General features: G+C 41.6%; 10 protein-coding genes across 24 annotated transcripts; 6 read left to right on the top strand and 4 right to left on the bottom strand.

Annotated features, from left to right (window-relative positions):
- Nucleotides 1–63,037: 63,037 nt before the first annotated feature.
- fam49bb (family with sequence similarity 49 member Bb) lies at nucleotides 63,038–94,601 on the bottom strand. The gene is made up of 12 exons (XM_034108858.2): nucleotides 94,465–94,601; nucleotides 86,679–86,763; nucleotides 77,580–77,657; nucleotides 76,360–76,481; nucleotides 75,152–75,257; nucleotides 71,337–71,476; nucleotides 69,694–69,771; nucleotides 67,371–67,487; nucleotides 67,207–67,286; nucleotides 66,992–67,118; nucleotides 66,301–66,371; nucleotides 63,038–63,797 (listed from the first exon to the last, which is right to left on the bottom strand). The coding sequence occupies exons 3-12, from the start codon at nucleotides 77,650–77,652 to the stop codon at nucleotides 63,734–63,736; spliced, it is 978 nt and encodes a 325-aa protein (XP_033964749.1). The 5' UTR covers nucleotides 77,653–77,657; nucleotides 86,679–86,763; nucleotides 94,465–94,601; the 3' UTR covers nucleotides 63,038–63,733.
- Nucleotides 94,602–95,527: 926 nt separating this feature from the next.
- eef1a1l3 (eukaryotic translation elongation factor 1 alpha 1, like 3) lies at nucleotides 95,528–97,756 on the top strand. Its single transcript, XM_034109121.2, has 7 exons — nucleotides 95,528–95,742; nucleotides 95,823–96,002; nucleotides 96,083–96,379; nucleotides 96,449–96,599; nucleotides 96,809–97,065; nucleotides 97,151–97,385; nucleotides 97,465–97,756. Exons 1-7 carry the CDS (start codon nucleotides 95,599–95,601, stop codon nucleotides 97,554–97,556), a joined length of 1,356 nt encoding a protein of 451 aa, XP_033965012.1. The 5' UTR covers nucleotides 95,528–95,598; the 3' UTR covers nucleotides 97,557–97,756.
- Nucleotides 97,757–110,340: 12,584 nt separating this feature from the next.
- LOC117465995 (elongation factor 1-alpha-like) lies at nucleotides 110,341–114,048 on the top strand. Its single transcript, XM_034109124.1, has 7 exons — nucleotides 110,341–110,565; nucleotides 110,649–110,828; nucleotides 112,418–112,714; nucleotides 112,784–112,934; nucleotides 113,097–113,353; nucleotides 113,438–113,672; nucleotides 113,752–114,048. The coding sequence occupies exons 1-7, from the start codon at nucleotides 110,422–110,424 to the stop codon at nucleotides 113,841–113,843; spliced, it is 1,356 nt and encodes a 451-aa protein (XP_033965015.1). The 5' UTR covers nucleotides 110,341–110,421; the 3' UTR covers nucleotides 113,844–114,048.
- Nucleotides 114,049–114,321: 273 nt separating this feature from the next.
- Nucleotides 114,322–164,696, bottom strand: asap1b (ArfGAP with SH3 domain, ankyrin repeat and PH domain 1b). Of its 3 annotated transcripts, XM_071206958.1 has the most exons (29): nucleotides 163,971–164,696; nucleotides 147,296–147,368; nucleotides 145,274–145,419; nucleotides 143,668–143,742; nucleotides 143,204–143,253; nucleotides 142,893–143,022; nucleotides 138,008–138,093; nucleotides 136,381–136,456; nucleotides 135,590–135,676; nucleotides 134,482–134,582; nucleotides 134,240–134,309; nucleotides 131,852–131,939; nucleotides 131,574–131,622; nucleotides 129,413–129,579; nucleotides 126,924–127,057; nucleotides 126,616–126,707; nucleotides 126,341–126,527; nucleotides 124,581–124,666; nucleotides 123,131–123,246; nucleotides 122,973–123,040; nucleotides 121,962–122,069; nucleotides 120,882–121,110; nucleotides 119,067–119,135; nucleotides 118,310–118,471; nucleotides 117,255–117,333; nucleotides 117,050–117,114; nucleotides 116,423–116,976; nucleotides 115,733–115,855; nucleotides 114,322–115,611 (listed from the first exon to the last, which is right to left on the bottom strand). In XM_071206958.1, the coding sequence occupies exons 1-29, from the start codon at nucleotides 164,094–164,096 to the stop codon at nucleotides 115,537–115,539; spliced, it is 3,471 nt and encodes a 1,156-aa protein (XP_071063059.1). In that variant the 5' UTR covers nucleotides 164,097–164,696; the 3' UTR covers nucleotides 114,322–115,536. The 3 variants fall into 3 exon arrangements, with proteins under 3 accessions (XP_071063059.1, XP_071063058.1, XP_033964217.1); XM_071206957.1 differs by lacking the exon at nucleotides 118,310–118,471; XM_034108326.1 differs by lacking the exon at nucleotides 119,067–119,135.
- A 1,696-nt stretch (nucleotides 164,697–166,392) lies between these two features.
- Nucleotides 166,393–180,328, top strand: nfx1 (nuclear transcription factor, X-box binding 1). Its single transcript, XM_034108697.1, has 23 exons — nucleotides 166,393–166,639; nucleotides 167,385–168,311; nucleotides 170,656–170,817; nucleotides 171,115–171,192; nucleotides 171,365–171,470; nucleotides 171,636–171,707; nucleotides 171,839–171,978; nucleotides 172,083–172,182; nucleotides 172,263–172,480; nucleotides 172,982–173,079; nucleotides 173,178–173,208; nucleotides 173,292–173,374; nucleotides 174,608–174,716; nucleotides 174,896–175,015; nucleotides 175,088–175,167; nucleotides 175,672–175,902; nucleotides 176,348–176,421; nucleotides 176,501–176,602; nucleotides 176,918–177,055; nucleotides 177,170–177,236; nucleotides 178,815–178,960; nucleotides 179,068–179,172; nucleotides 179,381–180,328. The coding sequence occupies exons 1-23, from the start codon at nucleotides 166,621–166,623 to the stop codon at nucleotides 179,454–179,456; spliced, it is 3,282 nt and encodes a 1,093-aa protein (XP_033964588.1). The 5' UTR covers nucleotides 166,393–166,620; the 3' UTR covers nucleotides 179,457–180,328.
- A 722-nt stretch (nucleotides 180,329–181,050) lies between these two features.
- Nucleotides 181,051–216,728, top strand: smarcd3b (SWI/SNF related BAF chromatin remodeling complex subunit D3b). Of its 8 annotated transcripts, none has more exons than XM_034109068.2 (14): nucleotides 181,051–181,304; nucleotides 197,344–197,531; nucleotides 200,348–200,437; nucleotides 202,514–202,556; nucleotides 204,023–204,145; nucleotides 204,432–204,557; nucleotides 205,044–205,139; nucleotides 211,173–211,301; nucleotides 211,395–211,556; nucleotides 211,876–211,973; nucleotides 212,151–212,286; nucleotides 213,016–213,138; nucleotides 213,776–213,877; nucleotides 213,966–216,728. In XM_034109068.2, the coding sequence occupies exons 1-14, from the start codon at nucleotides 181,293–181,295 to the stop codon at nucleotides 214,017–214,019; spliced, it is 1,482 nt and encodes a 493-aa protein (XP_033964959.1). In that variant the 5' UTR covers nucleotides 181,051–181,292; the 3' UTR covers nucleotides 214,020–216,728. The 8 variants fall into 8 exon arrangements, with proteins under 8 accessions (XP_033964959.1, XP_033964958.1, XP_033964956.1 ...); XM_034109067.2 differs by lacking the exon at nucleotides 181,051–181,304 and adding an exon at nucleotides 189,235–189,586 and having other exon boundaries at nucleotides 204,435–204,557; nucleotides 211,200–211,301; XM_034109065.2 differs by lacking the exon at nucleotides 181,051–181,304 and adding an exon at nucleotides 189,235–189,586 and having other exon boundaries at nucleotides 204,435–204,557.
- A 1,417-nt stretch (nucleotides 216,729–218,145) lies between these two features.
- Nucleotides 218,146–223,499, bottom strand: chpf2 (chondroitin polymerizing factor 2). Its single transcript, XM_034108638.1, has 4 exons — nucleotides 221,885–223,499; nucleotides 220,728–221,292; nucleotides 220,407–220,589; nucleotides 218,146–219,957 (listed from the first exon to the last, which is right to left on the bottom strand). The coding sequence occupies exons 1-4, from the start codon at nucleotides 222,154–222,156 to the stop codon at nucleotides 218,683–218,685; spliced, it is 2,295 nt and encodes a 764-aa protein (XP_033964529.1). The 5' UTR covers nucleotides 222,157–223,499; the 3' UTR covers nucleotides 218,146–218,682.
- Nucleotides 223,500–223,573: 74 nt separating this feature from the next.
- abcf2b (ATP-binding cassette, sub-family F (GCN20), member 2b) lies at nucleotides 223,574–229,376 on the top strand. Its single transcript, XM_034108639.2, has 15 exons — nucleotides 223,574–223,673; nucleotides 224,468–224,615; nucleotides 224,743–224,955; nucleotides 225,139–225,321; nucleotides 225,538–225,709; nucleotides 226,256–226,351; nucleotides 226,434–226,536; nucleotides 226,719–226,814; nucleotides 227,045–227,164; nucleotides 227,267–227,356; nucleotides 227,860–227,970; nucleotides 228,056–228,118; nucleotides 228,281–228,409; nucleotides 228,508–228,711; nucleotides 228,800–229,376. Exons 2-15 carry the CDS (start codon nucleotides 224,480–224,482, stop codon nucleotides 228,917–228,919), a joined length of 1,836 nt encoding a protein of 611 aa, XP_033964530.1. The 5' UTR covers nucleotides 223,574–223,673; nucleotides 224,468–224,479; the 3' UTR covers nucleotides 228,920–229,376.
- Nucleotides 229,377–229,378: 2 nt separating this feature from the next.
- Nucleotides 229,379–237,971, bottom strand: LOC117465675 (uncharacterized). The gene is made up of 17 exons (XM_034108637.1): nucleotides 237,619–237,971; nucleotides 236,550–236,656; nucleotides 236,285–236,424; nucleotides 235,965–236,125; nucleotides 235,712–235,870; nucleotides 235,192–235,630; nucleotides 234,917–235,015; nucleotides 234,591–234,681; nucleotides 234,088–234,311; nucleotides 233,741–233,983; nucleotides 233,545–233,643; nucleotides 232,471–232,664; nucleotides 232,207–232,381; nucleotides 231,962–232,118; nucleotides 231,728–231,881; nucleotides 231,200–231,311; nucleotides 229,379–231,097 (listed from the first exon to the last, which is right to left on the bottom strand). The coding sequence occupies exons 1-17, from the start codon at nucleotides 237,637–237,639 to the stop codon at nucleotides 230,922–230,924; spliced, it is 2,751 nt and encodes a 916-aa protein (XP_033964528.1). The 5' UTR covers nucleotides 237,640–237,971; the 3' UTR covers nucleotides 229,379–230,921.
- Nucleotides 237,972–238,907: 936 nt separating this feature from the next.
- slc4a2b (solute carrier family 4 member 2b) lies at nucleotides 238,908–286,252 on the top strand. Of its 6 annotated transcripts, none has more exons than XM_071206950.1 (24): nucleotides 238,908–238,926; nucleotides 251,380–251,455; nucleotides 255,998–256,153; nucleotides 264,717–264,897; nucleotides 264,999–265,219; nucleotides 266,096–266,220; nucleotides 267,065–267,285; nucleotides 269,667–269,803; nucleotides 271,567–271,747; nucleotides 271,849–271,984; nucleotides 272,475–272,667; nucleotides 272,761–272,866; nucleotides 272,955–273,139; nucleotides 273,643–273,856; nucleotides 273,945–274,151; nucleotides 274,283–274,431; nucleotides 274,630–274,824; nucleotides 275,210–275,437; nucleotides 281,501–281,590; nucleotides 281,677–281,843; nucleotides 282,767–283,020; nucleotides 283,120–283,289; nucleotides 283,413–283,586; nucleotides 284,224–286,252. In XM_071206950.1, exons 3-24 carry the CDS (start codon nucleotides 256,103–256,105, stop codon nucleotides 284,302–284,304), a joined length of 3,666 nt encoding a protein of 1,221 aa, XP_071063051.1. In that variant the 5' UTR covers nucleotides 238,908–238,926; nucleotides 251,380–251,455; nucleotides 255,998–256,102; the 3' UTR covers nucleotides 284,305–286,252. The 6 variants fall into 6 exon arrangements, with proteins under 6 accessions (XP_071063051.1, XP_033964264.1, XP_033964263.1 ...); XM_034108373.2 differs by lacking the exon at nucleotides 238,908–238,926 and adding an exon at nucleotides 240,965–240,992; XM_034108372.1 differs by lacking the exon at nucleotides 238,908–238,926 and adding an exon at nucleotides 240,993–241,030.
- Nucleotides 286,253–286,529: the final 277 nt, after the last annotated feature.

Here is a 286,529-nt window from a genome sequence, read left to right as displayed (position 1 = left end):
GAAGCATCAATCTCATTACGCCAATCCTGATTGGCTGGTGATCTTGACGTCAACGTCAGGGGAAATCACCCCCTATAAGTAGCTTGCGCCACGACGCATGCGTCATTCAAAATAAGCACCTCTTCTCGCTTCACCATAGCAAGGAGGGCCGTCTGGTGAGACATCTCACTTCATGTTACTCTGAGTACTGGGGTTACGTAAGTAACCTATAGTTCTCATTCATAACACTCCGTTCGATGTCTCACTATGGGATATTGTAGCTCCCGTATTGCCATACGAGCTTATCTCGAAGACCACCGACCAACCAGAATTTAACAGGTGGAGTCCCGACTCAACAAGGTGCCCAGCACTGCTCGGGCCACGCTTGGAGCGGAGACGTCTAGCCTGTAAAAGCGGACAAAAGTGAGCGGCGAAGACCCGCTTGCCGCTGCACAGATGTCTTGGATGGGAGACATCCTGGACAGAGCCCAGGATGCAGCCAGACCCTGATTTGAAAGAGCTTGCGGACCTGAAGGTGCCTGCAAACTCTGACTCGTAAGGGTCTCAAAGCAATAGCTTCCACACAACAGTGGGAGAGCCGTTGCTTAGTAACCGGCTTGCCCCCTTTAAGGGTTAGCCCAGGACACCAGGAGTTGGTCATTATGACAAGTACCCCTGATCTGTCCATACAGGTGCGTAAGCACGAACTGGACACAGCAAATCCCGCTGCTGTTCCCCGTAGGGACCCAGCGGCTGAGGAAATGTCTCAATATCCATTGGGTACATGTACAGACAATGCATGAAAACATTACTGGCTCGCCTGGCGGAAGCCAGGGTCAGTAACAGCACTATGTTAGAGAGACCTGGTGTAGGAATCTCTCGCACTCTGAATAGTGTTATCACCCTATGAGGGAGTCTCACTATATTCAGGTTGTACAGTGGCGCAGTGCCGTTACGCATTTCACAGTAACCATTACCCTCCGCGCGCCATGACGCGCGGGGTTTAGTTTTAAGGCGGCTACCCAGCGCTGAAACTCCCTCATGTGTAAGCGTCCTAGTCGTACGACCAGGATGGCTGACGCCATGAGCCCCATCAACCGCAGGCATGTTCTGAAGAGAACATGTTTGCGTCGCTGGAATAAAGCGAGACAAGCTCTGAAAGCTTTCACTCTTTCCGCTGACAGGCGAGCTGAAAAGGGCACCGAGTTCAGGTGTAACCCTAGGAAGAGTATAGTCTGCGCGGGGCACAACATGCTCTTCTCTGTGTTTATCATGAACCCCAGGTTGAGCAGGTGCTTTACGAGGACACTTGTCTGTGTAATAGCCTCCTGCTCCGACTGTGCGAGAAGCAGCCAATCGTCCAGGTAGGTCGCCAAGCGAATACCCTGTTGTCTTAACGGGGCTATCGCGGCTTCCGTACATCGTACAAACACTCTTGGACTGAGAGACAGGCCGAAGGGATGTACTCTGTATTCGTAACAGATCCCCTGAAATGCGAATCTCAGATATTTCCTGTGTGGATAATATACTGGGATGTGGAAATACGCATCTTTCAGGTCGACTGATGTAAACCAATCATCTTGTCGCACGAGACGCAGCAGAGATGTGTGAGTGAGCATTCTGAATTTATATCTTTTTAGATATCTGTTCAGAACCCTCAAATCCAGTATTGGCCGGATTCCGTTCCCTCCTCGTTTGGGGACGAGGAAGTACTTGGAATAAAAACCACTCTGACTCTGCTCGGCAGGTACAACAGATATAGCTCTCTTTTCTAGAAGTGAGAGGATCTCTCTCTCTAGAATATGGGCTGACTCTCCCCGGGCTTGTGAATACAAAATGCCCGAGAAACGAGGGGGGGTGACAGCGAATTGGAGTCTGTAACCCCGTGTTACTGTCTTGAAAACCCAAGCAGATGTTGTGAGCGTCTTCCACTGTGTGCTCCTTAGAGCCAGCGGAGATGTCACATCTCTTGCCCTCTGAGACTCTGTTTGTTGTGTTATGGCGCCCTCTAGTGTCTGAACACGGTGGTACCCCATTTCAACAGTCCCCACCGTCACTGCGCACGCACGTGGCGGTGGCTTCACGGACCCGTCAATAATCCGTCCTTTGAGAGATGCCATAGCTGCTCTTGAAAGGGAAAGGATTGACGGGCCGTTCTTTACAGCTCTAGTCGGCACTGCGTATGCACGTGGCGGTAGTGCCCTTAAAGCCCCAACCGGCACTGCGCATGCGCGTGGCGGTGGTGCCTTCACAGACCCGTTTATTATCCGCCTTTTGAGAGAGGTCGTAGCTGCTCTCAGAAGGGGATTTATGGTTAACGGACTGTTTATTGTTTTTCTTTTCATTTTTTTGAGCTGCGCCCTTGGCCGAAGCCTGGATGCGTCAGCGAAAAATGGTTTATTCAAACAATAATGATGTGACATGTGTTTTGTGCGGACTTGAGGATGGCGTTGAGGCTTCTCTCGAGGCAGCGGGAACACAATTCGAGCCGGAGAAGGAACTTCCAGCTCTGTCACAGAGGGGAGAAGGAGGGGCTGTCATGCCGCTCGCTTCTTCCTCCTTGATTGCTGGCCGAAATTCTGGGTTGGCTGCGCCTGGGCTGCAGCCGGGACCGGAGATTTTCTAGACCAACTCGCCCTCGTCTCCTGCCTGGGCTGGGGACTCGGGGCGGGCTGCGACCTCTGCTGATCTGGTACTCTAGATCCAACAGGGTTCGGAGCAGCTTGGGCGAAGGGTCGCTGTTGCGGAGGCAGTGGCTGGACCCTTCGAGGGAGACAGAGGTGGAGGGCCTCGTCTTCCTTCTTTTTCGACTCGCACCTCCTCTGCATGGAAGCGAGAGCGGAGCCGAACATCCCCTCGGGAACGATGGGCATATCCAGCACATCTTCTTTTTCCCGGTCCGGGAGGTTGGTGAGGTTGAGCCATCTAGCTCTTTCCTGCACCACCATGATCCCCATCACTTTGCCCGTGGCCTGGACGGCGCAGCGTTGGACACGGAGACAAATGTCTGTGACCGCGGCTATCTCGTCCAGAGTGGCCGGTCCAGAATCGCTCGACAGATCCTCACAGAGCTCCGCTTGGTACGCGGTTAGCATCGAGGAAACGTTCAGAGCTCTGGCGGACAATGCTGCAGCTTTGTAGGCCCGTTCCGTCATGGTCGACTGGAATCGGTCCGTTTTTGCTGGCAGTGTGGGGTTCCTGCTTGGTGACGGGCCCATCCTCGGTAGGAGGTGGGCTGCCACAAGCGGTTCCATAGGCGGTATGTGGAGCAGGCCGAGCCTCTCCATACCGTCACAGTCAAGGGAGGAGGCACCCTGGATTGGGGCCTTGTTGCTAAAAGGCCGGTCTCTCCACAAGACCGACACCTCATCCAACATCTCCGGGAAGACCGGGAGGAGTTGCCTCTTTGTCCTCGTTGTTTGGAAAAAAAGTTTTCCCTCGTAACGGGACCTGGAGGTCTCCTTGGCCACTTCGGGCCATGGGATGTCTAGTCTGGCCGCAGCACGTTGACACACGGCTTGTAGGTCCATACTGAGACAGGGCGAAGCTGGTGTGCTATCGCCCGAGAGAGCAGCCATCGCTCCAGGCTTTGCAGCCTGAGCTGGTGACACGAAGACGTCGTCTTCTTGCTCGTCCGAATCAGACAGGAGGAACTCAGAGGCATCCTCTTCGTCCTCCATGTAATTCAATTCTAGGACATCCTCCGCGGGTGAAACCATGGTGAGGTCCAGTCGGGAGCCCCAGCTTGGTATAGCGTGGGGTCCCGTTCCCGCGTCCTTTGCCGCCACCGGGTCCCGGCCTGATATGGCGCGGGAAACCGGCTCCGCGGCTGCCGCGGTTGATGAGCCCCAGGCCGTGAAGGTGAGGGACTCAGTCTCTGCGGCGGATGCCCCCGTGTCTTGGTTGCCAGCCGGCCAACCAGTGGACATGAGGGGATCCTGTCCCGACAGGCTAGCTTGTCGTGCTAACCGTCGGCGAAGGCTCTTTATGGTGAGGTGGGCACAATGCCCGCACGAGCCGGGGTCGTCGATAGCCTCCTGGGCGTGTTCCAGCCCGAGGCAGGACGAGCAGACCTGGTGTGAGTCTGTGCCTGCTATCTTCAACCCGCAGCCGCAGAACCGAGCCTTCGAGTCCCTGACTCCTCTGGTGTGAGGGAGAGAGGCGTCCATGGAGAGGACCCGCTCTTAACAGGTATGTCGAGAAAAGTGTCCCAAACTGTCCTTTATCCGGAGAAAAAAGGTAGTGTGGGTCCTTTCCTCTCAAAGAATATTACCTGGTGTGGCAATATTCTTTAAATCCTTTTATCCTCCGGGGAAGAAAAAAGAATAAAACACGTCCTCGCTACCGTGGTGTCGGCAGTGAGGGAAAAAAGCACAAGCTAGCAACTGGTGTGTTGCTAACTTGCAAGTCAAAATCTTACCTTACTTCCGGAGGAAGAATTCGGCGAGGTTGACTATAGTACTCTTCTGTGAGAGAATAGGGTAGCCGGTCGACCGAAAATTAGCTTTGGGTTCAGTCTGTGGACTGTTAAGCTAGCCCGGCTACCGTTCGAGATGTGCTCTGAAGCGAGAAGAGGTGTTTGAATGACGCATGCGTCGTGGCGCAAGCTACTTATAGGGGGTGATTTCCCCTGACGTTGACGTCAAGATCACCAGCCAATCAGGATTGGCGTAATGAGATTGATGCTTCTGTTTGCTCCGCGATGAGGCGCATCCCATAGTGAGACATCGAACGGAGTGTTATGAATGAGAACTGCACCCCTGTCAGACGAGACATATACCACGTGATGACACGTTAGGCTCGTGTTGTGTTCAAGGACCCTGACCTTGGCCAGGAAAAACAGGCACTCGCTTGTTTAATTTTTTTGCGGTCTAGATTTTCTTTTTTGCGTGTGTTTATAAATTACCTAGAGGGCCGTACCAAATGGTCTCGCGGGCTGTATACGGCCCGGGGGCCGGAGGTTCCCCACCCCTGCTATACAGTAACTTCTGAGGGAAATGTCTGTCTCTTAAGCTACTAAATGCTTCAATATGTTCACCAGCTTGTCTGTGCAAGCTCATAACTGTTTCTGTATGCTGTTTGATGCAGACCAGCCAGTGTACTGTGGTTTTTAGAGTGTTTTTGAAGAAAAAAGCTGCTTGCTGGGAGCAAAAAATGTCACCTTTTTATGTTTGCGTTCATATGGTAATATACAAATATTGATTGGTTTTCTTTTAAGTTGCAGAAATCCAAAGGAAAATGTGGGAAATCTGCACCCAAGTTAACTGAAGTTGAATGTTTGTGATCCGGCTGTCAAATGTTCCAACCAAATGGTTATGAAATTAAATAACAGTGGTGAAAGACAACCCCATTTCTAAACACAAAGCGTTTTTTGGCTGAAGCACAGTGGTCTGAACCGACAAAAGGGAATGTGGCCTTTGTTTGGTTATCATCTGTGGCTTTAATGAGGATACCTCACACAGGCAGTATTTTAACAGGCTGTTTTAAGGCCTAATGAAGGCAGCGTTGGGTCAGACTGCGCGGTAATGAGGCGGGCTGCTTAGGGACGCTGCCTTCGATCGTCCATTAATCAGCACATTCCTCTCAGCTTTCTATTTTGTTCCTATCTCTCGCTCTCTCCTCTGTAATTACACAGCAAATTCTCCCCACAGGCAGCTGAGCATAAACTTTTGTAGAATACACACTCACACACACTCTAACCACATGTACACTTTCCCTCATCCTGTCAAGGTGCATCAGGAAGAAGTCATTTCTTCATCACTCTCTAAGTAGTGCCGTTGAGTGAGACGAGGGGGGGGCGAAGACGTCTCGTTCAAACAGACAGCAAAGGCCAGAGGTAGCCATTAGTGGAACATGTTGGTAATAATGAGTCGCAATGCAGAGGGTGTTAGTGTTTGAGTTTCCTTTTCACTCTAATCTCTTTGACTGATAAGTGGCATCTATCTCTCCCGCACAGATGTAAAGTTGTTTGTGTGTTTGGTCATTTCACAGTGTACCCTGCGCAAATAGAGCAACTGTTTAACAGGCTCTGAAACAAAAGAAGTTGCATAATGTGACAGCAGGAACAGTGTGATGGAAACCCTGCATAGCACAGTTGTCAACAAGAAGTGTGGATGCAGTTAGAACAGAGGCAGGAGGCGAAAGCAAATGCAGCAACAGAAAGTTTAAGTCAGACAAATATTAAACAGATTACCCATAGCAACGTTCTCAAACACAGACAATTATTTAATTCTTTTTCTAAGCACACTATAAATCCTTTAAGGACATGAGTTTAGCCTAGTAGGAAATTAAAATACATGTGTACAGCAAACAGAAGCCAAAGTGAAGCTTAGTTGAAGCTTAGGGAACACATTTTGTGGAATATTTCCTCTGTTGACCATGAATGTCTGTACAAATTTGATGGCATCCATCCCAAAGTTGTTACGATATGTTGTATCAGAGATGCGGACCAAAAGCCATGTCGCTATTGTGGATGTAAATCATAGTTGCAATAGTTGTTGTCATGCTAGCATGCTAAAAATAACAAGTTGAACATGTTGATATTTCACAGATCAAGTTAAGCATCTTGGTAACATGCACATGGGAAGACTTTTTACATCCAACCAACTCCACCATATATATAAGCCAAATGCTAAACTAATGTATGCACAAGGCCACTAATGCATTCATAATAATAATGGGCCAGTAGAAACATGAAAAGATACTTTATGGCGTTTAACATGAAAAATGCAAATACACTTTCCGCTAATGATTCATTTGATTAATTACTCCTCCTAGTTAAATCTTTTTTTCAAGGAATAATTTCACATTTTATCATGCAATGTTGTCAGACTAGCACATTTTATGGTAATCTGCCAGCCAGTCAGAAACAAGTATGTAGCAGTTTGCTTTGTTCATGAGCATCTAAGAGTCCTACAATTGTGCTATGTTTGAACCAAAACAATCTGTAAAATCTCATAAAGGCTCAGAGTAAATAGTACCAGCAAAGAAACCAGCATGAAGCACATTTCAATCAAAATGTACAACACACTGTGGAGAGACCCCTTAAGCACAAATCAATGGAACACATTGAGCTGTTATAGAGAGAGAGTAGCAACCATCCTGATCGGACAGATGTACTACATAAAATTCAACACTTTATTTATCAGCGGCACGTAAACCTGTCACGTAACACAGCTATTCACCTCCAACCCACATTTAGCCTGGACATCAAATCAATACCCTTCAGCTCAATTACCCCTGTGAGTGACTGATGCTGATACCTGTATGGAAGCAATAAAGAAGTCATAATCCGGGTTACATCTGACCGCAGTGTTGATATTGTCCTGTTCCTTTGAATCCGTCTCTCTTGGAAATGGAAAAGAGCGCTGACAGCTACTAAAAAGCCGACTCTAATTCTGTATTGTTCCCTGCAAAAGTGTTCCTTAATGGTTTAATTGATTCTATTCTTCTTTTTTGCAGATATTCGACGACTTTCTCGCCTGTTCCACCAACCCAGACTAAAGGCTTCCCCTTTATTGGCGGTCTATGTGAGACAGAAACATTGTAAATGATAGAATAGTTTCAATGGAGGCATTATAAAGACCACTCATCAGTCATTTATTCCCAAACAGGAGAAGGTCACCAGCTTTTGTTTTACCTGTGAAAAGCTGAGATAGCATTGGAGGAAGATCCTGCCGACAAAGAGAGAGATTATTGCAGAATCGCCTTTCCGTGGCTCTCAATTTCCTCCCTTTATGATTTTTACCGTTTCAAAGCACTTACTGGGGCTGTAAATCATTGCTAATGACACAGCCGTCTTTTCTCAATAAAATACGACTTACTCAAGCTTCAGTGGGCTATCAGGAAGTTGGAAAATAATAACCAATCACTGCACATTGTTGGCAGTGGTAGAAAAATACAATTATTTCATCATTATTCATTTTTACTAATGGTTTAGCTGCAGTTAGCATGGCCAGTGTTTACCAAATGCTGCGACAGGTGTGACAGTTGGTATTGATTCATACGTAGAGGCCAGTGAATAGCCAATAGCCAATGGTGGAGCTTAGAAACACCCTCCAGACTGACTGCTGGGAAGCAGGTGGGCGTCAGCTGCCCTCGTACATCACAGCTCAAACAGCCACTTCTGCAGACAGGGGGGGGGGGGGAAGGAGCTTGAGGCTAGAACTGGAAAAAATGTCAATTGAAATAAGACAAAAAGAGAGAAGCAGAACGAGAGGGAACAGCAAGGCCTGAAAGCAGATCAAACTGTCGGAAAAAAAAGAAAGAAAGTGATGTAAGAAGATTAAGCAGACTGTAAGTAAAACAAAGGAGTCAGCTGCTGGAGTCGTGCATGAACAGCTGGTGCCAAAAAAAGAGTCGAGGACAAAGTGTGTTCTGTTTGGACTGGAGCCGGGCCAAACTGGGCCGGGTTAGCAGGCAGGGAGCGCCGCCAACACCAGGAGAGGCCTACGGGAAGATCATTATATAACCGAGAGGGGAAACCTCACAGGCACAACAGAGATGCTCTTGACTCTCTAATGATATGGCTCGGTTTAAACCCATGTCAAATGGAAAGGCAAGGAGACATTAAAAAGAAAGAAAGGCGTCTATAAAAAGACAAGAAGGAGAGGAGGAGAGTGGAGAATGCAGTCCATTGTTCCTCCATTAACCACTGCAGCAGAAACCATTATGCCTATACTTCCAGTTTTCTCCCACTCAAACCACACTGATTCATATGCATTAGCTGTATGGAACCTTTGCCTCGTACAGTACAGGTAACTGGATGGAAAAAGTTACCCGTTTTAGATTTTTTCATTTTCAGGGAGAAATGTGTTTCTGATTTCCTCCTCTGCTTTCCCTCTTGAGAAAAAACTATTTTGTTTCGCACCAAAAGAGATAATCCTCCATTATGTTTGTCACCCAAGAGTCACATGTGGTGTGACATAATGAAATCAGTGTGTCAGATCAAATGAAAATAACAACACCGTTACGGCTTTTTCTTACAATTCAAGACAAGCAATGACTCATTCTGCTGAAAATACACATTTTGAGCTGTTAAAGGAATAGTTGCACTTTCTTGCCTAGAGATACAAATCACATAGACATCCCTCTTAGATGTACTAGGATTACAACACGTTTACATTTTTGTTGAGCACACCATAACTCTTCAGCATCTGCTTTTGCCTATGTGAACTCCATGTGAATATCAAGCTGTGCTTCTTCCTTTTTTATCAGTTATTTGTTATATTCAGACCAGTCTGTAAACTGTACAAAGCACCTCACTTACTGTATCTCTGACCAATACCCTCAGTCTCAATGCATTGGAAATCAAAGGAATTGTTCTTGCTCCTCTGCGTTTTAGGAGCCTATAAGGACTGAGCACTTTTTATATGAAGCTGAATTTCTCTCTAAGCTCTTTAATTTAGTTTTGAGGCACTAGGCCAACTTACAAGCTATAGATGTAAATAAGAGACGGTTTTAAGACACACTGGCTCCTTTGCCTGTGTGTCTTGTTAAAGTTTTATTTTAAAGTTTATATTGATTGATACTTACTGAGTACTGTACAAAGGAGGGTTCAGGCTCATGAATTAAAGGGCTTCATTGTCCATCCTGTCATTGACAGATAATGACCCTATTGGCCCTTGGGCACAGCAATCTAAAGGCGCCCTCCCGTCCTATAGGAGCGTGACCACCATCTGAAAGAGACACACAATGACTACAGCCATCGTTCAAGTCATTGGTGTTTCTGCGTTTTACTGCTACCAAGTCGTTGTTTGTGTCTTTGAGGTCGCTTTAAAGCTTGACTTGTGTGTCTTTGTAGATGAGTGCTTTCTAATAATCTATTATGCTCTGTTTTTAGTTCTGTGACTTTTTAGTGGATTTTGTTGGGACTTTGTGTTTTTTGTTTCCCTTTGTGATCATCTTTGGGCCTCTTGGTTGTCATTTTGCGTGACTGTCGTTTTGTCGTCGATTTTTGTTTCTTTATTCTTGTTTCACGGGTCTTTCTAGTTGTTTTGTGTGCCTTATTGGTCATTTTATTTATCTTTCCAATAAAATATAGACAATAATAGTCAATCCAAAGGTTACAAATAAAAAAAAAGCATAAAAAAAGCATTCAAACCCAGATGCTCTGACCCCCGGTAGGCCCATTCAGTGATCCATGTATGAATGCTTAACAAGAAACTGTCATTTGGAAGCACAGCATGCTTCAAGTTATGGACTATGAATGCATTTGTGCAGCAAGCCTTTTCTTTTTCACCTGTTCTGATTTCGTGGTGTGCTTTTTTGACCAGTTCTGTTGGATCTATCACTAGCTGCATCCCCAGACAGCTGCACGAGGCAGCTGCTGGCCTGGAGAAAGAGTGCAAACCCTCAACAGTCTGTGGATTCATGCTGCACATCATGCCACTGATGGGATGGCAGTGGGGTGCTTCCACACCATGCCTGGACTTGTTCCTCATTGTCCGTTGGGGGGCTCAAATCCTTCTCCCTCATCTGTTTTCTTCTCGGGTGCGTGTAGCTTCTCAGCATAGAGGTGATTGTCTTTGATAAGCTGGCACAAGGTCACCCTTGATGTCATTTTAACACCAAGATAACGGAGGTAATGTCAAGTGTGTTTTGGATGTTTGTGATGTCAAGTGTGTGGCCTGCAGCGAGGTGTTTCTGACCCTCTGCCAGCCCAACACCCACTGACATGCTAACAGCCCTGATTTCCTCACTAGCATTAAAAAGAACTCTGCTAAATATGGACTTACACAGTGTGCTAATCACCGCCTTCATTGTTGGTTATGTTCCCTTTATCTGCTCAGAGCTGCTGGAGTGTGCAGTGAAGTGTTATATGATGAGCTCTGCGAAAAGGGAGGCTTGTTAGCGAGAAGGATATTACTAGACTGGATTGGGAATACTGCAGCGAATCAAGTTAAATCAATGTAATCATCAGGCCCTCCTAAGACTGAGGATGGATGGCTCTGCTGAGAAAAACATATTGTAGGGTGGGATATTTACATTCCAAATGACAATTCATAATTAAATGTATTTTCAATGGATGCCACGTTATTTTATGTCTGTTTTTTCAACAGTAAAGCGATGGGGCAACATTGAGTAATTTGCATGACTGACACTGTGTGGTGGCAATAAACTAAAAGTTATGTTTAAGTAGCCGTTAGCTGTATCTTACACTGGTGTCAGAGACCTAACACATCTGCTGCTGTCCCTCTCATCATCCTGTAAGGATTTCATTAGCACTCAAAGTAGCGATACTCAAAATGATGTCTCTGTCGCTTGTGCTCTTAACTTTTTCGTGATGCCACAATAAAAGTCAGTAAATTGTGACAGCAACAGACATAAAACACTTTAATGAACACCAACTCTCCTGGACACACTTACTTTGAATTTAAATCTCCTGACAGCAGAATGATAAATGTGTTCTGGCACTGTCTGAAAAGTCATAAAAACAGTTGCCTATGCAAAAGCATAGTAAACCAGGAGGGCGTGCATAGCTCAGTGTAACATTATTACATGCTACACTGGCTTGCATTTTGAATTATGTTTTATCAAACACAACAAACAAAACACTTCTTAGTTGAATGTGAGATGCAAACAGCAGCTGCATTGACTCCGTAGTGACAAAAAGTCATTTTGATGTGATGTTTTTCAACTATGTTAAAAAGGTTTTCATGGAAGATTTGTTGTGTCCACACAGTTTGCCTGACATTTATTTATTTTTGTCTCATCACTTAACAATGATGTGGACATACATTTGATTTGTATTAACCTATAAACCTTAAATGTATTCATAATGTTTATTGACAACAGGCTAAGACTGATTTAGCTGAAATAGGACTGCAGTGATGCTCTGTAGTCGTCAACGGTCCTCCTAACTTCATTTTGATTAGATCTTTTACACCAAATAGTAATCCACATAGTAGGTCTCAAAAGAATATCAATAAATATTCTTTATCATCACTTTCAATCAGATTCACCTCAGTGGAACTCATTGAATGGTAGTTATTTACATATTTCTGACTGAAGTTATGACACGTATCAATCTTGCAAATAATGGACAGTGGCCACCAATAAGAGAGACTGATCCATTTCAATGTAAAGAAATGATCTATGTCAGCAGATGTGTTCTGTGTTCACATCAATATATTCAGTATAGTACACCAAATCATGCTCTAGCATTCATTGAATCATAAATTCAACATACTAGGCTAATTGAGTAATAACTTCAGATCGTCAATTGAAATGCGTTCCTCCCTCACAGCACTGAATCACAGCAGGAGGCTGCCTTGTATTCTTTTCCTCAGAAAGCCGGAGCGTCTATTTGATCACTCTCTTTCTGTCTTCAAGCTCCTCACTCCCACTGGTCACCTCCAGCGAGCTGGCAGATCGAGTAGAGAAAAGGTTTCTCCTCCTCTCCGTCCGTGGACTCACTCAGTTGTACAATCCCTCCTTTGTTTTCTTTCACTCTAATGGCTTCTTTATCATTTCTTCCTCTGTTCAAAGAGCATGCAGTACTTGACTGGCTGTAAATCTGTTTGGAGACTAATCTGCCACTACCTACCAGCTGCTCTCTTGGCACTTGCCAGGGCCAACATTCCCATTGCCATGGAGATAACCAGTCATGCCAGTTACACATAAGGCCTGGCGCTTCGCCGAGCAGGCAGTGTGTAGTGAGCGCGTGCGTGCTCGTGTGTGTATCCACGTCGAGTGTGCCTGGATAATGTGCGTCTGTGTTATTAGAAGTCAAACCGTGTGGTCTGTCAACCGCCAATGAGAAAAAAGGTTTTGATTAACTGCCATTACCAGCTGTTTGTCAGTCTGAGCCTGTTAAGTGGATACGCACTGTATTTTTTTCTGTGTTTCTGTCAGCACACAATGTGCCCAAGAGTATTGGCTAAAGTTGTCTTTTGTCTGATTGTTTAATTGTAGAGCACAAAGTCGGTGCAGCCTTTAATCCTGTCTGCAGGTTCAGGACTGGTGGGGGCAAACACGTTGTGGAAATTAAGCTCCTAAATAGTGTTTATTAACAGAAAAGTCATAGCTTCTTCCGATAGATTACATAATTGAGTCTGCAGCTGCTGTTGACATTTGAGTAAATATATGTGTGCTGTAATCAGTTGAGAGGAATTGTAACGGAAAATAGAAGTGAAATGAGCAGATTCATATCATAGTTGTACAGTAATTCCATGCATTACCTGGTTGTGTAATCTGTAAAACTATACCTTTAAAACCTAGAACACTGTACAACATTCTGTCACAACATCAACTGTATTTTGAATCTTCGTTGTATGCTTCCATGTGAGATTTGACTTCAAGAATTGTGTCTGGAAACCATCAAACACTTGATAAATGCTTAGTTGGTTATCATGTTCTACTCAGACCTGAAGGATAGGGCTATCAAGAATTTAAAATGATTTGCATTTCGTTTTGTTTTTACCACCAAGGTTGATGTTTTGAGTGTGCAACAGCCAGCAAAACTGTGTCACTTTCGAGCCTTTGATGTATTTAGAAGCTGTCAGTGAAAGGTGTTGAACCTCTAGCTGCTGTGAGTCCCACAGGCACACACAGGACGCTGGTTTGAGACTAAACGCTGGTTTGAGACTAAAAAAAGTTTATTTGTTGTCCATCACTCTGCACACACATGTAACCTTCCGCACCACTGCTCTTTTGATTCTCCCGTGTTTTCTAGGTATGCAAGAGGCCTTTCACTGAACACATCTTGCAACATGTGAGGGGAGGAAACTGCTGTGGTTTTGGTTGCTGCGGAAACCAGGTGAGAGCATGTGCCGTGTGTGTGCTCTGGCAATGACATCACACATTCCATGACGTTGACGTGGCAACAGCGAAAGGCAGAGGGGGAGAACTGAGACACCACAGTGTTCAATTTATCCTCTTTAAGCCACAAAGATCTGTTTATAGGAAAACCCTGCAGATCCCAATAACATCTAATCATTCTTCACTATCTGAGAAGGTCACACAAACTGCTTGCTCCAGTTATTAACTTAAGTTCTGTCACAATTACATTTAGAGCAATATTTTACATTTGAATATTCAATGTGGAAAAGAAAACATTATTGCAACCCCAGAAAGTGTGTTTTTTATACCTAAATAGTCCGATACACTCACAAAAATGTGTATATATAATGTACTGCACTGAAGGAATACATATCCTCTTTGTTTACCTTTGTATGTTTGAGTCTTTTGGCCATATGCTGCGATGTCTATGCCTTGCATGTCAACAGAAACAACAAACCCAAGCTTTCGAAATGATGTGCGCAAATACAAAAAGGGTTTGCTCCTTTATGACCGTTTGAACTATGCTCTTAAATAGGTTTTAAAAAGTGTGATGATATGGTATTTGACCTGCATGATTCCTTTGTGTCATGTGTTCGTCTCTATGGATGCCATCTGGAAATGTGCTTTGCTTTAGGCATGTGTGGCTTCGACATGAATGTCTTGTGTTGTGATTTGTTGATGAGGCTTGTGTTGAATCATATTGGAATCAATCAGCAGTCTGCTCATTCCTGTAAGTACATATCAACCAATTATGAACTCCACATGCTCTGCTTCAGCTTTGCTGGGATTTCAGTGAGCTTAATGCTATGAATTTGTAAAGCACATTGTTGCATCTGGTTAATGACAAAACAGGAAGAGTAAGTTAAATGTTTTCTTGCTGCTTCTCACAAAAAGAGCAACATATTATTTATTACAAATGGTATGGCTGATTCATTCATTCAGGGTTTGAGTCTTTAAACCCTTCAACCCTCCATCATCACCTGCCTCCATTTGGTTTGGCTGCAGTTGATAATAGGAAGCAGTCTGCAAAAAGAACCAATTCCTACCTGGCACTCGATCATTGATTTACAGTTCCCTGGTCTCCAGATGTGATTACACCTAGATAGGAGGCACCCCTCCTTGACACTGGAAAGACTATTACAGTCTGCTATTCAGGTTCAGCTCCAGCCCTCAGCAGGTATCGCTAGGGATGAACCTCTTAAGCTGCTTGTCACAGGGCTAACACAACAGCAATATGTCCTGTGATGAGCCGATGAATCTCTGCTCAATAGGTCTACAGGAGGATTTGGTGCTCTAATCTCACCACCTTACCACTCGAGAACAGATAGGAAAAGAGTATGATGCATTCTGAAAAGAGCCAAGACAGGAAATTCAATCAATTAGAGCGCACACAAAAACAACATGGCACATACTGTATGGATCTGCCAAGAGTCCAAGAGGGTAATTGGATGAATCTGTGAGTAAATGAGCGAGGCATGACTTTTGTTACAGTCCCTCAAATTAATCCTTGCACCCTGATTTGCATGCATTAAAATGCACATTGTCATCAGAAAGATGCATGGGAATGATTGCCGGTGTCTTCCCAACGCCAGCCCTTCTCTTTACTCTGTATTAATCCAAGGCTCCTGGCCCGGAGCCATGGCGGGAATGTGTACTGGAGGATGGCCGTGTGCCTCCTAATCTCCCCCCCCCCCCCAGCCACAGGCTCTCTCCGACCCCACGGCCCTGCCTGTGCGGTCCAGCCAATCTCCTTCCTCTGGTTCTCTCCTGCCCCCTAAAGCACAACACGTAGTATCATCCTGTGCTGGTCAGTGCTGCTAGATCTCCTGATTCCCTCAGGCATTTCTGAATTTCAGCAGGTGGACAATGCAATGTTCAGCTCCATCCCTTCCTAATGCATTAACTATGCTATATCATGCACTTTACATTACAATAATTGCGTTTGACTGTAATCTTTTTCATTGTTGCATGAAAATGATAGAAGAGGGAGAAATAGCGTTTGGCAATCAAATATTCCCATGTCGTTGGTTTGCTGGCGTGGTTCTTTGAACCTTCTCGATTCACATGCATTCCTCTCCCAATAGGAGCTGTCACTTTGTGTGGAAATTGTCCCTTCAGTGTGTGTGGCTATGGGAGCGTCTGATGTCCACTCCGAGCCACTTGTCTATGATGTGAATGGGAAGACAATGAGACCCCCAGTGGCTCCCTCTCTCCATGACCCGCCTGGGGTCTGATTTGCCTTGGCAAGGGGGACATAGGCCCAAAACAAAGCTGAAGGAGTCTCCAGTGAAGGGGTGCAGAGGTCAGCCCAACGCCCGACTAACAGGCCCGTCCTCTAGTTTGGGTCCTAAATGGGGAAGGGACACAGAGGAGTAGAGACAATGGGATAAAAGGGACCTCCAAAACCATTAAATTCTGAGGAAGTGATGGCCGTGAATGATGACAGAGACTGAATAGAGACTCTTGAGGTGGGAGGTACGCTCCATTAATGACCATGGATGCTCCATTATGGCAGCCCTGGGAGGTGGTGATAAGGTGGTACATTTTCTCCCATTAGGCCTCTCTTCTCCGAACGCGAAGACACTTCCAGATTGATGCAGGAATCCTGGTCGGGCCTGTATAGACCCCCGCTGCGAACCTCAGCACAGGGGGACAACGTGACACTGCCCGGGCCCCTTCAGAGGTAGAATGAGTCAAATTACTGTTTGCGTAACGTCAAGCTTTTCAGGGCTCCCCTAAAGGACACTTTGATTGATGGACCTTCCCTTTCACATTGAGCGTACAAGAGGATGTGATAATACAGTTCATGGCTTCACAGTGTTCATGATACGCTCCTGATTGGCATTGGCAATTCAACTTTGTCTAACTTTTCTAAAGGCTAAAAAGGATCAGTCATGTTAATGATGATTCATCTGTCAACACTAGTACGAAGGATGAACTGTCAAATTAGTTGCTTTGAATAAATCTAAAACATCCTCAATGTCACTCTGCCATTAAAGAAACTTAATTCCCTGGTTAAGCAGATGTATCTATAGTAGGCGTCTATACATTACAATTACATCACCCACACATGTTGGTTGTTTAACCATGAATGCATTAAGTCTACGTACTTACTGTTCATCAGTTCTCTCAGGGGGGGTGTGTTCAGTCTTTTCTTATTTGACCAGATGTATTATATGTGTCTTTAATAGATGTGATGTATGTTGTGGAAGCCTAAGAGGAGGGTCTAAACTTGAGTGATGACAGGTATATTCTTTGAATGTAATAATGTTCAAGTGTACATATTTTTATTAGGTAACAAAATGTATTTATAATCTCCTGTGCTGCAAATTCTCCCTTCACCTCCCTCATTCTTTACTTGGACATGATTCTTAAGCCGTTATGTCACAAATAACCTATTTGACATGACCACTCTGGGAACACTGAGAATATGTGTTGCAGTGACGTGAAAATACCAGTTTTAATGTCTTTTTATGTTTCTAAGCTGTTTTCATTCATAATTACAAGCACATCCTATTGAGTTACGGTAATCAAATCACTGTAATGAGTAGGCGTTTTCAGCAAAATGGCAAGATAAACGTAAATTATGCACATTTGAAAATCACTTCAATAGAAGGATCATAATTATACGCACATCACAGCGAGGTGAAAGGCTGTCGGAAAACAGAGATAAACCTGTTTAAATACTTCATAATGAAATCTTAGTCACTTTAGATGAATGTCTTATCCAGTAATAACAACATACTTGAATTGTTATGTTTCAGCCTTTATGTGTTGTGTGCTTAGCCTCTCCGTCTGGTGGTATGTATATGGTAGTGGTAACTATTTAAAAGATTTAAGTAAAGAAGATTAGACTCTGATAAAGAGTCCATTTAGCGTTCAATTTGTGGTTTTGAGTCAGTGTGCAGGCATCATTTCTGTCTTAGAAAACCTTCAAGAAGTTCACTGAGGACGATATTGTCTTTACATATAATTTATAGTATAGTTGTACAGTACCCTGTAGAGTGGTATCGATCTTCTTTTGGCAAGAAAATGAATAAACTAATATCCCAAAATGTCAAACTTCTCTTTTAATCCTTCAGGTCAAAATCAATCACACCATTGACAAACAGCTTCTCAATTATTTCTACTGCAGCTTTCTATTTACAGCCAATGGGGTTTTCCCTTTTTTCTGCACAAAAAATCTCTGTATGTTATCTGTAGATTCAGATGTAACTCCAGATTCATGTTAAAAAGCAGAAACATGTCTAGACTATAATCACGTAGCCACAAATAGCTTGATTTAAGGAAGGCTGCCACATATTTTACAGTAAGAGTCCTTAAAAGCAACGCTTCACAGCTGGCTGGGACTGCTCAACAGTGCTGTCAGGACGAGTGGACTTTTTTTTCCACATAGAAAAATGCTGCAGTCCAGCCAAAAATAGACATTCCACCCTGAGAGGAATTGCTTGCAGGATGATATTCCATATTCTAAAGCTGCTTGTGTCTCAAACCTTGGACGGCTAACTTTGAACAGAGATAAGGAATGTAACAACCAGCACAACACATTGAGAGCATATTGGAGCATATGCATCAGGGTCAACAAAACAACCAATCACAAGCTCCATACATGCCAAGCCACTTCTACACGCTCCTTCGAGAGAAAGTGCTCTACACTGAAGAGCACTTATACACCGTCTGTGCTTCACATGCCGTCAGTGCTTCACATGTTGTTGCCACTTCTGCACAGAAATGTGATAAAAGAATATATGTATTGTCCTTTTCTAGATTCCCAGATTGGGTGAGTGAGAGGTCGATGGGGAGGAAGGTGTGGTGCATCCATTGGCATAAGGAATTATCTGATCAAAGGAAGTGCACTAAAGCTCTCACCCAGGGAGCGCTCGCTGTCTGCAGATGGAGATCCCTGCTGCTGACTGAGTTAAACAGACTGCAGCAGGGGTAACAGGGGGGATCGCACAGACTGTTAACTAGACGCAAGCATGCTAATATGCTAATATTAATATGCTAATCACAATTCCCACATTGGCGCAGGGATTTAGCCCAGGCAACGAGCTATTTAACAAGGGTCAGGTCTTTCCCCAAGGACAGGCTGGGATGATAAATATGGCTTGAGTTAAAGCCATGTTCATCGACATAAAACCGATGTATGTAAAAATAGATGTTCTTGTACTTCTTCTCATCAAAGTACACAAACAAAAGTCTGTTTTTCGAAATATTTCACTGTGTATGTTGTAACCCCGCTACAGTGCCTGTTTCTTGTTCAATGGTCTTTGTTTGTTAATTAAATTGGGAATTTGCTTTTGTGTCCAGTGCACTGCAGCAGACATAACTCGATTTTCCATCCGTAATAACCCTAACCCCCGCCCATGCCTGGTGTCATGGCCCTGGAACGGGTAAACTAGACTTGCTTTTGAATCGACTGTAATTAAAGTGGACTGATGGACAATTAGTTTGGTCTAATTTCCAGGACGACACTGGTCTTAATCTCACCTTTGAACCGCGGGGCTTGACACCAGTCTGACCTGCTTGAATGAATCTACAGACGGCTGTGTCGGGGTCAGCAGCGGGGGACAGGTCATCCATACTTTGAGAGGCTTTTCACTTCTTAAAGACTTGTTTGCAGTGATTTGACAGATGTCCGTTAATTTGTTGTTTTGTCACTTGAATGTTAATAGTCAGTGACACGGGTGAGGTTATGAAACAATGAAATCACAAGTTCTTTGAGGGACACATGATAAAAGATAAGGAAAAAGGAACAATAAACATTTTATTTTGTACGCCACTTGTGTTTAGAGGCCCAACACATGGAGCTTCAGCCCTATTGGCCAAAGAGAAAAGTGTTAATACTTCACAGCAAGTTATTTCGGAATTGTTCCACCTTCATTTTCTTTTTTAATTATGCAAAGGCTCTGATTAGATCCAGCAGCTGTGTAAACCTCCATACTACAGAGGTTAAATCATTTGCTACGTATATGAGAGCAGCGATTTTCCACAGAAACTTTTAGGGATGTCCCGATCACCTTTTTTTGCTCCCGATCCGATTCCGATCATTTGGTTTTGACAATCTGCCGATACCAATTTTTCCCGATCCGATCTTTATGCAATGCATTAAAAGAAAAAATGGTAACAGATAACGGCTGGTCATCCAACGCGATGAATTCAGCTATCTTGGCTGTTATTTTTTTGGCCTTTTCACTGTTCTGGTGCAGTTTCTCTTTCCTTTTAAAAGTCTCTGAAAGTGTTGGTTGTTTCAGTGCCGTTACCTGAGTGGCCACTGTGTACTCGTCATGTTGTTGTTGGTGTTTGTTTCTCAGGTAGCGTATTAGATTGGTCGTGTTGAGCGTAGCTCTGTTCTTTCCACCACGTGGAACCTCCGCCTTGCAAACATTGCATCTGGCTGTTACACTGCCTTCGCTTTCAATTTTATAATACTTCCAAACTCCTGACATTTTCTCTGTCCCGACTCCCGAGTCACCAGCTGAACGTAGCCTCTCGTTAGCTTACTGCTACTATTAGACACTGCGCCCTCTCTGTTGCCAGATTTGAGAGAAATAAGCAACCAGGTCTATGAAAACAAGCCCAAAGAAAGCAACACATACATGATGTTGTGTAATTTTAAACCAAAACTAAGTCCTCAGGATGACTTTAAGACGTGAACATGGTCATTTTTGTTTTGTAACATTAAATAAAATAATTTAAAAACATTTTTTTTTAAAAATCCCGATCCCAATTTTTTTCTCCCGATTCCGATCTTTTGAAAATCACGTGATCGGCTCCGATCCCCGATCACGTGATCAGATCGGGACATCTCTCGAAACTTCAGCAATGCACTTGCAAAAAGTCGGCAACCAGTCGGTGTCCTTATATCAAAAAGACTGGTGATAAGTAAGGTTAAATGCCAAGTGACATCCTTTTGTTAGCAATGAAAATGCCCTCACTAATAAAGACGGCCCTTAATCTTCATTAGAAAAACTGACCTATTTGTGTACCCATTATTTTGGCCGCCTCATTAAGGTCTTCATGTCAGCTCATCTCCCCCTAAATGTCTCGGGTCTGGAATTGAAGGTCTCCATTCTTGGAAACCTATTGTTCAATTGTTAAGTACTTAAATTGATTACTTCATTAAAATGGTGTAACTCAGTGCAATGTCTTGTTCAGCATTTCTTTCATCCGTGAAAGTGTGTTCTTGAGGTTTTTAGAACATTACCCATTAAAGAGCCTGTGACAGCAACAACTGTTGTGCAATGAAATATTGGGCTACTAGTAATCTCGAACCGTCAGTTTAAAAAAGAAAAAGCGATACCGTTCCGTTAAATATCAATAATTTCGAACATCGCGGGGAAATTCCTTCGACTCATTTTGAAGTTTTGGGGGAAGCCGGAAGTGACGTCAATGTGGGAACGCTTCACTGTGCGGCGAGAGAGCCAAACACGGACAAAGTGTGTTGTTATGCGTAGAAATAGTGAATTACTGAGATTAGGCACGTTAATAACGTTTTAATGAAGTTGACTACAGTATATTCATATATTTGTCAGTGCTTTCATGTCAATTCGGCGAACATAAACATACATGATCGTGGTGAAGATGATGATTACATTAGGATTAAAAATCGGTAGTGAGAGCTGCTGAATTTCCTCCCATCGGATGTGATATAAAAACAAATCGATTATGTTTGTAGTTGTAAACTCAAGTGGATGAAACTACATTTATGTGCTTTCATGTCAATTCGGCGAACATATGATACATTAAATGATCACGAGGATGATGATTAAAAATCGTTTGTTTGTGCCGGTCTGAATTTCCTGATGAGAAAACAAACCGATGCTTTTTGTAGTTGTAGTACACCAACAACATGGATTAAACGTGTGTTTTTTTTTACCACAATGTTGGGGAAATTAATGGATAAAATGCACGGATTATTATTATTATTATTCCCACTCCGATCGGGACACTAGGTCCACCGTTTCCCCGCAGCGAGGCTCCCCCCGTTGACAGTTTACGTGGGCTGGGTGGGTGCAGTGGCGGACTGGCCCTAGCCCCTAACATCCCCCACTCCCCCCGTTGACAATTTCCTAGCGGTACCGAAGTGGGCTGGTCGAGAGTCCCGGGATGATTTTTAGTCCCAGTCCACCACTGGCTACATGACCATATGATCGCCCATATTGACGCACCTCATTCCTAAACTTCTAACAGATACAACATAAACCGATCCTTCAGCCTCATATGAGCTCTCAGATACGTTCAAAAGTAAACTGTCATCGCTGTCTGAGCTTGCTGCTGTGTGCGCCATCGTGCGTTTACATCTGACTGTATATATATAAAGGTTTACATGCAGAAGCTGGGATCCTGGACGGTGCAGCTGGAGCGCTGTGCCCGCAATGACGTCACACATCATTTGGCGGGACTTGAAGAATCCCGAGAAGATCCAGAAAATTGTCAACATTGAAGGGCAGATTAATGGTTATCAAAGTACAAATATCCAAAATCAGTTCAGTAACGGTTTTCAAGGGGACAATATTTACTCAAATTGATGGGTTTGGATGATGGGGGAAACTCGTGTCACAGGCTCTTTAAGTCAAACAAGGTTTTCTGTCCTTTTTTGGCGACATACTGTTGAGAAAAGCTCTGACTCAAGGCTGGTTTTAAGTTATAGCCATTGTTAGTTTTCGCTTGGAAGTTGCGTTTCACTTTGTTTCAAGTTTCCATAAGAGTTTATGTCCTACAACATACATGTTACATATAGTTGTACGTATAGTCTCAAATGAAGTGTACTAACATGCTCAATAGATATTGTACCCCTCCAACATCTTGTGACATCCTTAAAGCCCGCATCACACTGTCCCGAAATGTACACCTGATGGACACGCGATAAAGGAAATGTTCAAATTCGGCTCTGATCGTAACATCGGGCCATTCGTGAGGGCATCTTAAGTCAACGTATGACCGCCGGTGGAGTTTCTCAGGCTCCGGCAGCAACTTCGTGAGGGCATCTTGCCAAATCGTGTCGTCTTCGTGTTATCATCGGTGCCATTCGCCCTCACTCTGATCTGGGGGAAGGCCCGATGGCACCGATGATAACAAGATGCCCTCACGATGGCCTTACGAAGGGCAAAATTGACACACAAATTCAACAGGAAAATGAACCTTCGCAAGGTCCTTCGGCAATTTTTTGGCATGCCAAAGATTTTGCCACCGCTCACGAAGTTGCTGCCGGAGCCTGAGAAAGATGCCCTCACGAATGGCCCGATGTTGCTAAGATCAGAGCCGAATTTGAACATTTCCTTTGGTCCATCTTGTTGTTTTATTGCACAACAAAATCATGTAAACATATTATGTAAATAACCCAATTTGTGTTCTGTGAAACTGAAAAGGATATAATATATTATTTTGAAGGCGAGTTGACAGGAAGTTGTTGTTGCTATGGAAACAACATTACGGAGAAAACTTAATATCTTCTACATATAAAGACGGATAAAGTAAAGAACAAAGTCTGAAAATATCAGTACAGTATCATAGTACTTTAACATAATTGTTTTTGTTACTTTCGTTGCAGTTATGTCTTAGAAATGTAATATAAATCAATCAATCAATCAATCAATCAATCAATCAATCAATCAATCAATCAATCAATCAATCAATGTTTATTTATATAGCCCAATATCACAAATGTTACATTTGTCTCAGTGGTCTTCACAGTGTGTACAGAATATCAGTATGACAATACGACACCCTCTGTCCTTAGACCCTCACATCGTACAAGGAAAAACTTCCGAAGAAAACCCAGTTTAAAGGGAAAAATGGGAGAAACCTCAGGGAGAGCAACAGAGGAGGGATCCATCTCCCAGGACGGACAGACGTGCAACAGATGCCGTGTGTAAATTGAAAAGATAATACATTTGCAACATAAATGTTGCCTTCGTGTGTGGTTCGGGGCCATCTTCGTGCAAAATTCACAATTCCATATTTGTGTGTCCATGTCAGGACAGTGTGACGCAGGCTTTAAGGAAATCATCTCAATTATCTCCAAACTCATCTTAATGACTCTGATGCCATGATACTGTTAATATATGTATGTGCATGTCATCAGATGTTCAGTGTTTACGGTCAGAGCACACAAACACAAAGCAAGTCGCCTGGAATCAAATGAGCATTGAACGGCAATCGAGGTAATCAGCTCCCCATTGTTGAAGGCATTCGTTTTAAACTCTTTTGAGGAGGTAACTTTCAATTAAAAACCGCCCTGAGGAGGAAGAAATGTTTCAGAATCTTAATTAGATATACATTTAATTACAGCGCCAGTCAACAAAGATTTAAATCGACTGCTCCTAGAACGCTACCATAGTAAAATACAGGTATATGTAGAATGATTATACACCTGGTCTGACTCCAGGTTCACAAAGTCCTTGTGCTATATTTAGGTCTGCTGTTGAAAGTTGAATCACCCATTCCTGACATATGGCTTTCTAAGAAGTCAAAGCCTGTCAAATTGTGAGGATGTGTAGTTCTCCCTCCTTCTGTTCTGTGCTATTGTCTGTGGCTGAAGTCGAATAGTCCATTTAGATTAGGAACCTTCCTAACGGAGTGAAATGACCCGGAAGTGGCAGCCATGATAAGTGCCGTTCGAATTCTCTAGATGATAGGAAAGGAGGTTTCAAACTTCCTTTATAACCTCATTTAGCTTAGGAACCACTGGACCTCCCTTGACGAAAGGAGAGGAGAAAGTGCTGTCCCACAATGCCTTGCAGCCGCAGCGTTTGCCGTCACACAACAGTCGGCCGTTCACGGAAACAACCGATTATGACCGAGAAATTATATCATGAAAGTTACGGTGCTTATTAAGCATTTTAAAACGTATGTGGTAAGTTGCCAAAGTGCTTTGTTTTGAACGTTCGTCAGTATTATAATCAAAAAGAGAAATATGAACGTTCAAATAAAGTCAACATCTCACAGTCTTTACTGAGCTGTGTGGAGTTTGTTCAACTTTTAAAAGATGTTTGAATGGTGATATACACAGTGATAGATGTTAAGGACTAACGTTTAATAAATACATTTGTATTTATTTTTAAGATCTTTAGTTCATACAATAATACGTATTGGGATCATTTGTATTAATGTAGACCGGAGGGAGAGGGTGACGAGCATAGGTTTCACTTTCCTTTTTTATTTCAATTCCAACTTTGGTCATGAAGAATATGTTTCTCTGTTGTCCACGTTCATAAAGCAAAAAGCAACAGCATCAGAGCACGGTGCAGAGTCTCTAGATGAGTTTACAGTAGTCCCTCGTTCTCAGTGGCGAGCCGTGACTGCCGAGCCCCCCCCCCCACAGCGTATACTTCAGCGGAATATCAAAACAGCCGCCCGGGGTGCAAAGCGCATCAATAACAGCGACCCTCAACCACACAAAAAACAACACCATCTATATAAACACCTATCATGACAGGGCACCCACAGCCAAGTAACAATTACAAATTAATTAAGTCGGCACGGCGGCCCACATTGAAAATGACTTAGGCCTACCTTTGATGATCAAATCACTTAAACACAAAGTCCATCCTCCTGTCCTTTGGATGAAGCACTTGATGGCGGGGTCATTCAGCTGATCCTTTGCCACTCAAGTTTATCATTGTAACTCAATCTTGAAAATGACTCGGTTAATAATTTGGCAACGATGTCATCACTATCACTGAAGTGAGCCATCATGAATGAACTTATGCTAATCATAAATCTATCGATCATAAATATATCGATTAGATTTATGATTCGAAAATAATAAAAGTAGGGTCGACATGTGGATATTATCCGGCTGAACAAAACGTGCATTTATCTAACAGGTTCGTTTTCCACAGACCTTATTTCAAGCTATTTTCCAAAATCCTATGGAGAAATCCCATTGCTTTCTGTCGAGGGAATCCGAGCGCAGCTTACTTCCGGGTTTTAGGACGCATCACTGCACCACTTGATGATGGTGGATTTGATATTCATTTCATGCATGAATTATGAAAGCCTCAGTCTGGATTTTTTTACCAAGTGTTATTATTGCTCTTGGTGCATGAAAAACAAGATTTGAACTTTTTTTTTCAAGAATAACCAGGGCCAGGGGCCAATTTGAGGCCCCACGCACAGTTATTTGATGAGTGCTATTGGAGTCTCGCAGCGGCGAAACCGTGCCGCGCCACCCTAATTGCGCCACATAAGCGCATAGGTGCGCCTCAGATGAGGCCCCCCTCCGCAAGGTGTGGCCCCCTCCACAAGGTGAGGCCCCACAGTCTGCATGATCTGCCTGTAGGGAGGGACGGCCCTGGGAACAACTGCAGCAGTACCAGTATGAATTGTAGTTGAAATATAGCCAGTGATGCATGACGTCCACTGTAGTGGACAGGTGGTTAATCATGATTTCCTGCAAACATAACATCAATACTTTGATAATTTATGAATTATATGATTCCTTAGTTGTTACTTGATGACACCACCTTTTTTATACCTGCAGGGGACGCTTTCCATAAAAGGATTGGCAGGATATAGATGGGTGACTTCTGACTTGGTCCATGTGGCTTTCTGTCGTCCATCTTGGTTTAGAGACATGTATCATGCACTTACACTGACTTGGCATTGAGTGGCAGTGTATGGGATGATGCAATAGGGTCCTTTGTAGTGGCTGATGGTGCAACTATGCAAAAAAAAACAATGCATATACAAGAAAACACATTTTGAATAGCTGTCCACAGTGCAATAAGCTTCTTACTGCAATAATAAGCTACAGGGACGTTAATCTAACGTCGGTAATATTAACTTTATTTAATACAACATTTACGGTACAAGATTTAATCATACAGCCCATTTAGTATAATATTTTACAAATGATGAATTACAGCAAACATGTGCAATATCCATTATTACAGCTCCGTGGGATGGCAGTAAGGCGATATGGGTCCGTTCTTATTGTGCATCCATGGGTAAAGACAAACGCATGTAGTGCTGAACACGTAACATGAACGTGCCGGGCGGCGCGGTCCCGTGGGTTAGATGCGCGTTCATAATGCAGAGGGAAATAACTCTCAGAATAACGTTATTAGCAAATGTTTACAACTTGAGGAACGAATGTTTTTAATAAGGGCTATACAAGTGTTCATACTGGATAGATGGAGATATTATAGATATTAATTTCATGATGATAATCTTGTGTACTAACCAGAGTTAGGAAAAGGGACCACATTACTCCTGTTCTGGCTGCCTTACACTGGCTCCCTATAGAAACCAGGATAGAATTTAAAATTCTTCTTCTCGCCTACAAAGCCCTTAATGGGCAGGCGCCATCTTACCTTAAAGAACTCATTATACCCTACTGTCCTACTAGGGCATTGCGTTCCAAGAATTCAGGGTTGTTGGTTGTTCCTAGAGTCTCTAAAAGTACAATGGGAGCCAGAGCCTTTTCTTATCAAGCTCCGCATTTGTGGAATCAGCTTCCAGTTTGTGTTCGGGCGGCAGACACCCTATCCGTTTTTAAGAGTGCGCTTAAGACCTTCCTTTTTGATAAAGCTTATAGTTAGGGCTGATTAGATTCAGCCCCTAGTTTTGCTGATATAGGCTTAGTTTGTCGGGGGACATCTTACTTCTTCCTTCTCTCTGTCTGTACCTGTGTACTCTCATGTTCCGATTAACCCAGCTTCCCCACATTTCTTTCTTTTTGGTGTCTATATACGCTGGGATCCGGAGTCATGGATGATCCTGCGGTCCTGTGTCCTGGATCGCGAGCCCTGGATCGCGAGTCGTGGCTGTGGTCCTGGATCATCGGTCCTGGATGGACATCCTCGTGGATTCATCTTCCTATTATACACACATGCATTTCCAAACATTTGGACTACCTATGTTGCAAATGTATTATCTTTTCAATTTACACACGGCATCTATTGCACGTCTGTCCGTCCTGGGAGAGGGATCCCTCCTCTGTTGCTCTCCCTGAGGTTTCTCCCATTTTTCCCTTTAAACTGGGTTTTCTTTGGAAGTTTTTCCTTGTACGATGTGAGGGTCTAAGGACAGAGGGTGTTGTATTGTCATACTGATATTCTGTACACACTGTGAAGACCACTGAGACAAATGTAACATTTGTGATATTGGGCTATATAAATAAACATTGATTGATTGATTGATTGATTGATTGATTGATTGATTGATTGATTGATTGATTGATTGATTGATAAACATTGTGGAACAATGACGAAAAATGGGAATAGATGTGGCGACGTAAAACTGACACAAAACAACAAGCGAGTCGGTCGTTTCCCATCTAAGCATTTCGCTTCCGCAGCCCGTGGAGAGGAACTGCGCCGCCTCGCCGCGCCTCGCTCTCAAGGCTGCGGCCGTCTTTGTCCCGCGAGATTTCAACGTCTCATGTCCAGAGCAAGTCGGACACAATGACTAAGGTTGCGTTCCGATTATCCAAAAATCAGCTCCTAAATTCTAACCCTATCGTCTATTCCTTGACCTCTGAGTGAAACGTCACAGGGTTAAGGGATAGTGTATAGGAGAATTCAAAAGGACTTAGGAGAAGAGACTGCGGTACTTTAGAGAATCCGAATGCACTTTCACTATCCGACGTGTTTATGATGCGCCAGCGGACGTCATGAATGTGCGTCTGCTGCTGTGGGGAAACTATGGAAACTACAGTTTTCTATACATCGGACTACAACATGGATGTTTAATAAGAACGAGGGACTACTGTAAACTCATCTAGAGACTCTGCACCGTGCTCTGATGCTGCTGCTTTGCTTTATGAACGTGGACAACAGAGAAACATATTCTTCATGAGCAAAGTTGGAATTGAAATAAAAAAGGAAAGTGAAACTTATGCTCGTCACCCTCTCCCTCCGGTCCACATTAATAAAAATGATCCCAATACGTATGATTGTATGAACTATGAAAAGATCTTAAAATAAATACAAATGTATTTATTATAAACGTTAGTCCTTAACATCTATCACTGTGTATATCACCATTCAAACATCTTTTAAAAGTTGAACAAACTCCACACAGCTCAGTAAAGACGTTCAAAACAAAGCACTTTGGCAACTTACCACATACGTTTTAAAAAGCTTAATAAGCCCCGTAACTTTCATGATATAATTTCATAATCGGTTGTTTCCGTGAACGGCCGACTGTTGAGTGACGGTAGTGATGTTATGTATTGCGCCGAGGCTTCGGAGCGTGTGTCGAGTAATCCCCGAAGCTTTTTGTGAAGCATGTACCGAGGCTTGTATCGTTTTGGGCCAGTGACATCACCGATGACAAACGAAGCCTCGCTGCCTGTCGATACCACGTGACTGCTTCAGGAAGTGATTCAGATCGGTTGAACCGTTGAACCACAACGCTCATAATACCCATGGATGTATACTAAGAACCATATTACCCTCCTGTACCCGGGCCCGGTGACACGATGGAATCAAGAGAGCTCAGACCCTCACTCATATAGAGGTCGGAACATGTCATAAGTAGGCTATAAATAGATACAAGCATAAATAAATGTAGGAATAAAAACATCAATAAATACAGGAATACATATCTTACAGTGTTTTCAAGCAGATTCAGCGTGTGTGCAGTAGCTCAACCTGAAAGCAGTTGACTCATGACCGTAGTGTCCCTGGTTCAACGACTGAACAATATGTATTTGTTGTTGTTTATAAAAGCTACAGCTAAATGAGATAATGTAGTTAATAAATGTATTCTTTGATATGGTTTAGCCTCTCAGGCTACAACATGGTTAAGTTTACGAATATTATTAAGGAATATAAATCCCTCTTTGCAATGTTTACCAGCCTCCTTAGGATTTTCAATCACAATCATTAAACTGTAATAAATACAATATTGTTAACATGAAAATAGGATTTTATGTTCGTTGTTTAGAGTTATTCTAAGGCTTTACTCATTGGGAACTCGGTATGAGATAGAGCACACTGTTGAGATGTCCAATCTGCCTGTTTTACACACTTTGACCAACAGGGGGGTTTGTGTTCAAATGAAGCCCATGATGAAGCCTCATGAGATGAACCCTTTTGCGAACCAATTGGCTGGAAAGCTTCAAAGCTTCATAAGGCTTCGGAATTTATTTGATAATTTCAGTGAAAACTAACGTTCATATTTCTCTTTTTGATTATAATACTGATGAACGTTCAAAACAAAGCACTTTGGCAACTTACCACCTATGTTTTAAAATGCTTAATAAGCACCGTAACTTTCATGATATCATTTCTCGGTCATAATCGGTTGTTTCCGTGAACGGGCGAGACTCGAGTGACGGCAAATGCTGCGGCTGCAAGGCATTGTGGGGCAGCATTTTCGCTTCTCCTGTCGGTTAGGGAGGTCCAGTGGTTCCTAAGCTAAAGGAGGTTATAAAGGAAGTTTGAAACCTCCTTTCCTATCATTCTCATCATTCTAGAGAATTCGAACGGCACTTATCATGGCTGCCACTGAGGGACTTCCGGGTCATTTCACTCCTTTAGGAAGGTTCCTAAGCTAAATGGACTATTCGACTTCAGCCCAGCCTTCTGTCTTCCTGGCTGGGCGTGGCTGTCCCACTTCTGATTCCCGCCAACTCACCTCCTCAGCTGCTGCTCGTCATCCTGATTACAACTACTCACCTTCACCTGCATATATACCCGGTTCCTTCATCCAGTATTCACCAGTTCGTCGATTCACCACGCTGGTAATTCGACTCGGTATTTCTAATTTGTAGCAAACCCTAAACTCTCTGTGTTCCTGTAATCCTTACCTTGTGTTCTCTCTGTTCAGTATCCGTCTGACTACTCTTCTGCCTGCCACGTCCAGCCACCTACCCCTAGGGGTCTGTGTTCCTCCGTGCTTCCACGCACACCTGCCACAGCCTGCTTACTCTCGCTAACTCGGGATCCCCGGCTTCGGACCTCCGCTCATCCTCTGGTGACAAACCCTGGCCCTGGACTTCGTGGATTATCCAATCCCTCTTCCGTCTCTTGAAAACGGTTTTTGGTTAATAAACCTTTTTGCCTCAAACTTTGTCTCCTCTCCATAGTGTTCAGTATTGTGGGTTCACTCCTGTAGCTCTCGGGGGGGCGTAACACAAATACAAATTCATAAAATGAGACAACATGAGCCGTATCATGGAGGAACAGCTAATGGCCTCCTGACAACATGACCTGCTATCCTAGGGAGAGGCAAGCATAGCGAGGACACAAGAAGAAAAACTGACATATATGCTGTAACGTACAACACTAAAATGTATTCACATCACACTTGAGTTGTGTCGTTTTCTGAGATACTATAGGTACACAAGAGCAGCAGCAACAGCTATCATCTGTGTCTGAAGATTAGCACAAGGGTTAACTGTGCTAGCAGAAAGAATACATTTCTTTGAAATTAGAGAGGAAGAAAGAACCCTCTTGTATGGCCTTGATTTATGAGTAGTCAGCCGCTCTCAATGGCACAGTGATGTAACAGGATGTATATGCACCTAAGGGTCCTGCAGGCTATAGAATGTACAGACACAACACAAACACAGACTGTCCCATCATGAGCACATTGCTTTTTATAACCCAAATGACAAGAAGTTGTAGTGCCTTAATGTATTTCAAAATTAAGAAAGGAATCTTTTCATTTGTTCTGACGTAATATGCCACAGAAATGGTGAAAGATGGCCCAGGCTTGCCAACTTCTCTCCTTGTCGGTAAATTGTTTAAGAATGTTGAATCCAAATCCAAATTGCCTATAAACCTGAACGAAAGATATTTCAAAAATCCCCACACATTTTGTTGGGGGAAACCCTATCTTTTCCATTCATGAACACATCTACCTGACTACGTTACTCTGAGACGTAACGTAGCACATTTAGAGGAAAGTGAGAACAGGTATTATTTGTTTTGACAGAGCCCAGTATCTGCATTTTTAGGTCTTGCAGATTCTAAAGCAGGTATGCAGGTTCTTGAGCCTAAACAGACAAAGGAATTCTTCCCATATGCTACATAGTTTGCTGGCCAGCTTGACAACTTCAAACACTTTAAATAAATGCTATAGTGTCTCCTTTCTATAGTTGCTGCTGAATGCCTTTGTGCATCCGTGTATTCTTCCTTCCACCCCACTATAGTTGTGGATGTGGCCCTCGCGTGTTCAGTTTAAACAGCAGGGCTTAGATCCTATGTGAGTTCTGAGAAGCAGCTAGTGTGTGCGGACTGACAGCTGATTGCGCTATGGTTTAATCTTGTTAGGGATTTTCAAAAGTGCTGCGTCCACTCAGATCTGGAGATAGGAGCGCCGCGCAGCCTTTGTGTGCAAAATTTCAACGCTCCCAAAAAGGGGGACAAAGGGCCCCCCTGGTGATGTCATTCCGCTGTCAGCAAGCAGGGGCCTCGCTGCATGAGGGGGCCAGGACAGGACATACTGTGACCATCACTCCCCCCCCCCCCCCCACAATATAGCTTCAAACATGATTTCTATTCTGTTATTACTCACTGTCATTCAGAAGTGGGCTTTAATTTGTGCTTACAAAATGTTTTGTAGTAATAGTGTTTATAGGAGTAATTAGTACACTATTTTGCGCTCTACCAACACATGTTTACTACTCTGTTTAAACTCCAGCGACCTTTGACTCTACTTAACCTTAACCTAGCAGATGACACAAATTGAGTTTTTGCCCCAACACAGACAGATGTGTCCTAACTTAGCAAACTACATTGCACAGCAACTCCTGTTTCCAAGAAACCGTCGTTGACTTGTCCCCTTTTTCAGAGAGTGATCTGGAGACAGTCAGTTGGTTTATGTTTTAGTACATATCTCGCGCACACACACACACACACACACACACACACACACACACACACACACACACACACACACACACACACACACACACGTGCTCAGTGACAACAATACAGTACAGGGTAAAGCTTGGCCTACATAATAGCAGCAAACATACTCCTGGTTTCATATTTACGGTACACATCCCAGTGATCATGGGTATTTATGAGTAAGTATGTTCATCACTATTCCTACACCCAACATGTCAGCCAGCTCGGTGTCCCATTTAATTGCAAGAGTTTTCTCACTACTGTTAATTCATTTGAGGGGCCACTTCAACATCAGCAGGTCCTACAGAGCGGGAGAGACAGTCACGCAGGAACAGACAAGCAGCCAAAGCCTGCGCAGTGAAAATATGGAGTTGGACAAACATCCCTTGGGGCCACAGGGCTTGAGTTGTGAATGACCCTGGTATGCTCGACAGGCAGCCTCTCCCTATCACCAGGGCACGAACCCACTGGGGCAGACTGTGTGTGTTCAGTTTATATGGCCAGATAAAGTCATTTTTAGTGATGATATTTTGGGGTACACTTGGTGAAGCTGTTGCAATAAAAGGACTGTAACAATCCAATGTACCATTCAATACCTTTTATGAACTAGGTGGCAGTGGAGGTACTGCCAAATAATTTGATTAAATAAAAATGTAATTATTTGTAAATTCACAAAGCTGTTTATGTCAACATTTCAAATCAAAATGCACAGTTTCAATGATCTGTTATATCACCACGCCATGTATGACACATGACAAGGTATTAACAAACATTGTTTGCTAATGTTAGCCAGATAATGCTGTTTTTAGAAATGTGTTTTCTGCTGTTAGTTACAGTAGTTTACCAACAAGCCCTGCAGGTAGTCAATTTTTCATCAAGCTTCTAACACCACATAGTGTGCAACGGCACACAGAGTATTTTTAGTGCATAGAAAGGAAACGTATAGCACTTCTGAAGAGAGAAGCGCATATAGTACAGTGCAGAGTTAGATAGAGAAAGACGTATTCAGGTAGGTAAAGTATTTACATCATTTTCATTTTCTATTAAAGAGTGTTTTAAGACAGGATTTAAAAAGAGAGTGCCAACACATGTTGTACTTCATGGGGTATTACTATTCCATTTAAGCCATAATAGAGAGTACTATATTTGTATTAATTCAAGTAAAAGTAAAAAGACATTACAATGAATCTCCCCCCATGACATCATGATTCTCTCCTACTCTTTGTTCAAACACATGGTTAACCGGGAAGGAAGTCTGGCCAGATGATGATACATCAGAGCCGCCCTCCTCATGGAATCCTGCTCTGCTTGAAATACCGTGACGTGGGGGAACAGTCAACGCTTTGACCACCTGGAATGGAGTGTTGGCGGATGACTTCACGGCAGCTCTCAGAGAGGAAGCCATGTGAAATCCATTGACTGCAGAAAAAGGCTGGCCAGGCCCACCGTTCCGAAACTAAGAAGTCAAAAAGAGCGTCCCTTTACTGAAGCAGCAGAGAGGAAGCAGCGTCTCAGGTTAAGCATAACAAGGAAGTGGTGGGTCTCCGTGGTGGGTGTTTGCACACAGCATTAGCTTAAATCTGGAGGTGCGTTCTAACTTCATAAAAAACAGTTTTCCATGAGGATTTGTCTGGTTTTTAATAAAAAACCATGATCTCTTCGTGCATCTGGACCGAATGAGGATAGCAGGTCATCTAAAGGCCTTTATTCTCTGCAAAGTGACTGATGTATTGAGACAAGCGTAATACAGAGGCTTCTGTTGGCAATAAGTTGCTTTCATTTATATGAGAAGCGAGGGCTTTTGAAGTGGAAAACACAGCACCTCTGCAATGCCGTTCATTAAAAAAAAGTTATTGTACTTTCCCCCCTGAAAGTTCATCATCCGGGTACTGAGTCAAGGCAATTTTAAGCAGGACCCCTGCACCGTACATTTAGCCTCTACAAAGAGCTTCAATAAGGACAAAGCACACGTTTCCCATAAATACCTGAATTTGGCCAGTTAATGATGCCTGCACAAATGGCCCCCAACCAAACTAAATAGCCTCGATTGCTGGTTAATTTATTGGAGACAAGCACCATACTGAGATCAAACAAGTCACTCTAGCTGGTAGCACCTTCATAGCAATGAATGTGCTGACCCCACAACCCCCTACATACTTCTATAAGGGGCATGAGAGGCCGGAAAAGAGTCGCCCTAAGGTAAAAAAAAAAAAAAAAGGGGTTAGTTCACATGCGGTTTGGATTTGCATGATGTTTGTGTAGCCCAATAAATCAGCTAGTTAGGAAATGCTCTGTGCACACACAGAAGCTGAGGAAAAAGCAGCCAGATATCCAGAACAAGTAGCTGCAGGGGAAGAAACACAATGTACACATGACTCTCAGATGCACATATGTCAGGTCTTTCCCGGGTAAACATCAATCCAATGATGCAATCTTCAAATATCTCTACCTGAGATCAAGAATACAACATGCAGATACACACACTCCCACACATTTCAAAGCACGTCCTGCTTGGCTCATTTTACTGGCATTATCCCTGAGTCAAGGTGAGGCTTGAGTTACATTATGAGACAGCTCTAATGACCGGGGTAAGGGCTTGGAATTCCCACAACTTGAACATATGAGGAGGATTTAGTTTGGCTCTTTTGTTCCTCACATGAAACGGCACATTGTTAACCATGGCCTGAAGGCGGAGTGGCCAGAGTTCACAACAACAGGTTAGGATCACTGACTACCACTTGTGCAGTAGTTTATTTGACTGTTTATGTAAAGCATGAAACTGAAATGACAAACTAACTTTAACTTAAGAGAGGACCATGAGCTCATATGCTGCATGTTCTATCTGTATGTCTTTAGGAAAGTCTTCTCTCTCAGAATCAGAAGACCTTTATTCGTCCCACAGAGGGGATATTTGCATTTGTTACAGCAAGAAAAGAGCAAAAGACAGCTTAATATTACCCAAGAAGCATGCATTAAAAAATATCAATGCAAACAATATACACACAATTTACAAAATACACATCCTGAAACAGTTCTGAGATATAGCAGCCACGTATATATTGCACAGTTATTAACGGCATATATTGCACATATTGCACATCATTGGTATTGCACAACAAGGTTTTTTTGTGTGTGTTTGGGGGTCTACCAGGGACCATGATGGTTATATAGTCATGATTTGTCATATTTCATGATGTTCCATATTTAAAAATACCATTATGTTGATTTATTGCAAAACTGTTGAAATTCCCGCGCAATAACTGCCAAAAGCTTTTTACACTTACAAGACTCGTAGCCAACTGGCCTGGTTTACAAATAAGACTGTTGAGAGCAAAGTGCATTAACATCCAAAAAACCTTTAAATGTAACAATTCTTCAGAAAACAAAGAGTAAATATAACACATTTTAGAAAGTTGCATCTAGAACTTCTGTAATGATTTGTTTGACTGTTAATTGGATGTATTGGGAGTGAAAAACAGTTGGACCCATTTCTTAAAATAAATAAATACTCTTTATGGCCTCTAGTCTGTTCCCAGTGTCAACAAAGGCAAACCATCACGTGGACTGGCCTCTTGATAGTTAAAAACAATTCTAAAAGCATCATCTGTAAAGCAACGGCCGCGTGTTTGTCTGTAGTTATTTCATGTGGGTGAATGTGTCAGAGTGCCAGTCAGGAGGTCTCCACCCCGCTAGCAATGGACCCCATTGTTCATGGTAGACCCCCTCTGGGTTATTGAGACATGCTAGTCATCTCCATTATGAAGTGTAATTAGGTTGTTGTGCTTATTAACTCCTATTATCAGAGGAGCCTGATATGTCTCCATGTGACTGGTGCTTCACAGATGGCTGTAAATTCATGTTGGCATGGCGATGTTCGCTGACTGTCAGGACGGAAGACCGACGCACATTGTCTAATATTTTAATATAATGTCTTTCTCCTTAAAGGATGACATGTAGTTGGCTTGTTTTATGCCACAAATCAATTTTCTATAATGTGAGTGTGTAAACCAAATGATAGGCTATCATGAGTTTACATTCATTCATTTAAGTGTGATTTAAAAATGAAAGTGCATAACATTTGGTATTATATCACATTTTATGCATCTTTTGTCAAATGTCATTATTAAGATCGAGACCATTTTCCCTTTTATCCGTAATGATGCTTTTAAGTACACTCCTGGTTGTTAGAAAATGACACAAAAACAGCAAATGAATAAGAAAGGATTTGGAGAATCATTTATTACATAAAATATGTCCAACAGTGCAGCATGACTATATAAAGGACATAAAACAAATAAAACAGATAAAATAGTGCAAGAGAATGTTTTGCGATGTGCAAGTAAATAGAAATAAAATAGAAATAGTGCAAGAAGAGTCTATAAAAGTAAATTGAATATGATAGGATATGTCAACCATAACTGAAAAAATATTAAATCAAAGAAGGTCTAAATGACTGGACCCTACATTTCCCACAATGCAGCGACTACAGGCAGCCTTTAGTTAATAGAATACACCATAAAGAACTGTTTAATCAAGGTCATTGAGTCACACACAGCAGCAATGTATGCTCTTAGTTTAAATGTAGACATCTGACAATCAAGTAAAGCAGAAAATAACTCCGTGCCTGATTTGAGTGGATAACAGTGGTTCATGTTGCAGTCATGATGTAGAGAGATGTTTGTATTCTGCTACATCAGACTAATAATAGGAGCCCTTCATTTCCTGCTGGGATAATTGGAGTGCAGAACGTCCTCCCGGTGTCACTGCTCTGTCCCCTGGTGGTCCAAACATCCCAACATCTGGCCAGCTTACACTGAGTTCACATTTAGTACTTAATGTTCTTACATGTAATTAAATGGACACATTAAGGATAAGAGGGGAAGGGAATGTTATGGATCAAGCTGTGTCGACATTTCTCTTTTCTTTCTTAAGTAGACTGACTCATGCTATCAAATGTCAAACATTCAATGCTGCACCAATGTTTCTATTTCGACAAAACTGTAATCAGGGCGATCATGAGAACACACCGTCTCAAAAAGCTTTACCGAACGAGAGAGTTGGAACTACGTTTGCAAAGAGGACTGAAAAAGATGACAGGACAGATGAAATTCTGTTTTTCTTAGGAAGGACGATTGGATGAAGCGTTCGTTGTTCAGAGCTGTCCCTAAAAAAGAAACGACAAAACCTTTTATTTGATCTTGTTGAGTTTACATTGAACAGATGTGCAGGTTTCTCTCCAAGGCTCAACTCAGTTTTGATGACCTGACAGTCACCATTCTGACCTGGTCCTGTCAGTATTTAATGGAAAATGTCTTTGGTTAATGTCTATGGTTCTTTTGACAAAGCACTTCATAATTTACACTATGAAACACTTCTCAGCTCAGCATTTATTCAGAACAAGCGAACATTTATGTCTTAACATCGACTGATTTGCTAAATTAGCCTTTTTAATTAACTAACTAATAGCTGTATCTAATGAATCCATGGCCCGAATCCTCTCATTAACATAGACTAAAAACATTCATTTTATTTTCTTCTCTTTATAGACATCTTGTACTTGGTATGCGTTTTATAATTAATTTGTTTTACCTTGAATGTTGTGCTAAATCCAACTTGAAATGTAATGTATACAAACTATACCGTGCCTTATTCCCACATAAAATATGATGTTTATTTCTGAAAATATCGACATAGTATACTATGTCATTTTTGTCATTTTTATTAACATACTATACCACGCCTTATTGCGACATACTATAACAAGTCTTATTTCGACAAAATACTATCTAGTTTTTCTGATTTTTTTCGACATACTTTAAAATGGGTTCATGCATCTGCGTACGATTTCTATCATTTGTTCACATTTGGCTGTTTGGAGGATGGTGTAGTGGCAGGAGTACTGGTTTGCTGCTTAATTGATACATATGGATGCTGGTTCAAATCCCATCTGAGACAATTGAACATTTTAACATTCTGATTGATATGCTAAAAACATTGAAACATACATTTTGTATACAAGACGTATTTTAACATGCTTGACTTTCAAAATTTAAATTTGTTTTTGTTATACTTTGCTATGACTATTTTCGACAAACTATACAATTACCTTTTTTTAGTTTTTCAACATACTATTTTTCATATTTTGCTTTCTTTGCCATACTTAACTTAATTATATTTTTAATCTGCGTCATATTTTTCTTTAATTTTTTACATACTAGGACTATTTTTGACATCTATACTTGTATTCCTATACTTAAGACATTTTTCATGATACTTTCAAGATACATAATGTAGCAACATATATAGTTACACACATTGAGGCCGTTTGAAAGTCAACCTTTCAAAGTTACTTTATTTGTGAGCAAAATGTCAATGGGTCAGGGGGTCAGGATTCTTCAGCAGGTGGAAATGCTGTTTGGTTTCCCTCGTCACCATAACTTGACAAAGGTCAGATTAACACCTGTAGGTGACGGTGTGCTCCACTGCTCCACATTCAGGAGCTTCTCATTGACTCAGTGACCCACATAGGATCCAGGGACTGACCTCAATGGAACCTGAGGAATGAAGAGCTGCTCGGCAGGTGAGGATGAATCGTGAATAGAAGGCGGCAGTTCAACTCGGAGTCCGTCCTCTTTGGCACCGGAGCCCATCCTCAAACAGGAATGTGCAACCCTACCATGCCCTGCTAGGAAAGAGTAACCTTAGGCTTTCTCCATATAGACCAATGTAATCAAGAGTGTATTTATCTTTGCTGGAAGGATGATGTGACATCCAATCTAGGAGTGACTTTTTTATTCTACCTTTATTTAACCAGGAACAAATCTATTTACAGTAGCTAAATGCCAATGGAAGGTCATTGGCCTAGAGTAGGTGGATGGTCTTAAAAAAGATAAGGAGACCATTCAAAGTCATGATCTTAGGTCTGAGGATCCCAAGAAATTAGATAAAGATGCCTAAGTTAAGTTACCATACCTTAATCTTAATTTATTTGCCAAAATGATCCCAAAACTCTACACCATGTTGCCTGTAACTCTTAACCCTCAATATAATATTGAAAGGTTATTGTTTATAAAAATGTCCCATAGATATTAAAAATGTCCCATAGATATTATTATTATTATAATGTTAAACCTATTGCAACTCTACATTTGATATCAACCAGCTTTTAGGGCAGCTTCCATACCTATAAAAAACATGTTCTTCCAATGAGGTCTAGAAAGATAGGATCATGATCATTTCAAAAGACAAAAACAATATTCACAACTGATTTTCTAAAACTCCTTTCACCCATCAGAGTTTCTCCAGGTCCTGTTTGTGTTTGTGAATACCAAATGTGATGTTCAGGCTGAATGAGCCTCTTTTTGCGATGTGATTCAAGGTAGCTGCTCAGTGTTTGATTTCTGCCCTGTGAAGAATCCCTGATGGCTGGCAAAGGCAGATTGATTGCGACAATGCAAACCACCAGGGTGCCCTGATGGAAACATTGTTTCGTGTGGAAGAAGTCAAGGTTAAAAGGCTCGTGCCATAGCTGGAGCAGCGAATGTGGGAGGGGCACTCCTCCACAACAAGCCCCTTCAGTGTCTCTCAGACAACAAAGGGACACAGACGCTGTCTTTTGACATTGCTGATCTGTCATTTACCGAGAATCACCCCTGAGGTTCACACCGTGAATGGAAATGTCAAGTGGAATTACTTCTTGGACATGAACTGAATTTCAACACCTTAAATCCACCATAGCTGCTTTCTTTGGACAGTGCTGATATTATTTAATAGAAGACACATAATCATTTTAAATTGATTTCATGATGTAGATTTTATCTATTTTCCCTTCAATGATAAAAGGAAGGATACATGGGTTTACTTGGGAAGAGCTCTTAATGGCTCTGCAAACAGAGGATTCTTAGTCAGATCTCCGCTACCTTTCAACATGAAGGCTGTTGAAAATGTTGTTATTAAAAAAATGCTACTTTGGACACAATTAGTCCATTCACTAATTGCCTTTTAAACCTTACTTGTTGGACATAGTGTTGCAACTGTAGTCAAAAACAGGTCTGAGGAAAGTAAGTTGTGATTTTGAAAAAATAAATGTGCATGTTTAACAAGGTCATAGACCCAGAACCCAGGTCAGCAGTTCTTGGTTTGGCCCTTCAGTGATTTCAATCTGGTTGAAGCGGAGACCTTCTCGATGCTTTAAAGACGTCTCATTCTACGAAGTTTGACATCAAGCCCTCCTCCTAAACATAGCCACTGGTTATGAGGTTATGAGGTAATGGTGTTCTGCAGTCCAGGAAGCTCAGATGCTCAGGGCTCTGTTAATGAATTGCTGTGTGGCTATTAGTTTAACCCAGTTGTGAGAATTGCTCCATGATTCATTGCTTATTCGTAATTAAATACAATTCTGAACCTTTACACCAAGATATTAAGTACTAACCCAGCTAAGAGTTTAATAAATGTAACGTCTTTTGTATTAAGAATAGGATTTCAGCTGTATGTAAATGCGAGTTTATAAGACAGGTGCTTGTTGTGTACTTCTGCATATCTCTATGTAGTCCTACTGCAATACATCTAGCTGAACAACTTTGAACAACTTACTGCAAAATGTATTTATGTGGGATTGCCATGATGAATAATATCTTTTTTCTGCTTATGGATATTGTGTGTCAATTCTCTAGGCCTTAATTTAATTAAAAGCCAAATACAGATATTTCCATAATTGTAGAAGGTTTATCAGTGTCATTGCGATAAACAAGATGATCTATCTTTCTCTCTCTCCACACACACTTGACAAGCAGCCTATTAAAGGGAGAGCCCCCGGAGAGGAGGAGATGGTGGATGAAATATGTCTGACGCTCCAGGCAGTTATCTGTCTTTTACTTTCCCCTGGACCCCTTTGGCCCCACTGAGCAAATACACATTAACAAGACTCCCAACAAGGCACCGGGTTGTTGTTCGCAAAAAACTGGAAAAGTAAATCACCACAGGGCACCAGCACTATCAAACCCCCCCCCCAAATTCATCTGCCCCGTCCCTAGACAGACACATCATAGGAGCTTTCCTTACTGTACTCTCTCCATCCGCCTCACTGAGCTTCTTAAATGGAGCTGCCCATTGACCTGAGTGGGCTCGTAAATCACCATGATGGTTTCCAGAGGTGACTCCTCTGCAAGGTAAAAGGGTCATAAAGTGGACACCCTGTTTTTTTTCCCCAATTTAATAGAAAAAAGGAAATCCTTTTTACCCCTGTCTTTGCTTTGAGTTACCGCATGACACTCCATAGTCTTGGAAATGATACTGACAGTGAAGCTTTGTGAATATTTGATAATTTTAAAGATGTATGTTCATAAAAATGAATGATTTATCAAACTGTAGTTTCAGAGGGGGGGGGGGGGGGGGGGTGTGTGTGTGTGTGTGTGTGTGTGTGTGTGTGTGTGTGTGTGTGTGTGTGTGTGTGTGTGTGTCTTTGAAGCTCAATGTTCTAAACATAAAAAGGGCTTATATGCAACAGAGGCAAGAGAGAGTTCAATTTCTTATTGGAAACAAAAAACTAAATGAAAAAAGGCTATGAACACACAAATGTGAAGTGAGTGGGAAACATACAAATACTAGAAAGGCAATCAGATGGCACAGACAGTTTAATGTGTTTATCCGCCCTTTGATTTGAAACAAAATGCAATAGCTTCTTCCATGGCCCACGCTACACCTTTCACTAGAAACACATACTGTAAAACAATCTGAAAACATTACCTCTTGGTGGAGGTAACACATCAGATCACACTGGAGTGTGTTTTAGGTATTTTCTACACCATCTTATTGGCTGTAAAACACTGAACACATGAAGCTCAACATTACCTGTTCATTTGGAGCTAGTTGGAAAGGTGCTGAAATGTTCCTGAAAATGTTATTACACTGTGTTTTTGGGTGAGCTATTTTCTAAAAGTGTCTGCCGGCAAAGTTCACATTATTATGAGAAACTGTGTCCTTATGTTTGGAGAGAAAAGTTATGCTGAGCTTTCCAAATACAAGACTTTTGTGCTTTGTGATACTTCCAAACCAAAGCAAATCAGACCAACAATTGTTGGATTGATACATTATCAATTGTGTATGTTTTTTCTGGCCTTAAATCCCAATTTGTAATGATTGCTTGGACGGCAACATACATGCAGATATTGTTAAGACACTGGTGTCAACCCAGTCTCATGGAAGTTTGTGAAATGGTTACGTCATTTAATCTATTCGTTCATTTTGGCCAAAGCTGCACCTATATTCACAATAACACTGATATCATTGATTTTCTATGCCTAAATCTCCAGAAAAAGTTCAGGTTCGAACTGAGCATGAAGTAAAATAGAACAAATGGCATCACAAAACATAAGATATAGCTATTTTTAGGGAGCTGTTGCCAATTTAACTTAATTTTAGAAAAATGGAACTTTATAGATCTGTTAACAGGGCCACTAGGTCAGTTACCCTCATCATTATTTATGAAGACAGTGATCATTTTTGCTTGGCAGCTCACACCGGTCCATTTGGAGTTTCCCAGGGTGCCCGGCAGAAGGTCAAAGTCTGCACAGAGGCCAGGTCTGAAATATGCCTGTGTTCAGCCTAATGACCCACAGCACAATTAACACTCTGCAGCTCAGCGGGTCAGCGTGCGGATACGGACGTGTTTATTGGCTGTTAGCTTTGGTTCCCTCGCGTACCCTGTCGCGCCCAGCTGATCATCTTCCAGTCTGGAGCTGGAGGCGCTCCAGTCTGACACATGCACGGTACAGAATGAGGATGACACACTTCGCAGCACCAATGAGACGCCACCATGAAAGTGATGCTCCGGGTCTATTTTTATCCTCACGAGCTGCTTTGTTTCACTTTGCTAAATACTGTCAATGAGGTCTATTTTTTACTAGCCAGGAATACCATCTGAAAAAAGGTGTGAAGGTATTAAAGGTATGCGTGCTGCTATATTTCCCCACATGAAAATGCCTGCAGGGTCACGGCAGGCATCTTGCAGGGTCATGGCAGGCAGCTGTTCGGCCCCAGCTGACTGGTAAACAGTAACGCAACTGAGATTACCCTTAAACCAAACCGCTAGTTATATAATCACACATTATGGGCTTTTAGCACCTCAGCACGCACACGAGAAGTCAGGGAATTATAATGCAACTGACCCATTTTTCACATGGAAAAGTGGAGTCTTTTCCATCTTTATAGACCTAATGGAGATGAGCGGCAGTAAGTGGGTGAGATGATGCTTCACTCCAAAATCACATAAGCCGCCTGATTTTAAATCCTTTTGTCCTTTATTGACTTTTGAGCGCATGCTGCTTTCACTGACTGGCAAAAGACAGACGAAGGACGTTCTGTACTTTTGGGAAAGAGTGGTTTTCTTGCTGTGTACGTTCAGCATGGGCCGGAGAGCAGAAAACACACAAACACACACACTGAAGGTTTTAGCTCAATTATCTAAACTCCAGAAGCAGGAAACTCCCCCAAGATGCAGCTCAGATCACTTCTTCCTCCCATGTGTTGAATGTGCAGACACAGAATGTGCCAGACCCCATAAAGCAGGTGCACCTCATCGAAAGCCAGATTTTTTTAGACCTACTGTCTCCTAGCAACAACACCAGAAGAGGAGAGCGGTACTGGCTCAAAGGGCTACTGCTATTTACCGAAGCGTCCTCTGGCTTTGTTTGCCTGTTTTGGTTTGTAAAAAAGCTAGGCCACCGGTTCTGTTGAGAGACAGAAGAGACAGAGGACAAATTAGAATGGACTTGTTTGTGGTTTGCAGCAGGTGTGAAGTGTAAATTAGGAGAGTGCTTGTTGGTGTTCTTCCAGGTGATGATCAGGTCACAGAGCTGCAGGAAAAGTTTATTTTCTCCTGGTGTGTATCCCGCAGAATGCCTCCAGGCCATTGGCTAATGCAGCTCATTATGCAACCCACAGAAACACGGCTGGAAGTATTCATTTTCCCAGGCAGTTTTACTATCAAGTGACAGACGAGAACAGGGTTTCAATTCATATTAACTAATCTATATACTGTATGCAACACTTGCATCACAACAGTGAATTCAGCATTTTGTCATTTTGCTAAAACATCCACATTTGATGATACTGATAGCTTTTGAACAACTGAACCATTAAATGAAAAGGTGTCTAAGTCCTGAACATTTTGATCAAAGTTTCTAAGAAACAATCAAAATAATTTGTTAATAATTAAAGGAAAAATAGAGACGGTCCACAATTAATTATTTCTAATAACAATAATTGTTAACATGGTAAATAAAGTGTGGTCATCTTTCAAGAGGCAAATACAATAAGAAATACATTAAAACAAATCCCTCCCTTGATAATTACCAAATTACACGTTTTCTTCCAGGAAATGATAATGAAATGCCTGGCCTCTCCAGGCTGGGAAACTCTCCTACTTCTTCAGCTCATAAAACTCTTATGAAACTTGTTTAAAAGGTTAAAATCCAGCTGCTTTTCTAAGTTCCGGAACACACCTAAACTAGACAGGGGCCCACAGATGGTCATTACAAACTAATGCTGTGCAGCTGAGCGTTATTAAAACCCCCACAACTGGTTTTACACATCGCAAATTAGATACCATATATGTCAGATTGAATTTGAGGAATTTGTATAAAATACGGCACAAAACAGAAGAAGAACTTAAACAAGCTGATACAGAACTTTGGAAGTGTTCTAAGGTGATTTGAGTAACGTAGTAAATGGTGGAAACATTTGAAGTTAAGGGATTGTACGAATAAATACACACTGTTTATGACCACTTATTTGTGTTGCAATACTTTCTAAAAAGCATTACTTGACAACACTGTGCGTTGTCATTAGCTTAGTTTGTGTTGAAAAGTAAAACAAATGTGTGCTGTTTAAAACTACTTGTAAATCTGCCAAAAGTGACACATGTGGTGACAATGTATTGTATATGTAATCCAGTGTAATTACTGCTGTGTGACGAAAGAATGTGTTTTTTTAAAGCATGCACGGTATTTGAAGTGTTTTAAAAAGTTTCCAGCAGCACAAACAGATGGGGCATTCCATGTTATACCATCAAATGTAAACTATTGTCACCGTGCCTTCATTACAGAGGCCGGTGCTTGATGTGAGTGCCGGCCTTCCTTTCTCATTGTGGGCCGTCCCAGCAGAGATTAGGGGCCTGGGCAGCTGAAAGGAGACGAGAGGCAGCTCTTTTCTCCCCGTGATGCTTTCACTCATCATGAATGAGTGTGATTCTGGGAAATGTGCCCCATGAACAGCGGAGGAAACCCCTAAATCCTGCAGAGCTCCTGAGGGGATCTGTCTTTGACAAACGACTTCCCCCGCGAGGGGAACGCAGCCCGTGGATCAGTGAGTGCCTCTAATAAAAGGGTGAAGGCGTGATCCTGCTCCCTCTGGCATCATGAAGCTTCTGTCCTGTTTCTTATTTCCAATGTGAAAGGAAAGGTCACTGAGAAGTGCTGCGGTGGGTCATTTATCTGCCTGTGCCACCTCAAATATGATCAATTATATCTACATTAGCTAGTGCACAAAAAAGTGAAATAGAATCTTTACAGCCGTGACGAACCCTAATATCCCTTTGTAACAGAGGAGAATAATGAAAAAACAAACAGTGTTTTCACTTCTAGCACATAAGGTCAAACATCAAAAAGCTGCTGAATGAGTGACACTGACAGATGCTGTCAATCCTAGTGGGGGATATGCTGCCGGTGGTAAGCAGAGGGGGAGGGGCTCAGGACAGGAACAGACAGCTGAGTGGGCCCGATGCTCTCCAGAGCCCGAGCAGCTGACACTGCAAGGGCCCGCGCAGGCAGCAGAGAGCAGAGAGCGGAGAGCGGCCTTCTGGGACTTTTTGATGAGGAAAGCCTGTTGAGGAAAGGAGGTGAAAACTGTCTACACACTTAGAGCTGCTCCTTAAGCTGAGCGGAAGCCATTACCCAAATCTCTGCAGAGTTGACAAAAAGCTGAGAGCAGAAAAAAACTGGCATCCAGGGACTCGGCTAATAGACGGCTGTAAATAGAAGAGAACTGACTGTGTACTGTATCTAGAACAAACAATGCACAACTGCTGCACACGATCACAAACATCATTTTCACCCTGTTACGCTCAGCAACGGTCGGTATCCAGCGGTTACGCTATCTGCAGCAAGAAACATGGTAAGATTAGACCCACTGTGGCTGTGCGGTGCATTTCGGTTCAACAGTCTAACAACATACATTCAATTCAGCAAAAGCGTTCAGCGTGAGGACCTCCTGCTCTCTGAGACAAACAAAATCTTTCCGACTGATTTCCAGAGTCAGGAATGCTAAAAGCTCTAGGACATACTTCATGGTTGGCCATCAAAGGACCTTGGGGTACTCGAATGGTCAAGCTTTCATCTCCACTCTGCTGGTTAAGTAAGCCTTGATTGAACGGTGGGAACACTCGGCACAGGGAGGGGAAAGGAAAGAGCTTGATGAACAGCAGATCCATTTCTTATGAGTTTAGAATGAGAAAAACACAAAATGTGACTTCAGCTGAAGCAAAAAAATGTTTCTCTTTGAAGTTGTCCAACACCCATACGTGTTACACCTAACATAAACCACGCTCCCAGGAGAGTCTCTGGAGCTCCACAGGTAGCGTGGGATGTAAGTGATCTGAGGAGGGCCTCCCTGCAAACCAGACCACCTCCTCACAATAACTCACTAAGGGTCAAGTTGAACGCTCAAGATGTGCTCAGTTACTCTCCCACCACAGAACATGACCTCTGTGGGCCAGGATCGCTCCACTGGGCCCACCGTCCTTCCGCCTGGAATCTATCTGAGTGGGGACATCTGTTTTCAGGCTTTTATTTACTAAACTTAGACAGGAGCAGATTCTCAGAGTCCCAGGAGGCTCCTTGTTGGGTGTAAAGGGCATTTCAGCATCCATAATCCATAAAGTAAGGCATGTTAGACATGAATGAGTGCTTTAAGGGTCTTTACATGTGCTGTCATATGGTGTTTGGTGTTCATTAGGGACCTTCTCCCTTTACAACACTGTCTCATCTTCATAAACAACCTGAAGAAATACATAGCCATGGCAGTATTATGTTAATACTTAAAAGTGTATAGTTAGCAGAGTTTTAATATAGATTGGTACTTCATTAGTTGTAATCTTTTGATAGATACATTTTCTATTGTTTTCAAAGACGAACATTTTTCATTTTTAGATGCCAAATGAGCCAGGTGTCAATCCAAATCAATGGGAGGTAAGTCATTCGTTCACTGCCGTAGAAGAGTAATTTAATATGTATGTTTTGTCAACAACAAGGGGTGTGGACTAAAAGGCCAAAACATGGGTTAGAATGTGCCGTGTTTACCCATATATGTGTGGACTAAGCCTGCACGTATTGAAGGAAGGGACATTTGTAAAGGAGTTGAAAACACTAACTTGACTTTTTGCCTTTGACCCATTCACTGGATGTTAACACATCATGTTTCTGTCATCGAGATCATCATCACACTGTCAACAAACCGAGACGTGTGATGTACGTCTACTTTGCAAATCAAAACAAGTGGTATCTGTATGTGGGTCGGCAAGGAAACAGGAAGGAAAGTAATCAAATAACTCTTTTTATCTGTGATATTCACTTTCAGGTTTGAGATAAATAAAAGGCTTTTGGAGAAATAAAGCAACAGTATCTGTGGTGTTAGCAGCCAATCTTAGCAATTAAGAATGCTTCCAAGGATGAAGAGGCTGCCATGGCCGACCATCTGGACATTTCAGCACTCAGGGGTGACGGATCTTTTTTGGGGGATGCATACTAAGGAGAGACTGGTCGACGAAAGATATAATTGTTGGTGAAGGTTATTTGGACATTGGCTTCGTTCCATACATCTTAGTTCTCGTTGCCTAATCCGTTTCAGCGGTTGAAGATGTAATTTAAAAAACTGTCTTCACTCCGTGTAAAATAAATGTATTTTGACTGTGGGAGAAAATGGGATCAAACCCCACACAGAAAGCGAAGGAATTTAACCTGGGACCCTCCTGCTAATGACTGTGCAGCCCCTGCAGGAACACCTATGAATAATGAATCAAGTACTTCAGAAAGGCGCGGAGAGTCCCATTGGGGAACACATGGTTCATCAAAGTCCTGTCACCCCGCTCTGACGCGGCCATGGAGGATCGGTAAAGCGTGACCAAAGCCACATCTCGGACCGTGCCATAAGATAATGAGCGGAGTTGATGGGGCTGCCAGATAAGGGTGAAAAACTCTGATGTGGCAACACCGTCTGTTGGAGTAAGGGGAGCGTGTTGTTTTCAAAACAGGAACACAGGTGGTTACTCATGTGCAAATGATACACAAAACAGTGTGGGAGCGTCTTGCATCAAGGACAACGGTCCAGGTACACATTGTTGGCTATTCCTTGTCCTAAACCCATAATGAAGCAGCAGTCAGTGGAACAGAATATGAGATTCCGTGCCGAAAAAGAACTTCATTGATTGCCACACCTTGTGAAACCGGTTTGACATCCAAACACACTCCTCTGATGTGTTTTACCCCACAGGCTTCTTCTAATTACAGGTTGAGCGGAGTTCTTGGTTATCAGGCACTAGGCAAACTGCTCAATAAGTTGTCAGTAAAATAATTGTCAGTCCAGATCCTGAGCAACTATTTCCACAAGGTCAAAGGTCACACAGTCTAATTAGTTAAAAGGATTTTCCACAACCATATAACCTGAATTAGCTCCTATTATTGATCCTTTACATAGGTTCCCCTTTAAAAAATGCAAAGGGCAGAATGTCTGATCAGAAAAGTGTTTACAATTATTTTTAAATAATTTGTTGCATACAATAATAGACAATACACGCAGTAACACAGGATAAAACAAAAATAAAAAGTAATTGTAATTGTTCTTCACCATGTTGAAAATCCTGTCAAAATGATACCACCTTGAAAAGCTACAAACAAACAAAGACAAGAAGACAGCTGCTCTAATGGAATGAGAAAGGGACGGCTGAATGAAGCGCAATTTATTTCCAGCAGGATGTCCTGAATTAAATGCAAATATTTACCTCCAGCTCTGTACTTCCATTAAGAGCTGTGGTGGCTCTCCTCTGCAGGGATGAGAAGGTCAAGGAGACAGAGAGAAGACACACTGAGCTGCTGCTGAAGTCTCAGATCTGGGCAGCGGCAGGGCAGATGTGTCTGACTTTGGCGTGAATAAAACATGCCGTGGCATGTTGGTAGGGACGATCGAGGAGGCCCCCTGCATTATTCATCATGCTGAGTAGCGAGAGAGGGTGAGGGTTTGGTGGTGGTGGTGTTGTGAGAGAGAAAGGAGGAGAAAAAGGGGGGTGATACGCTCTGCAGGGGCATCTGAAGGTGTTAGGGTGTTGCCAGGCTGTGAAGACCAGAGAAGGTCGTACGTACACACAGCAACTGGGCTCATCCGTTATCATCACCCTGAGGCTGTCTCACACACTGCCAACACACTCCTCAATACTGAACTAGGATTATTATCTGGGCTTTTAATAATGTCAAATTTACATTTAATTTACGAGGTCTGCACAAAATCCTCAGAAGCTTAAATATTTAGACATATTTAATAGAAAATCAATACCTGTGTTGTATTTAAAAAAATCTTTAAACGGAGATGTGTGAGAGTGATGAGGATAGGATGTGGGTGTCTTCAGCAGCATCAGCCCCACTGACCCTAGAGACAGGGTTCTCCCATAAGAGCTGATTCAGTATTTTCCCTCTGCAGAGTCAGTCAGGGAGAGGCCGGCAGAAAGAGCCACGAGCCAAAGCTGATGCTACTGCACCACCTGCAGGCTCACAGCCACACCAAGTGTGTGTGTGGGGAAGGGAACAAGTCGAAATGATCTTGCCATTGGGAAGTTTTCCACCCAAGGACATCATTATTATATCATAAAAACATATTATGCTAAATGTAAATAGGTAAAGGTAAGATACAATTCTGGTTTATCTTTAGTCTGGGTGCAACCTATATGATATTATAGAGGATGTAGAAAGTAGAGTGCCATGTTAATAAATGTCAAGTTTAATGAAAGAAAAAGGCTTCTTCGTGAGCACAAATGGCTGCAGCTGTATTTGCTGATGTCCAGTGATGCCTCATGTGACACGCCCTGCAGAGTAATGGGTCAGTGATGAGAGTGCTGCTGGTGAGAGCTGAGCACTGCAACAATGTGCATCTTAGTCCTTGAATCCTATCATGAAACCCATCGAGATCACTTGATTCTTGCTTAATCAGGGTGAATTGATCCGATATATTACACAAGACTCTAAACAGCATCTGGCCTGCCCTAGGAACAAGTGCAACGATAATTAATAACCCCACATACAAAGTCTTTTTGTAGCCTGGTCATCATTTACAGCACCCTTTCTAGTAATGTAAGATCATCTTGAAGCATGTACTGGATGTAAGGAGAAACAGTGTCACTGGTGCCAGATCGGCTTCATTACAGTAATGTGAACGCTCAGTAGCAGCTGGAGCTTCTGGGCTAAAGTCAGCAGCAGCACTGCACCGGCTGAGGGACCCCGCCCTTCTCCACACACACACCCACACCCCACCCCCACCCCCACCCCCACCCCCACACACACACACACACACACACACACACACACACACACACACACACACACACACACACACACACACACACACACACACACACACAGGTTTCTAATTCAATATAAATACACTCCCATCAGCCTGTGGAGGGAAACACTGTAGAGCCAAACAAAAAAAGAGTATCATTGACACATTGAGATAGCATCAGTTACATTTTCAAATCAATAGATCTAATTTCAAGTTCTAATAGTTTGCTCATCTGTAATAGTGATACAGTATGTATTACATGTGTTGAAATGTGACCATTGTGTTTATTTAATTAAGGAAGAACAATGCATATTGATTACCAATCCAGGCTAACTCTCTTACTCTCGCTACCTGAACAGTTTCTTCCCCTCCGCTACCGGCCTCTTAAACAAGGCCCGGCCCCCCCCCCACTGACACTTACCTCAGCCATAACGTAGTCTCTATATGCATTACATTAATGCACACAATGTTCATACTGCTTACTGCACATATTTCTTGTTTCATATTTTATATCCTATAATTCATTCATAACATTCTATTTCCATGTAAATTACTGCTTTATTTTATTGCTATTCAACTATATTTTATTACGGTGTCCTTCAAGATTTTTTGTTTTATATTAGATTTCTTGTTTTACATTAGATTTCTTGTTTTATATTTTATGTGTGCACCATGACATCAAGTCAAATTCCTCGTATGTGTGAACCTACCTGGCAATAAACCTGTTTCTGATTCTGATGAGCATTTGTGCTGTTCAAAAATATTTTTATTTTTGGCTTTCCTCTCTCTATTTGTTTTCAGAGTTGAGATTAAAAAAAACAGTTTGTCTTGGAATAGGGCATTAATAACTACTCATTTGTCAAGCGTCAAACTGCATTGTTGTGAACATCAAAGTTTAGTTTTTATCACCTCAACACAGCATCAAAACATTTCGAAATCATGTAAATATCAGAAAACAAATGATGAGGAATTACACACTCCAATTCGTTACATCTCACATGGCATTTTTTACTCAAATAGTATTCCCCTAGAAGTAAAGACTAGATCCTGGTAAAGATTCAAATTATTCACAAATCTCCTAACCCTTAATAGAGCTCCCAAGGTGTACGGCTATTTGGTTTTTATCATTTACCAGAGGTAGTTGTTTTCCAAATGTTCTTAGTTTTTATGATAACCTAAGCTAACCAATATCTTTAAATACATACATTTCCACACTGTCTTACTTAAGACTTCCCGCTACCAGGAGTAAAAAACTGAAAGTATTTCACCATATAGCCTGAACACACGACCACTGGAACACAGTAACCTAGGAAGACCACACCAGCAGATTTCACACACTGCCCGGCCTCTCGTTTTCATTCTGTGCCGTTCTGTCGGATATTAGTCAGTGACAGGATGGCTGGAGACAAACCTCGACTGTGGAGACTGTAACCACAGATGCACAGTCATCAGGACTCAGAGCCATGATTTATGGTCCTACAGAAAGACAGAAAACGGTTGACTCCCTTCAGGACCTCCGTCTGAGGAAATTGCATTAGGCAGGGTGTATCAAAACTGCAAATGGAAGTGAATGCGGCGCACGACAGTTTTGTAAACGCAGACAATACACATCTTGAATTCCAAGACAGGTTTTAATCTGAACCTGAAGCTTTCAGGTTATTCTTAGTTTTGAATCAGAACACAAGATTTGCCTGGCCTGTCAACATTTGAAAACCTAAATGATGAGGAGTGAATGACCAGATGATATTGCAGTGCCATCATTAAACAAGTCATACTATGTAAGCATGTGCTTTAGTTTGTAATAAATAAGGAATTATTAGAAAATGTTAACAGTTATTTTTTTAGGTTCTTTTGAATCCGAGAAATCGTTTTTAGGCATAACAATATTACACAAGGTCCACTTAAGAGCTTTTTCCAGAGCTTTTAACCACAAAATATATCCAAGTGAAGACTGATATGTCCAATAACTCAAGAAAAAAGCTGGTAGGGCATAGACCATTATGTTAAGGTTATTTTTTGCCAAGCATTTATTTATGTTGAATACAGAAGGAGTCATGTCATGAAAATGAACCAGTGTAAATTGAGTATATAAATAAAGTATGAGTCAGTTACCGTCATATTTAGCCTAGATTTATGTTGCGTGCCCTACCATCCAGACAACCTGTTGTTTATAGTTTTGCCATGTGTGAACGGCTTCTGTGGTGCCAGGTTCAAGATGTATAACGGCATTTGTATTGCCAACAAGGAAAATACAACTAGTCACACATACAGCGTCTTCTAAAAGTGTGAAGTGTATAAAAAGTATCCACACTCATCACTCCTCTGCACGCAATGCTACAGTTGGTGCAAACTATTATGTAGTCTTGGTCAACTGGAATAATGCTAACCATGTTCAGCATCCTTAAGCTTCTTTGTAAACTGCTATTTGATAACTATTCACTAGTACTCGATGGGAATGTCTTTGCAGATATTTTTATCAATCCATCCAGTAGATGATAAGATATTTTTCTAGAAAAGTGACAACTTCAACCTGCTGGTGGCGCTACAGAGCACATCAGGGGATCACCAAAGTCACTAGGTTTCATCCTTCTGACACCATTAATGGTGGTACCAGACTTTAAGGCAATCTATAAAATATTTGTTGAGATCTTTCAATCTGGACCAAACTGATGGACGCCACAACACTATCATGGCTTGACATCATCAGGTAATCTTCTACTATAAGGAACATGATTGGTCGACTGCTGTTTTTAATGTTGAGGATTTTGAATCCCACACACACAAAAATAGCTTGAAGTGTTTGGAATATGGAAAAGGAAAATGTACTATCTATTTTCATGAAAACTAAACATAACTTGATACTGAGAAAGCCTGTTGGATATGACTCAAATTTCAAAGAACAGCTACAAAAGAACATGAGCCTGTTGTGCCATCTGCTGTTTCTATGCCAAGAATTATATCAAAATGATCATGTGTTTTAATGTTTTACTGCTTACATTAATGTTTGTTTTCACATTTAATCTGCTTATTAATTCATTTTAGTAGAAGGTCATTATGCCATTGAGAAGGCAATTGAATAACAAATAGTTTAAAACTTTCACTTGATTCATATTTTACCACCTTAAGCTGAATATTTTTACGCTGTTTGTTTATTATTTCAAACATGTAAAAAAGTGTTTGAACCAGAATGTTCCTCCTGTGAGGTTTGTAAGATCACTTTGTACAGACTGTCATCCTGGTGTGTCTGAACTCTCCCTGAAATCTCATTATAGAACAATGATTTGTCAATGTGTTTTGAGGAGTTTGGTAAGACGAAAAGCACTTATTTCTTGGTGTAAAACGTCCACTTTCTTTGACAGTATTTTAGAGGAACTTGTGCCCTCTCACTGGTGTGTAGCAATACTTTCACTGACTCTTAGTTCCTGATAAAGCGCTGATACTTTGCCCAAGAAAACAGTGCTATCTGCCAACGGACAGAGATTACAGCACTCTTGGTTAAGTTTTGCTGGCATGAAACATGATCCTCAATGAGCCGTTAATGTTTTGACACGACTGATTAACTAAGACTCCCCCGATTAAAGCAACGTGCAGAAGGAAGTGGGATGTTTTGGGGGGGGGGGGGGGGGTCTACATCTGTGACAGTGTGTGAAGGGGTGGTTGAGTGGGTGGCACGGTGGTCTCAGAGGATAGCTGTTGTCTTTCTCAGAAAAGTGAACTTGTCTCCCCCAAGAGACAGATGAGCAATGTGTTAGGGTCTTGTGGTTTATGGACAGAACACAGTTCTCAGGCTGCCGGGGTTTTCCCTGGAATAAAAGAAGTAACTCTTTACACAGAAATAACTGACAGTTGTGCCAGTTCACTGTGGCACATACTCTAATAGTCCAAATGTCAAACTGTCAACACATCAGTCAAACTCAATGTGTGTCTTGAAGCTTCATTATGTAAGAGGAGGCCGCCGAGGCACACAAAAATGTATCAAATCATGTTCTTACTTCATCTCTTAAAACTACATAATGTAGGAAATGGTACTTTAGAAATGTAACATTTTCCGAGTAGCCTACAATGTAGTGCTTTCGCAATTATGAACAGTATGCCTGCATTTATTACGGTTACATTATAGATGATCAAAACCAAGCCTAAGAACAACTTTTCTACCACAGCGAAACATCAAGAAAGTGCAACAAAACAAGATATAGTAAGCCTAAAATGACTTGCCAGTACAATAACACAACGGTAGCTGAGGGCAGCTACTATTAGCTCCCTGTTGCTACAGATAGCAGCTGTTAGCAGTTGGCATTACTTTAGCAACAAATACAGTTTTGTGTAACAATTCCAGAGAAATTAGGCAGAGTATAAAACCATCAAATGTTTCTAGGTCTAGCCTTATTCCATGACATAAATGCAACTAAATGCGGCACGACTTCTCGCAAGGGTTCACAAACAACCGCTAACCAGTTTCATACCAGAACAGGCGTTCGGGGCACAGAGAGTGGGAATGAAAGAGGCACCATTCTCCCTTGTGGCGAAGTCCCTCCCTTTCTGGAGACTTCCATGGGACCTTATTTCGGAAAAATCATGTATTGAACTCAATGGAGAGAGAAAGATTATCTTTTGATCCCGTTTGAATAGTGCAACGAATTACACATATGATATTTGTCAATTTAAAAGTTAATTTTGCAAGTCAAAAAAATTAAAATGTGTCGTAAAACTGTGAAGTAACACATTTGTTTGTGTGAAGCGCTCAATTAACTACATCTCCCGTCTCGCAGGACACACCAAGACGGCCGTCACGTTAACACATTTCACCTCTTTCTTTCAGAATGAAGTGAAAAGTATTAAAAGAGGTGAAAATCACTACAAGTCTGGGCATGTTGAGAGCACACAAGGGGAGTTAGTCGGTTCCGTAAGAGCCAGCATGCGGGACCGGCATTCTGGGATTTGTAGTCTTTCTAGTTGCGTATTTTTCATAGTCTTATTTCAACAGTTTTAAGACAAACTGTGACTTTTTTGACATGGAAATATTTTTTTAAGACCGATATGTGTAATTCGTTGCACAATTCAAACGGGATCGAAAGATACGTTTTCTCTCCATTGACTTCAATACATAATTTTTCAGAAATAAGGTCCCATGGGGCGGAAGTAGATGGCCGTGACTTCGCCACTCTATTACAAGTGTCTGTACCATAGGGGTCTGTACCATCAACATGATTTTCAAAACGTTATTTTCAAGTAAAAATGGTTGCATAATGTTGCGCTGATGCAAAACATCAGCTCCTTTCTGGATTAACTGTGACGACCCTGGTGTCAACTGTCCTGGAGCGATGGGGGTCATGAGAAAAAGATGCTATCTCTGAGGTGTTACAAACATCATAATTCACTTCCTCTGCTGCCTGGATGTTCTCATACTGCTGTTTTGTTCGTTCCTCTGTTAGGGGCCCAAGTGAGGAGGACTAAAACGCAGCTGTCAGGGTCTTCATAAGATCTAAGATCATATAACACCGGTACTGATGCATTGGCTACAGGTTCACGCAAGAGCTGATTTCAAAATACTGTTTTTTAACAATATGATTGACCGACTCCCACATATATCTTCAGCCTTATTTCCCCATAGAGTACTCAATCACGCTCTATTTTTAAAATGACTAGATTAACCTTGTTGTCATATTACCATAGAGAGAGACAGCAAGCGCATTTCGTGGCATCTGCAGGCAGTGGCAAGTACTTCCGGCATCTGCCACAGAGGCCACTACTCTGTGGCATCTGTGGCAAGTACTTCCGACAGATGCCACAACTTGCCGAGGCATCTGCCGCTGCTCAACGGGAGTTGCCACAAGATGTGTGTGCTATTTAAACCCGTATTTATCGTGTAAAATGTCGCTGTTTAGGCATGAATTTATCGAACTGATCTGTACACAGGACTGATGATCTGTACATAGGGTTGGGTTGTAACGGAATACATGTAACGGCGTTACGTAATCAGAATACAAAAATCAAGTAGCCTAACTGTATTCAGCTCGCGATACATTTGAAAAACAACTAATGTGATTACAGTTACTTTCGTAAACCTGAAGTGAATACATTTTGGAATACTTATTGGAATTATTGGTGGAAAAGTTTCCTCACAAAATGTAATATTCATTACCGGCAGAACTGTGTGCACAGCGCAGCAGCATGTCTGTGAGGCCCCGCCCCCGCACGCAGATGAGAGAGAGAGATCTCTAAATATATTGAAAACGTTGCTGTGTCAATACAGATATTTATTTGTTAATTATTTGTCATCTTGTGGCAACTCCCGTTGAGCAGCGGAAGATGCCTCGGCAAGTTGTGGCATCTGTGGCATATGCCTGAAGCAGAGTTCCCGTTAGAATAGTTTTTCGCTGGTCAACATGTCCGTTAAAGTTTAAATCTTCCGGACAAAATGAGAAAAGTGCCGGTCAAAGGACTTCTTTGTTATTTATTGTGCTTTAAAACAAATTGATATGATTCGATATTAAACAAACTAATCATAGTAGATTAACTACATTATTCAAAAGTGTACAGTAATTTATAATAGGCCTAACACGGGAATAATAAACGGAGCGCTCTCTCCCTCTCCTGACAGCCCGTCAGTATCATGCAGCTCGCGGATCAGTAATGAGTGACCCGACAGTAAAACTAAACTTATCTATAACTAGTTACGGTAGTTTGAGAGGTAATTAAAATAGCTACGTGGATACGCCCACAGCTGACCCTGAAATCGACGCAGGTTCTGGTCCAGGCTCTCGTCACCTCACGCCTAGACTACTGCAACTCCCTCCTGGCTGGTCTACCTGCATGTGCCATCCGACCTCTGCAGCTCATCCAGAATGCAGCGGCTCGTCTGGTCTTCAACCTTCCAAAATTTTCCCACACCACGCCGCTCCTCCGCTCCCTCCACTGGCTTCCGGTAACTGCTAGAATCCACTTCAAGACACTGGTACTTGCGTACCATGCTGCGAATGGATCTGGCCCTTCCTACATCCAGGACATGGTTAAACCGTACACCCCAGCACGTGCACTACGCTCTGCATCAACCAAACGACTCTCTGCACCCTCGCTGCGAGGGGGACCCAAGTTCCCATCAGCAAAAACACGTGGGTTTGCTATCCTGGCTCCAAAATGGTGGAATGAGCTCCCCATTGAAATCAGGACCGCAGAAAGCTTACACACCTTCCGGCGCAGACTGAAAACTCATCTCTTTCGACTCCACTTCGAGCGATAGAATGACTAACAAAGAACTGCTAACAGAGCACTTATATACTAATAAAGGACTGGCTTAGCCAGTTGAGCAGCACTTGAAACGATTGGCTCTTTGAAACCTGATGTTCTTATATGATTCCGTTTTCCTCAAGGTTGTGTCTTCCTGGTCGAATGTACTTATTGTAAGTCGCTTTGGATAAAAGCGTCAGCTAAATGCAATGTAATGTGATATTCTAACCTGAAGTGTGTGTTTTGTCCGCTCACCGCTGCAGGTGATCATGCAGAGCTGCGTGTCGACTCGTCAGCAGCAGCTGATCTCTCTCTCCAGTCAGATTAGACTTCACTCGCGTTTATGTGCATATCGATCAGATCCAGCTAATGATAGGACTACCTGCTTATGAAAAGACACCTAAACAATAAGTGTCGCTATATGCAACCGGGTGAGGCCGCAAAGTATAGCGCAGCATTATGCATTTGTTTACATGCCCACCGGAACCCCGAGGCATTACCAACAGATCAACCCATCCAGGACATCTCTTTCTCCACATTAAGTGTTAGACATTAGAATGGACTATTCTTGTATGTCACATAAGTGGCGCAAGTTGCGCAACTGATGCGGTATTGTGCTAAACGGAAATCATTTTGAACTTTTTTGACACTTTGACCGGAGAGATTTAGATTTGCCGGTCTTCAGCATATTTTACCGGTCGTAGTCCGGTAATTACCGGCTAACGGGAACTCTGGCCTGAAGTACTTGCCACAGATGCCACTACTCTGTGTGGCATATGCCGGAAGTACTTATCACAGATGCCGGAAGTACTTGCCACTGCCTGCAGATGCCACGAAAAGAGCCAGGTCCTACTGACCATAGAGCAGTGGTTTCCAAAGTGGGGGGCGCACACCCCCTGGTGGGTGCAGAGGCATGACAGGGGGGGCGCAAGAGACCAGGAGTGAATCAATATTTAAAAATAAATCTTCCCGGGGGAGCTTGCCCCCGGACCCCCCTATGTGAGGTCCACACACCACCTATAAAAATAGCACTTTACCCCTGCTTAAACCTATATGCCTCGAGCCTTCATTGTAACTGTCACACTGTGTATTTGCGTGGGGGGTGTTGCAGTAGAAAATTCCACTGTAGCGACCGGTACATTAATGGGAAACCCTAAATGTTTGAGCACCCTCTATGAAACGTCAAGCTACCCCACAGCATCCCAAAATAAATATCTGGCGCCGCCACTGAGCCTGACTTTTTGTGTTGGGGGGGGGGCCCGACTTTTTTTTTTCTCCAAAGGGGGGGCCTGACAGAAAAAGTTTGAGAACCACTGCCATAGAGGATCATTTGGTTATAAAGGCTTCATTTTCTGACACAAGAAAAACGACATTACTGTAGCTTCTAAAGCAGGGGTGGGGAACCTCGAGACCATTCGCTACGGCCCTCGAGGTAATTTATAAACATACGCAAAAAAGAAAAAAATTAAAGAAATCTAGACGGCAAAACAAATAAACAAGAGAGTACCTGTTTTTCCTGGCCAAGGTCAGGGTCCTTGAACACATCGCGAGCCTAACGTGTCATCACGTGGTATACGTCTCGTCTGACAGGGATGCAGTTCTGACGGAGAGCACCAGAACGCCGCTCCGCCACTTCCACAAATTGCAGTACCCATAAGGAGCTGTGGACATGCTGCAGTTTTTGCGTGGCTGTGTCTTTAGTTGTAAGCCCAGTGGCGATCTGTTCATCTGTCATACAGTCAATAACTTTGTTGTTATTGGCATCTGGTTAGCTAGCTATGCTAACGAATATAAGAAGCTTTTTCTACAACCAGTGAGGTAAAGGCACATCTTTATATGATCATTATAGTTATAAAAAATAAGAGAATAAAGTAAACCGGTATACAATACTATATGACAGTAAAAAAAAAAGTTGTTATTAAGAATACAGTTTGAAAGGCGAGTGATTTGTAAAATATCCATAAAGAAAAAGAAAATCTGTTTACAGTATATTAATGTTGCTCTCAAATTGCACCAGATTGATGCTTTTAAGTTCAACATTTAAAAAAAAAATCTAGGGAGAACACCTCCCTAGAGGAGGTTAGCCCCCCCCCACACACTTAAATCATGTTCACATGGATAGGAAACTAAATACATTTGCACACATCTTGTGTCCATATCTTTCTGTTTTGGTGGTCATGCCACAACCGTGCATGTGCATGCACGAGTCATGGTAACATATCTGGATTAAGAGGTTGCTTTTTCTTTGCACAGCATGAAAGAAAGGCGAAATGAATGGGCTGTGATTTTAGTATTTTTAAGCAGAGGTCAATCATTTGTACGGCCCTCGGAGGATGTTGGAAAAATTGAAATGGCCCTTGAGAGGAAAAAAGTTCCCCACCCCTGTTCTAAAGGTTCAAACAATTAACTAACATTAAACAACTAAACTCAAAGACAACCCAAATAAACCAACACTAATTTATTTATTTTTGGACGGTTTGACAGAGAGAACACAGAAAAAATTGATGTCAAATTAAGGGAAAAGAGTGGAATCCAGATGTTTACATAAGGCACTAGGGGTCACTGAATATTTAATGAGTATGAAAATGGCATAATTCATATGCACAGTAACACTCAGTAACAGAGGAGAAATCCGCTTCACTAATGGGTCAATACAGAAAAAGTGAAAACATTTAATTATGCTGGATTTGTTGACAAATGCAGGGTGCAAAAAATAAAAAGAAACACAAAAAGGCTGCTCCTAATTGCAACATGTTTCAAGCTAGGTGCTCTTAGTGCATTTGAGCATAAATCAAACATGTATTTAAAAATCACTTGGCATTGAAAGAGATATTTCACATTGATAATATATAAAAATAAAAATAATAACAGCACTTAAGTTTTAGAGCCAAATGCATGGCTTTCTCACTCTAAGAACCAGGCGTTGCTACTATGTTTAACTAAGCTAGCTAATTAATAATATCAACAAGTGTTGGTCCACTGAGATTTTTTTAACTAAGTGTTGAGGCATCTAATTCCTGCTAGCAACCTTGTCCCAAATGACAAATTAAGAGTAAAACAAAGATTGAAAATTGAAGTAAAGGTGTGGCATGGTTTTAAAAAATCCAGTAATAATTCAATGATAATTAATCAGCCTCACAAAGTAACAATTTTGTTTTTAAAATTACATTTATGCCCCATTTAAAGTCAGTTACGACATTGCGGATCTATTTCAAAGCGTACTTTTCATTTATTTGTATTACATACTGCAGCTGCCTTCACAAAGTATGTACTGTTACATGCGGTATGTATGCAATTGTGACATATTACCTTCACCTTTGACCCTCTTGCTCATATATTCTGCTGCGCATAGGGATCAGGTAGGGATGCATCAGAATAGCCAGAAAACCTCTGGCTCGCATACTGCGAAAAGTAACTGGATGCAGCAGGACATCCTGGTATTCAGAAAAAAACAAAAAACACATGTCCAAAAATGGATTCAGGTAAAGCATCATTCACAATTCTAATATCTAATTTCAAAACTAAATGAAAATATTTAGCTGCAAATCATGACATACTGTAAAGGCAAGTAGGGAGTACAATGAATTGAGTCTGTAACATTTCTGGTATATTGCACATTTTTTTAATGACGTTTTTTCGTGTAGACTATTTGCCTTCAAACAGTATAATTTCTAAGTAAGGAAGTATTGAATCACCTCAGAGGTTTACTTGGTGTCAACTAAACACAACAGCTCTCTGGCTCCTTCATCTGTCTCTGCCTGCAGCAGCTGATGGTGCAGAATGAGGGAGAGCCTCTGCATCGAAGGCCACGGGGGTGGAGATCACATTATCGCTGCACACTGAGAAGTTGTCACGGTGACAAACAGGCAGCTTTGAGTGTTGCATTCTCTAAAAACACATTCATCGAGTTAAATAAACCCTGCAATAGATGATATTGGGGCAGCACTATTACATGTTTAACTACACTCTCCCTCAAGGACTTTAAAACCCACCCAAGATTAAACCACTTTCCTCCCCCCTGCTTCCTTCCTTTCCACATGTCTGTTAGTGCAGTGATGCTGCAGCAGACACACCCATGCACCCTCTGCTGCCTGTGTCTTTGACCCTGAGAAGTTCTCCAACGCACATCGCTGCAGTGCCCACCCAAGAGAAGCCCCCCTCTCACTCCTAAGCACTACAGAAGAGAAAAACAAAGGTTTAGTACTCTGAAAAATAATTTGGAAAAGGAGTTATGTTCAAGGAAAAAATATTGGATACAGGATTTTTTTTTTTTTTATGTAATTGAGACCACATTAAGCAATTTCAGCGACCCACCTGCCATAGTTGCATCGCCCAGAAATCTTAGAGTAAACATGTCACTTGGGTGCAAAAGCTCACCCGAACATTGATGGAAAACAGGCTGTACCCAGCTCAAATGTGTGACAGTTAACATGGCAGGGGGGGAAATAAACTGCCTCGGTGTGTGTCATTGTGTGTATTTAATCAAAATGTTCTTTCTCACTGCCTGTCTTGGGGTTGAGCATGAGAAGCTGTATTTCACCGCTGTTCACATGGGAAAAAAAGTAAGACCTTTGCGACCAAACTTCCTCTCAGCTATCCGGAGACGACGGTATGAGATAAGAGATGAAACCTGACGAGGTGGGTAGTAGAAAACAAGAGTTCTCCTTTTATTTCTCCAGCCACAACATACTGTCCAATTACAGTACAGACTCCCAATTTTAAATTTGCACACATCACAGTTTAAAGTTTTCAAATGAAAAATACAACACAACTATGAAAAAAAGACATTTGCACAAATTAAAACCTATAAAAAATATAAAAGCTGTACTCTTAAATCTCATTTAGACAAGTACCATTTCAAGAACATAATGCACAATAGAGCAGACAAATTTAACTGAACCATTAGTTTCTTTTAAATAGAAGGAAAATACATAATTTTCATCATGCAGAGGTTGTAATATTAAATAACGAATCAAACAAAAATAATATATACTTCTCTATATATCTCTCTTTTAAAATTTCAAGTCAAAGCACTCCCGTCCCTTATATTGGGAAAAACAAGGTTAAAACACCAGAGGATCCACAATGCTTTCATTAGCTGCCATCGTCACATGGCCTTTTGTCGAAAACATTACATCTTTTTGGCACAGAAAAAGACGTTCATAATGGCAGTAGCATTTTGCATTATAAAAGAGGGTGGAGCTGTAGCTCTTTTTCCGTTATAAAATTAAAAAAGCAACAAAAGAAAGAAGAAAAAAACATTCTGTGCACCGACATCAGTCAGGAGAGTGGCGTCTCCCCCCAGCAGGGTGTGAGGCAAGCAGTAGGAGCAGCCAAGTCTACTGCAGCATGCTCTTGATAGTCTTGTTGGTTGATTCATCATTCAGATGCTTGGTTGTGTACCTGCAGGGGAGAAAATAAGACTCAGTGACCAGTTCACATCTTCCCGCACAGTGGTATACAGATCAGATCCCTTATTATAGTCTTTTTCATCAATATATTATAGGTTTCAGATATATACAAAACATGTCTCTGAAGTGTTTGGCAGGAAATACCAAACGGATCATTGTAGCGTGCCATAAACCCCTCAGTTTCAGCCCTGTTTTAAAAGTGCTGATTCTCTGTAGCTTTAAATGCAAATGAGCTGCTACTGGCCACGCCCCTCTGAAAGATGATTGGTTAAAACAAAAACACAATGGTGCTCTAGGAGGAGATTCAGGTGTTACCATGGTTGGTTATTGGTTAACCCAGAAAAACATTGTGACATCACAAAGTGGCCAACATCTGATCAGCTCATTCTCAGACAGGTTTTTATATAAATGGATCAGGACAAAGAGAGGGATAATAAATGTTCCTGAAACGTTATGGATCTCTTAACACAGAGGAGACACATTTGTATGTATAAAAGAAAAAGTGTATTTTGCGTAATAGGTGACCTTCAAGAGGAAAGTTGCAAATGTAGTAATGTGAAGACATTTAGGAAAAGAAAACGTTAAGCATCAAAAGCACACGTTTGGCAGAAAATATGCCTCACATTATTGAATTGGTAATACTGATACTGTAGGTTAATGTTGAAGCAGAATTTCACTGTCATTACTAAGTGGAGCTAATAAGCCTGCAACTAACAGATTTAATTGAGGAAATAATCCGCAGAGCAATCTTTTGTCAATTAAATGTCGAAAGACCAAAGTGAAAACGGCCTGTAATAATTCCCAAGAGCCCAATGTGACGTCTTCAAAGAGAAGGACCAATCAACATCCAAAATGATACTCGGTTAACTTTCATCGACAAGAAGGAAAAGCTTTGAGTCTTCACATCTGAGCAGAAGCTTCCAACAAATATTTTCTAGTTTTCCTTTAAAATGGCTGTACAACATTTGAATTATCAAAGGAGTTGCTAATAAAGTCTAATGATCAACTTAAAGATTTCTGGATGAATCGGTGCAGCACCAGAAGCTAGTTTTTCAACTTATTCTTTATAGTTAATAAGATTAGTCCGGGGGTTCCAAAGCCAGGGGTTGGACACCTCCAAAGGGTTAAGAGATAAATCTGATGAGGTCTTATGGTAGAGGATGTAAGAAAATAATACCATATGCTTTCCACATTTATTAATATGTTTGGATTTTTAGACCTTTTTGCACATTGCGTTACTTAAAGGGGACCTACTGTATCATGCAAAATGCACTTTTGTACGTCTTTTATACATGAATATGTGTCCCCGGTGTGTCAGGGAACTAACCAAGTGTCAGAAAACACAACCCTCTCTTTTCCTCCGTACCCAAATCTCTAAAAACGGGGCTGCAACGGATCTGATGCAGACTGATACAGATTTGAAATATCTCTGACGTCAGAAACAAGGAGCTCCGCCTATATGGGCAACTCTCCACCTATCAGGGGAATGGGGGGTTGGGCCACGAACGTGTCCGTTCGCAGGAGACCGCTCGAAAGTGCTGGAGACGATGTAGTACATATGCCAGGCCTGTAAGTGGCGCTGTAGTCACAGAATCAGCCCTTGCAAAAACAGTGCTGGAATAGAGCAAATAGAGCAAATAGAGCGAAATGAGGCATGGCTAAAATGCATGATCTGTTTGTGAACAATTTTTTTCAAAATACCAGACATGTTTTATATAGGTATGGCCCTACAATATATTATTAAAATATAGCATGATAGGTCCACTTTACATTAAATGGGGAAATGGGACATCTGTTTTAGTTTAACCACTCAGACTCAACACATAAATTGGGGCCAAAAATAGCCACTTTTTTTTCTAAACCAGCCAAAAATGAAAGGAAACAATGTTTAAATCCAGAACAAAAAAAGTTGCATCTACCCTGAAGATGTAGTAGAGTAAAAAATACAATATTCTACCATAACATGTAGTGGAGTAGAAGGATAAAGTAGAAAGAAATAGTACCTCAAAGTTAGATTTATATGTATACAGTGCTTGAATAAATATACTTTCCAAATTGCTTTCACAATTCCATTCAACTACAATATGTTTGTCATCCTCTGTCAGATCAGAGATAAAACCACCAAAACGAAGTCTGACTCCATGTGACCGGGAAGTGCCGCCGAGCCTCGGGCCCCGGTACAGATGTTAGGTCACCACGGTAACGGCCCATCATCTGGAGCAGCTGTGGGCTTTAGGTGAAGCGGCTAAAAAACATTTGGGAGACTGTGAGGGGGGGACGAGGTGTCAGAGGCAATCGGGCATTCTGGAGAGGCTTCCACACCCAACCCGGATCACAGAGCTCACAGCTGACCCCGCTGTCATGAGCAGGCACCGATATCTTTCACCTCACAGCCCTCTCTTTTTTTACAATTAAATCCAACAACTGGAGCTACAATCCCATTTCACGCTGGGCTGTAGGGGGAAAAACTCAATTAGGTTCCACCGGTAGCTCACCTGAGAGCGTTGAGGAGGCCTTCCACGCTGTTCGGAGGCTGATCTTTGAGGACTTTGATGCAGCCTTTCATCTGCGGACAGGAAACACTCTGTTAGCTTCATATAGCACGCTGTGAAGTGGATCAGTGGAGTACAAATTCAAAGCGCTTACATCTTTTTAATTGCCACTTTTTATACTCTACCTCCACTTTGTGTATCTGACAGCAGTAATTTATAATACTATTTTCAATTGTATTTATTGTGATGAACTTTAAAAAAGGCATAAGGAAAGGGATCCGCCTTTATGGGATGAGAAAAAGATCCTATATCTTACAAAAAACACTTTAATAGCCTCTTAGATCAGCTTAAGAAAAAACAGGGGTGTATAACAGGACTATGATGATTAGAGTACGAATATGATGTATAATGTGTATATCAAGGAAAGAATATGGTATAAAAGGCAACACATATATTAATGCAATAGTGCAATGTATCCAAAGCATCATAATAGGTAAACATTGACAGGGAATTGTATTAATTTTACTTTCCATACTTTAAGTACATTTTGCTGAGAAAACGTAAATACGTGTACTGTACTTGGTGTCTTAAATGCAGGACTTTGACTTGCAGTGGAGTATTTTCATGTCAGGTTTTTATCACTTCAGTAAAAGATCTGAATCCTTATCCCACCATTACACATGGCTTTACTCACATCGATTTTGGACGACTTTGCGAAAGCTCCAACAGGATGGACGTAGTCGTACAGGATGATGACCCCCACCATCACCCGGAGGCAGAAAGACACCGTCTCCTCACTGGCAAACCGGCTGCGGTACTCCCTGAAAGGATACGGAGGAAGGGTCAGACGAATGAACCTATGAAGTAGAGGAACTGAAGAGGGTCTTACTAACACAGGAAGTCACTCACGGCGTTTCCAACATGACTTTACACACACTGGCCATCGTGCTTAGGCAGTCTGTCGTGTTCTCGATGGGCAGGTTCTTATTCTGTAACGAGATGGAAAAATAAATGACAGCATGCTTTCAGAATATCTGTTAAGTGTTCACAGTTTTTGGCACCGTCATTCTTACCTCTGATACAAACTTTGTTGTGCCGTCACTTAAAGCTTTCAGCATGGGCGTGGCATCGGCGTAGAACAGAGATATCCGATTAGCCAGTTCATTGTTGACCTCATTCTCACATTCCGCCTGAAAATCAATAGAAATAATGACATTATATTTTGAAATGCAATCATTCTCTTGAGGTCAAAGGTCAGGGGCAGCTACATAACAGAGATCCTGGCACCCATGAGGACTGTTCAGCCCAAAAACCCACAAATGCATAACATGAAGGGGTAGTAGACGTCACAAGCTTTCCTTTCCGAATATAAAACATACGATGGACGAAAATAGCCAAGAAAGCTTTGTAAGAAGCATAAAGGGAAAAAGGGAATCGGCATTGAAGTGAATTATTCGTTCATTTTCTTATTAATCCACGTCCTTCTTCACAGATAAACAAAAGCTGGATCAGTGTCTCTCTGTTTCCGTGACAATCCATCATGCTGTTTAATGTCTAGTTAATGTTATGGACAACCAATTTTATTTCAGTTTTTCGTTGCGATAAATGAGATTCCACTTGTCCCGGCAAACAAAGGAAAGACAATGATCATGGGTGTCTCAGGAGTCCGATCTGTTTACAGAAATATAATGTCTTTTCATGAGACAGATGAGTGACACATCTAAACTGCTCTTGAAAGCCTTTCTTCAAAAGCTGCTGCTCTTTACTGTGAAATTACAATAATGTTATTAAAAACCCATAATTAACTCGTTTTATGTTATGTTTCCTTAAGAGGTTTCAACTCTTAAGAAAGCACGAAACATAAAATGTTGTCTGGAAATATTAGATGTGTTGTTCATTGTTGTCGTGCAGCTGCAATGAGTTGCAATGAGCTGCAGTGATATGAACCTGCTCACCGAGCCCTTCTGCCCCCCCCCCGGTTTCCCAACTGACTAACACGTCCTGCTGCTTTATAGTTTCAGTCTGAGCGAGACATTAAAACACCTGGAGGACAACAAAGAACAAGGTGTCTCTTGAACAGCCTGTTCTAAATGTGTCCGCATATTTAAATCATAACATTGTGTCTTGCATTTATTCGTTTTTTTATAAAAACGCTGACAGAATATGAATAATCTCCCCAAAATCTCAAAGCGATTCATGTTTTAACAAATGATGACATATGAGCTCAAAGACTCTGTTACCGCGGGGACAGATGTGTTTCATCTCAGACGTCGGAATGATTCAGTTGCCTGAGCGCTGACTAAAACGCTGCTGTGTGAGAGCGCGGCCTCCCGAGCGTCTGACAGGTCCTAACGACAACTTGTCTGGGCCCATTTGCCTAATGGCACATTCTGCTTTGGAGAATAAAACCTCCCGTCAGCCGGTCAAAACTAAGAGCAGCTCATTGTGCGCGCACGGAAACACAAATCTCCACTTTCCTGCATTAAAACGATCTCTACATGCCCTTGAAGCTGCTGAATAAAGATGTATATGGAGGGCATGTGTCCTTAGAATTTCACATGAAAACTATTATCTGCAAGTATGGAGTGAGCTTTAGTGGCTCTACAGATAACCTTAGAAAAAAGGTACACTGGCACACCTTTAGGTTGCAACTCAAAGAGACTTATACTTTGTTGTTTTTTTAGATAACATAAAGCCATATGGACGAGCTTATATGGCACATTGGACACCTTTGTCGTCATCATCAGCGCTACATGCATCCATGTTGGGAACTCTCAATTGAAATCCTCTTGTGACAGGATGTCTTCTACTGCACAGACTCCACATTGACCTGCAGTTTCATCTCTGGAGGGATTGGGCTCGAGCTACTGATTTGGGATCAGTTTCTGCCTCCACGCGCTGCTGCCCAACACTTTGTGCTTCAAACTGGCTGACACTCCCCGTGGGGCTCAGGTTCATGTAGCGTGACGCTTCCTGCCGCACTCCCCTCCGACCCACGGGGGCTCTAACAGTTTGCAAACTTCATCCATCACTCCTGCCTTACTGAGCGGAGATTATAATGGGAACTGATGGCTTTGAATCAGGTCGGAGAATAGAGTAATTCATTTTTGCATTCGATCAGGGCCAGCTCCATGGCAACTTTTATAGGAATAGAAAGTAACACATTTTTCTATTTAAATAACCTCTGATAGCTTATGCCAATGGTGCCACTATTTAACATTTTATTTGTGTTTCTTTTCAAACATTCTGCACATTAATGAAATGAAAAGATATAAAAGGATCAGAAGGAGAGTCAGGAAAATATGCTTTCTCTTGGTGCTCCTTTCATCCAATGCATCACAAGTAGTGACCCAGTGTAACCTAAACATTGATTAGAGAGGGACAGAGTGTGCTCACCGGTACGTTGTTGATTCGCATTCGACTCAGAGTTCTCCTATAGTAGCTGAAGTCATTCTGAATGGCAGGATTCGTCATCTGATAAAGAAAAACAACAGAAAAGCATCTTAATAGGGAGATAAAGAGACTAAGGGGGGAGAGTGTAGGTAGCACCGCCTGCAGCTGGAAATTCACTTCTGGATCAAACACGCCATCATCACGACACAATGTTTTAGCCAACAAGGCAGAAAGGTAGCTTTGGGGGGAAATGACATGAAAAGAACATGGATACAATTAAAGTTTTATTTGCTGAACTGGATTTGTATCCTCTGACACTCATCCCTCTTAACAGCCAGGTCAACAATTATAGAGCTGACAAAAAAGGTATAAAGGGTCTCGTTAAGGGGAGAATGGACAGAGCTTGCTCTGATATAATTCAAACGTACAGACCAAGATAAAAGGCCATTTTTCATTCCCAAAAATATGAATCGTCTGGTTTTACCGGGAAGCTAAAAAAGTGACCTCCTCAAACGGAAGCCAACCAGAAAGCTCCATTCAAACGTCAGCACCAGTGAGAGCTCATCATGTGGTAATTATCCTCGTTCCTGTATGAGCCTGTCACAGTCAGAGCTTCACTGGCAGCATGCTAATCCCACTACAATAGGCTGGTACTCAGTCTGTGTCCACTGTGTGCACCAGGAGAGACAGGCTGCTGAGGGGGGGCTGCCTGCCGCACAGACACTTTAACTAGGTCAGAAGCCCGTGTATGGGTGTGAAAGATTGATGAATAGGCCTGGCATGCCACCTTGCACCCCCTACCTTCATGTTTTTTTATCTCGCCAGTCTGGGTAGTGGGCACTAATTGGGACGTCGCTAAAAATCGCCTGGGGGTGACGGGGCGTGTTACATTTTTTTTAAGGAGCGAGGGGTGAATGGGAACCAGTTCAACCATTGTCTAATCAGATAAGTGCTCACAAAATTATATTTTGACAACTGCATCGGCCAATACCAGCGCTCCATTTCTGGCGTTTTCTGGGTTGCCATTTGCACCTTCAATTAATCAATCAAACTTCATTTATAAAGTGCATGAAATGTAACATAAATTACTCGAAGAAACAGTTAACAAAAATAAGAACAATACTACCCATCACTACCAGTTCACCAACATCGCAAAACAACTTGGTCATTGAAAAAAAAAAAACCTTAATACCAACAGAAGTCGGAATAAAACGATTAAATGAAAGGCCAAATCAAGAAGGTAAGTCTTGATTCAGCTATTAAATGTTTGAACATTCTCTGAATTCAACTTCTTGGAGTTTCATCCTCCATCATTTCCTAAAACCTGCTACTATATGCAGAGCTGAAGTCAGGATAACGACAATTAGCAGAGCTTTTCCGCTATAGCCCTCATTAGCCATTCCACTGACATCCACTGTATTATAAACAGCCAAGCAGTATCAGGAATCTAATTCAATGCTAATCACGCAGTCAGGCTGCCGTTTAAAAATGCAGAGCTAAAAATCTATTCGGGGGCATCAGCAGCTTGTAGGGCAGCCAGAGCTCTGGTTTGTATCAGAGTTTAAAATCAACATCTTAAAAAAGGTGAGTTGGAGGTGTAAAAATTGAGAAACTGATACATGGGATCTGTGGGAGAAAGGTCGTACTTTAAGCTCGTCAAAGCGCAGTGTGAAGTGCAGGATCTCGGCAAACTGCTTGGCCAGCGCCTGCTCCCGCTCCAGGTGCTGAGTGGGGTCGTCGTAAGTCTCGCTGGTCAGAGCTCCCAGAAGGCTGTGCAGCGCCGCCTCTGTGTAAAAAATTTCGGTGTTATAGGTTTCAGCGCTGTCAGAGGGCGGCAACAAAAACATCAGCCTTCCTGTGGAAAATGCATATGATGAGCTTTGATTCTTTCTGTAAGGACTCTTCATGAATCTTTAACCTAGAGACACTGGCTGTTAAAGTCTTTCGGGACACTATAGCTGCTGAATCATATCCACTGTCCGTCTCTTTGGTGATCCAAGCACCAAGTTTACAGCTCTACAAAGGTCATAAGGAAGAGGAATACTGCACATAGCATGAGATTTTGTGATGCGTGTTCATATTTAACCTGCTGTACAGTTGGTCAATAAATCAATTGAATAACATTACAGGGCTGCAACGTATCACTTCTTTTCATCATGCATTATTTTCTCATTCATTGATTGTCTATGAATGTGAAAAAACCTTATCCAAATGTAGTGTTTCGTCGTAACAACAGTCCAAATTAAAATACGTTTTAGTTCATAATCAAATAGAGAGAATGAACTTGCAAAACAAAATTATTTAATTTATCATGTCAAATATCTGATGGTTCCAGCTTCTCAAATGTGAAGATGTTGCTACTTTCCTCTGTTTTATATTCATTTAAAATATATAGCTTCACATTTCAGATTTTGTACCATATCTTGCTATTTTCTTGATTAAATGACAAATGGTACATTTTAAGAATAAAACAATAATATTATTGAACATTAGTTGCTTCCCCAATGCGGTCAAATCAATTTGGTATTTAATGTGTTGCACTTAATCTTAACTTTACAAGCCAGAAAACGCATCTCATCATAAAGACTAAAGCTGCTGTTAATCAAGGTCTCCCAAAATGACTTGTATGCCAAATGTGGACCCTGTTGCTAACTAAGACCCCTACATCTGGATATGGAAAGTTGTATTTATGGACAATTCAGGAAGAGCAACAGAGAATACTGCTCCTGCATGTGTGATGATGAGGAGGCCAGAGAACAATAACTAACAGAGATTATAACACGGTGAGATATGTGAACAGTGTCAGCCGGCTGAAGCCTCCTGATTAGGACTCTGACAGATAATGTAAAGGGGGGGGGGGGGGGGGGGGGGGGGGGAGCAGTGATGGTGCCCAAACTGCCCAGGGCCCAGTGCCATCCTGGGGGAGGGGGGGTGGGGCAGAGTGTGGGTAAAGGGGGCGGGCCGAGAGGCTTTCCTGCTCAGATGCAGATGAGACATGGGACTAATTATCTCATCGGCATGAAATGGGGGGGGGGGCACGGGGTTTCATTCAAGCAGGATTACACTCATTGTTTTGACAGTAAGTAAATACAAAGCCTGTGCCATGCCTGGACATACCACACCCCCAGAAAACAGAGCCATCATTAAGCATGCGCCGGCAGGGAAACGAGGAAAAGATTAAGTGAAATGTAGTGAAGAACTTCCACACAAGGAGTATTATCAAACAAATATGTCATGCTCAACTACACAGTTTTAAAAAATGTGAAGAAAACCTTTAAAGCCCAGAGGGAATTTGTATTTATAGATGCAGAATCCAGTCTAGACGCTGAACAGAGGCTTCAATAATGACATAACCCAGAGGAGCTCGACATCTGAAGCGATGAGGCTACCAAATGAGCGCTTTGGATGGATTTACTGGAAGTGTACTTTATAATTCTTCTTGATTACATATGACGATGAGCATGTCAACATAACCTAGAAAAGGGCCGATTCAGACTGCGGTGTACTTAGGATAATCGAGCGGGGACTTCCAGGAGACGGACAGCGCAGCCTGGCAGGGCAGTAAATTGAGCGTGTTTGCCGTGCCGTAATGACTCCCATCTGCTTGGGCCAGCGTTCGCAGCAATGAGGCTGATTAAAAATGGCCTTCGCGGTGCTTTTTTTAACCCTGCCCTCTACGTCCCAGTCAAAACAGAAGTTCAGACGGAGCTGCTTGCAGGCCCTCAGAAATGAGCCACTCTAGAATGCCGGGAAGTCGGGATGGGGGGGTTGTCTGATCTCATTAGGTCATGGCAGAGCGGGCGAGCAGAACGCAGGCGTGTAGAGAGGGGCGGGTCAGGGAATGGCGGGAGTTTAGTCTGGTCTACAGTGTGACAATAACAAACCTATAGTCTTGATAATTAGTAGTAGGTCTTTAACTAGAAAACTAGTAGCTTTAGTATGGTTATTGAATTGCCAGAACTAGTCAGTAGAGCAGGAGAAAACTGTCCCTTATGTAACTGGTGTGGTTTCACTCATCAGGCTAAAATGTTATTGTGGGGTTTCTTTTGTCAAAGTAAGTAAAGAAAATATCACCATGGCTTCTAGGAAGATCTGTAGCTGGAAAATGAAAGATTTTATGTAAGCAATGTTAACTTTAGAGATAGATTTAGGTGTCAATGCCTGCAAAAAGTAGTAGCATTCAGACAAAATATGCAAAAATATACCTTTAATTCTAGGTAGGCCAATATGTTTTTCTGTCAGCAATTATAAATGCATGTCAAAGATGGATGTCAATCTAAGAACCAGTAGTTGGAGCATGCTAATCTTTCCCTCCATGTGCCAAAGTTATTTATCAGGAAAAGAATGCATCAGCTTTTCACATGTGATGATTTTGTAGCTATTCCATTCTTAACAGTTTGTGTAAAACGATACTGAAGGTTGTTCACAACTTTGACTAACTCAACAAGCAATTAGAATACAAGCTTGGATTTTATGTAGTTGAATAGAAGAACATTTATATTATTCTGTATAGAATGTTACATTTGAGTCACAATTTGCGCCTCGAGGCAATAACTAGTATTTGGGGCAGGAGAAATATGTCAAACGCATCAAAAGATAATTGCATAATATTCCCTCCATAATATCTTTGCTCCTTGGTAGTGGCTCTCTGCGGATCCACCAGCCTGTAGTAAAAGACTTGCAGCTTTACGCAGATCAGGCAGGACAGCCGTCTGCGGGGGCCACCACGGCCCCTGGAGCCGAGGCAGAGAAATGGAGCAGCAGCGAGGCGGGGAGGTGGCCTACTTCGTTACATAACAGCCTCCGAGGGCCAGGCGTCCGTCTGCCCCCCCCCCCTTCCCATTGACTACCTTCACCACCGCCACTGAGATTACGGGGTTGAGGGCGTCGAGGCATGGCGGCTCCAGCCCCCCCCTGTCGCCTTCAGCCTCAGGGTCATAAGAAGACCAGGGAGTAGTAAGCCTACTCCCGCCTCCCCCTTTGTATACATGCTAATTAAACAACCTATAACCCATCCTACACAGAGGTCAGTGCACAGTGCAGCGCAAGCAGCATGTTGAGAAACGCCAACCGTGGGGGGTTTTAAAAGCATGTTTACATAAGGCTGGGGTGCACGTTATGCGTGTGTGTCGCATGTCTGTGGACTTTTGCAGCTCAGCAGTCAATATTGCAGATGCACATGCAGACAATTAGGGTCATGTATGGAGGCTGTGTGTATGTCCCGGCACAGGATAAAGGACGTCTGCTTTCGTCCTTAATGGCATCACACCTGGTGCTTAAAATGATAAATGGCGCTAAAACTGTGGACAGCTTAAATGATTGCACTTAGGGATTCTGCAGTGCAGGTGTCACGCTGAAAGGAAACCTCACAGGACACCTGAGCTTGTCAAGTTTGAGAACCACTGCTTTCCTGGCCTACTTACTAAATGCTCCTGTAGACACAGAGCAGTAAGGTACGTACCTAATCTCTGGGAGAACTCATAGAACTTCTTCAGTCTCCCCACCAGAGGAACCACAGCCGCCCACGCCTGCTCCTGTAACCTCTCATCGTTTGGATTCTGGATCGCCTGGAAATACAAACATCAAGAGGACTGTTAGTCTAAATCTGAAATGTTGGATACAAGCAAAAAGAGGCCCCATTACTGGTGTAGGGATGCTGGTCTCACTATATGGACAATTTCCTCAAGTGATTCAGTCAACGTCAGGTGGATCTTAAGACTATTAGTCTGAACATGAAGTAGAGTGTAAGAGAGACTGAGTTTTTCCAGACCTGTGAAGCCCACTTCTAACCTTTTGAGGGAAGCAGCTCGGGGCTATAGTAGCCATTAGCACAACACACCTGAATATCTGACCAAACTGTCAGTGGTTGAGTTGCATTTCCAGAGATGTTGACGGCAGTTTTCTTGCTGCAGGTTCTGCCTTATTGATTTTTGTCAAACTGAGTGACCATCATAAGTCTTATGATGTTATCGGAAATTCCGTTAAAAAGAGAAAAGGTCAGTCTCTGAGAAAAAAGGGAGATGGATACAAATGCTGCATGCCATGAGGGTTCATAATCTGCAGGTTCATGAGGCTACAGAATGAATTCAAATGCACCTGTAGTCACAACATCATGCTTACTTATAAGGCTGGGGTGCACGTTATGCGTGTGTGGATGCAAATACCTTGGTAATATAAAATGTCTCTTGCACATGATTTCATTAATAGGCCAAGGTTTACAAACAGACTGAGGCAAGACGTCAGCATGTTGCAATATGTTTGTTTACACATTTTTATAAAAACAGTAAAGACGGCAACCACCTCACCCCACCTTTTTGAATTTACATGTTCTACTTCTGTTGGCAGAACTTGTACATTGTAATATTAAGCCTACTAAACTGTATTTGATTGTATATGACGAAACTCCAAGACCTCTCAATGTTTTCGCTGTTTCTTATTATTTTCTTAGTGGAGCCAAAGACAATTTTAACATTGTGGAATTCAAAGTTTCTAACTTAGAGGGCGACGTGGCCAAAAGCACACATCTTAACCAACGGAACATGATGCAAAATATTGAACAGAAACCTAGAAACAGCTGCACTCCCCTTGAGCTCTAAATAAAAAGGCCCTTAAACTGCTCCGATGAACTAATGCAGCATCTCTTCCATGCGTTTTGGACATTTGTATCACCTCTCTGATCTCCTGCCCCGCCCCTTTGTAGGCCTGCAGCTCGTCCAGGATCCCCTTAGCGTCCTTCAGCACCACGTCCACCTGCTCCCACACCTCTCGCTCTGCATCTGTGGGCTGTGCATCTGCAAAGGACAACAACAACAAAGGCGAGAGGGTTAGTATTGACCCAAATTCATACTAGGCAGCTCTAGAAATTATCTCAAATGTTCTGATATGTTAGAACGTCTAATAATTTCAATATGCAAATGAGTTCACTGAAATAATCTCATCTTTCCAGTGCTTAGTTTTATCACCACCTACTTTTCTGGCTAAGAGGAGCAAGATAAGAGAAGACAATGTAAAAAAAGAAAGGGTTATATGAACACTCAAACTACTCTGGGTGAAGAGATGGTTCAGCTGCAGAGTTTTTTTATATCTTGTTCTGAGAGAAGTGGCAAAAAAGAACACTATGAACCTTTTCCACCACCTGAAGCAAGAACACCTTGCCAAGTGTGATGTCTGTAAACTCCTGCTGCTCTGCAGGATCAAAAATAACCTGAAACACAGCTCATATCGACAGCTACAGTATAGTCTCTACTTCATATGGTATTTTCTTTTCTGCATTACTTATTCATTTAAAATCTATAATTGATACGTTTGGTTTGAACCTTGCCACGGTCTGATATCAGGGCGTAACGCTGTCTGAAATACAAGTGAATTAATGATCATTTGGTTGATTAAACACATTTGTACAAAAATTGAGAGTAAAGTAGTAAAGGGTAAGTATTTTTTGGATGATAATTGTGATGGTATTTTTCTATGAAATCTCCTAGTAACAGTGTGAGCTGGAGGAGGCATTGTTTTCTCTGAAGGTATGACTGAGTCTCTGGGTTTGCCAAGTGTGAGAATACTACAGCTCCGGATCAAGCCATGCTGAGGGGCCTTAGGCTACGCAGCAGCTGAACTTCACTGCTTCATATTTGAGGAAGGGGCTCTGCTGCTACTGTGCCCTGATTGATATTCTGAGCACAATCCAGCATGGAGGAGGCAGGTTGATGGGAAAGTGCAGAAGCTCTAGATTTTCCGCTGGGAAGAACACAGTGTTGAAGATAAGTGTGTGGGGGGGGGGGGGGGGGGGGGAGAGAAGACTAAAGAGCATCAGAGTTGATAATGCTATGGTAAGATATTCATGTGATCGATATCAGCATGGGGGGAGCCATTACTTGGGAAAAGACACTCACTTTCAAAATCGAGGAAGAAATTGGGCTCCTGTTCCAGATCTGTGCACGTCAGAACTTTCAGTAGGTTCCCCATGTTACCTGTGGAGGGAGAAAAGAGAGCATTAGTATCTGAGGAATGCGGGGGGGGTGCGGGGGGGGGGGGGGGGGGGTACAGGATACAGGAAACACTCCTGTATCCCTGACTCCTGCTCTGCATCGTTGCGCTGGTGCCCCCAGATGAGCCCACTGCTCACCAGCGCTCCCCTTGGACCCCCCCCCCCCCTCCCTCCCGTGTGTGCTTCCTGTGCCAAGGTGTTGCCAAACCAGATGCCAAACCCAAAAATAAATTTTGTTCACATTCTTGCTACATTTTCCCAGCAATCATGAGCATTTACAGGCAGTTGTATGCAAAGTAATCCCTCTTTACAAGTAGGGAAATCACCGGCAATCAGACGGGGAAGTATTTGTTTGCGGCACATTACAACAAACATTCAATTAAACTTTTCTAAAGCAAGTCATCATGCGGGAACGCAAGATGACCTGTTTATGAAGCTTGTATATGAATGCAACCTTGTACCACATGAAACCTTAAGAATCAGTAGTCGTGCAACGCGATGCAGTGTGTTGTCATAGGAGCAGACACATGACATCAATATTTAACACGCCTTAGTAACAAGCACATTCAGCATATGTGGCTCAGTGACTTATGTTTACTGCAAGAGCACTGTTCTCTGCGTCAGGTCAGAAAACATTTAACTCAACGTTTAAATGAGTACAACTGCATTCAATTATTAATCAAAGCTAAAGCAAATACTGACTCATTGCCTTGCAAATGTGAGCATTTTATACATTTTTTTTGACACATGTAAAAGTTAAATGATTATGTGAAGATGCTGGGAATTTTTTTTACCTTTTTAGGAGAAACTGTCAAAAAGAAAAGAAGGTACAAACCATGTAGTAGAGGGACAAAAAACAGCACGTGTTTGCCCCGTTAGCTCGATAAATGCAATTCCTGGATTACCAATCACTGTCTCATTTACAATGATAAGTATAAAGCACAGAAGTCAGGTGACCTAAAGAGGATGATGAGGACTTCCTCATCATCACGTGTGTGTGTGTGTGTGTGTGTGTGTGTGTGTGTGTGTGTGTGTGTGTGTGTGTGTGTGTGTGTGTGTGTGTGTGTGTGTGTGTGTGTGTGTGTGTGTGTGTGTGTGTGTGTGTGTGTGTGTGTGTGTGTGTGTGTGTGTGTGTGTGGTGTGTGTGTGTGTGTGTGTGTGTGTGTGTGTGTGTGTGTGTGTGTGTGTGTGTGTGTGTGTGTGTGTGTGTGTGTGTGTGTGTGTGTGTGTGTGTGTGTGTGTGTGTGTGTGTGTGTGTGTGTGTGTGTGTGTGTGTGTGTGTGTGTGTGTGTGTGTGTGTGTGAGATTTAGCAGAAATGCTGTGACTTCAACATCACATTGATACCTTTCATGCCTCTAATTCAACATACACCTCGGCAGTGGTGGGAGTGACAGCCTTACACACCTCGCACTCACTCCTAGAAAGCACAGAGCTGATCAGTCTCAGACGCAAAGGTCAACAGACGTATGACGGGTGGGGCCTGTAGCAGTTCTTAGAGAGAAACCTCGCCAGGCTCCATCAGGGGAGATGGGTTTAACCCTTGGTGACGGACAGGCTGTACACAGAGGGGGCGGAAGGAGGGTCCATGCAGAATAATGACGGGGTTAAACTTCGGCAGGCAGATGTCATTCGAGATGAGTGACAGGTGAAGAACGACTTGAGTAAGGGGCTCAGTGGTGACCGGGTAAGTCATGCCGACACAGGTAATGCTGTGAGACAGGGAGGTGCTGCGGCAGAGCAAAGTACGCACTCAGCAGGGTTAGATGGAGGGCTTTTAAAATGCATGAGATGCACCATCAGGGGGTGAGGTGGAGGGCGACATGTCTCGATACAAACGTAGCAACGGGTCATGTCCTTACTCTAACAGACAGTATTAGTGACACATGGACAATTCCTGCACTGTTGAGTCTGAGCACACAATGATTTAGTCCTCTTCCATGTAACCAGGTACTGCATCGTCTGCGACATGTTAATGCCTCCTCAAGTTCACTCTGTCTCACGGTGACTCTGAATAAAACCTAAATGGATTTCTGAACCGAGATAAAACGGGAATTTAAGGACAAAAGATTAATCTTCAACTATTCTGAGGATGGATTCATCTCCAAGTCATTTCTTAAGAGAAAAGGCCCAACATTCACTGGTACTGCAATGCTACAGCAATTTGCATGTTAATATTTCCTAGTGTTCTTAGCTCTAAAGAGAATCGCATTGGGTGTGGGAAATGACATCATTTTGAAGAAGATATTTAAAGAGGGAAATTGGCTAATTAGTGAATTGAATAGTGTGTCTTTGGATTGATTAATAACAATAATAGCAGTTAGATTCAGGAATGTCTAACTCCTATTCTAGTACTAAATGTTGAAATTGAAATATTAGATGAGCATTTCACTTTAGTTTCTCATTTACTCTAACTAATGATGACACCACTCTGTTTTACTTGACATCCACGCACTATTTGTTTTCTTTCTTTTTTTTTGCATTACTGCTGCCATTTATGAAATGCTGTATGTTTTACTGGGTGGGTGCCTGAACAGCCTGTTCTTAATCCATGTCAAAGTATTCGTTTATTAGTCCCCGAGGGGAAAATGGGTTGCAGCACATCACAGAGGCATTTCAAAAGTTAAGCACTTTGTGAAAAGTGCTGTATAAATAAAGTTATTATTACTGCACGAAAGCTTCTTTCTACTTCGAAGGCCGCCATCACCACTGTGTGTCACTCAGCCGACCCAGTGACCACCTGCAGAGACCCACCTGCCTCATCTTCGTACCCTTCACTAATGCGACCTGAATGTCTGACTGTGCCAGCGCACCTGATGCAGCCTGAGCGCTGTCTCCGACCTCACCCTGCTGGAGGATGTGGGCACTGCCTCTCCTCTGGTCCTCTGCTGCCACCTCTCAGCCGCTCTCAGACCGGGGCGGGCCGACCAGCTGCCTGCCGGCGCTGCCAGGACCCGAGCACTTCGTAGTGAGCGCTGGCAGCCTCACAGTCCCGCGCTGTTCCCTCATGTTGACGAAATGAGGTCATTTCAAGGACGGGGGTTTGTGTGTTTTAAAGTCCAGAGAATGTTCAAATATTGTGCATTTGACTGCTCCTTCTCTACAACTTCCCTTCTGAGAATTGTTTTTTAGAAGTCATAAACTTTGCATCTCATTTTGATGATGACCACACTCCCTTTTAAGATCCTTTCAAAACATGATGTGTTAGTAACTAGTTGCTTAGTGATAGCGTAGTAAGAGAGAAGGAGGGGCTGGCTGCATGTATCAGAGAGAGATTAGGGAATTGCCCCCCTCACTCAGTGGCTGTAGTAGTACCCAGTAGTGCTGGCATGTCTAAGGACCCCACGGAAAGCCCGATGACAGCCTTGTTGTTGTTGTTTTGAACCCCCCCACCGAGCCATCGCGTGCTCCCAGCGAGGGAGGGTTGCTTCTAAGGCCAGAGGCAGAATCTGACAAGCAAGAGCCCGCGCAGCTCTCCTATTGGCTGAGTGGATCTACCCAACAGCTCGCTGTATCCATGGAGTCAAAAAAAAATTTTTTGGTGCCATTGAAAACATTGTAGCAGCCAATCAGAAACGAGAGGAGTGAGTACAGTAGTAGTAGTAGTAGGACTTGAAAGCACATGAATATATTAATACAGATGAGGTAATGCGCCAAAAACAGCGGATTAGTTGAGGGGTGAAGTCAAATGGAGACGAGGAGCCATACTTAAATCCCACTACTTTTTTGTGCACCTCAACAAATTCAAATATTATCAGGAATTATTTAAAAAAAAGTATACTTAAAAAATAATATTTACCATTGCAGATGAATGCAATGACATATTTTGCCTCTTTATTTCAACTACAAATGTCAATAAAATAACAAAATATTGGATTTATTCTTGCAAAAATATCACAAATATTTGCAGAATGCGCAAAAAAGGTTGGAGTTTATTTTGGTAAACAAATCGGTGCCACGCCCATGCAGCAGCCTGACCTCTGGATGGCACCGCCTTTTAACATCTCCCATCCCTGTACCCCCTCTCTCTCTTCCCCCCCCCTCTCCCTTTAATATGCACACAGAGAAGCAGGACACAGCTGAAACTGAGCACTGCGGCAGCATCCTACAAACATGGCTTGGGGCTGATGGCTGGCTAATGTGAGGGAAGGATAGTGCTGACATTCCACTACTCGTCTGCAGCATGAGGATCCACGTGCCACGCTGCTTTACGATGGAGGGAAAAACAACGCCCTCCCCTCCCCTACGAGGCGCAGACAGAGCACCGAGCGTCACGTGGGCACCGCCATGGAGAGGCAGCCTGGGGTGTGGAGGGGGGGAGGGGGAGACACAGCAGGGTGTGTGTGTTTATGTCTGAGACTATGTGGGTCTAGAAAAACTCATGTTTGAAGATTTTTTTTCAAATAAATAAAAAGATGTAAGGTTGTGTGCTGAATATTATTGTATTTGTGGAAGGGGAGGGGTCTGCGAAGCGTCACACTGCAGCAATAGACAGCTTTAAAATTTGACCTAGATTCCCCGGGTGACACGCCACATCGCATTAGCCCACTCGGCCAGACCCGGACCTGGTAGAGCTCGCTGACACTCGCCCGACTCGACAGGCAGAAAATGGGGGGGGCAATTCCCAAAATGGGGCTGGCATGCGTCCCCCCCACCCACCCATCTTCCCCCCTACTCAACATCTCCTTACCCAGGTCCATCTCGTGCCAATCCTACCCAGCTGACTATACATGGCTTAAGGGGCACATGGCGATGGGGAAAGAAGAAGGTGGGGGGGGGGGCCTCGTAGCCACGCCTCTGTATTGTCAACAGCTAATGCCCCCCTCACCCAGATTCAGGCAAATCAAAACAAACCTGACAAAATCATTACAACTGACTGGGATACATGAGGTGACATCAGCTGTCTTATGTTACTACAGCAACCGCAGCTACAAATATTCCCCGTCTAAAATCACTGCGGCCGACAAATGGAAATGAGCGCAGGAAACCGGCAGTTTGTCCGGAGAAGCACATCAAGAGGAGGATGAAAGTGGCAGCACCTCATCCCCGGCTTAGCCCCCTTCTCTTTGGACGGCACCTGATGAAAGTTGGAAACCATGGCAACAGGCACATACACAAGAGTCAGCTAAAACGCTGTCTCCATTGAAACGGAGCTCTATGAAGAGGCTTTGAGCGGCGCTCTTCAGTCACAGCTATACGACACTTTATACCATCAATAACACAGACAGATGCTGACAACCCGACTGATGCTAATTACAAATCGATGAATTTAACTGGGGGGAAAGCAAGTAGGGCTTTAAAACCAACACCACAGGGGTCTTTAATGATCAAGTGAAGATGGTACCAAAAAAGGCTAGAGATATTTTCTAAAGAGTCCTAAAGAGATGTAAAACCAGTCCATGGTGTTTGTATGAACTCTTCCCCAAATCTGCCACTTTGCCTTTCCGCTCCATCCGCTGAACATCTGCCTCAGAAGGGAGACCACCCCACCCTGCCCTTGAAAGTCCTCAGATTCCTTCCTAGTTAAGGAAATCATTAAAAGGAGGGCATATTGACTCAAAGTAGTCAGTCAAACTAAGCACTTCCCCTGGGGCGGCTGCCTCCTAAACCCATTCTTCTGCTAAAACAGCCCCCAAACCATCATTACACCACTGACCTTCTGACTGACTCACCGATGTCACCATGTCAACACACAAAGTGAGAATTAAGGAGGAGCATTCGGTGAGAATAAGGTCTCACATTAGTAGTTGTTGAGCCAAAATGTAAGCCTAATTTAATTTGAAGAAATACAGTGGAGCATCACTTCTTTTGTTTACTGCAGAATATTACCCTAACAGGATTTTGGGTGGGGCACATTTGTGGGTTTTTTTGGATGGATGATGAGTGTCAGATTGAAGAGGACCAACATGTTCATCCATTGAGGGAGGAGTGCCATCTGGAGGACACAAACATGTATGCACCATAGACTGTATATGGTATGCACACAGAGTGAACGGAGGGGAAGACCACTCCCAAGCATTGTTGCCATCATAGGCTAGCATGGTCAATGCTTCTGCTAAAATGTCAAAATGCCCATGACAAGTGACCGTAGTTAGTGACATTTCTTTGTGGAGAACCATAACCTAGTACAGAATTTTAGAGTAAATTGTAGCAAAGAAAATGTATTTCTAACTCAGGACGGCATGTTATTGTGGACTAGAAGCAGCACTGGTGTCTGATGTGAGAGCACCATCTAGTGTTCACATGCAGCTATTTCAGGGTGAAAAACATACAATTAAAATGTCATTTTCTGCAGACTTAATGTAAATTGCATGTTTACTAATCTGCCAGACGTCAAGACTTCCCGATGCGTACGTCTGCAGAGAAATGACTGCAGCCCGGCGCACTCCTTAAGGGAACCCAGGCAGGAAGTGAGACAGTCTGAGCCCTTCAGTGGCATTAATAATAGATAGGTGAGGAGAAGCTGGGAGCTTTTAGCTGATATAACAAGACATCTCAAATTACCTGGTTAGCGGGTGAGGTCGAGAGGGGCCGGAGCGTGTTCCATATGCTGAGTCAAGATTGCGGCAACTGATATTTAAGCACGCCTTCTAAATTGATTCAATAGGCTAAAAATACTGCCTTTGCTATGGTAAAATGTGAAATCCCTTATTATAAAGCCATTATCCTTAGAAAAGTCTATATTTTCCTTGCATTAGCCATCATCTACACAGTACTAGGCTTCACCATCTGGGGGCAGTATTGACCTAATTATGATCAAAGCACTAGTGAGCTAAGAAAAGCTTCACCTCAGGCTACTTTAGCACACCTCCCCCTGGCTTAGCGAGGCTAATCCACCCTGTATGTATTCACACAAAACCTAACCTGCTGCATTAACTCAGCCCCATTCTCCATTCATAATGCAACACGTCTCGTGCTCCCCTGTACTGCCACGGGGGTGTGTTCTGCATGCTAACCAAAATAGCTGGCCATTCAGGCTATTTAGGTGAATGGCTTACATCTTACTAGGCCACTACTGCAGCTCTGCATTAGCCTCGAAACACACACCTTTCAAGGGGACACACTGATTTAGTGATCCTATATATGAACCAACCACCTGAGGCTTAGCTGTCAAAAACTGCACAGCATTCCAGCACCGGAGCTTAGCCAATCGAGTGATGATTGTGTGGCTGGTAACAATCTCCAAGGAGACACGGAGGAAAAATACAACAGGGATGGGCAGACGTGCAAGCAGCGAGAAAAATGATGAGGGGAAGAAAAACAAACAGAGGAAAAAAAATGGAGAGGAGGAAAGGAAATCCCTAATAAAAATAAATAAAACAAGAGAAGGAAAAATGATGGATAAATAATTAAATGTAATACTAAATTTGAACACCACAAAGTATTCAACAATTTAATAAAACAAAGGCATTGTGCAGTAAGCCTCATGTTAGAGTGAGTCGTGTGAACAGTGACCCTTCCCCTGTAGTTACATAAACACTCAGCCTTGAGGGGGGCAGGAAGCTGGGAGCACCTACATTACTCAACTCCTTTTTATGGCCCACAATGCACTTCATTTCCTGAGCATGCATTACACATACACCCACGGCACAACGCATTAAGACTTAGAATAGGTATACTACAGGCGCCCTTGCATAATGACTTGTCTACTTTGTATTCCAAATACTAATACATTTTGTATCAAGTTTAAACTTTTGATAAGGTGATGATTGCAAATTAAATGATAAGCATTGTTATTTTACATTTAAACTCTAGGCATCCGTGTCCTGCTGATATGTTTCCACTCAAACCAAATTATATATATATTTTCCAAGTCAGTCTCATATCTGACTACATCACAAAAGAAAAGTATTTGGATATTTCCATAACTGACTCATAATGGTAGAAATGCAGGCGCACAAACAGGCTTGCTGTAGAGTAGTAGTCTGTTCTCCCAACCATTACCGTCTATTCAAATAAGAATCAGATACGGGTTCTGTTCTTGAATAGATAATAGACAAGTGAACAAATAACAGCAAATATAAAGATGGCAATCTGGAGTGGAAAGTGAAGGCGGAACATATGGAAATATTCCTACTTTGCATCAATTAAAATAAAAAGTTGAGTTTATGCAACACAATATTAACATGCAGTGGTGGAAGAATTACTCAGATCCCTTACTTAAGTAAAAGTACTAATATCCCAGCCTAAAACTATTTTAGAGTAAAAGTCATGAGTTAAAAGTTACTTAAGAAAAGGTACCAATGTAGTATCAACAAAATGTACTAAAATATCAAAATTAAAAGTACTACAAAAGTGTTGTATCGTTATAAAATATTAAATAATTTTGTTTTTATCATTAGAAAATAGATAAGAGTTTTTTGTATGTAGTAATTTGTCAATATGGAGCAGATTTTGTAAAGTACTGAGAAAATAAATAGTACATATATAACATATAAACACACGAAGGTAACAGGAAGATATAGTGCAGTAAAAGTACAATATTTACCTCTGAAATGTAGTGGAGTAGTCAAAAGTAGCAGAAAATGGAAATACTTAAAGTAAAAGTATCACAAAGATATTCTTAAGTATAGTACTTGAGTAAATGTACTTAGTTACTTTGCACCACTGCTAACTTGTCCATGTTGGCATTTTATATTTTATTTGTTGCTTTGGAAATGTCTCCGTATCTTATACTATCATACAAATAAAGATGTCAGTCTTGCTTTGAGACACATAACCTATCTAGATTTCAAACAATTAGTCAATTAGCTGATGAGCAAAAACACTAAGTCCGCATCCATTTTAATTTATGGATTTAATGATCCTTTAATAATTAGCAAGTAGTAGCATCTGAGCTGTGAGGATTTACTACTTCTATTTGTCCTATAGTACAGTAAATCAGAGATGTTCAGATGTGGGATATTTCCATATTTTCCCTTTACATTGTGACTTCAGAAAAAAGTTAATAAATCCTTTGAATACAAGCATCAATCTTAACAAGTGTGACTTGGTTGGAGGACTTACCAGCAGTGGAGCTGTGAGACTGTCAGTCAGGAGCCCGGCCTGGCAGGTGGCCCCGGGGTCACAGTCCAGCACCAGAGGTCAGCCTCTGAAACACGTGTCAAAGGATACAAAACGTAAATCCTAAAGAAATGTAAAACAGTCTAGGGTTTAAAGCATAGGGATATCTCACACACACACACCACATTTTTCCATTTCCTTGTTTGTCGGATGTTTATGAAAAACTGCTTCCTTTTGTGGTTAACAGTGGAAGAAAATACACAACTGACAAAACCCTTTGTGTAATACCATTCATGACCTATTACGACAAGTCCCCTATTGAAATAGATGATAAGACGGTAATATCACACAGAAAGGAGTAGTTGGCAGTAGAGCTGCAGGTAGCATGTAATGACAGGTTGATTATGTCCTACCGCCCGTCTGAAACATGGGCTGTTTGCAGAGTCATCATAGAACGTGGAACAAAAAGACGCACATGAAAAAACCCACCACTTCCTATTGTGTAACACTTCCTCTGATTCACTTCAGGTTTTCTGAAAGGCTCACTGTAAGACCTCTACCACACAATTGACTTTATCGGGTCACATTTTGTGAAAGAAGGCAATCAGAGGTTATCTGAAAAAGCCCTGGTTGAGAGGACAGGCTCAGAGACACCATTAGCACCAGGACACTTCTCTCTTAGCCAGACAAAAGCATGGGAATGGAGGCAGTGTTGCATGAATGTGATCAGACTTCAAACCCTGAAACTTCAAACCCACAAGAACGCTGTGGGGGAAACGGTTGGTGACGCAAATGTGATCGAACACGACACTGTGAGAAGGGCAACAAATACAAAAGTAAGAGCAGGAAAGGACTGGATGCCAGAATAAAAAAGAAAGACGGTGTAACAGTGTTCCTTCTGATCCCTTCATGCAAACTGACGGCGACTTACTCCTAATCCACCACAGCTGACATGTCACAGGGGGACATTCTGGGTGACATCTGTGGCAGGGCATCATGGGAGTCAGCTATGCATCATGATTACAGCTGGGGGCCACAACATAAGGCCACATCATTCCTTGAATGAGCACATGAGGTTCAAGGGCTTACAGTGCTGTGGAGCAGCACTTTAGTATTTGAGGAAACAGGAAATGATGGTATGTTTCTCAATGGAATTACAACATTCACAGCCACAAGACATCATAAGAACCATGGAGCCATCAGTTAACTAATTCATCATTATCTTGTTACCGAAAAAGACACAATTAAATGGATATCATTTGGATCTTTTCAGTAGTAGTAGAAAAAGAATACCAGAGTGTTGGTACCAATTCACTATTTTATTTATTTAGAGAATGTTCCTGATGTAGAGCATAGAAAAAGATGGACATAATGTCATTTATGTGTGTCAATCTCAGTAGGGCCCTTTTCATATTGAAAAGAGAAGACTCTATTGAATACTTTTTAAAAAATAGTAATTGAGAAAAGTAAATATAACAATATATAAGTTATGAATTGAAACATGAGTTTAAAGCCATATTAGCGACTGTGAGGCTGCACTGGGAGCTAAATGCTAACGTCAGAATGCTAATATGTTGAATTGTAGCTCCATTTTAATAGCAGTGAGGAAAATACCGTGTATAACTCTTTTCCAGAATCTTTATTTAATTTGGAAAGACTGTGGCAAAGGACGCACTATAATCACTACTGTTCTATTCATTATTATTCCCTTTAGGTTTGTGGTTTCTCTGTTTATAAGAATACCATCATTCACCTCTTGTAGGAAAAGACCCACATGATGAGATCATACTGAAGTGGCACTGTGCGAGTGTCCCTTCAAGCGACAATGACATGCAAAGGAACAACTATTGCCCAGTGTTCTGAGGGTGGTCAGTGTTTTGTTTCCATTAGCCCGGAGGCATCAACTCGTCACATGATGACTCTTTATCTTAACAAAAACTTGAAACAACTCCTCTCAGCGTGGTTACCGGCACAACTGCTCTGATATTGCTTTATTCCCACAGGATCAGAGGCAATAACACAAACGCTGCACTACCCTCTGAACTACGCACAAACTTCCCACTGTTCCAAAGATTGATTTCCTTGTTTTCATTTGTCATTTCCAGAGACTTGTACAGTAGGATTTGAAAGTTTTGTGTACAAGAACGGTTTCATAAGGCTGCAAGAGTGCTTTTAAAAGAGGAGGAAGAAGTGGCAGAGACACATTTTAATCCGTGCTCTTACATCTTCAGTTTGTACGAGTCAACATGCCAAGCACATTTGTTTGGTTTTAATAGACTCTCCGCCACATGAAAGGGTCAATACATGTGGGCCAACATGTGTGGACCTGCTGTAAACTGTGTGAGATACAGACATGTGCAGAATCTGGCTATGAAGCAGGCCACTGAGGTAATCAATGGACGCTGTATGCGGACGGAGCATGTCCATTCGTCACCCACATACATGGACACTCATTATCAGCACTTTATATAGTCTATCCTCATTGGTGTAAATGGGGTGGATGAAATATTGGAAAACACCAGCAGAAAAACTACACCCTGCATAATGGTCATGAAGTTAATAATAAGTTGGATTTATTGCAGGGCCATAAACACAGTGAGGTGTACTTGGTAAACTGGCCACAGGGTGTAAAGTTCATTATACTATAAAAAGAAAAGGGCTGCTCAACTTTGCCAACATCACAAATGATCATACATGCTACTCAAAAAGGTCCATGAAAAATGTAGATTGAATGTTCCGTCTTTTGAATTGATGTTATTTTAAACTGAAAAGTACATCATTTTGATTTCTGTGGAGTTTTTTTCATCCTGTTTTGGTTTCAATGTAGTCTTCTCCGTACAGTAGAGAAGCTCCCGTCTGTCGCTTGGCGTTTTTAAGAGACACCAAACTAAAGTAAGTGACACTGGGATATAAATCAGTCCTCGCAGTGTTTCAACACCACTGAATAAAACTTCCATTACAACTCGAGTTGCCATGACAACTTGTATTCCCCTGTCCCTACAACAGAGTTACTGAAGCCCACGGAGCTTCATTAGGAAGAACCCCCCACAGATCAGTTACATGAAGTGGAGATCCTCGGACTGAAATGTCAGAACAAATGACCTGTTGAAGACTCGGCGGGATTATAAACTGGTTTACACATGCTAGGCTTGTGTCAAAATGCTTCAATAATGCATTTGTAATGTGGATAATACTTAAAATAACCACACATTTCTTTTCTAAACTATAAGTATCAAAATAATGGGCCTTATGTAATGTATATAACATGTAAGTGTATATTTGTTGGTAATAGAGCAATGTTATAATGATAAAAAAAGAATCTATCACTGTGAAATACATCACAATATAAAATTGCTCCTTGTTGCCAATGTGAAATACTTTCATACAACCTTTCCATATTCTTAATATGAATAAACGTATCCACAAATGAAGGGTTAAAAGTAAGACAGGTTTGGAGTATTTGACAGTTTAACACCATGTGGATGGGGGTTTGGTGCAGGGGCGGCACGGCAACAGTTTCCTGCTAAATCTGAATTTGTAGCATGCTGATCCACCATCTGTGGCGACACCCTGCCATGTGTGTCCACCGTCACGTAGGCGGCCACACGACGATCTCATGCCCGCCTGCTTTCACATACAATAAAAAGATCATCACCATGTTTTTATTTTTTGGTAAAATCATAAGTTTTAAATATTAGTGCAGGAGAGTGGAGGAACATCTCCAACAGTCTGCTTTCTCTGCTGTAGATCTGAGCCTGGAGGGGTTTTCTGTGCATGTGTGAAAGGTGTGGGGGTAGGGTCACACACAGTGACAGCCTTTTCTCTCCGAGTGGGTTATTCATAGCATTATGTTGAGATTTTCTATGCAAGGCCCACTTTACTTTTGTGCCACATTTACTCTCAAGATGCTGCATATTACAGGGAGCGACAAATGAAAGCATCCTGTTGGAGGTATTTGAATGGAATGCCTGCGAGAAGAAGAAGAAGAAAAAACAAACAAAACAGATACTCTCTCTCTTCTAATACTGTGCATGCTTAGGGCTTCAGATAAAGCCAACATCACAGCGCGGAAGTGAGGCGGTTCAGAGGAATGCTCGAGTCTACCAGCACAGCAGATCAGAAACTGGCACACACACCGACTCATAGCACATCAGAGACACACATCAAAAGTATATTAGTCGCCACCGCCAAAGGCTGCAAACACAAACCCACCACAGCGAGGACCTCCACTGCTGCACCATCTTCTCTGCTAATTTAACAGCAAACAGTCAGCATGACGTGTTAACCAACAAACATTAAATACGCTGTTTGGGGATTGACTGAAAAACACATCCAGTCATCTAAACTTTTAAAGTAAGCTCACATTAAATCAATACATTGTGATATGTTCTCTTTATATTAATAATTCAGCTGAAACAAGCAGCCTACATCCAGGGGGGGGGGGGGGGGGCACACAGTCAGCCTTTCCTACCGAGTGATTCATGCATGTCATCACTTCAGCTATGATCTGCTTATGAACAAGAGCAGGCATGCAAGAGCAATGGAAGAGAGGGCAACGGAGGGAGCGTGTGTATTCGAGAGGCAAATGAGATTATAGTCTATGACAAAAAGGTAGTTGGGCACACTTTCCACTGCACTGTGTCTGCGAGGCAAGTGCCTATTCAACTATGTTCTTTAAAAAATTCATTGAAAGTGTTTTTCGAAAATTAAACGATGCCTAAGTCACCTTCTCCCCAGCATTAAGCCGTGTCATGGTAATGGTGTTAGAGCAGAATGCTGAACAGACTGAAATACTTAGGAGGAAGTTAATCCGAATAACTGAACAAACAGCATTATGCCACAGCGAGGGATCAATACAGCTCTATCTGCACAAAGACAGCCTGGCCCAGCATGCTGCCTGAAGTGAGTGTGCAATACAGGGGTGTGGGTACTAACAATATGATGCAAACAGATTTCTAAATCATAAAATACAACTTGTGCTGTGTTAGTTCAACTGTGGTTATATTCACACCATCACAATACGTTGCACAAGTGCTCATGTTATTGTCTTCCTAGCATAAATCACAAAAACAACATGTAAAAGTAAAGTAGGAGCTCAAGTGGCTCAATAATACATTCACCCTGGTGAATTCACATATTTAAAGACAAAAGGCTGCATGCAGCAGATGGTACGTACGAGAAGTATTAACGTCTTCCATCACTGTAGAGGACATAAACACATGCAGAAATGTCACAACAATACAGTTCAACCACACACATTAGCTGTTACAACAATGACTAGAGGAGATGTTTAGCATCAGTGGAGCGACTTGCTGCCGGAAATAAAATAAATACTGTGCCTGTCAGCAGGACTACAGTGAGCCTCATACCGAGAATAACTGCAGTAACCCAACCTGAGGCCGGCGGCTCCGTGACACTGGGTGTGTTCACGGGAGTGGGTTGCAAAGAGGGGTCTGGACCCCTTGGCGACTGTGTGACATTCCAGTGAGGTCAACAAGTTATTCCTAATTAGAGAATGTCTAAATATTTCTATTGTAAAGCACTCTCAATACTGTTTCCCAAATAAATGTACAGCTTAACGACAGAAAACTACCTTTCCTCTAAAATGACTTGGTGTGTTTGTAGGAGTTTGAAAGGAAAATGTCTGAGCAGATCTGCCTTAAAGGTCAATGGGAGGACAGGTGGAAAAGATGAATAATTAAAATCAACTACCAATGCATCAACTCAACCCTCATGTTACGACCGTAGCTACAGGATCTACCGTTTCTGAACTAGAAAACACATTTGTGCAGAAAGAATGTGGGAAATCCTCTTGGGGTGAACAGAGTTCATGACGTTCGCACAATGAAAGACTATTTTAAATCATTCTAAAAACATCTCTGTCCCTATTGTTAATTAAGCACCCATAATGCAAACACTGATGTAAAGCTCAGGCAAAAGTCTTATCTCATGTCAACAATATTGTCACGAAAAAAAAAAGAATGGGAGTAAAAAGCTTTATGACAAGATTAAAGCCAGATTAGAACTAAAAGTGTAAAAGCGAAAGCTAGAAATGGCTGTGCCTTAATGCAACCTACCTGCATTAGAGTAGGACTTATGAGGGAATACACTGTGCCGAAAAAGACTCATTCACTTTTTCTTTACAACTGCTTCTGCAACTTCGACATGCAAAATAAAGAAGAATGGCACAACAAGTTAAACCACAGTCCTACAACAGTGGCACAAGTCAAGTCTTTTTTTCCCAGCCTTTATTTCCAAGTCTACACCGACTCAGACTATGAGAGCAGAAATGTGTGTCCGTTAGAAGAAGGCAAGAAAGGTGATACAGCAGCGGCACATATAAGGAAGACAAATTGCAAAAGAAGACTGATAACCTGGAGGCATGTTATTTCAAACAGCATAACTGGGTTTGCCATGAGATAATGACACTTTTTATGTTTTACCAGTTTTCTTGACACAAAAGAAATGCACCGATGACTAATATTAGTGCACAGAATGATTTTCTCCCCTCAAAAACACTGCACAGCCATGTCTGAGAGCTTGTTCATTTTTTGTGAAATGAGATGTCTAAATACAAATCTCTGAACTAATGCACGAGTCTACTTGTGTGTAACAAGCCATTACGTAGCAACAGTAGACACCATGAGTCTTTTGAGACTAATGTCACGTTGTATCACAACCTCATTAGAGTTGCACTTGGCTAAGAAATCATTCATTCTGGTTTTCTGGGACGTTTCACTTCCACTTTCAGAAGCTTTGCAGAGACAGGGCGGAAAGGAAACGACATTTACTTCCGTGCTAGTTGAGTCGTGCAGACAAAAGATGCAAATAGGAAAACAACCAACCATAGTCAGCAACTTTTAAATGAAATTGCAGTGACATGTTTATTACTAGACAGTGTGATCTTATTAGCCTGTGGTGGAATTATATTAAAAGTACAAATATTTGAGTACTGCACTAAAGTAGAACTTTTTATATTGAATTTCCTATACTACAATTTAGAGTGAAATATTAAACTTTTTGTGCAACACAATTTGAATTTATTTTAAAACCTATATTGAGCATAAATGCTTCAATTCAATGCCTAAAAAAGGACTTAATTCAGCTGATAGTAGGCTACTTCTGTCGTTACTGAGGATTTGAGATGTTGAATTTAGGAGTGTTTATTTTAAATCATGCATTGATTTGAAGAACAATCATCTAAGACAAACCAGCTCTAACCAGCTGTCAGTGTGAGCATTTCCTTTAATGGAGCTGTAATGATGAATATTTATTATTTACTGTCTGTAAAAGTACAGTCTTAATCCGAGTCATGCGGTTAGTTTTAAACTGGATACATTACCTGTCTCTGTAGTGTTCACGAAGTCCAACACAGCTGATTACCTGGCTTTAGTAATAGGCTATATGGGTCACGCATGTAACATGCAATGCCCCTGGCCAAATAAAGGAAAAATCTAGCTAGCAGTGTAGCATAACCTAACGTCTACCTTGAGACCGCTGCCCTGAAAAGGGGAAGTTAACGGGGCACCGAGGGTGTAACTTAAAAACACAACACAAATAGTTTCCATTATTTATTTTTTACAGTAACTTAGCAATAAGAGGTAGGGGTGGGGGGTTACATTTTCGCCGGACACGTTTATTATTCATCACTAAATTTGCCTCCGAGCCGAGGAACTAAATGTAACACTCAAAACAAGCCTGACTGAATGGCAACCGGTGGATAGTATAGGTGGTTAGTTGAGATGACAGAAAAATAGGAGATAAAGTAGTAATTGTCTCTGTTATTTACCTTGATGCTCGTAGAGAAAACACTGGAGTCGATGTCTGGATACCACGCTAGAAAGCCAGCGATACGGACTGAAAGAAGAAGAAAAGCGATTTGCTGTTGCTGTTTCCGGGTTAGTTATCGAGCGTCATTGTGCCCGTCAAACGAGAGGGGAGTTCGGTTTGTCCCACCTCTGAGCGCGGAGGGGGAATTTATACACCTTCCCTGCCTGACTGAAGATAGACCCGCCCGGTCAGAGATGACCCGCTGCAGTGTTTTAACGGTGGTTTCAACCGGATTACAATTTACCTACACACTAATTTGTGTCTCACCGTGGCGTTAATTAGGGTTTTTGACCGCGAGACACAGTTATGTAAAATTGACTTTACCGAAGTTTCTTTGAGCAAGAAGCTAATTTACATCTTAAACAATCTCTAGGAGGCGCTAATGTGCCATTTCTTCCGACCGGGTTCCTATACATTAACATCAGTCACATATGTATGAATCATAGACTGTATCGGCTATATAAATGAATATAGGCCAGGCAACCAAGTAGCCTACATAAGATAATGAAATTAAGGTACCGCCAGCATTATTTTGTGTTAATTTAAGTTCTGCAACAATATACATATTATTCTGAAATGTGCCATTACTCATACGCTTTACTTGTTAGTACTTAAAGTATATGTTGTTGCTATTACCTTTGCACTTAACTTAAATAAGAGTGCATTTGCCTATAAGTATTGATCTTAACATTATCTTCAAAGCCATCCCTGCATCACAAACCTGGCTGTAACATGATATCATAAGGTGACTGCAACTGCCATTTGTTGCACATTAATAACACATAATGTAATACTTTAATTCTCACTTCTGCTTCCCCCCAAAAATAAGTGAGCAAAATGTAGCTTTTCAGCATTTTCTTCTCTTCTCCCGGAAGCTCTGTTTTGCCATTTCCTCCTTTACCAAACATGTACCAGCCTAATTAAGCTTAATGAAGCACACCTGTCTTCAATCATGTGTCGACAGGTGCAGCAGCTTAAAAGGCAGCTCCACAGTGACTGTTCACACACATTTGATAGAAGAATTCGGAAGCGTGAACGGTTCAGCTCAGAAACCTACCGTTATTTTGTTCGTTTCGAAAAGCCAACTTCAAGCATGGTGAAAGAGAAGACTCATGTTAACGTGGTGATTATCGGCCATGTTGACAGCGGCAAGTCAACTACCACCGGCCACCTCATTTACAAATGTGGTGGCGTCGACCAGAGAAGATTGGAGAAGTTCGAGAAAGCTGCAGCAGAGGTGAGAAACATAAATGAAATGATTGGAGCTCTTGAAATGTCATAAAACCTACTAAGACCAGTTATGTATTTTATTTACAGATGGGGAAGAGCTCCTTCAAATTTGCCTGGGTGTTGGACAAGCTTAAAGCTGAGCGGGAGCGAGGAATGACCATTGATATCTCTCTGCTGAAATTTAACACTCAAAGATACAGCATGACTATAATTGATGCACCTGGCCACCGAGACTTCATTAAAAACATGATAACAGGGACTTCACAGGTTAGTAGCACAGAGGTTCTTTACTTTATGTAAGTGTAATTTCATGGGCCTTCTAACCAATATCATAAATGTCCTATCAGGCCGATGTTGCCCTCCTGGTGGTCTCTGCAGCTCAAGGAGAATACGAGGCTGGTGTGTCAAGAAGTGGTCAGACCAGAGAACACGCCTTGCTGGCTTACACTCTGGGTGTGAAGCAGATCATAGTGTGTGTGAACAAGATGGATCTGACTGAACCCCCTTTCAGCCAGAAGCGCTTTGAAGAAGTGGTGCGAGGTGTGAACGGCTTCCTCAAGAAGATCGGCTACGAAACCGGAACTGTGCCTTTCTTGCCAATTTCTGGCTGGACTGGGGAGAACATGATCACTGCAACTCAGAAGGTAATTATGGTCTTAAACTTGTGAAAATCTAGGAACATACAAAACATTAACACAAGTTCCTCTCTGCAGATGCCCTGGTTCCAAGGATGGAAATCCAGAAGAAGGGGAGGAAATGCAATTGGGCGAACTCTACTTGAAGTCCTGGACTCCATTCAACCACCAGTTCGCACCATCAACAAGCCCCTTCGGTTACCTCTGCAGGATGTCTACAAAATTGGAGGTTAGGAGTTGTGCTCAGTTCATTTTAGTCAATTTTTGAGTTGCCCTGTCTACTCCCTCAGCCTGAAACCAATTGGCTCCAATTAAGAATATGTGTTACAGGTGTGCAGCAGAGCAATTTGAGTGGGGGAAGAACAGAAATGTTTGTCAGCTGATAAAGCCTTAATCCACTAGTTTAAACTTTTAAATGCACTTTTTTTTTCATCTTAGGAGTCGGGACCGTGCCAGTAGGTAAGATTGAAACTGGCGTCCTCAAACCAGGCATGACCCTGATGTTCTCGCCAGCCAAAATCACTGCCGAGGTGAAGTCCATTGAGATGCATCACCAGGGGATGGAGCAAGGTCTGCCCGGACACAATGTCGGCTTCAACATTAAGAACGTGGCTGTAAAGAACCTGCGGCGAGGGGATGTGGCTGGAAACGCCCAGCAGGATCCGCCCACAGATGTCAGCAGCTTTGAAGCGCAGGTTTGTTCAGTGGAGTTGAAATTGAAACTTATAATTCATTGTTGCCCCCCCCCCCTGTGCTGATGTGTATATTTTCCATCTTAAGGTGATTATCCTGAACCATCCAGGGAAGGTCAAGGCAGGCTACTCTCCTGTCCTGGACTGCCACACCGCCCATGTGTCCTGTCGCTTTGCTGAGTTGAAGGAAAAGATTGACAGGCGGACGGGAAATAAAGTGGAGGACGATCCGCAGCTACTGATATCTGGAGACGCTGCCACAGTCAAAATGATTCCCATCAAGCCCATGTGTGTCGAGAGCTTCTTCTCATACCCTTCCTTAGGTACAGTATACTATCTAAATCAGTCTACATTTATATTGACCTTCTGCAGTGTTTAACATGTTTTTGTTTCGCTTCCTAGGTCGCTTTGCAGCACGAGACCTGAAGCAGACGGTCGCTGTCGGAGTCATCAAGTCAGTGGTGAAGGCACAAGGATCAAAACTTAAAGCCTAAGTGTGTACATAGTTTTAGTTTTTTTGTTTACCAGTAAACTCTGGTATTGCTGCTTTTTATTTGGTCAAATGACATTTGTGTTGCAACACAAAATATTTATGTTAAAAGATTATTCCTGATAAATCCAAAATAATCCATTGGATGGTACATTTTGGTTTAAATGTGATTTGTTGACAAAATAAAGAATCATTTGAGAACTTTGTGTTGAAACGTTTGTCTTGATGCAACTGAAGAAATACTCCATGACTTTTTCGCAAGGTGTTTAGGAATTTACAGCAAGAGTAAATCATTCCAAATGGTTCATATAGTACTTTTAAGTTTGACTTGTAGAATCCACTGCTGCTTGGCTTTACTGATTTTTAAGAACTATTAATCTAGGCTAATTTACCAATGTCTAACATGCACTTTTCTAACACCAAAAGAAGGCAAACGGATGTTTAAACATGACAGCAAGAGCCCAGGGCCAGAGTTTCAGTACAGCACTTTATTCGATACAATGGGTTGATGGGTTTATTCCAGCCTGTCGTCCTACAAAAAACGACCACATAGGTCGATTGTTCAGCAGCTTATTATGACCCATAGCCACCTTTTGAATTGTAGCACCTCTAGTGGTCGTGTAAGAAACAACATGCTCCCGTCTATTCATTTCTAGCAGCAGTTTATTACGACCTATTGTCATGTTTTAAATGTAGCAACTCCTGGCGGATCGTAATCCCGTGAACTTTAACCTTGCGCATCAATAAAAGTGCGAAGAAGAATTGTTAAAGAGCGTCACAGCTGTAAAAGTGGTAAATCTGATTTCTGTATTTCATTTGATTTGTTTACGCTTTTAATTAGCACAACTAATCTGAGTTCGTTTGTTTTTCAGGTCATCCATCAATTCAATTATTTGAAGTAGCCTGTTATCATAAAAAAATCAATGGTTCTTTTCAGAGCCATATTCTTCTTCCTACTCTCTTTCACCCCTCTCGTTTTCTTGTGTTTTGTTTTTCTCCCTCCCTGTATGTCAGTTCCTCCTTTGTTTGTTGCCCTTTTTACCCTCACTTAAAAATGGCATCCAAGCAACTGAATGAATGGCTAGTAGAGGCAGGGAAAGCCCTCGCAGATGAGTTGGCAAATAAGGCAAGTACAACTTTATCCAAATATGTATTATAACATTTACTCAAATGATAAAAGACACACACATTACAAAGATGTGTGTGCAACAATTAAGGGAAATATCTAATCTCTTTTATATATTTATATATATATTAATATACCGAAGAAACCAAAGAAAAGAACGCAAGGATCAAATGTTTCCTGGAGGAAGAGGGACCTGGATGGGAACATTCTACCCCAACATTGGAATAAGAATCGATCTGGTCTGTAAAATATCCTCTAGTTCTAGTGTTTCATTAAGTTTTAATGTCGTTGGTCTTCAATAATGTTTCCTATATCATCGTACTTTGTTTATGCAGTTAAACCTTCCAGCTCTCTGGAGTCCCCAGAGGTCGAGGAGACACATGAGATTCCTCTACAGGTCCCAAGTCTTGGTATGCACAATGAATTCTTAAATTATCCTTCAACTTGAAATGTAGCTAATTGTTTATAGTATGTAATAGCTATGTTCATGATACATTTTAAAGTGAAAAGCCATGTATGGAATATCTTTTTTTAATTAAACTAAATTCCATGATTTGTTTTATATTTTGTTATTTTAGATCAACATCTTCTCACACTGAGAAACCTGTTGGGTTCTCTCACTATCCCTGCATCATCAGAAGAAACACCCACTGTAACAACATGGACCCAAAGACAGTTGAAACGTGAACACAAATTGAGCGCTGCAATGCCAGAGCTCCTTAATTTATAAATGGCTGCAGAGATTGTCACTAAACGTTCCTGTCTCCAATGCAAAACTGCTGATGCTGTGGTCCGGTGCTTGGACTGTGTTCCACCAGGAACTCCCTTTCTTTGTCCGGCATGTGACCCAATTATCCATGGCAACAATGTCTTCCATGACAGGGAAGCCATGATTGATGGGTTTTACAGACCTATTCCTCCCACTTAGTGGTTGTGGATGAAAGTGGCCAATATGGACTCTGTGAACAAGGTGGGTTCAAATAGTTTATTACATATTCCCTAACCATGGTTTCCTAATGTGCACTACATATACAGCGGCATAATTTTCACCATGTTGGAAGTTTGCTTTAACTGTTAAAATGTCTCAATTTGTATTGACTACATGTCCTAACATGTCCTAACATGCATATGAATCTCTGAAATTGTCTTTGCTGCAGTGTGTCTGCTTCCAATTCCTCCACCATCCCAAATCTGCTTCTGTGGTCCAAGCCAAGGTTTCACCATCATCCCAGGAAAGCAGACCGTGTTGGTGACTATCAATGGTTTGTTGCCACCAGAAGACGATGTGGTCAAGCAAAAATACAGGATTACTATTATACTTTTGTCCTGCGTTGCATAGATACCTGTCAAATTGCACATTTATATTTTTTCTCAGGTCCATACAACGTTTGCCTGCCTTCTGTGTGGTGTCCAACTTGTTCCACCAAATGGTCCCCGAGCATAGGTGACTTGCTTGGATACAAATACTGGCCAGCAACCGACAGCTGCAAAATTATTTTTAAGTTTGATGTGTTCACATCATTCGAGCAAATGAAATTGGCCAGCCCAGCATTATCCCAGCAAGTATTTATAAAAATGCTTGAACATCGATCGTTTTCCACAGGAAGGGTAAGAATAAAATGTGGTTTTCAAGATTTTTTAATACCAAACTTTTAATTAACAAAATGAATACCATTCTTGTTTCCAGACAGGCAGAATCTGTAGCGATACCTTCCACAGAGTCTTTCGGGAGTTTGCCTTCTGTAATTACAGACAAGAAGATCTGTGCCTGGTGGAGCCCTTTAAATGCCCAGCATGCACACCTGACATTGCTGTAGATGGCAATAGAAAGCATTATCGCTTCAAGAAGTCCAGAGGGTCAGTGAAATCATATTCTCATTTTAGTTGTTGTTTTATTGACTAAACTGAATGTCTTTGCTGAAATGTTTAACTTTCCCCAACTCTACAATTTTTAAAAAAAATTAAATTTTCCAAAGTTTGTAGACCATCAGAAAACAATAGTTGGTTTGTAATTACACATAATTATATCAATCAAATTCATAAACATTATTGTATATGACGCCTGTAAAGTTAACTCAACTTTAAAATGTTAAATGGTTGACGTTAGTTGGATATGTTGGAGCTAAGAACCAGCTTTGGATATGATCGCTTCATGATAAATGTATTAAATTGTCCAGGAACCTTTTTTTCTGCCTTCCCTATTCCATGCCCAGCAATATAAAGGATGTACTTTTATTTTTACCTTTTTACAAGAAGTCAGTAAACTTTTCACTAATGTTAAATAATGGTGACAAAAGGCTTTACACAAAATTACTGATCAAATTCACAAAGACCTTTTCCACATTTATGAAAAATTTATAGCAAAAGCAAATTGGCCACATTAAATAGAGGACACAATCAAACTTATGTATGTGTGATAATGATGCTTACAATTTATTTCTCGAATTTCGCAGGACAGATGAACCGTCTCTATTTGATGGACTGTTCATTGCCCAGGACAGTAAAGTGTCTGCCTTTGTCGACAAAATCAGGAGCCAGATGACGATTGTAAGAATCTATTCCACCCACTAACCCTTTTATTTATTTTACTTAGCACAGGGTTAAATGTAACAGATTGTGTCTATTTCAGAAAAGTGGTCGTGATGTTTGTGGACCGGCAACATTCACAGCTTGCAGAGAAACCTCACACAAGTCCAGGGCCAAGGTGGATGAGGAAGGCCTGCAAATAGCTGTGTGCAGACATGGCATCTTGCTACAAGGCCTAAATTACTACTGTGGTGAAATATATGCCTACCCAATGTTCCTGCAGAAGGAGCTGGCTGAAGTTGCGAATAACTATAAGTAGTTATAACTATTGCAAGTGTTTGTGTGAAACGTGTTATCTATTTAATTCTTGCACATCCAGTAGATGTAAAGCATAAAAGCATTCATTTGGATAAATGCTGATGTTGGTTACAAGGATTGTACTGGTAATTTTAAGGACCTGGTTTATCTTTTTACTATTATGCCATCATGCAACTGGAAAAGCTAATTGATTTTGACATTACAGGTACTGGCCTTATTTGGAGAAGATGGCAGCAAAGTTGCCTGAGCTCCAACCACTTACAGAGATGAAACCTTTTCTCTCTGTAATGCACGCCAAGGCCCACACAGGCAAATGCGAGGTACAGTATGCAAGTTAAACATGTGTGTGACTAGATTCAAATGTTTTAGAAATTGTAGTGCACATAAGAATATCATGTAGTATATTCTATTCAAGCCTGTGGAATAATTGTAATAGTTACAAATGTTGAGAAAATTGTTACAAAACAGACTGTCACAAGGATAGGCTTCCAAAACCCATTATGTTTTTTTTGTAAATATATCCACACTGTAGAAATAATGAATGAACAGAGCTTCAAATAACTGCAGTTGTGACATTGTAGTTCAAAGCATAATTCAATCTCAGAACATTTTAACTTTCTGAAATTGCTCCTGACACTGATGTTAACTAAATATCTACAGTACAAGAAATTATAATATTGAACTAAATATCTAGATCTCATTGTTTATGATTCTGAGCAGGTGAAGTGGGGTGGCAGAAGCCAGGAAGTTGCTGGAAATACTGTTGGCGAGGAAGTGGAACAGGTTAACAGCTTCCTCTCAAGGGCAGCTCTGACAACAAAATACATGACCAAATTAGGTTGGTAGAGGAAAACTAATTGTTTTAAGTAGTGCCACATTGTAAAGCTGATATGAATTTTCATGTTTTTGTGTTTACAGCTAGAGCAGATATGATAACCGTGCTGGCTATGCAATGGAACCACAGGAAGGTGGAGAATCTCCACAAGACACTCTCAAAGAGATTTGTCAAAGTAAGACGTCCATGCTGCATTTCAAAGTGTACATTAAGAATATCTGAGTTTCTTGTTGTAGTAATTTAACACCATCCTTAGCTACATGTTGTTGAATTAAATGTATTCTGAAATCATTTCATTATGATGGTGCTGCCATGGCACACTGTCTCAGAGAGTCTCTGTTCTGTTTGTTTTTAATTAAGCACTATAGGTTAATTCATCTGAATTTCTGTATAATAATGTAAATCCTGCTTGATCTTTTAAAAAAAAGAAAAGGGACACTAAGGTGATACTTGCCAACCTTGAAGAGAAGGTGTTTAGCATTTCATGTTGTTGTCTGGTCAGTTAATGTGCATAAAGGAATTCAGTAAAAAACAACCTTCTCAACCAACTGGAACGCATATTCACTTTTTCCTTTTAAACATTCTAACCACACTACACAGAGTGCACAAACTGAAGTGGGCAATCTTGAGTCTCAAGCAAGAGCTGAATATCTCCCTGGAGGACTTGGAGCAGTGGATGTTGGAGGTCAAGCAATGGGCAGCCACTGGTATGTTATATGATCACTGTGGTATAGATTTGGTCCCATATTTCCAAACATTTGGCTTCATGTTTTATGATTATACCTGGTTGTTTCTGTTTTCAAGAGAAACATGGAGGCCAGAGTAGCCAGGAGGAGCTCCAGAGAGAAATAGATGACATTATTTATTCCCTCCGAAGAAAGAAACACGACCTCTATCGACAAAATGGTATTTATTATTACGTTATCTAGAAACAATATTTGTTTCTTGTTTTTGTTATTGTTAGTATTATTATTATTATTTTATTTTATTATTTTATTTTATTTTATTTAGGCTTTCGTCCAAACCACAGCACTGAGACTGCTCTTGTAAAGGTCTTTAATGACATTCACTTAAACACAGACAGTGGCAGAACTTCAGTGTTAGTATTATTAGATCTCAGTGCTGCGTTTGACACTGTTGACCATAGCATATTACTCGACCGACTGGAAAACTGGGTGGGACTTTCGGAAACAGTTCTAAATTGGTTTGCATCCTACTTAAAGGACAGAAACAACTTTGTTTCTATAGGTAAATATACATCTGAGTTGACAAATATGACATGTGGGGTTCCTCAGGGCTCCATCTTGGGGCCTCTTCTCTTTAACATCTACATGCTACCACTGGCTCAGATAATGAAGAACAACAAAATAAGTTACCATAGCTATGTATGCAGATGACACACACATTTACGTAACAATTTCACCAGGAGACTATGCTCCAATTCAAACACTGAGTAAGTGCATTGAACAAATCAATGACTGGATGTGTCAGAACTTTCTCCAATTAAACAAAGATAAAACTGAGGTAATGGTTTTTGGAGCCAAGTCAGAACGTATAAAAGTTAGCGCTGAGCTTCAGTGTGCAATGTTCAAAACAACAGATAAAGCCAGAAATCTAGGTGTAGTCATGGACTCTGACCTGAGTTTCAACAGTCACATTAAAACAGTTACTAAATCAGCTTACTATCACCTAAAGAATATATATAGGATTAAAAGACTAATGTCACAGCAGGATTTGGAAAAACTTGTCCATGCCTTTATCTTCAGTAGACTCGACTACTGCAATGGTGTCTTCACAGGTCTCACTAAAAAATCTATTAGAAAGCTGCAGCTGATTCAGAACGCCACTGCTCGAGTCCTCACTAACACTAAGAAAGTGGATCACATCACTCCAGTTCAGAAGTCTTTACACTGGCTTCCTGTGTGTCAAAGAATAGATTTCAAAATATTGCTGCTGGTTTATAAAGCACTGAATGGTTTAGGCCCAAAATACATTACTGACCTCCTGCTAAATTATGAACCATCCAGATCTCTCAGGTCTTCAGGGACTGGTCAGCTTTCTGTCCCCAGAGTCAGAACTAAACATGGTAAAGCAGCGTTCAGTTATTATGCTCCAAATATCTGGAACAAACTCCCAGAAACCTGCAGGTCCGCTGCAACTCTTACTACTTTTAAATCCAGGCTGAAGACTTTTCTTTTTGTCGCTGCTTTTAATTGAACTATTCATATCTTAAACTGCATTGTAACTTTTATCCATGTATTTTTCCTTTTAATGTTTATTTTATTAGCTTTTCTTTTTTAATGCTTAATGTCTTTCATTTTTTGTAAAGCACTTTGAATTGCCTTGTGTTGAAAAGTGCTATATAAATAAACTTGCCTTACCTTGCCTTGCCTTGCCTTATTTGTATTTTGTTTTACTTTACAGACAGCAACCAAACAAGGCAACGCAAACGGAGAAGACTGACAGAGCTCAAGAAGAAACTCAGAGCGAGGATACTGCAGTACAACACCATTGATACCTGTACAGAGACAATTGACACAGAAGCAGCATGCAGTCTGTATGAGGATGTCATTCTGCCCTGGGAGGCGCAAGGAGATGGTAAGAAACAACTTATTTTTGTTTTCCCTAGATATTCCATAAATTCAGTTGTAGTACTAGAATACAATCACCAATGTAACACAGAGCTGTCAACATAGGTGTCACAAATCATCATGATCACAACAAATCATTTTGAAATAATTATATTGAAAGGTCTGTATGATGTTGCCCTATCAAGTCTTAATAGTCATGCTATAGTCTCACTGGGACAGGCACATCTATGGAAACAGTAAAACCCTTCCTGACCATCCTGAACTGCATACTAATGTTGAATCTCAAGACATACTGAATGTAATTCTGCCAACATACTGTAGACAGAATTGAAAAAATTCAGCAAGCGGCGAGGTTGAACATTTTTTACCAGATTTCAAGGTTTTGGGCAATTTAAGTTAAAAGACTTGAATGCAAACGGATATTATTTGTTTTATTAGCCTTACCATTGTGGTCGTGTTGTCATATTTTGTGTTTTTTTCCATTATAGTGGTGAACCTGCGCACAAAGAGGCGACTTTTTGACCAGATTATGCTGGTCAGGCGTATGGAAGAGGAGAAAGTCATCATTCTGAAGGAGATGACCCAGCATTGTCAAAATCTGAGGCAGGCACTGGACAAACTGGACCACCTCCTTCATCAGACAAAAGACGACATCAGGAACCAAAGTATGTTCCACAAATACCGATTTATAACATTAGCCACTGCCCCTTCTGGTCAGTGTCAAACGTCTGTCACTGAATAGCATCTACAGCTGTATTGGCACGGACTCGTCTTTTCTCATGATGGAGGAAGACATTGAAGACGGTGATGAGGACAACGAACAGGACGGTGATGAAGACAACGAACAGGACGGTGATGAGGACAACGAACAGGACGGTGATGAGGACAACGAACAGGACGGTGATGAGGACAACAAACAGGACGGTGATGAGGACAACGAACAGGACGGTGATACGGACAACGAACAGGACGGTGATGAGGACAACAAACAGGACGATGATGAGGACAACAAACAGGACGGTGATGAGGACAACGAACAGGACGGTGATGAGGACAACAAACAGGACAACGAACAGGACTTAACAAGTCTATTGTATTGTGTTGTATGCATGTGAACGTATTAAAACGAGTATTTACGATTGAATGGCTTGTTTATTACCTTTTTTTTTATTATCCTGCTTTGCATTTACTATTCAACTAAATGCCATTAGCAGTTATCAGTCACCTTCGGATCCGAGTTACCTCGAGGGCCGGAGGTTCCCCACCTCTGGTATAAGGTTTTGGTGATCACCCTTATAATCATGTCATTTAATCATGATCTGTTTAATTAGCCAATGCTTACATCCAAAGAACCAGTGGAGATATACCCGGAAATGCCAAGCAAATGCTACCCCGACGGTCGGTTGTTATTATTATCAATATTAATATAATAATGATTTAATTTGTAATAGTCACACTCGATTTCGCCAATTTTCTTGTTGCCCCAGCTGGTCGACACCTCTTTTAGCAGAAACAAAGGCTACATTAATTTATTAAATCAATGTTAATCTATGTGTGTGGATCTGTGGATGTGGAATTAACGGACGTGACGTTGTGCGATTGCGTTACCAGGCAACAGCTTTGGTTCATGTTAATTTACAAACTCTTCAACTCGAACCGTAGTCATATTTAAAAACATTTTAGAAGGCTTCACGAAATACTTTAATGTAAATTTAAATTTAAATGTGAAGGAATGTGTGTATAACAAAATACATCTGTCAAAAACAATACCGGAAACAGACGTAGGCAAGATCCTCAGCTCGGTGATTCGATGGTTTAGCCGCAATGCACGTTGGGAAATGGTGTTTATGCGATGTGAAATCCGAAAACATTTTTAAAAAATAAAATAATACTTTATTCCGAGTGTGCTTGCTTTTCTCTTTGAAAGTCATCACATAACGGCATTGTAATACACGGTTCGGCTGCATTAAATATTACATATCTGCCGTAGTTCTCTATTTATACAGCCCTGATGAAAAGACTTCTAGACAAACAGGGAGAACTGCCGCCAAAACTGAAAACGTGACGTGGATCATAAATATATCAGCAATTAAACAACATCTTAGATTTATTTTCACACAATACGTGTCCTTGCAGTATCAACAGTAATTTGGCTGACTTTTATATTTGATCCAATTGGTAGACAGGCTATATTTACACCATAACGGTGCACAGCTGATAGAAAGGGACACCTAGTGGTTAAAGCACGTTATTGAATTGTATTATTGTATTATTTTTCACAAAAATGAAACCATCAATAGCAAAAACAGAATTAACTGTCATTAGTAAACCACTCACTCACTCTTGAATTTCCCATACTTGTTAATAATACTGGCTTTAAACACAGGATATTTTTTTTTATGTGTAGTCCTGCTTAATAGTGGCTCTTCAAACCCTGAGGTGAGCATCTTTGAACGCAGCACTCCACTCAATTCCAGTCATTGTTACACCATGCACAGAAAGTCAAGGGACTGTGGGGATGGCGCTGAGTTTACGCACAGAGCATACATACAGTGAACAGTGTAACAAGGAGTAAATTAGTGACCTACAGTGAACCACAGGCTTTGATATTCCACCACACAGTAGCAGCAGGTTTCTATACTGTAAAACAACCATAATACGTGTACACACAAAGCAAGCAAGAACAAGGAGTATATTAATGTTTTCATTTGGGGGCAAGATCAGTGGGAGACTGCAGCCTCTTCAGTCAACTATGGTGGTAAACAGGGATGCAAGACAGAGTGACATGACCTATTTCACATTCCTTTTCTTATTTGTCCTTTTTACAGAAATATAAGCTGATAATTACTTGAGGGCCAATAAAATCAATATGGATAAAATTCAAAGTCACCGCCCTGATGTTTAAATTTGACAGGTAGAGAGAGCAATGGTACATGTTTTGTACAATAAAACATGTATATACACTCACACACAAATATATATAATTACATACATATATACACAGTAATAGCATAAACATAGACTACATAAACCCTTGAATTATGGGATGGTAGACTACAACCTTTATGAATCCAAACTACAACATATAATAAGTTAGTAGCCTGTATCAAGATTGATGCACAACAAGTGACATTTGACCTTTTTAGAGAGACGTAGCAAAAAAAAACACTTCTGGGGTCATTTGGGTGGATTTTACCTATCTCTGGCCCCCCTTGCTCGATTTTGCTGATTGACATCTCTTTCTAACCGTCAGAGCCAATGGAATCGAGGGGAACTCCCACATACTCCTTATTTGGTAATGTGTGTGTGTGAGACTGAACTCCGGTGGCTACCATTAGCAGCTAACTTTTACTCTCCGATTTTTACATAAAAATGGAATTATGGATTATAAATAAAATAAAAATATTCCATAGAAACATTATCAACCTATGGATCAACCGATTCAGCCGCGTTTTTTCTCGTTTTAATGCCATTGAACAAGTCTTTTGATCAGATTAACAGGTGAGACGATCTCCCGTAAAAGCTACGTAAAGGTACGTGTTGTGATGTCTGTGTTTGCTTCCCCTGTCGCGAGTTCGGATCACTCAGTGATATATATATTAGGGGTGTTGAAAATAATCGTTTCTACGATGCATTGCGATGCGGACGTGGACGATTCGGTCTCGATGCAGTGACGGAAGATAATCGGTTATAGAGTAGTAACGTTGCTTCCTGATTTTCCGGCCGCGGCTTTACTATAACGTTTTTTCTGTCACTTTAATATCAAATCGGTCGGTGACTCAGAGATCAGGGAACATACGTGACAGCGGCACAGCAACACGGAGCAGTCTGCTTTATCCACCAACACAAGAACACCAGTCCAGAACCGACAACAGCAGGACCCGCTCTGAATCACTCCGTGCATGTCGCTGCGGCTCAGAGACACAGGGAGGGATTTATGTTTTTCAAAAATAATCGCGTTACAATCATGTCAGGTTTTTGGTGGATTTAATTAAGTCTTGGATTGCAAAGTATGAATGTCCTCTAGCAATTTGCAGACGATATATACGTGTGTAAAGTTTGTGAAGGCAGGAGGAAAAAAGCTTCCGCGATCACCGTCTCCTCTCCGTTACTCCAAGCCCCGCCCCCTCCCTGAAAATAATGAGTGACAGGCTGATAGTGACCCGATAGAAACGTTGTTATTCACTTAATCACTGAGATATAATGAAGCTAATTTAATCTCATACATTCATGGGATTTATGTAACAGTAAGACAGAGAATGTAAGTGTGCACCCACATGCAGTATTTTTGTTTGTATATGCTGTTGTAAATACTCCTGTTGTCTGCTGTGTTCAGACTCAAGTCCTGTGTGTGATGCCACATTCAGGACATTGAGAATGGAACAACTTCACACACGGAGGCTAGACCTATACAATTCATTTATTTTGGTTTATAAATTAATGTCAAGACATTTATGTAATTGATTTCTGAAGCACTTTCTAAATAATAAAAAGAGAGTTCATATGTATTTACTGCATGTATGCATTGATGAAAAATAAGCCATGTGCAGTAATATAGAAAATTGAGGATGCAACGCATTGGTATGAATCGTGATGCACCGTGATGCACCGGGATATCGAACCGAATCGAATCGTTGACAGGATAATCGTAATCGAATCGAATCGTGAGACCAGTGAAGATGCACAGCCCTAATATATATACCTAAATAGTCTGTGGAACCTCAGTTTTAATCGGATATCTTGTATGTGCAGCTACGATAAGTAATAAGGGTAGGCCTATATTTTATCTTGAGTTCTGTGCCAAAGTGCGTTAGCATTTTTCGCTCAGGGGTCATTTAGATGCTTTTTATGAGACTTGTTTTGTTTTGGTAAAAATTGTTTGTATCGTCAGTTAGCTGAGATTATTCCCGTTAATCTGGTATAATACATTAATAGGTTCTTAAATATTAAGATCCCCTGAGACACAGTATCGTGAAAAAAAGCGGGTCCTTGGGGCTTAACAGGGAACTTTAATTTTAAAAAGCTTATTGCCTTTTAGTAGTTTATTTTGTTTTCTTTATTTTAAGGCTCTTCAAAGCCATCCCTGCATGACAAACCTGGTTGTAACATGATATCATAAGGTGACTGCAACTGCCATTTGTTGCACATTAATAACAGTGTACCTTAATTCTCACTCCTGCTTCCCCCCAAAAATAAGTGAGCAAAAATTAAATGTAGCTTTTCCGCATTTTCTTCTCTTCTCCCTGAAGCTCTGTTTTGCCATTTCCTCCTTTACCAAACATGCACCAGCCTAATTAAGCTTAATGACGGACACCTGTCTTCAATCATGTGTCGACAGGTGCAGCAGCTTAAAACGCAGCTCCGCAGTGGCTGTTCACGCACATTTGATAGAAGAATTCGGAAGCGTGAACGTTGTATCTTCAGCTCAGAAACCTACCGTTAATTTGTTCGTTTCGAAAAGCCAACTTCAAGCATGGTGAAAGAGAAGACTCATGTTAACGTGGTGATTATCGGCCATGTTGACAGCGGCAAGTCAACTACCACCGGCCACCTCGTTTACAAATGTGGTGGCGTCGACCAGAGAAGATTGGAGAAGTTCGAGAAAGCTGCAGCAGAGGTGAGAAACAAATTAAACTATTGGTTTAAAACTATTGAAATGTCTTAAAACCTACTAACACCAGTTATGTATTTTATTTACAGATGGGGAAGAGCTCCTTCAAATTTGCCTGGGTGTTGGACAAGCTTAAAGCTGAGCGGGAGCGAGGAATGACCATTGATATCTCTCTGCTGAAATTTAACACTCAAAGATACAGCATGACTATAATTGATGCACCTGGCCACCGAGACTTCATTAAAAACATGATAACAGGGACTTCACAGGTTAGTAGCACAGAGGTTCTTTACTTTATGTAAGTGTAATTTCATGGGCCTTCTAACCAGGGCCGGCCCTAGACTTTTGGGGGCCCTAAGCGAGCTTTGGCTTGGGGGTCCCCCCTCAATCTAGCATGTTCTCACTACACACAACACGGAACCAACTTTTGTCTTATGATAGCATAAGCACACATATTGTATAAATAACAATGTAAACACCGTGGACCTAACCTCCTCTAGGGGGGTCCGGGGGCATGCTCCCCCAGGAAATTTGTTTTTTTAAATATTGAAGTTAAAAGCATCAATCTGGTGCACTTTGAGAGCAACATTAAGAGATCTATGGATACATCTCTCAACACCCATATGAAACAGAACTGTTAACAGATTTTTCTTTATGGATATTTTGCAAATCACTTGAACTGTATTCTTGTTTTGTGATATAGTATTTCATAACTGTTTTTCATTTATTCTCTCTGGCTGTCCATCTCATAATGTTCACATAGAAACTAGCTGTCAATAGGAATATTATTCAGAAGAATTATAATTTCTTGCAAAAAGAGGTTACACATTTAAATGCAGGTATTATGGCAAAGTCAGTGGCCAACCAGCCACATTTACTGCTGCAAATACATTCAAACATGCTGTCGACACGTAAAACAGTGGCAACTATGCCACCATTTCAGCTGACTTTTCTCTGTCACATAACATCCATATATTTCAATGCTAGGTTGATGCTTAGCTAAGCTAACTATGAAACACTTTAACTGACAGGACTCCGGATCAACTGTGTACTGTAAGGTAGCTTCTAGCTTCATGTCGAACAGTAAGTCAACATTTCCCAGAGAGCTTTCTTTGAAATCACCAGGTAATGCCAAAAAACATTACATTTAGATTGTATAAGTGTTTATTTAATATATCTGGCTAGCTATAGCTACTTGCTAACGGTTTAGCTTACCCCCGCGATTCAAAGTAATGTCAACGTAGCTGTAATTTATATTTTGCTTACATGTTCGCATAACTTGGAAGTTTACTGACATTTACATACCTTGTTTACCTGGCTCAAGTGGTGGCTCTGGGGTTGTTGTGTGAGCCACCACTTGAGAATTGTTGTCTTTTTTTAAGACATTTTTTTTTTCTTATGTCCATCTTCAAAAACTTTGAGTCCGACTGACAGTTTATTTTAAAACGTCACAGCTCACAGGATAGGTACCTGTCAGCCAATAAGACGGATGTTTATTTCCATTCAACTCTCTGGTTCGTCTGGTGTCTTGCCTCTGTTGCATTCACTGAACACAATCCTGCCGTCCTCTCTTGTGTCATGATGAGGTTCAGGTAAAGCACGGTTAATGTATTATATTATTGACTCAATAATATAATACATGACTTTGAGAGTAGGCAATCTAGGCATATTAACACTTAATTAAACATACTTATCACGGCGACGTGTACTGATATATATATATGTTTAATTTAAAAAAAATTATTTAGTTTTTTGCTAGTGGGCCCCTTAGTGGCTGCGGGGCCCTAAGCAGCCGCTTATGTCGCTTAATGGGTCGGGCCGGCTCTGCTTCTAACCAATATCATAAATGTCCTTTCAGGCCGATGTTGCCCTCCTGGTGGTCTCTGCAGCTCAAGGAGAATACGAGGCTGGTGTGTCAAGAAGTGGTCAGACCAGAGAGCACGCCTTGCTGGCTTACACTCTGGGTGTGAAGCAGATCATAGTGTGTGTGAACAAGATGGATCTGACTGAACCCCCTTTCAGCCAGAAGCGCTTTGAAGAAGTGGTGCGAGGTGTGAACGGCTTCCTCAAGAAGATCGGCTACGAAACCGGAACTGTGCCTTTCGTGCCAATTTCTGGCTGGACTGGGGAGAACATGATCACTGCAACTCAGAAGGTAATTATGGTCTTAAACTTGTGAAAATCTAGGAACATGTAACACATTAACACAAGTTCCTCTCTGCAGATGCCCTGGTTCCAAGGATGGAAATCCAGAAGAAGGGGAGGAAATGCAATTGGGAGAACTCTACTTGAAGTCCTGGACTCCATTCAACCACCAGTTCGCACCATCAACAAGCCCCTTCGGTTACCTCTGCAGGATGTCTACAAAATTGGAGGTTAGGAGTTATGCTCAGTTCATTTTAGTAATTTTTATGTGTTACAGATGTGCAGCAGAGCAATTGGAGTGGGGTCAAGAACAGAAATGTTTGTCAGCTGATAAAGCCTTAATCCACTAGTTTAAACTTTTAAATGCACTTTTTTTTTCTTCATCTTCTCAGGAGTCGGGACCGTGCCAGTAGGTAAGATTGAAACTGGCGTCCTCAAACCAGGCATGACCCTGATGTTCTCGCCAGCCAAAATCACTGCCGAGGTGAAGTCCATTGAGATGCACCACCAGGGGATGGAGCAAGGTCTGCCCGGACACAATGTCGGCTTCAACATTAAGAACGTGGCTGTAAAGAACCTGCGGCGAGGGGATGTGGCTGGAAACGCCCAGCAGGATCCGCCCACAGATGTCAGCAGCTTTGAAGCGCAGGTTTGTTCAGTGGAGTTGAAATTGAAACTTATAATTCATTGTTGCCCCCCCCCCTGTGCTGATGTGTATATTTTCCATCTTAAGGTGATTATCCTGAACCATCCAGGGAAGGTCAAGGCAGGCTACTCTCCTGTCCTGGACTGCCACACCGCCCATGTGACCTGTCGCTTTGCTGAGCTGAAGGAAAAGATTGACAGGCGGACGGGAAATAAAGTGGAGGACGATCCGCAGCTACTGATATCTGGAGACGCTGCCACAGTCAAAATGATTCCCATCAAGCCCATGTGTGTCGAGAGCTTCTTCTCATACCCTTCCTTAGGTACAGTATACTATCTAAATCAGTCTACATTTATATTGACCTTCTGCAGTGTTTAACATGTTTTTGTTTCGCTTCCTAGGTCGCTTTGCAGCACGAGACCTGAAGCAGACGGTCGCTGTCGGAGTCATCAAGTCAGTGGTGAAGGCACAAGGATCAAAACTTAAAGCCTAAGTGTGTACATAGTTTTAGTTTTTTTGTTTACCAGTAAACTCTGGTATTGCTGCTTTTTATTTGGTCAAATGACATTTGTGTTGCAACACAAAATATTTATGTTAAAAGATTATTCCTGTGTTAATGAGAAATCCAAAAGAAGCCATTGGATGGTACATTTTGGTTTAAATGTGATTTGTTGAGAAAATAAAGAATCATTTGAGAACTTTGTGTTGAAAAGTTTTGTCTTGATGCAACTGAAGAAATACTCCATTTGACTTTTTCGCAAGGCGTTTAGGAATTTACAGCAAGAGTAAATAATTCCAAATGGTTCATAGTACTTTTAAGTTTGACTTGTAGAATCCACTGCTGATTGGCTTTATTGATTTTTAAGAACTATTCATGTAGGCTAACTTGCAATGTTTTAACATGCACTTTTCTAACACCAAAAGAAGGCAAACGGATGTTTAAACATGAAAGCAAGAGCCCAGGGCCAGAGTTTCAGTACAGCACTTTATTTATGATACAATGGGTTGATGGGTTTATTCCTTAACATGGGGGAGGGAAACTGCATCGGCTCTCCAGCCTTTTGCTCATTCCACCGTGCTTAAAGACATCTCTGGTTCACAGGCAAACCTGGAAATGTACTGGATCCAGTAACATGGAATGATATTACATGATCAAACTTAAACATTTCAAGCTCATGAGGTTTTTACAAGACACTGAATTGTGAACAACGGTTGGTGTCAGAAAATCAAGTTATTGCTAAGATGTCCTCTTGAGTTTCCCATACTTGTTAATAATAGTGGCTTTAAACACAGGATACATTTTTTTTTTTGTGTAGTCCTGCTTAATAGTGGCTCTTCAAACCCTGAGGTGAGCATCTTTGAACGCAGCACTCCACTCAATTCCAGTCATTGTTACACCATGCACAGAAAGTCAAGGGACTGTGGGGATGGCGCTGAGTTTACGCACAGAGCATACATACAGTGAACAGTGTAACAAGGAGTAAATTAGTGACCTGCAGTGAACCACAGGCTTTGATATTCCACCACACAGTAGCAGCAGGTTTCTATACTGTAAAACAACCATAATACGTGTACACACAAAGCAAGCAAGAACAAGGAGTACATTAATGTTTTCATTTGGGGTCAAGATCAGTGGGAGACTGCAGCCTCTTCAGTCAACTATGGTGGTAAACAGGGATGCAAGACAGAGTGACATGACCTATTTCACATTCCTTTTCTTATTTGTCCTTTTTCCAGAAATATAAGCTGATAATTACTTGAGGGCCAGTAAAATCAATACGGATAAAATTCAAAGTCTACCGCCCTGATGTTTAAATCTGACAGGTAGAGAGAGCAATGGTACATGTTTTGTACAATAAAACATGTATATACACTCACACACAAATATATATATTTACATACATATATACACAGTAACAGCATAAACATAGACTTTAGGTAAGTGCTAGGGTTTTGAGAGTGGCTTCTTCACAGCCGTGCTATAGGGTTAAGATAATACTGGTAAAGGAAGAATACACACATTCTTTGTACAGCATGGAGGAGATATCCATGGCTCGATGAGCCTTCTTGGTTTCTTGTTTTTTTTTTCTTCTTTAGGACACTTGTCATTGGACAAGAGGTGTTATAATCGCTATGTACAGGACCTCTCAATGTAGGGAGAGGTGTAGTGCAAGTCTCTCTGACTGTCAGTCACTCAGGATGTGCACAAAAGACATGGGGAACACACCCTTTCTGTCCGGCTCCCCTTCAATGTGCCCGATCTGGAAGAGTTTAGAAAACATATGAGAACAAAGTTGTGTGTTATTGTGCCCTTAAGATAGCTCAAGGACAAAGAAGTATTATATATAAGAAAAATATGGATAGTATTGAAGCTTGACTTACCCACCACTCCTGGTCCTCCTCTCCTGTTACTATAATCACCTCTCCTTCAGCAAATGTCAGTTCGTCATCATTGTCAGCTTGGCAATCATAGATTGTCTTCACCCGGCGGGATTTGCTTTTCCCCTAGACATACAAAAACAAAACGGTGACAAAGCATTCTCTATTTTTATGAGGGAGTTGTGTAAGTACCATGTTGGGTCGCTCAGAATAAGAATGTATCTTTAGAAAAGTTGTTTCTCATGTATTGTGAGAGCAAAAAAGCGAAAATATAACATAATGTGTGCAGTGGTTAGAGACTGTGGTTAGAGACTGTCGCAAGAAACCAGAGTGACCAAGCATTTAAAACAGAAGATGGTGATCCAAACTGAATGTTAAACAGCTGATAAGCATTGTTAAAGTAACAAATAGCATAATGAATCTCATGTATTACATCTATAGATGATCCTGATTAACTGGTCAAGATTTAAGCCAATATAAGATTACCTGAAATATGTCAGTATCAGCATAAATGTTGGCCAATAAGAAACAAAAGGTTATGTGGAAAAACTGGCAGTTTTTAGTTAAAAAATCATATATAGTATTGATCAGGCGCTAATCTTTATTTAAAAAGACCATTATGCTTCTGAAAACATGTTTTAATACATTGAAAAGCACATGTATTGACTTAAAAACTCAGTATGGTCTTCTTACCGTGTTGATCTTCCTGGGGAGGGGCACGGGTGTCTCTGCGGTCCCTGTGGGGGTCCCGTTGGTGTTTTCAGCAGCTGGTTGGGGGGGCGTCCCAACAGGTGCTTGCTGATTAGGGGACGGTGAGTCTTGAGGCAGGGGCTGGGGCTGGGACTGGGACTGGGGTTGAGGGGGAGGTGGAGGTTGTGTTTGAGGCCTCTGCAGAGTGTCTCCGTGCGGCTGCCTGGGGGTGGGCTCGGCGGTCCCGGGTTTGGGTGGGATGTCGGAGAGCTGCGGCTTCGGAGGCAGGTCTTTGAGCTGGGGTTTGGGGGGGAGGTCTCCCAGCTGAGGTTTAGGAGGGAGGTCTGAGAGCTGAGGCTTGGGAGGAAGTTCTCCGGGTTTAGGAGGAAGTTCAGACGGTTGGGGTTTGGGGGGCAGGTCTGCCAGCTGAGGCCGGTCCGCCAGAGGAACCTTCTGGGGGGGGTCGGCTGCCGGGGGGGACTTCTGGAAGACCTCTGGAGGGAGGCTGGGCTTATCCATCGACGGGTGGTGGATGGTGTCAATCTTCCGCAATGCCACTGGAGGGAGAAGTGTGTGAATAACTTTGCCATTTAACAGCTTGTATCAAAATAAAGCTGGACAAAGGTGTACCTTTCTGAGGTAGTTTGGGAAGAACCCTTGGACCAAGTGTAGACTTTGTGTTGATCGAAGTAGTGCTGGGAAAAGATTTATCACGTGAAGTTTAATGAAAAAGATTATGTAAGAAAACGCTTGAACCTTATCTGCTGGGATAAAAGATTTCTTAGCGAGTTATGATAAAATGATTCACATTCCATCGTCTTTTTTTGTTTGTTACCTTTGCTGCTGAGGAATTCCTTCAAACTTGTTAGAGACCGGAGACATCTTGCTGACAGGAGGAGGGGTGGAGTCGCTTCCTAAAACATTGACATCGATGACGACACAGATTACTCAACAACATAGCAGAGCATTAACCCAGAGATTAATACAAAATTAATGGTGAAATAATAATAATAATAATAAACATGCTGTGATGTTTAAAACAAAAATAATAGTGAGGGAGGCATCATCTGGCTGAGCTTTCCATGAGTTATTTGGGGGTTGTGCAATAAAGTGTCATCATTTAATTGGTGGTTGGGTAAGGGTGACACAGAATGCACAAAACACCACAGAGGGAAAATGATAACAATGGAAAAACAGTCAAAATACCCCCAGTATACCCATACGGGACAGGTGATTGCAGGTAAGATGACTGCGGTTATGTCTCCAAGTGGTAGTTAAAACATAACTCTTCTGTGTTAAATATGATATATTTTGTGCAGTTTAAAAGTATGCTACTTGTTATCTCAGATCAAAAACTTAGAAATGGGTACTTAAAGATGGTAAAATGCCTCATCCTACCTGATGGAGCACTCACAGATGCATTAAAGTTACAGTTAGTAAATGGTGTCAACATCCACATTTTGACCTGGATGACGTGTATCATCCAAGGTATTTGAACCCAAAACGAAAGTGAGAGGATTTGCTGCTTTTATTTTATGTTCATAATAAACTGAATCACTTTCTAAAAGTGTCAACAAATTGGAATTGTTTTTAGACCTTAACCCGGTTATCAAAAAATACAAGATTTAGAGGAAAAATATGATTTGCATCTATGAATATCCACATAATGAGCCATTCAAAATACTTTTAAATTGCACAAAGACACATACAAAGGCATCAGCTAGTCTGTATGACTCTCAATGAAAACCCTCAAACCCCTGAGAAAAGTCTTTATTTGAATTGAAGTGCAGAACTTTTAGAATAACCCTGCAACATTCTGAACTTTGATAAGATCTGTTGCTGGAGCAAAACCAGCCTACTGTCAGGTATTGTCAGGTGCTTGTGTCTCACCCCCAGTCAAGCCCCCTTTACTGTGTGGACTGTGAGAGAGCGGGCTGGGTGGGTCAGACAGGGTGCGTTTGTGTCCAGGAGGTGGGGGCGGAGGTCTCTTCTTGGACAGGGTGGAGCTGGCTCCTGGTGTGAGTGTAGAGGGAGGGCCAGATGGGGGAGGAGCTGGAGGAGCGATACATAAAACACATGAGGTGACGAGACTCCCCAAAAAGTCATTCTGACAACCCCCTAACCCCCCGAGAAGATAAAGGAGAGGAAAATGGAGCATGGAGAAGAGGAGGAGCGGAAAATATGGAGAAGAATTTAGTTTTTTACAGAACAATATGAGGAGACAACAAATAAAAAACAGATGGGAATATGGAAAAGGGAAACCATGATTAGGCACATTTCTTGTGGCTCTAATCGGTGAATTTGTTTATGAATACGCCTTTTTGTTTCCAATGGGACTCACTGTTCACTAATATAAAGAAAAGAAGGGTGGAAGCAGCTTATAGAGAGCTCAGCCAGAGAGGAATCAGCTGTGGTTAAGAGTTTACAGCTCAAGGATGGTGGGACATGATTTCCAGCATGATACAGAATTCACGTAGGCAAGAAGTGGAGACTAAGCTTGCCTACATGGTCCCATTGTTTGCTTAATAAAACACCACCACCACCACCCTATGAATGTGAGCTGTAAAGCAGGAAACAACTGAGGGATAAGTGTATATAGGGGGCACACAGCCGAGTAAGGGGGAGAACATAAAACCAGGATATTCACTGATGTATGGTCGAGTGCCAGCCAGAGTGGCGTAGTGCGAATGAGAGCCAAGGAATGCCAAGTGTGGAGCTGAAAGAATAGAGAAACAAAAAAAGAGAAAGAAAGGAGAGCGAGATGAGGAGTGTGGGAGAGAATCTACAGTATGTCAGTCTTAAGAAGAGCTGCTCCCACACACTGTGAAATAACAAGATGAAATCTTATCAGTGGCAAGCAAAGAAAAAGAAAAGAAAAAGAGGAAAAATGGCGCGGAGCTGGCCCCAGGGGGGGGTCTTCAGCACCCAAGGGAGCGCTGCTATCTGGAGAATATCAAGAGTTAGCATGTTATTCTAAATGTATGTATATCATTCAGCCTTTATAATCACATTTTTGCCCATATCAAACTTTAAGAAAATCAACTTATACTGTAGGTGATTTAAAGTGAAATATTCTTTCTTAATCCTGATATCGTTTAGGATGATTAGTAGTGCCTTTTCAATTCTAAAGATCAATTTTGTTTTTTCATGTCTTCTTATTCCTTATCTTTTCCTGAGACATGCAGGTTTAACTTTTTAGCATTGTGTCATGTCTGTTACTATCATGTTCATGTTTAAAGGTAGGGTAGGTAAGAATGGAGAAACCAGCTCGAGTGCGCTAGAATTTGAAAGTATGCAGCTGAAAAAAATCTGCCCCTTCCTTCAGACTTCCTTACAGAGCCCCTCCTCCAACACACACGAACGCGCACATGACCAATGAGGGCACGAGATAAGTTTGTGCACAGATGGAAGGCTGACAGGCAGGTCGGCCGTCCAGTTACTTTAGCCGGGCCGGCTCAGATGATTGGTCGTGCTTTTTACAGCGCCACGGCTTCCACAGATGTATTTATTGTCAAAGCATTTAATGTATTCATTGCTATCAGGATGTTAAGAGCATTCCATGGAATATAACAAAAAGTGTTTCTGAAGTGAATTACCTACCCCACTTTTAAGTGTTTTCATTTGAAATCTAGTCAGCAAAAACAGTTACAGTGGAGACGGAGTTAGGATTAAGCTAAGGATAGTCAAATCTGCCAGCGACAGTCCTCACTTTAGCCAACAAAAGCAACTGTTGTCATCTAGAAATTAAACTTATGTTTAAAAGAAAGGCCAATTGAGGGCTTTCCAAAAGACTCTAATAAAACAACTGGAATCAAGTGATAATTCACACCCTTTGCTTTAAGAAAAATAATATTTAAAGCCTCAAAGGGTTAAAAATGCCTTGTTAAGATGTTTTGCATGTTGTGCAATGTTTTCATCTATAGTAACGCTGTTGGTGTTTCAAACTACTCCACTGAGGGAGGAGTGTTATCTTTGATTGTAATACTGCAGAGCCAGCACGTCCACAGTGTAAGTGTGTATAAAGTGTTTACCTCTGGCCTGACTAACAGCTACCCCCTGCCCTCTCCTGCAGCCATGTTTTCTGAAGGTTGCTGTGTAAGCAATCTTAATGACACCTGCATTCTGCCCTCTGATTTGTGCGTTCAACAAATTACATTCCACTGCAGGGTGTGTGTATACATGTGGACTAACAAAGAAGAAATTTTGGAGGAAAAGTAATTGCGCAGCATTCCTCCGCACCTAATCCTGTCCTTGGTATAATAAACATTAACAGAGCTAATGAAGTACAGTTCCAAAGACTAGCTTCCCTCTACTGATCAGACACAGTAAACAAAGCAGAAGCTATTTGCATAACAGGCTGACATTTGCAAAAGAGATATTAGCATTACATGACTTTATTGCCTGTCATGGTTATAATCTAAAGACTGATGTAGCTGTGGGTGTCGGAGCAGTCAGGTCTGACCTTTGCCCTGGTTCCTGGGGGGCAGTGGCGGCCCGTCGGCCACGGGGGAGGAGGTGAGATCGGTGGAGGCGCTGTACATCTGGTTAGTGAAGGCGCTGTAGGACAGGCGCTGCTGCTTGTCCCTCTGGCTGATGAAGCCCGGCAGGGACAGCTTGTCGTGGGGGGAGAGGCTGGAGGAGTGGCAGAAGCTCTGAGGCCTCGGGGAGCGGTCCTTCTTGATGGGACTGGGCTGCAAAGGGACACGAGACACAGTCTGGGAATAAGAGCTAAAATCATAACCTGTAGGGAATCTCAACCCTTTGTAACTCAAAGGGCCTTGAGTTGATTTTGACCACCTTTTCCCAAATAAATAATAGAAAACACACACCATTTTTTTGAACTGGGCTGTTCATGTCTTATGAGACTCATCACTACAAATAAATATTCGCAACACATCCCGGAAGCTTGATATCTCTGGAGGTTCCATGGTGTTAGCGCCTCATTTAACAGGATTTCACCAAAATCAACACATTGCTTCCCGCTCAGCAGAACTGCCTGCGATTGTGACTCCAAATGTAATGTATCAAACAGCGCAGGGTCTTCTCCCACATCACTTCTTATTTCAAGACATTTTGTGCCACTGCATAGGAGGGGGGGGGGGGGGGGGACATTTGCTAACTTAAGTTGGCCAAAAAGTACCATCACCTGATGATGGCATTACTGGCATGGTGATACTATATAGACATTCAAATTATGCATTTGAATATTTTGATATGCATATTAACATGCCTCGATATTTTGGCCAGTTTCTAATAGTTGCTATTCTTTGGTGTTTCCATCAAAATAAAGAAAGAAAAGGCTCTTTTAATAGAGTCCTGATCAAAAAGAACACAAAAGAACATAAATGGTCAGGAGTTGCCAAAATCAGACTAATTTCTGCAGCTCTTTTAAAACCTTTAAGCTCTAGAGCAGCACTGCTCTGTGGTATCTGCACATCGCACTGACTCAATAGTTTCATTATTAGATTCATCAGCACTGTATAGAGGCGCGCTGAAAACCTGATTCAATTGAAGCTTGAAGGGAACTGAACTCTGATCGAACCTTATCATCGAGGTCATCATCGCTCTCGTCCATCTCCTCCAGTCTGAGGCTCCACTCGTACTCCACATGGATGTGAGGGTTGAACTTCCCCTCTGCAGCCTGCACCAGCTGTCACACACACACACACACACACACACACACACACACACACACACACACACACACACACACACACACACACACACACACACACACACACACACACACACACACACACACACACACACACACACACACACACACACACACACACACACACACACACACACACACACACACGTTCATCAGTTACATTTAAATAGAGACAATCCCAAACCCTATTAATGGAAAACAAGATAAGGAAGTGGAACTCAAATTGTCTACCACTCTAAATACTCAATAAGTTAGACACAAAATAAACATTAAGTGGGAAAAGTCAGGGTCATTTAAAACACTTTCTTTATGGGTATGTTCAGCAGTATACAGCTTCCACAAAGTAACAATATCCCCCATGTGTTAAATGTGCAAATACTTTAATAATATATTTATTTTATATTTGTTACTGCATTTAAAATAGCTTTTTTGTGTCTGCATGGTCATAAAAGCGTTAATAATGAACATACATCAACCATTACTTCCACTCTGCTGTCCCTGTTGCCTGAGGCTGGAGACAGACCTCTGACTGCCATCTAGTGTTCTGAATTATCTCCCTGATAAAATGTTAAATCAACCACAAGCTCTATTCCACAACCAATTCTTTTTATTAGGCAGTGTGCTGGACTTTGAATCAGAGGATAGCGAGTTCAAACCCCACTGCAGTCAGCATGTCGTTGTGTCCCTGGGCAAGACACTTCACCCCAAATTGCTCCTGTGAGGATTGTCCACAGTATTGAGTATGTCAGTCGCTTTGGATAAAAGCGTCTAACAAGTGACATGTAATGTAATGTATTATATGTGATTTTCTTTTAATTCCATGTTTTTTTTAGAGCGTTATAAACCTCTGTGATGTCCAAAATCACCGGCTGTACTTACTGCCTCCTCGCACTGAGTGTTCCTCAGTCGCCTGGCAACATCCAGCGCCGTCTCTCCGTTCTGATTGGCTGAAGGGGAAGAGAGAGGGATGATCAACAGTTAGGAGTGTGGCGTACACAGGACTTTAAGGAGAGGATGAACCTGGACTTGTGACTCACTGATATCAGTCGCTGGCTTGCCCCTCAGGAGTAACTTGAGGCACTCTGGCTTCTCGTACATGCTGCAGTAATGCAGGGCGGTGTTGCCCCACTCCGTCTGCTTATCCACGTTACCACTGGGAGAAAAACACACACAAAGTCAGGACACAGGTTACAAGCTCTAGGGTGATATCCAGAGTCCTGCAGCGAAAGGTTAATGTGGAATAACCCAGGATTTGGGGATTTTGCACGAGAGAAAACAGGATATTTTTAAAAAACTGTCTTTTCCTTTAGTAGTTTAGAATGAGCTTTTAAAATCCCTCATAAAAACATTTGATTAAACAATGCTAGGCAAATTCACTCTTTCTTGTTACAGTAGGCAAATAATCTCTTTTAAAAGGGATTGTATATTATATATTCTCTTAATAACTGGACTTAAACTCCCACTGTACATTTTACATTCATGTTCTATTTAATATTGAATAATCCATTCTTGCAAAATAATATCCTGCATTATATTTGTTACTGGAAATTTGTATATCCACATGTATATTTTCCACATGTATATATATTTTTTATTCATTTCTATTTAATCTTTTTAATGCTATTTTATTTCTATTTCTGAAATATGTTGGACTGTTTATTTCTGTGTCTTAATTTCTCTTATGTAAATTGCCTTGTGTTTTTTTGCTGCTGCAACCCAAATATTTCCCAAATGGGATCAATAAAGTACCTATCTATCTATCCATCTATCTATCTATCTATCCATCCATCTATCTATCTATCTATCCATCCATCTATCTATCTATCATCCATCTATCTATCTATCTATCTATCATATATCTATCTATCTATCTATCCATCTATTCTATCTATCTATCCATCTATCCATCTATCTATCTATCTATCCATCCATCCATCTATCTATCTATCTATTCATCTATCTATCTATCTATCTATCTATCCATCCATCCATCTATCTATCTATCTATCTATCATATATCTTAAATAACAAGAGATATATCTTAAATAATGAGGTCTAAGCATGACACCGTATGAGCGCTGCTATTAATTAGTGAGAGGGTTCCACGTCTTGTGTGTGCACTCGGAGCAGTGGTGGGTAAACAATTGAAAAGAGAAGGGAATAAATTAAAGGCAGCGAACAAGTGCTTGACCCATTTCTTTTTGCCTTGTGGGAATATGAGCTGCAGCGCTAAGCTCTCCTCCGCACGTCCACTGCTTTCTTACAGAGCGAAGCCGAGAACAAGAAAGACTCACGCAGAGCACATTTGATACTGCGTGTTTGCACAAAACTGTGGTTTATTTCATTTTATCTCTAAAGCGTTGATGTGTTAAACTTAATAGATATTTTTGACAGCTTTGTAATTGGCACGAATCGCCCAAAGAAATGCACGTGATGAGGCAATTATATTCCGGCTTTTTTGGGTGAAAATGATTGTGAAACATTTACCTGTTCTGCACAAGGAAGTCCACCAAGTGCAGGGAGGTCTGGTCAGCAGTCCGTACCGAGTAGTGCAGTGCTGTCTCTCCGGATTCCTGCAGGGGGCCACCACACACAGCACAGACACCATGAGACAATCTTGTGCAGCATCCATTCTGTATTCTCTCCCTCTCTGCGTCTCTTTCAGCATTTAAACAAGCTGCAGTAAACAAAATGGCTCCTAAAAATAATATGTCAGCAGGCAAGGCTTAGAGTTTAACATTTTGCCATTGTCTTGCAATAATAACATCTTCCTCTCAAACTAGATCAAGATGTCAGTTCATTAAATGCAGCTTTAAAGATGGAGGTAAAGGATTAAATATAGTGGAGTAAGTGCTGGATATAATAGGGAAGAGTAAGGGCAGTGTGTCCCTGTATGTGTCTGGTTATGCGGGGGAGTGGGATGTCACCGTGCTGTCAGCCATTCAGAGGTACTGACAACAGCAGATCAGATATCAGTGAGTCAGACTGAATAGCGCAGGCAGCAGCAGCAGCAGCTCTCTCTGTCTTCAAACCTCGCTGCATTGCACACTTCATCTTTCATGAAGAGAACTACCATGTCTGTGTTATAAAACCTTGACCCATTTATGTCAGCTTAAATCTGATCATCTGTGTTGTTTACGCGACGGCATTCTCACCATCCACCTCTTGTTATTCAAATGGCATATATATGCCTTATCCAGCGGTGCAAACACACAAAGAGGCTGAACCACAGAATGAAAAACGTGAATCACGCAGATGTTGTCATCGGATTAAAAATGAACTCCAAATGAGTTGATGCCCGACAATGTGATGAAGGTGGCTGGATATCACCACCTGCTGGCGAAGATATCAGGATGACTTTAAATGATCCAGCTGTTGATGATACAACCTTTCATTTACCCGCCAACTAATTCACCAACGGGTAGAAATGTGTCAGTGTTCTCTGTCCCGCTGGCAGGAGGATGATCCACCGCAGTGTCGAGATCTGAGAGGGACACTTCTGGGGTTTGTAGTCCAGTATCGGATCATGGTGTGTGATTAAAAGGATATACTGTAGCTATGGGAGGAGGATGATATGTAGCCAATATTCCAGGCAACATACCAACCAAGAATGTCAACTATTTAAAGGTCATACAGTGAAAGAAAGTAACAACATGAACCCAAGACAATGTAGTCAAACTGCTTGTTTTGTCAGGAGTGTGAATCCTACAAATATGAATATCTAAGACAATCATGGGAATATCCACATGTGAAAAGCTGGAAGCACTGAATTGTTTTCATTGTTTGCCGACTAGTTGCCATGAGCAACAGACCTTCCTCTCAACAGTGTTCATTGCTGAATCTGTCCACCATAGGTTTAAATGTTGTGGTTCACTTTTACCACTCTCATGTCTTTCAATGTGGCCGCAGAAGGCAGCTGTTTCAAGCTTGTAAAACCAACTGCTCACTACCTGTTCAGCACAAAACAGCAGAGGCACAGTTTGCGACCAGCTGGTGGACATAGTGGAAAATGTAGAAGCTACGGAGGCAAAAACGGTCCCTTGCAAGATGGTAGAGACCAAACACGGAGCTAAAAGAGAGTGAATATTGGACTTATATTTGCAAGGTGGACGAAAACAGTGGTTTCAAATAAGGAGTAGAGGCAAATATCCTGATGAACAGAACACTCAGTAAGAAAGTTTAATGATCTGCATGACTAAATGTTCTTTCTTGTTCTAGGTTAATACCCATGAACTAAAAGGACTTACCGCTCCGACCTCGGGCAGCGGCTCCATCAGCTCCACCCCCTCTGCGTAGACCTGGATGAGGGACAGCAGATCCCTGGACTGAACCGCCTCAAACAGGTCGATCATTTTAGCGGACACAGATGTGCACGTCTTCCTCGCATACTTGTGGTCCACATATTTAGCGTAGATGAACTCCTTCCTCACCGTCCTGTGGTGGAAAAGAGGAATTCAGTCAGATGTGATCATATTTATTAAAATCTAGTTTTCAAGCAGCTTTTTGCTTAGATAGTACTCACATGTCACTGGATGGAGTGGGCTTTGGTGAGGGGGTAGTGAGGTTCCCCTCCATGATCTCATTGAAACTACTGTTGCCTACATTCTTGGCCAGCTAGGGGAAAGAAAAACAGGATTAGGTCACAATAGAACAGAAGTATTCACATGTTCTCAGACACACAAGTTCACATTGGTGCTCAAAGAACCAAAATCCGTTCCACTACTCTTTCATTATTTTGAATATTTAACTCCAGATGAAAATAGTTCAGGGTGTGGACCGCCGCCTCGAAAAAAAGAGCTATTTATTCACTCGGTAGACTCTCTGACTCACCAAGAGTTCTGAGGTTCCTAGCTTGTCCAGCTCCATGGACTGGATGCGGGAGATGTGGACCCCCATCTCTCGGTGGATGCCAGAACACTCGATGCAAGTCAGGATCCCCAGGTTGGTGGAAAGCCATTTAGGATCTTTAAAACACAGATGGGGGATTCGTGTTAATGCTCTCCATAATCTACAGTATGTGGTTCCAGTGTGATCACAAGTGGATGAACATAAGTATATTCAAAGTTGGATTTATGCCTTCGATTGTGCAGAATAGGAAATGAGATGAAAAGCTCCAAAGCAGACATGTCACCCCTATCTGTATTCCCAAGTAAATGCCCCAGAAACGTTTTTTAAGAATAAACAAGCGAGTGTTTTCCCAGCACAACATCAGTCCTGCGATTTACTGACGAATCCTTTCATGTGCCTGCACTGTATTCTTGTTCCTTGAGGCTGCTGTCAGGACAGAAATTGGTTTCTCAGCGTCGCTACATTTCATTTATTCCTGTATGATTGCAGAACTTGGGAGAGTTGACAGAAGCTATTACCCCTTTTTGACTTAGGAGGGTTAACAGCAAGACCACTGACACCCAGGCGTAAAGATAACAACCTTTACATGTTCTGCTGTAGAACTTCGACGAAGAGACGTTACCCTTTCTGAATATGCTCAGTTTCCTGTTATAATAGAATAAAAGACAATACACCCAAAATAAACGAGGCCTAGAAATGCAAAGTAACCAGCGACTTTATCTCATTTTGCCACTCCCAGTATTTGGAGAAGTACAACTCTCACACCAGATAAGCATTTAAACAAACAGGACAGGGCCTTTATGTTCCGCTGCGGCCACATTTTGTTATCCTGTCATCGTGAATAAGAGTAACACCCACACACTCTAAACTCCAAACCAAAATGTGCTATAAGACAACATTTCAAATACAATCATATCTTTGTCAGCTCAAAAACAGCTTGCACCTATATTAGATACTTTAGTGAAATCCTGTGGCATGAAAACACATCATTTTAGCTAATGAGACATGCATGTTTTTAGACCTGAATTTAGCTTTTTAAATAAATCACCATTGACTACCTTTATTGTTTTTATCAATAACTGACTTTCAGACCACTCGAGGACTGTGAGAGGCACAAACAGTGGCCACAGTCACGTCATGCTGCAGGAGAGAGACAGAGCTCATTGTGTCGAGCAAACGGCTCGAGCACGCTGTGATGTAGCGCCCTCTAAACCGCTGCTATTGACCGGCGTCACTGCCTGATGTTCTGATGCATCTGGGAGATTTAAGCAGGCTTTAAAAACGCCGAGCTCAGCTGTGTTGGTTGTGATGCTGTGAGGCCGGGTATCGTGTTCTTTGTGGATCTGACAAATGAACACCAGGCAGGAAACGTCAGAGGCATCCCAAATACCGATGAGTCATCCTCAGAAACACAGGCAGAAGGCACACACACACACACACACACACACACACACACACACACACACACACACACACACACACACACACACACACACACACACACACACACACACACACACACACACACACACACACACACACATTTCCCAACGTAACAAACAGATGCGAGCTGGTGATGGGTCAGAGTGCACGCTCGCCATGATGAGCTGATACACGGTGACCTCTATAGCTGATTAATGCTAAAGCGGCAAAGCTAGGTCTTATAGGGGCCGATCCTGGGAGAATATATAATGAGATGGAGATGTACTCTATCTACTGAGAACAGAGCGAACAAAGATGTTGAATGTCATTCAAACGACCTTGTGGGCGTGATGTTAATTTTAGGCAGAGGAAAGGAAACCCTTTCAGAGCAAAAACAGGAATCAGACAGGAAGCAGAGCTTAAACCCACATCTGGAACATGCATTGTGTAGAGTACATGAAGGGACCCAGCAACAAGAATACAGACATGACAAGGCCCCCCCCCCCTCGCGTGTGTAACTTATGTAACGATGAATTCTCAAAGCATGGACATCTCTAACTCTAAGAGCATACATTGGGACGCCTGCTGTGGGTTTTTGTTGAGAGAGGAGAGAAGCTAGAAAGCAGAGTGTGTGTGTGTGTGTGTGCGCGCGCGTGTGTGTGTGTGTGTGTCAGAGGGCCTGAATGTCTACACCACTCCTGAGTGCTGAGTCTCTGCTTCCTAATGTGGGGGAGGATGAGGATCAGGTTGTGTCCTGAATGCTAACAACGCTCGTGCACGCACACACTTTGCTAAAGGCTGCAGGGGGATTTGTAGCTTGTTCAGTTTCCATCCAACTGAAGGACACTGAGTTCATGGCAGCCGTGACAATGCAAAATAAACCAAGGCTTTAAATAAAAAAACATTTGCACACATTGAAACAAAAAAAATGCTGAGGTGAAGGCGCTTCTCATGTAACAGGGATAGGGATGACTAAGCACAAAGCAGGGTGTGTGTGTGTGTGTGCGCATGTGTGTGTGTGTGTGAATCCTCTCTGCCTCCCTACACACCTGCAGCTCCGCAGTCGCAGCATACTTCGTTGCCCGGCATGCGCAGCACGTCCTCTATGATGGCTTTGGTCAGATCCTCCAAACCGTCCTCGCCGCCGCTGCTCTGCTCGCCACGAAACGCCATGTTCAAGGCCTCCTCCTTACTGTTGGTCAGCACCGAGATCCAGCTGCACAGGGGAACACATTGTTTAGGCTTAGTTATTTCACGTAAACATAAAACACCACCAGATATAAAGTAATCAGAGGATTATTTAAGCAATTCACTTTATCGTTTTCTATAAAATGGCAGAATTATGACAAATGGCGATCACAATATCGTAAAACTCTAGAATCCCCTAAAATGTGTTGTTTTGTCGGGCCAGCTGGCCAACACCTAAATACATTGTGATAACATGACATTAAACTGGAACATTTGGGATATATTTCACTTTTTTTAAGATTACCTCAAAATGAATAGGTATATGATTATTAGCCAATTTCATTCCTGACAATTGGCTTATAATTTATTTTCTAGAAAAGAAATGAATCATAGAAAATCGAAATTGAGGTTATGAAAGCTAACACGTTATCACTTATAGGACATCAATCAAATCCAACGGACAAGTCATTTCCCCAATATGATAGATTCATAGACCAAAACTGCATTTAAGATGTGACATTATTACAATTACATGAATACATTTATTTTTCAGTTTAAATTGTCATTTTTTTTTTTTTTCTTGAGTTCACAGATCTACTCACTTCAAAGGTTGAACATATAATCATACACACTGTTAAAGCATCCCCACTGAACTGGCCCTCTCACACACACACACACACACACACACACACACACACACACACACACACACACACACACACACACACACACACACACACACACACACACACACACACACACACACACACACACACACACACACACACACACACACACACACACACACACACACACACACACACACACACACACACACACTGGGCTGCATGAGCTTCACCTCAGCACTTCCTCTGTCATTGTCACTCAGCCCTTTCTTCAAAGGCAGAGGCCAGACAGCGAGTGGGCACATAAACCGAAGTGTTAGATTGTCTGTTTATATGTATGTGTGAGAAACAAGATATTTAAATCCACAGCTGCGTAGGTGTACAGATGCTGCGCCAGAGCATTTGTGTTTACTTATATGATGCATTATAATATGCTCCCAGCCTAATTGAGGGGGAGCGTGATTGCACAAAGCAGCAGCCCTATGGAATACTAAATATTTCATGGAAAATCCCCTGAAGGTGCTGCTGCTGCTGCTGCTGCAGTTGGAAGTGCGTGAGCAGCAGTGAGGAGCAGCTGAATCCCAGAGGAACACAAGTACATGGAGGTCCAGTATGATAGGTTGCATTTTTTAAATAATTTAGTGTGTTTTCCTGTTTCAATTACTTTTTTGTATGTCCACAAATGTTATTTATATCAACAAACATAATACCATCCATCAATATAAAATATTTCAATATAAGCCACATATTTCATTTAGCATTGCCCTTACTTAACATTTTATTTAGAAAAAGTGCACCCCCTAATTTACATTTTCTTTATTTATTTTAATTTTCAGGGCAACTAGTGCCTAGGGTTTACATTTTTAAAGAATTTAAGAATTGACAAGATTAGTTATTTTGCAAACAAAGCTAGCTGTGTGGGTAGCTAACTACCATACCACCTTTTCATCAGCAAAAATCAGAAATATGTATCACTAATTGTTTTATATAACTTTGGTTAAATTCAAGAGGCAACCAGAACAAACACTTTTTGTTTACGTACAATATTTTTATTATATTTTATGCTAGTGTTTCTTCAAATAAAAGAGTCTATGTGTAAATCAAAGTTGCTGTGGAATCATTTCATCATAAAAGTTGATTGACTTTTCGCAGTATGAGGTTACAGAGACCTGAAATACTGCATACCACACATCCCACTGCTCTCCTCGCTGTGCCTCTGCCACCCACTCAGTCTCTCTTGTACTTCCTGTCTTTAAGAGAGCAGCCGCTAAACAACCCCTCCATTAATAAAAACTATTATCTTTGAGATCACAACACCAACTAATTTAGAAGCTTAGGGACAGATACGATTGAAAACCTTAAGACATTTTTTTTTTCTTTGAGCAATATTACTCACATGACAAACTCTTGTTCATCCTCAGCTTGGAAATGATATGTCCGGTTATCTGTTGAATGAAGAAACAATGAGGTTAAGTAAGAACATTTCTTATCTTGCATTTTATAATACGAGAAGCAACTGACAACGTACAGTTATTCAAATTCACTTGTGTCCTAATTGTTGGACAAACCTCAAAAGTAGTCAGCTATTCCTCCATAGATTAGCTTGATATTTAAAAAGGCAGATATCCTACATACTGATGTATATAGCTAACATGGAACACATTTAAAACTTACGAGAAATTAGATCAAAGCACTTCCTGTCCTCGGTGCTCGGCTTGACCTGGCAGGTGAGGAGGTTCAGTTTGACCGGCTGCCTGTTGGACTGTGGAGCAAAGACAGGTTTAGGGTCACAAAAAGCAGAAAGGAAATATAAAACCACATCTTATTACTATATTACACACACAGGGGTTTCAAAAACAAAATAACTTAGTGAGGTTCCATTTTTTAGAATGGCAGAAAATCTCAATTTAAAGAGGGCAAAGATGATTTTCGAATTGCTTTCTTATTCCTTCCAGTGGTAAAAACTCTGAATATATGAAATGTACAATTATTTTAAGCAGAAAGTAGCAACAAATACTCATATATGAGAAGCTGCAACCACCAAATGGATGGTATTTTTTTATTATTTGCACTTACATGGTAAAAACACAAAGACTATACAATGACAATTATTTAAAAAAGAGGCTAATCAAGAAAACTGATTAAGGATATACATGATTTATCAATATAATTATCATTTCTTCTCTTCATTTATCTGTTAATCAACACCATAGCTGTGTAATTTGCATATTAACAAGTTACAAAATGGTGTCACAGTGAAACAGGTTGACCCCAGGACGCTATTGAGAATCTGGAGCGTCATGGCTGGGCTGTGTACTGTAATAATGGACCCACTTGGCACATGCATACTGAGCATTGTCCCCTGCCGGTGACAGGCAGCACGTGCTAATGAAATGCTAACAGGCTGTGATGAGCCGTGGAGCTCGGCTGGCCTGCTGGCAACCCGCCATGTCAACAAGAGTCACCTAGAGTTCAGCTGCCACAAGTTCTGACACCAGAAATAAGAACTTAAAGAGACGCCAGTCTGAAAGAAAATGTGTTATAAGATCTTGTATATCTACCCAGAGTAACACAACGCGAGTGATTGTACAACAGAACAATAGGAAGCCTTTCGTGTCATATGTGAGACAAACCACTTCCGCAGAGCTTGCAGCGAACACAAAGGATGTTATCATGGTTGAGGCAGCGGCTGTGGGAAAGTTGAAATCATGCTCACAAACTAACACTATTAAAACAGAAAGTGACCAATGAAAAATGCAGAGGCTCACACACAGCAAGGGAGGTTCTGAATGTGAATACAGCACAGAGGATCTTCCTTAGGGCCTTCATATAGGTAAGGTTATTGAATAGTCCTTAACAAGGATATGGTTAAGGTGAATTATGTCATATTTTGGATAAATTGAATATTTTGTCTATTGTTTGTGTGCATTTATTCATATAAACCACTTTTTTCCAAAGATAAAGCAAATATAAAAAGCTTTCTGTGTGTTTTTGGTCACCAATGATGTCCATCAAGTCATTTTAGTTTGAATGATGTTGATAGGCAGTGAGACATGTGGTAGAGTGACATCACTACGCAATCATTGGACTTGTATTGGCTAGAGCTCCATTTCTAAGCGGTTGACCAATCACAACCGTGCCGGCCAGCTAACCAATCAGAGCAGACTGGGCTCTGGTTTCAGACACAGGGTGAAAAGAGGTTCTGCAGCACAGAAAATAAAGCACTTTTTAAACAATAAAGCACGTAAACATTTCACAGAAGAGGCACACAAAGAAAATGACCATAATAGGGTCCCTTTAACTTGTTGGTTTGTAGACATCAGGGAGATTCTTATCTGTCTTGATGCCTCAACATTTCTCAGTGTTTTTTAAACAATTCTTCAGATTCTTTATTTTTAAACATGACAGCTTTCAAGTGACAGCTAGGGTAACACAGCCAAAATGCACAGACTACACCTCGTTAATTCCAAAATCCAATCAAACATTTCCTGTTTTTTTCTTTAAGTCCACAATTGGCTCTGTCTTTGCCTGATGAGACATCTGCCACTGCCACAATTAGCTAAACTTGGGGATTGTGCTAAGCTCCTCAGTCTTTATTTCAGACACAGTGGGAGGTTTTAAATCACAGCCAGTGTTACAGAGTTCATTCCGGTGTGATTTCAGTTTCTTGGGTTTCGCAGCGAAGCAGCCACTGCAGCTGCACGAGCCCTCAGACGTGCCAGCATACAGTACGCTCTCACTGCTCTCAGATGAGTCACCCAGGCGCAGCAGGCAGAGGGGGGAGGGGCGACGGGGTTGCCATGACAATCCATCTATGTCAATTCCACACTGCCAGCCTCCAGATTGAGAAAGTCCAACACTACCTCCCCGCATGATGTTCTCTCTTAGATCAGCAAAGTGTGATTGTGTGTGTGTGTGTGTGTGTGTGTGTGTGTGTGTGTGTGTGTGTGTGTGTGTGTGTGTGTGTGTGTGTGTGTGTGTGTGTGTGTGTGTGTGTGTGTGTGTGTGTGTGTGTGTGTGTGTGTGTGTGTGTGTGTGTGTGTGTGTGTGTGTGGTACTCACTGTGGCATGAGAGATGGTGAGCATGCCCCCCTTCACTGAGCACTGCCTCCTCTGCCAAACCTTCCTCAGTCTGTAAAAAAGAGGGAGGGGGGGCTCATTAGGAAAGGACTTGTCATGTGTTTCTTATCTGCGTGGATAAGTTTTGAAATTCTACATTTGAATGCTAATGTCTACAAGCTAATGTTTTAAATGCTACTTCCTCTTACTGTGTTGATGTATTAGTGTCTGTATTAGCGGCTTACCCATCACTCTTCTTCAGCAGGTAGCCTTTCTTCTCACTGCCAAACTCCTTGTTCCCCTGCAGCTGGTGCATGCTGTAGCCACCCTGCTTACTCTGCGAGTCCTGTGCGAATCCACACAAAATGTGCAAACACGCAAGAAATAACAACGTTAAACACAAGTTCTATGCAGAGTATCTGCTGAAAGACATGCAGCACAGCACAGACACACTATACTTAAACATCAAAACACAAGGTCTAATCTCAAACCAAAGGGCTAACATGAAAATGACATCTATAAGGCATGCTCTGAAGCCTCTAAAAGGCCAAACCACTGAACAGACAAATGCCAGCATGCCCAACATGCACCAGAACTTACTCTTCTAGACTTGATTCCAGACAAGCAGAAGGCAGAAAGGGGGAGATAGAGGGGAGAGGTGTGAAAGATCCATCTCAGGTGCTAGGCGTTGAGTGTGAAAAAGTGCGCCGCCCACCCATGTACCATCAAATCCACAATATGCATGTTTTACTGTTGTGCCTACCGTGGGTGATATTAGCAAGAGAAGCTACAGGAAGTGAACATTAAATGTGAACATGCAGAGAATGAATGTGTGAATCTACCACAGCAGGTTATGTTTCTGAGTAAATCCGGGGTTGGCAGGGTTTTAATGATGATGTGAGTCGGGCAGTGAGGGGCTCTCCACTGAGCAGCCAGTGAGGCACAACACTGGTCACCAGCAAAGCCGACCACACACTGGCTACCAGCATGGTACAGCACTGGGCACTCGCTCTGTGCTGCAGGAGACAAGCTCCAAACCGTGGTGGTGGAAAAAATCTGTGTGGCACCTGGAGCAATATGGCTGTTTAAGTGAACCCCATTGCTGTGATTAGCCTTATATGTCTCGGTGTGGGCCTTGTTAAGATTTCCACCTACAACAAGTTTACATTTGGCCAGGTGTGTGTGTGTGTGTGTGTGTGTGTGTGTGTGTGTGTGTGTGTGTGTGTGTGTGTGTGTGTGTGTGTGTGTGTGTGTGTGTGTGTGTGTGTGTGTGTGTGTGTGTGTGTGTGTGTGTGTGTGTGTGTGTGTGTGTGTGTGTGTGTGTGTGTGTGTGTGTGTGTGTGAGCTGCCTACCTCCTTCTGGTCCAGCTGGAGGGAGGACTTGATCAGGTCGCGCAGGGCAGTCAGCTGCTTCTTCTCCTCATCCTGAGTTTGTTTGATCTGAGGAAACAAGTTGAGGAGCAGCGGAACAAAAAGATGACTAGCTGTGTTTACAGGGGGATGTTTATTGTGTTGATAAAAGTGCCCCGTGTAAATACCAAGACTGAAATGAATTGATCTGCTACTAAATGAACTTCTCTTGCTTTCTTTTGTGTATATGTGAAGTTTCCAGATGAGTCATGACAGTTGCTGCAGATGTGCTACTTCCCCTTTCGTGAGAACTGCAGGAGCTTTGAAACGGCTGCTTCAGGAGAAAGCACAGCAGGACTTTGTATAAGAAATGTTGGAGAGCAGTCAGTGTAGGCTCATCCTTTCCAAACGTGTTTTATTATGTGTGTAAGATAGCCTTTTCTTTCCTGAAACCTACTGTAAAGCATATCAACAAGACTCTTTTATTTAGTCATTTTCTATAAGGGGTCATTATGCATACACCTTTATTGGACCTATAGAGATGCTACTTCATTTTTTTACCTTAGACACACAAAAAAGAAAACCACTTCAAGTACACTTTCTAGCTTAAGCAAAAATGAATCTGCTCAATAAGAGAGGCATTCAGGAACTAGCTAGTAAGTGGACCTTAAGTTGAGTATATTTGACAACTTTATAGATGTAATCCTGTAAGAAAACAGTAATCAAGTGTGCAAAAGCTTTGATTGACAGACATATACAAGCCGAAATAAAACAAAATATGACAAAGTATTTACATTATAGAGATCAGCTGCCAGCTTCTCAATATACTGCTTCAGCTTATCCGCTGTCTTCAAGCCATCTTGGAAGAAACTGGAGAATAAAAAGGTAAATGTGAATCTCACGGACATTAACATGCACTGAATACATTTGAGAGTCGCTCATTTATGGGAATTACTACTTTGTAAATGTCAGGTGTTAAGACTTTTGGCCACTATGAAGGTCACACAGAGAGAGGCGGGCGGGGGGAGGGATTGGTGCAGTTTATGTTTAATGTATAGCTGGGCTTGTTCCCGCCTTTGGGTCTTGGCACAGAAATGGTGGCTGTGCGTGTCCACAGCAGATTTGCAGAGGTGCTTAGCACATCCTGAAATCCATCACGGACCTGTCGGCGCAACACACCTCGATGCGGCGCTGTAGCCACAAATCACAGCTAATGACCTCCATCCCTCCATCCCCCTGCCCACCGCTCCTTTCCTCCGCTCAGTACTTTCTCCGTCTCATCTCTCCTCTGCTTGTTGGCTTTTAATCTGAGCACTGAGGATCCCACTTGTGTCCTCCCACTCCATCCAGCTCCCACGTCAAGTACAAGGATGTTTAGTAAAAGTGTTTGTGCTTCAGGTATAGCTTTTGGCCGTGATAACATTCGACCCACCACCACTGTTGTAAAGGTTTGGGAAATATGGACCCCAATAAGAATAATGTTCATTAAGAAGAGGAACATCGTCTCTAATAAGCAGAGAAAGTACTCTACTGGAAATGCCAGTACGGCTAACTGCCTTGCAACTTCCTGGTCCTCTATTGCTGCGCTTATGATGATCTCATTTCATTATTCTGGTGAGGAGTCAATGGCTCACTTTTCATTTAAACCTCACAGACCGCCATTGCACTATTCATTATGAGGCAGTTGAGCATATCTAGAACGCTGTTGTGTCATGATTAGAATTGAATTCTTGCATCCAAAAACCTACGTAATTCACTACATACCTATTTTGACATCATATAGTACTAATGTTGGGATGTTATTTAGAGAAGAACCAATGTATTTTTTTAAAGTGTCCATGCTTCCTTGGGCCAATACCATTTTCAGTTAATAGCCGCCCTCAATTTGTTAAATGAAGAGCATCTGACGTCCAAAATCAACACAAACAGTTTTCTGGCTGTGAGCAGTCACTCCTCCCTGAGGTTCACATCGATTGCTTTTTTTGCCGCTAATCCGTTACCGCTGTTCCTTTGTCCAATCGATCAAGGCCCAGGTTGAACAGATTACATTGGGAAGTATATTGTTTTGTCCTGGTGTTATGACAGGACCAAGCAACTGCGCGAGAAGATTTGTCCTTCTGTCAAAAGCCGTCGTGAGCTGGGGTTCTGGCACGGAGAGCGCCCACTTATTTACCCACCAAACCCCACAGCTGTCAGAACGTATCTGGATGATGACCTGTGCATATTTATGAGAGCTATATATACCCACGTGTGCACCCTCCAGGTCTGTGAATCATACAGGAGAAAAGAAAACTGACATCAAGAGCTGCAAAGACGGAGAGAGACACAACCTTTTTCTCTGACACATTTCTAAGTGGGTGTGATGCACACAACAGGGGAGACTCACAGATTCGGGTTCGGGGGGATTAAGGTGGTACTTACTTGCACTGAGCGTGGTAATACTTAATCAGGTTCTGGAGGAGGTCCACTCCTTTCTTGGTCTTGATCTCATTTACTTTGATCAGGTACTGCAAAGGAAAAGAGAAGTGCAGAGTTCAGTCAGGAGTTGAAATCCAGGGTGGGTTGAAATGATTTTTTCTTGGGTTTAATGAGGCGGAGCTGTTACACAGAGAATAAAGATGTTTCTGCCTTGCCATAGACACTGAAGAGTTTGAACACTTTGCATTATGATAATCGCGTCTGAGTGCTTTGAGAAAGCTTTGATGTACGAGCCATGACTGCCTTGACACCGGGAGTGGGGACTTAAGTGGTAGAACACACTTTCAGTACAGGAAAATACCCAACAGTCTGCCTTGATCTAAAAAAAGATTCAAAAAGGATGCATCATAAAAAGAGAGAAAAGCCTCCAGAGGAAGTGCTTTGCAGACGACATGCTCAGTCTGAGTGTCTGAACATCCACAACAAATCTTCAGACAAGGCTCCCACAAAACAAACAAATATATAATAATCTGAGTTTATCCTACAGCATGGAGATTTTTTACAGAGTCAGACCACTTTTAGCTTCGCAGCGAGATGTTATCATCCACGCAAAAGCTTCCAACATACTGTTTCAATTTGCTCCTCACATCACGTGTGAGGATGCATGTGTACGCATGAGTGCATGTGTATGTGCGTATATGTGTGTATGCATGCATGTGCTGTCCCTTTGTCTGGCTGACAGCGCCCGTTGGATGGGAGATTATCCACATTTTGTCTGCGGCTTCAGTGTTTTCGGAGAGCGCTGCCGCAATGTGCGTGTTCGGACTCTTTTGTGCGAACGAGCAGCATCGCCGTTTCTGAGCAGGACATAATGCAGCGCGCTGAGCCCTGCCTTTCTGCACTCCTTCCCCATCAGCGGGGATGAAAAGGGCGAGAGTGTGAGAGCATCCAGTAATCTGGTGATTGAGTAACATAGAGAGGGAGAGAGCGTGAGAGTGCACGCACAGAGAAATGAGGTTAAGTGGGATGAACAGATTGTACCACTGACTGCAGCAACTCGCCCTCACACAGCAGCTACGCTTGGCGTTATTTTCTGATGACTGTTGATTTAGGAAATGTCTTGATTATTCCGTCTCCTCTTTTTATTGGTTGACAGATAAATCACATAACTCTGTGGATGACGTAACATCTAGGTCGGATTTGATCAATGTTTCACCTATGAAGTAGGTATTTAATGTGCAATTTGATGAAGTCTTTTTTATCAGCATTCCATTTTTACTTTCCGGTATCAAAGTTGACACTGACAATCTCTTCCTATAATGGCAACGTCAAAAGAGAACAGAGAAATGCTTTAACAATTCTTGAATCGTCTTCAAAAAAATAGCTTTGAGCCAAAAGATCTGCAATTTACTGACATAAATGATTTTGACTGAGCAACATAAATGGAAAACTGGGACTTCACATTTTGAATACAAAGACTCAAATGGTAAATTGAAGTTATTGAAGTAACTGCTTCAGCTCGTATACCTTAGCAAAATAAAGTACATTATCTAGAAAATCAATAAAGTATATGCTAATGGTTAAAGTAAGCAGATATGATGAGGGTATGATGAACGCATTCAATACAATCCTTGACTAATAAAAACCTTCTCACATCAAATGCCAAAACATTTTGTTTAAGTACGTATGAATGGCTATATAATTCCAAATGTAACAAAATATATTAAAGAATAACAAGATAGCTATGGCGAAATCATTCTGATGGTTATTTCCTTTATTACATTATATCATATGGTACAATAACAAACCACTATATAAGAGGTTGGTCAGATCAGAGGCTCAATAGCAATGATTCTTTAAATACAGCAGCAGCTGATGGGATATCTGGCTTTCAATTTGTTTAACCTAAACACTGAACTGTACTTGGCTTGAAACACATCATATATAGAAATTATTAAATTATGCTCGCATAAAAGAGCCATTTAAGGATTTTTTAAACCGCAAAGTCAACTAACTACCATTTATAGAGAGGCTGGTTCAGTATCTAGAGGCCAACACCACAAAGGCCTTTTGTCTGCTGCTTTCAGCCCGGAACAACCAACATGCACTGTTCACGGGACTCGTGCAGTCTTGTGAGAGGATAACAAATCAGACGCGCACAGACATGAAAAGATCTGCTGATCATTAGACATTTTAAATCAAATATGGACATGCGGCAGCCAATGAAAGAGGAAGCCAGGGCTAATACAACGTGGGAGCTACAACCCTGGCATCCAACATGAACTGGAGGCGGGCTACAAAAATGTACAATACACTGACTGTTGAACAAATGTTCTAAAATCATAAAAAGACAGAGAGTCAAAGGGGGACAGATATACAGCAAAGATACTGTGCGGGGTGAACAGCTGCATGCTAGCGTTAATGTAGTTTGAACATGATACGCATATTCTTAGATTCACATCCAAAAATCATATAAAAACATGCTTCTAAAAACGTATGTGTCTATCTGTTTTTTAACAAAAGTATAGCCTTGATTAACAGGGGTTGAGTTTCAGCCCGCAGCACCTTAGTGAATCTATAGCATATTTACATCTTCATCATTCACATAGCTATGTCAAATAGCCAAATAGAAGAAATACAGTTGTGTTTGACCATGACAACCAAGAGAGCTTGCAATTGGCATCACGAGAAGGGATGCAAATGTTAGGGTTTCTTATTTGATGCCAGGATTCATACTGGGCCGTTGGGTACGTCCACGCAGCAGCGTTAAAAAAATCTTCCAACGCTTCTGCCCAGAATGGGGTGACGTCACTTTGCCTCACTTTTCGCCGAACTGCATTGTGGGAAGTAAAGCGGAGATTTCCAGGCATCTAACGGCCCGTCCACACAGCGGCGTGCGTTGACGCTTGCCGGCGGGCGTGTCTGACACTCGACCAACAACCAATCACATGAATCTCCCGCCCCTGACACACAAGCAGCGGTTTGATTGGCTAGAGCTTGTACTGGCATATGATTCGATTGGCTGACGCTTCTGCCGAGGCATCAAAAGTTGAACATTGCTCAACTTTTGCAGCGAGCCACGCCAGCAACGCTCCGCGTCACTTCCCACGATGCAGTTCGGCTAAAAGTGACGTCACCCCATTCAAAGTGAATGGGCAGAAGCGTTGGAAGCTTCAACGCACGCCGCTGTGTGGACGGGCCGTGAAGCTTTCGGTGGAAGCGTCAGCCAATCAAATCATATGCCAGTACAAGCTCTAGCCAATCAAACCGCTGCTTGTGTGTCAGGGGCGGGAGATTCATGTGATTGGTTGTTGGTCGAGCTTCAGACTCGCCCGCTGCTACTGATGTGGCTCTTTAGTGTTTAGATAACCATATACTGCAATACTAATGAAATATCAGTAAACTGCAGCTTTACTTTGTGCTAATAATTAACCAGGCTAGTGAAAACATTATATCTGCTAAACATTAGCGTGTTAGCATTGGCAGTGTGAGCATGCTCTGTTAGCAATTAGCATGGCTGGAGTTATCTTTTCTTCTGTTGTTTTCTTATCTGTTTCACTTGTTTGATTTTTACCGCTTTCTCAAAAACATTCAGATAAACCTGACATCCTTAAAGACCTGTTCTGCAGCAGAATAAAAAGTGTGAACACAGGTGGGAAATATGAGTAAAAGGAACACCTCTGAGTCACTGTTCGAGGAGGGCAGCTCAGCATGGGAGGCCACAAAAGGACTGCAGCAAGTTCTGTCGTGAATAATTCACACAACCAGCAGCAGTGCACCGGCATCGGCCCATTATGTAATTTGAGTCAAAAATCCTAGGATAAAACAGTTAACAAGGCGTAGGCGTCACCACCCACGACTAGAGAGGATTTTTGGCAACGGAAAGTGAGATCTAACAGTTTGTTCTGAGTCTCTTGAGCACATAAAGAACTCACATTTGTTTTACACTTAATTCTAGCAGTCGGATTTCTTTAAGTGTGTGTCTTTGAGCGATAACATGGAAGATAACTTAAACTGTGTCACAACACGCTGAGAAGCAAACAAGTCCACTGAACTTGAAGAACATCTGAAAACACTTAAATTAATAACAGTTTTACTTTTTATTATTAGCTGCTCAAATAACAACTCATCACTGGCCATGAGACGTTTAATGTTATATTCAGTCGTACGTTGTTCATTCATTAATGTATCTTTTGGGGCTGCTGTAATCCCTACATGTGGAGCTGCAGGAATTTTAAAGATATTCTCTAAATTATTCAAATTATCTTGAGAGAAAAAAAGTCAACTGGAGCTTAAAATTCCCTTTAAACGCAGCTGGTACCGAAGACTTTACATACATATACATATATGATTTGAATAAGTGGGTGCTGAAACCAAAAATAGCACTGCGTTGGCGGGTTCAAGTTGCTTCAAAGAAGGACGAACCACGGTTGGATTTGGGTGTCAAGAGCCATGATAAAACGGTTATATAATGTCCCTATTCAGTCCAAATAATGCATACAAATAAAAAAATAATAGTATGTTATTATAAGGTGTTACAATATTGTCAGGGCAACGTCAAATGATATTACACTATATTGCTGCAAATGTTGAGCAAGATTAAAATCTCTTGCCAGACAACGCTGTGTTTTTCCCCCCATTCAAATAACTGAAGAGGCTGTGTTGTTCGACACAGTGTGTTTCTTCCTACAAGCTAAAAGAACATCATTGTGAAGGTGAATTTGTGATTTACAAAGAGACAGCATCATAAAAGAGGATATTTGGACGGATCACAATGCTGTGCTGTGGGGATTTAACCTGTAATGTGGCCCTGGCTAACGGCTGGGTTCCTCTGATGTTTGATGCCGACGAGAAATGTATTTTAGCGTAGCTTCATTTCACAACCTACCTCGCACATCTGCAGCTGGAAGAGACGCCGCTCCTTCTCCATCTCCTCGGCGATCTCAGCCCCGGTGATCTCAGTGCGGATCATGCCATGTTGCTTGGCATGCTCTCTCTTCTCCTTCTCGATCTTTGTACTGTCACACAGGAGAGGATAATGACTATTCTTGTATATTTTTTTTATATCATCAGTGTAGGTTTGTGTATGCAATATCTTCTGGCGGACGCAAACAATACTGCTGCACATTAGAAACCCTGTTTGATTCACTATTCAGCAGTCTTTAATGAGCAAAAGTGCAACTTTAATTATCCACTTACAACTTGGCCTCGTAGTCTTTCCATGCCTTGTCGAAGGGCTTCTTAATGTCCTGCGGGAACAAAGGAGGACAAGCGTCAGCAAACAGAGAGGTCACCGTGGGGACGGAGTTATTCGCAGAGTTGGATCACAACCAGAATTCCATCAAATGCCTCCCTCCGCTCACGATTTATGCTCTTGTCGTCTGGCGAGCGACCGCACCCCTCCTTGTACCCCAAACAACAACGGTTCATGACCCAGTTACTCGCCACCCGCCTCAAGCAAAACTCAAAGACAGTGTTTACTCTCTGGGAGATTTACAGTGGGAGCTTTTAAACAGAGCGCTCTCCCCCGTGTCCATGGCCTCTTCTCGCTTACACTCAACTTACAGTGGTTAAAAGAGAGATGTGCTGACGAGGCGTTTATTTTTGCCGTGGGAGGGAAGAAAAAATGTCAGGAAGAGAAAATGTTTTACAGTAAACCTTACCCCTTTCACGCCTTTCAGATCGCCCTTCAGCAGCGAGTCCAGAGTGAAGATGACATTGTGGCTGAGGCTCTGGAGCTGTGGGAACACACACGTTTATAATTACAGTTAGAATGTAGCTGTTGCCACAATCAATCTCAGATAACATCACACAGGCTGGACTCTTCTCACAAACAAGTATTGTCTGCGTAGCTCGATATAATTCATCACTCCAGAGATCCATTGTTTTGTTTATATAAAAAACATCAATGATCCACATGGTTACACTGGGTGACATGTCATTTGACCCGTTGGTAATATAAAATATTGATTAGTGCAGCTTTAGAGGATTACATCTTTATGGGTCTGAGTAACGTAGACAGGGAATGGCAGTTGTTAAGTACAGGAAGGTGGATTGTTCAAATTGTTGTCTTTTGAGGAGAAAACTCAAGCTGGCCTTATCCTTTAACCCACAATGCATCATTGACGCATTCTGCATACGGCTGACTGAAGTCATCAGCAACATAATAGCAAAAGTGCAAGTTAGTCTATTGAAGAATAAGCTTGTTGCCAACAATCTAACCATTAGGATCAGGAAGGTCATTTACAACAGTACGAAGCATTTAAGTCCCTGTTGTTGTTAGCCAAGTCCACCCAGACACACGGTCAAGGAAGTAAACAACCCCTAATGGGCGCTAATGGGCTTCTTAAGTGCCTGTCTTGCATATGTCCAACGTCAGGATCAATCGTCTACTGGCCGGCTGCCGGCGTGCATCCTGGAAGCGGGTCTTTTAGTGCATCATTATCAAAAAAAAGGGGGGAATTTCCATTGATAAAGCCGGCAACAACAAGGCCAAATGCATCTATAAAATCCTTACATTTAAGCCGATAACACATGTAGAACATCTAGGACACGCTCAATTAATCAATTCTCATTTGCAGTGTTCGCACATACCAGCAGCCTTAGGGGCGTAGATATTGAAGTGTAAAAAAGTCACTCAATAAAACACTCAAAATAGAAACTAGGGGAAAACTACGAGTAGGAATCATTTCACTTTGCAGGTATGAAAGTAGCGCCAACTGGTGGATGATTTAGGAACGTTTCAGGACACACAGTTGTTCCTGGTGCTGCCGAGTGTATTCATGGAGTCTAATCTCGCTGTCAGCCACACAGGAAGAGAGGGAGAGAGCGGCGACTGGCTCTTCTTCTAACAACAATCACTCACAGAGGATTCAAACAGGACACATTATTCAACAGAAACGTCAGGGGAAATCCACGGCAGGAAGATAAGAGCTGCGACTGGGGGGGAAAAAACACAAAGCTCGGGGGGTGGATACAGCCGCAGTCAGCTATAGCGTCCAAACAAGATGACTGTGTAGGCACATTTTACAGTTTTGAGTGTGGAGACTGATGAACCTTTATTCTGTGAGGAATCAGCATTAATAACCTCTTGACCTTCCCCACTACTAGCCTCATCTCTACTCTAATCCTAATCTTAACCCCAAATCCTAAACCACTTAGAAGTAGAGACAGAAACTCTCTTCAGAAAGTATTCTTCTTTCTATCCATGTGAGGAGAAGCACACATAGAGCTCTCTGAAACATTGGACTGGCATTACGTTGGACTCACCAGGTTCTTCAGCAGGGCAGACAGCTCCTTGGTGAGGGAGGAGAACTTGACAAAAGCCGTACCCAGGTCGGGGTTTTCCCGGCTGATGAAGTTGCTGCCAAATTTATCCAGAGCCTGAGTGTAGTTCTCTTCATTCTGGACGTGGTCTGTGCGGGAAACAGAGGAGAAGGTTCAACCACTGGTCAGTTAACTGCCCTGAACTCTGGCTGATGATTAGCATGGTTAGCATGTGCACAGGGAAGGAAGTGGGCAATAGCATTTGCATGTCTTGATGGTGGTTAGCTGCAGGTGCAACGGTCACAAAGGTAATGGTTGGCTGGGTGTCAAACCTCAGCACTTTGTATTACCAACCGAAATGTGTCCGCAGATCTGAATATTAAAAACTGTCAAGTGCAAAAAGATGGCAGGTTTTCTTATCACATAGTGTCTGTTTTACATTTTAATTTATGCAAATACAGATAGTTTGCTGGTGAAGTTCACTCCGTGGGTCACAGCTCTTCCATGAATATCCCAACGGTTTTATATATTTGACAACAAGAATATAAGTTAAAGACAATTGAAGAAAAAGGGCGAAATGGGTGAAATGCCATTCTTTGTTCGAAAAAAGCAACACAGGAAAACACCTGGAGGAACAAAGCTTATAAATCTTCTAACATCTTCTTGTGATGTTCATAATAATGGCAGAAATATTCAACACATCCTTCCGATGGAAAGGTCCTTCATCAGCGCACCAACTTAAGTAATAACCAGGCATTTCTGATGCTCAGTGCTGCTCCACAGAGACTGCGTTTTATAAAAGTGGACTATATTTAGTCGTGCTGATACGCAGCAAATGTCAGCATAAGGAGATGTGTGGTTTTCTGTGAGAGGCAGCTGGAGGCATCAGTCAAACAGCAGCATCATCTGTCCTTGTGATGGATGGGGAGGGGCTGCAGGGGGAGTGATGTTCACACTGTTGCCAAGTCTGAGGAAGAGTCCTGAGAGGGAGGTCAGGTGAAACTAACACCCTGCAGAGCTCCTTCCTGCAGTAGCCATTTTGATCTTTTGACATACTGGAATACAAAAACCTAGTTTGTTTGGCATGTATGGGCCAAGAAAATACTGAATGTATATGTAAGGATTCAGTATTTGTGTGTGTGAATGTTATTCCTGGAAACAAACCAAATCTTTGACAATATTTAAGGTCTGCTACAGCCATTTAATGTGTTTACTATCAGCAATTAGCTCTCTTTATAGTTTTTTTTATTAGCTGTGGTGGCTATGCTAGCTAGCTTTGGTAGATGGTGTTAGCATATACTTGCCCACACATTCCACGTGCCTTTATTTATATATATTTGTAATAGAAATAAATCATATTAAGTTCTATTTCACGTATAAGTGGTTGTTGTGTCTCCATATAAACCATAACTGATATTTGAAAGATTACAAAATGTTGTTTTTGGACGATTGTGTTTTTCTCAGATTCTAACCATTTCTTACATTTGCAGGTGGCAAACACATCCCATTCTTATTTCCATTTTGAGATCATATACAGTTTTTTTTGCTCAATACCACTACAACTATTGAAGCAAGTGGCTTGAACCAAGACATTTGACTTAAGAGTTGTTCCAGTTGTCATGAGGCTTTTAGAGTTTCTCATACAAAGAGTCACAGGCAGTAAGGTAGGCTGTCTTTTCTCTGGAGGACAACCACACTTTATTTGGGAGACACGCATCTGAAACTGTCAATTTAAAGGGTGGAGACGGCTCAGTATTCTGTGGGAAATTACTGAGGATCCGTGCCACAGCAACGAGCAAAACAAACTCAGGTGTCGGATTCTGGGACAGCCTGAAAACACAGAACGCCATCTGTTCCACAAAAGGCAATGTCCCGGACAACAACGAAAAAAGCATTTGTGTTGAAAATATTTAAGAGATCCTGGGTTCTCCTCTGGGGGCTTTCTTTGGAAAGGGTTACGAGTACGTAACCAACCATCAGCTAAAGCATGCTAAGGCCTGGCATATTTAGAACAGACAGTCTCACCTTGTCCTGAATTGTAGATGGCCTTCACTGATTTCTTCACCTTCTGCAGAGATGTTCGATCCTGGTCCAACGCCTGAGAAAAAAAAGGAGAGGAAGCTTTTAAAAATCTATTGATCCTTGAAGAACATATTGAAGACATTAATATCAAAGGACGTCAAGGATAATGGGGATTTAATGCTACAGCAAACTTGAAGAATTTAGTGCATTAACACAATATTTGCTCAGTAATTCAAACCATTCATATTCAATAAAGCTAAGAAACAGTGTTTGACCTGAATATGGCATTTTTATTATTTCATTTCTAACTGCTGGAGCAAAGCCTTTGTGCTCAAAGCTAAATAAATAAGCAGGGTCTCTAATTGTTTAGGATATTTATTAGGATAATTACTCATAATGAAACATATTAATGCTAGAAAAGTAAGTAAGTATTACTGTGAGTTAATATCCGTCTCACTTTATTGCAATTTTTTAGAGATTAATGTTCCGAGTTCAGCACCCAAAGCACATGGGAGTTGAAATAAGGACCAATGTAAATAGAAAACCACTTCCAAAGACGCCATAGATCATAACACTGGTGGTAACTCATTTAGCGAAGATTCATATCTATATTTAGAGAAAATCCTGCAACGCAATTAAGACAAAGCCATTCTAGGTTGACCCTTGAACTGATTTACCGCTCGCTAAAAACTGCTTGACGCACAAGGAAAATTCATCATCATAAACATCATCCACATAAAGAAAGACTCAGCATGTGCCCGTATTGCTACATCTGAAGTTACAACACATTCAAACACATCACGATTTGTGCCCTGAAAGCTAAAAACAGTACATTTCATTCAAGGAAGACATGTGACATTTTAAATGAGCTTTTAACTATATATTTTTACAATTGCATTTAGATTTTAAAGCCATTGCTTTTCTTTTTCAACCAGTCTTATAATAATCTTTCATTTGTATTCAAATACTGTTTTCTTCTCATAACCTCACCTGTAAGCATTTGTTAATGTTGTTCTAAGTTTGAGCTTTTTTGCTGTTTTTATTGCCTTTTTCAATGAATATATTTTACGATGATATTATTATATGTTAATAACAACGGAATAATTTGTAATCAGCAGATATAATGTGCTCTTATTTGTGAATATGGTACATTGTTGTTGACACATTTATTTAAAAAAAAAAAAAGGATACGAGACTGTCTGATACTTTCAGTCACTTGATTACATGTTTGGCAATTCTTTAAACCACATTTAAACCTTAAAAGTGTGAATTACCATCAGATGAACTGCTATTTTTTATTTATTTTTTCAGTAAAAGGAAACAATTTGAACTCTTGGTAAGAAATGTTTACTTAATTTTACTTTGAGGACATTCTGAATGCATACGTGAAAGTACATTATGCCTGCATGGATACACAATCCCAATGCATATGTCCACAAGCACTACATGTCCAATAAGTGATAAAACCCTATTATTCCACAACACCTTCCCTTTTTCACAGAGTATCATCTGTAACCACCGTGGGATGAAATAGAAGGAGGATGTTTCTTTGTTGGGATTATTGGAGTTAAATGCTACAGGACGCTACGATCTGCCTCATGAATGGAGAATGCAGCAAAATTGAGGTCAAGCATGTATTCCTGCTGCGTGCTCAACAACAACAAGGAAACCACCTGTCATACAACACGCTGTCTGTCTGTGTGACGTTTATTATGGTTTTATATTGAGCAGAGACAATCGGGAGATGCTTCGGAAGCCCAGTAAAACACAAACGCACCGGAACGACTTTCCACTAAATGATTTAAAATGTGAGCTGGTATTGGTAGATATCACACTAATTGGTCCTGACAGTACAATGATTTCATATGCAGACCATCCTAACCAGAGGGAATGGAAGCATTACTGCCATGTTTGCTTGTAATGGAGGATAAACACCAGCAAACACACCATTACATCAAGGTCAGGCGGTTAAGAACAGAAGCACACGCACTCCACAGAAGGCTAATTACATTTTGCACCATAATTAAGGCTTCTTCAGTGTCCCCTGGACAGCTTTACATGGCTCTTCCCCAATTATGGCAGCAGTAGATTGCCCGCTGCAGGGCCCTTTCTGCCGGGGGCCGGGCCCTTTGATCCCCCTGGATATGGGAACTCTGCTGCCCAACACACCCCCTCATTATTAAGTTGTGTTTGGCTAAACAGTGGCCAGGCAAGCTTGTGCATATGTTTGTAGTACCATTATCTTGGCCAAAATGAGTTTTTTCTCAATAATCACTATCATTAAAATCTTCAAAGAGCATAAAACATACTTAATAGATTAAAAAGCTCAGGTTGCTCATCCTGAAAACATGGGAAGCGAAGTGGTTATCTTGGGTTTTCAAAGATCAAATACAATTCGAAGACGTCACCATGAGGTTCCTTGTAACTGTGAGAGATAGTTTCAATTATTAATAAACTAAAACGTGAATTATTTAAAGCAAATAAAACATAAATCAGCAGACTTCTTTTCATTATAGCAGCGAATCCAGCTAAATGATTGGATACGTTCTGCATTAGATCCACATAACAGCCGACACATTTACTAACAAGCTGCGTCACTCGCTCTTTCCGCAACACACCAAACCCCCCCCCCCCCCCTCTCGTCACTCAGTAGTCAGTCTTCATTGAAACGTCTTCAAAGTCAATCTGTGATTATTCAGAGGCTGCAGTGTCGTGTGCTGATTAGGATGAAGGGCACGAACAGAGGCTGAGCAAGCTGCCTGGCGTTGTGGTGCTCATGTGGAGAGCAGCTGGCACCGCCACCCAAGGGTCACCCATAATCCACTCTGTCTGTCTGTTTTTGTAATTACATATTCAGCAGTAATATAACAGCCTTTACAGATTCACTTCTTTAGCTGTTTTGTTATTTGGATTTATGGTGAGATTGTCCATAGAAATCTGATTAAAGAAATGCTTTGGCCAGTACTCTTTAAGTGGTAAATGTGACCAATGTATCTTGAAGACAGGGTTTGTTAAAGCTCTTATCTTTCATATTCTTAGTGGGGGGAAAAGAATCAATGAAATAGCACTGTCTTGGCACACATGCTTTACAAACCCCTTGGCAACAGGAAAGAATGCATCCAAACTCTGCTCTCCAAAAGGCAGGCAACTATTGAATCATGAAGAACCATGTGTGCTCTGAAAGTCAACATGTCAATGTCAGAATGCTTTTAAGTAGAAGTCTGTCAGAAACGGAGCCAAGGAGGTCAAGGGCCAGCTTATAGGAGGTGAAGGGCGGTGGTGGCGCATGGTGCCTCAGAAGGAACAGATTTTATACCCAGCGTGAGCTCCGAAAGTTTGTCAAATGTATGACGGTCAAATTCAGGAGGCAGGAAAAGCTCTTTAATACTGTTCAAACATGTTTTTTTTAAGTGAAATATTCACTTCTTAAAGCACACAAAGGCAATCATTGAAAAATGGAGAGCTTTGATCAGGCTGGGTGGACTGACGCCTCCGAGTATTGAGTGTTTTTGTTTTGGTATTGATTGTAGGGTCATAAGGTTGACACCAAATACATAGATCCATCTGACATGACATTGGATGATGTAAGATTATCAGTTGGTGGTTTAAAAAAGCAATCAAATAGTCAATAACTCAACGTTATTGTTCTGTTCAACAGTATAAATAACCAAAAGTACTCAGTTTGCTATCTTATAATACAAAAGATAATGCATTCCTTTATATTCTAAAGGCTGGAAAGCAGGGAAGTTTTTATAGTTCAGCTTTAAAAAAAAAAAGACTGCTGCAATTGATGCAGGTTTAGATAAATTGCAGTTGAAGAGCACTTGGCACCCACAAACCACTTCATCGGCAACACATATCTTCAATGAAAGCAGACTGATTGAGGACAAAGAGTGGGGGGGAAATCACCATCCTTTTATGCAAAATCTGGCACATGATTGGTAAAGATGGGAAATATAACAAAACTGTATAGTCTTAGTCCATGAATCCAACAGAGATGTGCCAAAAACCGGCAAACATTGGGAGCGCGCAGCTAACATCTTGGTGTTCTGGGCTTTTGGTCAGACAAACCAAGCCATTCCCAAGAGTCCGTTTGTTATTTCAAAGTTCAAACAGAAATAACCCTTGAAAGAACCCATGTGACCAAAGGGGTTAATAGGGCTGACTTCCTGGTTCCCAAACAACCGCACCTAGTCATGCCGTTGAGGTCGAATCCTTGGGGGAAATTGGTGGTTGAAGTGACTGGGCATGACTGACTGGAGTGCGTCTCAGCTTTACGCTTCCTGCCCCGGGCCTTATCCTCACTCAGCAGCACTGCCGTTTCCCCTGCAGCCGTCCTTTGACAGGAAGCAGGAAGCGGCCAGGCTTGTCGGTGTCCTGTCCCGGGTCGTCAGCATTCCGTCTAATGACACTAACTGCTCTCCGCTGACAGCTGGAGAGTAAAACAAAAGACGCTTTCTGCTGATCCACTCCTAAGACTCCTGCTCTGTCCCTTTCATGGCCCTTTAGTCGTCTTTCTCAGTTCCTTTCTGAACTCATCCTTCCCACTTCGGCATTTGGCATCGCACTGTCGCTGTGGTTGTACGGTAACCTTGGAGATGTGGTGTGGCCGTGTCACACGTCAGCTCAACATTCTTCATCGTGGAGACTTTGGGAGGCTCTGACTAACTCTGCTCTCTGTTTGTCAGCAGAACTGAACTATGCCACTGTGGCAGATTTTACTTTTCACCCAGATAAGATCGGGCACCCAAGTTCTCAGAATTGCTGTTATGCTGATTAATTCCCAAAAGAAGAAACGGGAATGTGTGTTTGATTCCTGTTTCATTCAGTCACATCCTTTCTGACTCACAGCTACACTGAAGGATACACTTGAATACAGAACATTTACACATACTGAAAATTACAGCAATAATGGCTTTTCACGCTCTGTTAATATGAACAAGTCAAAGAGGATATCACTGTCTGTCACGTCTTTGTGTCTGTTGAGTCTATGTGGCATGAGTCAAGCAGGAAGGGCGGGGAGCTGCTTTCATTGGCAGGAAACAAATGCACATCCTTTTTTTCTGGGTCTGCAGCAGGAGAGGCCTTCAGATTTCCAAGTGGAATGGGAATAATTAGAGGATGTAACATTTTCAAAAGCAGCTGAGGTAGGACGGCCTATTTTTCGACACAAACACAGAAACACGGTACTGAAAGAGAGCGATTGACTGCCAGTGGTTTTGGTTTTGGTTAAGAGGTGTATCAGAACGACCACATGACTAATGTAGTGCATCTGAAATGGAGAATAAAAACGAGAAGTATGAATGAGACTTCGTCTTATTCATGGTTTTGAAATGAATGAGGATCCCAAATTTGTATCAACATGAAACCTACTTTAGATTAACCATCGCAGCGAATAAAGAATCAAATGTATGTTTGCTTTCGCTGTCTTTTTTTAAACTGGGATTAGTATATAACTATAGTTCTTCTTTATAGTGGGAAAACGGGAACATTTTGGATGCCATCTAGCAACTTTTTAGTACAAGGAGCTGCAAAACTAACATTATACCTCGTCATTGTCATACCCCTCATGTTTGATTTTTGTTTAAGTCATTGGCAAGATACTTTATCATGAGGTATTCTGTCAACCAATGAGGCTAAGTGTCAAATTATAAATTCAAATTACATGGCAATCCATACAATAACTTAGAATCTGGTTAGGATATTTCAGTCTGGTTAAAGTATCTGACGGACTGACGACCGACAGCTAGCCGAAAATGATAAGGAATTCAGTTACAAAAAAGCAGCTGCAGAGCAATTCATGCCATCATTTGATTTTCACAAACAGGTTTTGAAATAGCACTGCCTGGGTGCAATAGATCTGATACCTTGTATAATATTACCCCTGGCCTACTGAAAACGTCTCTGAATGTATCAGTGCGTTCAAATATCAGCTTATCATGATAGCAACACTTCCTGTATTGCTCAGCCTACTTAAGAGTCCGATTTTCCAGCATGCAGCTCGTTGATGCATCGCCTTTTTGCAGCCAACTCAATTCCCATTTGTGGCAACCTCCCATTAGCACTTCAATGTCCCACAAGGAAGTCTGAACCACAATGAAATGTCAACAGTCCCTGCTCTGCACAGTATCACCAAGTGACCTGGTGATTTGACTACGAATAAAATACATTTACAGCGGGGATACAACCATTTGACTCTAAGCTGAGTCACTGGGTAAGATATCTGCTCTAATTAACTTATATCTAATGCATAAATCGACTGGCTAATGTTATTGGCCACTAAGAACGTCAACACTAGTCACAGATTACTCCATAACGTATTGCTGCTATTAGCATGCAGATGTCTTAAGAGAGAGAGAAATTAACTGCTGAGCGGTGTGCTTCCTGTGCTGAGTGGCGTGCGGCCGCACGGTGGATGAAGCCAAGTCGCCGAGCTGCTAAGACGCCGTCTCTTTGCCGCAGATCTTGCAGACACGCATGCGTGCAGCCGGCGAAAAGCCAAGCATGCAGCGGCGTTACATTCACACTTCATTTGGCGGCTTCCCTCTGCGATGCTTGCTCTCTCTTTCTCTCACTCTCAGCCCACTACTTTTTTTTTTTCTCGAGCAATGTGCATGTTTTCTCAATCCCACCCACACACTGCTGCATTAGACTGCACTCACCAAGCGTACCATTACAAGCTGCATACCTTTATCTGTATTGTGTCTACCAGTCAGGAAGTCATTATTCATGTGAAGCAGCTGCTATTCACCGGAGAATAGTGGGAGAAATTGCAGCTGATGATTACAAAAATGACAACTGGCATCCTGTTTCTCATTGTGTTTGATATCGGTCACAGAAAAACAAAAAGCAGCAGAGTAAACAGGTTGTTTCCTGAAGAAGAAAAAACATTAAAACTCAGGAAACCTATTTCTAGTCAGGGTTGGAGGAACTATTATAAATGGTTGTGGATTTTGGCTTCAAATGTATCCTTTATTCCTTGAAATGCCAATAATTACAAACAGAGATGCAACCAAAGCTATATGGAGGACCTATCAACCTGCAGATTATTTCTTTTTATTTCAACATATTTTCATTTGGCATTCAACAAGCTAGAATAATGTCCAAAGTAACATCCTTACCAACAAACATTTGAATGCCCAATCAAGTTATTCGATTGACAGCTAATCATCCCAATTGAGACGATGAGGCAAAACCTTGCTAATTTATAGAGAATTCTTTGTTGCTTTGAGTGTTTGAGTATTGATCATTCATCCCATTTCTACAATGCTACACTAGAACAGCTGGAAAAAGACCAACTAACAAAACAGCTCTGCGTAGGTTGATGAAAGATAACCTAAAATAAACCACTCCAAGCTTTTATCTTAAATCTTTCACTTATCACTGATCGGCTGATAAGCCTGCCAGCGTTGCTTCCTAACCCTCCAGCAACTCACATTATAAAGGCACTTTAGGGCAATCTGCCAAAGAATTTGCTCCCTTGATAAACACGCGCCATCTAAAGAAACGTTATTTTTCTAGCCTCTGAGTAACGCTCTTGCTCAACCGCTCGGTCATGATTCCCTGGCCAAAGTCACAGCCTCTTCAGGGCTTTACAGCATTCCTTGAAGTTTGTCTGCAAACCAGTCTCGAATTTCACACTTTATTGGACTCTGCTGGGTGAGCGAGCAGCTATTCCAAAACCACAGGTGTGTCCACTCCCACAGGCCATTTGGACGCTCGCATATTTTAAGCAACTGGACATGCAGAGGAACTGAAATAAGGCGTAACTTCTTAATGCACATTTCCACTTGGATTTCCCCATGTGAGTACCTTCAGTGAGTGGAGCTCTGACAGCTGCTGTTATGATGTGGAAAAGGAAGTGATGTTAGACATTTCACTGACTTTAAATGTACTTGTCTTGAAGGCATGTCAATGCCTTTCCTGCAGGCTTGAATGCACTTGGCTGTGCTGGGAAAGGTTGTATACAAACTTAAAGTTGACACTGAAAAGATCTATCAATTGTTCAGCTGCAGTGCACACACACACACACACACACACACACACACACACACACACACACACACACACACACACACACACACACACACACACACACACACACACACACACACACACACACACACACACACACACACACACACACACACACACACACACACACACACACACACACACACACACACACACACACACACACACACACACACACACAAAATCCAGGGCCAAACACCACCAAAGAGCACAGACAAGAGATGCACTGTTTACCCCCCAGGCCACAATAAGACATCACGGGACAACCGTGGCTGTTTCTCAATCTCGAGGATACTGGCTTCCAAGCCAATATTTCAAGGATGCTACGTCATCGAGTGCCGCCGAAGGACTGTTCCAATCTCCAGCAGACTTGGAATTCCACTGAGGCTGCGTCCTTGGTTTGGGGGAAATTTCGAGGCTGCACATGGGTAGACTTCGCGTCCTTAAAATCCCCACAATGCTTTGCGCACTGTGGCGCAAAATGTAAGGCGGGGCCTCTCATATGACGCACACCTGCACACTTGCTAGCCTGTTCCACTCTTCGTTTTCCGAATGCCAGGAAGGATTCTTGCCTAGCTTCTGAAGGAAGTGACTCGGAAGACGTGTGCTACCAAGCAAGCGTACTCGCGATTGAGAAACGGCCCGTGTCTCCTGGTTCTGCAGGGCAGTCAACAATGTTAGAATCATAGAAGAGCAAAAAAAAAGCAAAGTATTGAACAGAGGAGAGACCAAGCTATGCTAGCAAATCTCACAATGAAAATGCTAACATGTTTAGCAGGTATAATGTTTACCATGTTCACCATCTTTGATCAGGGTGTTAATAAGCGTAATTTACGTCTTAGCATTTAACACAAAGTACACCTGAGTCTGATGGTAATGTCATTAGTTTGCTGTTTTCTTTTGTTATAAACCAAAGTTATAAACAAACTGAAATGTTGACCAGAGTGTGCTAAATAAAGGAAGGTATTTCCGTTCTTCCTGAGGCGTGTGTACCAAATGTCTTAGCAATCCATCCAATAGATGTCCAGATACATCAGTCGAGCCACAAATGTCAGCTGGTGGTGCTAAAGGTCAAGTCAGGGGAAAGTCAGCAGGTTGAATCCTCTAAAAGTCATGAATGTCCTACATATTGTAGGAATCCATCTGATAGTTGTTGAGATCTTTTCAGTCCATCAGGTGGATTGATTGACCTTCATTGTCTGACTTATTGGGTAGCCCAAATGCTAGCATGAAATTAAAAGTTGTTAAATACAATAATTACCTACAAGGTTCAATATCTACCTGAAACATACAAGTTTTTCTGTTTTTGTAAAGGAAGTAGCATTTCTTTATTTTAGAAAGACAGAATATTCACATAAATTGATGAAAATAATCAAAAGTTGTAGTAGCCCAAGTCAGCCATCTTTATAAAGCTGACAATATTGTATAAGATATAATGTAAATGTATCTCAGTTGTTAGCTACATCGATGCACAAAGAGTTTTTCCATGAGAGATTAAAATGGCTGTCGATGGAGCAAGACTTAAACACCATCTATCCGTGTGAGGTAGGCTGCAAACAGATGTGAACACTGACCCCCTCTTCCTCGCCTAAATCTGGGGTAGAGCAGGCGGATCAGAGTGCCGGGGCAGAGTCTGGTCCGGGGCTAATCCGCTGCCGGCTAATAGCCCTTGATGATATACGCAGTGCAGCTGTGGCAGGAAGGTAGGCCAACAGCTGTGGCCCACAGACTGATTATCAGATTTCAGCCACAGACGGCAAACAAGCCGACAAACAAGCAACACAACAGAGTCTCCCCTCCTGCTGTGGGAGACAGAACAAATTAGAAAATGGCTCGGAGGTTTGTTGGTATTTATAGAGGAACATTCAAAGGAACATTCCCTTGGATGTTCCTTTATTAAAATTAAATAACACTCCAGTACGGTGCTGTAGCTGTCAGTTCTGCCTTTTCCCTGTGCAGACTGTAATTATAAGCAGCTGAGTTGTTCCAACAGTTCATGTCAGCATCCTAGTTATTTCCCAATAGGAAAATATTGGGAATTTCTGACAGCAGCAATACAGCATCTCCTTGGTGGAGGTAAACACAACTAAGTCAAAATGGCAGACAAGCATCCATTAGTGGCGGCTAAAATACTACAATAACACCAAATAAAAACATCCAATTAAGGCTTAATTTACACTTATGTTATGTGGCTACAAAGCTATTCAAGTGATAACCATTTTTGAAATAATGTCAGAATGGGGGATTTTCCACTTCTTTACATTCTGACGACATAGCAAGTTTAAGGCCAAAGGCTATGTGGTACAGTTGCTATGCTAATGGACTAAATAAAGCCCTTTAGCCTGCACTATTATATCAGGTGATACATATTTGCTAGCAAACAAGGAACCCAAACACAGCAGAGGATATTCTCCCAAAACATTGGTCCTTTATCTTCTTTTCACTTCTTTGCCTTTTCTCTTTATTTCCGCCTGTAGGTCAATAAGTGTCACTTATTCGCTCTATTGATAACATGAAGGCTTAAAGGCAAAGAATTTAAGATGAGGAACTACTCAATGTGTATGTTTTTCAAGCCTTCTGACAACAGCAACTTTTTAAAACAAAAAGCTACCCTACTAAAATATGTTAGTTGTACACCTACATATCTGCGATAGCATTTAGCTAATTATCGTGTCAACAATTCTAACTTAAGAAGCAAGAAATCCATTAAAAGTGTCACTGTGACCTTTAAACCCCCCTCAGCACTGTAAATGTCAGAAATAAGTTTGAATTTCTTTGTAATGACCACTTTAACTTTTTTAAGTGCATTTTAACTGGAACAAGATGTCATGTGAGTAACGGTGCCAAGGGACGAAAAATGCTCCCATTCTCTCACCCCTTATGATTCACTGGGTTTAGTGACATGGGGGACAAATGATGAATAAAAAGCCATAACTTCATTCATAATTGAATCCGACACAGCTGTGCTCCTGAGTTGCAAATGTTGCAGAATGGAGCTTTGAATAGCCAGCACTCGCTTTTGTTATGTAAAGCCAAGTAGGATAAAAACCCGCCTCGTTCTTTTGAATTATGGTGCATACAATTTGTAGGTGGTTTCCCGATGAAGACCGGTCAAAGAATCAGCCAATTCTCCAAAGCTTAATGACCAAATATGAAAGAAAGCTAAACATTATCTGTTATGTGTGTAGATATTGTTACAACTGACTCCCTGGTAGTGGACTAGATGTCAGGAAACATGTGACCAAGCTGAAGCCTCACATGACAACGTGTCTTCTAGGAAATGCCCTCAGGTGCTTTCAGACAAACAACCTAAAGCTGGGATGATTAACATTCTAAGTGTTTGGTGATTTGAGGACTTCCAACCATGGTAGATTTCTCTAAACATCCCCTGCGGATGTTTTATCAAAAACAAAAGTTTACTTTAGCTTGAGTGTTGAGTGTGTTTGATTTTCTCCCGTCCGTTTCAGGGTTTATTTTAGATAATAATGCCTACCCGTGCTCTGGCTGTGATCAATAACTTCTAATTTCCACTATTGATAGCTTTTATTGTGAGAGAATCACACTCGGCTATATAAAATGAAATAGCATTATAAGCAATCGACACACAATTCATTTGAAACCTGTGAAATACAAAATGTGTGGTCAAATGTGAATATTAGCTGCCAAAATAAGTTTGCAATTTGGACAAAACTAGACAAACAAAGACATCCCATCCTTAGGTTTTGGAGAACTGCTAATGGCCATGTTTCCCTATCCTCATATCTTGTATAGACGAGACGATTACTTGACTATCCTGAAATGAAAATGGACAGTTTAATCGCAGTCCAAGCTGTTCGGTCTCTGTTACCTGAGTGGGTGAATAAAAGAGTGATTGACTGATAAAGTGAGGATTCGGCCAAAGGTGCCGCGCCAAGCAGAGAACTGAACATGAGACTGAGTTTTTACTACCTCAAAGTGAACACTCGTCTCATGAAAACCGCGGCGACCTAACCTCATAAATCTATCTTAACACGACTTCTTTGTTTTAAAACCCAAAGCTTCAGTTGGTCTTGCACTCCTTTGCTTTGCTGGCTTTTAAAGCACATTTCCTCCACATTTGTGCATGTATGTTATTGATATCAAAAATACCTACGCAGTGGTTTGGAATATAACAACTCATTAAGCTTTTTCCAGGTTATCATCTAACTCTGTGAGGTGTCTCTGCGACTGAAAAGGCAGTTATATAAAAGTCAAAAATATAAAAAGGTCTCTGCCTATTGCTTAGTCATGCTTGAATAGAATGACTGTGAAAAGTCAACATTTCTCTGGTCCAGCCCATGTGATGTGGTGCGAGAGGCATGCTCAAAGGAATGCCACTGCAGTGAGGGTTTCCCTTGTATCGCTGCTATGGCGCTGTGTGGCTTCGAAAAGCTAACCCAGTGACGCAAAGCTCCATCTGTGGGGCAGAGAGGGACACAAGGCATGCCCCACGGGGGAATAACAAGTGCTTATAAAGTGCTAATAATAACCTATGGTATATCAAAAAAGCAAAAAGCCTTAAGGTAATAATAAGGTAATCTGTGACATTGTCATACAAGCAGGATTTTCTGGGGGTATTGTGGTATTTATAGTTGGGTGAGGTATTATGTTTGCTCTACTTACTTCTTTGTTAATAAAAGCTGAGTTTAAGCAGGATATTATCAGCCATCTCCAGGACTGCAGGAAGGATCTGTAAATTGTAGGGATGCACGATATTTGTTTTTTGAAACCGATACCGATAACTTCCTGCTTCTCAAGACCGATACCGATACCGATAATAATATAATATATATATATTAAATGTACCTGTAGTTTTTGCACACCTGGTGGTAAAAAAAAGACTAGTAGTGAGCAAATGACATGAGCATTACTACTATGAACAAAACAAAGCCAAGAACAGTTTTGACTCTTCAAAGTGACCATATTTATTTTCCCAAATAAATATAATTGAGTCAATCAGTCAATGTCAATGACAATGTGTTTCCCTGAACAATGAGAGAACAATGAGTGGTCCATATTAAGAAATGGAAACAACTATTACCTGGCATTACTCTGGCAAACTTCTTGCCTTTTTCAAAAGCCTCGTCGATAGGTAAAAGCCCCGGTGCCTTTGCAGCTGGCTTTGGATTCGCCGCTAGTTTAGCAGCGCAGGCGTCTTCGTACGCTTTGAACACACCATCGTAGCGATGGCGATGTTTCAGGTGACTAATCAGGTTGGAAGTATTATAGCTCGTTGCCTTTTTCCCTCCTCGTGGAACTTCTGCATTGCATTTGTTAATACAAATAGCAAGCGAACTATCTAAGTCTGAAACTTTGAAATAGTCCCATACTACCGACGACATGTTTGTTTACTGTCCTGGCTTCACGGCCGCACACCATTTACGTCACAGCCAGGCATGAGTTAGGGAGCGCTGGATTTGTGAAAAACTCCCCTCTTCCTAAACCACTAATACCACAGTACTGGCAAAACGGAAGGAGCCGAGTGAAAAACAAGCGCCCCTCATCCCAATCCACCCACACCGCAGTGGATTTTTCTTTTTAATTACCCAAAAAATATATTGTATATTATCGGGGCTATTAATACTTTTATCGGGTTTATCGGGATGACGTCATAATTCCTAATATCGGACCGATAATTATCGTGCACCACTAGTAAATTGTTAACATAAAGCGATACCCATTTTGGGTTCAAAGTTGTTTGCCAGGAAACCAGAGACAATAAATACTGATGCTGCTTGAATTGTGGCCCAATGTTAATTGACCAACAGTATTAGATGTCACAAACTAAATAATCAAACATAATCTTCTAATGTGTAAGAATGTAACAGTTTGTGATGCTAAAAGTGTTGATTTGTCCTGAAGGTGGCGCTAAAAAATTGTATTTTAACAAATATTTAGCCTTTAACAATGATTTGGATCCCTACTATTTGAATATTGCACTAGTCCATATTGCATATTTATAACATTTGCCTTAATTGTTCAGCCCTGGTTAAGATATCTTTCTTTGACACAAACTGGTAGAGAAACCAACTGACCAACAATGTGAGTCACAACCAAATATGTTTGGGTTACAGCGCCTAAAATCCAAAGATTGTATTGCAGTTTTCTGAAGTCCTTGGAAAACCAATTGTATGACTTTGAGTTCCTGGAATATGGGAGAACATTAACTGTTGATGAATAGCAGCCTATATGGATGAAGCCACACCACATACCAACAGTGCTTCCACTATGCCACCACACACACACTAGGGCTGCTCGATTATGGCAAAAATCATAATCTCGATTATTTGGGTCAATAATTGATATTACGATGATCAAAAACGATTATCCATTTACTTTGAAAACATCCATTTATTGCATTTTTTTTTGGAAAAGTATGTTTTTAACAGTTGATTACCCTGAACTTTAAGTATAATTCAACTGAAAAACCAATAAAAAAAAAAAGGTTTTATTTCGATTATGTTGTTTTCATAATCGTTGCAAGCCAAAATCATAATTGCGATAAAAATACGATTAATTGAGCAGCCTTAACACACACACACACACACACACACACACACACACACACACACACACACACACACACACACACACACACACACACACACACACACACACACACACACACACACACACACACACACACACACACACACACACACACACACACACACACCACACCATACGGACGATATGATGCTGCAACAACTTTTCTTTCCTTCCTTTTCATTGCTCCTCAAGATGACTCAGAGAGTGACTACCCGCCTCCGGTGTGTCAAGTCACCCCCTCAAGTTACAGCATTAAATATTCAAGCCGTACCTTTGCATTATTTACCTTGTCAACATACAGAGGAAATTACTTGGAGGAAAAGAAAAGGGATAAATGCTTTACATTTGGGGAGAGGAGCTCAGTAAAAAAAGCCTGGGACACTTTAAACAAACGCCTCCTCAGGCAAAGTGACGCCGAAAGCAGTTTTACTTCAATGCAGCAGGTCTATGATGCAAGTCAGTCCATACATGTCCAAGCAGGGATCAAACAGGGTAGCTAATTTCATTATAAACAGACACTAATCTAACAGTTTTCATGGCTTAATGCAGGCTGCTGATGGTGTCTTCTCTGTCTGATGGGTGTATCCCGGCTTTAGTTACTCAACATCCTCGCCTCAAAGTTTCAGGGGCATCTTGCCTTTGTTTAAACACTGAAGAGCATTTTGCTCACTCTCTGGTACCAGTATAATGGTCTTCCATGTCATGTGATCCCTGCAAAAAATTCCAGAGCGGCTACTGAAGCCCAGCGCACATGGCGGCCCTTTCTAACAGATGTTTTTCGTTTGTGGTGCTGCAGTCTCTGGGTTCAGAGGCACAGAGCCAGAGAGGTGATTCATGATGTGAGCCTTTTCCTTGTTACAGTCAGCAGACACAGAGTGTGCTCCGGGTTGAGAATAGACACAGGCCCGGTTCTGTTGGTGTTGCTTTATTATACATATCCTGATATATAAAGATGCGAAAGATTGGAAATAGAAGTGATGGATAGTGAGGGCTGGTAATGTAATGGCCGTTTAGAATGTAAAGAGTGGCTTTTTTTCCCTTTACACAAACATATCTGGTTACTGTCCTCCTCTGCTTACATCTGTACAATAAATAAACCGTTTAGTTTAGTCGCGTTCAATGTTTCTGCTTTACATGACAGATTAAACTAAATACTGTGATCCTGAAGTAATTCATGTCTGCAGCTAAATGCACTTTAAAGTGGGAAATTAGGTCACATTTTGGCTTCCACGGACAACAGTGAAGGTGGGCGCTCCCCTGGTTTGATGCTCCATTTAATCATAGCAGGAAGGATGCCAATGGAGGGTGATGGTGGGGGTGGGGAGGTGGGGAAACACTCACATATTCACATAGCAACCCACCTGACTGGCCTTATTACACTGTCCCTACATGATCAGAGGTGACACAGCAACATCGAGTGTGACTTTGGGGGTGTTTCTGGATCGTTTTAAATAGAATGTTGCCCATGTAAGAGTGGGGAATCTCTTTAATCCTGAAACGGTTCATTCCTGATTTGACTGCCAGTGAGTAGAGATTGGTCTTTCTCTATCTGTCACACACTCACACACACTGCCACAGCCTGGCAGCATGTTCTGAAGCTGTGCGTTATGCAATAGTGAACACAGAGAGCTGCAGGCCTGAGTGCACATCTTTCTATTCCTTACACCACCAGAGCCATCCACCCCCTCTATTAGTACTCTACAGCTCTGGCAAGAAAGAGCAGCAGATTCACAAACACACAAGATGATAGTTCACCTACACACACAATATCTGCATGTGTGGAATGTTGTCAGGAAAAATGCACTTTCACAGAAAAAGCAGCTCAACAGGTGCGGATGTGCAACATTCTTATGCATTTAAGGAGGTTTTGAAATGCTGTCAAGTATCAACAGTTGAATTGTTGGTTATGTAGCCTTGGTTGATGTTATAACATTCCACCCTGTAAGCCTGTTGTTTTTTTAATTAGATGCATTTTTAATATAATAATATAGTTTCTTTGGTTGTTTTGTTAAATCATCAATCATCCACCCATCCATCATGCACACAGCCCGCAGGCAGGCTGACACCGTGGCCTTACCTCCTCCAGCACATTCACCGTGTTCCTGCAGCTCTGCAGTCGGGTGGTGAAGCTGGATGTTGTCGGGGAATTGTAATCCTCTGTTGTCTCCGAGAGGAACTCGGACACCGATATTTGATCCGGCATCCTTTAACGGGGAAAATGCCAACAGCAGGGTCGGCGATGAATTATCAGAAAGCTAAAACCATGTAAGATTAACTGAAAAAAAAATGATGAAAAAGCAGTGGTGTGTCGGCGAGCCGATGGAAGGGGAATGTAGATTTTTTTTCTCGCGCAAAACTGTTAAACTATCGGGATGATTAAGACGTGTCTTCTTCTCCGGTGACTTCTCAAATGACTTCACTGTTCCCCAGGGGCCATGGGAGGAGGGAATTAACTAAATGTCTGCAGGCTCTATCCCCTCGGTGTGTCTATTCCTTGAGTGGATGTCTAAAAGCGACGCATTTATAAATAGTGTCACTCAGCGTCTAACTAAACCTCAGAGGAAAAACCACCGTAAAGAATAGCGGATGCCCTCATTATGCTCTACAGATGTTCAATAAACCGCTTGTCGTCAAAACAGCCCACAGTTACCAGTCTCTTTTTAGAATTTATCATAGTCCATGGTCTTCCGAGGTCGTCTCTAACTGCAGCGGGGTTCGGTCCTCTGTTCTTCGGCCGTAGTTTGTGTTTTTTAACGCTAAAAGCTGCCGCAGACACATTCACTGCCACTCTCTCCTGCTCGGCCGCGCTCGAGCTTCTCAGAGCTACAGTCAAGCTGGGTGCACGGAAAGATGGGATTTCCGGTCAAGGTTTTCAGAGTAAAACCATAGGGTGCAGTTTTATTTTATGGCTGGTTCATTTTACGTTTTTATTACAGGTCAATTATTTCAACAATTAACTGAACCATAGCTTGTGTTTACATCGATATTTATTTTTATCATAAAGTAGAAGCCTCCGGTCAATATATCATTTATGATTTTATTTTGAAAACATAAATACTTCTTTTAATGTAGTTTGTTCGCATTGGTGGAAACTTCACTTAACTCCCTCCCACCCACCTCGCCTGGTTGACTCGGTCGAGGACCCAGTCTGCGCATGCGTGATCTGGAATATGTGACTGCAGGGAGAGCCCACAGAAAACAACGATTTACAGAAAAAACAGTAATGCTTCGTTTGTTTGACTTGTAGCGACACTGAGAAGGCTAGTTACAGACCTGAGTGCCATTAGAGACATAGATTCAGAAGCCAAACCAAATAGTATTAGTATGACCTTGCTGCCTTCAAATGCAAGACAATTCAACGTAGGTCTACATGTTTAATATCAAATGTTTACCATTGAAAATCGTCTGGTATGGCTTCTATTTTTTACCGTAGCAATCATGTCAACGACGCAATACTTTGAGAATCACTCCTTTGGCATATAATTTCACCAATGTAGTATTCAGTTTAATGATTTTTTTATGATTTTTTGGGGTTTTGTGTGAAAAGTTTTTTTTTTTTTTAAAGAACCAAATGAAGCATTACATCATTACATTATTTTTCCTAGGCAAAAATGGGCATTGATTGGTTTAGTTGCATTAGTGTCCTCAGATGAGTACATTCCAATTAAAGTACATTTATGGTCACATGGGGGGAAAATTGTGTTTCTTGGAATTAAGTAAGTGGTAGGATATATGTCATACTAGGTGTCCAAATAATAATCGTATGACTCACTGTACGTGCCGTTGTCTAAATAGTACAGTTTTTTCTGAAATAAATGCATTCTAATTTAATTAAAAGCCTGATTGTCGCTTCATATGTTGCTGCCAGACAAATACATACAACAAAATGAAATACACATGTAATACAAGATGTGTATGTATAAGACAAAAACAGATAGGAAGTATGTCACATAGTAACATGAACTATTTCCTTGTTTAACCAAGTTCACAATGGTGTGTCGTATTACCCTGGTATTACCTACACATCTCAGAGACAATGGCCCCCCACTCTAAACCCATAGGTCATGACTCATGACCTTCCCCTTAGCAGTTTGTTGTTATATCTCATAGTTATAGATATACAAATATGTATACTGTAACATCATACTGTATGTAGTGCACTTAAAGAACAGCCTTTAGTGGTTGAACAGTTGTAACATGTAATAATATCCCCCATTAATCCAAACATGGAGCACCACCTTGTGGACGTCCATTAACATTAAAATCAGTGAAATGTAATCTTCATTCCCAGTGATTCCCAGCGAATTATTATTATTTATATCTAATACTTATAATACCTGTTTTTCTGTTTTTCCTGTGTTTTTAAAACAATAATGTCATTGAATGATTCTTCTTTATGTGAAATGTATTGCCAGATGCGGTAAAATATGTCATGTTTAATGACTTCCGTTTTACTTTAAAAATACTGACCGGAAGTTCCGTTTTAGATTCTCGCTCTCTTGACATAGCTTGTGTTAGCTTTAAGCTAGTGTTGATAAAGTGAGTGGAATGTTGGAGGAGATTGTAACTGCAGTTTTAGGAAGTTTGACTCAATTTTAACAGTCAGAACAAAGGAGAGAGAGTGGTTATTGTCGCGGAGGACCAAGATAGGCTTGTCATATCTCTGAAAAACAGTCTGTAGTGTTAAACTTGTGGCGTGGGAGAAACAGCAACCAGAGTTCAACTGAATGGCCGAGGGCTCCTCAGGTAACTCACTTTCTGTCTTAATAATTCATCCATACAGTCAAAAAACAAGTTATTACTGCAACAATCTAAAAGAATGTCTCTGTAATGCTAGATTGGCTACTTAAATGTACTTGATAACCTTTCTTACTATGTAGTAATTTAGCTAGTGTGATGTAAAGCTAACGAGAGCTAACGTGAACTTTCAGCTAACATAAGCGAGCTGATTTTTCATTTATGATGCGCATTGGATTTTTCAACGGTTGCTAATGTTAGCCTTTCTTATTGGTGTCATCAGGATGATGTAACCGTGAACTTTGAAACGCAACATTACACCTGATCTGAAATACAGTACCAGGAGTTAATAGACATGTGACTATCCTGTCAGCTCGTTGTAGCACCAAATGTGTGCGTCAAATACTTTTCACTTACAGTTTGTAGTATTAGTTACTAATCGGTTTTAGCACAACTGCTAACTACATAACTTGCATATGAATAATAGTAGTAGAGCAGTAAATCAGCCAAGAAAGGTTAATGAATCCATACCATTATTAAAATATCACATTTGCTTTTATAGTTTTTTGTAAATCATACCAAATATTGTTAATTGTGATGCTCTCGTATCTTTAGCTCTGCTATAGACTTATTTAAGGACACAGTTAATGATCTGTGATCAGTGATGACAATTGTTTTTATTCATTTTTATTAAAAAAAATTACTATTTTGATTGCAATTATTATACCCATAGCTGTCACTTTTCTGTTTGCAGAACCACCTGACCTCAATCCAAATGGGGCATCACATCCAAAACCGTATCAGCACAAATCCAGAAGAGGCCGGCCCAGATACAGCAATGACAGGAACCTGAATAGTTATGATCCTTCTCAACAATATGGACACTTTGACCAGGGCGTCAAAACCCCATTTAGCCATGATGATTCAAATTATGCGTTGCATCAGCAGCCTCCCTACCACGGAGATGATGGAGCCAGAAGTCGAGGCAGAGGTAGAGGGAGGAGAGATGGGAATAGAAGTGTAAATGAAAATTCTGGTGGCTCCAGTTGGCAAAGACCTGGAGGTGATCATGCCCAGAATAATGGTAACCACAGAGGTGCGGGCGGGTTTCAATCCGGGCCTAATTCCATGGATGGACCTGACAGATCCAGCTGGCGAAGAGAAGATGCGGGCAGGAATTTAGAGCAATCTGCTGAAGACCCAGATGCCCGGGCTAAAAAACCAAGGAAGTTCATCCAGGAGCCGAAAAGAGGACAACAGAATGAAAAGGGCACCCACTTAAAGGAGAACAACACAGCCATGCAAGGTCAGAGGTCATACGACCGCAAAGGAGAAAACCTTCCTTCAGACATCAGGGAAAGAAATCAGAGGAGCAGGACAGGTCCGGACTCTCAATACGATGATTATCAGAGGAAACCCACTGAGGCAAGGAGACAAGGACCAATCAAACTACCCAAACCACCATCTCAAGAGGAAACGGGCTCAGAGAGGAGGGCCATTGTCCAAGATGACCCCCGATATGGCAGATCGTCTCAGGATCCTGCTGCCTGTAAAGCTGGCCGAGGCGCAGGACGACCCGCTCCTCTCCAGGCCAGAGGGGGGAGGAGAACAAATCCTCAGAACCACAGGCCGGGCCAGAGGAGCTGGGACAAGGTGCCAGAGAGCAAGGAGACACAGACAGGTAAATCAATGTGAACTCTGATATGGAAACCAAGGAGTCAGTGATATTAAAATAAAACAAAATCAATCAGATACTAAGGTGATTGTATCAAACTAATTTCTTCATGATCAAACATTTATTTAGTGATCTTTGCATAAAGACACTTTTTCTAATAAACCACCTATTGATATAGCACTACATTTGTACCATTAGGCAGCTTCGAAGTTACACAGTCAATGATCTAACACTGTTTGCCAATTCTAAATGCTTTGTACATCATTACCCTGTATTTTACCATAATAATATTTTATATATATTCTTTTGGTTTGAACTAGGCGTTTTGAAATATATCAGTAATGATGCTAACAGTAGGGTTGGGTACCGAGAACCGGTTCCGGTTCGGAACCGGTTCCAACATTTCGATTCCAACGGCATCATTTAGAAATGTGAATTTCGGTTCCGCTTTTCGATTCCTGAGGAAATGTTTCTCGCCGCTCTCCGTAGCCTACTGCATGACTGCGGCGGGGCGGGACATTTCCTACAGTGTAACCTGAGACCAGGGCCGGCCCGTTGCACTGGCGTTATAGATGTTCGCCTAGGGCGCCAGATCTGTGGAGGCGCTGCGCTGGCAGCTCTGGGAGAAAAAAAAAATGTTTTGACCGTTGGTGCTCATCCTAATTTTCGGCCTTGATGTAACAACATTCATAATTAAGTAAATGTAACACCCTTTTCACCCCGGCTACACGTTTCATTTGCCCTGTACGATGGGCGCTGCAAGTGATTAAAATGGGGGATGTTGGCTTATCTGGCAACCGCAGCTCACAGCCAAAATGCGAGTGAGCTAGGGAGAAAGGGAGGGCGCTGTTGTTATTAGCATCTGGTGCTAGCTGCTCTGACGGATATAAGAAGAAGATGTTTCTACAATGATGTGGAGGGAGAGTCCTCTCCAGTCATACTGAGAGGCTGATAACTACAGCTCAGTGAGGTAAAGGACTCTGAGGGTTTAAATAGTTCACTTTAGTCTAAGTTATCTCAGTGGGTCTCAAACGTTTTGATCACAATTTATGTAAACACATATTTCCAAGGCATTCTTTTATAATGATTGGGATAAAACAGGTTTGAAATCATTCCAATGTATACTATAGGACAGTAAACCAGACACATCGTTTTAAACTGGAGAGATAAAAACATATGCATAAATAAAATAGTAAAATAAGATATGAATGAACAACAAAAATAAAATGCGTTACATGTAGGCTATTTGTTATTTAATTATTAAAATGTAAACCGATCTTTTTCATATGGGTGTTTAGAGTTGTACCCCCTAGATCTAGTCTCTAGTAATTCTGCGTGTGCACCAGATTGAAGCATTTTACTTCAAAATGTTCAAACATTTCTTCCCGGTATGCCTGAGAAGGCAGATATGCTTGTTTTTCTCAACAAGAACTGTTTTTAAAAGTTGGACTGTTGCACTGTTAGCAGTGGTTCTCAGGTTAAAGTTACATAGCAGTGAATATAAACAGACTGATTCATGTGAATATTACTTTAAACTAACCTGTGTAAAAGTTTCTCGAATAAATGTAATTTTGTTGGTGGAAGAAGCATGTATCATTTGTTTACCCTGCCCCTCAAAGAATCGGAACCGAGAACCGTTAAGAACCGGAATCGAAAAGTAGAATCGGAATCGGAATCGTGGAAATTCAAACGATACCCAACCCTAGCTAACAGTGATATTTAATATATCATTTAATTTAATCGAGATTATGATTTATGCCATAATCGAGCAGATTATGGCATAAATCATAATCTCGATTATTTGGGTCAATAATTGTAATTGCGATTATTAAATGCGATTATTGACTTTGAAAACATCCATTTATTGGAGAATAAAAATGTGAACAGTATGTTTTTAACAGTTGATTACCCTAAACTTTAAGTATAATTCAACTGAAAAACCCAAAAAATACGATTAATTGAGCAGCCCTAATTTAAATAATACACAAGCTAATATCTTATAAATAATACATTTCTGTTTCACTGGATTTGCTAGTTTTGTATGTTCTGTACAGTTGCTGCCTGACTCTTACTCCAGTTCACTATCTCCGTATGTGAAGGTAGTTCATTTGCCAGAAAAGGGACAAGAAATATTTGTTTCTATAGACATGTATATATAATGTTAATGGTTATTATTTGGTCCCTAAAACGTATGGTAAAATCTTGATATAGTGACAGTGCGAGTTTGAACAGCGCTCCTCAGCACATCATATTTCTCTGATTGAACTTCCCTCTGGTCTTTCAGGTTTAAAATGTGAATAATCTAAAGCCCCCTTGCCTCCTCCTGACCCTGTGATCTCTCCCCCCACAGGCTGTCTGATTGAGCAGCTGTCTGAGGAGAAGTACGAGTGTATGGTCTGCTGTGACATCATCCGCTGCATGTCGCCGGTGTGGAGCTGCCAGAGCTGCTTCCACGTCTTCCACCTGAACTGCATCAAGAAGTGGGCTCGATCCCCGGCCTCGCAGGCAGACGGTACAACCTCACACAGCAGCTGGATGTTTACTATCAGCAGCACTGACTCACCCTCCTCGCAGTAGGGTTATCTCTGTGAGGCTACAAAACAACAGACCCCAGCATAATCCACTGTAATGCTTTATACTGCTGTGGACAATAACTAGGCTCTGTGGCCCCAATCACAAAACAACACGGCTCTCGGCTTTGACATTGCTGCTGCATCAACTGTTTTAGGTTGCATTGCCGTTTGAGGCCTGTGTGAATATGTTTCACATACTGTATATATGTTTATACTAAAAATAATCTGCTTTTCAGAATCAAATGAAGGCTGGCGGTGTCCGGCCTGCCAGAATGTTGCCCCGAAACAACCGACCTCCTACACCTGCTTCTGTGGTGAGTAGCTGTTTAATTCATGCAACTAAATACCTATTATAAAGTGTAATATATGAGGTTTCAGGTTATATCATTTCATGTATAAGTTGGTGCTTTTACAGTATTTTTCTCATTTGTTTTTAGTTCCGTGTTGAGCATATCTCACTCTTTGTGTTCCACATTTCTTTGGCAGGTAAAGTGACAAACCCCGAGTGGCAGCGCAGTGAGATTCCACACAGCTGTGGTGACATGTGTGGGAAGAAAAGGAGCGGAGCGGACTGCAACCACCCCTGTAACATGTGAGCCTGAAAATGACAGGAAATCAGTGTTTTGATCGTGTTATCTTTGTTATTTTAGGGTGTTTTCAGGGAGATATTGTGAAAAACCTGTGTTTCTATAAATGTTATTGATCAAATATTCTCTAGAAGAGTGTGTTTACCTATATTTTCTCTGTCTCCCTTCAGCTTATGTCATCCTGGACCGTGTCCTCAATGTCCTGCCTCTATAACAAAATCCTGTACCTGTGGGAAGACTAGGTACTCATTCTAATCATGTTTGCTTCTCCCTGTATCTTCGGACATTTCTCTTCCCGTGTGTTACCAAGGAGATTTCTTCCTGTTATCTGTGGATTTGACCCTATAATATTGACACAATTATATATTTGCAGCCGACCGATGCGCTGTGGACAGGGTGCAGTGCTGCAGTGTGACAAGGTCTGCGGAGCCTTTCTTAACTGTGCTAAACACATCTGTAGCCAGGTGTGCCACAGTGGGATGTGCCCACCCTGCCAGCTGCAGGTCCAGCAGGGTGAGTGTTCCGTCTGATCAATACAATGATCTGAATATTATCCTGCAAATGTCTTTTCATGGTCTTATAATGTTACTTTATTCTTCTTTCTACTTTTCTTTTAGTTTGCTACTGTGGCGTTACCCCTCGTGAAGTCCTGTGTGGCACAGATAAAGATGGGTTCAATGGTTCGGGACATTATTCCTGTCAAAAACAATGTGGAAAGTAAGTCTCACACCTCAGTACTAATCATATCCAACCACAGTTGTTGTTCTACTGCCTGACACTCCCTTCCCTCCATGCAGGATGCTAAACTGTGAAGCTCACCACTGCCAGCAGGATTGTCACCGCGGTCCGTGCCAGCCGTGCCCGCTCTCCCCCAGCCTGGTGAAGTCGTGTCCCTGCGGACAGACCCCTCTGACCAAACTCCTGGAGCTGGGATACTCGGAGAGACGCAGCTGCTCTGATGCCATCCCCTCCTGTGGAAAGACCTGCAACAAACCCCTGGCCTGTGGCTCCAGCGGTAAGGATAAGGGACAACGTGTTACTCAAATAGAGGAAGTGCAATGTGAAGACTCCCACTGGATTCTAAATCATTTCTCATCTAATAGTGCAGCATGTTAAGAAGGGAAGTGAAGATGTCCTCACACAAGATCTGAAACTGACCCGATATAGGATATGAAAACATATGAGCTGTCAGAAAGCTTTTTAATGTCTTGTTGCAATATTTGAGTTTAGTTTTCTCTTAATAAAAACAATGTTAAAGGTAAAGTTTGAAGCAATTTACATGTAACAATCCAGACGGTTATGTAGCTAGAAAGCAAAGTTGTATATCTTTTCAACAGTTCATTTCTTCTAGCCAATAAGGATGCAAGGCAGAGGCGTTCTACTAGCTAACTGTAACTTAAGCTAAGGATAGCCAGCTAAAAGTGAATTAGCTACCCTACATGGATCTGGTGTTGTGAGCTGATAGCGAGCTTAACCTGAGCTGATAAAGTAATTTGCAAACATTGTTATATTCCAGACACCATCCACCTGTGTGATAAGTTGTGCCATGAGGGTAGCTGCGGGCCGTGCTCCCTGACCTCCACTATCAGATGCAAATGTCGCGCCAAGACCAAGGTAGGCGGAAACTCCAGAATACATTTATTTTCTGCCACTGTCGTTCCTAATATGTGATCTGTTACGATATCAGTGTTAAAATATATTTTGTTTTTCAGGAGGTCCCTTGTGCAACGATCCAAAAGGAAGGTAAGATTTCAAACACATGCGGGTGAAATGAAAACAAATGTGAGATTGACACCCTCTTACATTGTCTGGTGTTTCACTTCCAGAGGAGCTCGTCTTCACCTGTGAGAAGCGCTGCAACAAGAAACGCTCCTGCGGCCGACACAAGTGCGGCGAGCTGTGTTGTGTGGTGAGTACTGTGTGGTGTGTTGTGTAGTTTCCAAACACTACTGTAGGCAATTGAAACATGGTGAAAGTGGCAATCTTAGAGATGAGACATTTCTGGCAGCATTATTCTTACACAGTTGGATAATATCAACATAGTTATTAGGGATGTAACGATACCAAAAACTCACGATACGATAATATCGTGATAACAAGTCGGTACGGTATTTATCGCGATATTGAATAATAAAGGGGGGGAAAGAATGTTCTCTCCATTGCTCAACCTTACTCCACCTCTCCACCCTGCATGCTTGCCCAAGTTGGCACAGCGTTACAAATGTACCACAAAACCAACCAATAGATGTAGCCTATAATAATACCGCCAACAGCCTTATGGCAACCTAAAACTCCTCTGTTTCCGTAACAACAATTCACGAGCGCGCCCCCCCCACCCAGAGACGTATGTCTCCCGCCGGGTCTGCGGGTAATAAGGGATTATGACGGATATTTTACGATCCTATCTGTCAAAATGACGGACAGCGAAAAAGTCTAACGCCACCTCAGTGGGACGGAGAGATATGCTTTGGCCATGTGCAGTGGGTCAAACTGTGCATTGTCTCTCCACCACTTCAAAAGGCTTATTGACTGGGCGAGATATAAATATACTGTTGGTACTTGTCAATGTCTCTAGGTGTGTAAATGTAGCCCTGTAAATACGATGTCCTTTTGTGTTCTGTTGTTTTATGTTCATGTTGTAACCTACTTGCTGCCATGTTGGACAGGTCTCTCTTGAAAAAGAGATCGATGATCTCAATGGGACCACCTGGTTAAATAAAGGTTTAAAAAAAAGAAAACGTTGTCAGGCTCACGACGGTATTGGGACGTTTATTTACCGTGATATTCGGTATATCGTTACATCCCTAATATTTATACTAATAAAAAAACATTATTGGGCTTCAATTTTACATTAGCACAATATGCAACCAGAAAAATGCATACTTAACTATAACCAAAGCACTTTTACATTACGTACTATTACTTTCCAAATCATCCTTTTTATGTAAATGTTTCATGCAACCTTACCTACACCCAAAGAGGCTATGAGTCACACAAATGAGATTGCATCACACATGTTCTAAAAGTGTTGAAAGTTCTTATGTGTTGAATTGAAGGTCTTACTATCAAAATCTCAGTCTAATTGAAATGATTGGGACAGCACTAGATGATATGAGGTGGTGGATTCTGTGTGTCTGTCCAGAATGTGGAGCACAAGTGCCTCCTGATCTGCGGCTACAAGCTCAACTGTGGCCTCCACCGCTGCCAGGAGCCCTGTCACCGTGGAAACTGTGAGCCCTGCTGGCAGTCCAGTAAGTCCTGCAGGCGTTTTCAGCACTCAAACTGTGTTTGAGTCATAGCTATTCCGCCTTTCAAAAAAAAAAAATCAGGTTGATACCTCATCTTCATGGTAATATGTCTGGCATGATAGTGTCATGATGTTGCCAAACGGCTCATATCCTCTCTGGTGTCCTGATTCCTTCCTCTGTAGGTTTTGATGAGCTGGCGTGTCACTGTGGAATCACTGTCTTGTACCCGCCCATCCCCTGCGGCACAAAGCCACCAGAGTGCAAAAACATGTGTACCAGAAGACACGAGTGCGACCACCCTGGTGAGATAAGACACAAAAATGTACACATTAGTCATAAATAAATCACAATACTTACATTAATTTCTCTTTTAGTGTTTCACAACTGCCACAGTGAAGAGAAGTGTCCACCATGCACATACCTCACGAAGAAATGGTGCATGGGAAAGCACGAGGTAACTTCTTCTTATAAATTGCATAAATATTCCTATATTCTTTTTGCCTCTGTGATTTAGGCAAGGCAAGTTTATTTATATAGCACCTTTCAACACAAGGCATTTCAAAGTGCTTTACAAAAATGAAGGACATCAAGAGCATTAAGAAACATATTATAGAATGGCATTTGAAAACACTCATTTTAAAAGCAAAGATATAAAATGGCATTTAAGATAACAAAGGTACATGAATAAAAGTTACAGCAGTGTGAGATACACACATCTGAAATGTTTAGGTCTGACTCAATCATTGCTAACTTTTTAGCAGAAATAGTTTTCTATAACCTCACTTTTTTTCTTATCATTTAGTTATTTCAAATGTTTCATGCTAAACAAACCCCCCTTTGGAAAGTTATAATCTGCAACCCAATATTCCAAAAATTCAACGGATCCTGGCCATATTTGTGTAGCATATGTCTTTTGACTTTCTGTTTGATTTAATGTCTCCTATTTCCTTACCCGTAGCAACGCAGCAACATCGCGTGTCACCTGCAGGACATCTCCTGTGGCCTGACGTGCAACAAGACGCTCCCGTGTGAGATGCACCGCTGCCGACGGATCTGCCACCGGGCCGAGTGTCTGGCAGAAGGCAGCTGCCGGCAGCCCTGCTCTCTGCCGCGGGCAGACTGCGGCCACCCCTGCTCCGCTCCCTGTCATCAGGACAGCAGCTGCCCCCGCTCCACCTGCACCACCAAGGTACCACACACTGCCACCGACAACAGCTGGAGCACAAATATGGCTTACAAGTGTTGAGCAGATGGTCAGGGATTGGATACACAGGACCAATTTTCCCTAATTTGAATTACTTTATACCCAGGTTAAATGTATTTTAAGTCTCTACATTCAGTTTATTCAGGGGTTAAATCATCTAATTATTCCGGTTTTGTTCAGTCCAGCTGTGTACTATTTCTGTTCTAATGGTGGACACCTGCCATGGAGGAAATCTGCCCTAATGGTGTTTAATTGTCATGGAAACCTGGAAGAAATAATAACAGTTCCACTCCAAACTCAGAAGTTCAACAAACGATTACTGCGGGAATTCCTCACACAGCATCAAACAACATATTAACCTGCTTACAAAAGCCTTTTTCCACCAGACTAAAGATGTTTTAATGGGGTCTAATACTTCTCCCTTCCACAGGTCGCTCTACAGTGTGATTGCGGTCGACGAAAGGAGATGGTGGCCTGCACAGAGGCAGCCAATTCATATCAGAGGTCGGTTAAACAGTCTCTTTGGTCAGCTGTTAGTATTGTGAATATGCAGTGGCTCAAACGTCCACAAATCCCTCTGCAGGTATGCAGCCATCGCCATGGCCAGTAAGCTGTCGGACTTGCAGCTCGGAGACTCCATGGACATCGGGCCCTTCCTCACTAAGAAGGAGCTCAAACAGACCAGGTAGAGAGACCTAGAGATGTGACGCACGATAAATGCTTTGTAATCAATAATGAAACATTATTTAAATGTACTCCTGCATAGAAATGGATTTGCTGTTCGCTTTGACGGATTACTTTTTTCTTTGTGCATTAATATTTAAATCAATCAATCCAATGTAATGGATTACAGCAGCCACTAAGAACTATCTGGTTTCATAAGAACTATTTTAGTACAGCGATAAGAAGCAAAAATAGAGCAAATCTGCATTCCACTTCAAGATTTGATGTAAAATCTGCACTTGTGTTTATTTGTAAATGATCTGCCTTGTTTTCTCAGGCTTGAGTGTGATCAGGAGTGCGCCACTCTGGAGAGGAACAGGCGTTTGGCCGAGGCGTTGCAGATAGACTCATCTTCTGACCCTTTCAACGCCCGCTCTACTTCTGTTTACAGCGACAGCCTCAAAGACGATGCCAGGTCTGTCCTTTGTGTTTCACCACGCTTTATTACCGGCCGTTCATTAAAGGTTTGTCGGTTCAGTTTGTTCCCACGGCCAGAAATAAAGATGTTATTTTCCTTTCTCGCCTTCAGAAAAGACCTGAGATTCGTCACGGAGGTAGAAGAGGAGATCAAGAATCTTGTCGAGCTTGCTAATAAGGTAAGATGGCACAAAGAGCGCCTTTGTGCCAGTATGCTGATGACCGTTAGGGTGGCTCCTTAAGCTCCCTCTGGTGGCTTTGTGGAGCCCACTGCTCTTAGGCAGCAAAAACTGAGGAGAAACTAATAACCTTAACTTCTGTCATGAACATTTTAACACTGAAGCATCTCACAGAGTTTCATTTATATTGACCAGTGCTCCTTCAAATAAAGCAAGACATAAGTCAAGATGTACTCTTCTAAAATAACAAGAAGCAAAAATAGATGCTCATGTTTGAGCTCTACATTACGGGAACAAGAAATATCTTTCATCTCAAATAGTTTAAAGCTGCAGCGCCCGGGGCCATTAGGGCGTTGACCATTTGTATTTGCTGTTTTAAAGTTAGTGCTGCATCATTTTCGTCAATAAGCTACTCAGAAATGCAATCCCAATCGGCGTTCAGATGCAACAAACTGTAACAACACTCCACAGATGACACGTGAAATAAGCACTTAAATTGCGTTGTTAAATTCAAACCAAAGTTAATGTTCTGATGCGGATTCTCAATATTTATACCATATCAAAAGTTGCCTTTGCAAAAAACTATGCTTGTTTAATTAAACCACCCCAAATAATTATAGTAAATATACTAGTATTTATTTGATACACTACAGCCTGACCCAGTTGTATACACAGCTGTCCCATTCCCCCAGCTGTGTAGCTTGTATATTTCTGACCGGACGGGGAAGCCTCTTTATTATCCGTTTCTAAGCCGGACTAAATTAGTAGTCACCTCATGGGACAGTTGGAAAAATAGTCTCCATGTTCTTTTTTTGTTCAGCTTTGAGGCTAATAGGAGGGAGGCTGTCAAGGTCACTGTTGCTTTGGTTTTCTTTGCCAAAAAAACGATCTCTTTTTGGAACAGTGAATCATGGGGTCAAAGATGTTCTGCCTCAGTCTGCTTATGAAAAGGTTTCCTCATATTTATCACATCCTAATGTGGCTGCATATTGTGCTGCGTTCAATGACTTTATTTTCTGCTCTTGGCCTTGTTGTGAGGGCATTTGAGAGGGTTTGTCTTTATGCTATTCTCAAAAATAAACCTGTAATACAAACTCTCAATGTGTAATTAAAAGGGTCAAACTTGTTACAGAACACACATGCACTACACAGCTAAAATGATGTGGACATCCGCACATTCACAACCATATGTGACCGAGAAAAGCATGTATCGATGGACTTCAAAGGAGCATGTTGAAAGAGAAAACGGTGTTCCCCAGACTGTTAGCGACAACGTTGGAATCACATAATATTCTTAAATGTCTTGTAGCATTAACATTTCCCATGACTGGAACTAAGGGACCACTCGTGAAAATCCAAGACCTTTTGTAGAGGTTAGAATGGTAAAATGATCGTGTAATTCACAAGGAAAGAGTCATATTTAGTCTGAACATTTTTTGTGTTTTCGTCCTCTGAATCATCTCACTCTTTATTTGAGAATAGATTTTTGATCTTCATGTCAGGGGAGGGCAGCAGGAAGCATATCAGTGAGGCATTTTCAGCAAACATTCCTAATGGACACATTACTGCTGTTTGCAGGGAAAACAGACAAAGAGAAGCCACTGTTTCCCGCCCATGAACCGAGAACACCGGAAGATCATCCACGAGCTGGCCGAGGTCTACACTGTGGAGAGCGTGAGCTACGACAGCGAGCCCAAACGCAACGTCGTCATCACAGCCCACAAGTAGGACATTACTCAAACAGTGACTTACATTTAGGCTGGGCACTTCCCATTCACATAAAAAGGTTGGTTGTTAATTTAAAAATATGTATTTTTGCTCATTTCCTCAGAGGGAAGTGTGCCTGTCCAAACTCAACCCTGACATCACTGATAGAGCGAGAGACCACTGGGAGGGCCCCTCCTCCCATCGCTCACATCAAGCAGCACAGCAGCAAGTAAGTCTTCTTCTGTGGTTCAAAAGACTGTAACATAAACCAAATTCCTGTAATATGCCAAGTGTCCTCAAACAGATTGAGATTGAACTTTATTCCCATACTATTTAGAATAAAGATGAATTATGCTGATGGTTTTTATTCTGTTTTTATTAGTTTTCAGATTTTACTGTCTGCTTATGACTCCTTTTCCTCTGCTTTCTCCACCCAGGGCTGTCAGTGGAGGCACATGGTCAAAGATGGTTAAAGAAGAGCCTGTGATAGATTATTTTGATGTCCAGGACTAAGTGAGACCCATGAAAAGGAGAAGAAAACCTCAGGATCTACTTATCAACATTAGTCTACATCTGCCAAAAAATCTGAATAACCTTATGTCATTTTTGTTCATCAACAAGAATCCCTGTGTGTTCAAAATCAAATAGTCATGTTTGGGAACACCCTCACTTGGTTGGATTTAGATATTTAAGTTAATGGCGCCTTGAACAAAACATTTTCAACAGGCTCTTGTGTTGCTTTGTCTCCTTCTTATGCAACCACTCCCTCAGTGAACATAATTTAATAAAAAGTGAATTCCTTCTTACACAATTGCTGATATGCAATTACTTCATTGGCTTCCATATTCAACCACGTCTCATAATAAAGGTAAGATCTTAACCATGGATGCTTTTGCACATTCAACTCAAGATTCTCTAACAGTATTCCAGAGACATTTTCAGTCGAGTATCTTTTGTTCTTTCTGCTGGTGTTGCGCCAAGGCTTCAGTAGTAAACCTGATTGAGTTTGTGTGTGGGAAGGAGTGGGCTGCACTGCGGAAAGAAAGCTTTGTTGGATACACGTCTCTGACCCAGTTGTTTGTGCTGCACTTTTCAAAAACTCTTCCTTTGTAAAACCTCAAGGAGTCTATAGGTTATGTCATAATCAGAGCTGGTGCACCTGAGAAGGAGCTGTATCTTGCTCAAGGACACATAAACTGGGAAGGACATATAGTATGTCAACTGACAGTTTTGAATCTTGTTTCTCACTGATAGAATTCAGATGCTGACTCAGCTTTGAGTCACACATATGCTGACATGACACACCTATCGATTGTGCTTAACAAACTTGACTATTCCAGTTTCCAGTATTCTCTTTTTAATAAACCGTTAGCAACAGTCCGTTACACAGACGTCTTGGTCTCTTTTTTTTGTGCTGGTTTCAAGAACCTTAAAGGTATTCGACTGGGTCCATGCTTACCATGTTTGTCATTTGTGCATGTTATGCAAAATAAATTGGCATATGAACTGGATCCATTTCACCTACAAGTGACATGCTTGCATTTCTGATAAAACCTCATGCTATACAGCCTAATTGGTCTAATTTGCTTTTATTTCATTGTGTTAAATTGCCTTAGAATACAGATGAAAACTTAAAAAACAACATATATCTAGCTGCACACCAAACTATATATAGTAATGTTATTTTAGTTAGTAATCGTTAAATGAACTTGGGTACAGAACCTTTGCAGCCATATTTTTAGCATTACTAAATAAATGTTATAGTTTACAGTGACTTAAATAATATAAATGGTGCTTTATGAGAAAGTGCTACAATTAATTTAGTTAGGGAGCTGGATGTTGTCGAATAAACACATTTCTTTTTTTAATACATGATCAATGAGGCCTAATATCGGCAAAGAAATAGCATTTGTTTTTATCTTTCAGTGCACACATATTAATAACTTATAGTCATCATTTCACAATCCCTTGGTTAAAGCTAACATCGGACAGTATAACCCCCAAAAAACCCTGCTCCTGAGGATAATTTGATGACACTCCCTGCCGCTGGTAAATCTTCATTATATCGACTCTCCAGCAGAGACCGCGCCTGCGCTCCTGCTCCCTTCCGAACAAGGCTTCACCAATTCTGGCTCTGGCTCCATCCCCGGCTCGGCGTCCCACAGGCCAGTGCTAATAAGTCGCCTAGCTGCCCAGTAATGGGGAAGTGATAGGGAGACGCTGCTGTCTTAAAGCCGTGAGGAAGTTGAGGAGTGACGGGAAGCTCCGCACCACGCCGAACCGGACACCTCCACAGAGACACATCCTCCAGTTCCTGTTGTTGAGAAAGCCTAAAAAAAGCGTATAGTGATGGAGAGAAAGGTATGGATGCTCATGCTACCATTTGTTTTATTCCACATCAGACTGTCGCCACGCTGCTCTGTATCCGCATCCACCATTAGAACTATTCTTTCTATATTTTATTCATACTGTGGGCGCGTTGCCAGCCGGATTAGTGCGCACCGGAGTTTTTTTCTCTCGTCTGGCTGTAATTAAATTTGAATGTAAAAAAGATGTTCCACCTCATGGTGTATTAGGCTTATTCCGGTGTACAGCTGCATGGTGTATAATGTATTAAAGAATATTGAGCACGGAGTGGGATGTGGTTTGGAATATTTAAGGGGACTGTGTAGGCTACAGTAGCCTGTCTGCATCATCACACGGTTCACTGTATAGTTGCAGCACCTCACCCCTCCACCTCCCACCCCTCCCCATTTTCCAGCCGACGCAGACACCAGCGCGGCTTGTTAAGTTAACCTTGTCTAGTGTGGGAAACACACACTTGAGGAGTAATAAAGAGGATGCACGGTGAAGCGACTGTGAGGACCATCCTTTTGCCTCTTTACGCAGGCTTTTATTTCATCCGCCGTCTTTCCCTACCCTTCTCTGATTCAGAGCTCCCACACACAATGCTATGATGGTGCTTCATGTTAGTGCCCCCACAGCTGAGTCTGCATGTGTGTTTTGGATCTTGCAGGAAAAGTTTGAGTTTCACTGTTAATCTGTTGGCAGGCACAGCGGGAGGAGAGGAATTTGGGGTGTACAGTTAACGCCAGAACTACTTTTGCTGATCCCAAGGAAAATGTAGTTTTTATACTCCAGCTGCAGCCTGCAACATATTCACTCCTGTTGGAACTAAATCTGCTTATTGGCTGTTAATTGAGTCTTAAATTATTCAAAGAGAAAGCACTAAACTCTTTATTAAAGTATATGTCGACATTTTGTATTGTATGTTTGCAGAGTTGGGTGAGAAGATGGATACCACTCATGTCCATTAAATATGTAGCTAGTTTGCCAAAGTTAACATAAAGACTGGAAACAGGGAATAGCTAGCTAGCCTGCTTGAATGAAATTTAACTAACACGTTATGTAAAAATGAGGGGCTACACATATTTACCCACATTTAACCAAAACGTTTGGTTTTATACATAGAGTTTAGTACAGACCAAACAAACAAGATTTAGTTTTAACTTGTGATATTTACAGATGCTGGTAAACTGTGTTTATATATAGAGTAGCTAGCTGTAACCCCCTTTTTGCCCTCCCATGCTAAGCTAATCTAACTAGTTGCCGACTGTTGCTGTTTATTTACTATACAGAAAGGAGAGTTGTAATACTCTTCTAATCTAACTCTGGGCAAGAAAGGAAAATGCTCAATTTTACCGCTTTGCATTAAGATAACTATGTGCATTTTGCTTATACCATCATATCATGCTTGCTCCCAGTTTTCAGTCAGAAAAACTCAAAGCTGTGGCTAGAGGTATTCATCCTAGTATAATGTTCTGTAAATGTGGTTTCACTGAATTCCTTGAACATTTTACAGCCTTTCTCAGGTTTCTGCCTCTCTCTCTCTTTCTCTCCCTCGGTTTCCTGCTCTGGTTTCATGTACCGAACTGTTGAGTTATGAAGGTCTTGGTGACTCAGCTGCTTGCTGATTTCAAAGTGCACCATCACATGCACTTTAGATTGATGCTCTTAATGAAAAAAAAAACAGACGTTGCTCTTTGGGGTAATTAGTCAACATAGAATATTGCAAAGTGCAGAACACTCTGACTTCAAACACATTGCTATCTGTGTGTTGCTTTGCCACATATTTAATCACTCAGAAGTCAATCCATTCAAAGGGTATAAATCAAATAGAATTGCGACCGTGGTGATTTCTCTAGCATTATAGCTTGACCTTTTAAACTGCTCTGCACTTGTTTTTTTACTGTTTTAAACTGTACCAAGATTCCTTTTCAACATAATGTTTGTCATAGAAGTAGCTTATCCTTGTTGTTGATATAGGCAGAAAAACTAGGGCTAAAGTAGCTAAATATCCCTCCCTGGCCCAGCTGCTGGCACAGATATTCCTTTCACTTTAAATAAAAGGAGAACAGCGCCATTAGTATGCAAGGTGCCTTAACAGCTTCTGAGGACTGATAGAGGATCACAGGATCAGTCGGCTGAATGCTTGACCTGGCTCTTGAAGAAAATCCCCCCTTCCCCTCATACACACACACACACACACATGTATACACTCCATGTCACTCTGTTCAGTCATGTTTGAAATGTAGTTTGGGAGAATCATCAAGGTCAATCAATGTTTCCCCAAGTGATACAGCTCCAGAGTTTCTCATAAGTTTGTTGAACTTAATTTTTTCTCACAGTTTCTGCACCAGCAGTGAGATTGATAAGAAGTTATTCACATTTGGTGTTGGTTTCCGAAATATCAGGTCATCCAATTAAATGTTCCCTGGCTTTGTGTTTAGTGTTATTTGCAGGAATAAATGGACAATAGAGCACTTCCTTTTTTTGGCTGGTGAGGAATGTGCTAGCTCAATGGCTTTTTGTTACCCCGGAAACAAAATGAGTTTACAGGAAAACTACTCTTCTGATTAAATATTCAATCCGAAATGCTTACATTAATCTTAGTCTACATTGCTATTTTTCTTTAATTGATATGATATTCCTTTAAACATATTTCATTTTCAACATATTCTTTAGCTCTTGAAAACTGTGGTGGGCTTTTTCCACTATAATATACAAAATCGAGAACAGACCTTTTAATTATTTACATGTATTAAATATTAATTAGTTGCAGTGAGAGTATTGCTCCTTACCATTACAATATCTGAAATACTGAAGTATTAGGCAGCCCTCTGAACCCCCACTTTGTTACTTCCAAGGAGATGATGGCTTTTTATGGTTTTTATATTGAGTGTTTTATAACCTAATTAACATGGCGCCTTCCCTGCCTACCAGCAGATTATAGCAGCGGTTTTTAATCACTGTTATCTTACCTACAGCACTATCTGTAGGTTTTTCTTTCAGCTGCATATTAATCCCATTCATATTTTAGAGCTAGCTTTCCTAATGAGATTGTGCTCCGGATTCAGAGACAAACTGTCTGGGTCCTGATGGTGCTACAGTTCACTGAGCTCCTGGTTGACCCATTTAGAAGTGAGCGCTCAATACTGCACCGCACAGAGCCAGATTAAATACAACCCAATACAAATATGCAGGTTGTTTTCACTGCCAGCACTTTTCAGCATAACATATCATTAATTCCTTCGCAGATCAAGTGCAGTTATGGTAGCACCTAATTTTTCAGGCTACCTCTCTGCCTCCTGATTCTCATCCGTTGGATTTGGAGTCAGCCGTGCACATACCAACGCTGCCCTGGATCTGTCGGCTTTCTCTCCCATCCTGCATGGGCAGAGCTGTGCTGAAAGATCAGGGCTAATGCTTAGCTTGGATGCAGAAAAGAAGAGGGAGTTAGTAGTGGAGGAATAATTCTGCCAGTGTTATTTTTCATCCCTCTGAATTGTACATGTCAGGTTTATTCATTAAAAGTGACAGTTTTTCTCTGTATATGTTTCAAAGTTGACCCTGATGACTTCAGCGCTGACTAACACAGCGAACTGAAAGGCCTTTCTGTCTCGTAAACTGGGATTTCTTTTGAGTTTTACAGTTTAAGCTCCAGAATATTTCCCTGCTCGGTTCCCCAGCTGCTGCTCCAGTTTTGAAGCTACAGCAGTCGTTGCCCTGCCACCTGATTGGCTGTTAGATTTGAACGCAAGGCAGATTAAAGCGTTGTCATGGCTACAGAAAACAGGAAATACCCCAAAGCAGGTAAAGCCCTAGGCCTTGTTCGGGGTGTGCTTGCGGGGAAACTAGGCTCATTACTATTGCTCCTTCTTTTCCATTTGCTCCCACAATGCCTCCTTTTTTTTAGGGAAGGAGCTGAACCATAACCTCTGTCTGGATACAGATGCTTTGTCCCAAAATTCCTCCTTGATCCTGAACTCGCTTCTTAGGTTAGGTGCTTGGTAAAAAAGCCCCCACCTATTCACTTTAATCACAACATATCAGCAGATGTCCTATTATTTTCATCCACCACGGGATACTTCTTTCTCTGCGTAGGTTCCTCTTCATTACACATGCCTAGCTGCAAGAAATTGGCGCTGAAATGTACTTGTCCCCTCCCTAATCCCCCTCAGTAAAGGTGCAGGTCTGCGTGCTTTTGTACAGTCCCTTTGATGGTGGCTGAGGGCCATTGAGTAGCTTTTCGAGAGCTCTGGCCTTTAAGCAGCTTGAGCTGGGTTTTGTGTGCGGCTCTTAAACTGAAGAAAGAGAAAAAGAGAGGGGCCCAGCAGTGGGAGGGGATCAGAGTTTACTCCATGCCCTCGGTACAGTCCATATTCCCCCTAGTGCACCCCATCTGTCTGTGACAATAATGTTGACGAAGGCTGGTTTCTGGAATGTAAACGTTAATACTGGGAACTGTGCCTTATACATCAGGACCGTTATTCATTTGTATTCTTTGTATAATCTCCCTTTCTCCATGTCCTTCCTCTCCCGGGCTAATTGTGAAGCGATTGGAGGGAAAACAGGCCACAACTGTCAATGTATGGATTTCTCAGCCTTTCTCTCTCTCTTTCTGCTCAGCCTATTGTTGAGGCAAATTATCTTCCTCTGAGCAGAGCACGGAAAGGGAATACATTCACCTTCACCAGGCTTTTCTTAACAATAATGAACTCCACTAAATGTTATTTTAGAATAGATTGAGGAAAATCTGACTACAATGATAACTTCATTTACTCTCAAGTAATTTATTTGTGTATCCTCTTAAGGATCTTTGATTGAATGCTGCTCGTTTTCTTGCAACTGTGATACTAAACACCTGCAACCTTTCATGCTCCATTAATGACTCTTAACCCCTTTTTTATTTAGTTTTAAAAGTGTCTTATTGTATGAGAGATGCTGTCTTGCATATACACCAAATGTAAGGACAAAGTAACAACATTTTGGGTTATTTTAGATGAAAGATTTCAGTTTTTGTCCTTGCTTTTGTCACATGATTAAAGTAGGCGAGGCTCAGTTGGAATAAGCTGATGTTATACCTTTAGAAACATGTGGATCTAAATCAGTTTAAACTTGTCAGACCGTTACATCTGATCAAACCACATTAATGCAGCCCTTATTGAGCATGTTACTTGAGATCGTGAGCGTTATCCTGTTAAAAGATAATACCAATAAATTGCTTATTTAGTTATATATTATATAATTTTCAGAGCCTTTAAAATAAGGCAAGGTCTAGCTGTGAGCCCAGCATCACATACGTTTAAGTACACTCAAGTTAATTATGTCAAACACTGTTTAGTTCCATTATATCATTTGTGAATATGGACAAAAGAAGTCATGAACAGACATTGGCTTTCTGGAGGACTGGCATAGGCAGTTACCGATATTTTTAGACATTGTATACACCAAAACAGTTTCAAAAATGTAAACCACAATGGAAATAAATGCTAGTTGCAGCCAGTTCTGCTCTAGACAGTTTGCATATTGTAATATCTGAAGCATGACTCTTAGTATGAGCTGTTTGTCTCCCTCCTGCGGACAAATAAGGAACTGAGGGATTACAAAATAAAACAGAAAAAGATGCTTAGAGAATAACATGTTAGCTGTAATTAGAGTTCTGGTCCCTGGAGTGTTTTTAGTCTTCCATACTTTATAACATCTCATCCATTTGTTGCAACCTTGGCCTTGAACATGGATCCTTCCCTCCATTCAAACTATCAGCTCTTCCCTGCCTGGCGCTTTGCTCCCCCTGTTGGTCATTAATAACACTGCTGCTGCTCCCTTACCCCCTGTTAGCCCCCTCTACCCCCTGTCTGCTACACCCTGGGACATTACCATTTGGTGAGACTGACTGGCTTTGGCGAGGGAGACGGTGGGGGTCCGGCAGGGGGTACTCCTGCGCTCCGGGCTCCCTTTTGCATCGCCTGAGCTGCTGGAGCCCTTTGTTATCGTTGAATCCTTGTGCCGTTGACGTTGAACAGGAGATTGGCACAATCTTAAAATCTGCATAGATACGGGTTGAGTTCATGACCTTGCAGGAAATTGAGATACATTTATGTGCCTGTGTGACATGTATATTTAAAACTGTGTCATATGTTATGTATCACAAGGTTTATTTAATGCACAGTGTGAATGAGGAGTGATCTTTTTGCAGTATTTGACTAAGTATGTATGAGGCTGCAAAGACACATTTAGCAGAGGAGGTTTGATTCCCGTATTTCCTCTAAAGCCTTTCAGAGTGGATTATTGTAATCAGCAGTACACTCATCTAAACACCAGGTGTCACCAACAAGCAAACTAATGCTGTCAGCAACTCATGGGAGGGCTAGCTCTTTCCATCAATAACTTCCAATAATCAGGAAGTTTGAAGGACATACATTTGTATCTTGCTTCTCTTCCTGCTTTTCCTTTGGATTACGTTTCTGTTAGCGATGGCGCCTTTACGTCACGTCTAATGGATAATATGGATGCATAAAAACAGCTTGGGCCTCTGAGGGATGGTGCATCCTCAAGAAGGTCATGACCTCTGGCCTAAAAGGTCCCAGAACCACCAACCAGCTGTCCACACAATAACAGTGTTCCTCTTCGCGTTGATAAGAACGGGGTTAAAAGACAATTTCCTGGAGTATTTAATAACGCCCCGTTTTTAATGAACAACCCTTGAATAAAATGGTTGTGTCACAGCTTCCCTTCATCTTGAGGGTAATTTCCTTTCCACTTTGACACCTGACTTTGACACCTGATTTTGACACCGGCAGAGCAAAGACGAAGAGGAAACCATAACAGTGACTATTTGCCACATGTGTCACACGCCCAGCACCCTTTGTATCTGCCCCACTCCACCTCCTTTGTCATTCAAATAACCCTCATGAATATTTCACTCCCCTGATCTGACGTCTGGAAGAAGGGAGGGAGAGAAAGGAAGAGGGGCTCGTGCAGAAGGAGACATGAAAGAGTAATAATCCTAAACATGGCGTGGATTTAGTCAGAATAATGACCTGTGTGGTGACGAAGCTCAGGCTTAATAGTAATTGGAGAAAGACTCATTAGCAAAAAATCTAGACAAACAGTATTTCAATACGTGTTTTATTCATCACCTCTCGCCAGTAGGAGATGTTTTTTTTTATTTTTCAGCTTTCAGTTGCTTGCTTATGAAAAGAACTCTTTCAAAAATCAGCCGGCAAGCAGTCCCAGCAGAACCTAATTACACGTGTTGAGTGACCCAGTCACCTTGCTGAGCACACCGGCCGGTTTGTTTGCTGTTACACTGCAGCCCCTGGGCCGAGTAGTGGGTGAAAGGTAAAAGCTAATGAGGTGAGCAGAGGAAACACTCCTAACCTATAAATGCACTCTGACAAAAGCCAGCACAGAAACACAGGAAGTGAAGGTGCTCTTGACGTGGCCTTCTGCTCTTGTGAAGTGACTTTAGCACACGAGAGTAGCTCTACACTCAAAGACAAATGTAATGTCTCTACTTTGAGCTGCTTTGCTTTTAATTGAGCAAGAACCCTCCTGCTCATCATGACTCCATCATGTGTGGCAGATCATGTACTAACACGTGTTAATTATATGCAGCGTGGCCCCTTTAAGAGCCCACCGTCCTTTTTTTAAAAACGAGCCCAGGACTCGGAGGTCTGTGTGTGCTGACCGTGGACTCTGTGTTGGTCACCCTGGGGGTGTGTGTTTGGGGCGGGGAGCTACAGCAGAGAAACTGATTCTAACCTCCCCAGCCCCCGTTTAGACCAAACGGCAGCCTCTCCGCGCAGCATGCCCTTATCTACCAATGGAATGCAACAGCTGTGCGGGGGAGCGGCAGAGTGGGCTGGCTGAAACCCCCCTGCCAGACCCCCGCACAGCCTCTTCCCCCCCCGACCACCCCCCCTTCCACCTCAAAGCGACGTGCCGGGCTCCTGAAAGGCAGCTCAACTAAAAAGTGAGCTAGACACAGTGAGAGACTCGGCAGGGCTGCTGAACATTCAAAATAGAGTCAGAGGGAGGGAACGGAGAGAGAGAGAGGGAGAGAGAAGGAGAGTCAGGGACAGGCAGTGCTGTAAAGGAGAGCACAAAGAGAAGGAAAGTGGAGCAGGGGAGGGGAACAGGAGGCTTGGTGGTGAAGGGAGAGGGAAAGACAAAAGAAGGAGAGGGGAGACATCGCAGGGTGAACGGAGGGGACTGAGCAAATGGCTACGGAGGACACGGCGGGGGGAGCCAGGAAAGCCACCAAGAGCAAACTGTTTGAGTTCTTGGTCCATGGAGTGGTGAGTGGCGCTGTCCATCATTCCCTTGAAGAGAGCTGGCATGTGTATGTGTGTGTGTCTGTGTGTATGTGTGCATGGGTCGGCGCAGCAGCAGCGGTCTGTGTGTGAGAGATAGCTGGGTAAAGCTGGCCATGTGAAGGTTATTTCCAGCCCCCACCCCCCTGGATCCCAGCCTGTTAGGAGATAGCTTGAGAGAATAAGAAGTGGAGCAGCATGGATGGATGGAGCTGAGAAGGATGGGAAGCTGAGGAATTCTAACACACAGAGAAAATTTGAAGGAATAGAAGCTTAGCAGCAGCAGAAAGCAGCCAGCTCCCCCTTTGGCTAACACAGGAGCACACTGCTTCCCTGAGAGTCACAGACAAGGGGGGAGGGGGGGGAAATGACGAGTCTACTCACAACAACAGTCAAGAGTAGCCTTCCAGGCAGCATGGTGTTGGGTTGGTGGAAGGATTTGAACCTGTAAGGTCACGAGACAAACGGACGTAGTAGCGTAGACGGAGAGGCATGCGGCCAATCCTGGAAATCATGCAGAACAATCAGCCCATTCATGTGAAGCCAGCGTGAAAATGTCAAGTCAAGTGTTGCTCATGCTCAGAGGTTAGGCAACTGTTACCACACTTTAATAACACATCATGGATGACAGTAGCAGTGTGTTTTGGTAATGAGCTGGATGAATGGGAGGATTGAGGGTGATGGGAAGTCAGTGACACTTGAAAGTTCTAGCAGATGTGGCTTTGACATTGACTCAAGCGGGTAAATAAACTGGGGATTTATGGCAATAACCAATCTTTTAGTCCATTCATTACATTTTCTTTGCTTAATCATTCACTCCATTTTTTTTTTAATTAATACCCACTGCGACTTCTTAAAGCTCAAGGTGACATTTTCAAATGTTTTGTCCAGCTTGAAATCCAAAATCAAATTATGATTATTTTGACATCTGGGGAATAGTTTGATTAATCTAACCCTGACCTAGCAATATATAAGTTCTTCATAAATCTCAATTTCCTGAGGATCGTTATAATTTCTCCTCGTTTTGGTTGAATTCATTTCACCTTTTGTGCAGATCCTGAATCCTGGACTCATTTCCTCTCCTCTTGTACATGGAGAACGTCAGAAAGGCTTTATAGTATTTATTTGCTAAATTGAACACAACATTTTCATTCATTTTCGTTTAATACTTGTATATTTTGTGGCATTTGTATGCTCTCTGTAGTGGTGAACTGAAAGTAAAGAGATGGCGGGCAATAGGGGAATGGAGGGATGGGGAAGAACCAGTCTGGAATCAGGGATCTAAATGGATGTTGCTGAGGTGCAGACAATAATAGTATGATGCTTGACTCACACAGTTTAGAGACCAAAAGTCCAACAGAAGTATCATACGATTGTGAGGTAGAATTTATTTTATATTATATTCCACCCCAAAAAATCAACTGGTATCACAAAATCATCTTATGGCCCTCCCAGAGGTCTATCGTTGTTTTTCTAGTTATTTGAGTCATTATTTCAAACAAAAATGTAAAATACTCTGACGTTGTGGCTTTTCAAGAGTGAATATATGGCTGTTGTTGGATCAGGTTAACAAGCAACCTGTGTAAAGGGAATATCTCACTATTTCCTTATACGTTATAGACCTAACAATTCATCTAGAAAGTAATCAGACACGACCTCCCTCATCATAAATGTTGTCTCATTGTTTGGATGTGGTTTTCACTGAATTTGACCTGAATTTCTACAGTTCCTGAAACTTGGCATCACTTCTTAATCCTCAAGTGCACCGAGAAAGTCAGAAAGACTTAATTTGTCAAACCCTTTTTTTATGTCTTAAAATCACAGAACAAGCATCGGCTCAGGTCTGATTTCCTGCGTTTTAATCAGCGCTGATGTTGGGCGCACTGACACCAGGTAGATTTATACAGTTGAACATTGAGGTATTGTCAGGATCGGTCATTACGGGGGCTTTGGGCTGCGCAGACACAGACTTAGGGAAACAATGGAGCAGGTGATTGATGATCCAGATGAGTGTGTCCTCTCCACAGACCAATTAACCTTGATGAGGTTCTGGCTGCTCCAAGCCAAATATTTCCCTCCACTGCCTCTCCCCTCCACGTTTGAAGATGGAAAAAAAGTCCTGTTATAATAGTTGCGGCAGGTTCCTTTTTTCTGTGTATACTGCAGAATGTAGAAATATTTATACTATGGGACACGGGGATGAATCGTCGCAGTTTGTAAGCTTGTGGGCGATCTATGACGTTTTCTTTCCCCCCTTGATGAAGTTTGTATACACGTGCATCCACATGTAGCAATATATCTAAATACACACACACACACACATTGTTGTGGTTACTGAAGGTCGTAGTGTTCCTGCCTCCCAGCAGCAGTGTGTGTTGTGGGGGAGTGTGTTTGGCCGAGTTCTGCTTCTAGGTCTGATGGGTGGACTGAGGTCGGTCTCTTCCTCTTTCTCTCTCATTATCTGCCTCACCTCCCCCCCTGCTGTGTTACTTCTCTGGTGTGTGTGTGTGTGTGTGTGTGTGTGTGTGTGTGTGTGTGTGTGTGTGTGTGTGTGTGTGTGTGTGTGTGTGTGTGTGTGTGTGTGTGTGTGTGTGGTGTGTGTGTGTGTGTGTGTGTGTGTGTGTGTGTGTGTGTGTGTGTGTGTGTGTGTGTGTGTGTGTGTGTGTGTGTGTGTGTGTGTGTGTGTGTGTGTGTGTGTGTGTGTGTGTGTGTGTGTGTGTGTGTGTGTGTGTGTGTGTGTGTGTGTGTGTAAGCTGAACTCCTGTGCGTGTGCGACGACAAAATGCCCCTTTTAAACTCTGGATCAATATAACCGGATTTGACGATTAAGGATGTTTTCCAATGTTAAAAGTTTGGAGATTTGCCCGTGAGGAAAGTTTTTTCGCCTTCAAATAATACAAAGAAGGTGAAACCCTAACCCAAACCCTTTGAAAAGTAAAATTAAAAAATGTTCAACATCCACTCGCCTTTTTCCAAACACAATGTCCCAGTTACTCTGCTTAATCCATAGACCTTGCCATGATCATTGAAATGATTTTTACCAAAGAAATACCTTTCATAAAAACTGTTCAGAATGTGTTCTTTGGATCAAAACAAACAGGGACACGTTTTTCTATTTTAAAGAGAGGTCACTGTTGAATCTGAGTAATCTCACTCCCATTTACCTCTATTGTAATTGGGGAGAGGCGGATATTACAAAAAATATCATGTTCATTTCACCACACATTCCTCTGAAAGTCACAAAACACTGATATTGAAGCAGCACTCGCATGGTTATAAAAAATGTCCGAATTGATAAGGATATTAGCTAAACTGACCATTTTTATTTAAACAGAACTGGGATTTCTATCGTTAATAAGATAAACGAGTTGCATTGTTAATGATATCACTTTTAAACAACATATAACTTGGATTTGTTTCAGTTTTCTGACACTTAATTGATGATAAATTAAAATAATAATTTAATCTGTAAATATGAGTCACGTCCCGCTCAAGGACCCTCCGCTTCAGTTTTTAATAGATTGATTCCAATCAAAGCTTTTAAAAGGGACCATGCGTGTTGCAACCCACAGACTTGCATGTTTGGGTTAAGTTTGGCCTCTTCAAATCCCTCCAGAGAGGCCAACACACTTCTCAGATATCCCTCCACATGGCCGCTTCGATTGCTGGCTGGCTGGCGGAGCTCCGGGCCCAGATTTGGAGTCAGTTCAGCAGGTGAGATTATAGAGTACAACCCAGTGTGAGTGTCTGAGGGGGATTCATACTACACATGATCCAGCTATGGATTTCTGTATCTCCCGTTCTCCAGACAGCAGCTGTAACAGAAGTCTGGAAGTGTAGCCTGTTATTGCCCAGCTTAGGTAGGAAGAAAAAGAGTCTGTTAAAGCTCCACAAAGTGACAAGATTCAGGCAGGAGGCCCTGGCCATATGTTGTCTTATCCTCTCCCCATTCTGAGACCCTTCTCAGTTGCTTTGACCCCTCCAACCTCCCCTCCCCCAGCCAGAGTGACAGCGCCGCCTGCTCGGGCTTCTTATCGCAGGATCTCTGCCTGGTCACCATTTCAAAAGGCACATAATACGCCAGCCTCTCGAATGGTTTGATTAAATCTCTGAGAATACATGCATTCACGTTTGGTCCCAATTTGATATCTAGTTTTATTACTGTGCCCTCCATGCTGTTTATTACCTTCTTCTTTGTTTGATTTAACATGTTTGTGGAGAGTCTAAAGATCAAATCTGACGTGTTTGTACTTCCAGTAATCAAAATGTACAGGTGACTAATAGTGTGAAATGTGGGGAAATGTAATCTCCTTTAGCTGTATCTTTTTCTCTGAGCATTTAGCCATTTGTTACAGAATGTAGCAGTTGGTTCTGTGCAAATTTGAAAGAGGACATATTTCTTGCAAGTAGGGATGTCCCGATCACCTTTTTTTGCTCCCGATCCGATTCCGATCATTTGATTTTGACAATCTGCCGATACCGATTTTTTCCGATCTTTATGCAATGCTTTAAGAGAGAAAAAGGTAACCGATAACGGCTGGTCATCCAACGCGATGAATTCAGCTATCTTGGCTGTTCTTTTTTGGCCTTTTCACTGTTCTGGGGCAGTTTCTCTTTCCTTTTAAAAGTCTCTGAAAGTGTCGGTTGTTTCAGTGCCGTTACCTGAGTGGCCACTGTGTACTCGTCGTGTTGTTGATGGTGTTTGTTTCTCAGGTGGCATATTAGATTGGTCGTGTTGAACGTACCTCTGTTCTTTCCACCACGTGGAACCTCTGCCTTGCAAACATTGCATCTGGCTGTTACACTGCCTTCGCTTTAAATTTTATAATACTTCCAAACTCCTGACATTTTCTCTGTCCCGAGTCACCAGCTGAACGTAGCCTCTCGTTAGCTTACTGCTACTATTAGACACTGCGCCCACTCTGTTGCCAGATTTCAGAGAAATAAGCAACCAGGTCTATGAAAACAAGCCCAAAGAAAGCAACATATACATGATGTTGTGTAATTTTAAACCAAAACTAAGTCCTCAGGATGACTTTAAGACGTGAACATGGTAATTTTTGTTTTGTAACATTAAATAAAATAATACAAATATTTTATATAAAAAAATCCCGATCCCCGACTTTTTTCTTCCGATCTTTTGAAAATCACGTGATCGGCTCCGATCCCCGATCACGTGATCGGATCGGGACATCTCTACTTGCAAGGCGATGGTTAAATGTCAAGGTCTGTTAAAGGTCACATGTCATGGCCATTTCCACTGATCATAATTCCATTGTTGTGGTCTACTAGAATAGATTTATACTGTGCAATTTTCCAAACTCACATTGGTTTCGCATATGCATCTCTGTAAAGTATGTGTATTCACTCTCTCCACTAAACGGCTCGCTGCAGCTCTTGCCCCCCCCCCCCTCCCTGTGAGCCCAGTGTGCTCCGATTGGGGGACCAGTCGGGACGTTGTGAATCGTGCTAAGCTCTGTGGAGGTGTGATTTCCTTGTTTAGCGATACACAGCGAAACACAGCCAAACTCATCCTGAGCACACACAAAGTCACAGCCGAAGTAAAAACAATAAGTGTGGCTTGATATTGAGTAAGAAAAAGGTTGATAAACGCTGTGAGAATGGGTCTGCAGAGAGAATTTCGCCGCGATCCCAACTGTCTGTTATCAGCCTGCAGCCAGAGAGGAGAAATCAGCAGAGCTGCTTGCACTGAGTGTGTGAGGAAGTCCACGTGGAGTGGTCAATTTGGACCAATCAGTGGGGGCTTAACGTAACAGCTGCGCGGACGTAACGTAACGGCTCCACGGATTGGTCCATTTCGTTCCGGGGACGACATGACATCATGATGTACCCGGAAGAATCAAATGGACAATGACGTATCTCCAACGAGGCATTTGGGGAGATATTTTCTGTTTTAGAGTTTTACTCCCTACATGGTGTACTTTGAGGGTTTTGACTCTGCAGACCGTTTACATGCATAAAAACCTTCATAACACACAAGGGGACGGGTAATAACCGGAAAAGCATGACATGTCACCTTTAAGTTATGGCTCTGTTAACAGCAAGATTTAAATGTTTTTGTGAATAATAAAGAGGTAGAAAAATAATAGACTGTTACGTGGTGTAACTGGCAAGTTGTCGGTCCTTTGTGGAATATTTATAGTTTGATATTAACTAAGGAACCATCAATCACTGTCATATCTTTGGATTCATCTGTGCTCAAAATGCATTTCAGTGGTGGAGTATCATTACTTAAGCTGTGGAATTACATCCAGTTTTGAGGTACTTGTACTAAAGTTCCTCCATTTTATTCAACCAAATATTTGTACTACTCCATACTTCATAGGAAAATACTTGTTTACTTCGATTATTTTATCTGAAAGTTACACTTAATTTATATTTAAGATTTCATTTAAACCCTGCAATGGTCTTATAAAAGACGTTACCTTGTCAAAGTTGAAACCATATAATAGGGCTGGATTATCCTACCTCAGGGCAAAATAAAAACACTGGCCCCCTAATCAGACCCACCCCCCGCCACACCCACCCTTAGTCCTTCCCCTGGGTTCCCTTCAGTTAACAACATTAGAGTAAATGTCCATATTCTGCTTATTTGAGTGGTGGTCACACTCAATAGTTGCATGACATTACCTCTGTGTGCATTATGGCAAAATGTTTTAAATACAAATCTCAATTTCTTTTGGCCATCCATAGTATCAACTGAACTATTAAGTCATATATAAGCTTCAGTTGGAACGTCTTTAGCTTCAGTAATGTGACATATCTGAAGGATGAGAGCTAGAAAAAAAAATTCAAGTAGATTTTGGAATATTTTCCCATATATCACAATATCTGAATATCTCGTCCACCTCTGACACATTTAAAATAATACATGTTATTTAATTAGAAGACATACAGTTCTTCACACTCAGTGGGGGGGTCTGGGCTCTCCTTCAAAGGAGTCAAAGGATTTCTTTATATCGCACGATCCCCAATTTGGTTTCAGACAATGAACTGAGGCGGGAGGCAGCTGTTGCCATGGGAGTGACAAGCACAGGTTCCCCAGTTGTTCCCAGGCGTCAACACCAGGCGTGTGTGAAACTGTGGGCTCTGACACTGTTGGCATTGTTTAGGAATTAGGAGACGTGTGTGCGTGACATAGCGTAACTTTTTCTAAAAGTAGACGACAGAAAACAACTGATTTTCTCAGTGATTTTGAACGTTGACATTGATTCCACTGACAAGTTTAGGGTTAAAAAGTTGTCTGAAGTTTTGGTTACATATTTTTTATGTCGGCCTCTAATTTTCGCCTTTATAACACAAACAAATCCCATAATAGATTGCACGTCTTTTGAAGCTTTACTACACTTTCTTTCATGTCTGCTGCGCCAGATGGAAAAGATTCAAACTCGAGTAAAATTACTTCACCAAATTGCCTAGTGTCTGTTCATGTTTACTTGTTGGTTGTTAGATTACTGAAATGTTACCAAATGTTACACAAGGTAGAGGCAGAGCAGAATTTCATTTTTGAATAGGACAATTGTGTGAGGTCTGGATCAGAAGCTGATGTGACGGATAGGATGATTGAAAAACTTCAAGGAAATGCACAAAACTGCCATTGATCTCATGTTCCCTTTGTTATATTTTTAGACAAACTCATTTGTTATTATAATGACTCACAATGGAAATTGTTTGTTTTACTTGATCATGACCCGTCTTTTCTCCTGCGTTCTCCCCCCCAGCGTCCTGGCATGCCGTCTGGAGCGAGGATGCCCCACCAGGGAGCTCCCATGGGCCCCCCCGGCCCCCCGTACGGAGGCAGCCCGGCAGTGCGGCCCGGCCTGCCCACCCCCGTGATGGAGCCCAGCCGTAAGAGGCCTGCTCCCTCCCAGCAGGTCCAGCAGCAGGCCGTCCAGGGTCGTGCCAGAAAGTGAGTCTGAATCCAGCCCCACCCCCCAACCCCTACCTCACACTGCATGGCCTGCATATAGAACTCCTTATTTATCTGCTTTTGTGTGGAGTGGTTGACATCATGAAAAAGCTGTGGTTACACTTTATAGTCTGGCATAGATCTGCAAACCAAACATGGAAATGTAATCATGGGCAGGCAATTAGTAAGAGCTTGGCATCGATTCATAATATCTTTTAGCAGATTGTCATATTCTTAGTGGTTTTTTGTTATTTTCCGAGCACACAATTCCAGACTAAACTCGTAATTTTGTCAATTATAGACCAAAGCGTTTAGTAAACTGTCATTCAACAGATTACACCGGTAAGTTTATTAAAGTATTGGGAAGTATGATAAATGTATATTCCTTGGAATAGGTAGGCCTACTGGATACATAATTGTTGTGAAACATAAAATACCAATCGTACACATTTATTATGAAATCATTTAACAGTTTTGTCCATTATTAATCATCAATCATAAAAGCGTCAACAGTGTGAAAAGAGTCTACATGCTAAATGCTAGTGTTAGCATGCTAACATGCTAACAATGACAGTGCTAACGTTTTGATTATAGCAGGTAAAATGTCTCTAGATTTAAAACTGTTGAACTTACAAAACCAGTGCAAGCTATCATGAGCATTTTACTTTGTATTTCTTTTACAAATTCATTAAATTGTTTTGGATTAATAAGGAAAAAGTAATAAAGATTATCATAACAAGCAGCTTGACAGGGCTTACCTTTACCAAACTATTTCTCTACAGTGATCTCATAGAAAGTGCTTTCAAAAATCACGAAGTGAACCCCTAAGCTTTGTGTTTCTGCTAGCGTTCATTTAAACTTTTATTTGGACTCTTCCACTGCTTTTTTGTGTTGCATCTCCTGCTTGCTCACCGCTCTGTGCATCCACTTCTCACCCTCCCATCCTCTGCTGTGACTGAACGTCTCCTCTGTTCACTCTTCCTGGGTCTTTGTTGTACAGTGTGCCCCCATGCTCTTATCTGAGTGGTGTCCATGCTGTTGTCTGCAGGCGTTCAGGCTCTAGTACTTCTCTTATCGTCTGTTGTTTGACAAAGGAGCTGAACATCAGTATCCCAGGCACACACAGCGGATGGATGTCTGTTTGGAGGCCAGTGTGGCATGTTTGGTCATTAGAAAAGAGATCGATATGCGCACTCGGTGGACCTCTGTCTCTCTCTGTTTCATTCTCTCAGTATCTGCAGCACGATTGATCCACTTACAATTAAGCCGGCTTGTCGATCAGGTCAGGGGAAATGTTGTCTTGCGTCGGAGCTTCGACCCCCGGAGCGTCCCTGCTGGCTGCGGAAAGGGTCTGATCGATGGTCCAGGGTGACCCGTCCAGGTGTCTCTGTCTCTCTGTGGCTTTGTGACAGAGTTTGTGTCCTCTGGCAAACTTAGTTGATGCCCCTGCACTCCGCTCCTGCCAGCTGATGGCGGGCCACCTGTGTTTGCAGTGTCATTGAGACCTTATGGTCCCTGCCTCACTCCCTCTGCAGACAAACGCTGTCCTACACAATGCTGCTAAAAACATAAAGAATCTTAATACCTCACCTCGTTTCCTATTAATCACGTTTATACACTGCTAATTTGGGAGATTGCAACTTTGACACCAAGTGTGTCTTCCTCATTGCGTTACTAGAATTTAAATGTAGGGGACAGGTTTGGAAAGCTTTTGTATCAAAGAAAACATAATGAGGTTAAAGCATAAATTAATGTTGAGTATTTTCCCTGTGTCTCGTAGCAGGAAATACTGTTAGAAATTATCTTCAAGCAAAGTTGTCCGTGTGGATTTATCTCAGGTGTGCTTTCTTTAAAGTGAGAAATAATATTAAAGCATGATCCTAGGCATAACATTTCAGATTCATATCATCATACTCATACTGATGCCATGTAGGGAAATGATTCCTGTGCCCTTAACTTACATCTTGTGAGGGTAAAATCAAGGTGCATTAAATTAGTTGAAAACGTGGGGCTTTTTCACAACATTTTCCACAATTTCAAAAAAATGTAAGTTGAATTGAGCGATTGCTACAAACAGCTCAAACCTGCGAGCCACTGAATCCACCAGTCTGTTGATTTCAGTGTTCTTTCACAGAATCAAAGTGAAAATGTACCCGGTCTCTTCTTGATGCAACTATTTTACAGCACATTATCTATGCTGATGAACCTTGATTTTTGCTGCTAGTCTTTGTCCTTGAACAGACCTAAAAACATTCCTTGCTGTTCAGAACTAACGGTTACCTAGGGTTTCAGTTGGTTTGAGGGGCTAGAAAGTGGAAATGCTTTAAAAGATTTGAGCTTTGGTTTTCGGTGATGAGCAAGAAGCTGTGAATAGCATGCATGTTGTCTTCATCTGCACATTATTTCCTCAATGCGACATCCAATAGAGCTGAACTCACACCCAGCCTGTTTTCCTATGAGACACGAGTTCACAGTGTTGTCAGTGTGTTGTCTGTCTGTGTGTGTGAAGCATGATTGTTTTGGTTCACAGAGAAACTTTGTTGAATGAGCGTGTCCCTCAGATGAGCGGGACCCCCCCCTCCAGCTCCTCCTCTGCTCCTCCTCTGCTCCTCCTCTGCGTGCATGGACGCAGTTACAAGCCCCCCCCCCCAGTGCCTGCCCTTGTCTGAGTTTTAGAGTGTGCACCTACTAACACACCGTTGAACACATACAAAACAGCCACAACCACCAGGTGTTCCCCCCCTCTGACATCATACGTGAGTGTGTGTCTCGCCACAACTCTAATCGGACAACCTTCGAATCCCCACCATATTTAGGAAGCCAGTCGGATTCCCCGGAGCCAATGAGATGCCGGCGAGGCAGATGGACATGAGAGAGCCCCAATCAGATCCCACGCTCGGATCAAAGTAGGAGTTTATTCTGCTGCATGTCCGTTTTCTTACGTTTGATGACTCTGGCCTATTTAGAATTTCACCAGAGCCCAGCACTCCTTGAATGAATTGTGTTGGCCGGCTATACGTCCAGGCCTAGATATATACCCCCTAAAATGTAGTGGTGCATGCTTTGGACTGGAGCATGGCATGATGGGAACAGTTTGTTTCAGCCAGAACAGTAACATAAAGTAGAATATAATCTCAACCCCCCTTTTTAATGATTCAGGTTTTTGTTTTCCTATGCAATGCACCCCTGGATCTTTCAATCCTCCCTGCAGCAGGCTTGTTTCAGTATTTGGCATGCTGATGTAACAGACCGTTGCAGTGTTCTGTGATAGAACATTTCCCTACACTGCAAAAAAAATCCAGATCTATAAACAGAAAAAAAGTTATGTAATCTAAAGAAATGTTCCACAACCAATTAGGGTTTGGTGATATGACGATATACCTTTACCATATACACCATATAGAAAAATGAATAAACTGTATTTATATAGCTCTATTTTTGGCCAAACCAGAGAATTTGTTTTTGTTCTCTTTCTCGTTATTCTATTTTAAATTAGCTTTTTTTATATGATATCCCAATATAGAATGACCAATTCAGAATATGTTATACATATTACCCAACCCCAGTATCAAACCATAAATCAGGTAGGCCTAAGCAGATTTATTTTTGAACTATTTTAGAAATCAGACCACTACTAAAGTCCATCTACCCTTGATATAATTATTTGACATTTTTGGAAAGACATTTATTGACTTTGTTGCAGAGAGCAGGTTGAAGAGATGGACACACTAGCTTAGCTTAATTTGGCCTAGCTTAGCTTAGCCTAGCATAAAGACTGGATATAGTGGAAAGCAGCTAGCCTGGCTCTATTTAGAAGTAACAGAATCTACCTAATTAACACTTTGTATTTTGTTTGTTAAATCTGTGCAAAAGGAAGTGTAAAATATGACACGTTTTATTTTTATACTGAGTTATGTGTCATTTTTACACTTCAATTATTCTACGGTCTCAACAAAGAAGATAAGTGTTAATTAGTCAGCTCTAGTGCTGCTGGAAGGTGGATTTTCTTACCTTCAGAAAGAGACCACGAGCTGTTTCCCCCTGGTTGAGGGTTGATTAAAGCAGTGAAACTTTTCAAATTCACAATAAAGATGATGAAAGTGTTCAAATGTGGCTCAATTTAAGTTTGTATGCTTGGACACGATTAAAGAGCAATTTGCCTGCAGTCTTTATCTTCTTTAGACAAATCAACGATATGCCCCGCACAGTAGGATTAATAATCTTTCACCATCCTGGTGTTTTATAGGAAATGCCCTCCTATAGGCACCAACAACAGAACACTTGCATGAAATGACATGAACGGTGTCCACAGATTCAATATTTAGGAAACTTTAAATGGAGAAAGTAGCTGTAGTGTTGCTTTTGTAATCGGTGTCACCAAGAAATAAAGTGTTGACAGCGAAATCAACTTCAGCGACATATTGTCCTCAGTTCCTCCTCGGTAAGTATATAAAAACAAGGTGTGTGTGTGTGTGTGTGTGTGTGTGTGTGTGTGTGTGTGTGTGTGTGTGTGTGTGTGTGTGTGTGTGTGTGTGTGTGTGTGTGTGTGTGTGTGTGTGTGTGTGTGTGTGTGTGTGTGTGTGTGTGTGTGTGGTGTGTGTGTGTGTGTGTGTGTGTGTGTGTGTGTGTGTGTGTGTGTGTGTGTGTGTGTGTGTGTGTGTGTGTGTGTGTGTGTGTGTGTGTGTGTGTGTGTGTGTGTGTGTGTGTGTGTGTGTGTGTGTGTGTGTGTGTGTGTGTGTGTGTGTGTGTGCGCGCGCGCGCACGGCAATAGGTCTTTGATGAGACACTTTTTTGGCCGTTAGAGGCTCTTGTTCTCCAAGTGAGCTGCTGCATTTCAGAAAACACACACACACAGCTGGGATGCTGGGGTGCTGGATATGGCCCAGCATTTTAGCAGATGGCCTGGGTGCTACGCTATCAGTCACCATAGTAACATGCTCTCTTTTTCCTCTTTCTCTCTGTCTTTCTCTCCCTCTCTCCAGTGCTAAGAGAAGGAAAATGGCAGACAAGATTCTTCCGCAAAGGGTGAGGCTGCAATGTTTTTTTTTTACCTTTGTTGTTATGTTTACTTAATGCGTGTGTGTTATTATGTGTTGGTGTGCACAACAGAAAAATCCTGTTTGTTTTTTAATGTCATGGGTTCTGGGAAGGCGCAGAGGGCCAGACGATTGTGTGTTATTATGAAATGAGGGGAGAGAGTATGAGGGCGCGATCAGGGGGTTTAGGGTTATTTATAAGGGGTTTTATTAAGTTATTTTGAAGGCGGCTCATTGAGTTAAATTGGAGAAATCAGCAGGATATGGCACTTAAGTAGAACCAAAAGAGAATCGCCACCTTGCCACAGGTGAGTCTATGAGGTGATTTGTACATCCCGTTGTTTCAGTTTTTCGGCCCTGTGCCACACAATAACCTCACCACGGCTTTCAAACTGAAACTACAGCGGGCTGGAGACTGTATTTGTCTGAGCTTGGGTCTTATCCTCTAACATAACCCAGACAGAGAGATAGCGGTAGGCATGGCTGGGGCGCCACTCCACAATAATGAATCAGGGACAGGGAATGTCTGCCACACTCCTCCATCTGCTCGCCACCTCAGCCCGGTGAAAGGCATTGAGATGGAGATAGAGAAGGAATGAGAGGGAACAATGAAGGCAGCCATTTAGAAAATAAACATGAAAGAGAGAAGCAGAGGGAGGGAGGAGAGGGAGCGAACTGTATGGCCGTGTGTGTGCACAGTTTGGTAAGTGAGCAGCAGCCCTTGATGCTCCGAGGACTTTCATCGGTATGGTAATGTGTGAGTCCTGGCTGCTTGGCTGCACACTCTGCATCTCATTCTGATCCCCCCCACTGTCCCCAGGATGCTGTGGAAACCGTATTAATGGTGGGCTGGGCAGCGGTTTGAGGGGAAAATAACTCTCGTAGTAAATGATACTCCATATATAATGTAATCATTTAAATCTGAGTAATCATATTTAGTTTTTATGTAACGACAAGGTATTCAAACTGAGACTCCTCAAACTTGTTTTGTGGCACAGGTGTATGATGAATGTCTGAATTTTGAAGAAATGGGTATAAAATTAAGCATTTATAACATTTCCATTTTCTCAAAATGTGTCTTGTTTTTTTTTTACAGCCAAACCTGTGGAGTATTGTTGTGACAATGTATGAAGTGTGAAATGTTCCCAATGTTCAAGATACTTCAAATAAAACTCAAAGGAATAGTTTTACATTGCAAAAGTCTTTAAGGATGGATGAGAAGATTGTTACCCTTGTCTTTAAATTACCATTCCTTGAAACAATACTATATGTAATGGGGCTAAATGTCCTTGAAACAAGACATTGGACCCCCTGCAGCACCAAAGCGGAGTACAGTATACTGTACAGCTATTCTGCTTGAGCCTTGAGTGATATTCACTTAGTATATGTGAATAAAATCTGCCTTAGATCTGAGATCTAAAGGTTTTAATGTCACATTTTCTCTCCTCTGAGCAGATCCGTGAGCTGGTGCCAGAATCTCAGGCTTACATGGATCTGCTGGCGTTTGAGCGCAAACTGGACCAGACCATAATGCGCAAACGAGTGGACATCCAGGAAGCACTGAAGAGACCAATGAAGGTAAGGAAAAAACATCAGGAGCCAATAAGCCCTGTCTAAAACACCAATTTTGGAAGGACAGACATCAAATGTGCTTCTAAAAACCATATTGAAAGGGTATAAATTGCCAATTTTGGGTTTTTTCTCATCTTAAAAAACAAATCTAGTACAATTTCTAGGCTAAAAACGTCTAATATTCAATCATTAATCTTTCTTTATAATCTGTTTATATACCTAAAGCATTTTTATTAAAGATTTTGTGGAATGTCCGTTTGATTTGTGGTGTTTCTATGTGCCCTTGTGTCAGCAGCAGAAGCGTAAACTGAGGCTTTACATATCCAACACCTTCAACCCTGCAAGACCAGACGCTGATGACTCAGACGGCAGCATTGCATCATGGGAACTGAGAGTAGAGGGCAAGTTGCTGGATGACGTAAGTGTTGTGCATTTAAAATATACAGTGCACGTTGAAATTGGTGTCTTATGCCTTAGCTTTTTATCACATATCCAACGTACTATTATGTCGTTGAATAGCTGCTGTGGTTATGGTGATGTGCTCAAACTAACAGAAAAGTGTCATATAATATCAAACTGAATGACTTGTGTTGTGAGTATTAAGAGAGGCTGTGTTGAGCAGTAAGCTTCTTTTCAAAAAGCTCTGATGTTCTTAGCAGTCCGTGGCAAGGCCGTCATCTCACAGCGGTAGGAAGCATTTAGGTTTCACAAACTACAAATATTTCTGGTGAAGCTCTGAGGAAGTAGACCTTGAGAATGTCTAGTATCTTACTTTCCTTTTGATCTCACTCGACCTCTTGTGGGTTTATGATGAGTAATGTCTCTGTGAGCAAAGACCAATGTGTGGTTTTTGCATTTGTGTGTCCGACTTTAGATACTAATTGAACACATTTCTGTTTCACAGCCGGGGAAGCAGAAAAAGAAGTTCTCCTCGTTTTTTAAGAGCCTGGTGATCGAGCTGGACAAAGACCTGTACGGTCCTGACAACCACCTGGTTGAGGTTAGTTCAAACACTCTGTCAACAGAGGAAGTCAAAGGCAACATTCTATCAATATCTCTGATCGAGTGTTACAAAGATTCAGTTTTGCACTGTCCCAAGGATTCAAAATATATTCTAAAAATATATACATATATGTATACAAACAAACATACACAAATTAAAGATACAAATATAAAAAAGGCATATAAATATATAGAAATAGCAGTCTGGAAGATTAACACAGATGAGTATGACTATGAATGAATATGACAACCCTTACAAATGTATACAAGTACAGCAATCACTGTCCATAGCAGCAAGGTGTGTGTGTGTGTGTGTGTGTGTGTGTGTGTGTGTGTGTGTGTGTGTGTGTGTGTGTGTGTGTGTGTGTGTGTGTGTGTGTGTGTGTTGTGTGTGTGTGTGTGTGTGTGTGTGTGTGTGTGTGTGTGTGTGTGTGTGTGTGTGTGTGTGTGTGTGTGTGTGGTGTGTGTGTGTGGGTGTGTGTGTGTGTGTGTGTGTGTGTGTGTGTGTGTGTGTGTGTGTGTGTGTGTGTGTGTGTGTGTGTGTGTGTGTGTGGTGTGTGTGTGTGTGTGTGTGTGTGTGTGTGTGTGTGTGTGTGTGTGTGTGTGTGTGTAGAGAGAGAGTTCAGTATCCTGTCAGCCTGTTTTTGAGTCTGTTGTATCTCCACCTGAGGCTGGGGAACCCTGAAGGCAGGAGGGTGAGGAGGCAGGTGGAGGGATAGAACAGAAGAATATGTCTTGTCATTATACAAAGTACAACGACATTTCTTTGGAGGAATGGGAGGGGGTCACCCACAATGCTGAGTGCTCTGCGCGTGAGGCGGGTGTCGTAAAGGTCCAGGAGGGAGGCACCAATGATCCTCTCAGCAGTGTTCACCCTGCGCTGCAGGGTGGTACAGTTGCATGCGGTGCAGCTTCAGAACCACACCGTGAGGCAGCTGCTGAGGATGCTCTCTATGGCGCCTCGGTAGAAGGTGTACATCATGGGTCGGCAATAGGCGGCCCGCGGGCCATTGTTGGCCCGCCAGCAATACTATTTGGCCCGTAATTTTGAGAATCAAAAATAAAATATTATTTTGAGATTTTTTTTTTTTTTTTTTTTTTACAACATTGGACCTTGAGTCGCACATCAGGGTTTCTGTTAGCTGGTAATTACCGGTTTTTATCTGGTAAAATTCATTAAAAACCGGTAAATTCAAAACCTGTTGGTCAAAATGTCTGGTAATAATTAGGGATGCTCCGATCGATCGGCCGCCGGACATTATCGGCCGATATTCACTCTTAATAGTTTGATCGGTGCTCTCTATAAAGGCCGAACAGGGGAGTTGGATCTGATCGATATGGACATAAACGCGAGTGAAGTATAACCGGACCGAGAGAGATCAGATCAGCTGCTGCATAATCACCTGAAGCCCCGCCCACTGTTTACCAGCTGCATGAGAAACTGACGGGCTGTCAGGGGAGAGGGAGAGGGGAAAAGAGAGGATCCGTTTCTCCCGTGTTATTATCCAAACGTTTGAATAATGTACTTCATCTACTACAAGTAGTTTGTTTGAATGTAATAATTATGTTGTTTGTGGAATCATTTATTGAAAAATGAATCTGAAGTTTTTGATCTGTAACGATTATAAACTGAAGCAATATAACAATTACTCCCATTAACTGAGTTTTAAACATCAGCATATCCTGTCATAGTCCGGTGATTACCTGCTAACGGAAACTTTGCTACACCATTCTTATTATTATTATTATTATTGAAACATGACCGGTAAGTTTCGAATTTGTCCGGTAAAATAAAATCTGTCCCGACATACATTCATAATGTCAGCCGAGGGAGGGGAAGCGGCGCAGTGGAAGAGCAGAGCGCGAGGGAGAGCTGTCATCTTCCCTTTACAAGCTTCAAACATGTATTTATCGTGTGATTTTGGAAATAAAAGTTCCATATTCTGAAAGCCAAGACTTTGTTTATTTAAAATCAAACAAAACACCCGAAAAACTAGTTTTTTACGCAAATTCACGTTTATTTTGAAATGAGCCGTTGCAATTTCCGACTGATTTCGATAGAGCGGGTCACATATGGCAAATGTGTGGTTGTGGGGAACCAGGTCAATTAAAGTACTTATTTAACTATTAAATACATTGAGTTTGAGTAAAATACTTGGTTACTGATTAATTTAGGTTATAATATATTAAATTGCAAAGCAAAACATGCTGTAATTGATTTATTTTGTCCTTTAATATTTTTTAAAGGTTTTCAACCTGAAAGAATCCTAATGTGTCCTTGAAAAGTTGAAATAAAGAAAAGGAAAAGGATTCCAGTTGTCCATGCGTCCTCTGTTGCCCCTCAAGCCTCTCTCACTCACTCAAATAAATGCCAAAAACCCAGAGAACTTGACAATACTTATCAGAATAAAAGTATGTTAAATAACACTGCTCCCTAGTTAATAACTCTACTTTACTCAGTGGAGGCTCGTCTATTGAGGAAAGGGAGGACCATCCTCCCTACAATTTCAGAGAAAAATTAACTTTGAAGAGAACAATAAATACACCTCAATTTAAAAGATAAGTCTGTTAAAATACAGATAATAGCCCCAGCTTTGGGACTGAAATGGGGCTAGAGAGGACGAGCCTCCCTTTGGGCGGGTCTAGCCAGAGGCTCTGGATTGGGCGCCTATATCATCAGTGAACCAATCAGCGGATCTGACTGCGCATCAGAGTGTTGATGGGGAGGGTTATCAGCGATATCAGAGTTTTTTCTGAACCGGGGAACAGGGGCGCTGCGCCCTCTTACCAACATCAATTCCTTGAATTAGGCTTTGATTATGTTCTGGCCCGCCATCTTGTGGCTCAGCAAAAAATTGGCCCACGGCCAAACTTACTTGTCTACCCCTGGTGTACATGATGGGTGGGGGGCTCCTGCTCTCTTCAGTTTGCGGATGAAGTAGCTGCTGGGCTTTCTTGGCGAGTGACATGGTGTTGTTTCTCCAGGAGAGAGAATACATTTTTTTGTCACCTAACAATATTGTTGATACATTTATCATTATTATTTTCATTCTTTCAGAAATAGTCCACGCTTTCCAGGAAAAGTTATGCATTCAGATGAATAGACGCAATGTTAGGATTGAAAAATCTCATACATTTTGAACTATTACCTACTCATTCATAGCTTATGCACTCCCAACACAAACTCTATTCAAACCTCAAACATGTTCCATACCTTTCATATATTAAATGAATCTTCCAAAGCCAGCCTTTCAGTTTAAAGTCCTATTTTCAACAAGCAATTTAGTTTCCTGCAATTAAACCACACTTTCTTCAAAAGAAAAGCCCTTTCTAGTTATGAATGCACTGTCAGCAGCAAATAAAAAAAAAGTGAATACAGTCAATTCTGCAAGTTTTTTCTGATTAACAGATTTCAGCTTCAGCACAGTATATTTTTAATAAAACTAGGAACAGGAGAGCAAAAATGTTAGAGCCAGTATTTTGTCTTAAAAAAGGGCCACCTAGTCGTGACGTCAGTAGTCAAAACCTGTCTGAAAGACGCTGTCGAGGCACCGATTTTAACCCTTTAAGTTACCGTTAAAGTTCTACAAGCCTATACAAAGAATGAAAGAAAGACCTCCTAAGGTATTTATTATTTTATTTGAGTTTTGTTTGATTTGTTTTGACTATTGTAAAGGCCTGTTTTCTTTCTGTGAAAAGTTTGTGATTTTCTTTTAAGTAAAAGCACCTAGCACAATATCAACACACCACCGGAGGGCAAGCAAGTCATCCCAAATAAAGTAAAATAGACTGATTGAAGGAAAATGCGTAGAGATGTCTGTTTAAGGCGTCTGAGTGGCTTGATAGAAAACAAAGGAAGGACGCTGTGACAGGCTGTTGTACAAATGAAACCATCCCAATCAAACATATTATTAATGAGCTTCAGGTGTGAGTGTAAAGTGAAGCTGATTTCCTTAACAAGGGTTCAGCTCGTTAACACACCTGTTGTCCACCCACTCAGGTGTTTTTAATTATGTTGCCTGATTGGACCTTTTCAAAGCAGCTGTTTTATTTGACGCTGTCTCTTTAAAATGTTGTTTTTCTCTGAGTGGGTCATTGCTTTTCATTTGAGATCACATCTATTAGCAAAACAGAGCTTTTGTATGCGGCACTAATCAGTGAATATGGCTGTATATTCATGCAGTCAGGGTCAGTGACGACCTCTTCACCGTGCAGGGGAGAGATTCTTTACTGAATATGTTATTTTGTGAAGTCTTGTTAAGTCACCCTTCTAACCTGCTGCTTATTTTTTACATCCCCTTCGGATGAATACAAAATAAAACAGACTGAGAGAGCGAACTGCCCTCTTCCCTCATTAATAACTTGATGTTTTTATACCATTAATAAAAAAGGCTTTATTTTCAAAATGCAAGGTTATTAAAAACATCATTAGCTGCCCTACACTTTGTATCTCCACAGAATGAGACTTTAAAAAACACACTTTAAGAGCGCAAGTGAAAACATTTCGACTTCCCAAGGTCCTCCTTTTTAGTTGGTATTTTGGCATGGCACTCAGATGGAAACGCTTTGAATGATTTTCAATAAAAAAAATATTTCTCTCTACCTTGAGGTACAATCAGCATCTGATCTGCTCTAATTCAGCCGTTCGTTGAAGGACAGAATAATTCTGTCCAAGTTACTTGTCCTAAAGTGCTTTTCTTTTCAGCTGATAAGATAAAAGTATTTCAACTGTGGTTAGATAGAGAGGAGGTTCTGATGCATAATCACAAAGACTAAAGCACAGAATCTTTGTTGTATTTTTGCCGGGCTAATGTTAAGTCTTCCTGGTGTTAGTCTGCAGGCCAGTGTGATCTTGTGTGTGATATCATTGGTACACATCCCCATGGTTACCCTATTGCTATCTTGGTTTCTCAGCACTCTCTGCATGGCTAGTTTAAAAAATGTAACCTTTGCACTCCAGGTCAAGATCAAGGCAGCTAAAAGCAGGTGCCTTCAGATGACTTATTCGTATCTGTTAATTATGTCATATCCTCTGCCGCGAACAGTCTGCCGCTTCCTAAAAGCCACTGAACATTTTCAAGTATTTCTCTATAACATTAAATATGAACCAGTAATCAAAGTTAAAGCTCAGGGATTAACATGCTAAAAGGCTTATGTCTAGAAGATGTAATGTTTACCATGTTACCCATTTCGTTAAGAGGAAGAAGAAGATAGTTAGCACTAACACAAAGTACAGTTAAGGAATTATAATACGTTCTTGCAGTTAATTAGTTACAATGAATGAATAATATAATCATTAAATACAAAAAGTGGTAATACACAAAATTGGCCGGCATACATACACTATATACAGTGTGCAGTATGTTTAATTTAAAGGTCCCCTATTATACTCTTTTTCAACAATATACTATAGGTCCCAGATATACATGAAAGTTTTAAATGCAAAAGATCTGCCCTGAATCTTTGTTCCTGAAACTTTCCGAATCTCTTTACACAGTGGAGACACACATAATATGTGACATATTCATGTATAAAATACATGACAATATGCATAATACGTGACCTTTAAGAATGATGGGTGATATGCAACTGTTAAAAGAGACATATTATGCTTATTTTCATGTTAATTATTCTATTATAAGAAATTGTTTCAATTATTTAATGTTCCAAAAGCACATTATTTTGCTAACACCTTCTGCCAGAATATACCTGTATACATCCATTATAACTCCTGTGTCTTTAAGCCCCCCCCCCCCCCCTCCTGAAAAAATCCTGCTCTGACTGAGTGATTCAGGGTCTTCAGAATCTGTGCACTCACTTTATTTAAATCACTTTTTAGAATATGGGACAGTGTATATTTTAATATTCTTGTAATTTGTGGTTTAGTTGATGTTAAAGTGTTTGTTGCAGAAAAAACACAATTTAAATGATTGTTGCCTCTAAAGCAGTAATTAATTCTGTTTCAACAAGTGTGAAACAAAATAAGATTTCCATTCAGTCTGAATAAACCACCTCAGTTTGGGGTGTGTAGTCATTGTATGGTGGCTCGCTTTTACAGTGGCACCGCACGGGCACCACGCAGGAGACGGACGGCTTCCAGGTGAAGAGGCCGGGGGACGTGAGCGTGCGCTGCACCCTGCTGCTGATGCTGGACTACCAGGTGAGGGCGCCACCCCCCTCACAACTCTGACAACAATCCATGACATCTTTCAGGCCTCAAAAGTGTTTTAATGCGGTCCTATTGTCCCCGCAGCCCCCCCAGTTTAAGCTGGACCCTCGTCTGGCGCGCCTGCTGGGCATCCACACTCAGACCCGCTCCTGCATCATCCAGGCGCTCTGGCAATACGTCAAGACCAACAAGCTGCAGGACTCTCATGACAAGGAGTACATCAACTGTGACAAGTACTTCCAACAGGTATGGGACTCGATGTGGAATACATCATACAGTTGTTTAATATTCCATTCCCTACAAAGAAAATCCCAATTTGGGATCAATAAAGTACCTATTGTATTATCTTATCTTATAAATATGCTGCTGAAAAAAACTAGGAAAACACGAGTACTACTTGCAATACTGACTGCTACTTGTAATTTCTAAAATATACATCATACATACTCAACCTTATGATGTTTTCTACAATTCCAGACAAAACAATCAGTGTGCTCACTCTTCCTACATTTTAACACCTAAAGGAAACTACTTACCAACCATTATATGTTACCCTCCTCTCCAGATCTTCGACTGCCCTCGGCTGAAGTTCTCTGAGATCCCTCAACGCCTCACCAACCTCCTCTTGCCCCCAGACCCCATCGTCATCAACCATGTGATCAGGTAGAATCCTTTCTTCGAATCCTTATTCAACAAGGAAAAAGTTGTATCGAGGTTAAACTGTATTATGCATGCTTCATAGAAAAGATAGGCAGTCAAAACAATGAATGGGAAGTAACCAAAATGTGTCTTTAAGCATTTTTGAGATAGTTCTGATGATGACCGTTTGTTCCCTGTCAGCGTGGATCCCAACGACCAGAAGAAGACGGCCTGCTACGACATTGACGTGGAGGTGGAAGACCCCCTGAAGGGGCAGATGAGCAGCTTCCTGCTCTCCACCGCCAACCAGCAGGAGATCGCCACCCTGGACAACAAGGTGAGCCTCACAGAACACACACTGAGGAGCGATTCAGCTTCGATGTGTGGATCTAACTCAGGAGCTAACTGAGCAGCCACATGGGAACAACCAGATGTATTGCATATATTTTGAACAGAAGCGTTACAGGTAGTTACTTGTGATGAATCCCACACCCTTATGTGGGGCCAAGATGTATGTTTCACAGACAGATTTAAACTTTTAAACTGACATTTGTTGCTGTGTTTGAGCTTGAAAGCCAAAAGAGAAGTCAGAAATACATTCTTCTGTTGTACAATTGACATACAAATAGCTGATATATCTTTTTGTAATAAATATATGGACACATTTTCATTTTGTACTTTCTTTTTTGAACTCTTTTGCATCAGCTTTTTCAAAGAGTAATGTCTGTGCCAGTTTGTTGGCATTCAATATTAGCATGATGGCAGAGATATACCCATTTGTATGTTATCCTTTCTTTTATCACATACACTTTTGAAAAGATCACCATATTTTATAAAAATCTATAAAGGCTACATTTCCTGAGGAATGTGTATTTCCTGTTTGTAAATGTTTAAAGACTTTTTTTCTGAGAGTGGATACAAAATCTTCATTTATTTTATGACATTTTGGATCTATTTTAAATCAGGAAAATGACCTTTTCAGCTGTGCTTGTTGCTTTTTCTGACTTACAGTTTAAGGTTAAAGTATATTTTCCTGTTGTAAAGTATGTAACGGTTCCCCTTTCAGATCCATGAGACCATCGAGTCCATCAACCAGCTGAAGATCCAGAGGGACTTCATGCTCAGTTTCTCCAGAGACCCCAAGGGCTACATCCAGGACTGGCTCAAATCCCAGAGCCGGGACCTTAAGGTTAGATATTCAAACATGCACACGCGCACACACACACACACACACACACACACACACACACACACACACACACACACACACACACACACACACACACACACACACACACACACACACACACAGGCACTAATGTGTGTCTCCTTTCCTAAGGAGCTGTAGTTACTGGTCACTTTGAATAACAAGTTTTGGCATACAAAACATTTTCTAATGTTATGAAATCTGATAAATTGATTAAACTCTGTTAGAACATTTTAAAATGACTTATTTTTTCCATCTGTAATCATATAATCTCACAGTGAGATTCTATCTAGTAAGGAATTTTACTTTGACACTTTAAATACTTTTACTTGAATAACATTTTAAATACCATAGTTCAACTGACGTGGAGTCATTTTACACTGTGGCAGAATCAGAACAGAACTACACTCTGAAATTGGTTTATTGCTAAGTAGGTTTTCACTCAAAAGACATTTGCTTTGGGTGCATTGGTACATAACAAACTGAAAAATATATACTATATTGCTCTCTTTACTTAAATGAAAAATCCAAATACTTCTTATCATTCCTCACATCACATTTAATATTAAACATGGTTATTATGTAGTCTTATCATGAATGATTCCTCTCTTGTCTGTAGTTAATGACAGACGTGGTGGGGAACCCTGAGGAGGAGAGGAGGGCGGAGTTTTACCACGAGCCCTGGTCCCAGGAGGCTGTCAGCCGCTATTTCTACTGCAAGGTGAGGAACTGTCGTCTTCTCTCACTTCACAACAACTCCAGATCCGCCTCTAGATGTTTTGTGACATATTTCCTTTTTTTCTGAATAGATCCAGCAGAGGAGACAGGAGCTGGAAACGGCCTTAGCTGTCCGCAACACCTAAACCAAGGCCCTCCTGAATCTCCCCCACTGATTTCCTGTGTGTTTGGAGGCCATCGCTGTAGTTTGGTGAAACTTCATAAACGGTCTTAAAAGAAAATACAATTTCTGAGGTTTCCCAACATTTAAAAATGAAGTAAAATGAGGCCGAGAATTTCTCACGGCGGACGCGATGGAAGCCCTGATGCACATTTTTGTCCCGTTTTGTGCAGCACTGTGAAGGCATCATCATTTCCCGCATGTGTTCAGCTGCGCCTGCAAAGGTGAAGCCCCTCAGACCACAAGCATCCAAAACAAAAGCCCCCTACTCTCCGCTTCTTTAAATACGTCACACACACGTCGAGAAAAACTCTGACCGGCTGCAAACACACCGCCATGTTTTTGGATCTCAAAACAAACACGATGTGACTTTTCGCTCTTGATGAGTCTTCATATTTTATGTTCCCCAAGATTTCCTGTAACTGATTTATTGTTTGATTCTAAGTGTGTTTTTGTTTCTGAAAGATTGATTTATGACACCAGCAAAGTGGAGATTACAAGTGTGACACATAGGGAATCAATTCTATCTAGAAACCTGAGATTTAATTCACTTTCAGGTTGGAGTGAATCAAATGGAAATGTGTCTCATTTAAAGGTAGGGTAGGTAAGAATGGAGAAACCAGCTCGAGTGCGCTAGAATTTGAAAGTACGCAGCTGAAAAAAATCTGCCCCTTCCTTCAGACTTCCTTACAGAGCCCCTCCTCCAACACACACGAACGCGCACATGACCAATGAGGGCACGAGATAAGTGTGTGCACGAGATGGAAGGCTGACAGGCAGGTAGGCCGTCCAGTTATTTTAGCCGGGCCGGCTCAGATGATTGGTCGTGCTTTTTACAGCGCCACGGCTTCCACAGATGCATGTTTTTATGTATTTATTGTCAAAGCATTTAATGTATTCATTGCTATCAGGATGTTAAGAGCATTCCATGGAATATAACAAAAAGTGTTTCTGAAGTAAATTACCTACCCCACCTTTAAGTTTTATTTGCCAGTAATTCTTACAACAGTATTAGATAAGAGCTGAAGTATTACCACAGTGAGAATAGTGGTTTAATGAAGGAGTATTGATCATAATAATAAGAGTTTTTTCTTCCCTAATCATAGCTAACGACAAATATGCCTATACATGTTGGGACTTGATTTGTTTTGTCAGAGTCGCTCACTGCCTCTTCCTTGTGTATTTTGCCAGTAAATGTAAAGGTATTACCAAAGGTTGCAACGAGAAGAAGAGAACATGATCACTGAAACAGAAGTGGGCAACGATCCTCATCTGGGTTTAACAGAAATTGCAAAACATTCCCATGTAAGGTGGTCATCAAAGTCTGAACAATCTGGGTAGTTCCAGAGAGGATTTATTCCCAAATGTTTAGATTTTCTAGCCAATTAGGCCTCAGGTCTTTGTAAACAAACCCTGAAACTGTTATTGTAATGAACACTTAAACCCAGGTCGGGAGGATTTTGTCCATTTCTACACTTTTTTATGTTACATGAAGAAGAAAAACACTTTTCTTGTTTAGAGATGTGAATGTAAATATGTGTTTCCCCCTTAAGAGGTCCAACTGTACAGTATACCGCAGACTATTTGTGTGTTTGTTTTTGGATTTGGGGAGGATGGGGGGGAGCTGAGTGGTGCATTATGGGAGATCCATGCGATTTGATTAATAGGGCAGGAATGTTAGTGTTCCTCTGTGTACCATGTTGGGTTGGGGGGGGATTTATTTTGGGTATATCGTGGGAGCTGCAACAAAGAAAGACCTCCCTCAATCTCAGTAGCTGTAACACGATGTAATCTGCACCGATCTCCTTTTACACTTTTTTTAACGACACTTGACTTGTATGTATATGTTGTAATGTCAGATGGAGGATTTTGTTCCTCTCTCTCAGCAGTCAGTTTCTAGCTGGAACCTTTTCTGGGTTCCTTTGCACTGTGCTGTGTCTCTTTTACCGGGATTTTTCTCGTCATGGGTGAGACCCTCTTTATAATCCCAGTGTACACAAAAAGTGATCGACCGACGACCTATGCATGCTCCATGGACTTTAATTAACACATCTGATGAGATATATACATATAAAAAATAAAAGCTGGCTGTCTGTGTGAAAAAACACTTCAGTTGAAATGCCTTCTGGAAACTTTTTTGCCAAAAATGATATGCCCTACCAGCAACTAACTGTAGGTGTGATTTTCTGAGCTATGTTTTTGTTACTAGGACTAAGTTATATTAACTGCACTCATTAGAAGAGAAACAGTAGTCATTTGTAGTATGCTAGTCCTGACCAGGGGTGATTTGTGTTTGTATGGCCAGGGCATTCACATGGTTGTCATACAGTCACTGATTCACTTGCACCCTCTTGTGGAGGAAACTAGAAGCTCCGGGGTGACCTCTGCTTCGAGCGGCTCAGTGTCAGAATATCCTGACACTGTTACTGTTACTAAACCCTGACATACTGTTGACATGTCCCACTCCCTGCATGTGTTTGAGAGTGGGAACCGCTCTCTCTGTTTACACTGTTGTCAGAGTGTCACCAACAGGGAGGGAGTAGTATACATTACACTGTATATCTGTGAACTGGTGATTCTACACACAAAAAATGAAGAAGAAAAAAGCAGCTGTGACATTGCAAGACAGCCTGGATGTAAATAAAGAAGCGCTTGCCAAAGTTTGTAAATGCCATGATATGTGGAGTGTCTTTTTTTTCACCTTACTGTTGAACTGGAGAGCAATGCTTCAATTTCTTATCAGCACCTTTAAAAATATATATCGGCAGTATTACTGATATACTTACATGATAAATGTCATTGCGATTAAGGCAAGATATGAGGCAGTTGAAGTGTTACCTGTTTCTACATCTAGGTTATAAAATAAATACCTTTTCATCATAAAGGGGTGTGGATGAATAAGGATGGTGATACATCTAAGCCATTTATTTTATTATGTAATATGATTTCATAACACTTTGTACTGCTGCATTGAACTTAATTGACATTTGATGAGGAACGTGTATGACACATTTTAAATCTGGCACTAAACTAGGGATTACCTGCAGGATAAACAGAGCCGTCACAGAATTAATGAAGACATCCATTTGATTTTAATTAATCTATTTTCCAGTTTTTTTTTATCTGCTGACACTTTAGCCCTTACCTTACCTAACAACATACCCAAGCCCTGCCTACAATAACAGAAACCTGAGATACCAATGGGTATTCGGATTTAAAAAATGTTTATACTCATCTAGGGGCAAATTGTTATATTAATATCTTTATTTTTTAAGATGTTTATTCTATCTTCCAAATCAATGCAATAAGTAATAATTTAATAATGTAATCATTTTGCTTCTAAATTAACCCCCTCTAAAAGAACGCTCTCATACTGATAAAGTGTTGATTTTGTGCTCAGGATCATTAGTGGGTTACATTTTCCTGCCTGAGCTGGCCGTCCCCAGAAGGTGCCAGACAGGCTTCTTATTGTTCCCTGACCTCACTGTGAGGAAGCAGGTGGAGGGCCTTTTCCACGGCGCAGTGCAGTGGTGGTGTAACGCTGACTGCTGCCCCCTCCCCACCTCAGAAAGAACCTCTTTCACTCTGCTGCTAAACTATTCTCCCGACAAACCTCACATGGAGAAGTTTGGCATGTGGGGGGAGGTTCAGGGTGCGATCGTCTCAACTCTTTAGAGACAAGGAGGGAGTGTGAAGTAAGCCATTCAGCTTTTTTCAACCTCGGAGGGGTTAACCACCCACACCACGGAGGACCTTGGCATGGGAGACACGACCCTCCTTCTGGGCGCTGGGTTCACTTCTCTCCCTAAAGACATGTGTAAAGAATACTCGCCCAAATCCAGGGAGGCCCGGGCCGGGGTGGAGATTTACTGACTTAATGTGGGAGACGAGGCGGGGCAGGCTGCTTGGAACAAACTGTTCACTGCCTCCAGGCGCTGCAGTGTAGCTTTTAAGCAATCTGGAAAGACTACATTGAATTAATTTAATATGAGCATGCCATCACCATCCCTACGGAGAAACTGTTCAAGCATGCTCCTACAAACTGCTATTGAAACACACACACTGTATGAATGAAGAAACAACACTGAGCGTAAATATCACTCTTTAATACCTCTTTAAAAAAAAGAAAAGGCAGCCAGCGGCTTCAGCTTGTTACCAGTATCATTCTAAACATCTTCAAATAAGGAAGACTTATGGCTCAAGGTTTCCCTCAACAAAGAAGGCCTTTGTTCATTTGCTATCAAGACACAACCTCATAGAATTGGAGTATAAATATGTTTTGCTCAGCTCTTATAAGAATACATCAATGGCAGGGATACAAGTGACAGTAGTCGACGTTCGGACGCATCCATGACTCATAGTTCATCTAGACACGAGTCACGACAGTCAAAAGTAATGAGGAGAGAGATGTTCAGCTGTAGGAACTGACGCATCACAACACATTTGCTCTGTTAAAGTGTTGTGTTTTCCTAAGTTTTCTTTAGCTTTAGCCTCAATCTCTTTCTGCAAAATACAAGGGCGTGAATTACAGTATATGGATCACTAAGTTCCCATATTATTATTCACATTATTCTGCGTGAGTATCCTTTAGCCAAGGCAGTATTTTTGTGGTGCACCCAACAAGTCTCTTAGGTGCTGTTGGCTTGCTCTTGTTCAAAAATAGCCATAGCTAGATGTGAGCGGGAGCCCAGGCCCTCCAGGTTGCTGAGGACACAGCGGTGGTAGATATCCTCGCTGAATCGTGGGTTGCACGCTCGCCGCACATATTTCTGGATCAACGCGGGCTCTACGGCTCTGAACACATGTAGGCCCGAGTAACGGACAAATATGTCGTACATGTCCATGCTTTCCAGCAGCTCCTCGTTGTCCAAGATGTCAGCTGCCATCTTGGTCCTCGCGGTCATGTAGTCAGCGTTGTAAAAACAAGCCTCGTCGAAGACTTGCCGGTCAAAGTGTCCGTCTCGCAGCGACTCAGAAGCGAAAGAGGAGGAGGCCGCAGAGGGCTGCTGGTCGCGGTACATGACGGCGGGACTGTACTCCTGGAAGTGGATGGGGAAGAAGATCTGCCAGTTGCTGATAGCGTTCATTCTGCAGCGGTTCAGGAAGTCGGCGTTGACCTCTGTCCACACGCTGGCGAGAAAAAACAGCGTGTCCACTGGGTGCTTCTTGGAGATTATGTCCATCAGCTTGACCTGTGAGGGCACCTCCGTCTTCACGCTGATCCAGGGGATCTTCACGTCACCGTAACGCTTCTCCACCTCCCCGATCATGGCCTTGATGCCGGCAAACACATCTGTCTGGCTGACTCTCTGAGCGTCAAAAGGATCGTAGATGAACAGGAACGTCAGTAGAACATTGTCATGGGTGTCCAACGTGTTCATCACGTACATGTCGAGGAAGTTGCCAACAAAGTCCTGATCTTGGGCGGTGACGGGGAGGATGACCTGCACACGCGTCGCCTCCGTCACATAGGGCATTGGGATGATTTCCACTGCGCTTAAAGGCCGCAATAAGTTAACCCGTTTGGCAATGACTTGACTGTGGCCTTTCTGGGTGTATGCCTCCAGTGCAAGGTCCAGAACATACTCCATTCCACGTGTGGGGTCAAACCGCCGGTAACCGTTAAGTAGGCGGCGCTTGTGGAAGCGTAGCTGGGGCTGGTAGCGTTCATTCAGACGCTCCACCGCGATCTCCAGAACTGCGTTTACATCCGCACGGTCAGCCCCTCTCATCTCGCACTTCGGGGAGCTGTCAATGCACGAGTAAATATGCTCTTCGGTAAAGTACTCCCAGTTTATAACTTCAAAACGGGTTTTCGGTTTGAAGGGAGCGTTGATTCCAATCGGCCATGTGACTCCGGCTTTACCCTCTGGCGTCAAATCACTCAGGTTGTTGATCTGCACCTGATGAGTACACACACAAATCTGTCAAAATTCAAATCAAAGCCAAGAAGGACCACACTGTCTAGTGTGCAAACATTTGCGTTTATGACGTGTGTGATTGCTCTGTGGTGTATTTAAAGTTGAGTCAACACAGAGCAAATGAACTATCATTAGCATCTACTTTAATCACATAGTAATGCTTCTAAGGCAGATCCTATACACAGGATGATGACAATGGAATGTAACACTTCATGCCCTAGCAAAAGACTTCAATCCCATGTCTGGCTTTCAGACATGTTTAAATATTGCATGCGCCAGGAATTTATGCCTTGGCTCTGAAAATGTGGGTGTGGTGGAGATGAGAACAAACATTATACTTTCACTGAACTCATCACCAAAGCAGCCAACTGAAAGTGTATTATCAAATAAAAGTTTAAAGTTAAGAGATAGCAGTGTTAAAGAATACAAACCTGCAGATGTTGAATCTGTTGGTAAGTCCTTTCCAGCTCAATCTGACTGAAGCGTTTGTGTAGGCGGTACATGAGGTTTGGTTCCGATATAGGATGGACCGTGAAGGCATTTTTAAACTGTATGCTATCTTCACGCTCTGGATCTGCATTTTTCCCGAGCTCAAAGTAACGATATGTCATCTCCTGTGAGCCACACAGAAATCGACAAAGAAAATAAACGTTAGGTAATATGCAGATAAAAATCATGTGTGAATTTAATGAATAAAACTAGTCTCTTTTGAAGCACATTCTTTAAATGTATGTCCATGCATGTGTCTGTACCTGGTGAACCTCCACACAACTGAGACCCAGGTAATCAATAATGCAGCGACCCAGCCACTCATCAGGCCTCACACTGAGGATGTCATTGCGGCAGGTGTCAAGGTGGGGTTGCAGACGTGCTAGCAGACTGCGGGACAGCAGGTAGCCATAGCCGCCGTGGCAATAGCGTGCTTTCTCTTCTCCACCTATAAACTCCTCCGCCCTGCCCATATACAGATCCTGACCTGCACTGAGGTGGCCCACCAGCTCTGTCAGACGATTTGCTTGTATGTAGGTGTCATCCTGGGAAATGAGGAACCAGTCATAGTCAGAGCCGTAGTGCCGATGGAGGTGACGCACTGTCTCGTACATCAGCCAAACTGGACGGTCGTCGCCGTGGGCAACCACAGTCATGCCATGAGGCACCTTAGGGCTGCGCAGGCCTGTGAAGAAAAAGGTGCGATGGAAGTGGTGGGCAATGGTGCGATTCACCGCCACGGCCAGTGTGTTGAGGGTAGCCCGGGAGGTCAGAACTCCCGCCAGCAGCCGCTCTCTGATGCCCAGTTCTGTGTGGATATAACGAGTCCTGGAGAGGGGAAGTAAAGAAGGTTAAAAAAAGAAATATGACATTAAATCACAAACACAATAAAGGTGATAATATCTCATTAAAGTCCATTTCGTTACATCACACAACAAATATAGATTTCAACAGAATTAAACTTACATAAATCGTAAAAACAACATTTTAAATAGGACATGAAATACTTTGAATCATTTATCTAAATGTCTTCAAATATGACCTACTGTACAAATCTGTTTGTTGTCTTTATAAAGAGATTTAATCTATAATCTATCAACACCTGTACTGTAACCCAATCAGTGCATTTAGATTATTGCAGTGGATAATTCAGTGTAAACCTATTAAATTGAGGATGGAGTGTTTTGAAACAATATGGTAAGATATAAAGTAATTTGATGTGTTGCTTCTTTTTCAAATCTGTCTTAAAATGTGTTGAATAAAGTAACAGGCTGCAAAAGTATCTACTATGCATGTTGTTCTACACCATTGAGAAACTAGTCGCACAATTCTTTATAATATATCATCTACATTTTATATTGTTGAGTTTTTTTGTTTTTTTCATATGGGATCATGACAGAAGCACAACTTTAACACTAACCTTAGGACTTTCTTGTGGGGCTTGTTTGGGTCCTTGTGATATGGAATGATACGTGGCTGGAAGTCTTCCTCTCCAGCACCATCTCTCGAGTCTCTCTGGGCATCTCCTCTGCCCATAAAAAGTCTCCCGTTGCCCAGTTCATCTCCACAGGAGTCATCGGTATCACCTTGTGTCCAGGACACCATTAAAAGGCTCAAACTACATCCCAGAGACAGCCCGAGGATAAGGGGTAAAGCAGGCCTGAACAGGGCCAAAACTGAGGAAAGACGCATATCTAGTAGTTATGAGCTACACTTGATTAGGTTGTTCTGGAAAACTTAACTACCTACAGATGTTTCAACTCTCCTGCCCTAATGGAAGACATTTAGCCATTCAAGGAGCTATGTTGGGGGAAACTGAATTATTGACACATACAAAAAGGTGCCTCAAATGTCACATAGTAGCTCTTTCTTCAGTCCCATTCGCTGAGGTAGTCGTTACGAGGTTTATATAAAGCATTTTATGTTAACGTTTAGTTACCTAGTAATAAACTACTTATTTTCCATGTGTAAAATAGCACGTTTTATCATGGTAGAAGATACATTATTTTAAAATGTAAAGGTGACGGTTTCGTGGTTTGGTCAGAACAAATAATTGCAAATATATTAAAACTATCAACATTTATTGCGACGTAACAGTTGTGTAACAACAAAGCAAGCCGTTTATGTTAGTCACTGCCATGTAAACTGTGTAGCGTTACTCTGGGTATTCCGTGACTTTTGAGCTAACGTTGTGGTAATTAGCTTAACTAATTCTTGCTAGGGTTAACACCAACAGCTACCTCTAAAGTCAGCTAAGTAATGTACCGTTAGCAAAACGCTAAATAACACCTGGTAAAGTTGTCCATTTGAGTTACGTTACTCTATTAAATAAAGAATAGAAAATCGAAGAAAGAGGACTTGAAAATAGTAAATATTGTTCCAGAAATCATAACCTCAACAGTAAGGTTAGGTCGGAGAAACAAATCAAATCAAAGAGCAAGCTAGCGAAGAAGCTAGCAGCTTGTTTTAGTCCCGATATATCTCCCTCGATCCTGTCCACGAACACTGACTTGAAGGCATTAGATCCCATTATTCATCGTTGATACAGGTACAAATCCTCCAAGCATAGCCATCCACATATCGTCCATTTCCTGAAGTTTCTTGACTTCCTCAACATTTGAGTGCCACACACACAGAGTGGAATAACGTCTCTCTCACGTATGGGTGGTTTACCCTCATCATCACTGATATAGCCTCTGCTGCTGCAGCATCACCCACGCCTGAATGAAAGGACCTATGTTTTGCGATAAGGATTACTTACGACAGAGTACCCAACACCACACAAAGAGAGTATCGTATTTATATGGTGTATAATTACCGTTAAAATGTGTCAAGATATGTGTATTTGTAATGATGCGATAACGGTATAAACCTTATCAGTTTGGTTACACCTCATAAAATGACCATATATCCATCACAACGTCATTCGTTTTATTCCCAGGTGTATTAGCTCTAACTTAGTCGATGTCTAGTTAGTCATAATGAATAATAAAATTATTGTTTTCGATTGAGAAATAAAGTGTGACTCATTTTGTATCAAAACGGGAGATTTTACTGCAGTCCCACGAGAAGGGGAGGTAACATCTATTCTCACCGCCCTCTTTGACCATATATGGACTGTCTGGCGGTCTGACGTACGGCTACATCCACCCGGCAAAAGTGGACACGAGACATCGGTGTGCTCCGGAGACCAGTTTATCATTTTCTAGGTAAGATATATATTTACGATGTATGACAATTACGACTCAAATAGACAAGATAATTTGGTTAAAGACCAAATAAAGAATATGATTGAAAAACAAAAAATCCGCCGAATTAGCCGCATTCAGCTGGTTGGGCCTTTCGTCAAGTTAGCTTTAGCTTCACAGGCCTCTCAGCTGTAGTTAGCAACCGTTGTTAGTTTAGCTAGAGAACTCACGTTTAAGCAGTAAACGGCTGGTTTATTAATACTGGTGTCATCTATTTCCTATGCATGACGCAATGTCTTTATCAGCTAACACATTTGTTTTAACATTTTCGTAAATTAGTTTTACTCGGATCTGAAAAAATCTACCGGTAATTCTAAGAGCATCAGCTACCGTTAGCTTCTAAAAGTATGGCCACCAGGCTTTTTAATGTGACGAGACCAACGTGCAAGCAGGTGGGATTGGAAGGAAGCTAAATGCGGTCGTGGTTAGCATTGTCACGATCATAAACTATCTATATGCTTTACCGTTAATCATTTCGGATATATAATAACGTTAGCCTTTGATTTAATCCTTTTTAATTCGTTGAGTTTCACGACCGGCATTTTTGTGACGCTACATCACCGGCGAATGTTCTAGGCCACTTTCCGTAAGCCATTAGCCACCCAGTTGTGTAATCTCATTATACCAGTAAGAAGTATTCACAATATTTAGCAATTATCAAACAACTCAGAATCGGGATATGGTATATATCTCATCATCTGTATTAAAAGAGAACAAGGGTGTTGATCCTTTTTGAATTTTTTGATGTTGAATAGGCTATCGCAACCATGCCATCCGACTTAGCTAAAAAGAAGGCAGCGAAGAAGAAGGAGGCTGCCAAAGGTCGCGGGCGTACCAAGAAAACTGATGAACTAGAGGATGGTGATCAACCAGAGGCCCAGTCCAATGGAGCACAGAGCAATGGTGAGAGGACTTATCTTTGAGTAAATGCTATAAGTTGTGATGTACTACGTCTTCACCATCACAATGTCTTAATGTCTAGCTTGAAATATTGGAAAATCATGACACATATATATTTTTTTTACTACAGGAATTGCCAGTTTGACGAAGGAGATTGATGAATTTGAACTGGCAAAGACAGAGGCGAGGGCTGTGACAGGCGTTCTGTCATCACACCCCAACAGCACTGATGTCCATGTTACCAGCCTGTCGCTCACCTTCCATGGGCAAGAACTGCTCACAGACACCAGCCTGGAGCTCAACTCAGGAAGACGCTATGGTCTCATGGGCCTGAATGGCACAGGTAAAATGTCTCTTCAGTAGTATTACTAAGTAGCCTGTACATTTTAGGAACTTGGATATTCAAACTGCTAATTTACAGCGTTTACCTATTGTACAAGGGGGATTACTGTTGCTCAGAATATATTGTTCCAAGTCGTATACCTTGTCAGGGAAAATTTAATAATCATCTTCTTTTATCTGCCAGGAAAATCCATGCTGCTGTCTGCCATTGCCTCTCGTGAGATCCCCATTCCAGAGCACATCGATATTTACCACTTGACCCGGGAGATGCCCACCAGCGATAAGACTGCTCTGTACTGCGTCATGGAGGTTGATGAACAGAGGATTATGCTGGAGAGGGAGGCAGAGAGACTTGCCTCTGAGGACTGTGAGTTACACATGATGTACCAAGCAATGACTTCAGAGGGGAAATGTATTGTCCGAGGCAACAAACGGAATGCTGAGATATATTTAACAAGACACACCCTATTTTGAGTGAACATAACTCCAAGCAAAGACAATGAAAATGGTATACATCACTTATCATGGTTCTTAAGCTACATTGATTGAGATCGAAATTGAATTCCTTTCTCCCCTTGCATAGCCGAGTGTGAGAAGCTGATGGAGCTGTATGAGCGTCTCGAGGAGTTGGATGCAGCCAAGGCAGAGGTGCGAGCGTCTCGCATCCTTCATGGTTTGGGTTTCACAACTTCAATGCAGCAGCAGAAAATGAAGGACTTCAGTGGAGGATGGAGGATGCGAGTTGCTCTGGCCAGGTAAAGTGCTCAATATTAAACCATTCAGTGACATGATGTGATGCCACCTTCCTCTATCTGCATACATTTTAATTTAACCAGGGGATTCAGAGGATTATACTGTTCAATTTGTACAATACTACATTCAGAGGCAGATATTTTTTAGGTGGTGTGCTCTTTGATTAGCAATGCTTGTCAAGGGTGTAGATCTGAGAATGTAGGTTTTTCTGAATAATAAATAAAAAGTTAACTAAAAATTACAAAACAAAATTGTGTAATACCCACTTGGTGCTAAATTCAGATAAATCAAATTATGGCAGAACTGATTCTTGTAACACGTGTGCCTGGTCCAGAAAATGGATGTTTGCTGTGAGATTCAGACATTGAAACCTATGATTTTTCGCGCATACAAAAAAAAAGTAGTTCATATACCTTCCTGAATTGTAATATAAAACTGACACCATGCAATTTTAGAAACGAGTGGCAATTGAATAAGCCATTGAAGAGTTTATCTATACAGAACAAAAACAAGCTTCACATTTTAATGACTTTCCTATATTTCTGCAGAGCCCTGTTCATCAAACCCTTCATGCTGTTGCTGGACGAGCCCACCAACCACTTGGATCTGGATGCCTGTGTGTGGTTGGAGGCGGAGCTCAGTTCGTAAGTTCCCACCCTACTTCATCCCTTTTTACATTTGTCCTAACAGTCCAAATGTGTTGCTCATCCTGCTTCTTCTTGTCAGGTTCAAGAGAATCCTTGTGCTCATCTCACACTCCCAAGACTTCCTGAACGGTGTGTGCACCAACATCATCAACCTGCATTTGAAAAAGCTGAAGAACTACACGGTAAGAACGATGGTCTGAAACCACTGATGGCTCCTAAAAATGAAATAACCGCAGGAGCATCCCTTGGCACAACTTTAAAAAAATCTTGAACTATAAAAGCAAACTGGGGCAAGGCTGTAACTAATTATGTGTCTGTGTGCTGCCCTGTATGATGACCATGCAAATGTATTATTGGCTTTAAGGGTAACTATGACCAGTATGTGAAGACCAGAGAGGAGCTGGAAGAACACCAGATGAAGCGCTTCAACTGGGAACAGGATCAGATCACACACATGAAGGTAAATGAGAGACACCATGTGTTGGGATATTTTCACTGCAGCGATGCATAGTTTGAAGGATAATCTTCCAGCAAGCAAACACATTTGTAGTTGACTTTGGACAAGATTTAGTCAATTCTTGCAGTACAAAATGCATCCTTAATGTTTCTGTGACAGGAAATACATTTGACTAATAGTCATTTGTCCAATCAATACCTGTATTCATAGTTCTTTTTAAACCTCTCTCCTAGAATTACATTGCCAGGTTTGGTCACGGCTCTGCAAAGCTCGCTCGACAGGCTCAGAGCAAAGAGAAGACCTTGCAGAAGATGGTGGCCTCAGGCTTGACTGAAAAAGTTTCAAATGACAAGGTACTGTCATGATGACATGTGGTTTTTAAGGCTTTTGACCAAGTGACATATTTTGTGGCACATGTATACTATGGCACTAACACCTGCCTCTGTCTCCCACAGACTCTCACATTTTGTTTTCCTCCATGTGGGAAGATTCCTCCTCCCGTTATCATGGTTCAGAATGTGAGCTTCAAATACAGTGACAACGCAGTAAGTACAGTTAATATTGTCGTCATCATTAAAAGTTGTAAATCCTGGCTATTTCATCCTGTTAAAATAAACGATATCATTTATCAGGTTTTTTTTAACAAGTCCTAGTTTAAGGCAAGCACGAAGTAGGCTATAGTCTTATCTTATATCCTTTTTTATGTGATGTATAGAGACCTGGAGAAATTCTACGTTGCTGTTATTTTTCTTTTTCTGGCAATGCAGTCTTATTTGTGTGTACTGTTACACACAAATAGCAATTAGATGGTGCTTTCATTACATTTGTAAGTTGGACATAGTGACTATGTAGGGAAAGACACAATGCAGTCTAGGAGGCAGTTCAGAAAATGATCAATTTATTATAATGCGGCATTAAAATGAGGTCGACGTCCATTTTTGAAAAGTGAACCCACATTTGCGTGGGTAAATCTGTCTCGCTGACCCTCTGCCAGTCCCTGACGTATAGCTACATTCTTCAGTCACTCACCTGTTACTGTTTCCTATAGCCGCACATATATACAAACCTGGAGTTTGGTATTGACTTGGATACACGAGTGGCTCTCGTGGGGCCCAATGGAGCAGGAAAGTCTACACTGCTGAAGCTGCTGATGGGAGAGGTGGGTACAGCGTTATTTTTCATATTTACTCACAACAACCTGCAGTTTGACAAGAGTATTGACGTTCGTTCTCTTCTTTTCATAGCTTCTTCCCACCGATGGCATGATCCGTAAACATTCTCACGTGAAGATCGGCAGATATCACCAGGTATAACACTGAGCCTTTGGACGGCACCTCAATACGCGTGCATGTGTCAATAATTACCGTTAAAGAACATGACGGTGATCCATTTGATTCATGCTAGGCTTCGATAGAAAGTGTATTTCCCTTTGAAACTAAATGTCTCCTATGTATCTACTTCTATTCCAGCATCTGACAGAGCAGCTGGAGCTAGACCTGTCTCCTTTAGACTACATGATGAAATGTTACCCTGCTTACAAAGACAGAGAGGAGATGAGGAAGCTCATTGGCCGCTACGGGCTGACAGGAAAACAGCAGGTAGGACTGGGATATCCATCCAGATGTTATAAAACAGGACATTTCCAAATGTATTTTTATCTTTCGGTCTCTTAATTTACACATGCGTTATTTTCCAGGTCAGCCCAATCAGGAACTTGTCCGATGGTCAGAAGTGCCGGGTGTGTTTTGCATGGCTGGCCCAGCAGACCCCTCACATGCTGTTCCTTGATGAGCCCACCAATCACTTGGATATCGAGACTATCGACGCATTGGCAGACGCCATCAACGACTTTGAAGGTGGCATGATGCTAGTTAGCCACGACTTCAGGCTAATTCAGCAGGTATATATTTATTTATTAGACTGATGATAAGATTTTAGTTTAACCGGTTGTAGCGAGCACCTATTTATAATGTTCTTTATTTTTTCAGGTGGCTAAAGAGATCTGGGTGTGTGAGAAGCAAACCATCACAAAGTGGAATAGGGACATCCTGGCCTACAAGGAGCATTTGAAAAATAAGATCCAAAAGCAGGCGGTGCATGACATCTAAAGAAAAGTCCCTCAGAGTCACTCCTTTATCTCATCATGGATTTGACCTGCAAGCTCCTGAAGGAAAAGGCAGGGTTTACATTGGAAGGAAATGTCATAAACTAGAACTGAACCAATCTCTTATGCATCTTATTGGACATGTCTCTCGTACATGTTGTACTGTATTTCCATCTCGGTCCAAACTCCCCCTCCCTCCCTATCCCCCTGCACTCTGATTGGCTGATTCACCTGAAGCATCTCAGTGCATTTTGGAATGCATTCCATTGTGCTGTCTTCATAGAAAAGTTTTATTTTTCCGAAATGTTCTGTTTTAGCCCAACATGTATGCAGCAGCTTTTTAGGTCATATTATGATATTTCAAAGTTGACTTTTTTTCTCGTCTAAAAGAGCAGTTCTGCCTTATTTAACAGTGTAATGCAATAAAGGTTTGTCTGAATAAACGGAACATAAAAACAGCATATTCGGCTTCAGAAGACTTTAATATTTGTATTACACATAATGAATACAGTGCTCGTATCCAAAAGCCTTTAGGGAAAATAAACAATTTTACATCTCGGTAAACATAGGACAAAACTTAAAGTGATTTAAAATAAGTTGCTTTGGATTCTGGCTGCATAGACTACACTGTACACACTGCTGACCCCGTCCTTCATGTCACTGGAAATGTCTGGGCTGTCCAAAGAATAGTGGCATAACGAAATGAACACTGATAAAGGGTTAATATGCACTTTTTAAACATTAACTGAATGAAATGCATAATTTGGAGGCATTTAAAGAGTTTTAGGGGACGTCGGTTTGCTGTAAACTAACATCAATACACAAGTCATGAAACTGTCATTATGCTTTACAGTAAGTTGTGTTCGTGTCAAATAGGAATGGCTTCATTTTGCTGCCACATTGACAACAATATGGTCAGTTCTCATTTTAACAAGATTTCTTTTTTTTTAAAGAGAAATGCCACTATCACACAAATCAGCTTGAATATTTTAACAGGAAAACTGAGTTAAACATTTCTTGTTAAATACAAGGAAAAATAAATATATAAACCATTGGCTTCCTAGATAAAAATGTTATCGTAGTGGATCTAGACATTGGTAGGTCTTAAACTATAGTTTGGTGTATACCAAAGCAATAAGAAGATCCCATGATAATTTCATTAAAATGAGAAACTGAGCAAATGTTTTTAATCATGGGGGCAACAATATTTTTCCACACAGATGCTAAAAGTGGCATTTGTTTCACATAAAGCCAATCAAAGACTTCTGATAGAGGAGCTGATATCCTTCAGTTGAGGTAACTATCCTTTATTATCTCTTATGACATCAGTTTGCTGTACAGTTTATGTATTTTGTTTAATTCTGTCAATTGAACAATTGGATCTAATTCTAATAAATAAGGAGGTAAACCTCGGTTGGAAATGTATTCTTATAAATCCAACATGAAATGAATACAGCTCAAGATTCAATGTTAGTTTGACTAATCTGCCTTCACATCTTTCCAAAAATGATTGACTTATTGTTATTTTGCTTTCACTCAAATATGAATATATGAGGCTGTTAGTCATGGTCTGAAAATACATGCTGCGTTACATTTAATATGTTATTTCCTGTTGTGCTAAAAAGTGCCATCCAGGAATGTCACAGATAGCTCTATAGGGCTGCATATAAAGCTTTATCACTTGTCATGGAGTTTTTCCAGAGACAAAGGGCTGCAGTGTAGGCAAAGTGATGCAGATCGATGTTACGTTACATATGTAAACGCTAGTAATGGCGTTTTAGTATTTAAAAAAACCAGGCTCCAGTTTCAGGTTTCAACTTGGTAGCGTGCGTGATTTACAGATTAGTGGCACTAGCTGCAGTTGCAAATACGTAGGAGGAGTGTTTTCACTTATGCTGTTTTTCGGAGGGTCCCGATGGCAGCTTTTTTCGGGGGCTAAAAGGGGGTCGCAGCAGTCTGAGGCCTCCTCGGGGTACAGTATGTGGACCATATGAGGATATGGGCGCTCACTGAGCATCCCACTCCTCATCGGACACCTCATCATGGGGAATGATGCGAGTGTTGCTGGCCCGGATGCTGCTGATGTTAGTGAAAGAGAGGAGGCTCGCAATGCCCATCGGACTCACTCCGGTGCCATCCAGGTTCACCTGAGCCAGATGCATGTGTTTCAAGAACTTCAGTCCTGAGGAAAAGGTAGAAATGGTTCAATGACTCAAGAAAAGATAGCAGTTATCTGTTGTGAGTCAGATGAAGAAACGCTAGTGATTTTGGAGTTTGACCTTACCGTGGTCTGTGATCCGCGTGCGGCTCAGATTAAGTTTCAAGAGCTGATTGCACCGAATCAGACCTCTCCTCACTACCGTGTCTCCCACCTGCGTACTGGCTAACCCCAACACCTAAAAACACAGGGGGGAAAAAAAGAGTCAAATATGATTAAATACTATATAACCTGTCTGCAAATGTACACCAACGGAAAAGTTAGCAATTAGCTTCAAAGCAGCTGTTCTGTTAAACCTTTTTTTGTAATCTATAACAAAACCGTACATTGCACGACAGATAATGATAAGGTTTTTACGCCACTTAAACACCTGGCAATCCCCTTTCTGAGTCTGGTTTAACACATTTCCCCAATAGTGTTTTTGTAAAGACTGTTAACACTAAATGAAGGATTGCTCTGGCAGGGTTTGATCCGCAAAGCCATCTGACTTCACCTAGTTCACCTGTGTGTTTATAATAATAACATTTTAACGTTGCAGTTTGTCCTCTATCATTGTAAACCTTGTAATATGCAATTGAACAGAAATGAACTCACCTGGAGGTGCGGCAGAAAGGTGATGAGTTGGGCCACTCCTCGACTGGTGACCGCTGTCCGGTCCAGACAGAGCTCCTGAAGCTCCAGCAGGCCTCGCAGAGAGGGGAGCCCTGCATCGGTCACCTGGGTGTTGCTCAGTGACAGCTTCTTCAACCTGCACAAAGTACACAACGCTCCTGTCAGTATCTCTGTGTAATCACACCGAAACGATGTGTTAAACAGCGTGGGAATGACCTGATCATGGTGGAGAGCTGGGTGACTCCCTGGTCTGTGACCTGTGTGTAGTCAGTCAGGTCCAGTTCTATGAGCACAGACAATCTAGAGAGGAATGATAACCCGCTGTCTGTCACGCAGTGCCTTCCAGGGAGAGTCAGCTGGGTCAACTTTAGACCTGGAAGGAAAGTAGAAACCTCTCTTAGGAGTTGTATTGACTTGGAACATGTGGTTTCAATCCATCAATGTGCCTTATTTTCCATTACCTGAGATGATCTGCAGGGTGTGATTACCATCCGCTACAGGGATTCCTGCCAAACTGAGGGCAGACAGAGCAGGGTGGGTGGAGAGGTGCTCCAGGGAGCTCTCTGTCACATCTGTCCCATCCAGGTTGAGAGTCTGCAGGCTGGACATCTCTGCCAAAGCTGACACATCCTTGACCTGGCACCCATCGAGACAAAAAGAAAATGTTAAAAACTGCCTTTTCTGTGAGTTACCAGTCGTGATGTGCCCAATAAAGCTGAGGGTACCTTGGTGTGCTTGATGCTGAGCAGCCGCAGGTGTGGCACACAGGAGGGCAGGGCTCTCAGAGTGGCTTCAGTCACAGCCGTCTGGTTCAGGCTGAGCTGAGAGAGACAGGACGGAGCGGACTTGAGATAAAGTACCATCCCGGCGTCTGTCACTTTGGTCTGGTCCAGGGACAGGAAGTACAGGCTCTTTAAACCTTGTGGAAAGAAGAGAAATGGTGTCACTACGTGGCAAAATACATCAAGACAAAGCCCATTCTGCGAAAGTACTTAACGCAGAGCAATTTATGTTGGGATCAGGGTTTCCGTTAGCCGGTAATTACCGTTTTTTAGCTGGTAAAATTGAATAAAAACCGGTAAATTCAAAACCTGCTGGTCAAAATGTCCGATGCTCCGATCGATTGGCCACCGGTCATTATCGGCCGATATTCACTCTTAATAGTTTGATCGGTGCTCTCTATAAAGGCCGATCAGCAGAGCTGGATCTGATCGATATGGACATAAACGCGAGTGAAGTGTAACCAGACGCAAGAGAGAGATCAGATCAGCAGCTCCATAATCACCTGAAGCCCCGCCCACTGTTTAGCGCGTTGCATGAGAAACTGACGGGCTGTCAGGAGAGAGAGAGTGGAAAAGAGAGGATCCGTTTCTCCCGTGTTATTATTCACAGTTAATGTAAACTTTTAAATAATGTAGTTCATCTAGTACAAGTAGTTTCTTTGAATGTAATAATTATGATGTTTGTGGAGTCATTTATTGAAAAATGAATCTGAATTTTTCGATCTGTTACGATTATAAACTTAAGCAATATAAAAATAAGCCCCATGAACTGAGTTTTAAACATCAGCATATCCGCTAATAGTCCGGTAATTACCTGCTAACGGAAACTCTGCTACACAATTCTTATTATTATTATTGAAACATGACCGGTAAGTTTCAAATTTGTCCGGTAAAATAAATTCTGTTCGGACATTTGACCGGCGAGAAAAAAATTCTAGCGGAAACCCTGGTTGGGATCTGCCTTTTTTGCACGCAATTGCCTATAAAGTGGTGTTAGCAGTTTGCAGAAAGCCTTACCTGTGATATGCTGCAGACAGGAGTCGGTCAGTTTGCAACAGGAGGCCAGGTTCAGGTTCTGGAGTTTAACCAGGCTGGACAGGATCGACAGGCCAGAGTCTGGAAGAACAAAATAAGATGGTTAAAATAAATTGGCAATAACCAAACTAATTGCGGAACAATAACAAAAACGTCATCCCGAGATGTCATTCTGTACCAGTGATGAGAGGCGAGTTGACCAGACTCAGATGCTTCAGTGCTGTGAAGGCCCTTAACTGCCGCAGCAGCTCATTGGTGGAGTAAGGGTAGCAGTTTAGGACAAACTTTTGCAGTGGGCAGCCGAAGAAGAGCTCCAGGGTGCGAGGACGTAGGAGCCTCTCACGGGACATGTGGTTCAGCAGGAGCTCTGCTAGCTCCGGGGTGAGGCATGCCAGACTGCTGCTGTACTGCATGCTGGGAGCTGTAGTAGGGAGTAGATTAAATGGGCCATGGATGCTGACAGTGGGTACAATGTTCTGGCTAATAAGTGAGTCTTATAAGTGAGTGTTCTAAATGGTCTCTTACCAGTCATGAGGTGGACAGTTGCACGTGTTGCCAAGGCACATAGGGACGGCACGCTGGGGGCCCTGTAGGGTTTTTTAGGGGGTGACGGCTGTCCCTGGGAGGCACGGGGGTCTTCTTGCTGCGCAGCCCTTTGAAGACGCTCCACTGCAGCCAGACCTGCGGCTCCAGGAGCCTCCCGACCCCCCGCATCCTCTGCCTCTGGTGGATCCTCATGAGGGGCCTCCCTGAAACACACAAATGCAACTCTCTTTTATATATCGACGCTATATTTTAATTAACATGAAACATATTTTATGGACCATTAACATGAAAAAACCATCCCTGGTTATTCTAAAATGCCAGCAATGTTTTATGTTTTATGAAAACCCAGTACATGGGATACTACAGAATAATTCATTATAACCAGCTGCAAAACGGTTTGAATCAGTTGTAGTCCAGAACATATAAAGTTGTATCAATTTACACATTTGTATGTAAAATTGTCATATTGCCTTTACACCCACCTGAGTCGATTGCCTTGCTCTGGCCAGAGGTGCCTGGGCTCAAATTCTCCACGAATCCTATTATCTGGAAAGAAAGGCAGCCGTGGCATCCCTGTAAAACATACAGTGAAAAGTGACAATTGTAAAATATCACCAAGCTGTAACTCAAAATACTAATAGCACTTGTATAGTCCTCTCGTCTTTAATATTCAAAAAATTGTTATGAAACTGAATGGAAGTAACTTGAAGCCAGAAGAAGTTCTAGGAGGATTAGGAAGTCACATACAAGGGAAGCAAGCAACATGTAGGTCAAGCAGCGTTGAGGTGTTAGACTCAGAAAGTAGTACCATTAAGCATATCAAGTGCTTCTTCCTCTTCTCCTTGTTCTTCATCCACCTCAATGCCAGCATTTTCCGCCACATCAGCAGCCAACTTATGGCCCCGGCCTGTTGAACAGAGCAAGGAATATTATTGAATGACTGAACAGCCATTTAAGAAATTGCTCGATATTCTGATTTGTTTAAATAATGGAGCCTATAAAGTTGCAATGTGAGGAGCTATTTCAGAAGTCTAAATGATTTTCTCCATATAAATCTGATTGTAAATGTAATAATATTTTTACCCCAGGAGTGAGATGGCCCAGACAGTGGACCCCCTCCTGGTATCCCTGCGTAATTCATGGCCTCTTCCCACACCTGGTTGGGGATTGGAGGAGGTAGGCCAAGGTCCCGCCCTCCCGCACCCTCCAGGACAGGGATATGTGGCTGAGGAGACGCATCACAAGGAGACGGCAGGGATGATAGAGGTTCTGTGGGACTCGGTGGATCCTGAGATGTCTCTGGAGGAGTGGTCTGAATGCACAGTGCAGCGTTGGGTGTGAGGCCGAGTGAGTGCAGTGAACAAGCCAGCTCCGCCTCCCCGAATCGCTTCCGTGGAAAACCTTGGAGGAGAGAAAAGGAGGATAGGGAAGGGTGGCGTCTGGCGATGTGCTCCACGACGCTGCGGAGAGGAGCGTCAGCTGGGAAGCGCTCACGCATGGACTCGCCGGAAGGGAGTCGAATCTGCAGCAAAAAACAAGATTTTCTGTAATTTCATTGTGTCTACATCAAACTTACACATTAATTGATTATCATATGCCTTACCATGAGGAGGCAGTTGTTATCCACATTAGTTTGAACTGTTCCTCCGAGTTTTTGCGCTGGAACACTGGGAGGAGACGTCTCTGTGGCGGGGCTGGTCTGCTTCTTCTCCTGCAAGCTTCTCCGATCCTCAGCTATCCGCTTCAACACCAACTCGCGCTCCTTGCACACCAAACACACACAGGGTAAGATGTTCTGGCCTGACATTACAGTTTGGATACAACATTTTCTATGTGATAAGAATTAAATTGCTGACCTGTTTCTTTTGTCTTCTCTCAGTTCTGGCCTCCTGAGCAACACGGTGTCTCTGCTGCTCCTCAAAGTCACTCTTGTCCTGTTTGATGCGGGACTCGACTGGAAGTGGTTCAGGGGACAGGGCGCCTGGCTGGGATTGTTTCAGCACCAATGAAGGGGACGCTGTCAAAGTGAAGATAAGTGAATTTTGCACACTAAATTGGCATTATTTTCAGTCTTATTCAAAACCTATTTGTTAGATACAAAGAAATACAGGGTATAACAATGGTGGATTCAAGTTATACAGAACCCTCTATCCTTAAAACAAATGTGTTGTTATACCTCTGCTGTCAGAAGGAGATGAAGGTGTCTCAGAAGTACTTGCTGCCTCTTTTGGTGGGTTGAAAGCAGAAAATGCTGTCTCAGCAGGCTGTGCTGAATGCTTAACCAATTTGTGCCGTGGATACTGACCCTGCAAGAGCCTGTCAACATAGGATAGGAATACAGAAACATTATACTAAAAAGACTGGTCATTTAATTAGAACGATATTGGCATTTATGAAATGCTAAATATTTGGGATTTCAGAAAAGAGCTTGCATAACTTACCAGTCAGCTGCATCAGACACAGAAAAATGCCCCGCCTGAACAGCTGCCTGAATCTGCTCCTCAGAGAACCCCATCTCACCGAGGATGAGGAATAGCTCCCCAATAGTCTAGAAAACAAGCAAATCAAATCAAAAATACATGTTAACAAAGATTTAACTATAGTTCTTTTTTTCAATCAGCAGTGATGCAGGAACAATTAGTATAGAGGGGTACATTTACTTTGATTCAATGACTGAAAAATAAAAACATCTTACATTTTCATTAAAGGTTAATAGAGAGGTTTTCGTCACATTAAAACAAAGATTTTAGACAGACGTTTTTACTTTGCTTATAGTGTCTATACTAGTTGTATAACTGCTTTATTTGCCATGTTTGGTTTGTGAGGTTGCCAATGCCACTATTCAATTAATGAATCAAATAAATATCCCGTTGATCCTTCTTTCTTTTTTTTTTAAATGTGCACCTAACTATACTTTACTAAGGTTACATTACCTATAGATAGTTACCTATTGCTTATGCAGTTTAATCAATAAAATACACTGTCTGACTAGTGTATTTTGCCTGTTTCATTATCAACAACACACTAGTGTATTGTACATTTGCTATTTGTTGCCTTGAACCTTAGCTTAAATGTATGCTATCTACCAATACGATTCACTTTTTTAAAGTCTGGATTAGCTACAACATATTTATTTATCTGTGTTTGTCCTTCATTTATACTGACTATAGCTGACCTGCATTTTCGCCATTAAACACTCCAAATCTAAGTTACTGTTTGCTTGTAAAGTTTGTAGCCTTTAGTTAACCAATGTCTGGGTAAATGCAATACTTCACAGTCAACTCAGCACATGTATACTAACCAACAGATGACAAGCTAACCTACAGCTAATGCTAAGTATGTTGTTATGTCTATGGTACAGTGGGGGCTGTCAACAAACAACGTTAGCATGGCAGCTAACAGTTAGCTGAGGCACAACGATGGCGACGCAAAAGCTAAAGCAGCTAGCTAGCTAATACTTATGTGCAGTGCAGTGTCATGTCAAACGCAGCTCTGTAATTTGCATCTTACCGGAGGGGCAGCAGAACTCATGCCGTTGTTTTAACGTTAACGAATGAAAATCAAAGTGTAGCTAATGCAAAGTAGTGTAGCAACTTTGTTGACTTCCTGGATGGATCTGCAGCGCTGCCTGCTAGCTTAGCAACACTGACGGAGCTCTCTGGGATTGACAGAACATCAACAAGAAACCAGCCTATCAACACTGCGGAGAGCAGGGGTTTTCTCCACAGAGGCAGCGGTGCGCAAATCCAGTCTACCCTCAGTCCCTGCCCTGACAATAATTTAAATATCTCTGTTCAACATTTCCATATAAAAGGAGATATTTTATGTAGCCTATGCGAAGAATAGACACACCACACTGCCGGTGAACGTCGGACAGTGCACTATGATTTTCCAAACATGTGACATGGGCAGATTATTGCACAATAATCACATAAAAAAGAAAAACAACGAAAGGCTGAGCGACAGAAAGAAAGAAAGGAATTGCAGGTTAATCATTATATATAAGTAAAACCCCTGACTCCAGTAGCAGCCCTCCATCAGCAGGGGTCGCTCTTACTCTGTTTTTATTGATATGACAGGTCTTCGCATCATGCAAACTGCACATTCATGCAATCAGCTAATCAAATTTAAAAAACGTATTGGTTCATAGTAGACTTCAGGCAACGAACCTCCAAAAAACAAGCTTCTGTCAAGTAAGCTTTCATTTTTATAATTCTCTCTGACTTACAAACATGATGACAATCATTCAAAACAGATGGTTAAAATTGTCCGACAGATTAAAGGAATGTGAGACTCTAACTTTATTACTTTATTAAGTTTATTCAATATAGTTTCATAAAATAAATGACTACAACCTATCCAAGGAATGTATGATAAATCTAAGCTTTCTAAACAATTAAAATAAAAATAAAGTAGGAAATTAAGGATTGACCATTTTAAAGGAATACTACCTCATGTGTGTGTTCATTAGTTATAAGTTGTGGTGGGCACAAAAGGCAGGACACACAGGCAAAGCAAGCTTTTTATTTAGGTAGCAAGTTAGCAACAGGTAGTTAGGAAGGGCAAGTATGACTAAAGAGGGAGCAAAAAGGCAGATCAAAAACTCTAACAGCTTGAGATCATTAGCAGCAGATACTAGAGTTAGTAGCTAGAGCAAACAAAGGCAGTACCACTATGGCTATGAATCACAATGACTGACCTGACATCTGGCAAAGAGTGTGATAATGGACTAGTGTATATAAGTGACTAATCAGAGGAAATGAGGGGCAGGTGTGCAAGTAATTGTCAGTTTGACCCTCCTACCTTCTTCAAGATCAGGTAAACTGGAGCTACTGTATAGGGCTCGTATGCCACTCTATTGGTACATGCACTCAAACAAATGTGTTATTATTCACGCAAACCAGTTGACAATAATCATGCCTTAAGCACAGTTTGAGGATCTTGGCCGAGAATATGTTGTTAAAAAAAAGTGTATTATTGTGTTGGAAAACAGGATGTTTTTGATTCATTCCCTGTTAGACATTCACATATTTTTTAGGACTTCTTGCTCAAAAGTGGAGACTAAAGGTATATTTTTCCCTTCCCTTTTCTACTTTTTTGTTTCATGATAAGTGGGAAAATTCCATCTGCTGAAGATAGTGTGAAACAATCAAAAGCTTGAAGTAGGCTACTGGATGTATTTTTCTGGATATGGGTGGATGTCAATGCATCTTTGGTGTCAAATCATTGTTTTTTTTACAGGACTTATTTGTATTTAAATAAGAATTCGTAAGTTTATGATGATGATAATTAAGAAAAATTGTCAGGTGGTACATTTAAATACCTTTCAATAGCTATAGTAGTCATTGAGTAAACTTACACTGTAAATCAGTCATACATTTTTTAATGTTGGCTAGCGTTTCTAGTAGTATGGCAACACTACTCCAAAGGTTAAGTTGATTCCAGAATTGGAGGACAATTTAGACACCAACATTTTTGAAAAATGAACCTTTTATTTTATTTTATTTGTTTATGTATTTAGGAAAAACAGATAATAAACCATCAAAAAAAGTGATTTGCCCAGCTAGGCATCAAATTAATATTTTCCAATGAAGAATTACCCCTGTTACTCTAATTATAGTAACAGGGTTGAAAGTAACAGGGTTGAAAATCAATGCTAATTTGAGCTTTAACCTCAGGAATTATTGCATGTAATGCTACTTTCAAGGTAAGGACAAACTTGGATATCTAATGCAAGAAAGATAACTTTGAAATGAATATGCTTTATTCTGATAATATCAGTAACAGGGTTGAGTGGCCAGGTGTCACACTCTTTTAAGACTGAAAAGATTGTAAAAATATGAAAAATAAAAGAGAGGACTTAGTTTTGGTCTACCCATGGCACTAGCACATGGCTTGCTGATGTCACTTCCACCGTGTCATCAGATTTACAGTTTTTTCACTTCCTGTGCCAATCTAAAAAGGTTTGGGTATGGGTTGAACGCATGTTGAGGGACACACCTTCTGTGCAAAATTACTGTTATCTAAAATATGTTTATGATTTAACAAATTGATTTTACCATTACAAGAGACATATATCAATAGAATAATACCAAAAAAAGTAAATCAAATCCCTATTTTAAATGTTATATTTGACATGCAAGTTGGTCACCAAGAAGCGGGGACAAGAGAAAAATGCCATTTTAGGGGATGTTCGAGAGCTATTTGATAATTTAAATAATATTTTGAAACCACTTTTTCTACAACTTTATATACATGTAGTCTCAATACAAGTATGTTTAACACAACAAGTGCATGTTTTAGCATTTTGGGCATGGATTATTAGATTTTTTATATGGGGGACATGAAATGTCTCTGGAATGACCCATTTATTGTTTTTTAATGTTTATGTTGTGGGTTGCTTTCTGAGAATAATAACGGTAAGGCGCTCTTGACTCTCTTCATACATAGTACATGCCCTCTGGCCCAAACCGTCATCAGAAATATGAATCATCATATACGCACGCGCAACAATTTTTATCTAGAGAAAATGGCGACAAGCTAAAATAATTTAAACAATTACACCGGAATTCCATTAATAAGGATTTCAAAATAAAGGAGCGAAGTGTCGTTATAAAAAGGTTTATGACCGTTTGATGCTTGTATCGAATGTTTTGTTATCCTGCATTTATAAAAAGCTCTTTAGTTAATGTAAAATCATGTATTTACCATAGTAAATGCTCACATTCACAGATGCTCGTCACGTGGTAACTATGCGTGTACCATAGACTGTATATATAAAGGCGTGTACCTATGAATACTCTACCGGAAGTTAAAGTGATTTTATTTTGGCAATTTGACACAATTGGACGCCAGTTGAGCAAGTCATTCAGAGAGAGTTTGAGGTGAGTACCAGGCACCGGTGAGGAATAAACCGGAATGTGTAAGCGAACGACTAAGTCGGCTTTTGCTTTGTAAATTAGCTTTTTTTGCTTTGTTCTATCATTATTTGAAACTCATGAACCGGTCTTAACTGTTGCCTTATTTTCCTGTGAAGAAACGCGGCGTTGACATGGTTGACATCAACTAACTGCCACACATGCATGCGAGTGTACACCGCTGCTGTTGCTGCTGCTGCTGCTGGTGGATGACTTCCCTTTGTCCGTCGGATTTTTAACCAGATAAACAAGTGGCGAAAGTCCTGAAATGTGCCTGGACTTATAGTTATTTCGTGGTTTAAGCCTCTTTCCAGACTTGTGAGTGTTAACGGTACTGTTAGAAGAGTTCCTCATCCTAGCAAGCTAGCGGGTCACTCCTCCTGACATTACGCTGGGGTGTTGAAATGTGATGCATGATGACGAGTTGGCTTGGGGAGAGTTGACATTTTGTCCACATAATGTGTCTTTTTAACAGAACAAGTCTTCACAAAGCAAAGTAAAGATAGCTTTACTCTTGTATTTGTAATGTATTCAGTTATTGCTCACTGTGAAGAAAAGCAGCATGTCATGTCTTCAGTTTCTCAGAGCATAGGGTGACATTTATAAAGAGCTGTCATTGGCAAGTTTTAGATAAAACTGTAAATTGATAATATGGTTACCTGTATATAGCCCCGAAAGTGTTTGAAAAGTGACAATAGTACTGCAACTAACTACTGTTTCATTCATTACTAATCGCTTTTCTTTATGATGTCATAACATCCTGTTGCATGATCCCAGAGGTCAGGGGGACATCTCAAAATAGCTTGTTGTATTTGTTCTAAACCTAAACATATTCAATTTACATTTACAGCTGGAAAAATAGCAGCATCTCACATGTTAGTGGCGTTAATGGTGGGAATTTTAGCAAGTGACCAAATATCAGCACAATATGATATCTATATGACAACCATTGGATTCCCAACATTCTCAAACCCCTCGTTTCATCCCTTTGACCGCTATTCAAGGACTTTGTTCTGTGTTTCTATTGTACCATAGATTTAGAGATGAAAGTGGAGCACACTAATGAGGTAGCATAACGCTATAAAAGTGTCCACATGACAAATGGCTAAAATAACTTACAACAGCCTGGACAAGTTGCTATTCATTTTATTTGTAGAGGTGGCAAAAGTACACACTCTTTACTTAAGTAGAAGTACAGATAGTTGTGTAAAAAAAGACTTTAGTAGAAGTACTGATTCAACTTTTTACTTAAGTAAACAAGTACTGTCTCTGAAATTCACTCGCCGTAAAAAGTAACTTTTAAACTGGCTATTTTTGTGAAAAGCTAACTGAACCTTACATCATATTAATATAATATAACGAAAGTAACGAGCCTGTTTTGAAAATGTACGAAGTAGAAAGTACAGATATTTGTGTTAAAATGTAGGGAGTAAAAGTAAGAAGTCGTCAGAAAAATAAACACTTAAGTAAAGTACAGATACCTGTACAGTAACAAAGTATTTCTACTTCGTTACTTCCCACCTCTGGTTATTTGTATCCTTTTCAAAGTTAAAGTATGTAATGTATACAAACATTTAAGGTAACTTATCTTATCTATAAAACTGTACCCATCAAATATTCATTGTTTTTCTGTCGTGTTTAAACAGCATTTATTTTCTCTTGTCAAACACAGGTGAAACTAATAACATGAATTACTGCTGTAAAATGATTACTGGAACTGAGCCAAAGTTAGTTTTATTAGTAGTTTAATGTGCGCTATTCCTGGTTTGACAAGCCTCTATTCATTTATACAACATAAACTAATACAAATAAAAAACGTGGCTACTTATGCTACTATTATTAATTATAAAATGTATGAAATATCAGTAAATATGTTTGCCATGCACCCATTTGAAACCCCTCTCTTGCTCAATGCATTGTCATTGTCCCACAATTGTTTCTGTCACATGGCTAATAGCTGTCGGGACACTGGCAGGATGGAGGAAGGATGTCCCTCCTCTGCTGACTCATCAATATCTATAATAATGCGTCTCAATGTGCACTGCAGGTCATTTGAGGGGCTGATTTACTTTGATGTTAATCCTAGACACATGATAAAGCGATTATCTCTTCCTGGATATTATTGAACTAAAGTAAATCAACCACTGTGACATTTTTATCTCACAAAACTTGAGCGCTTCAAGGTCTCGTACAGAGAGGAATCTAAAATGTTTGTCTTGGTGAATCTGACCTTGTTCGATCTAAACTCTCAAATTCCACAGCGGCTTCCTTTTGCCCTCTAATCCTGCGCGGTGCTTGAACACATCAGATAGATCCATCTTATCTGCGTGATCACAGTCCCTGCCTTTATTTGTTTTCCTTCGCCTCAGTGCAATATGTCAAACATACTTTTCGTAAACTGATTTGTGACAACAATGGTTTGTTTTCCTGGAGGGGAAAAACATTTAAAAGCAGAAAGTGTCTCCACATTGTTGTGAATTGCTTGGTCATGCTGAGGACAAGGGAGGGAAAGGAGTTGATAATAAGTTTTTCTGTTTTTTTTTTATATGGCCTGTTGACTCTTCATGTTTATTTTACATTCTCCTCTTCAGATAAACAGTCCCAACGTTTAGTAACATCAGGCCTAAAAGACAGTACATCTTGGACTGTGCATAGTTTGGGCTACCATCCTTTCACATTGAACTCTATTTAGCTGTCTGAAATGTCTAGTTTTTGGAGCATTAATTATTCATTAGACAGGCGTTCTGCCACTCTTCCCACTTCCTTCTTCGCTGTGTGATTCTCAATATTTTCTAGCAAAGCTTTTATGTTTGTGTTGTTTACCACTAACACCAAATCACAGTACATAATTTCCCAGCAAATGGATACATGGCTGATTTGCATTTGAACCGTAGTATGAGATGTTTTGGGTCTGGGAGCCCACAAGATATTTTATTCCCATCCCAGTCTGAGTCTCATGAGAGTAAATCCAGTTATTACAATTGCACTGGGTCAAAGCTGCACAATTACCATGTTTCTGTAAGAATGTGGCTTTATCTTTTGTGTAGCTGGTGCAACCTGAGCTGCCCCGGATGCAGTTTGCCAACAAAGTACCACACCCTAACACTTCTGGAGCTGGACAGGACTGTAGCTAACTGTAAAATAGCAGGTCTTAACAGTATGTTCGTCCATTTCCCAATACTGTAATGTTAAGCGTATATGGTAAGCGATGGCCAACTATTTATTATTCCCTTTTTTATATTGTATCGGCCTCAGGCACTCGGGCATGTGCAGACATTTTATTTATTGGCTTTCACAGTAATAAAACCATTACAACGAGTCTCAGTGCCAATCTAGTTTTTTTATTACAATTTCACTGATATGGGATTGTGTTGCATTATAAATATATCACTTGAGCTCTTTGAAGACTTGCATGTTTAGCCCTTTAATAACTCTTCTGGCTCCCTTCAAATTCAAACTCTCGACTAAAGCTTGTTATTCCGAGTTCGAGCTTAAGGACATTTCTAGTCTGCGGGCGGTAAAATGTTTCCACAGGACATTGGTTTCCATTTCAGAACACTCTAGCCCTCTCTAAGGTATAAAAATACTTGAGTGATGATTGCTTCTCCTTTTCTAGAGTAGAGGACAATGGGCCAGCATTATGTAAGCTGCAAGGATTTAGTTTCCTCTTCAATCCCTCTTCACCCGAAAGACAGGTGCTGTCTTAGCTGCAACACAGCCGCTGCTTTTCTGGAGCCTCCAATGGGACAAAGAGGGAGATAAAGATGGGTAGACTGAGTGCAGCTGTTAGCTCTGTTAGACTTCATGTTTTCCAGTGTGCACATAATTTAGCACAGCCATGCTGAAGGGCTAGACCCTGCCAAACCCTGAGTTAGTGAGGCAGCGTAGGGAGGTAGATGTCTGAAGAGGAGGTGGATGGGTGCCTTCTAAACTACTGAGCTATTTCAGGCTAAAACACTCAGAGGCACAGCCATCAACAAAATATACACACTGCCAAGTCCCCATAGATATCCACAAACAGGCTAGCTATCAGTTGTATACCGCTTAAAGTCACTCTTTGTTATACCAAGCTGCACTGAGCAGTGTTCTGGTGAGTGTCAATTCAAGTTTTGGAAGTTTGAAATTAGACTGCAAATATTTTGTTTGCAGTGGCGAGCCGTCAGGGCCCTCTAAGATATTCTAAAAAATAATATTTGAAAACATAAAAAAAACAAAAACGTTTTTTTTTAAATATCTTTTAAAATATTTGTTGTTACATTTTTCATTAGTTTTTACCAAAATAACTTGATTTAATTGTATTTAAAATAATATTTCCAAAGAAATAAATCCTTCGAATCTGCCTGTTCAGTTTCTGTTGGAATGTGAAGGGTTAAATGCCGTCTCTGCGACTGTGAAGACGGGAGAGCGTAACTCAATGAGAGAGTAATGTCAAATGACAGTACAATTGACCAATCATATCTTCCCTCTAAATGGGCGGGCTTTATTTTTGCGGAATTTATGACAAGTTCCGCCCACTGTGAAGACTATGCAAGTGGTGCAGTGACGCGTCCTAAAACCCGGAAGTAAGCTGCGCTCGGATTCCCTCGACAGAAAGCAATGGAATTTCTCCATAGGATTTTGGAAAATAGCTCGAAATAAGATCTGTGGAGAACGAACCTGTTAGATAAATGTACGTTTTGTTCAGCCGGATAATATCCACATGTCTACCCTACTTTTACATAATTTGTGCTGATAACCCGCCGAGGATGGGAGACCAACCAGCATAAAGATAATTATTATACTCCTAAAACAACATGCATGTTATGGATGTTCAGATACTCCTTTCATTGCTCTTGACCAAGGCACCTCAGAATTAGAGTCGGTCCCCGGGCTGCCATGGCACCACTAACATTTAGGGTCAAATGCAGAGGACAATTAGTGCAAAATCTTTTTTTCACTTTAATTTAAAGGGGGGGGGGGGATACAAAAATGTGGTTATAATAGAAGTCTATGGTACAAATCTTGTAGGTTAACAGTCCCTAATTTATTATTCAGATGGATCAGCTGATTATACTAATAATAAAGTTTAAATAGTTTTTAGAATATTGAATTATAGTGTATTTTTTCAAAAAAGCAGTTACTGGTATACGATCAAAATTGGAATCTAAAGGGTTACATTTGTATCGTAATTAATTAAATCATTATGTAAATTAAACTCTTCATGAAAAAATGGAGGAACACTTTTTTAAAAATATTGATCCGTCATCATTTTATTGCAGTTCAAATACAAATATTTTATGTTAACATTCCCAATGTTACTTTTTTTAACAGGGCATTAAGTGCAAATTGAAATTGTTTATAAAATATGAAAATATATTAAAGGTTTATACAGATAATACAAAATAGGACCAATGTTGTCAATGGCTGCCTACTCCGCACTCCCCCATCTCATAAAAGTTTCCAAAGATTTTCATAATCATGTTTTTTGGTCTCAATTTTTCTGGCTCTCGCTTTCGGATTGTTAGCTAAGCAATGGCTTTGAAGCCAAGTCTTGACATATACGATATACCTCTGGTCTGAACTTGTTCAGTGGAGGGCCAACACACTTGATGAAAAGCAAGGCTGACATGCTTTTTACCTCTAGGGAGCTTCTAGTTGTGGTTCAAATGTTCATCTGACTAAACCCACGTTCACACTCAGCTGTGGAGATGACCAGAGTGTTCACTGCTTGAAGGAGGGGTTTCAGCTCTTCTGGTGCTGGTGGTATCATTTCATCAACAGTTTTGAGTCTTACCAGCTAGCTAACACGAGAGAAAAACGTAGCTAAACTCCAAACTAAGTTGTTATTGCTGCTTATGTCCATAGATTCCACCTTTGGTGAGTAAAGTAATGACTAAGATTACTGACTCTTGACTTACCTGAAATGTTATTTTTAGTATTTTTAAATATGAAGTCCCTCAGATCGCGTTGTCCTCCTGCTCGCTTGGCCATTGTGATGACTGTTACCTGCGCTTCTGGCATCGATCAAACAGGCGCATCATGGCGCTCTGGCGCCCTCTAGGGCACTGGCATAGCATAGTAAAAATGTCATTGCGTGTGTGCGTGCTCCCTCGCCCACAGTATTTTACTCAAAATGCGCACAATTAATGTTGAAATAGCAGTAATACCAGTGCCACGTTCATTGATAAAAATTACATAAGGGATGGAAAGGGGGAATGGCAGTTTTAGAAGGGGGGTGATTTTGACCGTTTTTATTTCAGGGGGGATGCCATCCCCCCTCAACTCGAGTACTGGTAGAGGGTCGCTGTCATTGATGCGTTTTGCACCCCGGGCCGCTGTTTTGACATTCCGCTGAAGTATACGCTGTGACGTAATATCTCTTCTTTTTTTTCTCGAGGGAAGGGGGGTCAGAGGGCCTACCGGCCTAGGTATAAAAGTCACGGCTCGTCACTGTTTGTTTGTAATGGTCTGCTGTTATTATGGAACCCGTTCTCTTTAACATAAACACTTTGTCCTGGGTTGACCACTCTGGTGTGTTTTTAGGCCTAGCAGGCTAGTTTAAGACTTGACGGGAGAGGAATAACAGGAAGCCGGTGGGAGAGTTTCCGAGTTGTGTTAACACTTTATATAAAAGCTAGAAAAACTGAAGGTGGGATTTAATCATTTTAAAGTGCTGTTGTTGAATTGTATCTTTATCATATTTTTTCTCAGAACAATGTTTAGACATTTGCAGGAGATGGTTTGCATGTAGCACATATTACTTAATACCACCAGATTTAACCACAGAAATGATGACAATAAATGAAATTCTGGGTCAATAGCCTAATTTAAAGTGTCAAAAGGACAATATTTGTCAATCGCCCTTGCACGCATGAAGTCACAGCTCTTAAAATGGTGGACCGAAGTGGATAATTATATTATTAGCACAATGTTGGGATTGAGGAAAGCCCCAGACTTTGAAGTGGACTTCAACCAAGCGGCAAACTCTGGGGAACAGCCGGGAAGCCAATACGGAAGTGCCACACACTGCAGTTCATACATGGGCCGCTAGGGACTGGTTGCAGAAAGGAGCAATTTCCATAGACCCCATGTTAAAATGCCCAACTTTACAGCAGAAAAAAACATGTTTCTACCCATGGATGCAATAAATATTATTATCGATATAGTTAGATTCCACCTTCATGATTATGAATCTGTGAGTGAATTGTTTTCTAACACAACCCTTTTATTTATATTAGGTCTTAAAGTTTTTGCATAAATTAGGGCGTGGTCACGTTGATGGACACGTACATGCCTCACTGTCAGCTAACAGCAACTTGTCCACTCTGCTAGGCTACAACCATAGAGGCTACAACGTTAGTTAGTCATAGTACTGTACTTGACCCTTTAGCTTTAGCCGTGTTCGTGGTGATTGTGCCTTTTAGGGAATATTGTTACAAATACCAGACAATTAAAATGTCGTGCTGTGCGCTTGAGTGTACTAACAGAACTTCCAAGAAGTCTAAAATGATAATATTATACATGTTAACCCGTTCACAGGTGTTTGTGTGCTTGGTAGCTTAGCTTGTTACTTATTAGCCAGCTAAGGACGTAACCCTTTATACATACATATACATTTTAGTTTATGATTCAGCCTTGGGTAAGACTTTTATAGTCTATGGCTATGACGCCCATAATGCTAAACGGGAGCAAATGTTAATAGGGGACCCAATTATCCCAGTGGTGGACACCGGAGCTAACGGAGCAGCAGGGGGCTAGCTCCAGCCGGCGTCCCGGAGCTAGCGCACTGCGGCTCCGTTAGGTCCGGGCGGTGGAGTCAGTCTTTTCTCAACGTGTGAATGACAAGCATTAAGAATAACAAAATATAGCTAATTCTCTTGCAGATTGTCTCATTTGATTATGAATGTAACGTTTATATAGGGGAACGACACTGTTAGCAGTAACTTGGTATGCATGTATTTCATGTTAGCTTAGCTTCTTAGCCTGAGCTAGCTCTGTTTACTTCCAGTTCGGAGGCAGCAGGTCCCGCCTCGGCTCCGCCTCTTTGCCCTTATTTGGAGCAGGCGGGATTAGACTCTGACGTCACAGTCGAGCCGTTAGTGGCCGACTCCGCCTACTAAGGGCTTCACGGTAACTCTACAGAATCCTATGGGTGACGTCACGGACACTACGTCCATTTATATATACAGTCTATGACTTCAACTTTAGCTGCGTGTGGCTCTGACTGCGTTTCTTTTCCCTGCAAGACATGCATGTGACTTCACAGTGATCCCTCACTCTGGGGACAAACAGTTATAACTCACACACACGCACGCGCGCACACACTCAGGTTCCTCCTGATGTTGGGTGTTTCTTTAGCCCAAAGGCTCAAATAAGCTGATGTGGAATGCGATGCTTGGTTATTTGGCGAATGCGTAAGCAACCTGTTTAGATCACAGGACTTTTCTTTGTTCGCTGAAAAACACAATTAATCTGGCTGTTTGAATGACTTTAGGTGGGATTAACTGTGTAATAGTCTTGATTACTCCATAACATGAAGGGTTTTTTTTCCATTGCCAAATACTCTAAGAACCTTCGGCGTGCAAGGGTGTACATGAAGTCAAATGTACCCCAAAACTAAAATATTTTAATAGTACAAGCAGAACGTCCAGGTGACTTCTGTGTGGATATTCCAGCATTCACAATGATATCAAAAGACATAACTAACTATCATCTGGTGCAAATGTATAAACATATTGTTCTAAAGCCGAGTTTTATTTATAAATTAGATAATGCCATTCATCGTTTTGCTTTGCTTATTTCAGAATACAGATGACTTATTGTATATTACACATGCCACAAGCTTCCTGATAAAGTTGCAATGCCCTTGATGAGAAGCCAAGTTGCTCAATGTTCTATAGAAAGCCACTTCATAATGACTCACTCATTTTGCTGTGTTTATCATAAGGAATGAGAGATGTCATGATGTGCTTGCATGTGGTTGTAAACCAAGCTTTTGTGGCACTCCTTTACTATCTGGTCACCTATTGTCTCTGTCATCGGGCTATTCCTGACAAAGATCTCTTTCAGATGGAAATATAATTACCCCAGCTGGACGTGTGCAGATCTTTACTCTGAATTGCACCTATTGTCTCTGTGTCACGACTTTATTTATGTCATTGTTGCAGATTGAGAAAGATATTGTAATAGACCTTTCCAGAGTAGATAAAGTGTTTCCACAGGGGAAACAATGGGCCTTCTCCATTTCCCAGTTTCTACATCCTCTATTCATGTCCCCGCCTTCTCTTCACGCATCTTAGTCCCTCCCACGGAGGCTATGAGCAAGGGAGGACGATGAAGAGGCATAAGGAGAGATGAGTCGAAGCAAAAGGCATTTACCAAAATAAGGCATTTTGTCCTCAGATGTTATTTTAAGTCAACGTTGGTTAACAATGACGTGGGGCACAGCTGCATTAACTGTCCATTTTTTTAGAAAATTACCCAAATTCTTTCTTGCTTTACTACCTCAGAAAACTTTGACCTGGCAATATTTTTGGTCTCAAACCATAGTTTGAGGTGTTCTTCAGTAATGCATGTTCATTTTGTAAATAACTGCACCATTAGAGTACCATAGATGATGGAACAGTGTAAGATTTACGGCATTGCTCGGGATTGAGAGGTCACTATAATTGTATTCTATTGTTTTTGTTGTGTCTCTGTTTTCGTCTAGGAACTTGAACTCTTTCATAGTGTGTTTTAGTCCATTAAAGTCAATTGTAACAATTCAAAGTTCACTTATGGTTCCATATAACAAAGATAGAGATGGCGTGATATTTCAAGATAGAAAGCAGAAAAAGGTTCTGTGATGTGCCAATTTTTTTAAACTTGCATATTTAGTGAATACCTGGATAGTTGCACTATTTCAGGACTTTTAATAGAATTAAAGTAAGAAAAAGCACTCCACATTGCATTTGTAACTATATAAAGTAGACATTGCTTTGTTTTAAAGAGGTTTCTACTTCCAAACAGATAATATAGTAATATAGGTCTTAATCATGAAAATCCACTGATATAGACAGATATTGATCATAGGGTTGAATTTCCACCTTAAGCTTGAGGTCATGTGTGTGTGTGTGACAGACGATTGATGTGTGTGTCTGAGCAGCAGCCTCTGACTCAGTGTTGAATGGGTCCTGGAGTCACATGGCTACTTGTCAGCAGGCTAGAGGAGGAAACATAATCCTGAGGAGGAAGGCTGCTGCTATCAGTGCATGCATGTCGGTCTGAGAGAGCACTCCAGAAGCTGGAGCGCAATCCTCATCTCTAACTCTCCTTTCTTTTGTCTCCCTATCTCTCCTTTCTCCCATGGATTGTCTGTTCCCTGCTCTCTGACCAGCCCCGGGTCTCACTTCACAGAGTTCAGATTTGCACTACCATGTCTACGGTGGCTTCTCTGCTGTGAGCACACAAAGGTATGGTACAAATATGGATATATTTTGTATTCCACCATTTGTTATGTTTCAAAACATTTTTGTTAGAATGTCTCTTCACACTGCTTTTTTCTTATTTGTCTTATTTATTGATTTGTTGTTTTCAGTTAGATAACAATAACCGTTGTTTGTTAGGTCTAATCGAAGCTAACAAGATATTTCATGTGAGTGTCTCAGGCTTGAACAACCATAGCACACAACTCTAAACAAACCCTATTTAGTTCAACAGGTTACACAATACAGACCTTAAACAAGCCACTTGAGTTTCAGTAGGAGAAAAGCGCTTGTATAAATCCTAACTTAGAGCCTTTAAAGGACATGATTATTGTAAAGCGATGGCCCTTTAAATACCTTGGTCCAATCAGAGTTCACCATTCATAGCTACGAACAAAAGTTTTTTTTCTTTTGGTTTTCTTAAAACCCTCTCCATTTATCAACTGCATGTTTTTCTTCAACAGAACTTGCATGCGTCTTAAACATGTGATCATGCTTCTGATTATGTCAATTCATCAAAGTGTCCGGAATGTTAAAGCATGTTATTGTGTTAGATAAAAGATTAAGGTCAGGAACTATCTTCATGTCACTTGGTGCTATCACACACAATCAGTATTTTTCAAGAAAATAACTTCATTAAACATGCATTGTCTGTGAAAAGGGAACAAAGATCACAAAGTGTTCTTGTTAGCGCAGTTCTTAGTGAAACCTTAAACCGGTCCTTTGCTCCCTGTCTCTGTCCTGCTGCTATAAGTACAGGCCTCTGTTGGTTGATGTTTGAACACTGTTATCAAGCATCTATTTCTGGATAGGCCTCGTTATTGCCAGTTCGTGTATTTTATAAAACTGTTCTTTAATTATGCCTCTCTTGATAGAGTTTGTAGATAAGCATGCAGTCTGTGGTCGTCACTCGCGTGCCAAGCTTCCCGATTGAAGCTGGGCCCGGCCGGGTGTTCTGGCGGATCACTGGGTTAAGACGAATGTTGGCTTGTGGCGTGAGTTCGAGTCTGGCTCGTAACCTCTGTCCCGCCGTCTGACTGTCTCACTCCTTTCCCTTTATGTCATTATAAGGAGGAGAAGAATGTTTAACCCTTTGTCCCTCCTCACCTCAAAGGTCACATGACAGTACAGTTAAAGATGTTACAGAACAAAATTGGCAGATCTTCAATATGCTTTTAGATAGTCAGTGTGCTCCCTTCTGAATATATCATTGCTCCTTTCCTTTCTCAAAGAAATGTCTTAGAGTATAACAATGTGCCCTCACATTTTGAAATAAATCCATTGAGTACCAGAAAAGCATCTCAAAATGTCAAATGTCATATATTTCGAATATGAGGATGTCGGGGGAAATTCAAAATGTTTGCGGTAACCATGGCATTTCTATCACTAACGGAAATGTACAACATACCAAAGTGACTTTGTTAGTATATTTGCACTCTGTGGGAGGGATGAGTCACCACCAAGTGCATATCATCGATTTAAAATACTGACCACAAAAAAACAGTCAGTGATCACCTTCACTTTGAAGTTAAGAGGCAGGAAATGTTAGTTCCTCAGAACCATTGCAGTGTTATTTTAGAAACCATAAATAGCCGGTTTCTCGTTATCAGCTGTCAAGTTGGAAATGTGAGGAGGAGTTTTTCGTCTAGTCTCTAAAGGGCATCCTTTAAAATTGTTTAAAAAAAAATCATAACTGATCATCTAAATTTGCAACATTTAAGACTTTCATGCATTTTCAAATGGTAAAGAGGCAGCTGTATTTCGGTTTCTACTCCCTGTAGATGACAGTTTCTTTGGTCAAAGGTAGCATCTTCACACATGTGGTCTGATTGTAAATGCTGCTCTTTGTGGGAGGGACAGATGGAGATGACAGTGACAGCTTGTAACGGTGTCAAGTCAAGTTAACCTATTATGTCGCCTAGTAGACATCGGACACTTTGTTTTAACCTAGTTATCTTTGATCCAGTCCAACCGTACAAATGGGTTTTCAGTTTCTAAAGGCAGACATTATTACCTCTAAAATTATCCAAAATTGCCCGATTTCTATTTATTTGATACGTTTACAGCTCCTCCTTACCTTCTTCCTGTTTTCATTCTTACTTCCTCCCAGAAGGATAGTTTTCCAGAAGCCCTACATGCACATATTTACTGTGACTAAATCTAGCATGGAAAAGTGGGGAGAAAAAGCTACACTGGTCTTCTTTGAGAAAGGTCTGAGAGGTACTGGGCTTCTGGATCACTCTGGGAAGCCATGATGAACTGAGTATCTTGTCCTCACTTCCTCAGCATTCATGTCCATTGTGTCTTTCAGTTATTACATAAGAGTTCCTTTTTTCACCATTGACAGAAATGAACATTTAAATGGTTTTTAACCCTAGACAATTGTAGTTTCCAATATTGTTTTCTTCATCTGATCATTATTGTTATCTGTATTATTCCAGCCATGCCCTGAGGTAGATAAGCTGGTTCCCATGCTTTTTGCCCAGGATCCCAGGGTGCTGTAACTTTATCCCTGTGTACCTGCCTCTCCCAAAGTGGTGGGGTCTAGGTTTACTGAGAAAGTAATCTTCAAACACACCCGAGCTAACACCATAGACTCCTTTATCGCCACTCCTGCATGGATTACAATTCTCAAACAAGTTAAATTTGTTTTTCTGACTTGAACAGCCGATAGTATGTAATTGCCATTTTGTGAAGTGATTACCATTGGCACAGCAGACGAAGAGCGCTGCCAAAACATTGTGTAGTCTGCGCAGTGTCTCAGTTTCAGTGTCTCTTTGGCAGGTGATGTCTTTCTTGAATCTGCTTTGTAATACACATTCACACTGCCCAGCACCTAAAACATTCTGCACTGCACTTAATCTCTTGCCGTTGATTGTGTTTCAATGAAATACACCTCTCAGAAATCCCTCTCCGTCAACAAGGTCATTGATACTATTGTCGTCAGGCAGCAGGGAGGCTTATCGTTTCTTTGATAGCTGCTGTCGGACAACCAGAAAATGATTTCCAACTGTGACACTGAAAAGTGGACCAATAGGGAGCCCTCTACTTCTTTACGTTGAAGTAAACCGGTGTTCTGATAAAAATACTAATAGTGAGGAGATTTAAGTTTTTTGAAGTCTCAATCTGAGGAGGACTACTTGGGTTTCTAGTTTATCGACTGTAAACAAATAAAGGATTTAGTTGTTTGCCACATTAGTTCATATACAATATACATAAAAAACATTCCTACTGTCATTTGGACTACAAATGTACACACTCCATTTGTTGTATCTTGGATCCTTACAATAAAGCAGTAGGGCTGCAAGTAACAATCTTCTGGAATGATCCATTTCATTTTGGGCATAAAAAAGAGATAACAAAAGAATGCTTGTTACATTAACTAAAACCCAAGGTGACTTGACATGTCTTGTTTGATCTACCAGCTGGCTGATTTTCTATTGCAGAGTACAAAGAAAACCAGCATATACTGCTGAAACGATGAATACATTTGAAAAGAATTCTCTCTGACAGCAAACTTCTTCTGAACTTAAGTGTCCTCTTGTGTTGAATCCTTGTTAACATATTGCCAACTGAATTCTGATCATCTTTGAGGATTCCTGTGTTCGTATATGTCCTATACAATGACTCGAGAGTGACTCGAGAGGTGGAGGTTAGCTGAGGCACGTGCCGCCGCTTATCAAGACCGCCTCTGCTCAGGAGCACCGTGTTATCGGGCTCTTATCTGACTCTAATGGTTAATAACCTTGGATGATAGCGAGAAAGTGCTACAGCGCTTAAAATCAAGTATGATAGAAATTAAATTAGACGGGGTGTCGTTGTTTCTAAAGGCATATTAGTCTTCCTCACGTATAATGTAGTTCTTAAAACAACATCCAGTTTAGGCCATCTGTGTTTCTAAAGTGGCTCTGGGCACTCAAAGGAACTTTAAGGGCTTCCAGGAAATCCTGAAACTGTTGATCATTCCTTAGTGTAGATCTCCAGTGAAGCGTGTTGCTTTTTCTTCTGTATTTTTTTGGCTTTGCACTTCAGCACATCCCAAACAAGTCGGCACGTTATGGGGTTAAAGTGCATCCTAACATGGTCATTGTGAGTATGTTAGCATGCTCAAATGCAATGCTGTGTCTATATGAAGCCTCGCAGAGCTGCGGGGAACTCGTCACTTGTTACATTTTTAGCGGAGAACTGGTGTCTGACTCCTAGATGTCAGCACATACTTAAGTACATATACAGTATTTCCTGGTGATGCCCGCCAAGTCTGTGCTGTAGCAATCTTCACTTAGTTGTTTAGTAAATGCTTCATGTCATGCGCTGCTCATCCTATTTAATGAATAAAAAATCATCACTTCAGATTCCTTGTTTTAAATCAAATGTGCTGGAGTAAAGAGCCAAAACAAATCAAAACAAAACACTTTCTGATTGCACTTCATATTCAGGGATTACTGCCTTACAGCTTCCAGCGCCTGTTTGCCTCGTGTTATAAATCTCCAGCTTTCTCAGACTAACCCCCGGATCTGTTTCTGTCTCCAGGTTATGCTGCCCAAAAGCTGTCTGAGTCCCAGTGAGAAAGAGAAGGGCTAAAGCCGCACCGATCCAAACCATCTTATCCAGAGCCTCTCCAGCAGCGACTGAGCCATGAGCAACCCCAACCACTTTACAGATGCCGTGTCGTCGGTTATTCACACTGTAAGTCCACACGACCGCACACAGAAAGGCTTCAGTCTACCCCGTCAGGTCAGCCTCCACATGATAAAACACATGACAAGGGTTGTAAAAAGGTTTGTAAATGTGTGGTTAATTTCCAAGGAAAGTTAATATAAATATAAAAATATTTTCTTTAGGGAACCCATTTGTTGGGAAAATAGACACACAAAGAAATACTAGATTGTTTTGGTTATAGGTATGCCAATTTACTGCATTCAGAAGCATGCTCATCTGTCATGCACATATAATTTGCCAGCATAAAATTACAAACTTGCACCACATGGTAGCCTTCCATTGACTGTCTAATTATTCTTTATTGACCTCCTTTATTTTCTAAAGTACTTCTTTACTTGACACCCAAGGTTTGCATACAGCACACATTGTGGCTCCCATTTAGCTAACTAGCTAACTCACCACACGGCACGTTTCCCATTGTATGTATTTGACAAATAAGTGGACTAATTTGGCAAAAATAATAGATAAGTGTGTTAATGATGTGATAAAAGGTTAGTCATAGTCTCTTCATTCGTGCGACTTTAGCCATTGAATGTAAAACTTTCCTCAACTTGATATTCTCCCTGTGCTGGATGTATGCTGCATCAGCTCCAAAAGACTTCTCTGGCATCAGTGTATATTTTGGACAGTGCTGTTCCCTCCAAAACGATGTGTGCACACATCAAGTCACATGCTAGAGCCAATTTCCTCTCAACGTGCATCAACAAAAATATAAATGTTCAAAAACACTTCAGATCTGCAGTGAATTTCCCTTTTCATTAGAGTACCAGAGAATGTGAACGGTTTCACAACTGAAACAGTTTCCTTCCTCTTTTATTTAAGCGGATGGGTTGCCAGTATTCAAAAGCAAAAATAATATTGGCATATAATGAAAAACATAATTGCCCGGCTGCTGGTGGGACTGATGTGATAAACATGCTGCCCCGGGGCATTTGGTCAGCAGCCAAAGTAAGCTGCATTCCCCAGCTCAGGGGTCCTCAACTAGTTTATTTTGGGATGATTAAGATGCTGCAGCAGAGAATATCGCAAGCTTATAGGAACAATCCTCTCATGAATAGCCACATATTGTTGGATATCATCAGTTTTCAATGGTTTGTGAATTCCAGGAAACATTACGTTTGATTGCATTCCAGGATTCAAAAGGATAGCATTTATTTACTAGCCTCTCACATGTTCTTTTGCTTGAGGTAAGGATTTCTAGGTTTCTCAGAAATGTCTGTCAACAGACCAAAGCTGGAGTGTACTATGCTGTGGGTTGAATGTGAGTGGAAATAATGATGTCTTTAGAGAAGTTTGAGCAAAAGAAGAAGAGATTTTCCACTCAGTTACAAGTCAGAGGCCACATCTGATCAGACAGACTTCTGATTAAGTTGACTTTTTATTGTACACTTGAGAGAGATAACTTCTTACTGAAAGCAGAAATCCTATTCAAACTGATCGGAGCTGATTTGGTCTTTATTGCAACATCGACATAGGAAGTGCCTGATTTCCCTTAGCACTGTGTTTTTTTTGTCAGTGCTTCCTTTCCAGTATTGCACAAACGTGTGCTCATGCTGACAAAGACTGCTTCTACCTGCATGTAGCCTGGACATAAACAACAAGTTCTGTCTGCGTTTGAAATGAAACCCCAGCTGTACAGAGACAAAAGCTCCGGAGGTGGAAGTGAATATGTGACACTGATCCCTGAAGGAGGTGCAGAGAGACTGAAGATTTATTTTCTCAATTGTTTTATTTCCCTAAATAACAAATGACCTCATACTGAAATGACCTCATACTAAAGCTACACATTTAACTGAGTTACCTTAATTAATTTGTACAATAATTCCAACACTAAATTCCACATAAAATACAAGTTACAATATACAACATAATACATTTTCCATGATTGAAAGGGAGCAGAACAGTCTTCCATTACCTGTTCATAAATGACATCAATTATTAAATAAAAGTTTGACTTTGCAGTAACTGAAATATAGTAAAAGAAGTAGAACATTCAAAGTGCTTTGTAATCCAACAAACTGTTGCATCAGCAGTGTGAAGTTGTGTTAAGACACTGTGTTCTATGATTACACCCAGAATGATTCTGAATACCCCTTTTAGTTAAAGTATAAAAATGGTAAGTTAGCATTGCAAAAATCATTGAGTTTCAATTTGACCACCTTGTTCTTTTATGTTCTTGCCGAAGCCTTTTGAGAATCAGCATATCTTTACTGCCGTTTATAGCCAGTAGGACAGTTGACTGCCATAAACCATTTGAAGGCAGGGGATTACAATATGACTAGTCTGTAATAAGACTCACCAGTGTGTAGCCTGATGACCACGAAGCTTACAAAAGATACAAATGTTTGCTGTATGACAGTGCCTCGGCAGTTATTGGTTGTTTTCTCGGTGCCGACTCTACCAAGTTAATTATTATCTCCTTTACAATGTGTGTGTGTGTGGTTAAGGAGGGTTCAGATAATCCTGTCTGGATTTTTTTAACGGCTAACATTGTGTAACTGAGTAATGTCTTCTTCCTACCCTGGAGATCTGCCCTGGTCACGTGACGAGGGCTAACTGAAATGGGAAACAGGTTGTCTTCTATAAATGTGACGGACGTCTCCGGATTTTTCACTTTTGACATTGGAAAAGCAAATATAGCTATCTTGTTGTATTAAGGCTGCAGCAGCACGTGTGTGTTTTTGATGTGATGGACTATCTGTTTTCATTAAAGGTGAGTTTGTATAGCTGTAGTTTGTTAATAGAGGTCTCAATGTGACGCGATAGCTGGTCTTTTTCTTATCCTTCCCAGTGAGTCATTACACGTTATCCTACATTGGGCAAATGTATATAACAGGAAAAAGTCATAGGAAGGAACCCGCTGTGTTGCTGGCTCAGTTAAAAACGGTTTGTTTTTCCTTCTCCTCTCACACAGAAAGGTCAGAGGTTAGAGGTCAGCTGCAGAACAGAGGGTATGGTAGGGATATATCTTGCTGTAGGGCAGTGCAAACAAATGCTTCATGCATTGGATGAGAACTTTCTAGTGTACGTTGAGTTATCTTACCAGATATGTTTGTATTAGTTGATTGTGAATGTGTGATAAGGGGAGGGGGTTGGAAATGGAAAGTTGAGAAAAAGGACAGACATGGAATGAAGAGTCGAACACTTTTTTTTGTAATAAGGTGGTGAGAAACTCATTCATTGGATCGTTGGATTATTGATGTAAAGTACTATATATACATTTGACCGCAACTAAGAATATTGATTCCACTATCAAGTCTCTCCTCATAAGCTATTCTCAGGTGCTATTTAGCTTAGCACGTAAAGTTTGGTTTGACTGCAGATTAAATCAACAATATATACGTTTTAGTTGTTACATATATATATATATATATACAAGTGGGCAGATTGTGTAACCATTTGACCGAGCCAGACTTTCTGTTTATCACTGTTTTCTAACTTTCTAACTTGGGAAGTTCAAACAAAGAGATTCTCCTCTCTCAAATAGTTTCTTTTTAAAAATGATGAGGCCTGATAGTATTAATCTAACCAACGTATGAACGTGCGTTTTTGTTGTTTGTCCTGATAATCTTTCCCCTATGGTAGGTCCTAACCTTCAGGTGGGGAGCTACTGTTCTAGGTCAAGACATGCACCAACACTTTCTGTCATCATCTCATAGCCTCATTCTATTTACTGCAATAATGAACTCTGACATTTTAAGGCCACCGTATCAGTGACTCTGAGTGAGTCTCTGTGTGGAGAGAGCCATCAGAAGGGTCAGTACAGTGCTATTCACACCCCTCCTCTCTTTAGTGTTGTTACTTCATAGACTTCCTCTGATGTCCACATTACAGCCCCTGCAGAGTTTATCAGTTGGACTTCTTCAACTAAGATAAAGCTGAGTTGTGAAAACATTATCTCAGGCAAATGATCTTTCAGTGTTTTGCTACTGAAAACCACGTTTGCACCATATGAAACGATAAAGCGGGTGACTAAAAGCAAAAGTCCCCAGACAAATATTATCAAACGGTATCATCAGACAGGAAGCCAACCAAAAGAGTAGTAGACTTATTTATTTTCTGCTCTCCCACTGTCTGGAGGATGTCTTGACTATAGAGTTTATGATGTAAACATTTGCATTTGATTCAAGCCTAGCATACATGCCTTTTTAAAACTATGATGTAATAGAAAAGTAGTGCTTGTATATCACAAAAAGTTGGCTGAGGACAAAACTCAACATGCTTTCCTAGAATATTCAGAAACGGAGCATTTGCGCCCTGGGTCTCGGTCCAGACTCATGTTAACATATAAAGGAATGCAATGACTCATCAGCCAAACGGCATGACACTCCACAACATCCACAGCTATCCCCCCTTCCCCTCCAAGTGCTGACTGTGTGGGATTTGAGCCTACCTCACAGCACAGATAATCTGCTCTGCAGCCTCAACACATTGTCAAGTGTCCACCTTATTACACAACACACACAGTACACAACACACTTCTTTCAAAAACTATTGATTTACAAGATGACCTCTTTAGGTAGCTTCTTCTTTTTTTTTAACACAGCACTATATTTAGATACATTTACAATACAAACATTTCCTTTGTTTGTTTTTTCAGTCCGTCGAGACTACTTCCACTGCCTGCTATGAGTCATTTGTGTTAAACTTTTCCACTTAAGCCCAAGCTGAAATTTCTCAACAACTATTGGATGGATTGCCAAGAAATGTACAGTAGTACGGACATTAATATGCCCCTTGGGATAAATATGCATGTTGACACTCTTAACCAAGCTGACAAACAAGGTTAACATTATTTTTATTTTAATCAGCAAGTTAGCATTTTGAGCATGCTAACATTAGCTTTATGTCAAAGCTTTGCTCTACTGAAGTACATCCTCACAAATCTGCTAGCTTGGTAACTGGAATATCCTCAAGTCTTACAATATTTGGCTTTTAGTTTAAGTGAAAATGGAAAATATACCATTACTTTACTGCTCTATTCTAATCTTCAGCATTATATTCTATTCTTATATTTACCCTGCCTTGCATAATTCATAATAGTTTACAATGAAATTAATACACACGGGTAAATTGGAGTTCTAATATTTTCTTTGGATACGTGCAATGGATAAAGTGAACATAAATTCAAATAATTGAGTTGTATTGAGATCCTATTGATTGCAAATACAAAATAAGTGGCACTTTGATTGAGAATTTGATCGAAAATGATAAATGCCCATTGTTGATAGATGTCATCAACATTCCTGCATTAATGCTATATAACTTCCCATAAAAAGACACCAGTTTTCATTCAGTTAATACATTATGCATTCAATATAAATGAATTACTAAGTTAAGTGGTTTTATTCACTGGTCAAATCGTCATCCACAAAGGTTTTTTTCCATCATGTAGAATGTAGTGATTTGTGGTTTGACCTTTCTGACACACACAACATTTTAATCTCAAATGTCATACGTCAATAATCCATGAAAAATGCATCCTTTGAATATGCATTTACATTGCCCTTCAAGGCACATTGACTAAGAGCACCGGTGTCAATATTTAGGCTTCATGTGCCAAAGTAAAAATGTGGAGATGAATGTCAACGTTGGGTTTTGTTCTTGGCTGTTCAAACACGGCTTGTCCTTTCAAGCAGCATTTGTCCTCAAAGCGAGAATGAGTCTTGTTTATTCTGCCTACGTACAATGGGCAGCCTGGGGAAGGTGGCAGGTTGGCCGATAGGGCTCTGATTAGGGCATCACGCGGCTTTGATAAGCGTGGAGAGAGGGATGGCTCCTGCTTGCAGCTCTTAATAGAGGTGACTTGATTCAGAGCTCCAGTTGTGTTATGTTTGAGCGCACTGACACTTGTTGCCATCAAACGTTAACCAAGCTAACGTTGCCATGAGCGAGGTAAGTCCCCAAAACTCTTAACTCTCATTTTTGTTTTCACCGGGCTCCCCCTCGGCTTGTCTTCGCACATGGTTTTGGTTGTGGAAAATTCTCCCACCTCTTTGAGAATCCCTCACACATCTCTCCCCCCTCTAGGGATTCACTGTGAAACCATGATATGAATGAGAGCTCTGTAAAAATAAACTCCCGGATAGTGTAGCAGCATACATCTGGATAGAACAAGGGTACAGAAGGCTTTTTGGAATCGGTCATCTAATTGAATTTTGGAAGTATTGAGATAGTGACGGAGACGCAGGCTGATGCCTATTTGCAAAAATGCAACGTTTTCTTCATGTTTTAATGGAACTGATACCAACATTGTTAAACAGCTGCAACTCAATCATGTTTGTCTATTCTATTTGCTTTGACTACATTTATGTTTCAAAATACCCACATTTTGAAATGTGCGTGCTATTGATGCTTTAAAGTCCTGGATTGTCTTTGGCAGTTTGTTCTGGAGGTCGCTGAGGTGAACGCATAGTTTTGTTTTTTGCTCTTTTTTTTGGCACTGTTGTTGATGATCTGTCAAGGGAAAACATGCTATATGAGGAATTGAACCTTGGGTAGATATTAAATGTGTGCTGTCCTCCTCTTTTTACTCATAAGTCTCAGTTTGTCTTCAGGTCAGCGCAGGACTTTCTGTTTCCGTCACCTGTATGTGGCATCACAACCAGGTCGGAGTAAAAGTTGGCACGGTTATGCGAGTCATGGGATTCTGTTTTTCACGCTTCCCCTGGACATGCCTGAATTCATGAAGGTCCACCAAGCTATAAATAAGATAAATTGCTAAAGAGTGCTTCAGTTACCATTTTTGCGTTTGATGTGCAAAATGTGATAGAAGTGTAACAAACAATGTTTCAGGGCTGATACACATCATGCGTGTAACACCTACCAGTTCTTCTTCTGTATGTGATGAGTTGATTTAAGTTGAAGTGAAGAGTGAACTCGCCTTGTTACTATATTATTTCTAGATTTATTTTGGTGTCTCGTTACAGTTTGTGGCACAGTTTGAAAACACATGTCCAGTATTGGAAACAAGTTTGTTTTAGAGTAGAAAATGAAAAGATACCACAGTACAAAAGTATTATAAGTTATAAGTCTGTCTTAAGTAAAAGTTTTGCATTCAAAACTCAGAAGTATAATCAGGCAATTTTACCAGTGCGTTGAATTTGACGATATTATTAAATCTGTCTTAATCTTAAAGCTAAAGATGAATTATTGCTATCAGATAAATGTATTGAGAAAAAGGACAATGTCACCCTGAAATAGTGTGAATTCAAAAAATGACAACATTGATATAATCAATTTTAAGTTACATTTACTTTACCCACATTGATAAACAATCGATGTCAAACAAATATATGTAATTTTTGCATATATTACTATGTGTTTTTGTACTTTGTTAGCAGTCTTCTGTGCATACACATTGTGAGACAAAAGTAATAGCTGCAGGTGTGAGGGGAGTCTTCACAGGCTTTCTGTTACTCCCTGCTGCCATGGAGATAATGTAATATATAATTGACATGCTGGATGTCCTGAGAACCATTTATTGGAGCATCAGATAACCTGCAGCCCCTGAGTTTTGCCACGGGAAGGGTTCACAGCAGGAAATGAGGCACCTGCGCAGTAGTCATGGCAACATTTACTCTTGCATGAGGTGGCTACAGCCCGATCCTGTTAGCCATAGCAGATCCTCTCGCTGTGTCACGGCAGGCAAACCTTATCACAACATCCCACCGGCAGAGCGGGGCTCAGCAGGGCACGACCTCCCGCTGCAACCAAACAGATCCCTATCACCCACATGATCCCTGTCACACCACAGCTATGAAAAAGAGTAACAGATCAGAGCACATGGCTATTGCTTTGAATTTAGGGCAGATTTTCAGGAAGGTATGCATGACAGGACTCGCATGATGTCTGACGCTGCAGTATTTGCAGAACCAGAACTCCCTCTAGTGTTGGTTTAAGTGAAAAGCAATACATGCTGTGTTCCAAATCCTTACTACATAGCAGGTTATGAGTTGCCAATATCTGTATGCAAAATACAAAACTATGACAGTTTTCCGTGTGCTGTTGATGGACACGATTCTCCGCAGTGAAATGCACAAAGGAAGATTTAGAGCGTATCACAGCTGCAACACATTAAACATAAATGAGGACAAAACGGTTCGAGAAACACCCAAGAAGACAACAATAAATATTGATCTAAAAGAAAAATATTTTGCTGGCCTTTTAAGGTTTAGTTGGCAGTATAATAACTGCAAAAACAGAACACTATAAAGACAGTGTATAGTATACTACAGTAAGAAATTGGGACAAATCAACCGTAAAGAGTACTAAATCTAAATGAGAAATAAAGTGCTAAATTGAAATAACAATGACCTGCAGTGAACTTTTATTGTTAAAAGAAGCAGGATGATATATTAAAAATACTAGAATATTTCACAAATGTATGGTTTGCTAATGTGTTTGTTAATTGTGTATTAATTCTTTGTCTTAATGTGCTGTTAATAAATATATTTCTCAATCTAAAAATGCTGAACAGCTGACAGATTTTTATTCAAGATTTGTATCTAAAATATGTGTTTTGTTGCAGCCAGACGCTCCTTCTGCCGCTCCTTCTGCCTCATCACTACACGGGCCTCCGCGCCCCGAAGAGGAGGATGATGGGGACCTGAACAAAGCGTTGGGGGTCCAGCGCTTCGAGCAGATCCTCAGCCCCGCTGCTGCTGTGCCTGATGAACAGCACCACAACTACCATGAGGAGGACATTGAATGTAAGCCCATAGTGATCCCTTTAGCCGGGGCATTGTGACAAATAACTGTTTTCGTATGAAAGTAGCTCATGTCTATGGATCTCTGCTTCACCTCCCCTCAGACCACCGTCACTCCTCGCACCACATCCACAGACCTCTGTCCAAACTGCCCTCCGAGGGACGCAGGAAGAAGAGCAACAAAAAAAGGAGGAAGGACAAAGATCACAAAAGCAGCCATGCTCCCAGCGGCCCCATAGAGGAGGGAGAGGATGAAGAGGAAGAGGAGGAGGACGGGACAGAGACTTCTGGTCCATCTGAGACGGAGAGAGTGAAAGATGTGGAGGTAGTCATTCTAATTCATACTCAACTTTGATGGACAAATATCTCCAAGGGCTGGATTCAGCATTATACCTTTACTAAATATGTATCAGGCAGTATTTGTGTATGGGCTTAGGTTGTGTTTCATGTTTATACAAAAACTAGGACTTCATGTAAAAAGTATTTTGATAGCTTATGTATAAACAGCAAATCGAGATTGATCATTTGATCTCATACTGTCTCGTTAAAATGAGAGTATCAGTCAATAAAGGAGGGCAAGGTGACCTTTAATGTCCGATGTGATTTACATTAAGATGTGCAGTTAAGGAATATCCTGCTGTAAATGGCCGCAGTTCATGCTCCAAGACCCAACCTGCTCACACACTGTATTAGCATTACCATATTTTCCTATATGAATATTTCAGTATAGTCTTAATCATTCATCAGTGGGTTTCAGGTTGGGTTGTTATTATGCTTCACAAAATGAAACTATGCACCCCCGCAGAGTGTGCAGAACATGATTCAGATATGTTTTTTGACTCTAATTTAGCTTGATACGTTTATCTGTTTTGACTGTATCTGTCACTGTATTTTCTTTTTATTTGTTACTTAAAAAAAGCAGCCTTGTTGTTGCTCTCTTATCCCATCACATACATTATACAATATATTGTTTCTATGTCCATCAATTGTTTAATGCTGTGAAGCCCTCCCAGGATAGATATAGTAATATAATTCACAGTATTTATTTAGCGCTTTTCCTAGTGCTCAAAGCACTTTACATTACATTACTTATAAGACATGTAATACATTCAATACTGTGGACAATACCCACAGGAGCAATTTGGGGTGAAGTTGTGGTCATTGTTTGTTTTTATTCTTAAGTTCAGTTTTTCCTCAACAGTTCTTTCTTTCTGATGAAGACCAAGTTTCCAAACGAGGCAAAGAAAGCCCCCACTCTGCCCGTGAGCTGGAGATCGTGCCGCAATCTGGGGTGGGAGCTGATACTGAAGATGCATCTTCCTCAGAGTGAGTCTAGTTCTTGGACTTGAAAAAGGAGGCGTGAGAGACTTTATAATCATGCTTTACCCGCTGCGATGATTGCATGTTTTTGCCATGTTGCTGAAATGTATCGGGGACGTTCTGATTGGGCGAGATGGCTCAGGCTCATGTTGATTGGCCAGTGAGTACACACTGAACGTAACCATGTCTCAGGCATCCAGTGGGCCTGCTGTGCATGATCCGATACACTCGAGTAATCCTCTCCTCAGAGACCCATATATCACCTGTTGCTTTAGACAACGGCACACCTCAGCAGCCCGAGGCTCCATCCATGACATTTACTGTTCCACCTCATGAGGGTCTAATCTGAGCAGGGAGAGAGCTGCGTATATACACCTTTCGCTTGTTTGCAGTCGAGGGAGGAACAACCTAATAACAGCGGATTTGTTTTGTAAACCATCTTGAAATAAGGGGTAAATAATTGACTCAAAAGGTCATTTTTTATAGTCTTGAAATGATGCAGGTAACTGACATTTAAAGGAAGGTGAGTTCATTATGTTTATTTCAAAAGTGCCTTGAAGGAATGTGCATTAGCCGAACATCTTTATCTGCCTCTTTGAAAGATTTAAAAAGTTAACCAGCTAGCTAATTATATTTTTGGCTAAGAGATGCAAATTATATTTCTTTTTTATAGGACTACCGCTTAGTCTTTTGATTAATACATCAATCAAAAGACGATTACCAAAGTCACAAGATATCATTGGTGTGACAAGCAAATCACCAATACAATGAGAGCAGTCGAAGATATTTTGTTGTGGTTCAGAGGCAATAAGTTAGTAATAAAGTGTCCTGTTTTTCTGCTTTTATCTAGTAAGCCAGCCTCATCCGCCGCCTCCAGCCCCTCTCCCCAGTTGGTGCCCCCTGAAAGCATACCTCTGGCCCGGGTGTCCACCACCAGCCGCAGCTACGACCTGCAGGATCGCCGGTGCACAGGCAACATGACGGGGGCCGAGCAGGCCAAGTACCAGCGCATCCCGACCGACGAGAGCGAGGCTCAGACGCTGGCCTCCGCTGACCTGGACGGCATCAAGAGTGAGTACAGATCCATTCATACTTTATAGATTTTGTTCTGAAAAAACCTTCTCCCCGCTGGACTTCAGTGCACGAGGTGGCCAAAACAGACACGGATTGACTATTTAAATAAAGTATTATGTTTTAAGTGCATACCTAGGACATTTGGTGGAATACAAAGGTCACCGCAATATGAAATACCCCTAAAGCTAGATCTCAGTGTCTGCTTTTGTGGTATTATCACAATCACAATCATATTTTCATATAAACAATGGGTCATATCTGTATGTGTAAGGAGTTGCTTGTAGTAATGATAACAGTGACATTTACTTTGTGGGAAAACATGTAAATACAAGACATATTATCACTTACAACAAAGGATTGCATGTTTCAATTTTAAATATTATTACTGTTGGTCAATAGCAAAAAGATAAATAGGAGGTACAGGTAAACTGTTATTTTCTGTATTCAAACAATTAAATTATACATTTATTCAGCTGGAAATATAGATCATGTATTGTCCATCTTAGGGCTCTCTTGTATGATCTACTTCAGGCAGATCAATGTTAGATGTGTTGCTGCTCAGATTCCTGCAGAAACATCAGGGCGAGGGAATGGGGGGAGGGGGGGGGCACCTCTAGTCCCTTCTACATTGCAGTGGCTCCCTGCTGCCCTGTGACGTAAATCTCTCGGCCCTAAAACAGCCTCACGCTGGGGCCGGAGAGATTTACGTCAGGGAGTCGACCCCTCAGCAGCAAGCAGCAGCTTATCAGAGAGTGTGGCAGACAGGCCCACATTATTACTGTCAGCTGAGGCCCCTGGACCCAGGCCAGAGCCAACACGGTGGCTAATTGTGAAACCTGCATCTCAGTTCACACCCTTTATCGTTAGCAGAATGAAACAAAGGGACGAGTTAAGCTTAAATGAAGGCTGTTGATGGAGTTAGACGCTTAATATACCTCGGATAAGCGTGAATTACAATTGCTGGCACGAACCTGAATGACCTTTCACGACTGTACATGTCTTTAAAGAAGGCCCACTATAATCTACCAATAACTAAATGTAAGGAGACTTTTGTCCCTGCTGCCATTGGCTTCTTCAATATTAAATAGTGGTCTTTGTATTGTACATGTTGTAATGGGGGTGATGCTTACAGCTGGCCATAGAACGATTGGCCTCTCCAGGTTAAAAAGTTATCCATGATCCTATTTGCTCATTTTGGGGCTCAGTGACACAGAGTAGAGCCCCCCCGACAGGTTCATCGCCAGATATTCTTCGTCTGCTTTTATTTTCTTCCCGCTACTGTAAATCATCCTGGGAAAGTGTCTGCGCCTCTGGCTGCTGCTCAACAATAGGAATTATTAGATCACTGTCCTTCCCCTTTTGTCCGACCTGAGCGAATGAACACCTCTGCTCGCTGATGCATTCTGATAGCTTCAGCGGGGTCAGGCGCCGGTCAAGAAATTGCATAGTTTCCCAATTTGTCAAAAGTTGCAAGATGGGTGCTCCAGTTTGAAGGTGGCACGTAGTCAGACAGCAGTGCCAGCTCTAACCCTACGCCCACCACAAAATCCCCTCCTTCTTCAAAAGCAGCATGCAAGGTAGGCTGTTATTTCAACACCAGGGGCTGCCCAAGAACTCAGACATCATGGAGCGACTTGACAAGGGACCATCTCGGTAAAGCTACAATAAGCAAGTTCAAATCTGATAGTCTATATCTAATACAGGTTCTGAACTTGGAATGACTTGCTGGTTTTACATATGAGTTGAAACATTGATGAGGAACCCTAAAAGCATCACTGTTTGTTTCATAGGACATACGCACTCTGACAAAGGTAAGGCATTCTTGAAGGTTGTTGACAATGAAAGATTTTTAAGAGAGAAGTTACGGTGCTCAATGTGGTTTTACAATTTTTACAATAATATTCTGCCTAGCTTTCACTAATTGTCGTGTTCTCATTGAATGAATCAATCAAGTTTTTTTATCTTTGAACTCTCTAAACCTGATTCAACCATTCCTATTCCTAGTGTTGTGTGAGTTCCATCCGGTGTCTCTCTCCACATCCTTTTCACTGCCTGCTGTGCTGGCAGCCTGAGTAACTTTACTCCCCGCTGAGGGACCACAGACAAACAAAAGCATGGAGACTTGGCCCTATGTGACCTGTTGCAAGGTCAATGCATGCATGCCAAGGTCTTCAGAAGCACAACACATACAGTAGGGAATCATTTTTCAGCCTATGTGCTGTGCTGGGGTCTAATTTCAATGGATATTATTTCAATTGAATTGCATACACTGTTTGGTTTTTGGTCAGGATGTTTTTCAAGGCTGGCTGAAGTCAAAACAAAGTAACATCTGATTCTTAATCTTTCACACAACTCACCAGTCTCTTCTTCTCCACCAGGTCATCGTTTTGAAGATGTTCCCGGCGTGCGCAGACACCTGGTCAGAAAGAGCACCAAGGGTCAAGTGGTGCACACCGGCAAGGACCACAAAGAACCCACCACTCGCAGCAGTAAGAAGGACCGGACCCCGCATGAGGTGAGAAATCACAGTACTCTCTTTTCATCCATCCTCTGCCTTTCAGCCTCACAAGAATCTATATTTATTTTGGCATTTAAATAACGTATCTGTATGAAAAATAGATAAAGGACTGGGGTAGAACATATGCATTTTGCTGACATTTGCTGACACAACCATTATCCTTACGTTAACGAGAGTTGAGCCATAAAAAAATAGTAAGGTAAAAATGTTGAATTCTTTTTTTACTCAACAGAACTGTCACGTATTTTGCAATTTATTTATTAAATGTTAGGATAATAAAATGGAAATTGGGTTTTTGAAACCAAGATAAAGGTTAAAAAAATTATGAAGTGTTAAAAGATTGTTTTAGATACTTGTTCCCCTTGGTATTGTAAACTATTACATTTGAAGCTTACAAGTGCTCCTTTCCTGGAACAAATATTCTGACTGAAGCTCCTAAATATGAAATTAAAATGCTATATGAATTCTCATACAAATTTGCATTTGGTATTTCAAAACTGCTTGTTTTGTTAAAACAACATTTTGTGTTGTATAGACTAAGAATACAGGTAAATGTTTTCTGACGCTGCCAATGATAACTTTACCCTAGGAAAATAACTAGTATGTCAAAGCTGCAGTTCTATAGATGAAACCTTAATTGGTCTGAAAATGATGGATTTTGAACTCGGCAGCTGCTCAAAGGTGATTATACTTCAGGCTTTGTTGCCCCAAAAATTACACAAAATTGTAGTCCTGGGAAAAATGTTCCCTTCTTTTCCTCTCAAATGTAGCACTGCCTTGTCTCTTTGTGGATTGGACAGGGAGGAAAGAAGACAATTAAAAATGAATGAATGAGTTATTTCCTTTCACACACGGAAAAGAAAAAAGAAGGGAGAGAGAAGCTTAGGTAACCAGAGCTCCTGAGAGAGAGAGAGCCATGTTTTATTAACACACACACACACACACACACACACACACACACACACACACACACACACACACACACACACACACACACACACACACACACACACACATTGTCATACTTGCTCTCAGCCTCCAGTAGCCTCGGGTAAACAACAGGTGCTTGTGTGTGACCAAGAAGAGTTACCTGTGGGTTTGTCTGTAAAAGTTTGATGGTCCCCTCCTCTGTGCCGGCTGTATAAGTGTTTGAGTCCTCTCCTGCACCGTCTCGCTCCTCCAGCCGTTACCAGTGGTTCTGTATCACTCCGCCTCGGGGCAAAAAGGCGCCCTGCTGGACATGATGGACTCCGGTAAAATGGCTCGCTACCAGAAGGTGAGGCTGGGTGACCGGCCAGCGTCAGTTTTGATCCGTGTGAGCGTGATTTCACAAGCATGCGGCAGGAGAAAATAATTTCAGGGTTTTTCAGTGGTTTGGTCTTCATCTCACAGGGAATGTTGACTGACCCGCATGGTGTTCAATTAGTTACAGATATTGGATGCAGAGTGAACTGAAGATGACGCTCTCTCCTCTGACTTTTGTCATTGGCCGTTCTCTTTGTTTTTTGAGTTGAACATCTAGGATAATAACATAGACAGGGTTTACTTACGTGTGTTGGGTGAATTTAAACAAACCAGTAAGCATGGATCTATGATTTTGTTTCCACCACTTAAACACGTTTGTATCAACTGGCTCGATAAAGAAGTGCCTTGGCTATAAAGTTGAAGTGTTAAGGCGCATGCTGTTTCTTCCATGGACAATATGGATATTGTGAATCTCATCTACTGCTGCATGTGTTCCCGTGTGATGTTGTCCCCAGGTGTTTGTGGAGCTGAATGAGCTGACTATGGATAAGAACCAGGAGATGTCGTGGAAGGAAACGGCTCGATGGATCAAGTTTGAGGAAGACGTGGAGGAGGAGACGGACCGCTGGGGGAAACCTCACGTGGCCTCGCTGTCCTTCCGCAGTTTGCTGGAGCTCCGAAAGACAATCTCACACGGTAAGGGAACAAAGAATAGTTAACTGTGGACATTTTCAAAGCCTGAGAGTCAGTGTGAGGCAGTTCACAAAGTACTTAGCCCAGTGTGTGTGCATCCACAGGTGCAGTGCTGCTGGACCTGGACCAAAAGACCCTGCCTGGCATCGCCCATCAGGTGGTGGAGAAGATGATTATTTCTGACCAGATCAAAGCTGAGGACCGGGCCAACGTCCTGAGGGCCCTGCTGCTGAAACACAGGTGACCTAAAGCACCAGACTGCAACAAACATGCCCAGGATTTCCCTTTTTAAGATGATAAAACTAACCCAGTGAGGTGATTTCCAGCCACATTGATGGATGTGCAAAGTTGTGTTTTATGCCTGGCTTTTTCTAGTAGCTACACCTGTATATGATGGTAATTTTGCTAAAAATGTTATTTGTTTCCCCCTTTTGTGTCATTTGAAACACAGAAAGGAAATGTTTGGGAGAAACAGGGAATAAATGAAACAATGGACGTAGAGGTTTATGTGTACATGACTTACGGATTTTTTTATTTAATATAGTAGCATGTTAACACAAAACTAAATATTGCCTTCCAAAGCTAGTACTAGTTCATACTTTTAGTGATGAGGATACTTTCCTTTCTCCCTCACTGCTGCACAACTTCCTGCTGCTAGGTGGCTTCACGCGTGGTCACTTCCTTTGTTCCTCCGACTCACCCTCTCTCTTCCTCTCCCTGCCTCCCCTAGTCACCCGAGTGACGAGAAGGAGCACAGCAGCCCTTTCCCCAGGAACATCTCGGCGGCCAGCCTGGGTAGTCTAATCCCACATCACCACAACGCCAACCACTCCCACCAGACAGATCCTTCAGTGACCGACCCGCTCATGGGCACCGTCCCAGCGGGGGACTCAGAGACACACATTGACATGGACAAAAACGAGGTAGGTCCGAAGTGTTTTCTCAATAAAGTCACAGTTAACATTTTTCTTCATTATCCTGACTTTGCTTCTTGTATTGCTTTTGGTTTCCCACAGAAGGAGCCGACTGTGGTGTCTGGTATGCATCGCTCCAAATCCAAACATGAGCTCAAGCTGCTGGAGAAGATTCCTGAAAATGCTGAGGCCACTGTTGTCCTTGTGGGTGAGTTATCTCCTCCTAACTGCGTCCAGTTAAAATACTCTGACTATTTCTGTGTGTATGTTGACTGTTACTTCCCACTGTCCTTTAGGCAGTGTGGACTTCCTGGAGCAGCCCACCATGGCGTTTGTGCGGCTGCAGGAGGCCGTGGAGCTGGAGTCCGTCCTGGAGGTCCCCGTGCCGGTCAGGTTTCTGTTCGTCCTGTTGGGACCCGCAACCACCAGCATGGACTATCATCAGATCGGACGCTCCATCTCCACACTCATGTCCGACAAGGTGAGGTGTAGACATTGTTTTGATACCAACCCCAATCACATATGACGATGAAATCTCACCTACATAAAATAAGACAAACCACAAAACACCCTATTATTGAGAAGAAAATCTAATTATATGTAATTATTTATTTAAATTCAGGTACAATAAAGAGCTCACACTATACACTTCCAGGTACAAATGCCGAACCTTCTACCCTGTCTTTTAGCATATTATCTTATAAAGACTTGATCATTCCACTGAAGCATCAACTTGTATTGTCTTTCACCTCCAACACCTGCTGTTTTGAGTTATCAATAATGATGAACTTTCTCGAGAGCTTTGAAATGTAATTTTATCAGCAAGTTTGCCACCTTACTTGGTAGAAAAGTAAAAAAATAGAATGGATTGTTGCCAAATAAACTTAAAAACAGACCTGCAAACTGGAAATAAGCAGAAATATAGGTCCAACCTTTTGCTTATTTTATTGGTTCTATTTGTTTATATCATGAATTGTCATCCAGCAATTCCACGAGGCAGCCTACCTTGCAGACGACCGGCAGGACCTGCTGAACTCCATCAACAGCTTCCTGGACTGCAGCATCGTGCTGCCGCCTTCAGAGATGGGAGGCGATGAGCTGCTGCGCTCGGTCGCTCGCTTCCAGAGGGACATGCTGCGCAAGAGGGAAGAGCAGGGGGTCAAACTGACCAAGGATCCTAAAAGCATGGAAGATAAAGGTAAGCATCTCCTCAAATATTGTGACCTTTATCAAAGGAGATTCATTTTCTTATATCGTAATTAATAACCCACTCTTTCCCATCACAGAGGCCCTCCTCACACCCTTCAAAAAGTCAGACGACCCTTTAAAGCGCACCGGGCGGCCTTTCGGCGGGCTCATACGGGACGTGCGTCGCCGTTACCCAAAGTACGTCAGCGACTTCAAGGACGCTCTGAACAGTCAGTGCATGGCCGCCGTATTCTTTATCTACTTTGCTGCTCTCTCTCCAGCCATAACATTCGGAGGCCTACTGGGTGAGTGTGAAAGCACGAGTTATTCACAGTTAGTCTTCTCATGTGTCAAACATCTTTCATGCTTGTGTCTTGATAGGTCACAGGCTTAAACCTCGTTGGTGTTCATTAACGTCTTGCTTTGCTGTTGCTAGGTGAGAAGACGGACGGTCTGATTGGTGTTTCTGAGCTGATTGTGTCCACCGCAGTGCAGGGTGTGCTCTTCTGCCTGCTTGGAGCGCAGCCGCTACTCGTTGTGGGTTTCTCGGGACCCCTGCTGGTTTTTGAAGAAGCATTTTATAGTGTAAGTTGTTGAATAGCAAATACAATTTTTAACTATTTCTCTAAAGCTAGACTCAGGCAAAACAAAACAAAAAAACAAGTACTATTCCAACAGTGGTGTAACAGAAAAGATGTTTAAAGCCTTACATTCAAGTGTCTCTGGCTACTCTGAACATTTTCCAGTGGATGAATTTAGTTTCTTTGGTCTGTGTCCTGACAGTTCTGCAAAGCGAACGAGATGGAGTACCTGACGGGCCGCGTCTGGATCGGGTTCTGGCTCATCGTCATCGTGATCGTCACGGTGGCCTTTGAGGGAAGCTTCCTGGTCCGCTTCGTCTCCCGCTTCACCCAGGAGATCTTCTCCTTCCTCATTTCCCTCATCTTCATCTGCGAGACCTTCATCAAGCTTGGCAGGGTACGCCTGAGACCTGAAATAAAAACTCCTGATTACAAAACGTTTTTGTTGGCCAGCTGAGCTCACGTCCCTGACACTAAACTGAACAGACTAATCTTGGACAGTATTCAAAGCTTGAGGTTGAAACCAGTATGTTGTTCTAACAAAGGCACCTGAAAGCTTTTGTGATTGATTGTACTGAAAGTTAAATGGATTAAGACTTTGACTATTATCCCGGCTTATGATTTTCGAAGGTTTGCTATTTTAGAGTTTATGGCACAGACATGAAAGGCATATTGGATAATCCAAGTGTTGTTACCTTTAAAAATAGATAGACGATTATATTTGTGTGTGTTCTGTTGTAAAATGTTGTGCTTTAATTATAACCCTCTGTGCTTTCTGACAGATTTTCAAAGAGCACCCCCTTAAACGTTGCTCCCTCAACAACGGCACAGAATGGGACTCAATGGTAGAAAATATCACAGTCGTCCAGGGCAACAGCACGCTGCCGATGACAGTGGGAGTCCGAGGGGAACCCAACACTGCGCTGCTCTCTCTGGTCCTCATGGCCGGAACATTCTTCATCGCCTTCTACCTGAGAAAGTTCAAGAACAGTGCCTTTTTCCCTGGCAGGGTGAGGAGCTTACTTCACTTTAAAACTGTCCTGCAGCATTAACTGACATATTTAACCTTCCTTAAACCTCTTATCATCATATATCAAGGATCCATATATGTTTTCACAATCCGTGAAGTCAATTATTGCATTAAAACCTCTTTAGAGTCAGAATAGTCATCCTATACAATGAAATATTTTCAATTAAGAATCATTTGAGCCAATCTAAAATGCTCTAGTTGTTAAAATGTTACCAAAAGGTCCATTCAAGCTGTTCTGGAGCTTTGGGTTGTATCACATGATTATGCATGGGTTTGCCATGTTGAATTTTCTTTCTATTATTTTAATATTACAAGGATTAATCTTGCGAAATACTCAGCGAGGCAAACACAAGATATCCTACCGTCTCTAAATATGCCAGCTTCAGAGGTGCTAGCAGTTTCCTTTTGTTTCCAGTCTTTATGCTAAGCTAAGTTACAGGGATGCTGAAAGAAGCGTTATATCTCTCACAGGCTCCGCCCTTTACTGGACTCTAAGGGTACTCCCCTCTATCCTATCATGCAAGCATTCTTTCACTGGCCACCGCTCTGGTTCCGCCGCAGCGAAGGGGTACTGGGTGGGGAGCTCTGTCTTCCAGGAGATGACTGCCGGCGGGAGGAAGCGTCCCGGCAGAGAGAGGGGAATTCTCCGGCCAAGACGCCCTCCACATTCCGGGTCTGGAAAACAGGGAGGCCGACCTCATGTCGAGGGGCGGACCCGCCAGGCGAGTGGGCGCTTCACCCGGAGGTGATCTGGGCCCGGTTCGGGACAGCAGAGGTGGATCTGTTCGCTAGCCGGCGCAACACCCACTGCACCCTGTGGTTCTCCATGGCTCTGAAAGACGACCCGCCCTTGGGGGTGGATGCGTTTGCACACGAGCCATGGCCAAAGAAGCTGCTTAGCCTAAGGAGTGCGTTCAGGTCGAGGGCTATTCAGTTGGGGGGCTTTAATCTTCCACCCATAGTGGGGCGAGGGAGGCTAAATTACACCTCCTCTGCCCGGTGCGTGCGCTGGCATATTATGTGGAGCGCACGGCTGGCCTTAGACACACGGAACAGCTGTTTGTGTGCTTCGGGGGTGGGGTAACGGGGAAAGCTCTGTCCAAGAAACGCCTGGCAGGCTGGCTCTGCGAGTGCATTGAACATGCCTACGGACAGGCGGGGAGAGTCTTCCCCACGGGGGTCCGTGCACACTCTACACAAGCTATGGCTGTGTCAACAGACTTATTTAACGGCGTGAGTGTGGAGGACATATGCACGTCAACGCCAGGCCACGCCATCAACGCCATCTTGGTCAACGCCAGGCCCATGGTCAACGCCAACGCCAGGCCCCTTCATAAAGTTTTAGCTCTTGGACATGTCTGGCTCCTTTTCATCGTCTGTGCTTGCTGGGGCAACGCAGGACTGGTGAGGAGGGAGGGGGGCTGTGGGTCATTGGGAATCTGACCCCCTCCCCAGATGTAATTTGCTTACGTTTTCCCCCGGCCCGGGGGACGTGACGGGGAAAGCTTTTTTCCCCTGCTTTGGGGCAGGAGGGGGGAGTCCTCCATGTTATAGCACACCTCCGCGGGGTAAGCGCGTCAGGGTGTGCTCGGTCAGCCGCAGCCTCTTTTCTCTCCACGGTTACGACCGAGGGAGAGGTGAGTGAGGCGCAGCAGCTGCTAACCAGAAAGCGAGTCAGAAACAGTGAGATGGAACAGTGTTGTTGTGGGACGACAGCGCGTGTATACATCGGAGCCTGTGAGAGATATAACGAGGGGTTACGTATGGTAACCCTTGTTTTATAAACACAGGCGGAGCCCTCTACCTCTGGGGCTCCGTCTGTCCTATGCTGCTTGCTGAAGAGAAGTAAAGGATGGCAGTGAGGAGGCGAGGCCTCCTCTTACAGCCCGTCCACATGGCGGCGTGCGTTGAAGCTTCAACGCTTCTGCCCATTCACTTTGAATGGGGTGAAGTCACGCTTTTCCGAACTGCATTGTTGGAGCGTTGCTTCCCTTTGCTCGCGTTGCTCGCTTCAAAAGTTGAGCAATGTTCAACTTTTGAATCTTCGACGGAAGCGTCAGCCAATCAAATCATATGCCAGTACAAGCTCTAGCCAATCAAACCGTGTGCTTGTGTGTCCGGGGCGGGAGATTCATGGGATTGGTTGTTGGTCGAGTTTCAGACACGCCCGCTGGCAAGCTTCAACGCACACCTGCGTTATGCAGTGAGATGCGCGAGCATTCAGTTAGGCCCGCCCAGGGGCCGCCTACATCTAGCAAGTCTCAGTGAAAGAATGCTTGAATGATAGGATCAAGGGGAATACCCTTAGAGTCCAGTAGAGGGCTCCGCCTGTGTTTATAACAAGGGTTACCATACGTAATCAATCAATGTTTATTTATATAGCCCAATATCACAAATGTTACATTTGTCTCGGTCTTCACAGTGTGTACAGAATATCAGTATGACAATACGACACCCTCTGTCCTTAGACCCTCACATCGTACAAGGAAAAACTTCCGAAGAAAACCCAGTTTAAAGGGAAAAATGGCAGAAACCTCAGGGAGAGCAACAGAGGAGGGATCCCTCTCCCAGGACGGACAGACGTGCAATAGATGCCGTGTGTAAATTGAAAAGATAATACATTTGCAACATAGGTAGTCCAAATGTTTGGAAATGCATGTGTGTATAATAGGAAGATGAATCCACGAGGATATCCATCCAGGACCGATGATCCAGGACCACAGCCACGACTCGCGATCCAGGACACAGGACCGCAGGATCATCCATGACTCCGGATCCCGGCGTATATAGACACCAAAAAGAAAGACATGTGGGGAAGCTGGGTTAATCGGAACATGAGAGTACACAGGTATAGACAGAGAGAAGGAAGAAGTAAGATGTCCCCCGACAAACTAAGCCTATATCAGCAAAACTAGGGGCTGAATCTAATCAGCCCTAACTATAAGCTTTATCAAAAAGGAAGGTCTTAAGCGCACTCTTAAAAACGGATAGGGTGTCTGCCGCCCGAACACAAACTGGAAGCTGATTCCACAAATGTGGAGCTTGATAAGAAAAGGCTCTGGCTCCCATTGTACTTTTAGAGATTCTAGGAACAACCAACAACCCTGCATTCTTGGAACGCAATGCCCTAGTAGGACAGTAGGGTATAATGAGTTATTTAAGGTAAGATGGCGCCTGCCCATTAAGGGCTTTGTAGGCGAGAAGAAGAATTTTAAATTCTATCCTGTGTTCTATAGGGAGTCAGTGTAAGGCAGCCAGAACAGGAGTAATGTGGTCCCTTTTCCTAACTCTGGTTAGTACACGAGCCGCAGCATTTTGAATCAGCTGAAGCGACTTGACTGACTTCTTGGTACTCCCTGATAATAAAGAGTTACAATAATCCAGCCTAGAAGTAACAAATGCATGGACTAGTTTCTCTGCATCGTTTTGAGGCAAGATATGCCTGATTTTTGCAATGTTACGTAGATGGAAGTAGGCGGTCCTTGAAATTGATTTTATGTGGGCGTTAAAGGATAAATCCTGATCAAATATAACACCAAGATTCCTTACAGTCTCTCTGGAGGCCAAATTAATGCCATCCATAGTTAGTATATCTTTAGATAATTTGTTTCGTAGATTCTTCGGGCCAAGTACAATAACTTCAGTTTTGGTCGTGTTTAACATCAAAAAGTTTAAGGTCATCCACGTTTTTAAGTCCTTAAGGCAGTCTTGAATTTTATTTAGATGATTAATTTCATCAGGCTTGATTGATAAATATAGTTGAGTATCATCCGCATAACAATGAAAGTTTACAGAATGATTCCTTATAATATTGCCTAACGGAAGCATATATAATGTGAACAAAATAGGTCCGAGCACTGAGCCCTGTGGCACTCCATGGCTAACTTTGGTTTGCGTGGAAGATTCATCGTTAACACGTACAAACTGAGAGCGTTCAGATAGATGGGACCTAAACCAGCCTAAAGCAGTTCCCTGTATGCCAACTAAGTGCTCTAGTCTTTGCAATAGGATATCATGGTCGATAGTATCAAATGCAGCACTGAGATCGAGCAAAACAAGAATAGAGACAAGTCCCTTGTCTGAGGCTATTAGAATGTCATTTGTGACTTTAACCAGAGCTGTCTCTGTGCTATGATGTGTTCTAAAGCCAGACTGAAAATCTTCAAATAAATCATTGTTTTTTAAGTAATCACACAACTGTTTTGCGACCGCTTTCTCAAGAATCTTTGAGAGGAAAGGAAGATTAGAAATAGGTCTATAGTTGGCTAAAACCTCTGGATCGAGGTTGTGCTTTTTAAGAAGCGGTTTTATCACTGCTACTTTGAATGATTGTGGAACATAGCCTGATAATAAAGACATATTCATAATATTTAATAAAGAAGTGCTAATTAATGGAAAAACTTCCTTCAACAGCTTAGTTGGAATTGGGTCTAACATGCACGTTGATGGTTTAGAAGAGAGAATCATTGAATGTAATTGTTCAAGGTTTATGGCTGAAAAGCATTCTAGTTTACTATCTAGTGTAATATTAGAACTTATGTTTCTGGGAGCTGTTGATAACACTATACTGGTCAAAGGCAAGAGGTCATTAATTTGTTTCTAAGAGTAACAATTTTATCGTTAAAAAAGCACATAAAATCATTACTACTGAGTGCTATGGGAATAGAAGGCTCAATCGAGCTGTGGCTCTCTGTCAGCCTGGCTACAGTGCTGAAAAGAAATCTTGCATTATTCTTATTCTCATCTATTAATGAAGAGTAGTAGGCTGCTCTCGCTTTACGCAGTGCTTTCTTATATTCATTGAGAGTAATATGCCAAATTAAACGAGATTCTTCAAGTTTAGTGGAACGCCATATCCTTTCAAGTTGTCTAGACTTTTGCTTTATTTTGCGGGTTTCGGCATTATGCCATGGAGCTAATCTATGTTGTTTTATTTTCTTCTTTTTCAAAGGAGCAACAGAGTCTAATTTTATTCGCAGCGCATCTGTAGCACTATCAACAACATGATCAATTTGGGGTGGTGTACATTTTGTATAAGTTTCCTCCCCTACATGCAGACATGCTATCGAGTTAAGTATTGGTGGAATCTCTTCCTTAAATGTGGCTATAGGACTAACAGATAGGTTTCTGTTGCAAGAGCTTTTGACTAATGCTTTGTAGTCTCGTAATAGTACTTCAAAAGTTACTAAGAAATGGTCGGATAAAGCAGGATTATGCGGTTCGACTAATAGTTGCTCAATTTCAATACCATAAGTCAGAACAAGGTCGAGAGTGTGATTATAGCAGTGGGTTGGTTTATTTACACTCTGACAGAAACCAACAGAATCTAATATAGAGTTAAATGCAACAGTAAGGCTATTTTTATCATCGTCAACATGAATATTAAAGTCACCTACGATAATTACTTTGTCTGTTTTAAGAACCAAAGTTGATAAAAACTCAGAGAATTCTGATAAGAATTCTGAATAAGGACCTGGTGCACGATACACTGTAACAAATAAGATTGGCTGCAAAGTTTTCCAGGTCGGATGCGTAAGACTAAAAACGAGGCTTTCAAAGGAGGTATAATTTAATTTTGGTTTAGTATTGATAAGTAAACTTGAGTCAAAGATTGCTGCAACTCCACCTCCTCGGCCCGTGCCTCGAGCAATATGAGTGTTGATATGGCTGGGTGGAGTGGCCTCATTTATGCTGCTCATTTATACGTAACCCCTCGTTATATCTGACAGAGACATCAGGGTGGTTTCATTTTTGATATTTTCTTCGAAACTGGTTTATGTTGTGGGAACATCATTTGACAAAACAGTCTCACCTCTTAGCTTTTATAGATCATATCGCACAATTTCCTTCTGTTTTTTTAACTATTGCTTTCAGATTTATGTCCAAACTTCAAATCTCTAATTTGTGTATTTTTGTTGAAGTTGTCATTGAAAAATCACACACTGTTACAAATGTTTTGATTATGATTGTTATATAAAAATATATGTGTGGTATGATATAAGAAGATGCCAGTGCTCATATTACCGCATTTTGTGGGTTTCAGTTGCGCAGGATGATTGGAGATTTTGGCGTCCCAATTGCCATCCTCATCATGGTCCTTGTGGATTACAGTCTAAACGACACATACACACAGGTAAGAACTAATGTCTAATGTAAATGCTTGACCTTTGGCTGATAAAGATTCTCAACCCAGACAATCATTTGTCCCACTCATTCCAGAAACTGAGCGTTCCCAATGGTTTCTCTGTGACCAGCCCCTCGAAGCGTGGCTGGATCATCAGCCCTCTGGGGTCCAACGGGGAATTCCCCATCTGGATGATGTTCGCCTGCTGTCTGCCCGCTCTGCTCGTCTTCATCCTCATCTTCATGGAGACTCAGATCACTACGTGAGTTACAAGTCCCATCAAGGAGGATTATCAGTCAGTTATCACATCCTTGTGTCCCATAAAGACATTTTAAGAGTCTGTTTGTCTTGAACAGAATTTTATATTAAGATTTGATAGTCTCATATATATAATATTGTTGCAATTACCAGATTATTAGAAAACAGTGATATAAATATTCTTTATTTATAGGACCTTTCCTACATAAAAAGGGAGTATGAAGTGCAGGAATCACACGTTATAATAATAATAATAAATGTATTTATTATTATTAGAGTTATAAGGTTTATTTAATATAATTTAAGGATTCTTTATTAAACTGTTGATACCTTATTACAACTGTTACATTCAGCTGCCTCAGTAAACATTGCTCTAACTTTCCGAGTGTTCAAGTTTCTAACTAAATACATTTTATATTGAAGATATGCCTTATACATTACATTACATTACATTACATGTCACTTGTTAGACGCTTTTATCCAAAGCGACTTACATACTCAATACTGTGGGCAATCCCCACAGGAGCAATAGTGGATGAAGTGTCTCCACTGCAATGCTGACTGCAGTGGGGTTTGAACCTGTGCCCCCCCTGATCCGAACACCAATGCACAATCCACGGCACCACACGCCCCATAATATACACACCACAGCACTAAGTCACCCTCCTCTAATATTGAAGCATTAAATACAGTACATGTCGAGAAAATCATCAACATTGGTATTTGCTTTTATCAGTATCACTCTGGATGAGCATTTTTGAATCTATGAATTTCATATGTACAATGTATAAAAAGAAGGATGATTAGAAGGCATGTATCACAAAGAACTCACATGCTCTGACAGTAAAATCAATGGATGCAGCTGTGTGCTATGAGTACATTCTCATTTCAACCTTACTCCCCCCCCCCCCCCCCCACTCCCTGCAGTCTGATCGTGAGTAAGAAGGAGCGCATGCTGGTGAAGGGTTCTGGCTTCCATCTGGACCTGCTGCTGATCGTGGTGCTGGGCGGCAGCTCGGCTCTGTTCGGCCTGCCATGGATGGCTGCAGCCACCGTCCGCTCGGTGACCCACGTCAACGCCCTCACTGTCATGAGCAAGGCCGTCGCCCCCGGAGACAAGCCGCGTATCCAGGAGGTGAAGGAGCAGAGGGTCACAGGGCTCCTGGTGGCCATCATGGTTGGTGAGTGTGACATCTCATTCTCTCCAATTAAAAACAGAAATCTATTTGGAAATGGAGGAAAAAGTCTAGCAAGTTATCTCCCGTTACTTCCTCCCACAGGTATGTCTATTGTGATCGGGGACCTACTGCGTCAGATCCCCCTGGCGGTGCTGTTTGGGATCTTCCTCTACATGGGGGTGATGTCCCTTAATGGTATCCAGCTTACAGAGCGGATGATGCTGCTGCTCATGCCACCAAAGTATCACCCGGACCACACCTACGTCCGCAAGGTAAGAAGGCGCTTTAGCTCTTATTCAGGCTTATTTAGTTCTTATTCAACATACATTTACAACAACCGACAATAATTGTGCCAGTCTGGTGAGAGGTTTATCGATCTTCTCTGTTTCCTCCAGGTGCGTACACTGCGCATGCATCTGTTCACCTGCATCCAGGTGGTGTGTTTGGCGGCTCTGTGGGCTGTCATGTCCACCCAGGCGTCCCTGGCCTTCCCCTTCGTCCTCATCCTCACCATCCCTGTGAAGATGTTCGTGCTGCGCCGCATCTTCACCAGCAGAGAGATCGCATGTGTAAGTTGACCACAGGAGGGCGCAATATGATTATTAATACACCATTATCCCAACCTCACCTTTAGCAGCTGCAAACTCCTGAATCATTTAGTTACAAAGATTCATTGAAAGCAGGAATAAGTTATTTATTCATTCACTTTATTTGTCTACATATCTTCTTCTTTTTTTATATCAATTTAATTTGTAATTGTTGTGAAATGTGCTTGTCTTGCTGCAGGGTTGGATTTCTAAATGTATCTTTGTTTGTAAGCTGTCTTTTTACATCATACTTGTATATGTTTAACATCTCATATTGGTTAACCACACAAGTTCCTCACAGTAAGAACAATAATTTAATTTAGTTTTTTGCACTGCTTTTGAATGCAATTATACAAAAGTGTACCAAAAACAACAAACACTGAAACATTCACAACTTAAAATGTAAAAAGTAAAATGCTGTTTTTACTTCGTCATCTTTTCATGTTCTGAGGCTTTCTAGGAAATGTCTTCAGTCGACTTTAGAAAGGTTCAGAAAGTTGACTTGACTTCATCACAAATTACTCCAAGACCTTATATATTCATGCCTCCGAGCGAGTGTAATATTTAAGAACAGTTCTGCATTAAAATGTGTTTTTTAAATATAATGTGTCTCTTCCAGCTGGACGCCGATGACTCAGAGCCCAAGTTTGACGAGCGCGACTGTCACGATGAGTACTCGGAGATGCACATGCCTGTGTAACCCGCAGCAAGGCCTGGTATCAACACTTGAAACACTCATCACTGTGCACCCTCTTCATCATGACTAAGACTTTTGAACATTCAGTATGTCTGACGACTTGCTTCAACTTTAACTATTTAAGTAGTTTTTTTTATCAGATTGTTCGGGATTTTCTGCTGGTTAACCGCACTAATTGAAACTCAACTGAGGAGATAAAAAAATCAACGTGTGTTCACTCATACTATACTTTTATATATATATATATATATATATATATATTTCAGGGGACAAGAGATTCTAAATTGAATTATCTCGAGCTCAAATGATATGCTATTACAGTAGATAGATTTGCAAGACTGATTAATTGTAGCCCTGAAAGGTTTCTCTGATTCACATTGAATATGTGGAGGATATATGGGATACATTATTTTATATTAACACGTTGAGTCATCGCTATTCAAGTTTGTCGCTTTTTTCATGTTTTAAGCTCACCAAGCGCCTTATGAAGGAAATAAAAAGTTATACTGAGAGTTATCTTTTCCTCATTCTGTCTCATTTCAGACAGTTTATCACTTTACTCGCCTCCTGAAGCTCGTAGCACTTTTTAAAAAACCAAATCTGAACAATGACTGTATTCTATGTAATCACTTGTATCTACACATCCTCTTGAATCCTTTAAATATCTATGTTGCTTTAGTTTTCTTCCTAAACAACTATATGTGATTGATTTTAAGCCTGTCTTTCTTCCACAATCACTCAAACAAAATGACTCAAAAGCAGTTTAGATGAGTTAGGATTGAATGGACCTGCAGTGAGGTAAGATTACCAGCAGAGGGAGGTGATGATGAAGGAAAGAAATAGTTTCTCTTTCCACTAATGACATGAAATCAGGTGATAATAACATCAAACTAACCCAGTGGCATAATAAATATACTCTAAATATCTCTACGCACATGTTAAGGGCACTAATGAATTAATAGAATTTGTTTTCACTTTGGGTGTTTTTTAGGAATCACTGTAATTTATTGGTTTCTTTGTCCAAGTGCCAAATGTCTTTTGTAAATAGTTTTGTGATCAGAACAATAAGCTGCAGTCCAGCCATCTCACAGTTTCAGCCTAACTTAACCACATTTCATAGTGTAACATTCCTTATTTTCTCATAATTGTGCTATTTCTTTTGACATAAACACATTTTTTCAACATTTCATTCACACTCAAATGAACTCGGTCGACCAAATTTCAACTCAAGCTGTGTAGACAATCTCAATATCCATGCATTACTGAGAGGGAAGGCTTTTAAAAATATAAATATATATGTCTTTTTTTGTTTTATGTCATGTTGTATCAGTGTGACATGGATTGGTTAAAGCTTTGACTGTGTCAAATAACTTAAATGTTCAGTCCTCTGTTACTCTCGAGTGTGTATTTCAGACACTACTGTCCCATCTCAGTCTGACTGTCGTGAACTTCTGCCTGTTTGGTGTCACAAAGGTGCAAAATCTGCCTGAGGGACCATGAAGTGATCAGATACAAGTGTCTGTTCCTTTTGTAAGGACGACACACATGTTACATTAGTTTTCACTTTGAGACGCTCATAAATCAAACATCTCTCCATTATTTATCTGTTGCACAATGACACATTATTGCTGCTTTTGAAGGTTTATTTGTCACATTTAACAGTTTTCTTCTTTTTTTAAAAAATTCAAACTCCCATTTGGCTGCATCATGGCCGTGGACACTGAAGGGTTAATGAGAACTAGGCAGTGTCGGTTTTATTTTTGCTTACTGTGTCTATGGATTGAGTGAAGTTGGTCTGTGTATGCCAAAGTTTCTATGGAAGTCGTGAAATGCTGATACGATGTGGTGTTCCATTTCAAAAGCAATATCAAGTCCCAGAGGCTATTGCTGAATTTCTGTTGTACATTCATGGTAAAAATATTGATGACAAATAAAACGTATTTTCTATTTATCCTGGCTGTTGTTTCTGTTGTGTTTTCTATGTTCAGTATGTCAGAAAAACACATGCAAATGGTCAAAATAGAATACAGAAAATGGTGTTATTCAGTTTTCCGTGCTTCTTTCCCCCAAGTGCTGCACGTGTTGTGAGATGGGTGAAAGTGTTTCCTTCACTTTGTTTGGTCTATTTGCATGTGTTTTGCAGTGCATTGATCTTTCAGGGTCACCATACAAAAATAATCATGTTGAAATCTGCTGTGAATCGACACTATCAAATACAGACGGTTGAA

This window comes from Pseudochaenichthys georgianus, chromosome 20 (genome assembly GCF_902827115.2).
Source record: "Pseudochaenichthys georgianus chromosome 20, fPseGeo1.2, whole genome shotgun sequence".
Lineage (NCBI taxonomy): Eukaryota > Metazoa > Chordata > Actinopteri > Perciformes > Channichthyidae > Pseudochaenichthys > Pseudochaenichthys georgianus.
This window is presented reverse-complemented; position numbering and strand designations above follow the sequence as displayed.

Bases quoted from the DNA above. Each gene is read 5' to 3' on its own strand.
- abcf2b (XM_034108639.2), top strand. From the start codon at position 224,480: ATGCCATCCGACTTAGCTAAAAAGAAGGCAGCGAAGAAGAAGGAGGCT. The intron at 226,537-226,718 runs GTAAGAACGATG...ATTGGCTTTAAG, and splicing joins AAAAGCTGAAGAACTACACG to GGTAACTATGACCAGTATGT. The intron at 227,165-227,266 runs GTACTGTCATGA...TGTCTCCCACAG, and splicing joins AAAAAGTTTCAAATGACAAG to ACTCTCACATTTTGTTTTCC.
- eef1a1l3 (XM_034109121.2), top strand. From the start codon at position 95,599: ATGGTGAAAGAGAAGACTCATGTTAACGTGGTGATTATCGGCCATGTT. The intron at 95,743-95,822 runs GTGAGAAACATA...TTTTATTTACAG, and splicing joins TCGAGAAAGCTGCAGCAGAG to ATGGGGAAGAGCTCCTTCAA. The intron at 97,386-97,464 runs GTACAGTATACT...TTCGCTTCCTAG, and splicing joins CTTCTCATACCCTTCCTTAG to GTCGCTTTGCAGCACGAGAC.
- chpf2 (XM_034108638.1), bottom strand. From the start codon at position 222,156: ATGCGTCTTTCCTCAGTTTTGGCCCTGTTCAGGCCTGCTTTACCCCTT. The intron at 220,590-220,727 runs GTACAGACACAT...TGTGGCTCACAG, and splicing joins GTTGTGTGGAGGTTCACCAG to GAGATGACATATCGTTACTT. The intron at 219,958-220,406 runs GTTTGTATTCTT...TGTACTCATCAG, and splicing joins AACAGATTCAACATCTGCAG to GTGCAGATCAACAACCTGAG.
- slc4a2b (XM_034108375.2), top strand. From the start codon at position 256,103: ATGAGCAACCCCAACCACTTTACAGATGCCGTGTCGTCGGTTATTCAC. The intron at 269,804-270,989 runs GTGAGAAATCAC...TCGCTCCTCCAG, and splicing joins AGGACCGGACCCCGCATGAG to CCGTTACCAGTGGTTCTGTA. The intron at 274,152-274,282 runs GTGAGTGTGAAA...TGCTGTTGCTAG, and splicing joins AACATTCGGAGGCCTACTGG to GTGAGAAGACGGACGGTCTG.
- LOC117465995 (XM_034109124.1), top strand. From the start codon at position 110,422: ATGGTGAAAGAGAAGACTCATGTTAACGTGGTGATTATCGGCCATGTT. The intron at 110,566-110,648 runs GTGAGAAACAAA...TTTTATTTACAG, and splicing joins TCGAGAAAGCTGCAGCAGAG to ATGGGGAAGAGCTCCTTCAA. The intron at 113,673-113,751 runs GTACAGTATACT...TTCGCTTCCTAG, and splicing joins CTTCTCATACCCTTCCTTAG to GTCGCTTTGCAGCACGAGAC.
- LOC117465675 (XM_034108637.1), bottom strand. From the start codon at position 237,639: ATGAGTTCTGCTGCCCCTCCG. The intron at 235,871-235,964 runs GTCAGCAATTTA...TTGGTGTGCAAG, and splicing joins AGAGAAGACAAAAGAAACAG to GAGCGCGAGTTGGTGTTGAA. The intron at 235,016-235,191 runs GTAAAAATATTA...TCTGTTCAACAG, and splicing joins TGGGCCATCTCACTCCTGGG to GCCGGGGCCATAAGTTGGCT.
- asap1b (XM_071206958.1), bottom strand. From the start codon at position 164,096: ATGCCGGATCAAATATCGGTGTCCGAGTTCCTCTCGGAGACAACAGAG. The intron at 123,247-124,580 runs GTAAATGTTTCA...TTTTTCTCCCAG, and splicing joins GACTTCCTTGTGCAGAACAG to TGGTAACGTGGATAAGCAGA. The intron at 122,070-122,972 runs GTAAGTACAGCC...TGTGTGTGACAG, and splicing joins ACACTCAGTGCGAGGAGGCA to CTGGTGCAGGCTGCAGAGGG.
- fam49bb (XM_034108858.2), bottom strand. From the start codon at position 77,652: ATGGGGAACCTACTGAAAGTTCTGACGTGCACAGATCTGGAACAGGAG. The intron at 71,477-75,151 runs GTACGTACCTTA...TTTTTTACACAG, and splicing joins TGAGTTCTCCCAGAGATTAG to AGGCGGCGCTGCACAGCCTT. The intron at 69,772-71,336 runs GTACGACCTTTC...TTTCTTTATCAG, and splicing joins TGCGCTTTGACGAGCTTAAA to ATGACGAATCCTGCCATTCA.
- smarcd3b (XM_034109064.2), top strand. From the start codon at position 189,509: ATGGCTACGGAGGACACGGCGGGGGGAGCCAGGAAAGCCACCAAGAGC. The intron at 204,146-204,431 runs GTAAGGAAAAAA...CCCTTGTGTCAG, and splicing joins CACTGAAGAGACCAATGAAG to CAGCAGAAGCGTAAACTGAG. The intron at 212,287-213,015 runs GTGAGCCTCACA...TTCCCCTTTCAG, and splicing joins TCGCCACCCTGGACAACAAG to ATCCATGAGACCATCGAGTC.
- nfx1 (XM_034108697.1), top strand. The intron at 177,237-178,814 runs GTAAGATGGCAC...TGCTGTTTGCAG, and splicing joins TTGTCGAGCTTGCTAATAAG to GGAAAACAGACAAAGAGAAG. The intron at 178,961-179,067 runs GTAGGACATTAC...TCATTTCCTCAG, and splicing joins GTCGTCATCACAGCCCACAA to AGGGAAGTGTGCCTGTCCAA.